The 228,561-nt window shown below is 44.2% G+C and overlaps 2 protein-coding genes and 1 non-coding gene across 6 annotated transcripts in view; 1 reads left to right on the top strand and 2 right to left on the bottom strand.

Annotated features, from left to right (window-relative positions):
- Nucleotides 1-3,534: 3,534 nt before the first annotated feature.
- LOC120860294 (dihydropyrimidinase-related protein 2) lies at nt 3,535-124,626 on the top strand. 2 transcript variants are annotated; one of them, XM_040236067.1, is made up of 14 exons: nt 3,535-3,973; nt 49,592-49,680; nt 51,441-51,625; nt 88,877-89,041; nt 91,182-91,243; nt 92,211-92,291; nt 93,264-93,332; nt 99,244-99,364; nt 109,627-109,783; nt 110,249-110,390; nt 112,580-112,750; nt 118,146-118,325; nt 119,419-119,584; nt 121,893-124,626. In XM_040236067.1, exons 1-14 carry the CDS (start codon nt 3,620-3,622, stop codon nt 121,982-121,984), a joined length of 2,034 nt encoding a protein of 677 aa, XP_040092001.1. In that variant the 5' UTR covers nt 3,535-3,619; the 3' UTR covers nt 121,985-124,626. The 2 variants fall into 2 exon arrangements, with proteins under 2 accessions (XP_040092001.1, XP_040092002.1); XM_040236068.1 differs by lacking the exon at nt 3,535-3,973 and adding an exon at nt 45,916-46,270.
- LOC120860363 lies at nt 65,387-65,505 on the bottom strand. Its single transcript, XR_005720309.1, has one exon. It is a non-coding gene; the product is annotated as a 5S ribosomal RNA (ribosomal RNA).
- Nucleotides 124,627-210,117: 85,491 nt separating the features above from the next.
- LOC120860293 (alpha-1A adrenergic receptor) overlaps nt 210,118-228,561 on the bottom strand; it is a 119,801-nt gene continuing 101,357 nt past the window's right edge. For 2 of the 3 annotated variants that reach the window (XM_040236064.1, XM_040236065.1), the window contains one exon: nt 214,100-215,939. In XM_040236064.1, the coding sequence (XP_040091998.1) occupies nt 215,422-215,939 (518 nt within the window). In that variant the 3' untranslated portion in view covers nt 214,100-215,421. Of the gene's footprint in view, nt 210,471-214,099; nt 215,940-228,561 lie in introns of those variants that run through there. The other variant, XM_040236066.1, reaches the window with a different exon arrangement.

Genomic DNA, 228,561 nt, shown 5'->3' with positions numbered 1-228,561 from the left:
CAACTCACTCCAGTATTCTTGCCTGGGAAATCCCATGGACAAAGGACCCTGGCAGGTTACAGTCCATGGGGAAGCAGAGTCAGACATGACTTATAGACTCAACAATGACAATACCCAGTGTGAAGACTGTTAATACACTTATTCAAAAATACAGCAATTCTTGGAAATTTTCTGGTGGTCCCGCGGTTGAGACTTGGTGCTTTCACTGCCAGGCTCACAAGCATTGCCATGCAGCCAAAAAAAAAATCCCCCCCACCCCCAAATCCTTCACAATACCGAGTTACTTCATTCCTTTGATTAAAAATCCAATTAGAATCATTCAAACATTTAAAATCAACTTAATATGGGTTTAGCAATATAACTTGCATAATATGCTTTAACATAATAACATAGATACAACTTAATATAGGTTTTACAATCTACAAAAAACTCAGAGCCAAATAAATTAAACTTGAAGTTATGAATTAATTCACTTTGCAAATGCACAACTAGGGGTTTTCTTTTGCTATAAATGTTAAGTTAGTAACACAATGCTTTCTTCCTAGTGTCTGAACTTGAATGGGTCATTTGAAAAGCAAAGAAAAAGACAGGAGGCACATCTGTGAAGAAGCGGTGGAGACTGGCTGATTTAAAAAGGGAAGAGCTTCTATCTCGAGTTGTCATGGAGTATTAAGTGGCTATGATCATTCTTGCCCTAAAATTCTCCATCAGTCCAAATGGGGTCCATATGCCACAGATACCAACTTGCAGCTAAAACAGGGGAGCTGCTCCTGCTGCAGGCACATTTCCTGAGTTCTGGAAGGTGCTGAAAGGAGGTGCGTGTGCCAGAGGGCAGGGAGGGCAAAATGCTGGATTGAGTCCTTGCCCAGCAGCCCCAGGATCTGAGTACATTGACTCCTCCCTCATGCCTCATGACCCTCTTCTAAGATATGGGGGTGACCTTCCCGGTTATAATATTTAGAGGAAACAAGAGATGTCAAAAGACATTGCATACACAGGAAGAAACACCTCTTAAGTTCTTACATAACTCTCCCACTCAAGTTAGGCTATCTTTGAGTGGCTTCTTCCTCCAAAGGCTATCTCAACCTGCAATGCAGCCTTCCAAATAGAAAGACGGCAAATGACACGCCCCTGGTACACCGTAAGGCCAGTGAAAGTGTTAGTCACTGGTCATGTCCCACTCTTTGTGACTTCATGGATTATAGCCCACCAGGCTCCTCTGTCCGTGGGATTTCTGAGGCAAGAATACTGGAATGGGTTGCCATTTCCTTCTCCAGGGGATCTTCCCCACCCAGGGATGGAACCTGGGTCTCTTGCATTGCAGGCTGATTCTTTACGGTATGAGCCACCTGGGCGCTTCAGGATAAGACCAAGATTGGAAATATTTGGATAGGGGAAAAAATGTGAAAATCTCACATAAAGATAGGATAAAGTGGAAAAGGAACTAGACTTTCAGGTGGAAGACCCCACTGGATTTGTTGGATCATTTAACTATATAGTCACCTTGGGCAAAGCATCTAACTCTGTTTCCTACCCTGGAAAGTGGTGATAAGGAAGCACTCATCCCAGGGGTTTGCTAGGAGTAGGAAATTTAATTCGTGTGGAGGCACTTTATTCAAATGCAAAGCACATCTGGTGCCAGGTCCAAACGCCCGCCTCTGCTTCTCTTATCCCCTGCACAGGTATGTTCCTCTGTCCTTCCTCCTCATCCTATCATGGTGGGCTTATCTTCCAGCTGGGATTGGTTGTCCTCTAAGTTTAACTCCATTCACCTTTCCCTGGCAATTGTGGAGGAGGGTTGGGTATCCGCATTTAGTCCTTCCAAGGGCAAGGGCTGACAATGGGACCGAATCTTTGGTTGCTCAGCTGGGCACTACGCTCCTGTGGTTAACAGTTTCCCAGTCTAAACCCGCCCTGATCACTGAGCATGCCCAGAGCTCCTTCTCGAGCTGCCAAACGATGGGCATCGTTTCTGCAGGGTTTTGCCACTGTGGAGAGAGGGGCGGGGCTGTAATCAACCCTGGGCAGGGACTGAGACGTGGAAAAGACACAGGGAATAGAAGTAAGCAATGAAGGGTCCTGGGAGGCCGTGTTACTGGCCTGATGTACTGGCGTTACATCAAAATGCCCCCTGGATGCCCACTAATCCCATGGCTGAGGCTGATCTACCCGTGCATACACACCACGTCCCCATACACCTTTCCGCTGCTTGGCCTCACACAATTCAAGGCAACCATCACAGCCGCGCCCCACATGCTGATCCTGCCCTGGACGCGCGCGCACTAGCGCCCAGGCACGCGGCTTCTGGCAGCCTAGGAAACCCCGCAGCTCTGGCGCAGTGCGCTACAGGGGCTGTGGAATGAGGCGGGGCGCCAGTGGCCCCGGGTAGGGCTGGAGATTTGGCGGGGTGGGCTTCCATGTGTATCTTTCCCCCTTTGGCAGGAGGGAGGGGCGGAAGATATCAAAGGAAGACCATCTGCCGGACCCTTCTTGGCGCAGTGGCGCAGCGACGGTACACGGCGCCGCGACGGTACACGGCGCCCTCGGCCAATACCGCGCACCCGCATCTCCTCTCACTATACCCTTAAGTTGCCGCGCTGGGCTGTACCTGCCAACTCCTCGCCTTGCTACACTTGCACAGATTGTAGATCTATTTCCTGTCTCTACACCCACCCACTTCGTATTTGCTACGCCCCTCTGTATCTCTCCCTGCCATGATGCGCCCCACCACCACCACGGTGGGAGCAGTAAGTGAGAATCTCGTTTCAATTTCTGCTCCCAGTGTTCCACCACGGCCGGTGGTTAGACCGAAGCTCTAGTGTCCCCGCGCCTCTTACGGTCCCCCCTTTCCACGCGGCCTGCGCGATCTCTTCTCCAACCCCAGTGCCGCCCCTCCTTCTCTCCCCCGCCCCTCCACCATGGGTGTCCTGGCGCCCGCCAGTGTGTGCCACTTTCCCCACCCATCAGCTCACACCCGGGGCAGGGGGAGGGAGCCCTCCCCACGGTGGGCACTCGTCGTGGGCCCACCTCCGCAATGCGGTGAGGAAGAGGCGCCTGGGCCGGGCAGGTCCGGGAGACGGGCGCGGGCACCAGGGACTGCGCCCTACGATCTTCGTCCCCGCGTGCCCTGCCGGGTACTCACCGTGGCGCCCAGAGCGGTCAGCGGGCCCTCCGCTGCGCATCCATTAGCCGGTGGTCTGGCAGCTTCACTTCCGGAGCGAGGCCCTCCCTGGCCTCCCCGGCTCCTCGCTCCCCTCCCCGGCGCGCCGCGCCCCGCCTCCGCCCCGCCCGCGCCTCGCTCCTCCCGCAGCTGCCGGGAACTGGCAGCCTCTCCGCTCTCGCTGCCGCAGCGGCCACCCGCCCAGACCCAACTTTGCTGCTCGCTGGAGCTGGCGGGGGGCGTGGGCAGGGAGGGGAGATAGCGGGGTCAGGGGGAGGGACCGTGAGGGGTGGGTCGCTCGCTCGCCAGCCCTCCTTCCTTTTTGTACACCTTGCGGTAGGCAGAGAGCGGCAGCCGCGGCTGCAGCCGGGGCAGGGGGTTTGTGTCTAGAGACAGGCAGACGTAGGGACTGGCAGACGGACGGACGAACGGCAAGAACCCTCCCCGAGCCCCCACGCCATGGCTGAGAGGAAGCAATCCGGGAAGGCGGCAGAGGACGAAGAGGTCCCTGCCTTTTTTAAAAACCTGGGCTCAGGCAGCCCCAAGCCTCGGCAGAAATTCTGTGGCATGTTCTGCCCGGTGGAGGGGTCCTCGGAGAACAAGACCATCGACTTCGACTCGTTGACGGTGGGCCGGGGCTCGGGGCAGGTGGTGGCCCAGCAGCGGGACGTCGCACACTTGGGCCCCGACCCGCAGACGCCCTACTCCCGGCAGGGCCGGCGCGCCGGCGGGGAGCCATCTGTTGAATCCAGCAGGAAGGTGGAGATTCGGCGGGCCTCGGGCAAGGAAGCTCTGCAGAACATCAACGACCAGGTTGGTATGGGTGGTGGTGGGGGGGCGGGGGAGCGATGTTGGAGACCGAGAATAGGGCGTGGGGATCGCCCCTCCCTCGCCCCCCTCCAGCTAGGCGGAGAACCGAGGATCCCAGGGTAACCCACAGTCCTGCCCCGCCTCGAATATCGCTTCTTGCAGGTGCACACACACCCCACCCTGCCCGACCCCTCTCTGTGCTCGGGCTCGGTGGTGGGCGGCCGTGCGTCCACAAAGGCTGCCCGCGCCTCCCTGGGCCTGGGAGGTGGAGGATGGGGGGTAAAGGATGGGCCTATCCCCGACTGGGGAGGGGGTAGCATGGTTGGAGGGGGAGGGGACTGGCCGGGTTTCCATTCTTCTTCAGTCCTCCCGGGTGGCTTCCGATTGCAGCTGTGGCTGGATGCCCCACCCTTTTTGATGCAGCTCCGAGCATGCAGTGGAGGGTTTTCGCGGGGGCCGGCGGGCTCCCCCGGGGTCGGGAAGGGCGGGGGCCTCGACGGCCGCTCCCCGCCGCGCCCTGCGCGCTCTCCCAGCGCCGCTCCTGGGCGCCCTCGGCGCTCGAGTCCCGAGCTCGAGGTCAGGACCATGGCCAGCGCCTTCCCGGACCGCAAGGGAGACTATCTCATCACCCTGACTCCTGTTCGCAGCGAGAGAAGAACCCAGGAGGCAGTGGAGTCACGCGAGGAGACCGCGACTCTCCTAAATAGCCCATGTGGAGAACAGAGTTCCGCTAAGTATCTGAGCAAGGGCGTCTCAGAGCGCTCCCCCACACCCCGCCACTATTTGGGAGGGCTTTGGGGATGGGGACTAAGTGGATTATAGTCAAAGGGTAAAAGAAAAGAGAAAAGCCCTCACATTTTGAATAGATTGTCATCGATGAATTAGACGCTCCCCACCCCATACTGTGTTAAATGAGGAAACAAAGAAGACCAATTTGGTAAACCGAATTTCAGAAAATGTCATCTCTGGGAAATAAGTACAGTGTGCATTTTGTCTTTGCATACCACATGTGCTTTCCTTTATCAGGGTGACCTTCATACTTGTACAATTTTTTTCTCTCAGCCTTAATGTCTCAAGTGATAAATTATAGTATGAAAGGTTTCAACTCTTGTTTGCTGTTTGTCTCCCATGCCCATTGGTGAAGATGAGAAATCAGTCAACAATCGATTATTTATTAACAACCTATTGTGTGTGGGTAGGGTGGAGATTAGCTATAAAAAGTTCAAGGTGAGTTCTTCTTAAAGATCTTCCAGAGTCGTTGGGAGTGCTCCAGACAAATCCACTGAGTGATAAGCATTTATCTGGCACTCAGGTTGTAGGCTGACAGTGAACTCATCAGAGAACAACTAAAGGTTGATGGCAATAGTCTGAACATGTTCCTGTTTCCTGATATGGCATAGAGTTTTGCAGCTTTTGACTTATACAGGACAAGTTCTAGGAGAGAGAAACCTCTTGCTGTCACTTTTTAATGACAATTAGTTACTTAACTGATTCTTCCTTGCCCAGCTCGGTTCTCTGATTTATGATTTTATGGCAGGGGATAACTGCCAGCCCTGTATCACTATGGGTCAGTCAGAAGAGCTTAATCCAAGAACTTGTGTTATTCCAGGGGATCAGACAATTGAAGTACATGTTTCTAATAATGCGACTTACACTGAAAGCTGAGGAATGTGAAATACACTGGGTGAGGACTAGACCCTGATTATATGGTATCTTGGTTGTGTAATCACCTCATCTTCTTAGTTGTGATGGAGATTCTTGTGTCCTAAAGGGAGCAGAAAAAATGCCTTGAGATAAGGAAGAGATCATTTAAAAAAATGGCAGATCAGAGGGTTGAAAGTGGCCATCTTGATAAATATGGCAGTGAATTAAAACTCAAGTTTGAAAGGCAAAGTTTCGCTGGGTTGAATAACACATCTCTTTTCCTGCCCATTTAGAAGCTTGGGTATTAGATCATCACAGCTACTTATTTGAACACTCTCTGAATTTCATAGAAATTCTAAATTGTAAACCTAGGGCACATGGAGGGGGTGATTCGAAGAGGAAATTCTTAACCAATACCCCAGGCAGTTTTAGCCTCTGCAAACCACATTTGCTGTAGGTATTCAGTTACTAGTAACAGGGTGTTCTGGCTTGATCTTTTAGCAGCCTTCCTTGAATTTTCATTTTCAATGTTGCTGTATCACATAACGGCCGTTCCTGTGGGAATTTTTTTCATTCATGACTAAGAGCATTTACCAGGATCAGTGTTTGATGATTTCTTATCTATACAAGAGAGAAAAAGGGGTTGGGACACACACATACACATACAGCAGTAATGCTTATTTCCAAAAGTATGGTTGGACCCACCACTTTGATGGAATTGAGTAGCCATTACTCAGTTTTCAGATAATGAGCAAGGTAACTGCCAGCATCCCAGGGCATTCTTATCTCATGCCCTGGAACAGAGAGAGGTAGCAAAGAACTAGAATGAGTGGATCCTGGGGCTCCTCTGAACCTGTATCCTCCTCTGAACCTGTATTTTTATGTATCCTTATTGTACGATCCAAAGTGACTTTGTCCACTTTTTGCTCTAGCGGGTTCTGCTGTTTTTCTAGTAAGGCTTCCTTAGCCCAGATGCCATGTGGTTTGTGGGAGATGAGGGGAGGTTGAGTGTTTGCAATTGCGTTTGCAGGCGTGAGCAGGTTGGCAGCAGAAAGCAATGGGTGTGGCTTGGTTTGGGTTGGTAGATTGTGGTAAAAGGAAAATGCTGGTGTAATGAATGTGAATGAGGAAGGCTATCTCATTACTCTCTTTTTCCTTTGTGTCCTTGGGGACGTTCACCTTGGGCTGCAGTGAGGTTAAATAGATCACCACCCATGAAGGAGTCTGAGCCTCTTAAACAGAGCATAATTCTCCCTGCCGGTGCCCAGGGTTTCCCGAGCCTCTTCCTTTCCTCTTAGGATTCCCTTTCTTTCCACTCAGACACAGTTTAGCCAGAACCAACTGTTCAGCCAGGGCTTTCAGGGTCTTTTCCCAGTAGCAAACAACCTACATAGATTAGAGTACTAGAGTGTTAGGTAGTGATTCTCCACTTCCGTGGGAAGGTGCCAGTGAGTGGACTAAACAATAGCATGCTGAACGACAAAATCTCCAAGTCTGTATAATGATTTCCGATATTCCCTTCCATTCTGTGTCCCCATCCCTTCTCCCCGTGTTAATTATCTTCCCAGCCCTGAGTGCCCAGTAATTCTGCTGCCTTCAACACCATCCCTTGATGGTGCTTTTTCTAGATCTTTCTCCAAAAGCAACGAGTTCTGAAACCACTCCCTCCTCCTTTGCCCCCCTCCTTCTCCCATTCAAAATCTCTTCCTTGTATTAATCTTAGCTGGAAAGAAATCCCAAGGATTGAAGGCATCCATCTCTTATGTAACCGATACACAAGTTGTCCCCAGAGATATTTGTTTGATAATAGATTAGCCTGTTCAACAGAATAGATGTCTAGTTAGTGGGTTGTGTGGTAGAGATTTGGCTGGGAGCCTAGAAAAAGGGCATTAATTTGATATTTTAGAAGCCACATCATTTCAAAAGGGGAGACACAAAAATGGACATTCGTGTGTTCAGGGTGCCAAAAACCCTAAGATCCATCTGGGTTTGAAGGAGGTGGGGTACTTGGGGAGATGAAGGAAATCATTATGATCTATAATTATTGGTTACTCTTGATTTCCCAAAGTGAAAGTGAAAGTGAAGTCACTCAGTCATGTCCGACTCTTTGTGACCCCATGGACTGTAGCCTATCAGGCTCCTCTGTCCATGGGATTTTCCAGGCAAGAGTACTGGAGTGGGTTGCCATTTCCTTCTCCAGGGGATCTTCCCCATCCAGGGATTGAAACCAGGTCACCCGCATTGTAGGCAGACGCTTTACTGTCTGAGCCATGATCATATAATTAGTTAAATTTTAAAAAGTCATTGTGGTGTAATACAAATAACATACCATTTACTTTCTCAACCATTTTAAAGGGTACAGTTAAGTCATGTTAAATATATTCATACTGTCATGCAATCATCCAGAATTTTTTCATCTTGCAAAGCTGAAACTCTATGCCCATTAAACTTTGAATTCCCCATTCCCCTGACAACCACCCTCCTACTGTCTGTCTCCAGGAATTTGACTCCTCCAGGTACTTCATGTAAGTGGATTCATATAGTTTTTGTCCTTTTGTAATTGGCTGATTTCACTTAGCATCCTGCCCTCAAGTTTCATCCATGTGGTAACCTGTGATGAGGTTTCTTTCTTTTTTAAGGCTGAATGATATTCCTAGAGTTAGTTCAATTTTCACAAGTTATTGATTGAAAAATTTGTTACTCAGTGAGTGGGTCTACACTGAATTCGTTGTGAGAGGAAGTAGGAATAATAGTTGGGATGAAGTAGACTCACCCAGCCTGGGGCCCAAGGCCTGAGCAATGGAAATTCCTACCAACTAAACAGCCTCTTCCATCTTCCTTGCCCTGTAGCTTGAAGGTGGAGAGGACGATTGCTGTTCTTGAACCTCCAGTGACGATGTCTGGCCACGACCTCTTGAATGTTACATGGTTCACCAACTTGGGGGCCATGGAAGTCAGGCAGGGCAGAGGCATTTCCTACCCTTTGTAAAGACAAGGTCTTATGGGTTCTTTAGTGACACTCTCTGCTTCTTTAGGAATGAAAGGAGAGTCAGGTGATGGACTCACATGTGTACTACCACTGAATGTCCAAGCTTGAAAGAGACCTAATGATTGTCTGATCATCTCATTTTAGAGGTGGAGAATTGGATGCCCAGAAAGACAACTCTTCACCCTGTGGAACTCATGTGACAGTCCCACAGCAGGGGTGAAGACCTCTTACTGCCCAGTCCTGCTGCAGTCCTACACCAGTAAACCCTTGCTATTTAGGGCTTCCCTGATGGTCAGAGGGTAAAGAATATGCCTGCAATGCAGGATCAAACTTGGGTTTTAGCCCTGGGTTGGGAAGATACCCTGGAGAAGGGAATGGCAAAAACCTTGTTACTTATATAGCACTAAGTAACTTTGAATGTATTTGTGGGAAGAGGTGAACTTCACGTCCTATGAATCTGTCAACTTGATTGTTCCCTAGAATGTACGTTTACAGTCTAGATCCTGTATTTTTTAAAAATTTTAATTAAATTAATTTTAAAAATTTAAATTATTTTTTTATTTTTATTTTTTGGCTATGCTGCATGGCTTGTAGGATCTTATTCCCTGACTAGGGATTGAACCCGTGCTCCTTGACTTTCACTATGTGATTAAAGAACATCTTAATAATTATGGTATATTGAGTTGCTTTCTATATTAATTATTATTTTCTCATTTTATCTCCAAAGAATTAACTATTGAACTGCTGCAAAAATAGTTCTGAGTAGTTCTGTTTTTTTGGTTTCTGTACTCTGTACAAATGCACTCTGAAGCCATTTACGAAAAAGACCATTGATCTGTTTTTATGAATGTGTCCTACACTGATGATATTCTTAAACACAAGACATGGCTTCAGATATCACTGGACAGAGGCCAACTCTGACTGTATGAATGACATGCTTTTCTAAGACTGGAGCAATGTGATGACAATGTGATTTTCCCACTTGATATAAATCATGAACTACAAACAAATAATGAGGGAGTCAACAGAAGCCTTGGCAGGTGTGTTGATGGGCACTTGGGTTGGTTGCATCCTGTGGCCAAGGCTGGTAGCAGAGGCCAAGAGCTGCACACAGATAGTGCCTTGAAGGGAAAGCACCTGGTCTTGAAGATGGCTTGAGGTTTGCATTTGAGACATACAAACAGCTTGCCTGGGCTCTGATTTTGATGACAGACCCAGATAAGTGCTCTTGCAAGTAGAAAGCTTGTGAAGACAAAGAGAAGACTATAAGCTTGGCTTCCTAACCCCTAGCGCAGAACTCTTTCCATTGGAGAACTGCCTCAAAATCAGAGCCCAGATAGCATTTCCTATATTATTTTTCTGTTTTTATACTCCTACCAAAAGTGAATGAGAAACATTGTTTATCAGCATCCCTGATATCACTGGGCATTATAGCTCCTATAGATATTTCCAAAATTTATAGATGACAAGCGGTATACTGCTTTTTACAGATTTTCCTACTAATATATTCATATTTTAAACTCTTATTTGTAAAAAATTATATATTAAAATCGATACATTTTAAAATTGCTTATTACACATTATTTCCTAGTTTGCATCTAGTTTTCTTTTACTGCCTTTATTTTTTGACATCCAAATTTAACTTTTACATAGTTAAGTCAGTTCATCTTTTTTAACATGTGTTTTGCCTTTCATGATTGCTTTTAATTTGGATGTCTTTTAAAATCATTTTGTGTTTTGTGTTTATTTATATTTAAATCTGGCAATTAATTTTTGTCTATAACTTGAAGTAGGGTATAACCTAATTTTCCAAATAGTTAGTCAGTTGTCCAAAAGGCATTTTTTTGAATGATATTTCTCCACTTATTTTTTATATACTCAACTTTTCATATATCTCTGCATGTTTTTGGCCTTCCTACTCTGTTTCATTGATTTGTGTTTCTAATTTCATAAGATTCAAAACCACTTTAGTTACTATAACTTTTTAAAAATTGAGGTATAGTTGATTTACAATATTATATTAGTTTCAGGTGTACAACATAGTGATTCAAAATTTTATAGTTATTATAAAATACTGACTTCATTCCCTGCAACATTTTAATATCCTTACTTTTCTTCATTTTTTCCATGAAAGATAGTTTCAGTATAGAAACCCGATATGATTTTACCAGAATTATGGTAAATTTAAATATTGAATTATAATTTATAATGAATATAAATAAATCATATTTATTTTTAAGATAGTAAGCCTTTCTACCTCAGCTCACAGTATGTATTTCCATTTTTCAGATATTTCGTTCTATTCATCTGAAATTTTTTCTTACATTATTCCCAGTTGTTTTGTTGCTATTGTGAGTGGGAAATTTCCCCACTATATATTGTGATTTGCTTTCTGGTGACTCTTGAGCTCATAATACATAGAGCATTTATTCATTTGGCTGCACCGGGCCTTAGCTGTGGCACACAGGGTCTTCACTGCAGCACGGGGGCTTCTCTAGTTGTGGCACATGGGCTCCAGAGGGAGGGCTCAGTAGTTGTGGTGCTTGGACTTAGTTGCCCTGTGGCATGTGGGATCTTCCTGGACCATGGATCGAACCCACATCCCCTGCATTGGAAGGCAGATTCTTAACCACTGGACTACCAGAGAAGTCCTAAGTTTTATTTTAATTCATAATAGATTGCTTTATTGAACTCACTCTGGGTTCTGATAGTTTTCAATTGATTCTCTTGGGACTGTTTAATTATTTAATATTGCTTTTATGTCTTTTTCCCCCAATGCCTTTATTTATTATTTCTCTTCCTGGTCTGATTACATTGCTTGAACAAGAGGTATGTTGGGTAGAGGTGGTTTTGTTAATGTTTCCTGTGTGATTTCTGACTTTAATGAGAGGTTGAGTGAGTTGGGTTTATTACTTGTTGCAGTTAGAAAAACCACATACCATAGGGAGCTGTAGGGTGTCTGTAGGAGGTGAGAGATTTGGGCTGTGGTGGGGTGGTTTTGGGGAGAGCGCAAGGAAGTAAGCATTCCCTTTGGACTGGGTGCTGTCATAAAGTGATGACAGTTCTTTGACTAGGTATCTCAATACCCCTTATCTGTATAAGGGCAGATTAGACTGAGGACTCTGAAGAAAGCTGAGTGCCGGAGAATTGATGCTTTTGAATTGTGGTGTTGGAGAAGACTCTTGAGAGTCCTTTGGACTGCAAGGAGATCCAACCAGACCATTCTAAAGGAAATTAGTCCTGGGTGTTGATTGGAAGGACTGATGCTAAAGCTGAACCTCCAGTACTTTGGCCACCTCATGCGAAGAGTTGACTCACTGGAAAAGACTCTGATGCTGGGAGGGATTTGGAGCAGGAGGAGAAGGGGATGACAGAGGATGAGATGGCTGGATGGCATCACTGACTCAATGGACATGAGTTTGAGTGAACTCCAGGAGTTGGTGATGGACAGGGAGGCCTGGCGTGCCGGACACGACTGAGCGACTGAACTGAACTGAAAGCTGTGGTTGGTAAAGAAGCAGCAGGCACTCATGTTACTTAGGATGGGGGGATTTTGTTTGGTATTTTGTGACTTGGACAATGTTCTTATTTATTTATTTAAAAATTTTGTTGGAATACAGTTGGTTTACCATGTTGTGTCAGTTTCAGGTGTAGAGCAAACTGAATTGGTTATACATATGCACATATCCAGTCTTTTTTAGATTCTTATCCTATATAGACCATTACAGAGTATTGAGAAGTGTTCCCTGTGCTATACAGTAGGTCCTTATTAGTAATCTATTTTACATATAGTAGTGTGTATACATCAATCCTAATCTCCCAATTTATCCCTCCCCTCCCCTTTCCTCCCTGGTAGCCATAGTTTGTTTTCCACGTCTGTGACTGTATTTTTGTTTTGTAAGTTCATTTGTATAATTGTGTTTTAGATTCCACATGTACGTGGCATGATGGTATTTATCTCTCTGTCTGACTTACTTCACTAACTATGATAATCTCTAGGTCCATCTATGTTGTTGCAAATGACATTTCATTCTTTTTATTTCTTTCTTTATTTTTTAATGGAAGGATAATTGCTTTACAGAACTTTGTGGTTTTCCATCATCAACAAGAATTAGCCATAGGTATTTCATTCTTTTTTTATGGCTAATATTCCACTGTATGTAGCTACTACATCTTCTTTACCTGTTGATGGACGCTTAGGTTGCTTCCACGTCTAGGCTATTGAAAATAGTACTGCAGTGAACATCATGATGCATGTATCTTTTCAAATTATGTTTTTTTCCAGATATATGCCCAGGAGTTGGATTGCTGGGTCATATGGTAACTCTATTTTTCATTTTCTAAGGAACCTTCCTATTGCTCTCTGGGCTTCTCTGATAAAGAAGTAACGAATCCACCTGCAATGCAGGAGATTCCTGGGACAGGAAGATCCGCTGGAGAAGGGGATAGGCTACCCACTCCAGTATTCTGGCCTGGAGAAGTCCATGGACTGTATAGTTCATGGGGTCACAAAGAGTCAGACACTACTGAGCAAATTGTACTTCACTTCACTTCACTTCATACTGCTCTCCACAGTGGCTGTACCAATTTACATTCCCACCAACAGTGTAGGAGGGTTCCCTTTTCTCCACACTCTCTCCAGCATTGATTATTTATTTGTAGACTTTTTGATGATGGCTCTCCTGACCAGTGTGAGGTGATACTTCATTGTGGTATTGATTTGCATTTCTCTGGTAATTAATGATGAAGAAAACAGTAGCAAAGATCAATGAAACTAAAAGCTGGTTCTTTGAGATGAGCAAAACAGATAAACTTTTAGCCAGAAAAGGGAGAGTGCTCAAATCAATAAAATTAGAAATGAAAAAGGAGAAGTTACAATGGACAGCATAGAAATACAAAGGATAATAAGAGACTACTACAAACAACTGTATGCCAATAAAACAGACAGCATAGAAGAGATATTCATATTTTGTTCCCTGTGATTTTCTGGAGGAGTCTTGTCTTTGTTTTTGATCCACCATGGTCACTGAGTGGCTTTCTCTGATACTGATGCTCTGTGAAATTTACATTCGACAAGAGAATGCCCAGGCCTTGCTGTGAGTGCCAGGCCAGCTCTTGGCAACCATTTTCTGTTTCTCAACATCCTGTTAAAATCAGGACTTGGTGTGATAGAGTCTATTTTGTAGTGTTTTATCTCTGTTTCTATTTTAGAGGTATCTTTCTGTCCTCCACTGAAGATGCCAAATCATTTCTTGAACTCCTCCTTTCTCCACACCAGGAAGCGCGATCTCTTATTTTTTGTCCCATAGTAATTTTTCATAAGCTCGATATTTTTCCTTTATATTTACCTTCAGTTTAGGTGAAGTCCCTTCAGAATCCATGTTTTCACTGGAGGAGGGTGTGAACGGTCTTTGGCCTCATTCCCTCACTACATGTACTAGTGGAATCTTCTTTATTAGGCTTAGAGTTTGTGGATTGATTCAAACACCAAATCCTTGTCCAACTCCCATTTCTGGTGCCAAAGTTGCAGATTTTGGCTTTCACTGTGCAGTTACATTTCAAAAACAAATTTGGGGAAAAACTTAAGGGTTGCCAAATTTTTATGTTGCCAAAATAAGGATGCTAAAATAAACAAGCAAACAAAAGTAATCCTCCAAATAACCCCAACATGACTCTGTAGTATCATCTCACAAAATGAAGATTGTTTTAGCACCAAAACTATTAAAAGGAAAAAAACTCTAGAATTTAAACATGTGCATAATTGAGTTTTATGAAATATTAATGTATTATGCTTGTTTTTCTCATTTTGACCTAGATTTGTGAACACCCTGCCCCCCAGGCACCCTGGCATTGGCCACCAGGCCAGCATTGGTTGAGGTGGCATATCTCTTAAAATTTTTTTATTTTATATATTATTTTTATATTTATATTAGTATTTATGTACTAACAATGGTTGTATTAGTTTTCGGTGTACAGTGAGGTGATTCAGATATATATATATACATGTATCCATTGTTTTGCAAACACTTTTCCCATTTAGGTTATTACAGTTTATTGAGCAGAGTTCCCTGTGCTATACAATAGGTCCTTGTTGGTTATCTATCTTAAATACAGTGATGTGTACATGTCCATCCCAAACTCCCTAACTATCCTCCCTGACACCCTTCCCCTTGGAGAGGTGGCATATCTCTTACCTCTGCTTGTCTGGCCTTTCCCACACAGCCTCTTTCCAGAAGTGTTTATCTCCATTGGATAAAGAGACATGACCTCTCCCAGGCCAGCATGGGCAATTGTTTTAAAATGCACCTGGGATTTGTTTCAATCAAGTATGGAAAGACACACAGGTGTGGAAGTTACTGTCATGAAGCAAAGACATGTGAGGTTTTATACTCACAAATTCCTAGAAGGTGGAGACAGAACATGAAAGCAAGGTTACGTGGGGAGGCACGGGAGCAAGTCAGGAGGCAGTGAGAGTGAGGGGAGGACGTGGATAGGAGCCATTATTCTGGTTTCTGGGAAGGAACAGGCAAGGCATCATTAACAGGATTGGCTGGTTTGGATAATTATAGTCAGCTCTGACCGGAAAAGGAGATGGCACCCCACTCCAGTACTCTTGCCTGGAAAATCCCATGGACGGAGGAGCCTGGTGGGCTGCCATCTATGGGGTCGCACAGAGTTGGACACGACTGAAGCAACTTCAGTTCAGTTCAGTTCAGTCGCTCAGTCGTGTCCAACTCTCTGCAACCCCATGAATCGCAGCACGCCAGGCCTCCCTGTCCATCACCAACTCCCGGAGTTCACTCAGATTCACGTCCATCGAGTCAGTGATGCCATCCAGCCATCTCATCCTCTGTCATCCCCTTCTCCTCCTGCCCCCAATCCCTCCCAGCATCAGAGTCTTTTCCAATGAGTCAACTCTTCGCATGAGGTGGCCAAAGTATACTGGAGCTTCAGCTTTAGCATCATTCCTTCCAAAGAAATCCCAGGGTTGATCTTCAGAATGGACTGGTTGGATCTCCTTGCAGTCCAAGGGACTCTCAAGAGTCTTCTCCAGCACCACAGTTCAAAAGCATCAATTCTTCAGCGCTCAGCCTTCTTCACAGTCCAACTCTCACATCCATACATGACCACAGGAAAAACCATAGCCTTGACTAGACGGACCTTAGTCAGCAAAGTAATGTCTCTGCTTTTGAATATGCTATCTAGGTTGGTCATAACTTTTCTTCCAAGGAGTAAGCATCTTTTAATTTCATGGCTGCAGTCACCATCTGCAGTGATTCTGGAGCCCCCCAAAATAAAGTCTGACACTGTTTCCACTGTTTCCCCATCTATTTCCCATGAAGTGATGGGACCAGATGCCATGATCTTAGTGTTCTGAATGTTGAGCTTTAAGCCAACTTTTTCGCTTTCCTCTTTCACTTTCATCAAGAGGCTTTTTAGCTCCTCTTCACTTTCTGCCATAAGGGTGGTGTCATCTGCATATCTGAGGTTATTGATATTTCTCCCAGCAATCTTGATTCCAGCTTGTGTTTTTCCAGTCCAGCGTTTCTCTTGATGTACTCTGCATAGAAGTTAAATAAGCAGGGTGACAATATACAGCCTTGACGTACTCCTTTTCCTATTTGGAACCAGTCTGTTGTTCCATGTCCAGTTCTAACTGTTGCTTCCTGACCTGCATACAGATTTCTCAAGAGGCAGGTTAGGTGGTCTGGTATTCCCATCTCTTTCAGAATTTTCCACAGTTTATTGTGATCCACACAGTCAAAGGCTTTGGCATAGTCAATAAAGCAGAAATAGATGTTTTTCTGGAACTCTCTTGCTTTTTCCATGATCCAGCAGATGTTGGCAATTTGATCTCTGGTTCCTCTGCCTTTTCTAAAATCAGCTTGAACATCTGGAAGTTCACGGTTCACGTATTGCTGAAGCCTGGCTTGGAGAATTTTGAGCATTACTTTACTAGCATGTGAGATGAGTGCAATTGTGTGGTACTTTGAGCATTCTTTGGTGTTACCTTTCTTTGGGATTGGAATGAAAACTGACCTTTTCCAGTCCTGTGGCCACTGCTGAGTTTTCCAAATTTGCTGGCATATTGAGTGCAGCACTTTCACAGCATCATCTTTCAGGATTTGAAACAGCTCAACTGGAATTCCATCACCTCCACTAGCTATGTTTGTAGTGATGCTTTCTAAGGCCCACTTGACTTCACATTCCAAGATGTCTGGTTCTAGATTAGTGATCACATCATCATGATTATCTGGGTCGTGAAGATCTTCTTTGTACAGTTCTTCTGTGTATTCTTGCCACCTCTTCTTAATATCTTCTGCTTCTGTTAGGTCCAGACCATTTCTGTCCTTTATCAAGCCCATCTTTGCATGAAATGTTCCCTTGGTGTCTCTAATTTTCTTGAAGAGATCTCTAGTCTTTCCCATTTTGTTGTTTTCCTCTATTTCTTTGCATTGATCGCTGAAGAAGGCTTTCTTATCTCTTCTTGCTATTCTTTGGAACTCTGCATTCAGATGCTTATATCTTTCCTTTTCTCCTTTGCTTTTCGCCTCTCTTCTTTTCACAGCTATTTGTAAAGGCCTCCCCAGACAGCCTTTTTGCTTTTTTGCATTTCTTTTCCATGGGGATGGTCTTGATCCCTGTCTCCTGCACAATGTCATGAACCTCATTCCATAGTTCATCAGGCACTCTATCTATCAGATCTAGGCCCCTAAATCTATTTCTCACTTCCACTGTATAATCATAAGGGATTTGATTTAGGTCATACCTGAATGGTCTAGCGGTTTTCCCTACTTTCTTCAATTTGAGTCTGAATTTGGTAATAAGGAGTTCATGATCTGAGCCACAGTCAGCTCCTGGTCTTGTTTTTGTTGACTGTATAGAGCTTCTCCATCTTTGGCTACAAAGAATATAATCAATCTGATTTCGGTGTGAGCAGCAGTCAGCCCTGACACATAGGAGCTGTCTCTAGTTGTCTGATATTTGCTTAAGGGATGGTGGAGTAGCCCTGAGTTTAAGAGCTTCAAAAAGGATGCAGATGGGGGACTTCCCAGCAGTCTAGTGGTTAAGACAGCATGCTTCCTTCCAATGCAGGGGATGCAGGTTCGATCCCTGGTCAGGGAACTAAGATCCTGTATGACATAAAGCTATAGCAAAAAATGTCAAAAGATAAAAAGAAGGCAGATAGGATTATGGCTTCTGGATTGACTGGCTTGCATATGAAAGTTACACTTCCAGGAGAGTCTAGAAATCTAGAAACTAGCTTGCCCTGGAAGGGACAGTCTCTCCAGGGTCCACAAGGCCCCAGATGTCCAAGGACCAGCAATACAGAGCCTAAAAAAAGCATGATAGACAACAATACTAGCTGGTAATAGTAGACCTAAGATTATTACAAGATTCTGGCCCTACGTGTCAATTCGGTTTAGCTGCTCAGTCATGTCCCGCTCTTTGCGACCCCATGGACTGCAGTACGCCAGGCTTCACTGTCCATCACCAACTCCCGGATCTTGCTTAAACTCATGTCCATTGAGTCAGTGATGCAATCTAACCACCTTATCCTCTGTTGTCCCCTTCTCCTCCTTACATGTCTGTTGGTCTTAAATGTACATAATTATTAGGTGCTTTTGTATTTGTAAGGGCAACTCTGATAGCTCAGATGGTAAAGAATCTGCCTACAATGCAGGAAACCCAGGTTCAATCCTTAGGTTGGGAAGATCCCCTGGAGAAGGGATGGCTACCCATGCCAGTGTTCTTGCCCAGAAAATTATACAGACAGAGGAGCCTGGTGAGCTACAGTCAATAGGGTTGCAAAGAGTTGGACACAATTGAGTCGACTTAGCTCTCTCACTTGGAACTATCTTAGCTTAACAATAGTACACCAAAAGCATAATCCCTAACTGATCTGTGGCATGTCCGGTCATATCCTAATTAGGTGTGGCCTCTGAAATGATCTTGCAGGATTCAGGAATTAAGTCCTCCAAGGTGTTATCCCAGTTTGGAGCCAGATAAAGCAATGCAGAGATGTGCTACAAACTTCTAGGGCCTGATAGGACTCTGGATTGCTTTTAGAACCCTTAAATATTTGATAATATCACCAGTTGTTTTTTTTTTTTCTTTCATTTTGGCCATTTAGTTAGGTAAGAAGATGTATTGATGTTAGGTGTGTTTTGCATTCAATTACTGAGGTTTTCTTCAATATCAGTGGAGAATGTATTGTATGCAAAATGTTGGGAGAGTTTTCCCTGTTATGAAAAGCTTTTTGGTTATACCAGATGGTGGCTTTGAGCAAATCACCTATTCTTTTAGACCTGAACATTGAAACAGTGACCTCCTGGAGTTATTGGGATGACTGAATGGAGTGTTGCATGTAAAATGCTTGGCCTGTGTAGGGGCTCACCAATCTTAGCTGTTATTGTAAAATGAGTAAGAGATGGACATGCATATAAATTTTTATTGTTCAGTCACTCAGTCATGTCCAACTCTTTGCAACCCCATGGACCACAGCACGCCAGGTTTCCCTGTCACTTCACCATCTCCCAGAGTTTACTCAAACTCATGTCCATTGAGCGGTGATGCCATCCAATCATCTCATCCTCTGTCATCCCCTTCTCCTCCTGCCTTCAATCTTTCCCAGCATTAGAGTCTTTTCCAGTGAGTCAGCTCTTGGCATCAAGTAGCCAAAATATTGGAGCTTCAGCTTCAGCATCAGTCCTTCCAATGAATATTCAGAGTTTATTTCCTTTAGGATTGATTGGTTTGATCTCCTTGCTGTCCAAGAGACTCTCAAGAGTCTTCTCTAGCACCACAGTTCAAAAGCATCAATTCTTCAGCATTCAGCCTTCTTTATTGTCACATCCATAAATGACTACCAGAAAAACTATAGCTTTGACTATATGGACCTTTGTAGGCAAAGTGATGTCTCTGCTTTTTAATACGCTGTCTAGGTTTGTCATTGCTTTTCTTCCAAGGAGCAAGCATCTTTTAACTTCGTGGCTGAATCACCATCCACAGTGGTTTTGGAGCCCAAGAAAATAAAAAGTCTGTCACTGTCCATTGTTTCCCCATCTAAAGGTGTGTATAAATAGAGCACCATTTGATGAGGTCCACAGCAAAGGTGTGAAATTACTTGGAGCGTCAAAGTGGGAAGAGTTTATTTTCATTTAATTGATGGCCACAAATTGCAAATGGACATTCACCCCTTTCAAAGACAAATGCTCGACATCTTTTCTCCACTGAAACCATACATACTCTTTACTTCTGCCTTCTCCCAGTGGACGACTCCACTTTCTTCCCTGGGAAGTAGCGCGGGGAGCAGATCTTCAGGGAGGAACCCACTTATTTTGTCACCTGTCATCACTGGAACAGTCCTCCCTTCCCTTAAGCTCACAGCAGAAGGAAAGTCCCTAGTCTGCCCATGACCATCTGCTCACAGACGCCCTGAATACCATCACCTCTGGAAACTGTCCACTCCCATGGTCATCTTCTGGATCATTTCCATCAGCATAAACAGCCTTTAACACCTCCATTGTAAAACAACAGAAGTGAAGCTCACAAAGTCCTCTCCTGACCCCACAGTCCTCTCCGGATCCTGAGGCTTTTCTACTCCTTTGTTAGCAAACTTTTCTAAAGTCTAATCTATATTTGCTGTTCCCACTTGTCCCAGTCACTGGTTTTTAAAACAAACTTTCTGTACAACACAAAGGAATGTATTTGTAAACACAGAAATAAGGCTAAAACCCACTTTGACCATTCTCCCCATCCTGGTCCCCTCCCCTGACCAGAGATAACCAAGGTTTATCGATTCCTTTGTATCCTTCCAGCCCCTTCCCTGCGTATTTACCTGCGCATATATCCTTGGAGAAAATGCATAGTAGTATTTGTATGCGTGTGTGTGTTTATTTTACATAAGTGATATCACTATATTGGCAACCTGTTCCTTTTCTCTCTGTGTGTTTCAGAGGTCTATGTTAGTGTATGTGAATTATGTTAATTCTTTTATTTTAAACATTTAAAATTTTAAAATAGTATTTATTTATTTGGCTGTACTGTTTTCAGTTTTTTTTTAGTTGCAGCATTCGAGATCTTTAGTTGTGTTACATGGAATCTAGTTTCCTGACCAGAAATTGAACCTGGGGCCCTTGCATTGGAAGCACAGTCTTAGCCACTGGCCCAACAGGGAAGACCCTTGTTAGTTCCTCTAAACTCACATTCTTTTAACTGCTGATACTACTAATAATTACTAATATTTATTGTGTGCTGACCATGACCTATTCTCTATTTCTGATTGTTTTACTGAGGTTACCTGTTTAGGACTTTTAATGGCCCCTGGGGAGTAGGTACTATTGTCTTCATTTTAACAAGGAAACTGAAGCAGAAAAAGACAGAGGACTTTGCCTAAGGTTAGATGCTCAGGAAGTGATGACATCAGGATATAAAATCAGGCATTTGGCTCCAGTCTGTGCTCCTAATTATGACATTGTTCTTTAGTGTGACTGCTGTTGGGTTTTTGTTGTTTAGTCACTAAGTTATGTCTGAAGCTTTGTGACTCTGTGGATTGTAACCTGCCGTGCCCATCCCCTGTCTGTGGGATTTCCCAGGCAAGAATACTGGAGTGGGTTGCCATTTCTTCCTCCAGGGGATCTTCCCGACCCAGGGATCAGACGGGAGTCTCTTGCTTGGCAGGTGGATTCTTTAGCACTGAGCCACCTGGGAAGCATAGTATGAATGTACCATGTCATATTTTAGCCATGTTTCTTGTTGTTTCCAGTTTTTCTTGACAATAAACTATGCTTGGGTGGCATCCTGTACAGGCTTGCTTGTTTGTGGGGGCCTATGCGTTTCGGTGTGGTACACACTGAATAGTGAAACTTCTGAGGCCCAAGGTAAGCACATCTGACATTATTATAGATACTGTCAAATCACCCTTGAAAAGGATTGTCCTTTTCACACTCCCATCAGCCCTATGGGAGCAATCTTGTTTCCCCATGATCTCACCAACACTTGATATGAAGTCATAAAACATTGTGGGACTTCCCTGGTGGTTCAGTGGTTAAGACTCCATGCTTCCAATGCAAGGAACATGGGTTTGATCCCTGGTCAGGGAACTAAGATCCCACATGCTCTGCAATATGGCCAAGAAAAAAAAAATTCAGTCACTTAGGTTAAAAATCATATTAGCTCATAATTTCCACTGGACTTTGTCTGAGTGCTAGCAGATGGAGCATATTTTCAAAAAGTTTCTAGTCATCTGTAGTATTTCTTTTGCAAACTGCCTGTTTATAATCTTACTTTTCTGTGGGAATGTGTGTCTTATTCTTTTTGGTTTCTAAGAGTTGTTTATGTATTTGAGATACCACAACTCACTCTTCAACCGACTCCAATATGACTTCTATATCTACTGAAACTCATAAGATGATAGCATTTTCCATGGAGTGAATTCAATGGGACCTTTTCCTGTCATTTTACTCTGTAGCCCAGTGATTTATGACGGCGCCCATTGTAGTGGGTTTGAAGACAGTTTAGGGCTCCTCATAACTCAGTCGGTAGAGAATCTGCCTGCAGTGCAGGTGACCTGGGTTCAATCCCTGGGTCGGGAGGATCCCCTGGAGAAGGAAACGGCAACCCATCCCATTATCCTTGCCTGGAAAATCCCATGGATAGAGGAGCCTGGTGGGCTGCAGTCCATGGGGTTGCAAAGAATCAGGGAAGACTGAGCGACTAACACACAAGTTGGTAAAGCACAAATGTGACCACTAGATGGCAGTAGCACACAATCAGCTTTTTGGGGCGGAGTTTATACAGGTTCCCTGCTGGCTCAGATGGTAAAGCGTCTGCCTACAATGCGGGAGACCCAGGTTCAATCCCCGGGTTGGGAAGATCTCCTGGAGAAGGAAATGGTAACCCACTCCAGTATTCTTGCCTGGAAAATCCCATGGACAGAGGAGCCTGTAGGCTAGAGTCCACGGGGTCGCAAAGAGTTGGACACGACTGAGCGACTTCACTTTTTATACAGGTTGGGCTTCCCTGCCATCTCATGGACTGTAGCCCACCAGGCTGCTCCGTGCGTGGGATTTTCCAGGCAAGAATACTGGAGTGGGTTGCCATTTCCCCCTCCAGGGGATCTTCCCCACCCAGAAATCGAACCCACATCTCTTGCATTCTGAATTGGCAGGTGGGTTCTTTACCGCTGAGTCACCTGGGAGACCTTAAAAGAATCTGCCTGCAATGAAGATTCACTTCACTTCACTTTGACAAGTTGCTAGAGAGTGGGTCTCTCCCAGCAGGAACCCTAGCCAGGACAGAGGTGTGGGCTGCCACCAAAAAGGGAAAGAGGGCAAGGGGCCTCCATGGCGAGAAGGGCGTCCTACAGGGCGGGAGTGGGAACTTAGGACTCTAGACGATGTTATTCAGTAGTACAGCTGTGTGTTTGGGTCAAAGACAGCCAGCCATCCTTTAATGCCTTTTATACAGGATGAGATGGTTAGGTAGCATCATCAACTCAATGGATATGAGTTTGAGCAAACTCTGGGAGATAGTGGAGGACAGGGGAGCCTGGTGTGGTCCAGTCCATGGGGTCGAAAAGAGTGCGATATGACTTAGCAAATGCGCAACAACGATAGACACAAGAATTTTAAAATCTATGGCTAGCAGATGTTGGGTGCAGTTTTTCAGGATGTGCAAAGCAGGCAGGCTTTACTTATTTATTTTATTTTTTATGAAACCTCTCTTTAATGTTGAGAACATTCATTTATAGCTTTGTACATTATTTTAAATTAGGCTTAAATTTATAATTCTATGTTTTAACCGGCAGCAGACAGGGAAAAAAAAAAAAAACCTAATGTAAACCAAGTGCTATCTTGTCAAAATGAGTTGTTTTTGTCTTGTAGTGACTTTTAAAAATATTAGATATTATCAGGAAAAATTTAAAAGTTATTTGTAAAATATTTATCTTATTTTTTTTGTCTGCACAATTACTTTAAATTAGAGTTAGTAAAAACAGCTGCTTAAAAGCCATCTCTTTCTCAGGCTCCTGATCTTTCTCACTCTTCCTTCAAAATGCAACACACTGTTGTCAGTCAAATAATGATAAGAAATTACTCAGGCAATCCATTTAAGTCACCAGCAGGCAAGTGACAGCTGAATTTTTTTTCTGTCTCCCCAAAATTTGCTAGCACTTTCATGTTTTGATTGAAAGGAAACCTCCAACCCCTACCTACTCTATGGAAGCATCCAAATTGAGTATTTAGTTCTCTCAGATAATAGTGTAAACATCCTTGTATAAATAATGGCTATTATTTGGTACTGAAAAGCTATCATTTTATTGGTCCCCATTCTAAACCAAGAGGAAAGTTTTTTACTTTATTGCTCTTGTTTTCAGACCGCTTGTGAGCCTGGCTGTTTTCAGTTTTCTTGATTTAAGTGTTGTCCTTCATTTCAATGACATAAACATATACAGCCCTAAGAAAAATGAGTGGTTTTCCCCTGCCCCATTCATATTAAAGACATGTCAACCTAAGAAACAAAAAGAGTACTGTTTAAAGTGCATTATCGTATACAAATGGAAAAAATACTGTATATATTTAACATGCAGTGATATGACATCTAGATTTTTAGAACAAACTCCAAACCAAATCTAGTAATAGTAAATCCTAAGTAAAACCATCCCTAGTGCTTATGCATTTAAGTACCAGGTCTCTACAAACTGTCATTTGTAAAGACAGACTCTGATTCAGTTGGTCAGCTTCTGAAATTTTTCAATCAAATCCTCCTGAAAAATTCATATTTTAAGTAGACTTTATATTTTATAGCAGTTTTAGATTCATAGCAAAGTTGAGAAGAAAGCACAGAGTATCCACGTACCTCCTTCAGCTACACAGGCAAAACCTCTCCACACTACTGATGGCTCACCACAATAATGGAACATTTGTAAAAACTTGTGAACTTTCATTGACGTATCATTATCACTTGAAGTCCATAGTTTGCACTAAAGTTCACTCTTGCTGAAATTTTATGGAGTTTGACAAATGTACAAACAGTGTATCCACCACTGTTTGGTACATAATCATTTCACTACCCTAAAATTCTTCTATACTCTGCCTATTCATTCTTCCCCTCAACCCCTGGTGACCTCTGATCTTTTTTACTGTATCCATAGTTTTCCCTTTCCCAGAATGACATATAGCAGGAATCGTACAGTATGTAGCCTTTCACAGTAACATGCATCTAAGTTCCCTGCGTGTCCTTTCACGATTCCATAACAATTCTTTTCAGTGCTGAGTAATAAGACTCCAGTGTGTGGGTGTTCTCCAGCTGAATAATATTACTCCATTGTCTAGACGTGCTACAGTCCATTCTGCTACTAAAGGACATCTTAGACACTTCCAACTTTTGGCCATTATGAATAAAAACAACACAGACAGTTTACTTTTTAAGAACCTCCAAAATATGTCAGCCCTTATCATGGATATCGCTGCATGTGAGTAGTAAGTAAGTAAGTCACTGTAAGTTTTAGTCTCTCAGTCACGTCTGTCTCTTTGTGATCCCATGGACTGTAGCCCACCAGGCTCCTCTGTCCATGGAATTCTCCAGGCAAGAATACCGGAGTGGGTTGCCATTTCCTTCTCTAGCAGGCAGGCTTTAAATGGCTAAAAATATGTTTATTGGGGCTATATTTAAAGCAATCGGATGTGTGAAAATTTGAGTTTGGTGTGGGCGGCTTTGAGCCAAAAGTCCCAGTGTACTGTGAAGAAGTAAATAACATAAGGGCTAGGATATAGGAGCCACCTTGAGCCCATTTATTTAATACTGTCTTCTTTGAAGCACTCTTCTGATTTCTGTGATGCTGTATGCCTCTAGTTTTCCTCCTAATCACCAGCCTCCTTCTCAGTCCTCTTCGCTGACTCATACTCTAGTGTTAAGTGTTGCTTGCTCAACATGTCTGACTCTTTGTGACACTATGGACTGTAGCCCTCCAGGCTTCTCTGTCAGGAGAATTCTCCAGGCTAGAATACTGGAGTGGGTAGTCATTCCTTTTTCCAGGGGATCTTCCCAATCCAGAGATCACACCTGGGTCTCCTGCATTGCAGGCAGATTCTTTACCATCTGAGCCACCAGGGAAGTCCGGACCCACACTATATTTGTCCTCTAAATCAGTGCTCCTCAAACTCTTTGCCCTCAGGATGCCCTTACATTCTTAAAAATATATTGATGATCCCAAGGAGCCTTTCTTTTTGTAGGTTATAGCTTTCTATATTTGCCATATGAGAAATTAAAGCTTGGAATTTTAAAATAATGATTAATTCATTTAAAAATAGCAATAATAGACTCATTACCAGTTAGCATAAATAACATGCTTTGCATGAAACAGGTGACTCAAAGATCCTTCTGATATTTCAATTTTATTTTCTTCATGGTCTTTAATTGTGGACAATATGGCTATGTGGTTAGAAATTATCTTCTTATCTTTTTTTAAAGCTACCAATCCATCTGTAATTATAATAAAAGTAATATAAATAAATTTTCTTTTATTTTAGAATAAAATGTTTTTTAAAAATTATAACAGTCTGAGATAAAATTTAGAAAATAGTTAAAAAATTTTTAAACATGATTGCAAAACAAGCAACAAAGTTTATTTAGTGTTAGTTATGTTTCTACATAGGCTCAAGAAAACTTTGAGATTTCAGAATAGCTGTTTGTACTATGATCATGAGAGATTACAGCAGGTCTAACTGATGGTGGCTTCAGAGTAGAAGTCCTGAGAAAAGAGTTAATCTCTGAAAACACATATATTTATAATGTAAGCCTAGTATTTTAGAAAATTCTGCATGTGATTATCCAGTTTTCCCCAGCACTATTTGTTGAAGAAATTATTCTTACCTTATTGAGTATTCTTGCTCCCTTTCAAGTATTAGGTGATCACATATGAGAGGATTTATTTTCAGGCTTTAGGTTCCTTTCCACTGGTCTGTTTTTAATGCCAGTACCATACTGTTTAGAGGACTAAACTTTGTAATATAGTTTGAACTCAGGACATGTGATGCCTCCAGCTTTGTTCTTTCTCAGGGTTGTCTTACCTTTTTGGGAGGTTGTGTCATTCCATATGATATTTTTTCTATTTATGTGAGAATTCCATTGGAATTTTCATAGGTATTGTATTGATTCTATAGATGACTTTGTGTTGTATGGACATTTGAATAAAGCATGTATTTATTATTATGTTTAAAAAAAAAAAACCCAAATAGATTTCTTTTTGGAATTTGAAAAAAAAATAAAAAAATAAAAAAATTAAAAAAAAATTAAAAAAAAATAAATAAAAAAATTTTTTTAGTGTGGACATTTTAGCAATATTAATTCTTCCATTCCGTGAATATGGGTGTCATTCCATTTGTGTCTTCTCCAATTTCTTTAATCAAAGTCATATAGTTATTAGTGTACAGGTTTTTAACCTCCTTGGTTAAATTTATTCCTAAGTATTTTATTATTTTTTGACACTATTATGAATGTGACTGTTTATCTTTTTCAGATACTTTTTGTTGGTGTATAGAAATACAAATAATTTTTGTATGTTGATTTTGTATCCTGCAACTTTACTGAATTCCTTCATAAGTTATCATAATTTTTTGGTGGAGTCTTTAGGATTTCCCATATATAAAGTTGTATCATCTACAAACTGAGACAAATTTCCTTTTTCCTTTCCAGTTTGGATGCTTTTTTTTCTTGCCTAATTGCTATGTATAGGTCTTTCAGTGCTGGGAGGTATTGCATATGATGTAAGTTGTGACTTTGTCGTGAAAGGCTTTTATTATGTTCTGTATGTGTCAGTTAGGTCTATTTGGTCCAACGTGTAGTTCCAATGGAACATTTTCTTGTTGATTTGAGTGGGTAATCTATCCATTGTTGAAAGTGAGGTATTGAAGTTACTTTACTGTTGTCTATTTTTCCCTTCAGATTTGTTAGTATTTGCTTAATATATTTAGGTGCTCCAATGTTGGCTGGATATATGAACAATTATACCACTTTGATGAATTGATCCATTATTCATTCTATAGTGACTTAGCAGGAGGGTGAAGAATTTATTAAGGGTGCAATAATTCTGTTTGCAAAGTGTCTAAAAGAGTTTAAGGATCAATAGCCATAGGAATAAGATAAATTGTAGACAAGAATGGCAGCATGGTAGATAAAGCACTGGTTTTGGAGCCATCTAGAGCTGGAGGTGAGTCAGTTATTTAATTCTAGGCCTCAGTGTAGCAAATCTACTGGCTCTGGAGCTAATAAGAAAAACAGAGACAAATTCCTATGACATAGCAGAGCTGATTAACTGTAAGGGTTGTAGAGATACAATGACTGGTATTAGCAGGTGCTTAAGCAATGGCCATATTACGTTAATTAATATTTAAAAAGTTAAGATAGGGAAGGAAGGGAAAGAAATTTCAGAAGATTGCAGGGTAGTCAATAGTGTCAAAGGCAGAATAAACTAAAGTGATGGTGGTTTAGTCACTAAGTCCTGTTTGACTCTGCAACCCCATGGACAGTACCCCGCCCCGCTCCTCTGGCCATGAGATTTTTCAGGTAAGAATACTGGAGTGGATTGCCATTTCCTACTCCAGAGGATCTTCCTGACCCAGGGATCAAACCCAGGTCTCCTACATTGCAGGCAGATTCTTTACCAACTACCTTGGAGCTACCAGGGAAGCCCAAGTGAAAGTGAAAGTGAAGTCACTCAGTCGTGTCAGACTCTTTGCAACCCCATGGACTGTAGCCCACCAGGCTCCTCCATCCATGGGATTTTCCAGGCGACAGTACTGGAGTGGGTTGCCATTTCCTTCTTCAGGGGATCTTCCCGACCCAGGGATCGAACCTGGGTCTCCCCCATTGTAGACAGACGCTTTAAGTACAATGAAGCCTGAAAGTGAGGGGCCACTAGTGTCTATTAGGTTCTGGGATCTTTGTGGGAGCAGTCTTGGTGGAGGGCAGGTAGCACCGGCTGTGTGCTATGAGGTTGGCGATATTGGGAAGTGGTGGGGGTAGGTGGGGGAATCACAATTTGGTGCCCCTGGGAAAGACAGGAAGTTTGCTAGAGGGACAGGCACAAGGAGGGCTCCTTGCATGTTTGTAAATTCATTGGCTTTTTTGTAAGATGGGCAACCCTGATCTTAGTGAGAGGAAGGCACCAGGAGGCGGACAGGACTGATAGAGACTGGGAGTGTTTCCCTGATAAGGAGGACGGGGTTGGCTTCCAGCACAAAGGTGAATATGGTTGCCTGGGGGATGATCAGGGCTTTTCCTTGCAGCACGGAAGAGACTGGTGTGACTGGTTTGAACCCAGGGATGGAGTTGAAGGGGAAGAGAGGCACTTAATGGAGTTTGTCTCTGGTGGGTTCAAGTTTTAGGTAAAAGAAGAGGGGAGGATATCTTCCAAGGGCAAGAGGTCAGAGTGGACTTCAGGAGAGGATCGAGCTTTGGTAAAAAGCGGTTTTAAAATTGAGATATAGTTCACATACCATAAAAATTTTCCCCTTTAAAATATACAGTTCAGTGGCTTCTGTTTATTCACAAATTGTGCAACTTTCACAAAGTCTACTTTCAAAACATTTTTAGGGCTTTCCTGGTGGCTCAGTGGTAAAGAATCCACTTGCCAATGCAAGAGATATGGGTTTGATCCCTGGTGTGGGAAGACCCCATATGTTGTGAAGCAACTAAGCCCATGTGCCACAACTACTGAGCCTGTGCTCTAGAGCCTGGGAACTCCAACTACTGAAGCCCGTGTGGGCCTAGAGCCTGTGCTCCACAAGAGAACCCACCGCAATGAGAGGCCCGTGCATTGCAACTGAAGAGTAGCTACCCCTCATTGCAACTAGGGGAAAAGCCTGCACAGCAATGAAGACCTAGCACTGCCAAAAGTTACAAAAATAAACAAAAACATAAAATAAATAAATAAAAACATTTTCTATCATTCTCCCCAGAGAAACCCATTAAGTAGTTATTCTCTATTTCTTCCACCTCCAGCCCCTGGAAACCATAAATCTGCTTTTTATTTTTATGGATTTACCTACTCTGGACCTTTTATATAAAGGAAATCATACAATGTATTGCCCTTGGTGATTGGCTTCCTTCCGTTAGATTTATGGACTGTGTGCATGTTTGTGTCCCCTCAAAATTCATGTGTTGAATTCCTAACCCCTTTTGGGTTGGTCGGAGAAGGCAATGGCACCCCACTCCAGCACTCTTGCCTGGAAAATCCAATGGACGGAGGAGCCTGGTGGGCCGCAGTCCATGGGGTCGCTAAGAGTCGGACACGACTGAGCGACTTCACTTTCACTTTTCACTTTCATGCATTGGAGAAGGAAATGGCAACCCACTCCAGTGTTCTTGCCTGGAGAATCCCAGGGACGGGGAAGCCTGGTGGGCTGCCATCTATGGGGTCGCACAGATTCAGACACGACTGAAGCGACTTAGCAGCAGCAGCATTGGGTTGGTATTAGGAGGCGGAGAGTTTGAGAAGTGATGAGGTCATGAGAGTGGGGGTTCCTTGGTGGCTCAGATGGTAAAGAATCCGCCTGCAGTGCAGGAGACCCTGGTTGGATTCCTGGGTGGGGAAGATCCCCTGGAGAAGGAAATGACAATCCCCTCCAATATTCTTGCCTGGGAAATCCCATGGACAGTGCAGCGCCTGGTGGGCTACAGTCTGTGGAGTTGCAAAGAGTTGGACACGACTGAGTGACTAACACTAATACACTAGGTCACGAGGGTGGGACTCCCATGATAGAATTAGTGCCCTTCTAAAAAGACAAAGAGGCCTCCTCCTCTCTCTCTCTGTCTCTCTCTGTCATGTGAGGATACAATGAGTAGATGGCTCTCTATAAACCAGGAAGAGAACTCTCACCAAAACCCAGCTATGCTGACATCCTGATCTTGGACTTCTGGCCTCCCGAACTATGAGAAATGAATATTGCTTAAGCCACTCAGTCTGTGGCATTTTGGTACCGCAGCCTGACCTTGCATAATGTTTCCAAAGTTCATCCAGGTGTAATATGTATTAGTTACTTCATTCCTTTTATTTTTCCTTTGGCTGGATGACAGTTCATTGTATGGATATACTATTTTTTCATCAGTTGACAGGCATTTGGATTGTTTTAATTTTTTGGCTATTATGAAAAATGCTGCTATGAATATTCATGTGCGAGTTTTTATATGGACACATGTTTTCAGTTCTCTTAAATATATGTCTAGGAGTTGAATTGCTAGTTCATATGGTAGCTCTATGTTTAACTTTTTAAGGCCCTGCCACTGTTTTCCACGGCGGCTGTCCCACTTTACAATCCCATCAGCAGTATATGAGGGATTCCAATTTTTACCCGTCCTCAATAGCACACTTGTTTTAGTGGTTTCTTTTTTTTTTCGGCTGTGCATGAGCTTGGCTAGTTGCCTCAGGGCGTGTGAGATCTTAGTTCCCCTACCAGGGATCAAACTCACATCCCCTGCATTGAAAGATGGATTCTTTTTTTTTTTTTTTAATATTTATTCATTTATTTGGCTGCACCAGGTCTTAGTTGGAGCATGTGGGATCTAGTTCCCTGACCAGGAATCAAACCTGGGCCCCCTGCATTGGGAGCTGAGAGTCTCAACCACAGGACCAGCAGGAAAGTCCCGAAAGATGGATTCTTAAAGGAACACCAGGGAAGTTCCCCTTCCCTCCACCTTTTTTTTTTTTTTTTTTTAGTATTTTAAATTATAGCTAGCCTACTGGATGTGGTTTTGATTTGCATTTCCCTAACAACTAATGATGGGAGATAGTGATGGACAGAGAAGCCTGGCATGCTGCAGTTCATGGGGTTGCAAAGAGTTGGACATGACTTAGCAAGTGAAAAACAGCAGCAGCAATGACTAATGATGTTGAGCATTTTTCTCTATGCTTACTGGTCATTTGTGTATCTTCTTGGAGAAGATCTGTTGGAGAAAGATCTATTTAAGTCCTTTGTCCATTTTTAAACCAGATTGTCTTTTTGTTGTTGAGTTTAGGAGTTCTTTATATATTCTGGATACTAAACACTTATCACTTACAGGATTTGCAAATATTTTCTCTTATTCTGTGAAGTGTCTTTTCACTTTCTGGATAGTGCCCTTTGATGCACAAACATTTCAAATTTTGACGAAGTCCGATTTATCTTTCTTTTGTTGCTTGAGTTTTTGGTATCATATTCAAGAAACCAGTGTCCTAATCTGAGGGCATAAAGGTATACCCCTATGTTTTCTTCTTAGAGTTTTATAGTTTTATCTCTTATATTTAGGTGTTTGATTCATTTCGAATTCATTTTTGTATATATAAAGTACATGTAGACCTTAGAGTGATCCATCTAAGTATAACTGTGTTCAGCACAATTTGTTGGTCCCACTTACTTCTCACCAGAAAGGGAAAAAAACACCATTAATTATATGATGAGTGTTCATGGGGCCTCCAGTTCTAAAGAGGAATTTGAATTTGAACTAGAACCTTTCAGAGGAGGGGAGAGAGCACTTGTCCATGGTTATTTAATTTAATGGTACCTGATATAATCCCAATTCCTGGCTCAACCACTTACTAGTTTTGTGTCCTGGAGAAAGTTCCCTAATCTCTTTCTGTTTCCACCTACCTCACAGGGGTTTTGTGAGTATCAAATACAAGTAATATGAGGATTAACTGGAGCTAATACATGTAAAGTACTTAGAACAATGCCTGGCTCAGTGTGTGTGTGTGTGTTAGTCACTCAGTCATGTCTGACTCTTTTGTGACCGCATGGACTGTAGCCTGCCAGGCTCCTCTGTCCATGGAATTCTGCAGGCAAGAATACTGGAGTGGGCTGCTATTTCCTTCTCCACCAATGTAGAGACTTCCCTGTCAGTCCAGTGGTTAAGAATCCCCTTCCAATGCAGGAGGTGGGGAACTAAGATTCCACATGCCTCAGGGCCAAAAAAAACAAACATAAAATAGAAGCAATATTGTAACAAATTCAATAAAGGCTTCAAAAATGGTCCACATCAAAAAAATCTTAAAAAAAAAATTACCTCCAATGTAAATGGTACATCATTTGTCTCAGTACTACCTGCCCCGACCCCAATATTAGCCATGATCAACTCTCCCCTTCAATTCTTTCATTCTGCAGCCAGAATGATAAAGTATGAATCAGATTTTGTTGGTCTCCTGATTAAAACCTCTATATGGTTTCTTTGTAAACACAGAGTAAAATCCAAACGTATTTCCATGGCCTAGAAAGTTCTCCATACATGGCCTTTACCTATTGCTTTAACTTCAGCTGTACAAGGTGGATATTTCTATGTAACAAATGACCCCCAAATTTAGTGGCAAAAATGAGGGATGATATTATTATGCTCATGGATTCTGTGGGTCAGGAATTTGGATACAATGGAGCCAGATTATATTGTCTTTGCTCCACAAGGTCTGGGGGATTCATTTGGGGGAACTTGAAGGGCTTGGGGGCTTCCCTGGTGGCTCAGATGGTAAAGAATCTGTCTGCAGTGTGGGAGACCCGGGTTCAATCCCTGGGTCAGGAAGATCCCCTCAAAAATGGAATGGCTACCCACTCCAATATTCTTGCCTGGGAAATCCCATGGACAGGCGAGCCTGGTGGGTTACAGTCCATGGGGTCACAAAGAGTCAGGCACAACTTAGCAACTGAACAATGGCAGCAACATCAGGATAGAAGCGGCGTGAAAGGCGATGTCATGTCAGAAGTGGTTCCCTTTCTTAGACATAGACACAGCTGCTGAGTTATTAGCTATTGTCATACAGCCAGGGTGGAGGTCAGAAGGACGATTCAGGCAGAGTTTCATATTGTCTCAGGCTTCTCAGGGCTGTAACTTTGTGAGTCATGGGGACTTGACAGTGGATGGAGAATCTCACCTCTCTGCCCTGTTTCTATCCACTCTACCCTGAGTGTATCACATCCACCCTCTGTGTGAGGAGTAGGGAGGCTTCCCTGGTGACTCAGACGGTGAATAGTCTGTCTGCAATGCTGGAGACCTGGGTTCGATCCCTGGGAGGAGTAGGAGTTTTATGCTAACACCTTGAGGCAGAACTCTTGGTTCCTGCAGTGGGAAGGGGCTGTGGTCTGTCCTAGGTCCTCCTGCAACAGGATGGATATGGAAGGGGATTGACTCATGTGGAGATTGACTCTGGTGTTTAGTTGGGCAGGTACCGTCCATCAAAGAGTTCAGCTCTTTTTTGGGTCACTTTTCAGGCAAAATGGTGGAAATGGATGGCATTTGTGGGGGCATCTCTAGGGTGCAAAATGGGCTTTCTTAGTGGCTCAGATGGTAAAGAATCCGCCTGCAATGCAGGAGACTTAAGAGATGGGGGGTTCGACTCCTGGGTGGGGAAGATCCCCAGGAGAAGGAAATGACTACCCACTCTATTATTCTTGCCTGGAGAATCCATGGACGAGGAGCCTGGTGGGCTACAGTTCCTGGGGTTGCAGAGTCAGACACGACTGAACGACTAACACACTGTAGGGTGGAAAGGCCAGTGATTCATCAGTTAAGCCTAACCCTGGGATAGGATCTGAGAGTAGGATTCTGAGGAGCACCGGTTGGTAGATACAGGCAGCTATTCCAGGGGAGGGCTGCCATTTTTCAAGAGGTCCTCCCACCAGTAATCCACTCACCTGGAGTGCAGCCTGAAATCATCTGGGGCCACTGTCTTCTTCATGCTTTGATGAAAGCCATAGCCTGTCATATTACAAATGGCACTGTCTCTCTCAGCCATGTATTAGCTGGTTGGGCTCAGACTGCTATGAGCAGGCGCGGTTGTCACAGGAGAGCAACTCAAGGTTGTAATTTAGACAGACCTGGAGGAAGATATCAGGAGGACCTGTTGTGGTTGGGGAAGGGAGAATCCAGCATTTGGTCAGGTGTTGCTGTCTGAGTTGTAAAATCTCTGAAAGCACAGAGAGGCTGAGTCACTTCTCTATTGTTCATGGCGATGCAGAAGACAGGTTGGATCATGGCCAGCTGTCCTGCTTCTCGCTATCATCCTGAGAACCAAATCAACCTTCACAAGCAAGTAGGGGACACTTCCTGGGTTGTTGCAGTAGGAATTGCTGCTGAGTATTAGCCTGCATGTGTCACTTCAGTTGTGTTCGACTCTTCGCGATACTATGGACTATAGCCCTTCAGGCTCCCTTGTCCATGGGATTCTCCAGGCAAGAATACTTGAGTGAGTTGCCATGCCAGTGCAGGAATATTAGCCTGCTGCTGCTGCTGCTGCTAAGTCGCTTCAGTCGTGTCCTACTCTGTGCGACCCCATAGACGGCAGCCCACCAGGCTCCCCCATCCCCGGGATTCTCCAGGCAAGATCACTGGAGTGGGTTGCCATCTCCTTCTCCAATGCATGAAAGTGAAAAGTGAAAGTAAGCCAGCTGCATTTTGGCCAATGAGATATAGATATTGCTGCATGCTCTGTTTTCTTTTGTTTTTAAAAACAATATTATTTATTTATTTTATTTATTTGGCTGTGTTGCATCTTAGTTGTGGAATGTGAGATCTTTCCTTGTGGTACACAGACTCTCTAGTTGTGGTGCTTGGGCTCAGAAGTTTCGGCCTGCAGGGCTTTGTTGCTGTGAGGTGTGTGGGATCTTAGTTCCCAGACCAGGGATCAAACCTGTGTCTCCTGTATTGCAAGGTAGATTTTTAAGCACTGGATGACCAGGGAAGTCCTCTGCATGCTGTGATTTTTATTATGACTTTGCAGCCTGACGGCATTTCGCTGCATCTTTGTAGGAGAAATGACAGTGACTTTGTTGAACTCTTTCTCACTGCTCTTCTCCATCACTCTGATATGGAGGTCATTGTGTGAATGCCCAGATTTGGTCTCCCCAGCAAATGATGACTCAGGAGATGATCTCCATGAGGCTTGCACTATGTCTCTCAGCTCTGGCCTTGACCCCAGAGGAGGCTGAAAGGGAGAGGTTCAAACCAGTGGCTTTCCAGGGGTCATGAGTTTAGAATTCAGACTCCTTCGGTTCTGATCATAACCTTGATCACCCACCAAATTGTGAACACCTCTGGTATTCTGTAGGCAAAATGGCCAAATGACTTGATATGGCATAATGAGAGGAAAGATAAGTGAATGGGAGTGGGCAGGATAAGGAATTTATGTCCCAATGCTGGATTGAAAGGACATTTTACAAAGTGACCTTGATTGTCCTGCCTTTGCCTATCTAAACTTCCCACATACCAACCTAGAAGGATTTTTGTCACACTGGAGGATGCCAGTGCTATCAAGGTGTTCAAGCTCTCCTATCCCATTCCCATGAAGGAGAAGTGTCTGGAGATACAGCCACTGATTCTAGAGATTTCTGCAATGTGGAGAGTGTCTCTCCCAGAGAGGACATAATCCATCTATGAATACAGGGTGGTACTGGTAACAGGTTAAGTTGCCCAAGCCTTAGTGACAGTTCCACAGCCTCCTTTACTGGGAGAAAATGGTTGTCTTGAGTGCCCGCTGGTCCTCCTGGCAGCTTTCACTAAATAGATGGGACCTAAGACAGAGCCTGGTTGTAAACTGTGTGCAGTACAAGATCATTTTAGACTCAAGTTCCAGGGTAACTGTATGTTATTACTGGGCCATTTGTTCAAGGAGCTTATTTAGTCATTCATGTATCCATCACTTACCCTCCTGTCAATCAACCCATCCACTCACCAATCCATCTACCTATCCTTTCATCCATTCATGTGTCCGCTCATCCATCCATAATCCACCCATCTACCCACCCATCCCTTCTTTCAGAACTTGCTGTGTGTTTATTGTCTACAAGAAACTATGATGGGTGCTGAAAAAACAGTGTCATCTCTGTCCTCAAGAAGCTTATTGTCTAGAAGAAGACAAGGTATAAAGAAATAGGTAGAGGAAACTTTCAGGTGCTTTTTGAGACGTCTGTACTGTATAATAGAAGGAGTGGTCAGTTCTACTCAGGAATGGATGCCCAGAATGGGTGATGGTGTGAGGGGTCAGCAAGGGGATGGGTATATTTGGAGAGACACAGATGTGAGTACAGACACTGAGGCTATATGCAAGGGAAGTGAAGGGTTTAGTGTGGAGCATGGGGTGAGCACTAGGACTGCAGAGAGGGCTGAGGAAGGCAAGGGCAGAAGCAGAGGCTGGGCTAGTCACAGGCCGTAGATGTGATGCTAAGGGTTATGGGTCTTATCCCACAGGGACTCTGAGCAATTCCAACATGATAAGCAGAAGTGTAAATGACACGGCCAACTTTTGTAAAAGTACTCTGACTTCAGGACTGAATCAGACTCAGAAGCAGGGTCCCAGTGAATTAGGCCTGTGAGAGATGGTGACAACTCAGATGAACACCATGGCCTGAGACGGAGAGGAGACAGGAGGAGAGAGGAAAGACACCACCTTCTCTCAGCCCTCCAGGATTACCTTCTTCCTCTCTCAGCTCACTCAGTTTGAAGTGGCTATTTTACCAATCTCACTCCATTTTTCAATTCTGGAGGAACAGAGGGGAACCACTGAGCTGGGTAGACACCAGAGCAAGCTCTCCAGTTCTGCCCCCAGTGGGACTGCAGCGCCCACATGAAGTCAGCCTTGCCCGTGATTATAGCATCTGTCTAAAGGCCCACGTCCTCCTTGGGGCGTCTGCTTGCAGCACGGCACCTGTCGGCTGTTCCTCCTTTGCTGACTCTCTTCTCTGCTTCTATCTCGTGAGGGCCTACTCTGTTTCTGGAGGGAGGCCAGCTGTGCTCATAAGTCTTTGGATGGGTCTCTGGGGACACAGAGACCCCAGCCCAGGCTTGGAGCAGAGGGGCACACTTTTCTGGAGCTGGTCAAGTGCACCCGATGGCCTTGCCACGCACAGCACCTTGTAGCATAAGGAGGGGCTATGTATGCGGAGTTTGTGATCTTCTTGGGCTGGTCCCTGGTGGATAATAACCTCTGGCCCATATGTGAGTGCTCAGCTGCTCAGTCATGTCCTACTCTTCGTGACCCCATGGACTGTAACCTGCCAGGCTCCTCTGTCCATGGAATTCTCCAGGCAAGAATACTGGAGTGGGTTGCTATTTCCTCCTCTATGGGATATTCCCACCCCAGGGATCAAACTCACATCTCCTGCATTGGCAGGTGGATTCTTTATCACTGTGCCACCTGGAAAGCCCAACCTCTGTCCCACTTGAAAACAAACAGTGGGTGGGTCGAGGAGAGGAGGGAGGAAGAGGGGAAGGCAGAGAAATCTGATTAAGGGGAAATTCTGCATTTTTTGAAATCTTTACAATATCCAACTGGACTACATCCAAGAATTCACAGACTAAAGCTAACAAATCACCCCAAAGAGGTCTCTTGGGAACCTATTTGAGCAAATAGGCAAGAGGCATGGAGTGTATTTGAATCAGTGAGTAGATCTCAGTCTGTGAACATGGCTGGTTTCTTTTAAGGGACTTAAACTCCTGAAACTGACACTCTCTGGGCACAGAGTTCTCCGTTTTTCTCGGTCCTTTTTGATATTGACACAGCTTCTGATTCAAGGAGGGCCCAGGTTGATGAGGATCTGCTGTTATTTTCTGGGTATTGGGGAGCATGAGAGGGCTTGGGAAGGGAAGCCGATTGCAGTGCCCACAGCTGGCCTGCAGGTAGACCTGAGCAGCAGAGTGCTTTTGGAGGGAAGATCTCCGTGGGAAAGGGCTCTGCCTGCTCTGCAGTGGATAACTGGAGCCCAGACACACGACCCAACCCAGTGAGATGAATTCTCACCAACTGGCATTTTATTAGAAAAGATAGTACCTATATCTTAATGAACAGTCATTCTAAAATGCTGCTGGCATAACTGAATTTCTTATAAGTTTTGCAAGGATTTGGAGAAGGGAATGGCAACCCCATCCAGTATTCTTGCCTGGAGAATTCCACAGACAGAGGAGCCTGGCAGGCTTACAGTCCATGGAGTTGCAAAGAGTCTGACACAACTGAGCGACTAACACACACTTTGCAAGGATTATATCATTTTTTTAATTAACAAAATATTTGCCTTTACTTTTTACCCTCTTTTTTGGTAGCTAATCTTTTTTTTAAATTTATTTTTAATTGGAGGTTAATTGCTTTACAATATTGAATTGGTTTTTGCCATACATCAACATGAATCAGCCATAGGTGTACATATGTCCCCTCCCTCTTAAGCCTCCTTCCTATTTCTCACCCCATCCCACCCCTCTAGGTTGTCACAGAGCACTGGGTTTGAGTTCCCTGCATCATACAGTATATTATTATATTATATTATTATTCTTATTTTCTGTGACAAACCCAAAGCATGTGGGTGAGATCTTAGTTCCCAGAGCAGGAATCAAACTTGTGCCCCCTGCATTGGAAGCACGCAGTCTTAATCACTGGGCCACCAGGGGAGTCCCTCTCCATCTGGCATTTTAAAAACCTGGGGTTCATATCAGGGTAGGAGAGGTTGTCACTCAGGCTGCAGGCTGGCTCAGCTGGACAGGGTGGCCCGAGGACGCCTGCACAAGGTCGATGCTGGGAAGGGCGTGCCATTGGTTTGCTCATTCAACTTGTGTGTTATGGAATATTGTGAGGTCTGTGCTGGGTGGGGTGGAGAATAGGGCCCCTTAGAGAGTTTGCAGGTGAGAGGGAAGTACACGAAAACACAAAATACTTCCAACTTTGTGGTCACTGGTGCTGAGGAGACGATACTAAGACAGGGAAGAGTGGGGACTGTGGGCTGACTTCAGACAGGGTGGGCAGGAAGGAGCTTCCTGCAGAGGGAGTTTTAAAAAATTTTTTTAATTGGAGGATAATTGCTTTACACTGTTGTGTTAGTCTCTGCAGTATAATGAAGGGAACCAGCTATATGTATATACATATATCCTCTCCTTCTTGACCTTCCCTCCTGCCCCCACCCCCATCCCACCCCTCTAGGTCCTCACAGAGCACCGAGCTGAGCTCCCTGGGCTCTACAGCAGCTTCCCACGAGCCATCTATCTTACACATGGTAGTGTATATATGTCAGCGCTACTCTCTGTTCGTCCCACGCTCTCCTTCTCCCGCTGTGCCCACAAGTCCGTTCTCTGCCTCCTGTGGAGAGTGTTGGAGGGTCAGGAGGAGCCAGTTCCGCTGTGAATGGGAGAAGAGGAGGAAACAGGCAGAAACCAGGGGCTGCCCTTGGGGGTGGGGTGGCAGAACCCAGGAAAGTCTGCAGAGGAGAAGTGACAGCGTTTTATTTATGGAAGCAGCCAATCAGGCTCTTCCCCTTTCAGCCCAGGGGCAGTGCAGTGTGGATTCTTTGTTCACTTAAACTCTGGTATTGATCTATCATGTTTCCAATGAGAGGAAAGCTGGGTCCCTGAGAGAAGCTGAATCTCATTGGGTGATGAAGAAAGAAAGAGATGGAGAATTAATTTGGGGACAAGGGCAAGTGTCTAACACACACAGGTCCTGATTGACTGATGGAAGTTCTCGATGCCTCGAGTGGCAGCCAGAGACTGTGGAAGGGGTGAAGAAAGAGACTGCAGACCACCTATGCTCATTTCTTTCATGGTGGGTCCTGCTGCTGCTGCTACTGCTGCTGCTGCTGCTAAGTCGCTTCAGTCGTGTCCGACTCTGTGCGACCCCATAGACAGCAGCCCACCAGGCTCCCCCATCCCTGGGATTCTCTAGGCAAGAATACTAGAGTGGGTTGCCATTTAAACATATACTTTAATCATTCAGATAACTAGCACCGGGGGCTCCACACAGACCTAGATTGTGTGCAAAAATCCAATTACCCACAATCCAACAACAATTGCAACAATCCTTCTGTTGCTCTCATGTGAACCCAGGCCTTGAACAAGAGGTTTCTTTGAGCTTTACACTCCTGTCCAGAAAATAAGGATATGGAGACTTACCAAGTAAGATTTGGGGTAGGATTGAATAAGATGTATTTAAAGCACCCAGTCCTTATATCTAGACTCTGGTAGGTGCTCAGTGAATGTCATTTTTCTCCATGCTGACTGCAGTGCTAAGTTGCTCCAGTCGTGTCTGACTCTTGTGACACTATAAACTGTAGCCCACCAGGCTCCTCTGTCCATGGAATTCTACAGGGAAGGATACTGGAGTGGATTGCCATTCCCTTCTCCAGGGGATCTTCCCAACCCAGGGATTGAACCGGCATGTCTTACATCTAACCTGCATTGGCAGGTGGGTTCTTTACCAGTAGTTCTACCTGGTAAACCCATAACAGTGTTTTACTAGGAAACAAACAAATAAAAAGATCCTGATGATGATATTAATGACTCTTTCATAAGATGTTCCTGCTGGAGAAAGAGCAGGACCATCAATGTACTTTGGGGAGGGGCAGTCCTGGGGAGGAATTGCATTTCGGTTCATATTCTCCAAGCTTCCTTTCCTGTAAAAGGAGGGTAGGAGTGGTCTAGACCAGCTGTCTCCAACCTTTTTTGGCAACAGGGATTGGTTTTGTGGAAGACAACTTTTCTGTGGACAGTGGAGGTGGGGGTGGTTTTGGGATGATTCAAGTGCATTACATTTACAGTGCATTTTATTTTTATTATTATGACATCAGCTCCACCTCAGGTCATCAGGCATTAGATCCCAGAGACTGGGGATCCCTGGGTCTAGAGGCCAGAGGTAGACTAGTTTAAAAACATTCCTGGGTTTTATCTCTGGAGTTTCTAATCAAATGATCTGAGCTGGAGCCCGAGATGGTTCAAACGCAGAGGCAAAATCCCTTTAGGTGATTAAGACTCAGATATGCTGGAATAAGCATCTCCAAGGCCCTTTTCAAGTCCTGAGTCATCATCATCCATCACGCTAGACAAGGACCAAGGGGACCAGATCTCTCTCCTCATTCACCACCAGATGGCGAGCTTGAGGCACAATGGTCAGAGAGAGACCCCGTCTTGGCTCTGACTGAGGGACCCCAGGGAAAATCTGTAGTCCCACAGAGGGTGCTGTGCCAGGCAGATAAAGCGGGGGGTCATTTTGGAGGATTGTGAGCCAACTGGAGATAAAAAGAGAAAGCCAACGTAGACAAGCTACTAGATTCTGTGAAGTGCATAATTTCCTCTGTGTCCTGATGTTGGCAGGATTTGGACGATGAAACTTGCTTCTTCTGCATACAGTAAGGACTTCCTCAGGACCCTTCACAGCCCCAACTTCCAGTTCCAGCAAAGTCAGCATCTGGCTCAGAGGACCAGTCCCTCTGATCCTCGTCAGCCCCCACCCTGTCCCCGGTGGTAAAGGATGCTCCCGCTGGGAAATGCAGTGGGCAGGCTGGGACCCATTGATCCTTAACTGTCCCCCTGCAGACTGCCCCTGTGGGGTTACACCCATCATGGCCCAATTCCAGCTGCAGAGAAGCAGGCAACACTTTCCTCTCAGTGTCCTAGCCAATGCCCTTAGTTTTTGGCAAGGCAGAATTGCAGTCCTTCCTCTTACCACCGTATTCATTTTAACCTCAGCAGCAGGCTGCATCGAGGCCGCTGCCCTTGGCGTCTGTACTGCAGTAAAGTGAGCACTTGAAATCTCTTCTTTGCCAACTACTTATATTTGGACTCTCCCTGCTCGGTGACATCCTGAAGGTTTCACTTCCGCAGAGGTGGGGGGCGGGGGGGGGGCCGGTCACAGAAGCAGAAATGGTTACCCTGCTCCCCAAAGGGGGAAGAAGAAACCGAGAGCAGAGGTGGGGCTGGTCCAGGAGGGGACACTGCTGCCGAGGAACCGAAAGCAGCCCATTCACGCTGGAGTGCTTGAGTGACTGGGACTCACTTCCCACCCCCGGTTACTGGCAGGTTGTAGGACCGGAACATCTCAAACACACTGGATGTCATCACTCCATATACCCCATCCTTCTTGTACCCTTTCTCCATCAGGTTCTTTATTAGGGTAAAAGATGAGTAAGACTTGAAAGAGCTCCTAGACTCTGTGAGCTCAAACTTCACTTGGTGCTCACTTGGATATGGTTCAATGGTAAAGAATTTGCCTGTACTGCAAGAGATGAAGGAGATGTGGGTTCGATCCCTGGATCAGAGAGATCCCTTGGAGGAGGAAACAGCAACCCACTCCAGTATTCTTGCCTGGGAAATCCCATGGACAGAGGAGCCTGGTGGGCTATAGTCCCTGGGGTCGCAAAGAGTTGGACACGACTGAAGGGACTGAGCACACACATACCACCTGGATATAGGTTATCCCTGGATATAGGATACCGCTCCTGCTGCTCTCGGATCATGAGGCAGGGTCTCCCTTCCTGCAGATCACCAGGATGTCTGCAGCAGAACCATTTCATTAACCCACTGTCCATCACTGCTCAGGCTTCCTTGGTGGCAAGGCGGTATAGAATCTGCCTGGCGATGCAGGAGACAGAGTTTTGATCCCTGGGTTGAGAAGATAGCCTGGAGTAGGAAATGGCAACCCACTCCAGTATTCTTGCCTAGGACATCCCATGGACAGAGGAGCTTGGTGGACTACAGTCCATGGGGTCACAGAGTCAGACATGACAACTAAACAACCACATCACTTCTGGCTCTTTCTAGATGCTGGGGGAGGCCTATGGGAAATGGGAAGGCAAGGACTGTGAAGGGATCGTAAATGTGGAATAGGCCAGCTTATAATGCTTTAAGTTTAAAAAAATTTCAGAAAAATCATGCCTGAGAATCGGTTCAACTATTTGGTTCAGGGACAATGATTTGTAACTTTACAGGCAATTTTCACTCAGTGTTCATCCAAAGACAGTGTAAAAATACTGTATATTAACAAGTCAATCAATGCAGAGTGGGTGGAAAATTCTCCCTCACATCGATTCCTTCTCTGCATTGTATTGAGCGGTAAGTATGGTAAGAAATGCAGATTGCTGACAGTCTTGTCCTTGGTCAATTAAATCTATTTGGCACCTTCTATGTGCCAAATACTCTTAGGCTCTACTTGGAGCAGACAAATGAATTTAAACATCACATCTCGGGATATTTATGAGCGGTAATGTCAGTTACTGCTGACATTAGGTTTAGAAACCTTGTATCAGTGGATATAGAAATAAGACTGATATAAATAAGATGGATATAAAAGCTCTTGGGAGCAAAATATTCAAGGGCAAACTCATAAATAACAAGGTATAGTTAAAGCCTTTACGATCAAGCAATTCGGGAGCAGGAACATAGAACAAGAATATAAACAATGTCAATAGTGGTTATTTTGGTTTAAATTAATTTGACCCACATTTACTTGTTTGTCAAGTAGTATTTTCCTTATGATTTAATAGGATACTCATTCTCCTGCTGCCCCTCACCCACTCCTGGTTGGAAATGACAGTGGGTTTTCTGGGTAGGAAGGTACATTCTGTGTTCTCAGACTTGTGACTTTGACCCTTTCAGGCTGAAACCAATACTTGCTGACTTCAACTCACTTGGCTCTTAGCACATCGCAGAGTTGGAGGGGGAAGTGCTCCTTTTTTCAGTTTTTAAGATGCAGAGCTAATTGGAACTGCAGTAAATTAACCAGCTGGGAAGCTTGCTGGGTGCCCCAGAGCCTCTTTCTGCGACCTTAGAATTTACAGAAAGAGGAGTGACAGGGTGCATCTTATTTACACCTTCTGGAGAGACAAATAACCATCCAAAAAGTGGCCAGATGCAGAGAGACTTTGAAACGTGAGCCCATCCTAGCCTCAGGATTATTTTGCATTTATCTGGCTAATCTTTGCTGAGCAGGTGTGAGCCAATTAAATAGACTTTTCCCCCCTCTCCATGGTTGCTGGCAGGCATAGATTATGTGGGGATTCTATCTATTGTTTGATCTCTAGGAGAGAAGTTCAAGGCCAACCCAGATGTTTTAGTCATTGTACCTGACTGGGCAACCTTTGATAGACTGCTTGTGATCAAGTGGTTCAGCTTCTTCTTTCTACAGGGATTCTGAAGTAAGAGCATCAGAGGACTTGGACAGAGCCAAGGGGTCCCAACCTGTTCAATTTCTAGCCCAAGAAGAGAGGCCTTAAAAGCCCTGTGTGGTAGGATCTCTGGCTGGGGAGTTAAGACTCCCCGTGTTTTAAACGGATTCTGGGTAGTTCTCTCCATGACTCAGGATACCTTTCTTTCTGAGATTGCCTTTCCTTCATTTCTCCAGCTTCTCCAGTTCATCTCCTGGCTTTTGGCTTCATTATGTGAACTGGGCGGCCAGTCTATAGCAATGCACATCCTTTGAGCTCCTTGGGCGCTGTTAATCCTAACAGTTTCTCAACAGAACTGCAGGCAGCATAGAAGTGTACTCCCCAGCCCTCCCCCCACCCCTTGCCTCCTGCTTCATTCCCCTAAGTCGTGTAGGTGAGAGTGACTATTAAAGAGACCCGGGCCCTAGACTGAGCCGTTTTTGGCCCCAACAGGCGGTTGATGCTCCTCCTTGCCCCCAAGTTCCTGGCGACCCCAAGGCACAAAAGGATGTTTCAGGGCGGGGTTTCCATCCCCAGCAGCGAACTACGTCTTCCCTGGCTGCTTTCCTTCCCTTAGAGCAGTGAGGGCTTCAGACTTTCTTTTCCAGCTGCCAGGCCAAGGATGCCCGAAGCCTGGCCTCCGGCTCCACTTCTCCGCAGCCTCACCACGGGCCCGCGCCTCTCCGCCCCCGGGGAGCCCAGCCGGGCGCCGGCCGCCCACAGGCCCGCGTCCAGCCGCCCCTCTCCAGGGCCGGGCGTGGCCGGCGCGGCGCCTCGCGGAGCCTTCCCGCCCTGCTCGCCTTCCCTCCGCTCGCTGCCATCTGAATTCCCCCGTCGACTCCTGGGCGGAGGCCGAGCGAGCCTTCGCGAAAGGCGAGGGCGGCGGGAGGAGGGCTCGGGCGCCCCTCCCGGGCGGCGCGGCGCCGGCCGGCCGTGCAGTCGCGCGCTCGCCGCCAGCAAAGCCATTGGCTCGGCGCAGTCACCCCACGCGGGGCTGCAGCGGCGGCCTCCGCGGATTGGCGCGCGGGCGGGCATCCACCGGGGCGCGCGCGAGCGGGTGCATGCCGCCGGGGCCCCATCTAAGCCCACCGTCTAGGGGCTGGACTCCCCTTGTCCGTAATGATCACCCCTCCGCTATCCCTGCATAGCTGATGCTGCATTTGGGGCCCCTGCCAGCCCCGGTGGCCGATGCCCTGGTCCAAAGAAAGGGCGCGAAAGGCGCGCTCCCCGATCGGGCGCACGCACCGACCGCCGCCCTCGGCTGCACTGCAGCAATTCGCGCACTCGCGCCGCTCCCCTCCCCGCCTGCACTCATTTGCATATCCCACGATTGTGACCAATCAGGACTCGTCTCTCTCGAAGCGGATGGCTTTGGCCCGAGAGGAAAGGGAGTGGCTGGCGGCGCATGCGCCGCGGTGGCAGACTTGAACCGAGGCTTTTATTGCTGTAGTTTATTTCCACCCCCTTCCCTCCTGTTCTCTCTCTCTCTCTCTTTCTTTTTTTCCGCCCTAGCTGGGGCAGTGCTGTAGGAGAGGAAGAAAAAGAGACAGAGGATTGCATTTATCTCTTACGTTCCTGATATTTGCTATCAGCAAGACCAGCTCTTCGACTGCACATTTTTCAATCCTGCAAAAAAATAACCAAGTGTCTTTCCTGGCAATTTTTGTTTTAAAGCTGCTCTTTTGAAATTAATTTTTTTTTCCCAGGAGAGAGATGTCTTATCAGGGGAAGAAAAATATTCCACGCATCACGGTGAGTTGGGTACTTGGGTGATATGCGATCGGCCAGCAACCTTTTTTTGTAGCACAGATGGTCTAAAGAATATATGTATTTTTTTAAAGCAGGGGGAGGAAGAGGAACCCAACTTTTTTTTTTCTCTCTCTCTTTCCCCCCTTGTTACTGAAGAAGGCGATCGTGATGGGAGACGCAATCCTATGGAATTGTAAGCCGCATAGTTTCTAAGGCATTAAAATAGGAGCGTGAGTGCATTAAGGTCGTTTTAGGTAGCGCGCCAGATCCGCTGTATCCTTTTATTGTCAGAGCGAGATGCTGCGGTGCCGGCCTGCGGGGTGTAAGCAAATGGATCCCAGATTGAATATGCATGGTTGAAGCTCGGATATTGTTCTCCCGGCTGCGTGCTGCGAGGCTGGACTCCTGGAGCCTGATGGGGGAGACGGGGAAATGGATTCTCCCCCATTTCCCGCCCCCACCATAAGGGGCTTTCTGGAGCCTTCCTCCAGTTCTTCAGAAAAAGGAGCGGTTTCAGCCCGGAGGCGTAATGACAGCGGAGGGATGCTTAAAGGGGCTGGGTGTACCGGGATCCTGGGGAAACGAGAAGGAAAAACAGGGACGTGGTGATGAGCAGAGGAGGAGGTGGCGGGGGGGGGGGGGGGGTGTTGGTAAGGAAGAACAGGCATGGGCTTTTTGTTGACCAGGACCGGTTTTTGATGGCCCTATTGGCTTTCTCGCCCCAGGGTTTGGGGCTGGGATCCTTTCGGGGCTCTGGGCTCGTTTTCTTGTCTTTCTGCAGCCAGGGAGGCGTCCGTGTTGGCTTATACAAAGCGGGCTAGGAGGGTGGGCGTTGGGGACAGCACGGAGCCGGGCTTGGGGAGGTAATGGCGCTGCGCGACGCGCCGAGCAGATGGCCCGGCCCGGCCTCGGCCAGACAATGATCGCAGCAGCCGGAGATGCGGGCGCAGTCCTGGGCCCTGGGGTCCTTAGTCTGTAAATCAGGAGGAGCTCCAAGCGATGACTCTGCGATGCTTGGGAGATGAACACAGGTTCTTGTTCCCGCTGCTCCCCCGCCCCCATCTTCTCTTCTCGCCAGTCCGAGCTCTCCGCATCCCCGAATGATATCCCGCGGAGGGAGGAACGCGAGGGAAATTCATTGTTATATAATGATAACGTGATTGCAACTGGTAGAACCCAGGGCTGAGGCGGTGACGGAAAGAAAGAATCTTTGAAAAGTCACGATGTGTTTAGGGCTGGGTCTGAGGGCGCGCTTTCTCTGTGGTTTCCTCCTTAGCCACCGGCACCCCGGCTTCCACTGGATGCACAAGGGCACACCCATCCGCAGGAGAGGGATGTGGGAGCAAACGCACGGGGGAGGGGGCGTGTGCTCCTGAGGGTTTTAGAGGATGAACTGCTAGAGCAGAGGCGGTGGCTGCTAGCTTTTTCTTGAGTGCGAGAGACCCAAAATCCCAAAGGGCCGAGCGCGCGGGCACACCACATTATATGTTCATTGCGCCCGAGAAAGGAATCTGGGGCGTGGGGTGGGGGGCGGGTGGAGAGCAGATTTGCTGCAAGCCTGAAGTAATCCGCTGTCTTCGTGAATGAAAAAGGCAGTTTCGGTTTGACAGTGTGGGGAGAAAAAAATTTAAAAAGCAAACAATCAACAAGACTGATTTTTCCCCCCAAAAGAGCGCCCCCTTTATCCTTTAACAAAATCTGATTGCAGGATAGTGGGACCTATAGCATGGTTTCCCTCCCTCCATCAACACGGCCAGCCTCTTATGTAAGAAGCCACAGGAGTGAGCTGGGCTGTGATGTTTCTCTCTCTCTTTTTCTTAACATGATGTTGGCTCCGGGATTCGCATGATGGCTGAGACAGGTACCGCAGTGACTAAGCGAGCAGGTGGTGAAGGGCAGGGCTTCTCCTTGCCTCCCCAGGGATGTTTATCCTGTCAAAGCTGGGTACTGGGGAAGTGGGAGAGGTCATTGTAGACAGTTCATGCACTGGATCAGGTGACTTTGGCCCAGTAGTTTGACCTCTCTGAGTCTTAGTTTCTATCTGTGTCCTGGGAACGTTAATCTGGCTCCATCCACCTCACAGGTTTGATTGGCAGCGGGGGTGACATGGTTTACAGGGCAGGATTTTGTAAAGGTTTTAACATTTATTTTATGTAAATGCAGGAATTGTTGTTGCCTCTTTATTCTGTCTCTCCAACGTCTACAGCAGAGCGAAGCCCCCACAGTGTACACAATTAAAATAATCTTAATGTTTTTCATTATGTTAGAGAAACAATAAATACTTTTAAACCCAAGTGTGTGTGCATTTATGTGTAAAAGTCTTCCCCTATGTCTCAAGCAGCATGTATTTTTTTTAAGAGTTGCTTTAATTTTCTCTTTTTGTTAAGTGCTAAACATAAATTGCACTTGATGAGAATATTATTTTTAATTGCATTTTGAGTTAATTATTGTTAAAATGGACCATATTAAAACCATATTGAAAGGGCAGTCATTTAACCCTTGTGTGGAATAATACAGGTGTGTATCCGTTGAACACAGGATTTAAGCATAAGATTCCATCAACAGCATTTGCTATAGAGATGAATCATATTGTAACATTTATGTTACATTCTTGTGACTTATGGGCTGCTTGTCATATATTTTTTTGCACCAATTAAAATATAAGTACATGTACAGTCAATAATGGTGTGAGAGTTTTAGAACTTGTTTTCTCATCTACTTTATCTGAAAACTTTACCTTTTTCTTAACAGCTGAACAGTTAAAATGGTGCATCTTTGAAGTATTTTCTCCCCACCTACAGTTGCTGTGATTTACCACAAAGATAAAGAACAGACTGAATTGAAACCTTGCTATGGTTGAACCAAATGTGTTTGTGTAGAGTATCCCATGACAACAGACTTTGGTTAATTTTTCCCCCACACAAACCTCGCCAAGAATTGACTTCCCCTACATGTAGGTGTATTTTGTTTTAAAATGAAGTTTAGCCTAAAGCTATTTAAAGTAATTGTCTTCTTTATCTGAAATGTTTTTAAATAGCTCTTTAAAGAGATTGTTGGGCTTTTTTTTTTTTTTTTAATTCTTTTTTGCTTTTGGGTCTAATGGAAAGACATTTTTTTCCTCTAGGATAAGCTTTGAATTTTGCCAGTACGTTCTGACTCATCAAGTGATAAATAGGTTGCCACATACAGGTTCACCTTGGTCAGTGAGTCTTTCCCAAATTGGCTCATTTTGAGCATCCCTTTGGAACAGTGAAAGTGTTCTTAGCTCATTTGTCTTATCTTGGGTCAGGAATGCATTATGACCTTACTACTTCTTTGTTTCAGAGTGATCGTCTTCTGATCAAAGGAGGTAAAATTGTTAATGATGACCAGTCATTCTATGCAGACATATACATGGAAGATGGGTTGATCAAGTAAGTGTAACTCATCAACTTGACAAATTTGGGTACCTTGCAGTGTTCCTAAGCATTATCTCCAATTCAGATGCCTAGTATCAGCTCTAGTGACTTCAAAGAGAGACTAACTTAATATCTGTTTAAACACAGCTTGATTGCTGGTTATTAGTGAATTTGAAAACTCAGATTTAGGGAATTCAAAGCTACAATTAGATGCACACCCATTTCCTTACGTGTTATGTAATTGACTATTTTTAACCAATGTGACACAACGTCTTTTTGTTGCCAAATACTTAGGTTATGATCCATTGACTATATTAAAGGTGTTCCTAGAACGTAGTTGTTGTGTGGGGAGGGTAGGACAGTCAAAGGACACAGATATGAGATACAGCCTCATCTATTATGATGGCACATCTGCTTTCTTAATCAAGAATCCAAGTTGTTGGGGCCAAAGGGTACCAATTAATTACTAGGCCACAGAGACAAATTACTGCCTCATTCAAGGCAATTTTAGGTTTCCTTCTTTTAAGTGTCAATGAACACAAAGAGGACTGCCCTTGCGTTTACTGTGTATTGTGTTTCAAAGGAGAAAACAACAGAACAGTGATTGAATTAGGGTATTTTTAGACCCTAGAGGGTTAAGTGCTTTGAGAACATCCCAGTATCCTCATGCCCTTCCAACTGGGACAGCTCATGGGGCTCTGGAGAAATAGCACATCTGTTTAAAGACAAATACTGTAGCAAATGACATCTTTTAAATAAGCAGCATTTATCAAGGGCCAGCAACAAACCAGTCCAGAGGAGTGGAAAAGTGTAGTGAATGGGTCTGTTGCCTGGAAACTCACACCCTGATTTATGATCCTAAAAGAGGTTTTAACATTGCAACATTTAATGTTTTCTCCATGTGTGTTTGCTTGTGACAGTCTCAGCTCCAGGCTCTCAAGTACCATGACTTTCATGTTCCATTTTCCCCCGACTGGAAAGCAGCATGATCTGGTCTGTAAGACTGGCGGAAGAGTGAATAAGCCCATGTGCTATTTTTAGTCATCACTAATTTGTTTTAGAACTTGACCAACTCCTTGGTGATTAGTTTTGCCTTTTCAGAAAAGGGACAGAAAGATGTAGCAGAGGTATTTTTTTTTAAAATGGGAAATGAATTCATGTCACGCATGAATGAATATTAATTAATGCATATCAATGCATTTAATTTATATTCATTATTCATCATGAATGAATAATTTTCTACCTCTGTTATCTGAGTTGCTAATCATATTTTTAAGTAGTTTCAATCATAGTGTTTACTTTTTATAATAATAATGTTATTATTTTTGTTTTGTTTTGTTTTACTCCATACCCTTTTAATCCTCATTTCCCTTTGTTGAAAAGGATATGGTGAAAATAAATGTAAAGTGAAAGCAGGTCTGGAGAAAATTGTTATCGGATAAGTAACTCAACTGGGTGTGTTATAAAGTATGGTGGTATTTTATGTGAATACCTTGGGGCTTTGTTATCATTTGGTCATATGGGTTTTCTGGTAACTAAACCTTGAATTGGCCTCTGATGCCTCATTTAAATTTTGTTTTCTAGTATGCTCTACATTGCTTCTTGTGGGTAGGGAGTAGGGTGCAGACATTATGAATAATAACAATACCAATAATCTGAAAAGTCTTTGGAATATAGAGGAGGAATGTTTATGGACTTGGTGAAAGTGTCTATCAGATGCTGTTTGATTTAGGACATTTCATTTACGAACATTATTGCCCACTCTGTTTATTTAGGCAAATAGGAGAAAACCTGATTGTGCCAGGAGGGGTGAAGACCATTGAAGCCCATTCCAGAATGGTGATCCCTGGAGGGATTGACGTTCATACCCGCTTCCAGATGCCTGATCAGGGGATGACCTCTGCTGATGACTTCTTTCAAGGCACCAAGGCAGCCCTGGCTGGAGGAACCACCATGATCAGTAAGACAGCTTACAAAGAGTATTCTTAGTGCCTGAGAATCATTATCATGTGAACATGAGTCTGTGTTGTTGAGTCTTTCCTTCTTAAGGTTGCCAAACTGAACAGTGGATGGGTCTTCCAAGGAAGGGGAGTAATGGGGACAGGCCAGCCTTAGGCTCATTTTCTGTCCAGCTCTAAGGTTCTTCAGTTGAACTTGAGAATTTCAGTAGGATGAAAAAAAAAAAGTGGCTTCTTGCTTTCTCTACTCTGGAGCTTTTGTCTTTCTTAGATTGAAAATGTGATTTGATTGTGATCACTTTGAAAACAACAGTCCTTGGAGTAAGCTTCAGGGCTATCAGTTTTGAGCCTTTGCTCCTAAGTATTTGATTTTGACTTTTAAAGAATTCCCAAAGGGTGTATCTTTTTGGAATGAGGCCAGGGTACAGCAGATGAATTGTTGAACCAGGAACTTAATTCTACTGATAAGAACATCAAATGGAAGGATTACTTCCTGCTTGGGGTTTGACATAAATGGAGTTGGGCAGTCCTGCTCAGAGAAGCATCTGCAGATATCAGTTGTTGAGATATGAGGATTGTTCTGCCATGGACACCTTGATGCCCCATGAATACTGCTTCGTAAGATGTATGCTTTTCAGTCAGCCAAATGTAAAGTATATTTCCTAACAAATGTGAAGTGTTTGTTTGTGAATGGTCAGTTTCCAGCATGCCTGTTTATTGTCCTTTTGACAAATATCATTTTGATTTTGAGAAGGTAGGCAAGTTGTACAGTGACCCACTAGACACATAGTTTTTAAATTTTTATTTGTTTTTGAAGTGTGGTTGATTTACAAAGTTGTGTTAGTTTCGGGTGTACAGCAAAGTGATTCAGTTATATATCGGTGTATGTCTATTCTTTTTCAGATTCTTTTCTATTACAGTTGTTATACGATAGTAAATATAGTTTCCTATGTTATACAGTCAGTCCTTGTTTATCTGTTTATTAATATATATATAGTAGTGTGTATCTCTGAATGTCAAACTAGTAATTTTTCCCTCCCCCTGCTCCTTTCCTCTTTGGTAACCATAAATTTGTTTTCTATGTCTGTAAGTCTGTTTGTATTTTACAAATAAGTTCATTTGTATCAGTCTTTAGATTCCACATATAAGCAGTATCATATAATGTTTATCTTCTTTCATCCGACTTTCTTCACTTAGTATGGTCATCTTTAGGCCCATCCATGTTGCTGCAGTTGGCATTATTTTCTTTCTTTCTTTTTTTTTTTTTAAGATTTTATCCAGGAGTGAAAGCTAATATACAGTCTGTCTTAAGACCTTATAGTTCAGTTTAAAAGAGGGTCAATGTGAAAAGAACTTAGTGCTTTATGCTCTAGAAAAACCTATCTTACTGGTTACTTTTTGAATTGATGCTCTTTTTATTATGTAATTGCAGAGTCTGTTTCTGAGCTTCCTCTTGTCCTCCCTACCACCTGTCAAGAACACTGTCAGCCCCTTCTAGTCTGAGCTCTTTGACTTTTTAAATCAAGCATTCACCTTCTTGTGTCCTTTCTGGTTTTCTGGGTGTCATCACTGACCAGAAAAAGCTTTTTTTTTTTAAGCCTTACTTCTTTCTTACTGCACATGTTACCTCTTAACCTAGAGGGTACCATTCTTGTGGTTGCGGGTGGTGTGCACACACACTTTGGGACACTGGCCTAGTGTGGATGCCTGCTGCTTTGTCAGTGGTGTCTGTTAGGACTTACCGGCACCAGTGGGAATTTCCACACCTCCTCCAGGGTGGGCCGTGGAGCCACACTGGACCTTAGAGAAACAGACTCCTCGGGTGTCAGCCTGGAAGACCAAGTCAAGGTTATAATCTTCCTCAGTTTGGAGTCCCTGTCGGGGCCCTGTAGGCCCCTGCCTTGGTCACAGATTGTTAGTAAGTCACAAATAATGGTTCCCCAGTGGCTCAGACGGTAAAGAATTTGCCTGCAATGCAGAAGACCCAGGTTGCAAAGATCCCTTGGAGGAGGGCATCGCAACCCACTCCAGTATTCTGGAGAATTCCATGGACAGAGGAGCCTGGCAGGCTACAGTCTGTGGGGTCACAAAGAGTCGGACATGACTGAGTGCCTTTCATTTCACTTCAAGGGAGTGATCAGTGATGTCTGTCATTGGGCCAAAGGACAGCCTTAGGAGGTGTAAATATATCCAACGAGGATTTTGGAGATCTGGTTTACCTGCCACACCAACTTGCTGTGTGACCTTTGGGTGAATCACCTCAGTTCTTACGGCTGCTCGTCTGCACGGTAAAGGATTTGCACTAGAGGATCCTGGATGTCCTTTCCAGCTCCCACATTTGGCAACTCACTGAGCTCAGAGACGGAGTTTGCCTCTAATCACTTGCACTTTGCTCCACAGGTCCGTCAACGCTCTGCTTTTTCTCCCTCTTACTTGAAAGACTCCATCCTGCTTTCTTGATTCTGCCTCTTCACTCCTCTCACTTGATCCTTTCTTTGGTTCCTTTCCTGCTTCTTGTCCTTTTCTTTCTTTGGCCATGCTATGTGGCATGTGGCTTCTTAGTTCCCTGACCAGGGCTGAACCTGTGCCCCTGCAGTAGAAGCGCAGAGTCTTAATCACTGGACCACCAAGGAAGTCCTCTTGTCTCTTTCTGCCTTCTGTCCCCCACCCACCTTCACTCATGAGCACATCCCTTCCTGCTGACACCCTGACCTTCCCTTTGGCCTTCTTTCTCAGCAGCTGTGAGCATCTTTCCCTGACTTTCAGGTGGGTTCCTTCTGTGGAGGTATGTGGGATGTCTCCAGAGTCTTGCTTCCTGGACCAAAGGCCCAGAATAAGCAGCAGATGGCCTTATTGTGCGTCAGAGCAAAGAGGGGGAAAAAATCTGACTGCCTGCCCCACTCAGCTGGGCAGAATGCAAGCATCTTTTAAGGCAGAATTGCTGGCGCAGTTAAAAAGTGGGGAGATTTAATGAGCGAATCTCAAAGAATGAAAGTGAGCAGAGGTGGTGGGATTGTGGTCCCAAGTTGTCACACTCCAAACTCCAGTGCTTGTATATCCTTAGAGAAATATTAACTGCCCCTGCAAGTGTGCACCCATGGTTACTGACTTGTATAGAATTACCACTGCCTGCCCTTCCCTTAGGAGGCACGTGGTAATAATACAGATGAGGAAATCAGATTTTTTTTTTGCTTGCCAATTATGCATTCTGTATTGCTTCAAGTGAGTGAGTGGCTAGAGTATGCTTCAGAGAGGAGCCTTGCAAAGAGGAATAATAGCTACCTTAGTGAGACTTTGTTGGTACCCGTGACCTGCTCTTTCAATGAGATTGTAGATTCTTTAATGAATATTGAGGCCAGCACTAAATACTTCGGACACTTTGAAGAGTTTCAAGTGAAAACATAGAAATAAGCCGTTGAAGGAAGTTGGTGCCATGCTCCCCGTAACCCTCTCTCCCATATTTCTGCGTGGCTCCAAGTCCTGTTACTGGATGTGTCTTCACCTGCTACCTGCTGTGCATTTCTCAGGTCATGGGACCTGGAGGCTCCATTTCTGTCTGTAAGGCCCAGCCTGCAGTGCAAAATGCAGCCAAATAGTGCCAGTTTGGAAATGGAGGTGACACGTCAGTGGCAGACAATAATATTATTGCCACGAAACAGAGGCTGTTATTGAGAAATGTACAATGAGATCTTTGTCAGGGGCCCTCCATGCAGGGCAGAGGGAATGTCCTTTGCCCTTTTGGTCTGGTGATGGGTGGGCAAAGGCTCTAGACACACACCCTGTAGGCGGCATCCAGACCAGCTGAGGGGTCATGGAGGTGGCAAGGGTGCTGTTTGTTGAAAGTGCTGCTGGTGTCCTGGGGGCTCTGTGACTGTCAGAGTTGTTCAGACCCCAGAGTCTTTAGGAAGCAGGCAAGAACAGTTATCTCCATTTTATAGAGGGGAAGACTGAGGCCAGAGGGCAGGACACTCACCCAATTCACCAGGGCAGGTTACAGGTATGGGAGTGCATACCTGCAACTGTGCCTCCACCACCTGCCACCTGTGTGACCTCTGCTTTAAGCCTCATCTGCAAAATGGGTATAGTTGTCACAGAGATCGACAGAATAGAACCCGGCCCTCAGTTAGCACTCAGCTGTGGTGGTTATTATTGTTCCATCTCACATCAGGTCCCAGAAACCTCCCATCTCCACAGAGACACCCTCTGGATCTCTATTCTCTACAGAGCCAGAGGAAAGAGGCTCCAACTGCAGGAGGACCGACCTGACCATTTGGTGGGAGCAGGGCTTCTCTAAGTGTGGTCAGCAGACTGGGTTCCCTGATGTGACTGGGGTGCCTCTTAAAACATTCAGCTTCCTGAGCCCTACCCAGCCTCTTGACCTGGAGGGTCTGAGGGGACCTGTGAATCTGTGTTTGAATCTGGTGATTGTCACGTGAGCTTGGGGAGCTGTTGGAAAGTTGGGCTCTTGGAGGTCCATGCCAGATCTGCAGACTCTAGATGGCTAAGGATCTTGCCTTAGTCCTCAGGACGTTTGTCCTGTGTTACGGTTTGATCATGGCTCCTCTGCCTCTTTTGTCTTTATAAAAATTAGTAAATTAATTTATTTTTGGCTGCTCTGGGTCTTTGTTGCTGCACACAGGCTTCTCATTGTGGTTGCTTCTCTTGTTGCATCTCTCGGGCTCTAGAGCACAAGCTTAGTAGTTGTGGCACATCAGCTTAGTTGTTCTGCGGCATGTAGGATCTTCCTGGACCAGAGATGGAATCTGTGTTCCCTGTATTGGCAAGTGGAGTCCTAACCACTGGACCACCAGGGAAGCCCTGTCTCTTTCATCTTCATCCCCCGCCCCCCCCACCCCCAGCAGTCTTACCCCTGAGACACTTGTTCCACTGATGTGTGGCTGAATGAACGAATGAATGATGGGATGAGCTTATTTGCTCATGGGACTTGGTTTCCTGCTTCATCTGAGTGTCATGCCAGTGGACCGAGAATCCTGGGGGTGGGGAGGAGGGTTTACGCGTCTGGTGTTAACAATGTTCACTGGTTGTGTTCATTTCCACCGAAGCAGCTGTCTCTTTAGCACTCCCCTCATTTCTGTCGCCTGCCCTTGGCCACTGCGGTCCAATCAACTGTTGGAATGGTTGGGGGAGGGAAGAGGGAGGGGAAAACCTGGAGCCTGAGCATCAGCCTGAGGTCATGAATGGGGAGTGCTCCTTCCATCTTTTGGAAGGAAGTGGGGATGCTGGTCCTCTCATGAGGGAGCTTGCTCTCTGAGTGCACAGGGTGGTCCCTGAGCACCATGGAGGACTCAGCAGTCATCTCTGAAGCCCCTTGGCTTATCTAGCTCTTCCTAGAGAGCTGTGCTGGTGGAGGCAAAAGGCCTACGTCAAGGTGAAGGGCCTTCCTGGACAGGTGTGGCTCGGAGCGTCCCTGGGGCACATCCACTGCTTGTCATTTCTTCATCCACGTGGCGCTTGGGTTTGCTCCCTGCCTCTGATGGGTCCATGTGTGAACACACACATACACTGGAATATGAATGTGTCTGTAATCCATACTTTGATTATTCCCTTTGCATCATTTCATTTGACTTGGGTTAGAAAGTGCTTACAGGAAAACCCAACCACATCAGAGGAAAGTCTCTGAGTCCAGGACCTGAGTTGTCCCCACAACATCTGCCTGTGGGCTGGCAGTTAGAAAGCCACATTATCTGATGGGTTGTGGGCGTGGGTTCTTTTCTGTCTGCTCGGCCTCACATTCCCCCAAGCCCCAAGTGGGTGAAAGTGTACGTTTCACCTATGGACATGAGTGCCTTCTGCAAGCCAACGCCACAGAATGGGGCCAGCTCAAGTGTCACTGTGCAAATCTTGGCCACGAATGGCTGGAACTGGAAGAACCCATGCACTCCCTGGGATATTTTGGCCTGACCACCTAATACCTGGTGCCAAGCAGAGCAGAGGAAGAGAGTGAAAAAGATGAAGACTTCTGGAATGTAGCCCCCACTTCCTGAAGGGCTAGCACACACACATCCATAGATGCTGTTCTCGTGAAGGAGACCATTCATGAGTTGAGCTCATAGCCCACTGGGATTTAGAGTCTGTTAGCACCTGCTGGGAGTTTACCAGGTGGCTCAGTGGTAAAGAACCCACCTACCAGTGCAAGAGATGCAGGAAATGTGAGTTTGATCCCTGGGTTGGGAAGATCCCCTGGAGAAGGAAATGGCAACCCACTCTGATATTCTTGCCTGGGAAATCCCATGGACAGAGGAGCCTGGCGGGCTACAGTCTTCCGGGTCACAAAGAGTTGGACACAGCTGTTTGACTGAACAACAATAGTGTATCCAAAATAATTGCACTTTAACATACAAGCATTCCCTGGTGGCTCAGACGGTAAAGAATCTGCCTGCAATGCAGGAGGCCTGGGTTCTATCCCTGGGTCAGGAAGATCCCCTGGAGAAGGAAATGGCAAGCCACTACAGTGTTCTTGCCTGGAAAATCCCATGGACAGATGAGCCTGGTGGGCTGCAGTCCATAGGATCACAAAGAGTTAGATACAACTGAGCACACATACATGGAGACCCTTTTGGAAGCAGAGACAGTTCTGTTTGGGTCCCTAGACCCTATTTCATGGACATTGTGGCATTTACCCTAACCTATTCAGGGTGTGTTGCCTGGCCTCTGGCACTGAGAGCTGGCAGTTACAGCTTTAGGAGTCACCCCAGGCCACAGAAGGGTTACATTCATCTCTTAAGAAGGCATCTCCATCCTATTTGATCAGGTCTATCCCATTACTGGTTGCTCCTAGAGCCTATTCTCTAACTTTCCATGAAGCAGGATATCCTGATGGTTGGGAATGTCCTGTTAGTCTTGTTGCCCAGAGTGACAGCTAGAACTAGGGGGTGTGGTTGGGAATATGCCCGTGATCGACTTCAGCAAGGTCTTCCTGAACTTTGATGAGAGGGACAGGCTTCCGACAGTCAGCATTGCATGGGCTCAGGGTTCTGCATGGCTAGATAAGAAGAGCCTGCCTGACACATATGTGTCCAAGGAGACCCTTGTTCCCTGTGCTGGCTGAGTGAGCTGGGCAGAGATTTCCAGAGTGCATGGATCTGGCGCTATCCATTACTATATGACCCGCAGCATCCATGGGAGCTGCCCATGCTGGCTGCCTGATAAACAGCAGCATGAGTCTGGACCAAAGCCTTGACCCCCTGGCTCCTTCTTCTCTTGGGATCTTTAGCATTGTTCTCCTCTTCTAATGTGAAATCTGACATGGGAGCCCCTACATGGCAAGTGAGACTGATGAAAGAGAGCAGCTGTTGCTCACTGGTGGGTCATGGGAGAGCCCAGATCCTCTTCCACTCCTTCCTTCCCCTCCGTCTTGGCACCTCCTCTGCCTCTGGGAAATCGTAGGGCTTGGGGAAGCACAGTTGGAAACCACCCCCCTGCATTCCACCACTCCCCCCACCCTGCCTGCTTACCTTCTCTCTAAAGCCTGTGACTGGTCCCTGGACCGCCTCAGTGCTGAGTTGTAGGGGAGAAGTCAGAAGTGATTAGTAAGACGGGACATATCCACTTAGTCACTTAGGAAAACTACCATGAGGTACGTTTTCAGTGGTTTTCTTGAAGATACCTCCTGTTGAAGACAGGAGCTAGGACAGAGCAGCTGTTTCATCTCCCTGCCCAGATTGGCCCTGGACTGCTGTGCTTTTCATCAGAGTGTCTTTTCATAATAGGTGAACATTCTGTCCTTCTTTAAATGATTAATGGTACACAGTGTCTTAAAGGGATAAATGACTGTCATAGGCAGAAGGGTCTGCCTTTTTCTCTCTGCCATCCATTGCTCTGGTCCCTGATCACTCCACTGGGGGCCCTTTTCCTGGCTTTCCCCTTTCTCCTGTTTGAAAGGACTTCCCTGTTTCTTCTCGGGAAATGATTATTTTCCTGGGGCTTTGAGGGCTCTGCCTTCAACTGGCTGCTGTTGTTGGTGAAGCCATTTACTCAAATTCCTTGCTTTTAGTCTGTCTGAACTGCCATGGTAATGACCCAGGGGAATGACAGTGAGTAGAAATTAGAGTTCTTTCTGGTTAACCCCTATGGGAGCCAGCGCTCTTTGAATGTGACTAAATGTTCCCCTAATGATAGGGAGGATGCTGCGGGGGTGGGGTCCCTGTGGCTGAGGCTGACTATTCTCTGAAGGGAAATTCTGCGATGAGCCAGTTGCAAACCTCGGCTGCACACTGGAATCCCCTGGGGAGTTTTACCCAAGCCCAGAGACCAGAACTTCTGATTTGACTGTGCTAGGTAGGTGGTGGTGGTGGTTTAGTCTCTAAGTCATGTCCAACTCTGTGTGACCCTGTGGACTGCAGCCCACCAGGCTCCTCCTCCCAAGGGATTTTTCCAGGCAAGAATACTGTTGTGGGTTGCCATTTCCTTCTCCAGGGGATCTTCCTGACCCAGGGATCGAACCTGAGTCTCCTGCATTGCAGGTGGATTCTTTACCGTTGAGCCACCAGGAAAGCCCTCTAAGTAGGTAGGTTGGTAGTTTTAAAGCTTCCAGTGGTGGCCAGGCTTAAGAGCCAAATCTAGGTGCCTAGTCCAGCAGTTGGATTTCTGTTGAAACGTAGTGAAGATCTGCCAAGGTTTCCTAAAAGCTAGAGGTGCCTTCTGCCCTCAGTTCTCTGCTGTTCCCTGGCCTCTTTGCCAAAGGAGGGGGATTCCAGTGGTGTGACCTGGAGCGGGTGGATCCTGTAACTGGATGCCCTTCAGAAACTTAGGAAACGGGATGGGGCTGAGCTCAGGTCACTGAAAAGGGTCTCCTCCTTTGGGTGCTGTCCTTGGTGTCCTGGAAGGTTTTGTTTAGCTGGTGCCTAGTAGGGCGCTGGTAGAACTTTGCAGAATCCCATGGACAGAGGATCTGGCAGTCTGCAGTTCCTAGGATCGCACAGAGTCAGACATGACTGAAGTGACTTAATACTCATGCACGTGACTTGGAGTCAGGGTGGGTGAGAGATGATAGATGGTACAGCGTGGGATGAGAGGGGATGCTGAAGGCAGAGTGTAGCTGGGATATGGACTGCCAGGCCCAGCCCTGTGGACCACCTGCTGTGCTGGTTTTCCCGAGGAAACCCTACTGTCTTTAGGTTGAGTCAATAGTGTTTATGACCTAATCTCCCTCTAATGATAGGTCAGACCTGGAATCCTTCCCTGTGGAGAGCCTGTGAGAGAAAAATCAAAGGGGCCTGGTAATAACATGGAATCATAGATTTTTAAGGCAAGCATTCATATGGTCTGTCTCAGCTCCTCTCTCTCTTTCTCTCAGCTGGTAGAAACTGGAGCATGTTCCAGAGGGTGAAATTGCAAAGAACAGGGCAGGCAGGGCAGGGAGAGGTCCAGCAATCAGAAGCGCAAAGTTTGATTTTCCCTTTCTAGTACTTTCTATTTGAGTGTGATCTCATGTATTTCTATGGCTTCCCTGGTGGCTCAGAAGGTAAAGAATCTGCGTGCATTGCAGGAGACCTGAGTTTGATTTCTGAGTCAGGAAGATCTCCTGGAGAAAGGAATAGCTACCCACTCCGGTATTCTTGCCTGGAGAATTCTGTGGACAGAGGAGCCTGGTGGGCTACAGTCCATTGGGTTGCAAAGAGCCAGACGCAGACACAACTGAGTGACTTTCACTCACTCAGTATATTTTTAGATGGCAATTTCCATGTCTATAAGATGGAGATAATAAATTTCTATTTCTTAGGGTTATATGCAAAGTAAGTGAGACTGTGCTGTAAATGATTATTGTGACACTTTTGGCACTTGTGTGAATCAGTGGATCAATGTTCAATGGATCTTTCTACCTATCTAATCTATGATTTAGCCAGCATCTCTATTCTCTATCTAAATATCAATACCAACTGGGGCTTCCCAGGTGGTTCAGTGGTAAAAAATCTGCCTGCCAATGCAGGAGACATGGGTTTGGTCCCTGGGTTGGAAAGATCCTCTGGAGAAGAAATGGCAACCCACGCTAGTATTCTTGCCTGGAGAATCCCTTGGACAGAGGAGCCTGGTGGGCTACAGTCCATTCGGTTGCAAAGAGCCAGACGTGACTGAGAGACAGATGGCATGGCATTTAAGCTGTCATCATCTGTCGTTTTTCCTATACATCTAGTTCATATTTCTAGCTGTTTCTTATCTATATAAATCAATCTGACATCACAACATTCAAAAAACAAGATCATGACATCCAGTTCTATCACATGTCAAATAGATGGGGAAAAAGTGGAAACAGTGGCAGATTTTATCTTCTTGAGCTCCAAAATCACTGCAGAGGGTGACTGCAACCATGAAATTCAAAGACATTTGCTCCTTAGAGGAAAAGCTATGACAAAACTAGACAGAATTTTAAAAAGCAGAGACATTACTTTGCCAACAAAGCTCCATAAGGTCAAAGCTATGGTTTTTCTAGTAGTCATGTATGGATGTGAGAGTTGGACCATAAAGAAAGCTGAGCGCCAAAGAATTGATGCTTCAAACTGTGGTGCTAAAGAAGACTCTTGAGAGTCCCTTGGACAGCAAGGATATCAAATCAGTCAATCCTAAAGGAAGTCAATCCTGAGTATTCATTGGAAGGACTGATGTTGAAACTGAAGCTCCAGTACTTTGGCCACCTGATGTGAAGAGCTGACTCAATGGAAAAGACCCTGATGCTGGGAAAGATTGAGGTCAGGAGGAGAAGGGGACGACATGGGGCAGGAGGAGATGGTTGGATGGCATCACTGATTGAAAGGACATGAGTTTGAGCAAACTCTGGGAGATAGTGAAGGACAGGGGAGCATGGTGTGCTGCAGTCCATGGGGTCGAAAAGAGTCAGACACGACTTAACTATTGAACAACAGTCTCTCTACTACTGTTCATCTCTCTTGATCCAAGGATTCAGTCATGTACCAGCTGATTCCAGATGGGTTATTTCCCTTTCCTGCCACTCGGGGGGATCAGAAAGAAATTCAAGCTTAATCTTCACTCCATGTTAATGGAATTCATATTTCCAACACAGCAGGAGAAACCATCATCTACAAAAAGCCCTTTAAAATGATTTCTTATACAAAAAAATTTTTTTCCACTTTCTTCTTTTTTTTTGCCCTCTGAATAATTGCTGAAAGAATTTGGGGCTTAATTTTCTTGACAATTCATTTGACCCCACAGATGCAAAGCAATGTCATCAACAAGTGGCTCATCCAGTGAATAACTCTTGCTAGATTTGACTTTTTAGCCAAAAAAGGAATTCAAATGGGGCCAGTTTTATAATGGGTTGTTATCGTGCTGTTGAGTGCCTGGGCCCCTCGTTTTTTGTGGTGGATTCGTGCAAGGAGGTCTGCATTCCCTTGCACAAGCATCACCCTTCCCACAGCCTCGAGGCTTGCCGAGCTTCCAGTGCATGGCCTCGGGTCAGTCCTCTGGCAGTGCTGGTGACAAATTCTTCTCCAGGGGCTGTTTTGGCAAAGGAGCTTTTAGCCTTAGAGGGCCTCACACTCAGAGACGCGTGGCATAAGAGTCCTGTGGGACTCAGAGCTTGCTCCTCTCTGGCAGACTGGCCTGGAACCCATTCTTCTTGTGTGGGATCAAATGAAAGGACTGTGTCAGACCTCTCAGAGGTGACAGTGTTGGGCCCTGACGGATGGTGCCTGGTATTTTTTTTTTTAATGTATTAAAATGTATTTAAGAAACACAAAATGTGTGTTTTTTTTAATGTATTTTATTGAAATATACTTGATTTACGAACCTGTTAGTTTCAAGCGTACAGCACAGTGACTCAGCTATAAACACACACACACACATTCTTTTTTCAGATTTCTTTCCCTTATAGGCCACTATAAAATATTGAGTATCATTCCTTGTAGTATACAATAGGTCCTTGTTGGTTTATCTATTTGATATATGTGCTTTCATGCTCAGTCGATTCAGTTGTGCCCAACTGTGGCCCACCAGGCTGCTCTATCCATGGGATTTCCCAGGCAGGAATACTGGAGTGGGTTGCCATTTCCTTCCCTAGGGGATCTTCCCAACCCAGGGATCGAACCCTTGTCTCCTGCGTCTAATGCATTGGCAGGCAAATTCTCTACCCACTGAGCCACTGGGAAAGCCCCATTTTATATATCTCAGTGTGTATATCGGAGAAGGCAATGGCACCCCACTCCAATACTCTTGCCTGGAAAATCCCATGGATGGAGAAGCCCGGTAGGCTTCAGTCCATGGGGTCGCTAAGAGTCGGACTCGACTGAGCGATTTCACTTTCACTTTTCACTTTCATGCATTGGAGAAGGAAATGGCAACCCACTCCAGTGTTCTTGCCTGGAGAATTCCAGGGACGAGGGAGCCTGGTAAGCTGCCATCTATGGGGTCGCACAGAGTCGGACACGACTGAAGCGCCTTAGCAGCAGCAGCAGCAGCAGTGTGTATATATTAACCGAACCTCCTAATTTATCTCTACCCACGCTTTCCCCTTTGGTAACCACGAATTGGTTTTCCATGTCTGTGGATCTATGTCTGTTTTAGAGATTAATTCATTTGTATCTTTTTTTAAAAAAAGATTCCACATATAAGTGAAATCGTATGATCTTTGTCTTTCTCTATCTGGCTTACTCCACTTAGTATAATAATCTCTAGGCCCATCCATGTTGTCTGTCCAGGCAGACAACGCTTTTCCTTTGACATTCACTCTGCTTCTTTCATTCAGCTGGGAATCTTTATTATTATCGTTTATTTATTTTTTGCTTTTGCTCATTAGCTCCACAAATCATGGAGGTAGGAAGAAATGGCAGAACAGATCCCTAGTTAAATCAAAAAAAGAGTTTAGTTAGAAAACTATGTCCTGAGGGACTGGCAGATAATTTGGGGGTTGCTCTGAGCCCGGTTCCCTCGAGGCTTCCCCGGTGGCTTCCCGGTGGCTCAGTCAGTAAAGAATATGCCTGCAGTGCAGGAGACCCAGATTCGATCCCTTGGTCAGGAATATCCCCTGGAGAAGGGAATGGCAACCCGCTCCAGTATTCTTGCCTGGAAAATCCCGTGAACTGAGAGCCTGGTGGGCTATGGTCCATGGGGTTGCAAAGAGTCGGACATAACTGAGTGACTTTCACTTCACTTCATTTCACTGAGCCCTGTGAAGGGGTGTGGACTTTGTATTTTGGAGACAGTGTAATTTTTGCTTCAGAGTTAAATATAAGCCCTACAGAGTATCCCAACAACAGGCTCAGAATTGGTGATGTGTTTTAGTGTCTTTTAACATAATTAGATGGGGGCTTCAGCCCTGTGTGTAGAATGGACATTTAAGTTATTGTCCAAATTAGATACGTGCATTTGAGAGTGAAAAGGCTGCTATTAATTGTTATGCCTGGTGAGCTACAGTCCATGAGATCACAAAGAGTCGGACATGATTGAGCGACAGAACAGCAACAATTGTTATGCAGGACAACGGTGTAAAGCAGACTGCCCAGGTACACCCATACCCCAATATGCGTCACTCTTCCTCCTAGGGGCTTGCATGGAGTTCTCTTGTCCTCTGAATGCCTCCGAAGGGGAATGACCCACTGGCTGCTCTCTGGACCCAGGCACCAATCTACAAGGAGGTTGCAGGGAGCTATATAGTTCCATCCTTAGCATAAGATACAGTAGAAGGTGAGATGATTTGGAAGGAACAGAAAAGGGATACTGTTTATTGGAGTCTGTGCCCCAGTGCGAACCCTGTACATAGCATTTCTTTCTTTCTTTTTTTTTTTTTATTAAGCCTACAGCACCTGGTATTCCCAGGGGGTCTCCCATCCAAGTCCTAACCAAGCCCAACCCTGCTTAGCTTCCGAGATCAGACGAGGTCGGGCGCGTTCAGGGTGGTATGGCCGTAGACGGTACACAGCATTTCTAACCCTTATATCGACCCTGGAGATGGCTGGGCTTGTCTTCATGCTGTGAGGCTTCCCGCCTGGCTCAGTGGTAAGGATTTCGAATGCCATGCAGGACATGCAGGAGACGCCGTTTCGATCCCTGGGTGAGGAAGATCCCCTGGAGGAGGAAGTGGCCACCCACTCCAGTATTCCTGCCTGGGAAATCCCGTGGACAGAGGAGCCTGGTGGGCTACAGCCCATGGGGTCACAGAGAATCGGACACGACTGAGCATGCACATATACATCCTCATGCTATCAATGAAGGATGGGAAGTCCAGAGAAGCCAGGTGACTTGCCTAAAGCCACGGAGCTTGCACGTATTAGGGCTGGGCTCTTGGCACTCTTGGGCCACAGAATAAAGAGCACTGCTTGCTTTTGAACAGTCAAAGAGCGTGCTCACGGGAATTCTCTGGAGGTCCAGTGGTTAGTGCATGTCACTTCAGTTGTGTCTGACTCTTTTTTGACCCCATGGACTGTAGCCTGCCAGTCAGGCTCCTCTGTCCACGGGATTCTCAAGGCAAGAATACTGGAGTGGGTTGCCATACCCTCCTCCAGGGGATCTTCCCAGCTCAGGGATTGAACCTGCATCTGTTATGTCTCCGGCATCGGCAGGTGGGTTCTTTACCACTAGTGGCACCTGGGAAGCTCCCAGTGGTTAGTACTCTGTGCTTTCATTGTGGAGGGTGTGGGTTCAATTCCTAGGCAGTAAACTAAGATCCTGCAAGCTACACTGCATGGCTAAACCAACAAATGAAAACAAACCAAAAATCTAGCCCCTCCCCCAAACAAAGAGTGTGCTCATCAATGCTGCTCTGTGCCCAGGATGCTGCACAAACATCCTGGATGTAGTGCGCACCTGCAGTTTGTGATGGGGCGTTGGGCTGCCCGGTCCCCAAGAAACAGAAAGATCCTTCGACCCAGCTTTTATGTAGAAGTCATTTTTCTGTGATATGAAGGGGAACTAGTGATCAGCTAATGACCGTCTGTCACTGAGCAGGAGGCTGTGTCCAGCAGGGGAAGATGCTCACTGAGATGGTGGTGTGCCGAGCATCTCTGGTCTCCCAACAGAAGCACAGGATGGATGCCTTAGATGTCCCCCTGCGTCCCAGGAGGGATTTGGAGAGCAACCAGGAGGAGTGACTCATGCTGTGTATTCATCAACTGAACTTAATCCCTCTTCTGGAGCCCAGGAACCCTTCTCTGTGCACAGCCAGATGGCGGCATGCAAGCCGCTTCAAAGGTCTCCTCGCCCTTGCCTGGGCCCCATCTCTCCCCATTTCTCTGAATCACTTTGGCTCGGCCCCCACTTGCAAGGGTCATAAGGCTCAGCCCTTCACAAGTTTGGCTGGGGAACACCTCGGGCACATGGCATTTTTTGAGGAGGAGCAGGAACAGGGAAGATCAAACAGTTTCTCAGAGTTGGGGTTGCTGCTCTCTGCATTATTTTTCCCTTATGGAGATCCTCTAAAGAGAAGCATGAGGTCTAATGGAAAGAATTTGAGGCCTCAACTTCTTGATGACACGTCTTCACAGAGCCAGGAATCAAGAGACCTTAATTCGGGTCTTGACCCTCTGCTTATTAGCTCAGGCAAGTTGCCCCACGTTTCTGTCTTGGTTTTGTCAGTTGTCAAAAGGGCCGGGATCAGCCTGTCTTGCCTAATAGGGTTGCTGTAAGGATTTTGTGAGATGGCGGGTGTGACACGGCTTGGGTAGGTTCTATAGGAGGGAAGTAGGCCCTGCAATCCAGTTTTTTAAAATTTAATTGTATTTTGGCTATGCCGTATCTGACTTGATGCACGTGGGATCTTTAATTGCAGTGTGCGTGATCTCGTTTCCTGACCAGGGATCGAACACGTGCCATGCCCTCTGCGTTGAGAACTCAGAGTCTTAACCATTGGACCACCAAGGATGTCCCTGCAGCCCAGTTTTGCTCCCGAGAGTCAAAACTTTTTTTATTTTAAGAACATTTATTTGGCTGCACTGGGTCTTTGCTGTAACATGCAGGATCTTTGTTGATGCATGTAAGATCTAGTATCCTGACCAGGGATTGAACCTAGGCCCCCTGTAATGGAAGCCTAGAGTCTTAGTCACTGGGCCACCAGGAAAGTCCAGTCGAAACCCTTTGTCATGACACCTGGATCCTGAGATGTTTGAAGGGCTAACTTTGCTTCCTGGTGGCAATTGGCTTTAGCAGTCATTTCTTATTTCATTATACACCTCTCCTCTTACTCTTCTTTCACTGAGACTCAATTAAAATGGACAGTGTAACTCTGACATGTCATTTCCTTGGGCATTACAGAGGTACCTCTTTACCGTCACCCAAATTTCTTTCCTTCCTGAAAGCATTCAGTTCTGTTTTTTGGCGAGGTCTGCCACCCCCTGCCATCCACGCCAGGAGATGGAAGGCTCTCTCTCATCTGTATTTTCTGGGTCCTTCGGCTTGTGCGGACAGGCTTTTGTTCTGATAGAGTCAGGGGATCCAGAAGTCACATGCTATGAGACATTTCTGCCTTTCTGACATAAATCCTCTCTTTCCGCTGTCTCCTTGCCAATTGAAGATGTCCTCTAGCAGCTGATAGCTTTTCCATCCATGATTCTGCCAAAAAATGTTATTTTCCTGATTACCTTCCCTTCTCGTGGATTGGGTTGGCCCTGTCTTTTCCTCATTCTCTTTGTCTTTAGGGCAATTTGCAAAAAGGCAGTCTATTCTTGTTTCTTCTTAGGAATTGCATCAAGAGGAGATGTTCAGTAACTGAAGTCTCATCAGTTTAGGCTTCATTCACTTATTCTGTCCTTATTTATGTATGAATAAATGTATTGGCTTACACACACTATATTGGCTCTTTAAAAATTAAAAATATATAAAATTTATTTACCATAAAATTCACTCTTTTAAAGTGTACAATTTTTTTTTAGGGTATTTACAGAATTGTGCAAACTTCACTCCTGTCTAATTTCAAAACATTCTTTATTGTTGTTCTTTAGTCGCTCAGTCATGTCTGACTCTTTGTGACCCCATAGATTGTAACCCACCGGGCTCCTCTGTCAATGGGATTTCCCAGGCAAGAATACTGGAGCGGGTTGCTATTTCCTTCTCCAGAGGATCTCCCTGACCCAGGGATTGAACCTGAGTCTCCTGTGTCACAAGCAGATTCTTTACTACTGAGCCACCAGGGAACCCCTTAGAACATTTTTACTATTCCCCAAAGAAGCTCCATATCAATTAGCAGTTACTTGTAATTTCCCAGACCATGGCAAAAACTAAAACAGAAAGTTCTCTGCTGATTTGCCTACTCTGGACATTTCATAGAAATGGAATCACACAATGTATGGTCTTTTGCATCTGGCTTCTTTCCCTTAGCATGATGTCTTCAAGACTGATGCATGTTGTCAAATGTATTAGTACCTTATTCCTTCTTATGGACAAATAATATGTCATAGAATATACTACATTTTGCTTATCCATTGATTAGTTGGATTTAAGGCTGTTTCCACTTTTTGCCTTTTCTGAATGAATACTGTCGCTTGTAAGCAGGTTTTTATGTGGACATACATTTTCCTTTCCCTTGGGTTTATATTCAGGAGCAGAATTGCTGGGTCACTTGGTAATTCTGTCTTTAACTTTTTGAGAAACTGTCAAACTGTTTTCCCAAAGTGACATTTTGCATTTTGACCAACAGCATTCAAGGACCCCAATTTCTCCATATCTTCACCAACACCTATTGCTTTATTTTTAGGATTACAGCCATCTCTAGGGGTGTGAGGTGGTATTTCATTGTGGTTTTGACTCTAAGCTTTATTATAAAGCCAGTCCACTTGTTCATGGGCCTTTAGTCACACTTTTCTTGACCCACGATGTGAGAACTTGGTTTTGAGTATGTTTTCCTAACTCTGCATGGGGACATCAGATGTGAAAAGTATAAGGATGTTCCTAGAGATAAGAAAGAATAATTGAAATTAGGGATGTCTCAGACAAACAGGCTTCCCTGATGGCTCAGCAGGAGACGTGGATTGGATACCTGGGTCGGGAAGATCTCCTGGAGGAGCCCATGGCAACCCACTCCAGTATTCTTGCCTGGAGAATCTCATGTACCGAAGAGCCTGGTGGGCTGCACTTCATGAGGTCGCAAAGAGTCGAACATGACTGAGCAACTAAGCAAGCATGCATGCAGAAAAACAGGGCTCTCTGTCCTCACCCCTGACAGTCCCAGAAATCCTCACTCTGGGGTTCACTGTCCTTGGCTGGCTGGAATGGCCGCTTTCTTTCCTTTCAGACCCCTCTCTGCCCTTCCAGATGCACTGCTGTGTCACCATCACCATGGGTCCCAGAGTGGGTCCTGTTTTGCTGTCTTTTATGAGTACCCTTTATTCTGCTTGGACTTCCTGGTAGCTCAGTCAGTGAAGAATCTCACTGCAGTACAGAAGACCCAGGTTCGATCACTGGGTCGGGAAGATCCCCTGGAGAAGGAAATAGCAAACCACTCCAGTATCCTTGCCTGGAAAATCCCTTGGACAGAGGATCCTGGTGGGCTGCAGTCCCTGGGTTGCAAAGAGTCCGACACGACTGAATGATTTCACAGTGTTTATTCTGCTTTGTGGTGGGGTGGGCAGGTAAGAGGTCTTGTGCCAAGGAGGTAACTTGGCTGAGGCCTTGTAGCCTCTTTGCTCCAGTGTCCTTCTCTCTAACACCTTCTGTAGACTGTCAGGCCAGGGCAGTCTCTGCTGAGGACCAGAGATCTCCCAGGCTAGTCTGTGTCTGCCTCAGATGGACATCTCCCCTTTCCATAGGCCAGCATAATAAAACTAATCACATCCTGTATCTGTTGCTCACAGTCTTTACTCAGGGTTGCTTTCTACCTCTGTAAGATCAATTGTTGCTGTTCAGTCACTAATTCATGCCTGACTCTTTGCAATCCCACGGACTGCAGCATGCCAGACTTCCCTGTCCTTCACTATCTCCTGGAGTTTGCTCAAACTTACGTCCATTGAGTCGATGATGACATCCAACTATCTTATCCTCTGTTGTCCCCTTCTGCCTTCTATCTTTCCCAGCATCAAGATCTTTTCTAATGAGTCAGCTCTTCACATCAGATGGCCAAATTATTGGAGCTTCAGCTTCAGCATCAGTCCTTCCAATGATTATTCAGGACTGATTTCCTTTAGGATTGACTGGTTTGATCAATAGGGTGGGAAATAACCCCCACTTCTGAGGAAACTGCAGAATAGAGAGGTTAAGTGACTTGCCCAAATCCACCCAACTAATATGAGGCTGAATGACAACTCAGACCCTGGTCCTCTGGATCTCTGGCCAGCTCCTGTCCTGCTTGGCTTGTTGCTGCGGTCATCAGGTGCGAGACATGGTTTCAGTGCACGCACTGGATCTCAGATGAGTCCATCATCGCTTTCTGGATGCTTCTGATGTCATAGTGATAAACACCTCATAAACCTGTGAACTGAGGACGGTGCTGGGTGGCTGGGGCTGCATTGATGTGGGTGGGGAGAGATAGCCCGGAAGGATGTGGTCCTTCCCAGTGCCATTTCAGTATTAATCTGTATAACCTCTGTGGTTTCCTCCACTATGAAACCCTGTTCATTCATCCATCAAGTCATTCACACATTCATGGTCTTTATTAGGCTACTTGGTAGGTCCTGGTGTATCCATTAGGACCACAGATATGGGCTTTATTCTGTTCTATTGCTGCTTACTGGGGATACCCACAAAGAAAGGATTACAATAAAGTGTGATCATTTTAATTTTTACAATAAAAAATTTTTTTTTTTGGCTGTACTGCATGGCTTATGGGATCTTAACTCTCTAACCAGGGATTGAATCTGTGACCTCAGCAATGAAAGTGTGGAGTCTTAACCACTGGACTTCCGGGGAATTCCCAAAATGTGATTATTTTTAGACGAAGGTTCAGGGGCAACAGAGAAGAAGAAATCTTTAAAATGGGCCAGAGATGGTTATGGAAAGGCTTTCCCAGATAGGTCCAAGACTTGGATGAAGGCTCTGAAGGCTGGCCAGGATTCTGTCCTGGAGTCTGATTGTGGGGTGGGCATGAGGAGTAGGTGTCCAATTAAAAGAGAGACATGGGTAAGTGGATTGAGGCATGTGGAGTTTGGTAAATAATAGTGTGGAATGCTTTAGAATTTACAAGTATATCAGTTTTGCTGGGTATATATATATATTACCCTGATGAGTAAGGGGCCAGAATGCCAGTATTTATCACTGTTATTTAACATTGTCCTGGAAGTCTTAGTCAATGTAATGTGACAGGAAAAATAAGAAGTAACACTGTTGGAAAGCAAAAACCAAATGATTGATATTTGTTAGGTGGTTTACCTTAAATACTCAAAGGAATTAACTGAAGATAATTGGCTCTAAGAAAAAGGTTTATTAATAAATGACTGAGTATAGAAATATATTATTAAAAATGAATAGCTTTGCCATATGCCAGAAAGAACCAATTGGAAAATATAATTTAAAAATCCCATTCACAATAGCAACACAAAATATAAAGTAACCAAGAATTACGAGAATACATTTGTATGTTTTGGACCCAAGAAAAGACTTTAATCAATTTAAAAAGTGCTATGTTAATGAATAGAAAGACCTAATACTCTGAAGAAGCAGATTATTTAGAGATTAATTATAAATTCAATGTGATTCCAACCAAAACTTTAAAAAGTGTTGTTTCTTTTTCTTTTTTTGGACACCTGACAGACTCTGAAGTTCTGGTGGAAGAATCAATAGATAATAAAAACTAAGAGAAATTTGTAAAAAGCATAATGATGAAAAGGATGAGACCACTAGATATTTTAAAAATATAATTATTTAGGTGGCATGGTACTAGCTCCAGAAGAGACACATACATCAGTAGGAAAAAATAGAAAATCTGTAAGTGCCAACTGTATTTAAGTATTTGATGTATGAAAAAAATAACACTTCTAACTCATAGTGAAATCATAACATAGTTACAGTATTATGCTGAGATAGTCAACTATTTGAAAAACAAAGAAAAGTAAACTCCTTACCTCAAATCATATGCCAAAATATCTTCCAAATGAGTTAAAGTTAAATTTCAACAACAAAGTCAAAAGAGAACCAGGAAAAAAATATAATCAAAGGGTCGTAGAAGATGTTTCATCAAAGGTAGAAATCAGAAAAGATGGTGACACGGGAGTACCGTCATAGTAAAATGATTAAAAGAAAAACAAGAAGTAGGAAATTTTATTTGCAATATACGACATAGAGTTGATATTTAAAATATGAAATCATAACATTGTAATGAAAGATGCTTTAATAGTGAAGGTAAAGGGTATGAACAAGGTATTCACAAAAGAAAAATAAGTCTACTATTAAACTTAAGCAGAAATATTCATCTGTATGAATAATGAAAGAAATACAGGTTAACTTAGCAATGAGCTAAGTTTTTGTCTACTAAATTTTCAGATGTTTCCCCCAGTGTTTCTGTGAAATGGGCCTCATAGACTGCTGATAGGTGTTTACATTGGGATGCCCTTTGTGGGGGGCAGTAAGACACTAGTTAACAGGAACTTTAAAACTGTAGTAGCATCGACACATATACACTACCATGCATAAAGTAAATAGCTAATGAGAAGTTGCTGTACAGCACAGGGAACTCAGCTTGGTGATCTGTGATGACCTAGATGGGAGGGCCGGGGGTGGGTGGGAAAGAGGCTCAAGAGGGAGGGAATAATTGTATGTATATAGCTGATTCACATTGTTATAAAACAGTTATGCTCAATTAAAAAATAAATTAAAGAAAAAGTTTATGAAGAAAAAATATTCATACCCTTTGATCCAGGATAATCTGCAGACATTTAATCGTAAGGATGTTCACTCCAATTGTGAGAAAAAGTTGGAAACAACCTAAGTGGCCAAAACAAGTGATTGATTAAGTAAATTATGACTACTTCTAGAACAAAATGGTATGGAGTCATAGAAAACATTATAGAAAATATTTATTAATATGAATATGTTCACAGTGTATTGATGGAAAAAACCAGGGCTTGATCACATGTCCAATTTGATTTTACCTTTTTTTTAGAGAAAACCTTTATTGAAGTGTAATTTAAACCATAAAATTATACTATTTTCATAAAGAATATATATGTATGTATAGTGGGTAGGAAAAAAGATTGCATAGGCATACATCAGCATATTAATAGTGATTTTCTTTGAATGATGGAATAATAAAATTTTTCCTTCAATTTTTTGGCATGTAAGCGCTTTCACACTTAAAGGAATTTTATAAGAAGCAAATTCCCTTGAAGTTATCATTTTCATCTGGTTGCTATCTCTTACCCTTGTCATTCTTGGGAAGGAAGAAAATAGAATGTGAGGAAATGCTTAAATTTATGTATAGTCATGCAGGGGTGTTTCTGTAGTGCCTAAACTCTCTACCATCCACACAGTTATAAAGTATCGTGGAAGCTCCCTGAACAGCTTGGTCCCTTATCCAGCTTAGATCTTGTTGTCCAGATACACTGGCTGCTAGTCAGTCTTCTTAATCAACAAGAAGAAAAAAGACCCATTGAATTGCCAGCCCTCAGCCCGAGACGGGCAGCACATCATGGTACAAGGGCTGTGGTTCCGGCTGCAGAGATGTTATGCTATGTTTTTGAATCCCGTCCAGATTCCTAGGAGGAAAACACCCGTCAATTATGCTGGCTCTAGATAGATCCCAGTCAGCACATGACATCACCAACTCTTCCTTCCCTGGCCGCCTTTATTTGGAGGGGATGCAGAGAGAATTGTGCAGTGTTGGAATAAACAGAGTAGAGAACGGATCCCCTGTGCTTTTGTTTCTGGGTTGAACTCCAGCCTGGTTGCCACTGTTTTCTTTATTATACACAGTGAGCCGGTCACAGCAGCTTTGTACAAGTGTGTTAGCCGCTCAGTAGTGTCTGACCCTCTGCGACCCCATGGACTGTAGCTCACTAGGCTCCTCTGTCCATGGGATTCTCCGGGCAAGAACACTGGAGTGGGTGGCCGTGCCCTTCTTTGTACGAGCTTTGTACAAGGGAGGAATTGTTCGGTTGCTAATTACAGCCCTGTGTTTACAACAGTTCTTGTTTGAACTAGGTGCTCTCGTCCTTATGTTATTTGGTGGGTATCCACATGTGACGTCCTGAATTACAGTAGGTGTGACCCTCACTCTACTGTGGCCTGTATTTTCAGAGAAAGATGACTGTCACTAGATCCTAGGGTGTGTTTGATTATCTCCTTTGATAGGAGTGTAAATGTGACCCTGTTTGATGAAGGGGCTTGCTATCCTTTCCTGTTATTGACAGTGACCTTGGGCCGGAGCGTTTCCATATAGCTCTTCACATTACGTATGTCGGTCTGTGTGTTTCATTAGGAAGCTGTAAATCCTTGAGTTTCTGGTCAGGTTCCCTTCCCCACAAGGATCCAGCAGGAAGGAAAACAGACAGATGCAATCTTTGCACGTGAAAGCCTTGTGGTGTGACTTTTATTTTTTCGTGATGTTCCGCACAGCCCTGTAATCTCTTATTTTTGGCAGGCCGGTCCCGAATCTGTGGTTGCGTAGTCCCAGGCAACCAAAGGCTGAGACAAACAGAGGAAGTGTCATTACTCACATGTTTCCCCCGCCACCTCATCTTGGCCCGACATGGCCAGTGGCTACCCCCTCTTTGTGGTGGAGCTCCTGAGAGCTGAGTCTGACCCAGCCCCACACGGGGTCCCTTTCAGTTGTCTCTCCCCCAGCCCCTAGGGTCCCCGTCCCTCATTAGTTTCCTGCGTGCTTTTCATCATTTGTTTGTAGTCTGGAATTTATTTATGGCAGACTTTGTGGTGAAAACTGGGAAGTCTCTTTGCAGGGCAAGAATAGAGAACGCAGATGTAGAGAACAGACTTTTGGATACAGCAGAGGATGGAGAGGGTGGGATGAATTGAGAGAGAAGCACTGAAATATATACACTGCTCTATGTAAAATAGCTAGCTAGTGGGAAGCTGCTGTATAACACAGGGAACTTAACCTCATGCTCTGTGATGACCTAGAGGGGTGGGGGATGGTGGTGGGAGGTAGGTTCAAGAGGAAGTGGACATACCTATACTTAATGGCTGATTCACTTTGATGTATGGCAGAAACCAACACAACATTGTAAAGCAATTATCCTCCAATTAAAAGTAAAAAAAAAGCAACAACTGGGAAATCTCTTCCATTTTCTTAAAGCAGCCTGGAGGCTACAGGAAGTAGAGTAGGGAGCTTGCCTTCTACCCTTCTGCCTCCATCCCAGGCCTGTAGGCACACACACATATGTGCACACACACACAGAGAGGCAGGCACACATGCATAGGTGCACACACACACATACACAAGCAGGCACACACATGTGTGTGCACACACATGCACATGCATACGCAAATGTACACACACTCATGCACACACATACCTTCTGGTTGTCATCCTGGTAGCTGGGGCCTTGTGTCTGGTAAAGGATGCTGATGGAAGGGGAGGGTCTGCTCAGGAAATCTGCAGATCCTGGGGCTGCCAGTGCTTCCAGCATTTAGGAAACTCACCTCCTTCTCCTCCCTGCCTGGAGAGCGAAAGGGGAAAACCAGGTCATCCATCGCAGCCTGGAGTTACCGTATCCCTGGTGTGCGGGCGGGGGCGGGGGAGGGTTTGAAAATATAAACAGTCTCAATATTCTGAAAGCCTGCCGGAGATTCACACTGCAGTGATGTTTCCAGGGTAAGATCAGGTTTCTTTGCTTGTGATTGGAATTACGTGGACTTTCTTCAGGATGATTAGTTTGTGTTCTCTGCTCTGCTTGGCCAATTCTTCACAATCCAAATAGATGCATTTCTTCAGGCTTAAGACATTCACTGGACAGGAAGATTGTTTCCATCATGGTGTCCTGGGGTCAGAAAGAGGGTGGGGAGGGTGGTTCCCTGGTCGGAGGGGGGGGTAGGGGGGTGGGGGGGGTGGGGGGGTGGGTGGCGGGGTGGTGAAAAGTCTATATTTATGCCTGTTGACAGAGGGTCTCTATAAGCCTTCCTGCTTTAGCATTCACTGTCTTTTATTTTATGACCCGTGCCTACTTGCTGTGTAAACAGGACAGATTTGTTTTGGTTGTTTTTGTCTTACTCAGTTTTATGCTGAAGACTGTTTGGCTGGATGAATACCTCAAAGTCCTAGGCCTCTCTCCTGGCACTGGGAGCCTCTGGCCTTTTCTCAATAATGTCTTTATCTGCTCCCTTCCTACATTGTTACCCCTCATGGGTCCTCCACCTGAGCCCGTAACCACCCCCCGCACCCCCGCCCTGAGCCCTGCCACCCAGCCCACAGCAGCGCTGGAGGGTTGTGTGCCCCCACAGTGCCCAAGCCCCGACCCCTTCACATTCTATGTCAAAGCTCAATTGAGCACGTGGAAAAGACTGACTTCATGCCAGGAATTAGGTCAAGCAGTCTTATAGGCTCAAGACATTCCTATTTTACTTTCAATTTATTTTCCAAATGGTTGTGTAAGACCTATTCTGCCAGACACTGGGATAAGCCCTTTATAAACACTAGTTCCTAACAACCCTGCAAGGGGATGCTGTTACCCCCATTTAACAGATAGGAACACTGAGGCCTAGAGAAGGTGAAGGATTCCGAGTTGTACAGCTAGTGGATGGCAGAGCTGGGTGCCAGCTCAGGCTGCCAACTGTTGCTCTAACTTAAAAAAAAATATTTTAAATTAATTTTTAATATAAAATTAATTTTTGGGTGTAAAATTAATTTTTGTTGGAATTTCTCTAGTTGCAGTGCGTGGGCTTCTCATCACCTGGCTTTTTTTGTTGTGGAGCATGGGCTCTCGAGCACAGGCTCAGTAGTTGTGGTGTGGGATCTTCCCGAACCAGGGATCGAACCCATGTCCCCTGCACTGACAGGCAGACTCCCAACCACTGGAGTACCGGTGAGTCCCTACTCTAACGTTCACAAACACGAGCATATTTGGTGGGTGGAGTTGAAGGCCCGTTGTCTGATCAGGGCATTTGAGAGTCAGCCAGCTCGCAGGCCTGTGCAGTCCCTGTACGTGAGGATCCTCAGGACTTCAGATGGCTTAGAGGAATTCCAGGATCCAAACATGAGCCTGAGGCACACTCTGTGTTTCTCCCACCACCGATGCATGGGTGCGAGGGGCCGTAAAGTTGGCTTTTCTCCAGACAGAGACTCAGCGTGCCTGTCTAATTACAGGAAACAGGGCCCTCTCCACAGTTAAGTCAATGATTTCAACATCTCTTGGAGAAATTCTGCATGGACCTGGAGTTGGAGGCTTTGTTTTCTAACGAGTCTGGCTGGAATGCTCACCTCTGGCTTCCCTTGCCTGCTCCCCCCGGGCCGTGGTTTCATCATGCTGCTTTGCAGCGGGCACTTCCTATTCAGTGCCTTATCTGTCTGTAAGCGTTCATGGAGCTGAGAGAAAGCACAGCTGTGCTCTGTGCACTTGGGGCCCAGGTGCCTGGGCTGCTGCCTTGGCTTGTTGGCCTCACAAGGCGGCCTTGAGGGGATCAGCTTATGACTCAGATGGACAAAGCTAAGAGAAGGTATGAGGGGACTGGAGAACTAAGATGGCGGCTGTCACCATTTCATCATATTCTGGTTAAATTGTCAGTAACCTCTTTGTCCAGCTGGTTGATCTGCTTGCTTATGTATTGCTTCGTCCCCTACTTGGGTCTTGGAAGGTGGCCATTGATCTAAAACAGAGACGGCTTAGAATAGTGAAAAGAGCTTTGTTTTTATTCCCTTAAATAGCAGGCAAATAAAGTGAAAATAGCAGCGCTGGCTGGGTTGACATCCTGATGCTTGGCTAGAGGCAGTATGAAGTGATGATGCTCTGGAATGCTACGTGTTCATCTGTATTAAGAACTGTAACTCACCCAGTAAGCTCACTCGATGCTAGAACCCTCTCCAGAGAAAACCATTTAAAGTAAGGGGAAAATGGGAATTCCCTGGCTGTCCAGTGGTTGAACTTAGGGCTTTTACTGCTGGTGTCTGAGTTCTATTCCTTCTAGGGGAACCAAGATCCCACAGGCTATGCGGAGTGGCTGAAAAAAAAAAAGGAAGGGGGAGTTATTTGCATGAACATGTCCATAGGAACGTTATGTATAATAGAGGAAAAGTGGAAACAGTCTTTCGGTTCAACACAGGGGAATGGTGAAGAAAGTCGTAATAGATTCTTCAAAGAATAATTCTCATAAAAAATGGAATTGTGAAGACTCTAAGACAACGTGGTATTAAGAAAAAAGCCACAGATAAGTGAATGTGCCCTGTGATTATACCCACGTAAAACAGATACACATGAAAATTGTATAAATATTAATTACGTTGAATTTGTTCATAGTGCTTTTTAGGTCTACTGTATCCTTCTACTTTTCCGTATAGTCATTCTATTAATTTTTGAGAGTTTGATATTGAAACTCCAATAAAAAATCTTAATTCATCTACTTAAAAAATAATTGTAATATAGAGTGGAACTGTATGTAGTTTTGTTCTGTATTTTCCAAGTGTCCTGTAAAAGTGTTGCATAATTTCATAATTTAAAAGATAAGAAAGAAAGAGGAAAAAACAAAAAAGGAACAATATATACATGCCAGATCTGGAAGATGATCTAGAAACTGGAAGATGATCTAGAAAAAAGATGAATATTTATGATTAAGATGGTGGGATTATAGGTAATATTTTCTCCTGTTAATAAGAAAAGTAAAGGAAACAGTACAGATTTTGGATTCAGACCTGGGATTAGTTCTGGTATTACTACATCTCGTTGTGTGTCTCTAGTGACTCTTGAAACTTCCTGGGACTCAGATTCCTCATCAGTAAAAAGCTAGAACCATTTCCAAGGGTCTCTGGATCTGAGCCCGATTGTAGCCACTAATGGTCTCTTTCAAGTGGAGTCTGCTGGACTGCTTGTGTCAATAAACAATTTGTGAAAGACAAACAAACAAGAAACAACTTGTGGGCAGTTAGTGCCGTCATTGTGCACAAACTGTGAAGTCCCTTAAGCCCTCTTGGTGGCTCGGGATCTGCTGGCACCATCCACGGCTTGATGATGCTTTTCCTGAAGGCGCTACTATGCACATCTACCTCACGTGAGCAGAGAGCAAACTCTTAAATCCATGGAGGCTGGTTTTGAAGCTCTTTCTGGTGAAGCAGGTGGTTTCCTTCCCTCTCCATGCTGACCAGTTGCCTCTGATGGGCCCCTTCCTGGAAAGTTGACCCCATGTTGCCTACACATGGGCTCTCAGACTCTCCATGGCTGCTTTTGATGAGTCAAAGAGAGGATTTCTGTGCATCATTTGGTGTGTAAATCCTCTTCAAGGATTTACACATTATAAATGGCCCTTCATTGCCACACAAAGATTGCGTTAACTCTGCCTTTGATCATGAATGCAAGGAGGCCGTGTGCAAACTATACCCGAGCCTCAGAGAGAAAGGTTTTACGAGGTGCTGACGTGTTGACAAGGTCTTACCTGGTGTCCCAGATTGAATTCCAGTGACTCAGGTTGGTATCCCCTCTGTCCACCGGGTTAAGTTCATTTGCTGCCTGCTTTAGTGAACCTGCGTATGTTTTCGATGATGGAAGGGTGTTTAGGTTTGAAAAGTTGAGGTGTGTGTTATTGATAGATATGCCAAGAAGGTGGTGGTTTGTTGTGGCTGTCGAACAAGGCAGGTTGGGAGTTGAGCTCTGAGACAGTGTCTGCAGAACTGCAGGCGAGTCCCGTAGCCTCCAGTTTCCTTGTCTGTGATGTGATGAGCACTGTGAAACTGCCCTGTCTGCCTGATTTGAGCATCACCTGATAAGGCACACCATAGCACTTTGTGGACTACTTGCTATAGAGCTGTACCAAGGCGAGGGTGATATTGTTGCTGTGAAACAAACATTGGCATGACTTTATAAAATGATTTGATGGTCCTATTCCTATTTTTAAAAGTTTCTGTAGGTAGGAGTAGATATGTTTTTGTAAAGTGGGGAGCTTTGGTTATGCCTTGTGCTAAATTGTGAAAATGGATTGAAAAGCCAAGAGGCCTTTCCAAGATCATTGTTAGAATCAGAACTAATACTGGATTTGGAATCTGGGTCCTCTCTCTGCCCTGCTCCCCACCTTTCCTTTCCCATCCTCTGTCTCTAGTTCTGATTCCTGGGCTCTCCAGGTTGCCTTCTAGCAGCCTGGAAGGAATGAGCAACCTCCTTCCAGCAGGTCCAGGCCACGGGAAGGGAAGTCTAGGGGGCAGAGGCTACGGGCTGCAGGTATGGGGAGCTCCAGGTGCCCACCTGCAGCTTCTGGATGCACAGATGCCTATGGGCAGCAGGGTCCACCCCTGATAGGTGCTGTAGCCTTGGGGTCCCACCTGCTTCCAGCTGCTTGGCATAGGGATTTGCCTGAGACTGAATAGGGCACAGGTCCCCAGATTCATCCCCCAGTGAGTACGGAGTCTGAGGCCAAGGATGAGTCAAGACACAGGAGACTGCTCTGTCTGGGAGATGGGGTATTGGTGTTTGGGGAAGTCACACCAAGACAGTATGGGCAGTGCTGGGATGAACCCGGGGTCAGTTCAGGCAGAGGGGAGGCAAGGGTGCAGTGGGCCGAGAGTGAAGGGGGTCGGAAACATGGGGTGTTGACAGCATTCACTCCTTTCCAGAACATGGCAGGGAAGGCAGGGCAGGAAGTGAGCAGCAACCTGAGGATGGAGAGTGTCATTCTTATGTGTACCTTTTCGTATATTGGGTTGGCCCAAAAGTTCGTTTGAGTTTTTCCATACATCTGTGGAAAAACTGGAACAAAGCTTTTGGCCAACTTAGTATTTTTTTCCCCAAATAATAGTATTTTAGGAGCGGAGTTTGTTTGCTCCATAGCTGGCTACTCATCAGCTCAATGAAGAGGCTGTTTGTTTGTTTTATAAATGCATTTTACTGACTCCTGCTGTGGCCTTTATTCCCACCAGATCTCTAGCTTAATGATTCTAGCAGTGACCACTGGACACTGAATAGTTTCTTATGGCTCAGCATGGTTGATATGAACATGTATGCCCAGTTGGTTAGTCATGTCCGACTCTGAGACCCCATGCACCTGCCCGGCTCCTCTATCCGTGGGATCTCCTAGGCAAGAATGCTGGAGTGAGTTGCCATTTCCTCCTCCAGGGGATTCTTCCGACCCAGGGATCAAACCCTCATCTTCTGTGTCTCCTGCATTGCAGGCAGATTCTTTACCCACTGAGCCACTGGGGAATACTCGCTTAGTTTTAAAAGCAAGATAATGTTAAAGGAAGCTTGGGAAAGAGAGCAATAAGAGGATGACCCTGGTGCCTCAAAGTTCGAGCAGTTGGTATGCCTGCGATTGTTCTAGATAGTTCTAGCTTTTAGGAAAATGCTTCCTTGCATGGCAGGAGAAGCAGTATATTTGCACAAGGCGAGAAGTTAGCCCTGGAAGCATGTGGTTTAGAGGCATTTTAATATTTCATAAAGGGATTTACGAGGGAGTTTTCCTTATGAAGTATTGTATTAATAACTCTGTCTTCCCTGCTGGTCTTTTTGAGCATGGTTGTATAGCAGGCACTCTTCAGAGTAGTTTCTGTATTGACTCATTTTCACCTCACTGAAACCTGTGGGTGAGGTACTAGTATCAGTCCCATTTTACAGATGAGGAATGTCAAGTCCCCAGAGGCTGACCATCTCATCCACAGTCACGTGATGAAGAGATAGCAGAACAGGCTAGGAACGCGGTCATCTGACCTCGCCTCTCCTCCCCAGCATCTCCTAATTCCCCGGTGCAGGTGCTTTCTCTTCCCTTTCTGCCTCTTTTGAGGACAAAAACCATGTTATCCTAACTGCCAGCCCGGACTCCCCAAAGGCTGTTATCTCTCCAGCAACAAAAGCCACACTCTGCTGAATAGGTCACCTAGCCTTTGGCTGAGGAGACGCTGGCCCGGCAACTCCAGAGATAAGCCAGCGGTGGTTGTGCTGTCATCTCCCTGGTGGTTTGCTTTTAATTCAGGTCCATTAATTTATCTCAGATGGAAACGGGAGAGGCCAATGCGCACACAGCTAAGCGCAAGGCCTGGAGAAGGAGGCCCAGTGCTGATTCTGGAATGGGGGGCTGGAGAGGGGCAATTTTGATAGGGTAAAGGCCCCAGGGAGCATGGGCAGTGTGTGTACTGACTACAGGAGATTCTAGACCTGCCGCTACAGGGGTCTGTGTTTGAGGCTCCAGAGAGGCAGGGGAAGAGCCTTGGTGGGACCTGGCAGGACTGAATCCCCACACCCATCTTCCTCCTGCTCCATCTGCTTATCCTCCCAGCAGGCTTGGAATATGGTTCCTATTCAGCCCCCTCAATTCCAGGACAAGGACTGCGGGGGTGACTTTTCTGGCATTTCTCTATGTTCTAAATAGGAAGAACTGATTAGAAACACTAACCGCTGGCTTTTTAAAAATCTGGGGCCTTAGATTATGTCAGGGCTGACTACTTCCCAGGTGTGATGTTGTATGCACTTTAGCAAGATATTACCCTTGTGGAGGGGGTATCAGACTGGGTGGAGGGTCTGAGGTTCTCTCTGTATCATTTCTTAACAACTACATGTGAATCTTTAATTATCATGATGCTGTGCTTAGTCACTCAGTCGTGTCCGACTCTTTGTGACCCTATGAACTGTAGCCCGCCAGGCTCCTCTGTCCATGGGATTCTCCAGGCAAGAATACTGGAGTGGGTTGCCATTTCCTCCAGGGGATCTTCCTGACCCAGGGATTGAACCTGTAGCTCCTGTGTCTCCTGCACTGCAGGTAGATTCTTTACCTGCTGGGCCATCTAGTCAGCCACAAACATCATTGTTGTTGTTTAGTTGCTAAGTCCTGTCCAACTCTTTGTAGCCCCATGGACATTAAATAGGGTCTTTTAAATACTGCAAACTCCAAAGAGGCCCTAGATTTGAATTTTCCAGGAGCAGCAATGTATTTACATGGCGTTAACACTTTGCTGATATCCATAACATATAACAATAGGATACCAAAACCACTCAAGGCAGTAAAAAGCAATGAAGTGCTGATACACACTATAATGGATGAACCATGAGAACACCATGCTAATTGCAGGAAGCCAGACACAAAAGACCACGTGCTGTATGATTCTTTTTTTATATGAAATATCCAGAATAGGCAGATCCATAGAGACAGAAAGCAAATTAGTGGTCGCTTAGGGCTGGGAGTTGCAGAGATGGGGGCGTTGGGGAGGGGCTGCTGATGAGTATGGGGTTTCTTTTTTGTGGATGATGTTCTACAATTAGATTGTGGTGATGGCTGCAGAACTCTGACGAGACTAAAAACCATTGAACTGTACAGTTTAAATGTGTAAATTGGCTGGTATGTGGAATAAATGTGTAAATTGGCTGGTATGTGGATTATATCACAATAAAACTGTTAAAAAAAGTAACATCCTTTGACAGTTTTAAGAGAAATAATAAAAGTCCTTGGGAAATTGCTGGTGTCCTCTAGGTGCAAGCGCTTCCAGACACTGGTTGGAACACCTCAATTCAGGCCACTGTCTTGGGGCATGTTTTGGCTCCCTTGTAAAGCAGATTCCCAGGCCTCCCACTGAAACCACAGCGGTGTTTCTGATGCTCCTCCTGAGGGTATGAAAACTCAGTGTGTGCCAGACGTTTTGCCAGGTGCTTTCATGTGCTTTCTTTTTGTAAAAATTAATTTTATTTGTTTGTTTATTTTTAGCTGTGCTGGGTCTTCATTGCTGCATGGGTTTTTCTCTAGTTGCAGCGAGCAGGGGATACTCTCTAGTAACCGTGTGTGGGCTTCTGATTGTGGTGGCTTTTCTTGTTGTGGAGCACACGCTCTAGGGCACCTGGGCTTCAGTGTCGCAGCTCTGGGGCTCTAGAGCCCAGGCTCAATAGTTGTGGTGAACTGAGCGTAGTTGCTCCGCAATATGGGGATCTTCCGAGACCAGCGATCGAACTTGGGTCTCTTGCATTGGCAGGTGGATTCTTTGCCACTGAGCCTCTAGGGAAGCTTTCACATGCTTTCTTGAACTCAAAGCCCTGCATGCATGGATGCTTGACGCCCATGTTTCATATGTGAAGGGATGGTGGTTCCAAGGAATATACACAGCAGGAGGGTGATGCTGTGGGAGTTAGCATCAGAACTTGGAGCTCACTGACCTCAAAGGCCATCTTCTTTTCTCTGCCTGCTGCCAGACTGGGTTGATGAGATGTCCCTCTAAGACAGAAGCCAGGCCCTCCCAGGGACAGATGGCTTAGGACAATCACCAGGGAAAAGGCCTGTGGGTTCCATGCAAGTCGTTTCCAGGCTCTGTCCTCCTCGGAGGGGCATCTCTGCTCCCTCCGGAAATGACTGTGACACTCTGCCCTGTTCTCTGGAGCAGCTCTTCCCAGGAGAGCTTCTGTGGAAAGAGAACTGTGGGAAAACATGTGGAGTCATTTCGTGGACACGTTTCTGAGTGTCGTTCATTCTGGCAGGAAATGTGTTTATTCCCCAAAGTCCTCAGCTTTGCCTGTGTCCTGAGTTTTCAAGGGTTCATAACTCCAAGAGCTGTTTTTGGAGAGGGAGGGAACCGGATATTTTTGGTACGTGATAGAGCTGTTGTGTAGAAAACAGGACCCTGATGGTAAAGGCACAAGTGAATGACCTTGGCGAGGGGAGTCAGTGGGAAAAGGTTTGCACTCAGCTTCCCTGGCAGCTCGGTGGTAAAGAATCCTCCTGCTAGTGAAGGAGACAGGGTTCGACCCCTGGGTCAGAAAGATCCCCTGGAGAAGGAAATGGCAACCCATTCCAGTATTCTTGCCTGGGAAATCCCACGGACAGAGGAGCCTGGTGGGCTACCTTCCATGGGGTCACAAAGAGTCGGACACGACTGAGCGACTAAACAACAATAACAGCAAGTTATACTCAGGGTAGTCCCAGGAAGAATTCTCAGCTCCCGAGAACTTATTAAAAGTGTGGATTCTCAGGTGCCCGCCCAGGCTACAGACTCTGAAAGTCTGGGAGTGATGTCCAGGAAACTGAGTTTTAATTAGCTCTCAAGATAATTTTCTCTGAAGTTTGAGGAGCCTTGCGCCCGATGATCTGACATATGCTTGGGGTTGAACAGGAAAATCTGGTTGTGTTCCCAGGAGGGCATGCCCTTCTGAGCCTGACCTATCTTGCAGGGTTATGTATGAGCTGGAAGGGAGCATTCATTCATTTGTTGAAAACACATATTGAGCACTTCCTGTTTCAGTGCATCCACACCCTGCTCTGGGAGACTTTACATCCCATGGAGGAGGCGGGGTGGGGTGGAGTGGAGGCTAGAGTCAGAGAGAAAGTGTGCTCAGTCGTGTCTGATTCTTTGTGACCCCATGGACGGTAGCCCTCCAGTCCTCTACGCAGGCCATAAAGTAGGGAAACCTGATGCAGAAACTGCTGCAAATGGGAAAGTGACCCTGGGGTGCTGACATTTGACCCAATCAGAAGGGGAAAAAAAGCCGAGATGCCCAAGGAAAGAGCAAGGTGAATGGATTTGCAAAGAGAGGGCACTTCCCCTGCAAAGGTCTGAGGGTGGGGGAGTTGGCAGGTCAAAGAATGAAACATGGCCGGCCAGGGTGGCCTGAAGGTGGTAAGCAGTGGGTAGGTAGCAGAGATTACGTTGGAGAGATAAGTGGGGGCTGATTTTCAGAAACAAAAAGAGGAGTTAGAGTTTTGCTCTACAGATGATGAGCAGCTACTGGAGGCTTTGGAGGAGGGCAAGTGATGAAGCAAAGGGTGTGACTAGGGAAGATTCTACCAAAACTATGATTGCTACTAAATCAAATTTTAGTTCTTTTTTTTTTTTTTTGCTGAGGGCACGGGGAACTAATTTAGAAAGAAAAATTGGAATCACTTTGTCAGAGTTTCTATGTTAGCAGATGGAACAGACTTGTATTAGAAGTGTACCCTGCAGAAAAAACTAACACAACATTGTAAGGCAATTATATGCCAAAAAAAGTATACATCCTCATTGCTTTCATTAGGTAACATTATATGTTATATACCAGCTATATATTTACCTATTAATTACATATGCTGCTACTTATAAAAAGTAAATTTTGTCAGAAGAAGATTCAGCTTTGATGTTCATATTTTCCAGGTATATAAAGCCAAGCTCAATTGATTGCAGTTCAGCAGTGTCTGTGAGATTTGATCCAGTTCAGAAACTCAACCTCATTAGTGTTGCCTGCGCTGGCATTTTCTTAGCTGAGAACTGCTTACCTGGCTGTAGAAAATCTAATATATAGAAGAATGATTCATTGCTTTAGGCATCAAGAGTCTTGGGTTTTGTCCTCTTGGTTGCATAAGTTTAAATTGACCTTGGACACGTCACTTTGGTTTGTATTTGAGTGTCTTTGGGCAGAAGATGAGTAATAATAATCATGGCAATTGGGCGAGAACTCTTCAAGACCTAAGAGAGACCACAGCCCATGCAAAGGCCCTGTGGCAGAGGGGAGCAGGCTGATAATATTATAGCAACTCAGAGGCAGCCACTGAGCAGCTGGTGAGCAGAGTGCAAGGGGTAAATGGTCCAGGATGATTTCTAGAGGTAGGCAGGGATCTTGTTGGGAACTTTAACTTTTATCTGGGGACTTCCCTGGGGTGTGCTCAGTTGTGTCAGAATCTCTGCAACCCCATGGACTGTAGCACATCAGGCCGCTCTGTCCATGGGATTTTCGAGGGAGGAATACTTGGAGGGGGTTGCCATTTCTCCCTCTAGTGGATCTTCCCCACCCAGGGATCAAACCCACACTCCTCATTGCAGGTGGATTCTTTACCACTGAGCCATCGGGGAGGTCCAGTGGGTAAGACTCTGCACTCCCAGGGCAGGGGACCTGGGTTTGATCTCTGATTAGGGAACTAGATCCCCCATGCTGCTACTAAGAGTTCACATGCCTCAACTAAAGATCCTGCCTGCTTCAGTGAAGATCCTGCTGCTGTACTAAAACCTGGTACAGCCAAATAAATAGACAAATAAATATTAAAAAATTTTTTTTAATCTGAAGAGTAAGGGGAAACCATTGGAGGATTTAAATTGGGGAGGGACATAAGGTTGGACTTCCCTGGTGGCTCAGTTGGTAAAGAATCTGCCTGTGATGCAGGAGACCCAGGTTCAATCCCTGGGTGGAGAAGATCTCCTGGAGAAGGAAATGGCAACACAATCCAATATTCTTGCCTGGAAAATCCCATGGGCAAAGAGCCTGGTGGGTTACGGTTCATGGGGTTGGAAAGAATTGGACATAATTTAGTGACTAAATCACATAATGTTGATAGATATGCTGTGTCATTGAATCCTCATAACCAATGTGTGTGGTACGTAATATCCCTGTTTTTTTAAAAAATATTTTTCTTGATGTGGACCACTTTTTAAAGTCTTTATTGAATTTGTTACAATATTGTTTCTGTTTTATATTTCATTTTTTTGGCCCCGAGGCATGTGGGATCTTAGCTCCCCAACCAGGGATCAAACCTGTGCCCTCTTCATTGGAAGGCAAAGTCTTAACTACTGGACTACCAGGGAAGTGCCCATATCTCTATTTTAAACCAATCCAGAAACTTAGGGTAGTGGAGATGAAGTAGCTCACCTTGCTGGTGGGGAGTGGAGCCAGGAAACAAAGCCACGTAAGCCTGACTAGTCCTCTGTAGTCCCTATCAGCCTATTTCAATAATAATATAACAATAATTGCAGTTTTAAAATGCTTTGAACTCTTAGCATGAACGATCGCCCTTGAATTACAAAGTGGTATTATGCCGCAGAAATCTGAGTGGTGATGAGGTAGTGGATATGCTGGGGAACCTTTACATTTGATCTTAGCTGAAAGACGGAGAAGCGGTTGCCGGGGACCTTTTAAAAGGCCCCGTCTGCATGGCTCTGGTCCAGCATCTTCAAGTTCCCTGTCGTCTGGTGGAGGGCGTCCCCGAAATAGCTATCAATACAGAAAAGGGCTCGGTGGCTCCGGCTCTCCATTTGACACTGCCATTGTCCAAAAGGACTCATTGTCCGTGAAATGTGCCTGAGGTCTGTGCTTTCATGGGTTTTGCGCCGGGAAATCAGATCTGGGCAGGTCATGCGTGGTTTCACTGGAGCAGTCATGCCATGCCAAGTTTCTGCTTTCTCCTTTTTGGGTAGTCTGCTGGTTAAGTGGATTCTTAGAACCTGGTGGTAGAGTTCCATCTTAATTTTGAGCCCTTGTTCAGGGTCGAAATGGGGAAACAGCTTCTGGCTTGTACACCTGGAAGCTCCTATTGGTGATGACGACACTTTTGTTCCTTTCTAGTTGACCACGTGGTTCCTGAGCCTGGGACGAGCCTGCTGGCTGCCTTTGACCAGTGGCGGGAATGGGCTGACAGCAAGTCCTGCTGTGACTACTCTCTGCACGTGGACATCACTGAATGGCACAAGGGCGTCCAGGAGGAGATGGAGGCCCTGGTGAAGGACCATGGTAGGTTGTGCCCACCCAACACTTCCTGGGGGTGTTTCCTTCTCAGACCATGAGCTGCTTGAATAGTGCTCCTAGGGGCCTCCTGCACCTGCCCTGTGTGCCAGGAGGGAGTGCATGGCCTGCAACTTGGGCTGGGCATGGCCATGGTCAGACAACCGGTCACAGCTTATTGGTGTAAGCACACCGTGTGTGTGTGCCAGCCAGGCTGGGGAGTTGCGGATGAGAGAGGGATTTGCCCTTAAAGGAGAAGAGTGCACCTCCCAGGGAGAATTCTGGGTGATCTAGAGGAGAGCCTGGGACCCTGAGTACAGGACTTTGGCAGCCTCTGTTTGCAAACCCAAGAGAACCAGGGTAGATTTGAGGGTGATGAGGCTCTGGAACCACATGAGGTGTCTTTTTTTTGTTCCATAGGACTATTTGGGGGAGCCAGATTCTAAGGACTGGGTTCTGAAAGATTCCCAGGGATATTGGGATATTCCAGGGATATTGGGGGGATCTTAACCACCTCCAGGTGCCTCTGGGTCTCTCTTATCCACAGGAGCCTTAGGGATTTGGGTTATCAGACAACATCATCTTTGGGGGTCTTCTTGACTTTGGCTATAGATTGGAGATCACATGGGGTCACATGTTGACCTCTTTGGATCCAGATCATTCAGGAAACGTCTATGCTTTATGGTTCTGAACTTCTAGGCTCAGAAGTACCATGAGCTGAGAGTAGAATCTAGGCATAGATATGGTGGATATCTACAGATACGTGGAAAAAGCTTAGAATGATAATCTGTAGTCTGGGGCTTATTTCTCTGCTTTTTTACAAACGAGCTGTGTTATCTTGGCCAAATCACTTAAATTTTATGAGTCTCAATTTAACAAAAAGTCTCACATGAGGATATTGGATTAGATACCCTAAGATTCGTTCCCACATGAAAGAAACTAGGTAATCCTTGACCTTTCTCACTTTGGCAAATCCTGAGACTCAAATGGATTAAATGCTAATAATGAATTTACTCCACATCAGCCTGGAGGGTTACCATAGCAACTGTTGCCTAGCAGGAGAGAAGGGCCAAAGTGTCCCAAGGCATTGAACACAGGCAGCTTCCAGCACCCCCGTGGCTTGAATTAAGCTCCAAGGCTAGCAGGTTGTCAGTACAGTTGTTTACCCTTGTGATGGATGTTGATCAGGGATGTTTGGTCTGGTGCTTTTGGAAGCAAAAACTCTAAAATGCTAGGGTGAGAGCTGTGACATCTGCTGTTGCACCCACAGACCTTGTCTTACTTAAAACACTTCTGAAAAATCAGCATAGAAGGCAGTCAGTTTACCGGAGAAAAGACATTTGTTATAGATCTTTGAATTCACTTTCTTGTTAAAGTCACAACAGTTAGGAGCAAATTTCTTGTTAATGTTAATGTTAATTATGTTAGAATACAACATAATGTGAAATTTGCTGTCTTAGTCATTTTAAATGTACAGCTCAGTGACACTAAGGACATTCCCATTGTTGTGCAGCCATCACCGCCATCCGTCTCCAGACCTTTCTTTCATCTTTCCAAACTAAAACTCTATCTCTGTTAAACCATACTTTTCCCTTCCCCCAACCCCCTTCTACTTGTTGTCCCTGTGAATTTGGCATATAGGTGGAATCCTACAGCGTTTGTCCTTTTGTGACTGGCTTATTTCACTTAGCAGAATGTCCTCAAGGCTCATCCACATTGTAGCCTGTGTTAGAATTCCCTTCATTTTAAGGCTGAATAATATTCCATTGTATGGATGGACATTTTGTTTAGCCCTTCATCCATGGACTTTATTTTGCTTTTACCTTTCGGCTCTTTTGAACAATGCTGCTGTGAAAATGGGTGAACAAATACTGGCAATTTAAAATGTTGGTATAGTTTTAAATTAAGAGAAAACCGTAAAAATATTAAAAAGAACCCTTATGCACCCTAGTACCAGATTTGCCAGTTGCTTGTATTTTATCACATATATTTGCTTTATCTTTTGGTCTCTGTCTTTATCTCTTCCTTTCTTCCTCTTTCTGAGTTTCTCTCTCCACACACATATACATATTATAACTTCCTTATTCCCATCCAGATTATTGGTTTATCTGTGAGTCATGTCTCCACCTCTGTTTTGTCTGTCCTCTAGGGGTGAATTCCTTCCTCGTGTACATGGCTTTCAAAGATCGCTTCCAGCTCACTGATTCCCAGGTAAGAAAAGCTGGCTTTTCTTTCTGGCATTTGGTACATTTGGGCCAATGCTGTTGTCTTTTTTTTTTTTGGCATATAGTTGCTTTATAATGTTGCATTAGTTTCTGCTATATAACCAAATGAATCAGCTGTATGTACACATATATCCCCTCTCTCTTGGACCTCCATCCCAACCCTCTAGGTCATCACAGAGCACTGAACTGAACTTCCTGTGCTATATTGCTATATTGCTATATTCCCACTAGCTATCTGTTTTACACCTGGCAGTATGGTACTGGAACAAAAACAGAAATATAGATCAATGGAGCAAGATAGAAAGCCCAGAGATAAACCCATGCACCTATGATCAGATAATCTATGGCAAAGGAGGCAAGAATATACAGTGGAGAAAAGATAGTCTTTTCAATAAGTGGTGCTGGGAAAACTGGGCAGCTACATGTAAAAGAATGCAATGGGAGCACTCCCTGACACCACATACAAAAATTAACTCAGCGTGGACTGCTGCTGTCTTCATAGCCGCCTCCAGCGTATGCTCACGGGAAATGGTTGGTGGATGAAGTCCCTGATGTCACTCCCTTCAGGGGATGGTATGAAGCCCGTGCCCTGGCCCCCCAGGACTGGTGTTCCCAGGTTCTGGAATCAGCCACCTGCCTGGGACAGTATAACTGAGAGGGGCTCTCAGACCCCTCTCAGCAAACCTGGTGCAGAGCCGGTATCACCCACCAGCTTCTCCTCATCTAAGCCCTGGAGGTTACACTGCCTCTGTTGATTATCTGTTAATTACTAAGAGGTCCTTCTCTGCTACGTGTGACCAGAAACACTGCCCTCAGGCGCGTCAGAAAAGCTGGCCTTCATAGAGGCATCGAGGGGTCCTGTGCTAGTCCTGGTGGCCGTCAGGGAGGTGGTGATACTTGTGACCAGGAACATTGAGTTCCCTGTCTCTGATCCCACGCCCTCCCTCTCTCAGATCTATGAAGTCCTGAGCGTGATCCGGGATATTGGAGCGATTGCCCAGGTCCACGCGGAAAACGGCGACATCATCGCAGAGGTGCGTGCTTCCGCGGTGTCACCACCACGTGACCCACTGGGCGAGAGGCAGGCTCGAGGGAGTGGACTGGCTGCCGTAGCTCACCTCCAGGGGGACAAGCAGAGTGACCCGGGGGGACTGTGGGAACAGTCTTACGACAGCATGAAGGTTGGAGATGCACGCGCCCCTTGATGTGTTCTCAGGACGAACAGCCTTTCCATAGAGGAGTCCTTTCTCTCAGCGCTTGTGATGTGGCTGCCTGCGGGGAGGTGGACACTCACATATAGACATGTAACATCGTAGCCCAGGACTGGGGATACTTTGGCTTTTAGCATCCTAGGGGATAGCTGTACTGTTGGCGAGGCTGTAACTGATCTGTCGTAACTCAGGCAGGACCAGGGACGGGGTACCAAGCCCTCTGTTCGTGGGGTCTTGGGATGAGGGTCAAAAGTGCCACTTTAGTTTAATTTTTGGTCATGCTGCATGGCATGTGGGATCTTAGTTCCCTGATCAGGGATCACACCCGTACCCCCTGAGTTGGAAGTGTGGAGTTGTAACCACTGAACCGCCAGGAAATCCCAGCAGTTCCATTTTGATGTCTCAATGGAGTGATTTTTACCCAGATCTTGGCAATCAGGCTCATGTGGGATCCAGTTCCCCCTGACAACCTGTTGTTGCCCAGTTTGTGTCCAGCTGTTTGTGACCCCATGGACTGCAGCATGCCAGGCTTCCCTGTCCTTCACCATCTCTCAGAGTTTGCTGTCCATTGAGTTGGTGATGACATCCAACCTTCTCATCGTCTGTCATCCTCTTCTCCTCCTGCCTTCAATCTTTCCCAGCATCAGGGTCTTTTTTAATGAAGTTGACTCTTCATATCAGGTGGCCAGAGTACTGGAGCTTCAGCTTCAGCATCTGTCCTTCCAGTGAATATTCAGAGTTGATTTCCTTTTGGATTGACTGGGTTGACAGCCTGGTTTTCTTTAAACATTGCAGGAGCAGCAGAGGATCCTGGATCTGGGCATCACCGGCCCTGAGGGACATGTGCTGAGCCGGCCTGAGGAGGTGAGTGCCTGCTGAATGGAGGGGATGAATCCGTGTTCTGGGGCGGGCGCCGCCGGAGCCACAAAGCGCCCACTTCCTGCCTGTTGAGAATGTTGGTTTTTTCCCTTGGATGCTGATTTTGGTCCCTGGAGATGTCCCAGTCCACCGCTGAGAAGTGTCTACACAGGCAAAGTGAAGTGTTAGAATGTGCTGTGGGGTAAAGCAGTGTGGCTTGTTTAACCTAAAGACTCCTCTTTCTGTCTCTAATTCTCCAAGCCCTTCCTTGGGTAGACAAACACAAACAGCTTTTATTAGCATCCAGCAATACGGGTTTTGTGGTTCATAACCCAGGGCCTCCAACATCCTGCCATAAAAGCTCTTATAAGTATCTAGAAGGCAGAAGAGAGATTGTAAGTGTTTCCATGATAAGTCTACACGGGGTATAGCACAATCAGCAGAGTGTGGTAGACTGAATCTTTCACAGTCAAGGGAGGAGAATTCAGAGCAGGGTTCTTGCTGGCTCAGAGGTTGAGAGTCACTGCTTTGGATGGCGAAGGCTGTGAGTGAGAAGGAGGGTTTACATCTTATGTGACAGAAGAGTCTGTTTTTCTAAATGAGAATCTGTGGCCTCAGTACTTTTCAGGAGCTAGCTCTTTAAGGAAAGGCTCAAGGTCAGGCTTTGGAGTTCCTGGTGGCTCTGAGCAAAGAGGATGCTGGGGAGTCTGATGGAAGTGAAGAGACTGTCCTGGGAAAAAGGACAGGCAGAGAAGGCAGATAAAATTGCCACATGGATGATGACTTAAAATTAGGATTTTTCCTCCCAGAAACAAGTGGTGGAAGATGCTGGGTCAGAGGGGTACGGATGGGACCAGAGCCCCCAGGGGCTCTGCTCCCACTAAAAGAAAATGGGTTCTGAGCATGTGGTGTTGAAGTTGCCATCAACAGGCTGCTTGGGGTGAGGAGAAGTGCCTTATCTCATCAGGCTTTTCCCCAGGCTTTGTGGGGAGGGATGAGGCTGAAAAAGGAGAAAGATTGTAGGAAAGAGGCAGAAAAAAGCAAAAATGGAAATCACTTGGAATGTTTTGCACACACTGAGGGCTTAATTTCCTTGTTCTGCCATTCTTACCACATATGTGCACACATACACAGACACATACAGAGATACACACACACACACATACGTACACAGAGCATCACAGACACACAGACGTATATACAGGGACTCATAGGGTCACAGACACTCACAGTTACATCTATATACATACACAGACACACAGACATTGACACATACAGAGTCACAGAAACAAGAGTCGCAGACACACACACACACATATTACAGATACACACATATACACAGACACACACACAGAGTCACAGGCACACACAATCACACACATTTACTTACATAGACACATGCACACTGGGACACCTTCATTACCATCTGAAACTCAGGACGTTTCCTTCAGGTGGGAGGACAGCTGTGTCCAGGGGACCCGTCCATTCTGCTTGCCTGTGTGCGGTGCTGCCTGGAGGCGATGCCTTTGTCACCTGGGTCTCTTGGGTAAAGAAATCACAAGGGTGTGAAGTTCAGCATCAGAGAGCTAGCAAGTGCAGTTCCTGCCTGCCCCCCGACCACGCTCAGTGTGCACACACTCACACACACACACACACACACACGCACAGCCGGGAGCCCAAGCTCCGTGGGAAGCCAGTGGCCTGTGTAACCAGGTGGTGACGCCTGGGGCTGGGCTTCATTAGAATGTTTACGCTTAACCTTCATCCGGGAGCCTGGCTGGGAGCCCCTCCCCTCCAGTTCCAACCGTCCAGGAGAGCAGGGGAAGAGGATGTTGTCTTCCTCCTGTGGCCCAGGGCTCCTAGTGAGAGCTGCCTGCTGGTTTCCATTTCAGAGCCTTCCTGGGGGCTTGCTTTCCGTCTTCCCTGTCCCACCATCTGCACTGCCTCCCCAGGTCCCGGCACACCCCCATCAGAAAGCGAGTCCCCCCTGGGTTTACTAAACAGGCCAAAGCTATCAGAGAAGAGGGGGCCTGGTTGCCATTATGACCGCAAACGTCACCTGTTTTTCCACCTTGAGGCATGGGACATTTCTTTTGCAGCTGCTGCTGTGTTGGGACCCCTAGAATCCTTCTTCGGGAGCTGGCAGCCCCAGCAGCACTCCAGTATGGGGAGGTCCTGGCTACTTGAGGGGGGTCCTGTGGTCCCAGAGAGGCTGCTCTGGGGACTGTCTGCTCTCCAGGGGCACACGCTCCTGAGCTGGTTCAGAAGCACTGACTGGAGGCCAGGCACAGTGTACGGTGCTTCTCCTAAGCAGTTGCATCCTTAGGACAGCCGTGTGAGCCTCCAGGTGCCAGGTGGCACCTTCTCCTTCGGCTCCTGGGGATGATTTTTCGGTTCATTGGTAGGGATCTGTTAACAACAGTGTGTTATATTCAACGTAGGGCCTCCCAAGCGACTCAGATGGTAAAGGAGACCCAGGTTCGATTGCTGGGGCTGCAGTTCAGGAGACATGGTTTTGATCACTGGGTCAGGAAGATCCCCTGGAGAAAGGAATGGCTACTCTCTCCAGTATCCTTGCCTGGAGAATTCTATGGACAGAAGAGCCTGGCGGGCTATATAGTCCATGGGGTCATAAAGAGTCGGACACGACTGAGCGACTAACACTTTTATTTTTCACATACTGTACATAAGCAATAAAGAGAATAAAACATGGTTGCATATTGAGGGAACTGAGCTTTAGTATGAAGTTAGGGAGATGCTGCCAGTGCAAAAAACACAGTTAATAGCATAATTCCTTCCTGGTTTCATGATCCATTGACAGCGTCCTGATGGTTAACTTGAACTTGACTTGAACCACACAAAACATACTCTTCTTTCTGCTGCTCTTTCCAACTTACCGAGTGAGATGGCTGGTAGGTTTCCCCCAGTTTTCAGCAGAGAAGATTGAAAGGGAGACAAATAGGGATGCAGGAATCTATTAATAGAAACCTCCTGTCAATCAACGGTACCCAAGAGCATATTATGATGGAGGCAGTGCTCACCTGTAGGGGATGTTGAGATAGATAAGAAAGTGGTCCTTTGTGAGGGGAATTTCGGATGAGCTGGGGGGTGGGGGATGGTGAAAGGGGGAGAGGCAGAGTAAGTAGATGGGACGACATGTGATGGGGTTCTGAGCCAGTAAGAGATGTAAGACTGGTGTTGGGGGAGTTCCCTGTTGGCCTGGTGGTTAGAATTCTGGGCTTTCACTGCTGTGGCCCAGGTTCAGTCACTGGTTGGGGAACTGAGATCTTGCAAGCCACGCTGTGTGGCCAAAAGTAAAAACAAAACAAAGCGTGCGCGTGCACACACACACACACACACACACACACACACAGCCTGTTGTCTGTGTGGAGAGTGGGGTCCCGGAGGTGAAGGTGACAGAATTTTTGATGGAGAAGGAAAACTCCTAACTGGCATGGGATGACCGAGGTATAGTCTTTACATGGGGTGGCTCATCTTTAAAAGCAGAAAGCATGGGTCAGGTGACCACTTAAATCCCTGACAGCTCTATAAAGAGACAAAGACAAAGTTTTATTTTTAAACATAACACTGTTGTCATAATACTGAAGCCAGATTTCAGTGTGCATGAGACAATTTATGTTTTCTAGTGGAGGCATACACGTGTACTGGGCTTCCCTTGTAGCTCAGTTGGTAAAAAATCTGCCTGCAATGCAGGAGACCCAGGTTTTATCCCTGGGTCGGGACGATCCCCTGGAGAAGGAAATGGCAACCCACTCCAGTATTCTTGCCTGAAGAATCCCATGGACAGAGGAGCCTGGTGGGTACAGTCCATGGGGTCATATATGTACATGCAGAAGGGTATGCATGAATCCTTCCATGGTTCTGGGTGAAACTTGGGAGAGGTGGGGTTCACATTACCTTTTCTCTCCACGACATGACCTTACTGCCCAGCTGGGGAAGGGGAGGGGTCAGAACTAACCTGACAGTCGATAAGATAATCCAGAAAGGGCTTTGGGACCCAGATTTTCCCACCAAACCAGTCTTAACAGAAACCACTCCTCTTGGGTAAGGGCCCCCTGGAACTGGCACTTCTGCTCCATTTATTCCCTAATGAGCCTGACTGTGAGTTCTGGTTCACCCCAGGCAGTCCTGGTCCACACCCATTGCCCCGGGCAGTTATGAATAGCGCCTCTGTTCGCTTTCAGAAGAGTCTTGGGTAGAGACCGTGAATTCAGGCAGTCACCTGCACCCTTGGAAAGCACGCAGATTCTAGTGGAGTCCTGTTTGCACATCCCTTGTGTACTTTTTGAGGTGACTGCAGAGACGCAAGACGTCCCTCCTTTATGCTGCCGGGACCAGAGGCCCTTCTGTTGTAACTGGAGCCATGGAGAGGGGAGGGCGATCATTCAGCTATGCCAGGAATTAAAAACACTTGGATGTTTAATGAGCTTTTTCAAGGGCTGTTTGGTTTGCCTGTGGGTCTCTAGACATCTCTCTTCACATAGTTGAGGCCCAAGAGACCAAGTATGAAGGATGCTGTCCTCTTATATTAAATTAGATCACCTGTTAGTGCAGTTTACAGAACTTCAGTTCTTGGCTGAACTCCCATAGAGACTGGTTAGCTAAGATGATTCAGTCTGGAGCTGGTCCTGTCTTATGAAAAGTGGCAGCTCTTTATGGAACCAGCCTAGCTTTAACCATTATCCTGAAATGAAGTCACTTACTTGCTCAGTGAACATTTTTGAGCACCTGCTGGGAACTGCCTGGAGGAAGCAAAAAATTCAAGGAAGACCCAGCCCCTCGCCTGGAAGAGTTAGTGGAAGTCAGCCTTTTGCCAGAATTTGGGAGGGAGCAAGAAGCTTCCTGAGGTCCTCTGTCTCATTGCATTTGTTCCTTCAGCTGCTCATGCTCAGCACACACTGCTGATTCCTCTGTATGATACAGTGACCTAAGAACTCGTTTTTCCTGATGAGGTATTTAGCAGTAATCTCTTGGGGTCTTTGGAATATCATTCACTGAAAGTGAACAAGTGAAAGTGAAAGTTGCTCAGTCATGTCTGACTCTTTGTGATCCCATGGACTGTAGCCTGCAAGGCTCTTCTGTCCATGGAATTCTCCAGGCCAGAATATTGGAGTGGGTAGCCTATCCTTTGTCCAGAGGATTAAACCCAGGTCTCCCGCATTGCGGGCGGATTCTTTATCATCTGAGCCACCAGGGAAGCCCCATCCCTTGAGGTCTTTGGAATATCATTCGCTGAGCATCAGGTTTAAAGAATCAGGTTATTGGTTAGAGCAGCCCTCCCATCTCATGTGGAAGGGCGTACCAGTCTATGGCTGGTGATGATGGGTTTGCCCATACAGAGGGGCCTTTGGTTTACACAGATCTGCCTGCCTCTGTTCCCAGAGTGCTGTGAGATCGCATTGTTCCTTGGGTGAGGTTGGCTTCATTTGTGAGCATGGGACTGAAGCCCAGCACAAAAATTCCATCATTGGATGTCTTGACTGGAGAGACCACATGCTTGGAGTGAATGCACCAAACTAGGAGCCATCAGTTTCCAGGCATGGTGGCTCTCAAACATTAGCAAGCATAAAAATCACCTAGAGTTGGTAAGACCCACCCTTCTGGGTCCCACCCCCAGAGCTACTGACCCTGTGGATATGGGGGAAGGGCCTGAGACTCATGAGAAACTGCATTCCTTTACAGACTCCAGGTGGCTGCTTATCACACCTAGAACCATCCACAAGGGTCAGCTGGGCAAGTCACTGCCCTTGCCCTCCGTGCCACTGTGGGTAGAGCCCTGAGCACACATCGGTTTCTGCTTCACTGTAGCCCCTCCCTGTGGGTGGAGGGTAGAGATGAGCTCAGGGAACTGAAAGACCAGTGGACACAGTTCTCACACTGGGATGCTCTTCTGCAGGTCGAGGCTGAAGCCGTGAACCGTTCCATCACCATCGCCAACCAGACCAACTGCCCCCTGTACATCACCAAGGTGATGAGCAAGAGCGCAGCGGAAGTTATCGCCCAGGCCCGGAAAAAGGGTAAGTGTTGCTTGCAGTCTCACTGTGCAAGCGCAGGTTCTGGAGGGGTCGTAGGTGGGGGCAAGGACTGCTTTTCCAGCTCCTCCTGCCAAGTGGGTCGCTGTGCTCTCATCACTTTGCAGCATTAACCTAATTACATCTGGGTGCTGCAGGCAGCTCCTGTTTCTCGCTGTGTTCCGGGGCTGCAGCCGTGTTGGTATCTATTTAGAGCTGTGCACAGCACAGGGTCGGTGGGCCACATGCTTTGCCTCCTGCCCTCACTTCTGTAGAAGAGTTGGATTTAATTTGATGCAGTCTAAATAAACCAGGCACATACACAGATGACGTCAGTTTCTATCTGCCGCAGAATCCTGGGGAACCTTCCATTGCAAAATGCAGTTCCCCTCTGTGGCAGGGAGAGATTTCTACTGGCGTGTGTAAGAGAGGCTTGTGGGGGCATGGTTGTGCCCCGCCCACCCGCTTCCCTACCCTCACCCCACCATCTTATCCTGTTCTCCTGGTGCCCCAGTGGCGCCCTGTAGATGGTGGCGATATATTCTGGGCTGAGGCTGGCTCTTATTTCCAGCAGGAAGGTTCTTAGAAACTAATCTACTAAGTACCGTTCCAGGGGGTGTGCCCTGATCACCTTATCCATTATGAATGCAACACGGCCCTAGGTATCTACCTTGACTAGGAGTTAATCACACCACCGTGGTCTCTGTTTGGGAGTGTAGCTCAGTACACAGAAAGGGAGACTGATTCTGTTTAGTGGACTTGAGGTGGATCTTGGCTGGATCTGGACAAGAGTATCATAGAAGGATCTTCCCTCTCTCCCTCCTTTCTTCCTTCTCTCCCTCCATTATATTTCCCAAGCCTATTGTCTGCATTTCTCCACCTCTGTCTCCATTTCTCTCTCTCTCTTGACTTTCTTCTGGCTTTCTCCTGGTCTCTGCATTACTTTCTTGGTCTCTCTGTCTCTCTCATTCTTTTTTGATTTCTTTATCTCTCTCGTGTATCTTTTTTTTCTCCATTAGCACAGAAGCCGTCTGACCTCTCTGATTTGTTCTTTGGTTCTCAGTGGGATGTGATCCATATGGATCAGGAGGATTTTTTTTCACTGGTGGGTGAGTTGGTGCAAGACTTAGAACAGATTGCTCAATGACCACTGAGTCAGCTTGTCCCAAGAGCTGATAGCTTCTAGATGGCCCCAGCAATGAATTCCTGGCCCCTGTCCTCTGGAGCTCCCTTGGGGTCTCGGTCCTCAGGCACTGCATGAAATGGTTGCTGCATTTACTAGTGTTTCAGAACTCTGCCCTCTCCTGGCAGCGAGAAGGAACTGCCTTTTTGCAATGGAACATTCTTTAGTGGCTGAGTTGGTAAAGTATCTGCCTGCAATGCAGGAGACCACCTGCAATACAGGAGACCCAGTTTTGATCCCTGGGTGGAGAAGATTCCCTGGAGAAGGAAATGGCAACCCACTCCAGTATTCTTGCCTGGGAAATCCCATGGACAGAGGAGCCTGGTAGACTACAGTCCCTGGCGTTACAAAGAGTTGGACACGACTTAGTGATTAAACCATCACCACCACTATTCACTTACTTAGAATCAGCTTTGAATTGTGTTTCTAGGAGACATGAATAATTACTGCTGGTGACCCTCCCTCATCGGGGCCCTTTATCACCCAGGCACACATCTGCAATGTGGGATTCAGCCTCAGCACCCAGCGCTAATCACAGTATTGCTGCTTCCATGTAGAGGGGAGACAGCTGGCACTGTGTCTGAAAAGGGGAAGCTGGGCACAGCTTGTTAGTAACCATACCGTACCCAAATGAAAATAAGAAACAGAAAGTTAAGCAAAAATTTTAATATAGTTTCAATATAATTGAGCATTCAATTTAGCAGAATTTAAACATTACAGCCATGTTTCCCAATTCTAACTCTCACTTGTCAGAACTGCAAGATGGAAGAGTCTCAGTCTGGGGCAGGTGGCCCTGGTCCTGCTGTGGGGCTGCAGAGCTCCGGGCTTGGGGCCTGCCCTGCCAGCAGTGCTGTGGCTCTTCCTTTCTGTGTCTCAGCTCTTCCATTTGAAGCTGGAGTGTGTTATCAGAGTCCAGGCCCCCTCTGATACTCTGTGACTCAGTGCCCCAGGATGTCCCCGTGTTTTCCTTATGATCTAGAACCTGCTTGTGTGTTGGGGTCTGAGCACCAAGAAGGGACTTCAGTCTCTTCATTCAGAACCTTCAGGGTGAGTCCAGCTGTACTTGCTTGTGATTCCCAGGGTAGCTCTTGCATTCAACAGCTCTTGCCCCGTAGACCTTGAAAGCCTTTGCTTTAGATGAACTTGAGCTGCCAAAAAGGAATTTCTGGTGCATCCTGGTATTAATTAGCAAGAAGGAGAAATCCTAGCCTGCTTGTAGGCTCTTTCCATCTTGTGGGAACTTCATAATTACTTTGGGAGGCGCTGGGGCAGGAATTTCTATACTTGATTTACTCTGCAGCTGAGTAACCTGGAGCTCAGAGCTGCTGAAATGTGGAATTGGGCTTTGATCATCTGCATCTGACCTCATGCCATGAAGGTCCCCACTAATGTCTGACTCACCTTCATGTTTTGAGATTATTTTAATATGGAAGATGCTGTGGCTATCTCCTCGGTATCTGTTGCTGTTTAGCTCCTTAACAAACTGGGTTGAAACTGGAGTTTGACACTCGGCAAAGTCATGGAGAATGTGGAAGCCAGGATTGCCCAGTGACCAAGAAGAAAATCAATATAAAGCTGCATTGAACGTTAGTGCTCTGGGATCACCATCCTGTCCTGAGACAACTCCCAGCTCCACTAGGCATTAGCTTGTGATGCTGGGCAGATAACTTACCATCTTTTGGTCCCATTTTCTGATCTAAATGGGGAGGATAGTAACAGTGATAATCTCCTAAGGCAAGGATGATGCTTAAATGAGATGATGCACACAAGGACTATATAATAACTGTACCTAATACTATGATGATTGAAGAGTGAGCATGTGTTAATTGCTCAGTCGTGTCTGACTCTTTGCAACCCCATGGCGTGTAGCTCGCCAGGCTCCTCTGTCCTTGGGATTCTCCAGGCAAGAATACTGGAGTGGGTTGCCATGCCCTCCTTCAGGGGATTTTCCCGACCCAGGGATTGATCCTGGGTCTCCTGCATTGCAAGTGGGTTCTTTACCATCTGAGCCGCCAGGGAAGCTCAAGATGGAGCCTAAGTGAGGACTGTTTTCAGGGGCTGCTCGACCGGCCACAACCTCACGCAGGCTTCCCACAGAGCCAGTGTTGCCCACGTTGCCTCCTTCATCCTGCATCATTCAGCAGGACAGCTTCTCACCGATCCCAGTCTGCAAACAAGGAAATGAAGGAAGACAGCCAGCATCAGAATACCTGGGGCAGTTTTTACCCTTCGAAAGAACTTAGACTGTGGTCAGTTTCAAAGGCTGATGTCACAGAAGGGACACCGAAATGTGAAAATGGACTATCTTGCCCCAGATCATCCAGCCTGTAGGGAATAGAACCCTTAGATCTAGACTCTGGGCCAGTTCTCTTTTCATGAAGAATCCATCGTAGGGATTTCTCTTGAATAGACTCCCTCCAACTGCATTTTATCCACGTGTGGACTTGAGCATGGTGCCGATGCCTTCTGTGTGTGAGTGGTGGCACATGGGGAGTGCCCACTGACCTCATCTGAGCCACATCCCTCCCCCACCCCCAAACCCAGATGCAGAAATGTTTACAACCCAAACTTGAGACAAGACTTCCTGTGCCCTGAGGTTCAGTAGGAATGGTGGGGGTGTAATGAGAAGCACATGGTCAAGGGCTCTGCGAGGACCATCCCAACTTGGGGATGAATCCTTTGTATTAAGTTAATGCACAGCCTAGTAATCTTGAGCCCAGAGAGTGCCGCATTGGTTGGGCTGTGAATGAATCTCACCAAAATTTGTGTTAGGCAGGGCTCTGGAGAAACAGAACCAATCTCTCCCTCCCCCCGACCTCTCTCTCACTCTCTCACACACACACACAGATTTTAAAGAATTGGTTCATGCATTGTAGGCACTGGCAAGCAAGTCTGCAGATGGGCTGGTTGGTTGGAGATTCAGGAAAGCATTGATGTTGCAATGAGAAGTCATCTGGAGGCAGAATTCCTCCCCCATCAATCAATCCCCTCATCTCAATAGCAGATGCTTGCAAATTGGGAATTCAATTCAGCCACTTGCAGGGTGAGACCCTGGGTTCAGTTTTCAGTCGGCTTGGCTTTGAGGCTGCTGAACATGAGGATCTCTTTTGGGGTAGATGTAGAAACTTTTGGCTCATTTATGAGACCCTTGAGCTGGGAATTTGAATCCCTTAGTCATCCTTGTCTTTCCTCACTTTGTCCAGTGTAATTAGGAACAACCAGCTAATACTGTTATACTCAGGTTGACAAAAAATGTTCTAAGATCAAATACACAGTCACCCAGAACTCTGCCTCTTTTAAGCACTTGCTGTGGTATTTTGTGCATTTCTTTTGCCTCATCATCCCGTGCACTGCCAGCGCTCTCTTATAACTACTGAAGTGGAGTCATTAGTACCTTAACTCAGATTAGAGAACCAATTCCAGAAACCCCAGGACCCATCCAGGAAACTTAAGATTCTGTTCCTTTAGAATTACTCTGGGTACCAAAATCTCTCTGTACTCTCGGTACAGAGTTATCCATGGACAGGGACTGGGGTGTTGAGTTCTGGCCTGGAGTCTCTGGGAAGAGAGAGAGAGTGGTGTGTGTGTATGTTTCAGTTCAGTTCAGTCGCACAGTTGTGTCCAACTCTTTGCGACCCCATGGACTGGAGCATGCCAGGCTTCCTTGTCCATCACCAACTCCTGGAGCTTGTATATGTTTGGAGGGTTTTTTTTTTTTTTGTATTTTGGGGTTTTTTTGTTTGTTTGTTTTTGGCTGTGCTGCGTGGCTTGAGGTATCTTAGTTATACGACCAGTGATGGAACCTGTGTTCCCTACAGTGGAACAGCGGAGCCCTAATCACTGGAGCACCAGGGAATTCCCACTGTTTATATAGTTTTCCACTGTGCTTTTAAGGCTGTGTTTTGAAATACGCACACACATACGTTTTCCCATTGTTTCTCTCTGGATTTGTCCTCCTTCTGCTTCTTGTTCATGGGAAATGACTAACCATCCGGGCGGGAGCTGTCAAACATCTCTGACCCCCAGCCTGCTTTTATTCTCCATGAATGCGCTCAGGCCGTTGTGAATAAACACCACCCCAACCCTCCTGTTCCCGGCTATACTAGGGAGCCTGCCAAAGGCTGGCCCGGGGTCATCTCCTTCAGTTTAGATTTTCCCCGGAGAAGAAAAGCATGAAGGTCTAACTTGCCGCCGAGAAAACATCAGCAGTGTATTTGAAGGCGTGTAGAAAGGCCAGTGAGGCCTAGTTTGTGGTTTATTATTATTAGTGGTAATTATTTCCGGCATGCAGTGCAGTGGTGTCTGTGGCCTGGATGGGGTCCAGAAGTCCATCCGTGGTTGTCTCAGGTACAGTGTTCATAAAATGGGCAGAGGTAGAGGCCTCCTCTGGGGTGATGTAACTCCTGCCCTGTCTTTGAGGGCTAAAGAGTAGAAAACCCAAAAGCAGCAAGGACTTCTGAATCCCTGAACAGGGCAAAGCAGGAGTGAGCTGCAAAGATGCCTTCCTCTTTCTCTAAGTCCCCCATCTTCACCTGGCCTCGGCCCAAGAGTCCTGGCTCAGCCTCGGGCTAAGGAGGCAGATCTGGTCAGCCATGGCCTTGAAACTCTGACCCAGTTCTGGGTTTTGTAGAAGCCGAAGGCTGAGTTCATTCCCTTGTGTCGAGCTGTGTGGCCTGTGCATAGACAGGATGGGCCTCAGCTCCTTCACCAGCTCCCCCATCCACACCCAAGTTGTGTTTTGTGGAGTGAGATGAAGGCTGAGGTCAAGGGCGCTCACACTTGCAAGGATGCATTCCGGGAACCGGCCCCTCCTGGTCCTCAGGTTTCCAAAGGCAGGACTGAAGTGCAGATCAAGGAGAGGATGAACAATAGTGAGTTACGGGAAGATCAGGAAACCGCTGATGCTCGTCCAAGGATTTCCAAAGACCGGCAGCTCTCTTTTTCTCCAGGCAGTTCTGTCCCTTGATTAGTTTCAGATCGACGAAGCTAGGAAACCTTTAAAAAAATTTAATTAATTAAAATTTTAATTTTAAATTAAACATTTTAATTTAAAATTAATTTAAAAATTTTAATCTTAACTGAATTTTTAAAATTAATTAAAATTGTGGCATGTGGGATTTTTTTAGTTGGGGCATGCAAGCTCTTAGTTGCAGCATGTGGGATCTAATTCCCTGACCAGGGATCGAACCCAGGCCCCCTGCATTGGAAGCACAGAGTCTTAGCCACTGGACTGCCAGGGAAGTCCTCAGAAACCTGTGAGGTTACAGATCTTCTGTTTTCCTGGGGTCTCTCCCAGACCTCACCTTTATGCTCAGATAAGAGAACGGGGTAGAGGAAGAGATGGTTAGATAGCATCACCAACTCAATGGACATGAATTTGAGCAAACTCTGGGAGATAGTGAAGGACAGAGGAGTCTGGTGTGTTTCAGTTCATGGGGTCACAAAGAGTCAAACAGGACTGACCAACTGAACAGCAACAAGAGCCAGTGGAACCTCTAGACCTGGGTGGGTCGGAAGGGCCACCCTCAGCTGAGCCACTTCTGCTAATCCTTGAACCACAAACCGTGGCCTGTGGGTCTGTGGGGGCCTGCCTGGCATTTGCATTTCACACACGTCCCTTAGGGCAGGCAGGGTCTTCTTGAGATGTAGGTTTTTCTGCTCTGGGATGAGCTGAAACAGGCTGTGCACCTGCCCAGCGGCTCCTTGGACTTCATCCTGCCTGCCTATGAAGCTCTGAGTAGGTTAGGAATGCCGGGGACCTTCCAGGTGATTCTGAGCATTGGCCCCCCTCTTCCTGGGGGCTTCCTTTAGGGTGAGGCTGTCCCCACGTTCTGGGGCCCTCCTTCCTGCTTGGGGATTGTCACTGACTTCCTCAAGTGAGCTGCCTGCCAGGCCTCTGACACTCCCCAGAGGAACAGAGTGTTCTTTGTGAGATTCCTGAGTCCGGGGTGGAGGGTGGGAGGGATAGGGGCAGCTCCCATAGCCAGCTCGCAAGGCAGCCACTGTCCCAGAGTGGGTGTTGTGCTGCGTTATCAAGAGATAAGGCCTTGGAAAAGGCTGAGCAGAGGAAAGGAGACACGTTCCAGACTGAGAAGTGTTTGGCCTCGAGGGCCCTGGGTTTGGAGAAAAGGGCCGGGTTGGCAGGACCGCTGTGGGGGTACAGAAGCCCCACGATGGGAGGAGATGGAAGAGGTGAATTCCTGGTGGTGGTGGGGCTGGTCTGAGATCAAATTCCAGCTCGGATCCCTTGACTTAATAAAATATCACACCCTTCCATCAGTTCAGCACACAGTTATTGAGTGCAGAGTCCTTTTCCTCAGGGTATCTCCATCAAGTAGAAAAGTAAACAAATCTATTATTTAAAAAAATGTATTGGTGTACAGTTTATTTACTGTGTTGCGTTAGTTTCGGGTGTACAGCAGAGTGATTCAAATAAACATATACATTCATTCATTTTCAGATTCTTTTCCCATAAAGGTTATTATAGAATATTGAGCAGAGTTCCCTATGATATATGGTAGATTCTTGTTGGTTATCTATTTTATATGTAGTAGAGTGTACATGTTAGTCCCAATCTCCCAATTTATCCCTCTCCTCTCTACATGTCTCACCTTTGGTAACATAGGCTTGTTTTTGAGATCTGTGAGTCTGTTTTGTAAATAGCTTCATTTGTGTCATTTTTAAAACATTAGATTACACATATAAGTGATATCATATGATATTTGTGTGAAAAATAAAAAAAAATTAGAACTGATGCTTATTGGATTATTGAAGTGGAGGATGGGATTGAGTTTCTGGAGTGTTAAAAGAGTGTTAAAAGAGAGACCAGCTTTGTTGTAAGGCCGGGTAAGGAAGGCATGAGATGCTTCAGTGGGAAGTTCATTTCTATACTTAAAGGCAGAAGGATCCCTTCAGAGGTCTTTATGTAAGAGAATGGCCCATGAAGATTGGAAGTGCCGTGGAAAATGGATGCAGAGGCAGGGAAGGAGGTGGGGAAAGCAGAAATCAATCTGAACTCTGACTGGGAGGTTCTATTGGAGGGTCCGTGCTGCATGCTAAATCGCTTCAGTCGTGTCTGACTCTTTGAGACCCCCTGGACTGTAGCCTACCAGGCTCTTCTGTCCATGGGATTCTCCAGGCAGATACTGGTGCGGGTTGCCATTTCCTGCTCCAGGGGATCTTCCTGACCCAAGGATTGAACCTGCATCTTTTTTGTCTCCTGCATTAGCAGGCAGTTTCTTTACTGCTGGCGCCACCTGGGAAGCCCTCTACTGGAGTGAGCTGGGGAGAAATGATGAAGGCCTGATTTAAGGGAATATGCAGAGGAGCTTCCCTTGTAGCTTAGTCGGTAAATAATCTGCCTGCAATGCAGGAGACACGGGTTTGATCACTGGGTCAAGAAGATCCCCTGGAGAAGGAAATGGCAACCCACTCCAGTATTCTTGCCTGGAGAAGCCCATGGACAGAGGAGCCTGGCAGGCTACAGTCCATGAGGTCGTAAAAGTTCGACACGACTTAGCGACTAAATTACCACTGTACAGAGTGGAAAGGAAAGGATGTATGTAAGGCATTACACTATTGGCTTTCGATGGCCATAAACGAGTCCAGCTTCCTGGCTTGGCCATGAGTGGATAGGGAAGAGGACGTGAGTTGAGCACCAGGAAATCAGCATTCTTTCCTGACAGTATATTGAGTTGGGCTAGATTTCTGCAAACCTTGAAATCTCAGTAATGTAATTGTGCAAAGTCCTTTACTTCTCCTACTGACAAAGTCTGCTATGAATCTAGGGGCCCTCAGAATGGTGACTCAGGGATCCCGGCAGATGCGGAGGGCTGGATACTTGCTCTCAAATACTTCATCCCGTTGATGTCACATCTAATTTCCTGTCTCAGCCTATTAATCATAGCTGGACACTGAGAAAAGGACTGGGAGATGTTGGGAGAGTAGGCCAGGGGGTGTGTTTGGTGAGCAGGGAGGTCAAATGTGAGGTACCCTGGATCACCCCAAAATAAGAGTGTAGGTGGTGCTTGGGATTGGGAGCTTGAATGCAGTCTGAGCTGGAGATTGTTAATGGATTTGGGAATGAACAGAATAGGAGGTAGAATGTTTGGGTTCTCTGAGGGAGAGAGGGTTGAGTTAGTAGAGCAGTGGTCTGGGGAGGTAATCACTTAGGAGGATGGGATCAACATATGAAAGTGAAATGAAAGTGTTATTCACTCAGTCATGCCCTACTACTCTGTGACCTCATGGACTGTGGCCTGCCAGTCTCCTCTGTCCATGGAATTCTCTAGGCAGGAATACTGGAGTGGGTTGCCATTTCCTCCTCCAGCGGATCTTCTCAAACTAGGGATCGAACCTGAGTCTCTTGCATCGCAAGCAGATTCTTTACTATCTGAGCCACAAGGGAAGCCAGGGATTAACACATACACATTACTATATACAAAATAGATAATCGGCAAGGACCTACTGTGCAGCACAGGGAGCTCCATCTGTAATGACCTATATGGGAAAAGAACTTGAAAAAGAATGTGTGTGTGTGTGTGTGCTCAAGTCTCTTTAGTCGTGTCCGACCCTTTGCGACCTTTTGGACTGTAGCCCGCCGGGATCTTCTGTCCATGGGATTTTCCAGGCAAGAATACTGGAGTGGGTTGCTGTGTCCTCCTCCAGGAGATCTTCCCCACCCAGGGATCGAACCCGTGTCTCTTATGTCTCCTTCATTGGCAGGCGGGTATTTTACTGCTAGCGCCATCAAAAGAATAGATACGTGTATCTGTATAACTGAATCAGTTTGCTGTACTAACACAACATGGTAAATCAGTTATATCCCAATATAAAATAAAAACTTTAAAAAAAGAGAAGAAGAGCAGGGGTCAAAGGTGAAATCTTAAGGAGCACTTATTGGTGACTGGATGGTGAGGTATTTGACTTACGCAGACACCAGTTTCCTCCGCTCGGAGACAGGCGGGCTCCTCCTTTGAAGGGGTGCTGACCTGTGGTGTGCTGCGGGCGATGCGGTGACTCCTGGCAGTGGTGGCCCCCTCCCTCCCTCTCCGTGTCGGGCTCAGCTCTGCCTTCTCTTTGTCAGGAACCGTGGTGTACGGCGAGCCCATCACTGCCAGCTTGGGGACCGATGGCTCTCACTACTGGAGCAAGAACTGGGCCAAGGCTGCTGCTTTTGTCACCTCCCCGCCCCTGAGCCCCGACCCGACCACTCCAGACTTTCTGAACTCTTTGCTGTCATGGTGAGTGTCAGCGACTTGTTCCCAGCTCCTGTTCTTGGTCTTTCCTTGGACCAGGCCGACCCTGTGGGTTCCAATATGGCTGGCAGAAGCCGGGTTGCCAACAGAAACCTTGTGCTCCAAACTTGGATTGCTGGGTGGGAGCAGAGGGTTAGCATCTGGATACTTTCAGGGGGATTCTGGGTTAAAAGCCAAAGCCGTTTTGAAAGTCACCCAGAGGGGATGAATGAGGTAGCGAAAGGGTTTCACTGTGTGCAGTGTCACTCATAAGACTCCTCATGGAAGAGACTTAGAGACACAGCATTTAATGAAGCTTTAGTGTCAGGCCATATCTTCCTGAATTTCCTGTCTCCTGCGGGGAGCATGACTGTGTTAAAAACCTTCAGTGGCCCGACACATAAAAAAAATAAATTCAAGGACGATCTGAGGACGATCTCAGTAAAAGCCGGTGCTGTGTGTTCCTTGCAGTGGCGATCTCCAGGTGACCGGCAGTGCTCACTGTACCTTCAACACGGCCCAGAAGGCCGTTGGAAAGGACAACTTCACCCTGATCCCTGAGGGCACCAACGGCACGGAGGAGCGGATGTCTGTCATCTGGGATAAGGCTGTGGTAAGGGGCGGTGGTCTCATGGTGGTGGTCTCTGAGCGGTAGGATAAAGCTGTGGTGAGGAGTGGTGGTCTCTGAGCGGGGCACAGGGCTCAGCTTTCTCCTGCCTCCCCATCCAAGGGCCCTGGGTCTCATGCAAGCCTTGAAATGGCAGTTGAGAAAATTCTAGAAACCAGTATTTGTGTGATAATATTAGGTTTGGAAGTCTAAGATCACTCCCCATAGGTTATTTCTTTTTAAATACCCATGTATGTTCGTCACTATTATCTGTGGACCAGGAGAGACTGGGAAAAAAAAAAAAAACACGATGGTCTTTAAATTATGACTCTTGTGATCATTCAAGAGAAAGCTTTCTTCACACCCTGGTGACTTAATCTCCTGCTCTTGGAAATAGACTCAGTTTCCTTAAAATGGTCTTTTGGACTCTCTGGATTTAACATTTGTCCTCACTACAGGATTTGACAGGCCTGCTTTGAACATACATTGACTTTGAGGAATCTCTGGGGCTTTTTATTTTTAATGTCTTAAAATGTAACAACTTTAGGTTTTCTGTTTCTTATGGATTTTTTCAGTTATGTAAACTATATATATCCTTATTCCAAAAAGAATAAAGAAGTAAGTAAAACTCACTCATGACATCATGTTTCAGATCCAACTACACTGAACATTTTGGTGAATGTCTTTGATTTTTTGCTAGTGAGAGAGTGCACATGTGCATAAATGATGTGTGTTTAAGTGAATGTGTAACACAGGCATCATATAAACTATTTTGTAACCTATCTTTTACAATTAATGTAGTATAAAAATTCTGCACATCCTTCAACAGACTTGAAAAACTCAGTTTTCAATAGCTAACTCTTCCATCTTGATGCTGAACTATAATTCATTTGTAATTCTTTGGTGGACCATTTAGGTTATCCTTGGACACCTCTTTAGTGATGCTTATAGGAGAAGCTTCTACAAGTGGTATTTTTGGGTCAAAGGGTGTGCATATTTTTAAGGCTTTTGATATCGCTTCTCAGAGTTCCTTCCAGAAAGATCACACCAAATTTGTGTGCTGCCAGCAGTAGATGGCATTCCCTACCAGGTCCAGATCAGGCTTACCATCAAAAAACCCAAAGCATCACCAATTTTATTGTGAATTTCGTCTCATTGTTTTACATTGAATCTCTTCAGTTACTGATTTAAATGTATATTTCTTTCATATGCTTTCAGCCGTTTTTATTTTTTTCTCCCTTAGAACTCGCTCATTTCCTTTGACCATTTTTCTATTGGATTTAGAGTGGATTTTCTAACAGTGCATTCATCTCTTCAGATCCCACATGTAAAGGGACACAGAGTACACGTGGTAGAGATGAGAAAGTGGGGGGAGGCATGTGTGAGAAGTGTGGTCGATATCCAGAGTTTGCTGTGAGGATGGGATGCTGAGACTTCTAGGTTGGCTGGACTAGGAGCCGAGGTCTGTGCCTGCATCTTTGGAAGGAACAACCATTCACATCAAATCATGTTTCCCAAAGATGCATTGAGGCCCCTTCAGCTTTTTTTTAAAAAAATACTTCTTACTTTGAAATAATTATACTTTCAGAGGATTTTGCAAAGACGGGATGGACAGAAAGGTCCTGTGTGCCCTTCACCTGCTAATAGTTACATCTCATGTATATTTGGAGTGTCATTTCCAGACCTGGAGAACGACAGTGGTGTGGCGCGTGTGTCTAGTTGTGTGTCCTTTTGTCATATGTAGATTCATGTAACCATCACTGCGATCAGATAGAGGTGTCCTCCGTCATCACAGAGGCCCCCATGCTGCTGCCCCTTTATAGTTGCACCCACCCCTAACCGGTGAGGAATCTCCCTCTCACCCCTGGTGTGTCCATCTCTTAACTTGGTTATTTTGAGAATGTTCTATAAATGAAGTCATACAGTATGTGACCTTTGGAGACTGGTTTTTTTTTGGCCGTGTCAGGGCTTGTGGGATCTTAGTTCTCTGACCAGGGATTGAACCCATGCCCTCCGCAGTGGAAGTGCAAAGTTCCCACCACTCGACGACCATGGAAGTCCCTGGAGATTGTTTTTTTCCACTCAGCATAAGGCCCTTAATATCCAAAGCGTCTCTTTTTATTGCTAAGTAGCGTTCCACCCTTCGACTTTTTAACTTGTTTTTCTTACACGCGTGTGTGTGTTGTCCTCCTCAGGTCACTGGGAAGATGGACGAGAACCAGTTTGTGGCTGTGACCAGCACCAATGCTGCCAAAGTCTTCAACCTGTACCCCCGGAAGGGCCGCATTGCTGTGGGGTCCGATGCTGACTTGGTCATCTGGGACCCCGACAGCGTGAAGACCATCTCTGCCAAGACCCACAACAGCGTAAGCCCTGTTCACGGCATGGACCCCATCCAGACCAGTAACAGTCTCAGAGAAGGACAGAGGCAGGGACAGTCCCCAGGATTTATGAAAAGAACTCGCTGTGATCGGAAGGAACTTTTCCCCAGGATATGTTATAACTTGCAATTTGCTGAGAAAAAAATAGCTCTTTCCTTTTCTTTAGTGAGGTCAACATGACCGTTAATCTTACCATCACTTTGGAGTACAACGGCCTGTCTATGGCTAGAAAGTCTCTATCTCTGGACCTTCAGAGCCTCTAGCATCATGCCTGGACCTCAGAAGCTTCTGGAAGTCAGGGAACATTCCATTTTAATAGTTTGGTGCATCATCTCTCCTGGCATCCCCTGGTGCAAGGGATTCAAATAAAACATTCAAATGTCCACTACCGAGATGCCCACTGGGCACTTTCATTCTTTGAGGCCACTGCTTTCTCATTGTCAATGTGGCCATACAGAAGCCTAAAAGGCAGACGCTCTTATGTTCTAAAGGCATGAATTGATTTGGAAGAAATAGAAGAAATACCCCTGAAGGCATTTTGATCAGGATTTTAGGATCTGTAGTTTTGGGGTATCTCTTGTCTCTTGGTCTAGATGGCAGAGCTTGAGGGTGCCCTGTCTTGGTAATAGGACCCTGAGAAGGTGACTTCATGTCATGTCTTGGGATTGTTGGCTTAGAAGAGGGGTTTTGACGAGGCCCCTGAATGTCCTGGATTCTGTGAAGTCAGCGGGCATTAGATGGGGATGTAGATACCATTGGTTCTTCATTAAAAAAAATTGTGTGTGTGTCTGTATAATATAGAAACGGCAAAAGGGAAAACTTTGGAAAAGAAACAGGTATAGGACAGAGTTTTTCATGTCAGAAACCTCTATGACTTTTTCTTTGGCCGAGCATCACAGCTTATAGTATCTTCATTCCCTGATGGGGATTAAATGTCAGATCCTCAGCAGTGAGTCCTAACCAGCAGTAACTCCTGGACCACCAGAGAATTCCCCTGTATGACTCTTGAAGTGAATTCTTAGTGAATGAAGAGGCTTTTTGAGATAAACTTCTAAACTGAAAGCTGACTCAGTGAGGAATCTGACTCTAGGTTGCTCACTCCAGGTGTCCTGGGCCAGCAAGTATGGACGCCTCCTCCAAGGGCCAGCTCAGGGAGGGCTTCTGGCATTTCTCCAGAACACTGCTGGACTCTTAGCTAAATCCTAATCCTCTTTCCTATGTGGGCAGAGGGCCTTGGGCTGCACAGGCACCCGTGGGTGCTAGGTGGGTGGGTGCCTTTAAGGAAGTCTGCTCAGCTCTCAGTATTAATGGTGGATTTTCCCTTCTTCCCCACTGGCTGGCTTAGCTCCACAGTGGAGCCTGACAGCGGCCCCTACTGGTGACTTAGGTCACGACCTCCCTGGGGCCCGTCATTGGCTTTTTTATGGGCAGGGATCCTAGGGTCCAAAAGGAGAAGGGGGCAGCAGAGGATGAGACAGTTAGATAGCATCACTGACTCACTGGACGTGATTCTGAGCAAACTCTGGGAGATAGTGAAGGAGAGGAAAGCCTGGCATGCTGCAGTTCACGAGGTCGCAGAGTCGGACACGACTGAGCAACTGAACAACGACAACAACCACCTAGGGTCCTGCCTTGTGAACCTACCTCTTCTTATGCCTTCAGCATCACAGCTCTGTTTACCCTTTCATTTGGCCTTCTCAATAAAGGGATGGTATTATTATCTCAATCGGGAAGATAAATAAAACGGAGGCTTAGAGAGCTTAACTGACCAGTCTAACGTTACATAGCTATTTTGCGGTAGAGCTAGAATTAGAACCCAAAATTGTCCAGGGCTTTTCCCTGCCAGACTGTGTGTGCAGCCTCTTGGTCAGGGTCAGAGGGAGAAAAATGTTTCTCCCTTACAGAGTCCCCTTCCCAGAGGTAATGGAAAGAGCAGACTGGACTCACCGTCTCACCGTGTAAGCTGCAGATGGCCTAACTAGAGCGCCTGCATGGGAAGCTCTTAAGCCGGCAGAAGAGAGGATGTAGAGGAGTGATGATTCAATAAGACAGATTCCGCCCTGGAGACATTCAGGAGCAATGCCCTGCCTTTACCTCCAGGCAGTCCTGGAGATCATGACTTCTAACAGTGCCTCTCGCCCATCCAAACCTCTTTGAAAGAGCATGTTTGTGCAACACTAATTATCTAGGAGAACACTAGCAGGAGGCTTTCCCCGTGTAATACAGTATTTCCTACCACGGGGCTAATTAGCTTTAATTTGGAGTATTTAGCTAACTCTTGTTGACAGCCCTGTTGCTACTAAGCCTCTGCTTGGATTTGCCCAGCATCCAGCCAGATGAGTCATTTTAGGAAGCATGTGTGGGTGGAAGTTACAAGGGTCTATACCTGGTAAACGATCAGGTCTCGCTGCCTCATTGTTTGACGGAGTATGTGTGTGTGTTAGTCGCTCAAGTCGTGTCCTACTCTTTGCAATCCATGGATTGTAGCCCACCAGGCTCCTCTGTCCATGGGATTCTCCAGTCAAGAACACTGGAGTGGTCAGCCATTCCCTTCTCCAGGGGACCTTTATGACCCATGGATTGAACCTGGGTCTCCAGCATTGGAGGCAAATTTTTACCGTCTGAGCCACCAGGGAAGCCCTTGACAGAATATAGGCTCTGAACACCCCAAGTTGTGACTGACCATTGAACTTGTTAATTTTAAGTCACTTAGAGCCATAGGACTTGTTCTTCCACATCTTTTAAAAATGGGAGGTGACCCATAGATCTTCTGGGTGGTGAGATCCATCTTTTTTTTTCTTTTTTGATATGAACCATTTTTAAAGTCTTTACTGAATGTTACAATATCATTTCTGTTTCATGTTTTGTCTTTTGGCCACGAGGCATATGGGATCTTAGCTTTCCAATCCAGAGATTGAACCCTCAACCCCCCTGCTTTGGAAGGTGAAGTCCCAACCACTGGACAACCAGTGAAGTCCCATGAGATCAGTCATTGTTAGGCAACTAAACTCAACATGTGCATCTCAGGATGTCTTTGCCACTTGCAGTCTTGTTGGGAAAGTGCAATAAAGAACCAGACGGTGAATGAGGGATCTTCTAAATGCCTACATAGTGCTGAGTAGTGGGCTAGATGATTTTGTTCCTTTTATTTCTTGTGATCCTAGCATCATTCCTGTAAAGTGGGCTGTGTCCCCTTAGAGATGAGGCAGCTGAGTCTCAGAGAAGTGTGAGGGATTTGTCCAAAGTCATACAGCTGGCAAATGGCAGACCTGGGATGTGGACCCCGGGGCTGCTGGCCCCATGGCCAGGGTTGTCTCTCTGACTACAGAAGGGCATGAGAGGCGCTTGTCAGAGTGTAGACAGTTAACTGTGGGGGGACATGAAAGAGCTGGGACTTGATTCAGCCCTTCAACGATAACCTTTTTGAAGGTCCTTTCAGAGCAGACAGAATTCTTTCCCATATAACACTTCTTGTGTTATCATCTCTACATGAGCCTTGCAAAGGAGGCAGGTGAAGACCCTGAAGGTCTGAGGCAAGATTAAAGCTCAGAGTCATACAACTCCTAGATTTCAAACAGATCTAAGGTGCCACCAATTTTAAGATACTCTGTTTAGGTACTGCTATGAAGGAAAACACGTCCAGAAGGACGAGTCTAATAGGATACTGCTCTAAAATTAAATGCTTTGCTGCCAAGGGCCAGCTTGTGCTGAGCACGGGATACATGAGAGCTGGATCTGCCGGGTACAGAAGGGATGGCAAAGAATCTTGCCTTTCTTGATCCCGGGTTTTGGTGCAGAGAGGGCAAAACTGGCTTCTTGGAGAATCTGAAGTGAAAGCTGGGGCTTATGCAAGCTGTGTCCAGCAGCGGTCCAGAAAAAACCTGAGGGTGAGATTTTCGTTATATTTTACAGGTTTGGGAACCCCCCAGGCCAGTGGGAAAAGCTGACTCCAATCCCCTGGAAGGGCTCAGCTTAGCCTAGGCTGACATTGACTGGGCAGCTCCATGTGCTGTGAGATATAGGCTCATTTCAGGGACCAGTGTCTTAGAACCGATGAAGGGCTTGGGGGCACACATTGTGGTCCTGGGAATCCATGTGCAGAGTTGCCTTCTTTCCCCCAGGTGCCTCTTCCTCTTATTCCTCCAGAAGATTTCACGTTACTCCTTTGAGTCTCAGAGCAGGGCTGTTTCGTTGTTGTTTTCAGTCAACCCCACAGGTCCAGTGTGAGCTGATGGGCCAGCCTGGGGCTTCTCCATGCTCATCAGCCCCTGCACTAAGCAGGCGATGTTGCCCTGAATGGCAGTGCATCAGCTCTGTTCACAGACTGACTCTTCAGTGCTGATAACCTGGTCCGAATCTCCCCAGAAGCCCAACTGCTTTTTATGGAAACTGTTGTTAGTTGCTGAATCGTGGCCCACTCTTTGCAACCCCATAGATTGTAGCCTGCCAGGCTCCTCTGTCCATGGGATTTCCCAGGCAAGAGTACTCGAGTGGGTTGTCATGGAGCTGCCTGTTAATTCTCCAGGTCCAGGCAGCTGTACCTGTGAGCAGGACAGTTCAGTTCAGTTCAGTCGCTCAGTCGTGTCAGACTCTTTGCGACCCCATGAATCACAGCACGCCAGGCCTCCCTGTCCATCACCATCTCCCGGAGTTCACTGGGCGTCTGGAATCTGGAGAAGGAGCAGGGGAGCTGAGGCTGTGGGGTGGGGCTGTGACACGTGAAGCTTTTACTGTTATCGCAGCAACAGACTCACTCAGACAGAGACCCCAAATATTTTCCAAGAGGGCACACAGATACATCCCCCTTTCACCATGAAAGGCTTGGAACCAAAAGGATGGCTGCCTTGTTGGGAAATTAAACCTCAAGCATTTTATTGATGGCATGTCTCTGGAGTTACCACAGTCCTTTCATTTAGCAACTTCAGTTTAACCACATCGCTAACTGATTGGAAAACCAAGCGAACCAGTGGGAAAAACGACTCGTGGATGGCTCATTTCAAGATTAAATTTAGAACTTGGTCAGAGAAGGCTTCTTGGGGTTTTAACCTGATTGGAGCCTGAGTTAGTGAGAGCAAAGTCACCGCTTATATGAGGAATCATTTTCTTATATTCGTGTGGCATTTGCAAACCTCTCTGCTTTTCTATATAAATTTTCTCTTCTGTGATTTTTGCCCCTCAGTTTTGTGTGTGTGTGCTGAAACTCAGACAGAGTTTAGACCTAGTGATGAAGTCCTGGTGAGTGGTCAGTTAGGAAAGGGACCCCATCTCTGGGCTTTTCTTTCTTCTGAGTGATGGCTGGGCAGTGAGTACTGCCAGATTGATGAGATTTTGCCAGGATGGAGGGCGAATTCTGAAGTTTACTATGTTCGCTCCCTTTTAGTCTCTTGAGTACAACATCTTCGAAGGCATGGAGTGCCGTGGCTCCCCACTGGTGGTCATCAGCCAGGGGAAGATCGTCCTGGAGGATGGCACCCTTCATGTCACCGAAGGCTCTGGGCGCTACATCCCCCGGAAGCCCTTCCCTGACTTCGTTTACAAGCGTATCAAGGCAAGGAGCAGGGTGAGTACCTCTGATCTTAGGAGTGGTTTCTCTTATGGATAACATTCAATTCCATTAACACGGAGCACCCTGAGTCAAACTGATGTGGTGAGTACGGAAGATTTAGGGGAGAAGGGAAACATGGTCTTTTTATTCCTGGAATTCAGAATGCCAGTGGAGGAGTCAGGCATGTCTGCAGCCAGCCAGAGTAATGTGAGACTGCATTGTGTACTGTGATGAGGCTCAGAGGAGGGAACTGCTGCTGCAGTTATAACAGAAAGTAACACGGGGAGAGGGCATTTTGAGTTGGGTCTTGAAGGTTAAGTAGAAGTTGAACAAGCCAAAGAAGGGAAACAAGGGAATTAGGCAGAGACAAGGTTATAAGCATGGAAAATGTAGAGTGTATTTAGGACATGGTGAATACTCTCCAGCACTGGTGCTTGAGGACTGTGAGGCAGGGAATGGGTGGAGCTGTTGGAATTAAAGGTAAAGTAAGATTGGAAGCTCTGGGGCCAGATCTTGAACATGTGACCAGACCCTCTTCACATGTTTGAGAATTCCTATGAAGTTTAGGCTCAAGTGCCTTGGGAGAAAATGGGAAGAACTGTTCATCAGTTAAAAAAAAAAAATTTATATATTTATTTGGCTTCATTTGGTCTTAGTTGTGGGATCAAGTTCCCTGTGTGTGTGTGTGTTAAATTGCTCAGTCGTGTCTGACCCTTTGCGACCACATGGGCTATAGCCTGCCAGGGTACTTGGAATTCTCCAGGCAAGAATACTGGAGTGGGTAGCCCTTCCCTTCTCCAAGGGATCTTCCCAACCCAGAGATTGAACCCAGGTCTCCTGCATTGCAGGCAGATTCTTTATCAACCAAGCCATCAGGGAAGCACCTCATCAGTTTTTATGGGACCCATGTTAAGGAAGCTTTGCACTGGAGCTGGGGTGCTGGCTGCGTGCTGATATCTGTCCCTGCCATATTCTCCGTAGAGAGCCCTCCACCCCCAAATCCCACAGGGCCGTCCTGGCACCTGTTACTTCCCCATCAGGCAGGTAGTTGCCAGGTAGGTATCGTCTGTGAATGTGGCCTGAGTTGAGGGGTTCTTTTGTTTTGCAGCTGGCGGAGCTGAGAGGGGTTCCCCGTGGTCTGTACGACGGACCTGTGTGCGAGGTGTCCGTGACACCCAAGACGGTCACTCCAGCCTCCTCAGCTAAGACGTCTCCGGCCAAGCAGCAGGCCCCACCTGTCCGGAACCTGCACCAGTCTGGATTCAGCTTGTCCGGTACGGTTATGGCTGGGTCAGAGCCTGCTTCTGCAGGGCCTTGCTCCATGTTGCTGGTGGGGTGGGCATCACTTTTGTAGAAGTAGAAATGAATGATAGACCCATTCTCCCAAAGATGTAATTTACTAGAGATGTAATTCACAGCAGATGATGGGTTGGCTTTCAGAATCTTGACATGAGTCTATATCACATATAATGTTCTGACAGCTACACTATATCCAGGACAGTGTTTTTGTTGTTTTGTCACTCTTTGCGACCCCGTGGACTGTAGCCCACCAGGCTCCTCTGTCTGTGGGATTTTTTTAAGCAAGAATACTGAAGTGGGTTGTCATTTCTTTCTCCAGGGGATCTTCCCGACCCAGGGATTGAACCCATGTCTCTTGCGTTGTCATGCGGGTTCTTTACCGCTGAGCAGGGTATCAGAGGACCTTTTTTCAATGTATTATGTCCATCGTGAAAAAGGATATTGTGGTATTTTAGGACTCTCCTCTCCCTCACAAATGCAGTAAATTAGAGTGGTTCCGCTTGTGGAGTCAAGAGTTTAAACAGCTTAACTTTGCAGCCCAGATGCAAGCTGTGCTTTGGTTTTCTCATGTGTAGAATGGGTATAATGGTAGTAATTATCTCTTGGGGTTGTTGTGAAGATTAGGTGATTTAATATATATATAAAATGCTTAGATTCGAGTCCTTTGATAATTGTTAGCTATTAGTCTGGATAAAATATGTGACGTCAGGAAAGGTGAGAGGAAAAGAGTCCAGATTTAGAGCTTCCCTACTTGAACTTCTTTCCAGTCCTTCATTTGGGCAATGATTAGAAATCTTCTATTTTTCCAGCTCCCTGAGTCACAGATATGTACCTGGATCTCTATGATGGGTTAAGGAAACAGTGAATCAGAAACATATTTTTTTTGTCAGATATACTGGGTTTTAGAAAGGTGCCATATAGAGATTACCCATTTGCAAAGAATTTAAAAATAATGAGCATTAGTTTTTCCATAAAGTAATCCATGTTACTCATGTTACATGATACTATCTGTGCTGTCTTTCACCAGGCCATTCAAACATAAAGACCAGGTGGGATGGGGAAGGAGGTGGGAGGGAGGCTCAAGGAAGGGGACATGGGTGTATCCATGGCTGATTCATGTTAATGTTTGGCAGAAACCAGCACAATATTGTAGAGCAATTATCCTTCAATGGAAAATAAATAAATTTAATTATTACAAAAACAAAAAAACCTCCAAAAACATAAAGACCATCATGACTCTTATCTTTTTCTAAAAATATATATTGAGGTATAGTCAATTCACAACTTTATGTTTAATTTCTGCGGTACAGTAAGATGACTCAGTTATACATATACACATTCTTTTACATATTCTTTTCCATTATGATTTATCATAGGGTATTGAATATATTCCCTGTGCTATATGTATGAAACTTAAACAGACTCACAGACGTAGAGGACAGACTTTCAGTTGCCAAGCAGGAGGGAAGGACTGGGAGTTTGGGATTAGCAGATGCAAAGCGTTACACATAGGATGGATAAGCAACAAGGTCCTACTGCATAGCACAGCGAACTATATTAACTATATATTAACTGTATTAAGTATGATGAGTCCTATCTTTGATTACACAGAAGATGAAAAGTGTTAGGGGGACAGAGTGTATCTTTGGAAAAACCACACTTAATTGACCTACTGAGAATAGGGACAGGATGTAGTCTGAGTCGCTCAAAAGCCTGAAATGTGGTGTTAGTTTATATATAGTTTTACTTTTCAGGTAATGGATCCAACTAGCTTCTACAAGGATGACTTTATACCATCTGTGATTCTTAGGCCACTTGAGGCCCATCCTTTTTTTGTGGCTTATCCTTTAAGTGAGGTTTTAGAAGGACAATGAATGGGCCTGACAGGTTTTCTCCTAAGCTATGTTGTTTCATTGCAAAACAGAAAATAGAGTCACAGATGTGGAAACCAAGGGGGAAAGGTGGGGAGGGATAAGTTGGAAAATTGGGATTAACATATACACACTACTGCAAATAAATTAGATAACTAATAAGGACCTACTGTATAGCACAGGGAATGCTACTCAATACTCTGTAGTGACTTATATAGGAAAAGAGTCTTAAAAAGAATGGATATATGTATATACGTTAACTGAATCACCGTGCTGTACACTTGAAACTAACACAGCATTGTAAATCAACTCTATTTCAACAAAATTTTTTTTTTTTTTAAAAAAACCTATGTTCTTTTGGTTTAAAGCAGGGATCTGGGTAACTGTCTCTGACCCTCTGTTTCTTCTCCAGGTGCCCAGATTGATGACAACATCCCTCGCCGCACCACCCAGCGCATCGTGGCGCCCCCTGGTGGCCGTGCTAACATCACCAGCCTGGGCTAGAGTTCAGGGCTGCCGTCAGCGGGGGATGGGACACCTGAGGACTTTCTGAGACTTTCTTCCTTCCTTCTTTCCTTCCTTTTTTTTTTTTTAGGAGCCTGTGATAGTTACTGTGGGGCAGCCAGTTCCTGGGGCTCCCTCTCGAGCCCTCACTCTCCGTCCCTCACCCGGAGTCACCTATTTTGCTCACCCACCTCCCTACACATCTAGAAATATCACACCCTGAGTCCACCAAGCCCGTACACAGAACCGCATCCAACACTCAGACATGCGAAACAAAGCAAATCACAGTGAGGGTGTTTCTCATCTCCAACCCGTGTTGTATTTGTTATCGTCTTCCTGGTCATCGGGGGAGGGGAAGATAAAGTGAATTGCCCAGAGCTGCCGTTTTTCTTTTTAAAAGTTTTAGCAGAGTTTTCTTTCTGGGGCTTGGGGTGGGGTGGGTAGGGGAGGGGGGAGATTTTTTTTTTTAATACAAAATTGGAAAGCCTAATTCATTATTACTACAAGGGGTTTGAACTGGACGTCCTAATGATGCAATTGTGTAACCATCAAGCTGATTCAGGGTGGTGGGCAGACTCACCATGTCCCTCCTAAGAGGCTGCACAGCATCCACACCGCCATTCCATCGTCTTCTGGGTCAAGTGTTAATAAAGGAAAGGTTTTCTTTCTGGCCTAGATTTTTGCTGCAGATGAAATCTTTTGAGGATTCCCTTCTCCTCTCTTTACCTCTGTTTTGCTCGCACTCTCTCCCTCTCGCTTTGTCATTCGTGGATACATTCACATGTCTGCTCTTTCTTCGTGTTTCCTCCAGCGCTTGTCTCTGACATGCTGTTTTTGTTTTTGTTTTCCTCCCATGATCTTTGCCAGTGACCAGGTCTGCCATTGTACTGTGGTCCTAAGAATCTGCCTGGAAAGATGTGAGCTTTGTCATCGCAACCATTGTAAGATGCTGTCCTAGTCTGTATAAAACCCGTGCTACCCACTCACATCCCCAGGATGTGCCTTTGAGTTTGAGACGCCCCCTATATGCGGGGATGGGCCGAGTTACCTACGCTGTCACATGTGGGCCCAGAATAGACCTCAAACGGTGCCGAGATGTTGGAGAAGTCTGAGACTGTAGGACCTGAGAGATTTTCCCCTGTGCATTGCTAACTGGGCTAAAGATACTATCAGATCTGTCAGTCGAGCCTCCTGACAGATCTTGTAACTTGTGAGCCAACCAGTCTCCAGCCAGCCACCAGCTAAGAGGTGCTGAGCTGATGGAGGCTGGCTCTGAAGGCTGCTGTTTCCCATCTAAGTATCTTCGGGGGCACCAGAGTACACTGGGCTTCTCACTTTGGAGAAAAAAATTTTTTTCTTGTCCAGTTATTTAGAAAGACACCATGCAATATACGGAGGTCTCCTAAACTCAGAAAGTCCATGGGAAGTTTGGCTTAAAGACCATTTTAGGAACCTTACTTGGTGGTCCAGTTTTTGGGACTTTGCCTTGCAACGTGGGTGGTGTGGGTTCGATCCCTGGTCAGGGAGCTGGAAATCCCACGTGCCTCGGGGCCATAGAAGCAGAACATAAACAGAGGCAATATTGTGGCAAATTCAATGAAGAGTTTAAAAAAAAAAGGCCATTTTAATTTGCAAGAGGAAAAATCTGTTTTGTGAGTCAGAGTTGTGGTGGGGAAAAAAAACTTGTAAATTTGATGTGTGGCCTCTTAAAGACCACAGGCGACCTTGTGTCCACACCCTACCCTCTCCTGGTCTCAGACACCCTTTCCACTAGCTGCCTTGTGCCTGTTCTTGTCTCTGTTGAGCTGTGTTGCATCTTCTTCCAAACGTGTTTACAGGTCCTCCTAAGCCATGTTAATGTTTGCAGGCTTTTATAAAACCAAATCTGCTTTCATAAAGCGTAACATCAAAAAATAGCTCATCCCATCACGATACTTATCTCTCCACACACGTTTTGCCTTTGGGGTTATGGTTGGGGTTTATTTCTTTTTGTTGGTGTTGTTGTTTATTTGTTATTTTAAAAGGAAATTGCACTTTTAAAGAATCATTGGTTAACTTAATATATTTGCTTTTTTTTTTTTTCTCACCTGCACTGCGAGGGAAATTGAACCAGTCAGAAAAAAAAAGAAAGATTTTTGTTTCAATTCTAAGAAACACTTGCAGCTCTCTTCTCTTCACTTGAGTCTTCCTGTTTTTCCATGATGCTCATCTTGGTTCTTTCAATTGTTTCCTTGAGACAACTTAAAACCTGAAGATTTCTGCAGGCTGTGTAAGCATGTTTTCCTGTTGGCTTGCTTTGTGTGTCTGTTAAATGAATGTCATGTGTAAATGCTAAAATAAATCGACAGTGTCTCAGAACTGAGTAACTGCAGTGACTTGATGCTCTCAACCATGTAGGATTTACTCATAGATGGTTTTTAATCCTTGGAATTGTGATTGTGACCCACGAGTGGAGGAACTTTCAGTGCTAAAGCTCATTACATGTGTAGCCAGAAGAGTACCTTTTTTTTGTAACCACTGTCTCAATGGCAAAATAATTATGGTAAAAAAACCAACAAAACAAGTCTCGTGTTTATTATTCCTTAAGAACTCTGTGTTATATTACCATGGAACGCCTAATAAAGCAAAATGTGGTTGTTTCAGGGTGTGTCTTGTGTTGAGATGTTCAAGGAGGCAGGCTGCTTGACTCGGGCCTCCTTCAAAACTTCCCTCCATGGAACTTTCTGGATGTCTTCAGCCTTGTTTTGATGACTGTGCTAATTCAGGAGTTTTCACTGTGTGTTTCTGGTAATCTTGTCCAGGCCACTGAGGTTTAATTCTGAACAGAGCCCTGAGTCTGAGAAATTCATGGACTCCACCCTAAGACAGGCCAAGGGAGCCTCCCGGATCGAGCTGCAAACATAAGTTGGGAAGTGGAAATTGGTGGGACCACGTGGGTTAGGGTGGTGACCCCCTTGGACTCTCTGCATCCTTAGCTTGTTCACCCTTGAAAATCTTTAAGCCACAGAAGGGTATAGAAGATAAGAGACTGAGATATGTGGGCCTGCATCAAAAGCTCAGTCAAGGAGCTCATAGGAGGGACTTCCTGGCAGTCCAGTGGTTAAGACTCAGTGCTCACTGGGGAGGGCCTGGATTCAGTCCCTGGTCGGGGAACTAAGATCCCACAAGCCAGCGATGTGAAGCAGGCGTTCCTTTATCCCTGGCAGGCAGGTGCCAAGAATGCACATCTGGAGGGTATGGTGAGCCATGCCCACTCCCACCTACCTATGCTTAGTCCTCACAGTTACCTTATTAACTAGCACCGGTATTACTGATTCATTGGTTCGCAAAACACTGAATGAAGCGGGTATGTGAGTGGGGCTCCTCTGTGCCCATTGTATGGTTGATGAACTCTTCCTCTTCTATCCAGCCCTGTCCAAACAGGATAGGAGGTGATTTACAAAAATACACACACTCTGCCAAGCTTGTATAAACAGGGTGTTTGAGTAAAGGGAAGTTAAGAGCAGGAAAAATTAGATAAGGTCTGAGTTTGGTTGGTACAGCACAATGTCATGAGGTTGTAAATTTGTGAGGGATTGCTGAATGTTCTAGCAACAAATAGAAAAAAAAGGAAACATGGGCAGAAGACCATATAACACAGTGACCCAAAGAGAAAGCGTCTGTCTACAATGCGGGAGTCCCAGGTTCGATCCCTGGGTTGGGGAGGTCCCCTGGAGAAGGAAATGGCAATCCACTCCAGGACTATTGCCTGGAATATCCCATGGACAGAGGAGCCTGGTAGGCCACAGCCCATGGGGTTGCAAAGAGTCCGACATGACTCAGCGACTTCACTTTCACTTTCAAAGGAATACAGATTCCTGGTGCTCAGCCCCAAGGGCAAGTTCTGGGTCCAAGGACCATGGCGTTGCGTCTCTGGGCTGGCTGTCATCCTGCCATCAATGCCGGCTGAAGGCAGAGCACCGAGATCTAGGGGAACTGAACCGGTCCTAAGAGAAGCGTAGAAATGTTCAGCTGACATGTATGAGACTCCAGGCCTGCAGCCCACCTTGCCTCTAACCCCACCTTGGCTCCACCCCATGTAAAGTGCTCAGGCCTGCTTGCCCATGTGTCCAAGTTCCACCCAGGGAATTGAATGGGGGTGGCCAGAGAGTGGGTCCTCAAAAGAGGGGCATCCCGTGGGTGCCACATGGCTGAACAATGGGACCAGGTTCGTAACTGGTGGTGTGATTTAATCCAAAGACAGCTGTTAGAGCATCTAGAAAAAGCACATGGAATGCATGTCTTTTGGGAAATATTTTTGTGTTGAGTTGACATGAGTTGAAGGTTATATTGTCTGGTAAGTTTCTGTAGTACCCATGTCCTGTAAGAGAAGGCAGACCCCCAAAACATGAATCCAGCATTGAACAAACAAACAAGAGGGCAATGGCCTGACCTTCAGTGATAACGTTAAGTTTCACCTCAAGATCTGGGGAGCCAGGGACCTCTGTTGGCACCCAAGGGTGGATGCCTTCTTCCCTGGGAAGAAGGGGGCAAGATGGGAGAATTGCCTGTCTGTCTGTTCACGGGTCTCTAGGGTCCATCCCTCCTCAGGGGAGATCGGATGAGCAGGGTACTTCACCCTGACCTTACATCGTTTTCCAGTCCCTCAATCGTGTCTGACTTCGTGCCCCCATGGACTGCAACATGCCAGGCCTCCCTGTCCTTCATTATCTCCCAGAGTTTGCGCAGACTCGTGTCCATCAATTCAGTGATGCGATCCAACCATCTCATCCTCTGTTACCTCCTTCTCTTGCCTTCAATCTTTCCCAGCATCAGCGTCTTTTCCAATGAATTGGCTCTTCACATCAGGAGGCCAAAGTATTGGAGCTTCAGCCTCAGCATCAGCCTTTTCAATGAACATTCAGGATTGATTTCCTTTAGGATTGACTGATTGAGCTTACATGTCTAATGGTTGTTCCTGTCACTCCAGAGGTTTGCTGTTTCCATCCCTCAGTGATTCAGGAGCCCTCTGGGGACCCAGTGAAAAGTGAGAGTGAAGTCGCTCAGTCGTGTCTGACTCTTTTCGACCCCATGGACTGTAGCCTTTCAGGCTCCTCCGTCCATGGGATTTTCCAGGCAAGAGTGCTGGAGTGGATTGCCATTTCCTTCTCCAGGGGATCTTCTCGACCCAGGGATCGAACCCAGGTCTCCCGCATTGCAGGCAGATGCTTTACCGTCTGAGCCACCAGGGAAGCCCGGTGAATGAGGTCAGTTCACTGTGATGCAGCGCTCCATCAGCTGTAGACACACACCCTTTATCTTTTTCTGTACATTTAGGTGTGAGGTGAGAAAGCACGGAATGTACTCAAAGACCACTTCGTCTCTCAAGAGAACAGGGAGGAGATTGGCTGGCCACCTGCTGGGATGCTCTGGGGAGGGGGCGGTCCTGCTTAGATGTAGGGAGACGGGCTCCCAGCTTTACATTCCATGCTCTCTTTTTAAAGTTTATTTATTTATTGGTTGTGCCGAGTCTTCATTGCTGCACGCGGGCTTTCTCCTATTGCAGCACACGGGCTCAGTTGCCCTGTGGCATGTGGAATCTTCCCAGACCAGGGATTAAACTCATGTCCCCTGCATTGGCAGGTGGATTGTTAACCACTGAACCACCTAGGACGTCCCCACTCTTTTTGAACACACTCTTTTTGATGTCATACCCCTTCAGCCTCGTGGCTTGGTTGTCCTTCAGCTGTTAGCCTCCCCCTAGCACCCTACTCGTGCTCCTGGGTGGGTGTTTTAACTCTCCCACTAGTTCCCTTGGTGTTTTATTTAAAAAAATATTTATTTATTTGTGTCTTAGTTGCAGCCTGTGGGATCTAGTTCCCTCACCAGGGATCAAACCCAAGCTCCCTGCATTGGTAGCTCGGAGTCTTAGCTACTGGACCACCAGGGAAGTCCCTCCCTTGACATCCTGGAGTGCATGTCCTCCAACTGTTCTGGATGAACCAATCCCAGCTCTGGATCCCCAGCTACAGCAGCCTTGCCAACCAGCAGCCCCCTGCACTACTATCTTGATCCAGAGCTACAACTCCGAAGAGCAGACACAGCCCCATCAAGATGAAGGACTTCCTGCCTGTTGCTTAGTTCTTCCCTGGCACCCTGGCAGTCCACACCGTGTGACAGATCAAGAGAAATGCAAATTCATGACCCATTCCTAACTGCTTGGCTCCCTCTCGGCTTGAGTCCTGGGAAACCTATGTGCTACTGTGCAACACAGGGCTGTTGACCTGAAACAGACTGCCTGATATTTCTCTAGCAAACAGATTTATTCGGGATCAACTAAGAATTGCCATTCAGGGTTTGCAACTAACTTCATTCTTTTTTTTGGTGGAAATCCACTGTCTCAGCACAATGTTAATTATGCTCCTCTGATATCATGGGAGGTGTCAGAGGCCAGAGGGTTATAACTTTCCTAATGACCTGAATGTCCGACTCTTTGTGACCCTGTTAGCTGTAGCTCACCAGGCTCCTCTGTCCATGGGATTCTCTAGGCAAGAATACAGGAGTGGGTTGCCATTTCCTCTCCAGGGGATCTTCCTGACTGAGGGATGAAACCTAGGTCTCCTGCGTTGCAGGCAGATCAAACATTAGCAATACTCTTATTGGAGTATAGTTGCTTTACAATGTTGTGTTAGTTTCTGCCGTACAACAAAGTGAATCAGCCATGTATATACATATATCCCCTCGCTCGTGAGCCTCTCTTCACCCTTCGCCTCCCCATCTCAGCCCTCTAGGTCATCACTGGGTCTGCAACCAGGGCAAGCCATGTGCAAGTTCCGGCAGGGCAAGGAAGGAGAACAATTCTTTTTTTTTTTTTTTTTTTGATCGAAGAAAAGGAAATTGTGAGACTCTAGTAAACAAAGAGTCCATGGCTTTCATTGGCTGAGCCTTTGCCAGGAAAGAAGTCTTTTTTCTTCTTGTTGGCTCTGTGATTATCTCAGGGCATGAGAGCTCCCCCTTGTGGTGGCCAAACTGTGTATAATTGAGGTTTCTGTTAATTTTTCACAGGACTATGGAAAGCTAGTTCACTGCACCTCATCTTCCTACATGTTGTCCTTCTGAACTTCTATCCTTGACCAAGCCTCCCACTTCCAAACTCTCTCTGTATATATATGCTTCATGATCAACAAACTTACATGATTCCATAAACTCCCATCTTCACTAAACATTGTCCCCTACATCTTTGCCTTAAAAGAAAACCTGATCCCTTTTTCTGCTCCTTTGCTTGTATCTCAGCTACCATTATTACTCTCCTAGATAACTGTTTTGTTGCATCTGTTTTTCTTAGTTCTAACTTTTCTTGATGACGGAATAGAGACAAACAATTGTGTAGGTTTAGGTGTACATTTAACTGAATTGTATGGGTGTCTAGACGGCTGTAATGTTCATAAAGGGTTACAGTAAACCCCTACACACGAACCCTCATGTTGCTGACTTTCAAAGATGCAAACTTGTGTTCCATCAACATCAGGCTCTCAGCTTTCCCCCTGTTTCCTATTGGTGACAACCCTTCAGCTCTACCGCCTCCCACCTCCTCTCCCTCCTCCAGTCAGTAACTATTCTTGCCTGTTCACTCCATGCCAGCCCCCTGTATGCCAGCCGTTGTACTGGACTACCATACTTTTCAAGGAACTGTACTGTAAGATTAAAAATGTTCTCTTTATTTTTATGTATTTTTTTTTAATGTAAAAAGTATTGTAAACCTATACCGGTACAGTACTATATAGCCAATTGCATTAGGTGGGTACCTAGGCTAACCTTGTTGGACTGGCAAACAAGTTGCGCTAATGAATGAACTCTCAGAATGGAACTCATAGGTATGTAAAAGTCTTACTGTACTTCTTTGGAATCGTTACTGCTCTTCGTCTTCTTCATTTCTACTTCTCCATCTTCTCCACACCCTGCTCGGCCACTCTGCCTCCGCCCGTTTGAGTGGGCATTCTCTTTCACGTTTTTACTTAAAATGGTCCTTCACTCGATTGCCTTTAAATGCTTACTTCCACTTTAATAAATGCCCTTTGGCTCTTGCTGTTCTCTTTCCCTCCTGGATGGCAGGCCTATGATAAGATGATAATCTCGGCTGATGAAATATTGGTTGAGGAATTTGGAAGGAAGCCTATTTAAAACTTAGCTCTGGCTGGTTGCACAGATTTTCCAATAGATGGCAGCAGTGCATGAGCTGTGCAAATGCGAGTTCCCCCACCCTTGAAACAGCTCGCACAGAGAATGGAATACAACACTGAATCAGTGAATAATCCTTTCCTAAACAAGCACTCGGCCAGCTCCCCAGTGCATGGGTAGCATTCTGTCCATGAAAAGATCAATGGATGACTCCAAGTTAGCAGAGTTTTACGTATTAAAGCAAAGCGGGTGTGTAGATTTTTTTTTTTTTGTCACTAAAGCGGTTCACTGCCGGCTTCCCAGGTGGTTCAGTGGTGAAGAATTTGTCTGCCAATGCAGGAGACTCAGGAGACAAAGATTTGATCCCTGGGTTGCCCCCATGTTAGCTGAGAACACTTTGACCTAAAATTTTAGGACAACATTAGAGTGGAGTCAGTAACACTATTATTTTGTTTTCCATACTATGAGAGAAGACCATTACTATAACATTTTCCAAACTGACTTCCTATAAAATGCTAGTCTGGAGAGATGCTCTGTCAACAGTGTCCTACGGGGTCAAAGGGCTATGGAACATATGGACAGTTAGAATACACATAAACACATAAAAGCCTGTTTTATTTGGTTAGTCATTGCGCAGGCTTATTTGACACTGTTATCATTTCTACACTTATTTACTCATACAATCCCTCAGAGCTAAAATTATTTAGAACACATTTTAAGCATACCAAATATGGCTGTTGTTCACACAGATATTCTGTTCACACAGATATTCTTTATCACATTAGGAACGTATTTTTTTAAATCCTATTTTAGAAAGCATTCTCTTTTTTTGTAAAGAACGGTTGCCAGACTGTAAGAAATTCTATTGGTATGATTATGTGATTTTTCCTTTTTGATCTATGATCCAATTAATTCAGGCATATTATTATTATTATTATTTTTACTAGAGGGCTGATATCAATTTGTAAGAATTTTATTGAAACTTTTGGGATAAATTTTTGTAATTGAAATTGGTTTATTTTTTATGCACATGCAGAGTTAGGAAAACTAGGAATGTTCAGGCCTGCTCACTATTCTCTTTATTGTCTTTGTTCTCAGGAAAGGGAAAGAAAAAAAAAATACTCATTCCTTTTTTTTCTCCCTTTTCACTGCAACAATATCTAGTTCCTTGATCAGGGATTGAACCCAGGCCCCCTGCACTGGAACATGGAGTCTTAGCCACTGGACTGACAGGGTCATCCCAAGAAATCCTGACTTCTCAGCATGTTTCAAGATTAAAAATAAGCATTTATTTAGTGTTAGGCACTGCTCTAAGTACTTTGAATGTATTGATCCATTTAATTATTACAACATAGTATGAGATATTTTTGGAGAAGGCAATGGCACCCCACTCCAGTACTCTTGCCTGGACAATCCTTTGGATGGAGGAGCCTGGTGGGCTGCAGTCCATGGGGTCGCTAAGAGTCGGACACGACTGAGCGACTTCACTTTCACTTTTCACTTTCATGCATTGGAGAAGGAAATGGCAACCCACTCCAGTGTTCTTGCCTGGAGAATCCCAGGGATGGGGGAGACTGGTGGGCTGCCATCTACGGGGTCTCACAGAGTCGGACACGACTGAAGCGACTTAGCAGCAGCAGCATGAGATATTTTGGAGAGTAGCATATGAAGCATAAAGACTTAAAATAATCTGCCTAAGCTATACAGGTAGAAAGCAGCTTTGCTGAGAGTCAAACCCAAGCTGTCTGCTTTTCAATTCTGCACTCCTATCACTGGTTTGGTGGTTTAGTTGCTAAGTGGTGTCCGACTCTTGCGATCCCATGGATTGTAGCCTGTCAGGCTCCTCTGTCCATGGGATTCTCCAAGCAAGAATACTGGAGTGGGTTGCCATTTCCTTCTCCAGGGGATCTTCCCAACCCAGGAATCGAACCCGGGTCTTCTGCATTGCAGGCAGATGATTTACCAACTGAGCTATGAGGGAAGCCCTCATTCTACAGATAATGAGTTTTATAAATGTATATACATATACGTGTGTGCTAAGTCGTTTCACTAGTGTCCGACTCTGCAACACTATGGACTGTAGACCAGCCAGGCTCCTCTGTCCATGTGATTCTCCAGACAAAAATTATCAATAACATTAAATAACTTTTCCAGTTAATTTTGGAAAGCAAGAAAATATGCTTGACTCTATTAACGTTATCAAATGGGTTTAACACAATTTTTTGGGCTTCCCAGGTGTCTCACTGCTAAAGAAATCAGGAGAAATGGGTTCCCTCGGTTGGGACAACCCTATGGAAAAGGAAATAGCAACCCACTCCAGTATTCTTGCCTAGGAAGTCCCATGGACAGAGGAGCCTGGTGGGTTACAGTCCATGGGGTGGTAAAAGAGTCGGACACTGCTTAGCGGCTAAACACCACCACCACTACAATTTTTTAGTAGTTTTACAGAGACCAAAGAGTCGGACACGTCTGAGCAACTGAACTGAACTGAGACCAAGAGGCAGCCTTCTCTTTGTCCACCAGAGGGCGCTGCTAGCACAATGCCCGAGTTCAGGATACTAGGTCTCGTGGTTTTAACACATTGGGTCCATGCCATCATCAGTAGCCAGCCTCACATAGTTGTCTATCTTTGACAAAGCACACACAAAGGAATTGTTACATTCAAATACTAAAACAGAAGGAGCTCTGCTTACTGTCGTGTCCTGTGGCTTTTTTCAAGGACAAGAAACCACCGAGAAGGGCGTAGGTCTCTGAATCATGGTGATTCTTACATCCTGTAAGGGACACCCCAGCACCAGAGACCAGTCTTTATGTTCCACAGGCACACACCAGGCTGGGGTGATGCGGCATATGTAGGCCAGGCAGGGGTCTCCCTGCAGGGGAAAATGTTGGGACATATTTGGAGCCAAATGTGGGTCCCTTGACTGAGACTCTGGAGTTGCTAATTAATAAAATCAGCTCTTAATGCCCATGCAGGCTTCCCTGGTGGCTCAGCAGTAAAGAACCCAACTGCCAATTCAGGAGAGCGGGATTCAATCCCTGGGTTGGGAAGATCCCCTGGAAAAGGGCACGGCTAGCCGTTCCAGTATTCTTGCCTGGAGAATCCCATGAACAGAGGAGCCTGGCGGGCTGCGGTCTATGGGGTTGCAGACAGGTTGACACGACAGAGTGACTAAACAGCAACAGTGACGCTCATGCACTGATTCCTGTGCTGAAAACATTTCCTTGACAATCCAGACAGGGAGGGATCTGCCAGGGCTGGCCTGCCGTGTCTCACATAGCTGAGGGAGCCACAGACAACCGTTTTGTTGGCTTTCCCCTCCTGTGTGTGCATATATGACTTTACTGTCATCTGGCAGGTGGTTTGTGAAAAATCTGCTACACTGATGTTAGAGAAGCACACGAGCAGGAATGTTCAGTACACACATATATATACACATGCACACACCATGCTGCTGCTGCTGCTGCTAAGTCGCTTCACCATGTACAAAGTGGGTAGCACAACAGGAACACTTTTTCTGGTAATGTTTTACAGCATTGACTGTCACTTTGTAGGTCTGTTAATGCATCATCCAGAGAAAATGAATACAAAGGCATTTTGGAAGGACTTTAAAATCCCAGGGCAAAATTTCCAAAGCTCTTGTGACCAAAAAGGAGCTGAAAAGGCATGTTCTCCAACCACTTAAAAAATAATGTCTTATCATTTTTTAAATTTTTATTGGGGTGTAGTTGACTTAAAATGTTGTGTTAGTTTCAGGTGTCCAGCAAAGTGAATCAGTTATTTACATGTTTATACATACATCTATTTTTTCAGATCCTCTTCCCATATAAGTTATTATAGAATATTGAGTAGAATTCCCTGTGCTGTACAGTAGTCCTTATTAATCATCTATTCTATACATAGCAGTGTGTGTATTTCATCCCAGTCTCCCAATTTATCACTTTCCCCTACATTTCCCCTTTGGTAACTAGAAACTTGATTTTGAAATCTATGAGTGAGTTTCTGTTTTTAAATAAGTTTATTTGTATGATTTTATTAGATATCACATATAAGTGAAATATGATATTTGTCTTTCTCTGTGTGACTTACTTCACCCAAGTATGATAATCTCTAGGTCCCTCCATGCTCCTGCAAATGGAATTATTTCATTCTTTTTTATGGCTGAGTAGTATTCCATTGTGTGTATGTACCACATTGTCTTTATCGATTCCCTGTCTAACCATTTTTTGATGCTTGAATTATCTCTGTGACAATACTCAAAGGTTCTCTGACTCATGCTTGAATTTCCTCATGGTGGTCATCATACCTGCCAAAGCATCCCCCTCCATTTTAGGTACTCACTGTTAATTCCTATCCACTGGTTTCAGATTTTTAGCAATCACTGCTAGTATTTATTGAACCCTGGGAGCTGGTTAGATGTTCTTTTATTTTATCCCTTAAAGCAGATGTCCTCACCCTTCGGGTTCTAATGACTCATGATCTGAGGTGGAGCTGATGTAATAATAATAGAAATGAAGTGCACAATAAATATAGTGTGCTCGAATCACTTGAAACCGTCCCTCTACCCACCAAGTCTATGGGAAAATTGTTTTCCATGACACCAGTCTCTGGTGCCAAGAAGGTTGGGGACCACTGCCCTGAAGCTTCTCTATGGGTGTATTAGGTAACTCAGCTGCCATTATAAAGGGTCTTAGACTGGGTGGCTTAAAAACAAGTTAATTTTCTGACAGTTTGAGAGGCTAGAAGTCCAAAGTAAAGGTTCTGCTTGTTCAGTTTCTGCTGAGAGTTCTCGCCCAGCATTTAGATGGCGGCCATCCTGCTATGCGGTCACATGGCTCTTTTTCAGTGTGTGGACAGGGAGGGAGAGTGTTCTCTGGTGTCTCTTCAAAGAAGAACATTAATCTGGTGGATCAGGGCCCCGCCTTTATGTCCTCATTTAACCTTAATTAACAGCAGCAGATTTTATTTTGGGGGCTCCAAAATCATTTCAGACGGTGACTGCAGCCATGAAATTAAAAGACACTTGCCTCTAGGAAGGAAATCTGTGACAAGCCTAGACAGCATATGATAAAGCAGAGACATCACTTTGCTGACAAAGGTCCATCTAGACAAAGCTATGGTTTTTCCAGGAGTCATGTTCAGATGTGAGAGCTGGCCCATAAAGAAGGCTGAGCACTGAAGACTTGATGCCTTCAAACTGTGGTGCTGGAGAAGACTCCTGAGAGTCCCATACACAGCAAGGAGATCAAACCAGTCAATCCGAAAGGAAATGAGTCCTAACTATTCGTTGGAAGGACTGATACTGAAGCTGAAGCTCCAATAGTTTGACTACCTGATGAGATCACCCGATTCATCGGAAAAGACCCTGATACTGGGAAAGATTGAGAGCAGGAGGAGAAGGGGGTGACAGAGGGTGAGATGGTTGTATGGCATCACCGACTCAGTGGACATGAGTTTGAGCAAACTCGGGAGACAGTGAAGGACAGGGAAGCCTGGTGTGCTGCAGTCCTTGGGGTCCCAAAGAGTTGGACACCACTTAGTGACTGACCAAAAACACACCTTAATTACTTCCTTAGTAGTTCCATCTCCAAATACAGCCACCCTGGGGGTTATGGCTCCAACACATGACTTTGAGATACAGAAACGTTCAGTCCATAACAATGGGATGATTATCCTAATTTTACAGAGAAAGAAATGATAAGGACTTTGATTTGCTTTCTCATGCAATGAGTGCTGCGATTGGGATTGGAACCAGACCTGCCTGACTCTAGAGCTGGTGTTCTTCCCACAATGCCACATGGCCTTCTGTGCCTTATTCTTCAGAAGGCCAGTGCGCATCGGCCTTGAGACAGCCCAGGAATGGACGAGCTCTTGCAGGTCATCGCCCAGCCCAGTTCGCCAGTAAACGGGACATGATGGAGGTGTGGGATCACAGGCCTGTGTAGTAACGAGACAGGCATTTTCCTGGAGTGGAGCCAAAGCTGGGGTTGGGGTGTGTGTGCCACAACCAAGGTCGTCAAGGGCCCGGTATATTCGTTTGACGGGGCTGCTGTAACAATGCCCACAGGTTGGGGGTCTTACACAGCAGATGTTTATTTCCTCACGGTTCTGGAGACCAGAAATCCAAGGTCGAGGTGTCGAGGTTTCTCCTGAGGATTTTTTTTTAAGTTGTGCCATGTGGGATCTATTTCCCTGACCAGGGATCGATCCCGGGGTGTCCTGCCTTGGGAGCGCAGTCTTAGTCACTGGACCACCAGTGACTAAATCCCTAATCTCCTCTTCTTTTAAGAACAGAAGTCTTGTTGGATTAGGGTCTACCCTAATGACCTCATTTAACCTTAATTACCTCTTTAAAGGCCCTATCAACAAATAAAATCATGTTCCCATGTACTGGGGTGGGAACTTCAGCACATGACTTTTGGGAGGGGGCACAATTCAGTCGCTAACAGGCAGGGTGCTGGCCACCCATCTGCAGAGTCCTGTCCAGCAGAGGGCAATAATGCTTGCAGTCCAGCTCCCAGGACAGTGATGACCAGATCTTCAGCCTCCCTAGGAGAATGCTTCCAGAAACACAGTTTGTTTCTCCTGGGAGTACCCAGTTCACTTGTTACCCCAACTACTTCCAAATAGCAAGGAAAGGAAAAAAGCAACAACTTCTAATGTAATAATGGTCTCTTTCTGAACCGTGGGACTGTTTTCCTGTGATCAGAAAGCATTTTTCTCCCCTCTGTTAGACAGCATCTCTTTCCGTGTTCTGTCTGCTCTTTCTCCCAGCCCTTGCCTTCTGTCCCCTCCCATCTGGCAATTACCAGTGAGTTACATAAATTGGTTTCCTTACCTATCATTACGCATAGGAGTGGCTGGCCCTTGTACGTAGGGTACAGGCTGTCCTCCGGGAAGGGCACAGTTACGAAACCAAATCATACCAGGACTTTAGAAATATTTGGAGAAAGATACAGAAGCACCCATGAGCCTGGCACATTGAAACAACTGTTTTCACCTTGCCTTGTGGTTTCACAGCCACATGCTTATGTATTTTGTTCATTATCTGTGAGGATATAGGCAGGAAAGCAGGAAATAAATCAAATTGTTTTAACAGAGAAAATTTAACATAGAGAATTGTCTAAACAGGAGTTGGAGGATTCAAAAAAGCCAAAAGGCAACACAGAGAAAGATGTTGTAGGGAGCAGCTACCTACCACTCCTTAGGGGGTTTCCCTGGTGGCTCAGCAGTAAACAATCTGCCTGCTAATGCAGGAGATGTGGGTTCGATCCCTGGGTCGGGAAGACCCTGGAGGAGGAAAGGACAACCCACTGAAGTATTCATGCCCAGAGAATCCCATGGACAGAGGAGCCTGGTGGGCTGCAGTCCATGGGGTCACAAAGAGTTCGACACGACTGAGTGACTAAACAACAAAAGGTCAGAGAGATAGCTCTTTCTCTCCACCATGTGAGAACATGGCAAGAAGGTGGCCGTCTGCAGCTTGCAAGAGGTCCCTCACTAGCCAGCAAATCAGCCAGCCTCTTGCTCTTGGAACTTCCAGCCTCCAGAACTGTGGAAAATGAATGTCTGTTGTTTAAGCCACCCCATGTATGGTGTTTTGTTGAGGCAGCCTGGACTAGGAGAGCTCCTCTTTCTAGTACCAGAGACTCTTGCCCAAGTAAGTCGTGTCCACCTCTTTGCAACCCCATGGGCCACAGCCCACCATTCTCCTCTGTCCATGGGATTGTCTAGCCAAGGATACTGGAGTGAGTTGCCAATTCCTCCTCCATGGCATCTTCCTGACCCGGGGATCAAACCCAGGTGGATTCTTTACCACTGTACCAACTGGGAATCCCACGCACAGGTACGTACACAGAGAGAAACAGGTCCCTGGGAAAGAGGCTGGGTCCCTTACACCTAGTTATTAAGAGCTTCCACTGCGGTGAGTCCTATGGTCAACATTCATACCAGGCACATGTATCTCCACACCCCATCCTTATTCTCAGAGATCTAGCCACATACCTCATTATCACCAGACCACTCTAGTCACCAGTTTTCAATCCTGTTCTCTCTAAGTCCCTGCGTGCGTACGTGCTGAGTCACTTGTGTCTGACTCTTTGCTACCCTATGGACTGTAGCCCCACCAGGCTCCTCTGTCCATGGAATTTCCCAGGGAAGAATACTGGAGTGGGTTGCCGTGCTCTCCTCCAGGGGATCTTCCCAACTCCGGATCGAACTCTTACATCTCCAGCATTGGCAGACAGTTTCTTTACCACTAGTGCCATCTGGGAAGGCCCTGTCTCTGACCACTTGCCGAACCATCAGCCCCTTCCCAGGAATCAGTGTAGACCTGTGCCTCTGATTCCCACTCTGAAGAGAACAACAGATGTTCTGATTAGAGTTCTTCCTGCTGTCCTTCAGGGGCACTCCTGATTGGGTTAGTAAGTAGCATGCCATTTCCGCTTTGTGTGTGATGCAGAATACATCATCATCTGTGACAAGGGCAAGGCTTTTTCTCCCCACCATCAGCGAGTCCTAAACAACCCTATGAGGCCATGCACACGGACTGAACAGGAAGAGATGACAGAGAGTCTGAGAAACCTGCTCATGCAAATTACCTGTGCCTTCTGAGCCTGCTTGAGCCTGATTGTATGATACCATTTCCACCTGGAAATGTGCGTCTCTGAGCTCAAGCATCCCTGCCATTATGACACAGGGCATCAGGTAACATCAGTCCATGATAGAACACTGGGGTCCCATGGCCCTAGGATGTCCCATGGCCCTAGGATATCCCATGGCTAAGTATTCAGTGCCTGTCAGGCCCAGTAAAAGGCTAGGACTTACTCTCAAAAGGAGAATAATCTATGGATGAGGGCAAGGCTTTGCTCTTAAACCTTAAGGTTCTGCTCTGTGATTCCCCTATTGAAGCTTGTCAGAGGCTTCATACCACATCGTCAGTTTCCATAGAAACCTCACGCATCACAGATCTTCTGGGTCACAAGGCCTAAATGACACAGCATCTAACTCTGGAGCCTGCTGCAGGTACCCTACAGGCCTCTGAGCCTCCCTTAAAAGTGGAAACCTGATGTGTCAGAATAACATATTCAGTATAATATGTTCCGTTTAAAATAAAAAAGACCCACCAAGCATTATCATATCTTTGTCAGTGGTAAGAGATGGGAGGAGCAGCATCTTGTTTTCATTTTGGAGAGGACATCCCAGCCTGTTCTGTTGAGACCATAGGGCTTGTCTGTCTCTTAGCTCTGGTTTGCATCTGTTTTCTTACTAAGGCATTGAATTTTACATTAGATAAATTAGTACGTGTGCTCTTTGCAACCCTACGGACTGTAGCCCACTAGGTTTCTCTGTCTGTGGGATTTCCCAGGCAAGAATACTGGAGTGGGTTGCCATTTCCTCTTCCCCGCGAAATGAACCTCCTCCTAATCCAGGACTCGAACCCTTGTCTCCTGCGTTGTTTCCTGCATTGGCAGTGGAATGCTTTACCACTGAGACACCTGGGAAGCCCCAGGTACTTTTGTTTTGATATTTAAATGGGCAAATAGCTAACACTGAATTGTTTGCTCCTGTAGATTCCTAGAGTTTACAAACAGAACTTAAATTCTAGTTTTAGAAATCCAGACCAATGTTGGGAACTTAGTCAGCGGTATGTTCAGGTTAGAGTGTATGAACAAATTCTTCCTACTCATCAGCTATGAATCTCTGCTTAAGTCTTAAATTAAAAGTACATTCATGTGGGATATCTGAGATGGAATCCTTATAACTTAAGAATGATTTGAGAAGTCAGTGTTTGGAAGTTTTTATCCTTGATGAATATGGTTGTAGCTGAAATGCAATGAAATTTATACTAAAATATTAAAGTGCATTATAATATTATATTTATAGTATTACAGTATACTACATTATATATTGTAGTATAATTATATATTTTATAGTATATTATTCTATATTATATTTTAGTATGGATGTGAGAGTTGGACTGTGAAGAAGGCTGAGCGCCAAAGAATTGATGCTTTTGAACTGTGGTGTTGGAGAAGACACTTGAGAATCCCTTGGACTGCAAGGAGATCCAAGTCCATTCTGAAGGAGATCAGCCCTGGGATTTCTTTGGAAGGAATGATGCTGAGGCTGAAACTCCAGTACTTTGGTCACCTCATGAGAAAAGTTGACTCATTGGAAAAGACTCTGATGGTGGGAGGGATTGGGGGCAGGAGGAGAAGGGGACGACAGAGGATGAGATGGCTGGATGGCATCACTGACTCGATGGACGTGAGTCTGAATGAGCTCCGGGAGTTGGTGATGGACAGGGAGGCCTGGCGTGCTGTGATTCATGGGGTCGCAAAGAGTCGGACACGACTGAGCGACTGAACTAAACTGAACTGAATAATATTATACTATATGTTATAGTATAATATATATAATATAGCTATACTGTAATATATAAGCTGTGTATTATAGTATGGCATACTACAATATGGGCTTCCCAGGCAGTGCTAGTGGTAAAGAACCCACCAGTCAATGCAGTAGACTTCAGATACACGGGTTCGATCCCTTGATCGGAAAGATCCCCTGGGCGAGTGCATAGCCACTCACTCCAGTATTCTTGCCTGGAGAATCCCATGGACAGAGGAGCCTGGTGGGCTACAGTCCATAGATCTGAAAACTGCAGCAACTTAGCATGCATGCACGCATACTATAATATACAATATTACACTGCTGCATAGACATATGCCTCCGGTAGCACTTGTCTTGTAGGACTTGAACTTGGGGGTCATTTCCAAATGTTAATATTTGGGGAATAGTTTCTGTCTGTGCCCTTTCCAACTTGATAAGGGTTGGTCAGAGTCAAGGATATAGACAGCCACACTTTCTCTTAGGCAGAGTTCCTGTGTGTTAAAGGAGTGTCTGGTGTGAATTCCATGACCTTCCTGTGAGAACTCTATTAAAAACACAAAGATTCTAATTATTGACACTGATAGCACTGTCAGCCAAGTTCTCAATCAATGCTGTATGGTCCAGGGTTGAAATGCGGCCAAGTTTTATGTTCATGCATTCATGCCCCTAAGTATTGATATTTCTTAAAGAATATGACAGCTACTACTATATTCTCCTTAGCAGTTATTACAAGGGTGGGGTGACTCACGAATTGCTTTCCTTCTGGCCTTAGGTAGCCTCAAGCCTCTGAAAAGTGCCTTTTGCTTTCCAAGGTTAGAATCAAGACCCCGGAGACTATGCCTTTCAATTCTTTCTGAGAACTCATTCTAATTGCTACAAGTCCACTTCCTATAAACAGATTAGTATCCTGATTGCGATGTTTACACCAACTTAATGAAGTTTTCATCATTGTATTGAAAGTGGTTTAACAACAGCTATACTGAGCACTGGCAGAAACCTCTGGAATGTCCAGTACTGAACTGCAAATCCAAGACTTTGTTTGCGACAGTTCTCTATAAAATGTCAAAGAAGCACATCAGCTACTTGCTTCAAGTTCTATTTTTGAAAGCAAAATAGAGCAGCTTTATAAATTCCTAAAAAGGGGGAAAAAGGAATTGAAAGAGCCAATAGAATGACATTTTCTGGCTTTCCTCAAAAATAATGCGCTTTGATAGAAATGTCCAGCCTTCGTTTTTGATGGCTAGGACACAGACAAAAAACAATTTAAAATGGGAACAAGGTTGGTTTGCAATATTATGTTAGTTTTAGATGTACAACCCAGTGCATGACTTATATTTTGTAACTGGAGTTTGTGCCTCTTAATCACCTGTTTTGTCTCTGGCTCCATGGTAACCTCTAGGTTGTTTTCTGTACCTATTACTCTGCTCTGTTTTGTTGTGTTTGTATATTTATTTTGAGTCCTTTTTTTTTTAAAACTTAATTCCACATATAAGTGAAATTATATGGTATTTGTTTTCCTCTGATTTATTTCAGTTAGCATAATACCTTCTAGGTTCATCCATGCTGTGGAAAATGGCAAGAATTTTTTTAGCTAAGTATAGTCTATTAAAAATATATATTTATATCATATCTTTATCCATTCATCTATTGATGGACACAGGTTGCTTCCTTATCTTGGCTATTGGATAATGCAGCAATAAACATTGGAGTGCATATATACCTTTTTTGAATTGGTGGTTTTGTTTTCTTTGGATAAATATCCAGAGGTGGAATTGCTAGATCATATAGTAGTTCAATTTTTATTTTTTGAGGAACCTCCATATTGTTTTCCACCAATTTATGCACCCGTCAGCAATGTACTAGAGTTCCGCTTTCTCCACAACCTTGTTAATTTTTTTACTTGTAGATATTTTGCTGATAGCCATTTTAACAGGTATGATGCTGTCTCATTTTGGTTTTTAATTTGCATTTCTCTGATGATTAGTACTGAGGAGCATTTTTTTTTTTACGTGCCTGTTGCCCATCTATATATCTTCTTTGGAAAAATGTCTACTGAGGTCTTCTATGCATATTTAATTGGGTTGTTTGCTTTTATGATATACTGAGTTGTGAGAAGTGTTTATACAGTTTGGATATTAACTCCTCATCAGTCATATTACTTGCAAATATTTTCTCCCATTCAGTAGGTTGTCTTTTCGTTTTGTCAATGATTTCCTTTGCTATGCAAAAACTTTTAAGTTTAATTAGATCCCACTTGTTTATTTTTAATTGGATTATAATTGCTTTACAATGTTGTGTTGGTTTCTGCCATACAACAACATGAATTAACCACAAGTATACATATGTTCCCTCCCTCGTGAACCTTGCTCCCACCCTCCACTATTTTTGAATTTATTTATTTTGCCTTAGAAGACCAATTCAAAAAGGATTATTTCAATAAGTAATGTCAAAGAGTGGTCTGCCTGTGTTCTCTTCTAGGAGTTCTGATGTGCACTGAGGTGCCTGCCTGGGACATGAATTTAATTATGAGAGTGTGGTGGCTTAATTCTCCCTGAACCTTGAAGGATTACACACCAGCATCTCATGTTTATTCCCTGTAATTAAAATGGTAGCAGCATGTGAGCCTTAAGGCAAGGGAAATGAAGCTTTGTTAGACAACATCTCCTCCTCCAATGAGAGTTAAGCATCAACACAGGTACATCCAAACCACTTTTGTTTTCTATTAACAAATTCTGAATAATAGTGTTTAGTTTTCTCCCAAACTTCAGAGTATGAATAGCAGCTAGCAACTGAACATGAGTCCAGTTCTTGCAAACATTTCACAAGTACCACACTGACTCCATAGTGGATGAAATGAATGTTAAGGTATGTAGTGAACTACCATGCTCTCCAGTTGTAGTAGTCACAGATATTAGTGCTGGCCTAGTCGCTAAGTCACTCCTGGCTCTTACAACCCCATGGACTGTATCCCCCAGGCTGCTCTGTCCATGGGGATTCTCCAGGAAAGAATACCAGAGTGGGTTGCCATGCCCTCCTCTGGGGGATCTTTCAGACCCAGGGATCAAAGCTGCGTCTCCTGCATTGCAGGTGGATTCTTTACTGACTGTGCCAGCAGGGAAACCCCACAGATATTAGTAGAAAACTAATCGGTTGATATGGTTTATTATCAGGCTTCATACACAGTAACTGTCAATCTTTTTTTTTTTTTTTTTCTTTTTGGCCGAACCATCCAGCATTTGGGATCTTAGATTCCTGACCAGGGATCAAACTGGCACCCCTTGCATTGGAAGCGAGGAGTCTTCACCACTGAATCACCAGGAAAGTCCCCCGGAAACTGTCAATCTTGGCTTTCTGTGTCTCTTTAGAGATGCAACACCACCAGTTTATCTGAAATTTGCAAGCAAACTTGTAGTTTTGCTCATGGTTCATAGCAGGTGTGATAAAAGGAAGCTAGCCCCATGACATCTTGCCATTAGTAAATTTATCTTTGTCTGTCTCTCTTTTTCGTGTTGTAAGTTTTCCTTGAATGCCTGGTAAACCCTGACTGCTTCTTTACATCTAAACGAGGCAATAAAATGACTGATTTGGAGGTGATCTGCTAACTAGAGAGAAGGTAAGTTGTGAGTCTTACATAAGTGCCCTTCAAATGGTGTCTTTATTCTTAGTTGACTGAGAAGCAGGCAGCTTGTGTATTTTTTTTTTTTTTTAATGTTTTTGGTCACACCCCACGGCATGCCAACTTTTAGTTGTGGCATGCAGGATCTTGGTTCTTTGATCAGGGGTCGAACCCGTCCACCCTATAGTGGAAGTGCAGAGTCCTAACCTCTGGGCGTCAGAAGTCCCTCATCTTGTTTGGGAACGCATGTACACCTGTGGTGGATTCATGTCAATCTATGCCAAAACCAATACAGAATTGTAAAGTAAAAATTAAAAATAAATAAATTAAAAAAAATAAAAAAAATAAAAAATAAAAAGAGCGTCCCTAGTTTATCTTTGTTCTTTCTTCCGTCTTTTCTGGTGGTGTGTTAGGGAGGAGACTGTGGACACCTACTTATACTTTCCCTGGTTGCTCTGTGTCGGTTGTCAGGGCGGATGGGTGGAGAACTTTCATGTCCACGAACCTTCCATAAAGCCTCTGTCTCTGATCACATCCTGCTTGTCTGCAGAGCAAGCCTGAGGCCTTCAGGGCTGGGTTCCGAGTCATCCACGCTCAGCTCGGCTTCCCTGGCAACCCACTTCTCTTTACTCCCCATCTTTCAGAGATGTATTGGCAATCTCTTATCTACGGCTGAACTTCCATTCCCTTCATAAACTTTACAGATTTGGCAGTAAGCCTCTTAGTAGCAGGATGGTGGGTTTCAAAGTAAGTAAATGAAAGATTTATCATTCTACTGCATTCCGAGTGATGGTTTTCAGACTATAAGGAATCCAGGCCAGCTTTTTACAGCAAACATACTTGACTCAAATCAATTAGCACAACATGGTACAGGGGAATGAAAATTGTGGGATTTTAGAAGTAGCCTTCATGCTTTTGGGCATTCACTTTGTTCTATTGTCTTCCTGCATATTGATTCTTTTCGACCAGATGTGGGCTTCCCAGGTGACTCAGTGGTAAAGAATCTGCTGGCCAAGGCAGGAGACACAGGAGATGTAGGTTTGATCCCTGGGTCAGGAGGAGGAAATGGAAACCCGCTTCAGTATTCTTGCCTGGGAAATCCCATGGACAGATGAGCCTGGCAGGCTACAGTCCATAGTGTTGCAAAGAGTCAGACTTAGGGTCTGAGCACGCACGCATGTGCTGTATAACAAAATCTTATTTAAAAAATTTCCATCTGATATCAAAATTTTTTTAAAATTCCAATAGTAATTTTAATTGTTGATAGATACAATTGCTTATACTTTCATTAGTCAACTTGTATTACTTTTGAGTTTATAGCCCAAACCAGCACTATCGAAGAGAAATATAACGTGAGCCACAAATATAATTAAAATTTTTCTAGTAACCATGTTAGATTAGTAAAGAAATGGGAAATTAACCACTTCTAGTTAGCGGCCATATATATATGTGTGTGTACATATATATGTATATATATGTATTAGAGAGAACAGGTTTAAATCCATAATTGGCATTCTGAAGAGAAAATTTATTAAAATTATATAAAACATATTGCATTGCATTGTATTAAAATGTTCATAAGCATCATATGGGCTTCTCTGGTGAGTCAGTGGTAAAGAGTCTGCCTGCAGTGCTAGAGAGCCGGGTTCGATCTGTGAGTCAGGAAGATTCCCTGGAGGAGGGCATGGCAACCCACTCTAGTTTCTTGCCTAGAGAACTGCATGCACAGAGGAGCCTGGAAGGTGGCAGTCCCTGGGGTCACACAGAGTGACCCCATTGATTATTGTTTCTCATCATTCCCAAATTAGACAGACAAGTTTTACAAGTGCTATGCTTTGTTTTTCAGTCAGTAGATAGCTATTAACAAAATTGGAAATTATAAAAAATTTTTTAAAGAAAATTAATATCACTTATTTTCTTCCACTTAGAAACATTCTTTAATTGCCAATGTTAAATATGTGGGCCTCTAGATTTAGAGATTTAGTTTTTTTCTTTTTTAATAAAACTGGGTCCCTAGCCTTCATTTCCTTTAATACGTTGACTAATTAAACGATTTTGTTGTTGTTTAGTGGCTAGGACATGTCTGATTCTTTGCACCCCATTGACTGTAGCCTGCCAGGCTACTCTGTCCATGGAATTTCCCAGGCAAGAATACTGGAGTGGGCTGCCATTTCCTCCTCCAGGGGATGGGTCTTCCCGACCTAGGGATTGGACCTGCATCCCCTATTTGGCAGGTGGATTCTTTACCATTGACCTTTCTATAAAATCATAAGGACTTCTAAATGGCCAAAGACATATTAAAATATATTTATACTCATTAGTAGTAAAATATAAATTAAAACAAATAATAATTAGGTATGTTTACCTCATTTACATTAATTGAATTTACATATTGATAGTACTCAATCTGGCAAGACAATACACTTGTGGAAGTGAAAACTGTGACCTTTTCGGAGGGAAATTTGCCAATAAATATAAAAAACCTTAACTCTGTGTATGAGTTTTTCAAATAATTTTGCTTTTAGGAGCTTATCCTAACTAAAGAATCACTCATGTTTGAAGGAATATAATCACAGTGTTACTGTTTTCGTTTCTTTCTTTTTTTTTTTTTACCAGCTGTTGGCACCAATGTAAATATCTAAAATAGGAAATTTGTTTAATCACTTATCACAGTTATAAATGGAAATCAATATAGCTTAAATAATGTTGTAGAATGTTTAGTAGCTTGGAAAAATCCTCATAATAAACAGTTACAAAAAAGAAACTTTACAAAAGAATGTTGATGACACGAATCTTTGTTGTTCACTTAATTTTTCATTTATGTAAAAAAAAATCTGGAAGGGTGTGCAGGCACAGTTCATTGTGAGAAAGAAAACAAATTTAAAAATAAATTAATAGACTATTTTTTGTTTTATTAAAAAAATTTTAACTTATATTTTGCCATGCCATGCAGCTTGTGGGATCTTAATTCCCTGACCAGGGATTGAACCCAGGCCACAGCAGTGAAAGTACTGAATTTTAACCAGTGGATCACCAGGGAATATCCTAGACTATTTTTTAGAGTACTTTTAATTCATAGAAAAATGAACAGAAATCACAAAGAGTTCTCATATGCCCATTCACCCCAATGCCCCAATTTACCTTATTATTAACAGTTTCCATTAGTGTGGTACATTTGTTACAATTGATTAGCCAATATTAATACTTTATTATGAAATAAAATCCATAGCTTACAACAGGGTTCACATTTTGTGTTTAGAGTCTATGAGTTTTGACAAACTTATAACATCGTGTGTCTGTAATTATGGTATCATACAGAATAGCTTCACAGCCCTCAGATCGCCTATCCTCCACTTATTCCTCCTTTGCTCCTTCTCCCTGAACCCCTGGCAATTACTCATCTTTTTGCTGTCTCGATAGTTTTGCCTTTTCCAGAATGCCATATAGTTGTAATCATACAACAGTGTAGCTCTTCACAGAGGCTTCTTTCACTTAGCAGTATGCATCTAAGTTTCCTTGTCTTTTTGTGGCTTGATAGCTCATTTCTTTTAATTGCTGAATAATAATCCATTGTCTGGATATACCACAGTTTGTTTATTCATTCATTTATTGGAGGGCATTTTGGTTGACTCCAAGTTTCAGCAGATTTTTCGTAGACATATTTTCAGCTCATTTGGATAAGTACCGAGGAGTGTGATTACTATATTGTGTGGTAAGGGTGTGTTTAGTTTTGTAAGAAACCACCAAACTGTCTTCCAAAGTGTATGTACCATTTTTATTCTCACCAACAATGAATGAAATTTCCTGTTGCTCCACATCTTTGCCAACATTTGGTGTTTTGGTGTTTTAGTGTTTTGGATTTTGGCCACTTTGATAGGTATGTTAGTGGTATCTTATTGATCCAACTGATTTACAGTTCATTAGTGACATATGAATCGTGAACTTCCTGATGTTCAAGCTGGGTTTTGAAAAGGCAGAGGAACCAGAGATCAAATTGCCAACATCCGCTGGATCATGGAAAAAGCAAGAGAGTTCCAGAAAAACATCTATTTCTGCTTTATTGACTATGCCAAAGCCTTTGACTGTGTGGATCACAATAAACTGTGGACAATTCTGAGAGAGATGGGAATACCAGACCACCTGACCTGCCTCTTGAGAAATCTGTATGCAGGTCAGGAAGCAACAGTTAGAACTGGACATGGAACAACAGACTGGTTCCAAATAGGAAAAGGAGTCCGTCAAGGCTGTATATTGTCACCCTGCTTATTTAACTTATATGCAGAGTACATCATGAGAAATGCTGGGCTGGAAAAAGCACAAGCTGGAATCAAGATTTCTGGGAGAAATATCAATAACCTCAGATATGCAGATGACACCACCCTTATGGCAGAAAGTGAAGAGGAACTAAAAAGCCTCTTGATGAAAGTAAAAGAGGAGAGTGAAAAAGTTGGCTTAAAGCTCAACATTCAGAACGAAGATCATGGCATCTGATCCCATCACTTCATGGGAAATAGATGGAGAAACAGTGGAAACAGTGTCAGACTTTATTTTTGGGGGCTCCAAAATCACTGCAGATGGTGACTGCAGCCATGAAATTAAAAGACGCTTACTCTTTGGAAGAAAAGTTATGACCAACCTAGAGAGCATATTCAAAAGCAGAGACATTACTTTGCCGACTAAGGTCCGTCTAGTCAAGGCTATGGTTTTTCCAGTGGTCATGTATGGATGTGAAAGTTGGACTGTGAAGCAGGCTGAGTGCTGAAGAATTGATGCTTTTGAACTGTGGTGTTGGAGAAGACTCTTGAGAGTCCCTTGGACTGCAAGGAGATCCAACCAGTCCATTCTGAAGGAGATCAGCCCTGGGATTTCTTTGGAAGGAATGATGCTAAAGCTGAAACTCCAGTACTTTGGTCACCTCATGGGAAGAGTTGACTCATTGGAAAAGACTCTGATGCTGGGAGGGATTGGGGGCAGGAGAAGAAGGGGACGACAGAGGATGAGATGGCTGGATGGCATCACTGACTCGATGGACATGAATCTGAGTGAACTCCGGGAGTTGGTGATGGACAGGGAGGCCTGGTGTGCTGCAATTCATGGGGTCGCAAAGAGTCGAACACAACTGAGCGACTGAACTGAACTGAACTGAATGACATATGATATTGAGCATCTCTTCATATGATTATTTACCATCTGTATATTTTTTTTGATGAGATGTCTGTTGCCCATTTCTTAATTTGGTGCTTGTTTTTTTACTGTTGAGTTTTAAGTTTTCTTTATATATTTTGGATCACATCCCTTATCAAATATTTTTTTGCAAATATTTTCTCCTAGTCTGTGACTTATTTCAGTCTCTGAACAATACCTTTCACAGAGCAGAATTTTTTAATTTTAATGACGTCAAATCATCATTGTTTTTCTTCCATGGATTGTGTTTTTTCATGTTGTATCTCAGAAGTCCTCATCAAACCCAAGATCACCTAGACTTTCTCCGATGTTATTTCCTGGGAGTTTTATAGCTTTGTGTTTCACATCTAGGTGAAATTGAGCTAATTTTTATGAAAGATGTCTGTCTAGATGTGGTTTTTGTGTTTTTTTTTTGGTTTGTTTTTGCATCCGCAAGTCCATTGGTTTCATCTCTATTTGTTGAAAAGACCATCTTACTTCACTGAATTACCTTCGCTCTTTGTCAAAGACCAATTGACCATAATTATGTGAGTCTATTTCTGGGCTCTCTATTCCATTCCATTAATCTATTTGTTCTTTCACCAACATCCCAGTTTGGATTACTGTAGCTTTTAGTAAATCATAAAGTCAAGTAGTGTCAGCCCTCCAACTTTGTTCTTCTCCTTCAACACTGCATTGGTTATGTCATGTTCGTTGCCTCACCATATAAAATTGAGGATCAGTTCGTCAATATTCACAAAGTAGCTTTCTGAGATTTTGCTTGACATTGCATTAAATCTATAGATAAAGTTAGGAAGAACTGACCTCTTGACAATAGTGAATCTATTCACCAACATGAAATATCTCTCCATTTGTTAATATTTAGTTCCTTTGAGATTTCTTTTATCAGAGTTTTACAGTTTTTTTTTCTATAGGTCTTGTATTAATACATATACATATTTTAGAATTATACCTAAGTATTTCACTTTTTTTAGTGCTAATGTAAATACTATTGCATTTTTAATTCCAAATTCCAGTTGTTCATTGCTATTAACAAGTATATTTCCAACAGATCACAAGCACACAGGAGGATGAGACCAGACACCATTTCTCTTACCTACCAAGTTGCTTTAAGTAAATATATTTTTCTGACAACTTAGTTAAGATCTTGAATCAGAGTTTTATTTTAATCTTGCTGAAAGGAAAAGGTTAATGAAGATATTCTAAGATTTCATTTTTGGGAGACACATTTAAAGGAAAAAAGAATGGTTAGCTAATCATTGTTAAACTATACACAAAATGTTATACTAGATAAAAGGAAAGGAATACTTGTCCAAAGGGTTTATTGTCCCAGCTGGCATAGTTTGAGGGAGCATGGGCACACTATTAATGATTACACTGAGATAACCCAGGACTTTACCCTGCACCCAGGGATGCGTGACCTCTAGACTCTTGACTGACAGTGCAAAGCATGGTTTCCCAGAACAAGTCTTAATCCCATCATGGGCTATCAGAAAATTGCTCAAGCATTTGATCAGAAGTTTCTTTTCAGAATGAGTTTGAATTACATCATATCAAAAAGTCCTGCTCCAGGCTGGACTTAGGACAATTTTTCTTTTACATTGCTTTTTAGTCTTTGTGGAGTCAGGTGGCTGCCTTGCAGTACCCCATCCCTGACCCCAGTATTTCTTCCTCTTTTTTCCTCTGCTCATATTCTTCTTTGTCTCTCTGACCTCCTCCTCAAGTTTTAGCCTCATGCTGGTGGTGCTCCATCCAATAACTCCATTGTAGTTAATAAGAATAGTGGCCATGAATTGTTGTAGAGTGATTGCCATATAACAGATGTTCTGAATACTATACGCATATTTACTAGTATGTGGCAGAGGATGGGATGGTTGTGTGGCATCGCCAATTGAATGGACATCAATTTGGGCAAACTCGGGGAGATTATGAGGGACAGGGAGGCCTGGTGTGCTGCAGTCCGTGGGGCTGCAAAGAGTTGGACATGACTGAGCAACTGAACAACAACAACGAATTTACTAATTTAATCCCTACAAGAACCCTTTGAAGTAGGCACAGTTGTTCAGTGGCTAAATCATATCAGACTCTTTGCAACCCTATGGACTGCAGCACACCAGGCTCCCCTGTACTTCACTATCTCCCAGAGTTTGCTCAAATTCATATCCATTGAGTGGCTAACGCTATCTAATCATCTAATCCTCTGCCACCCCCTTCTCCTTTTGCCTTCAACATTTCCCAGCATCAGGGTCTTTTCCAATGAGTTGGCTCTTCTCATCAGGTGGCCAAAGTGTGAACAGTATAGAAAGGCACAGTACGCATTGAATTTTAGTTGAGGAAAATGAGGCACAGAGAGGTTAAGTAGCTTGCGTAATGTCACAGAGCTAGTGAATATTAGATTTGAATACAGACAGACTAGAGCCTTTCTTTTAACCACTCTGCTATAGAGAGGGGCATCTATCAGACATATCTTTCTCTCTTTATGGATCACTTCATATCTGGGCAAAGTCAACAAAGAAAGAAAGCTGGGACTAACACAGATGGAAAAATTTTGGTCCACATTAAAAAAATATATACCTGTTTTAGTCTGCTCAGACTGCTATAACAACATACCATAGACTGGGTGGTTTAAACAACAGAAATACATTTCTTACAGTTCTAGTGTCCGAAAGTCCAAGATCAAGGTTCTGGCTGATTTGGCCCCTGGTGAAATCTGGGTCCTGGCCTGTAGACAGCTGCCTTCTTGCTGTGTCTTCACCTGATCTCTTTTGTGTGCAACACAAGGAGAGAGGAAAAGAGAGCTATGATCTGCTCCTCTTCTTGTGAGGATGCTAATCTCATTGTCAGGGCCCCACACCCTAATTCCCCTCCCAGAGGGCCCACCTCCTAATACCCTCACATTGGGAATGCTGACTTCAACACATGAATTTTGGAAGAATACACATTCAGTGCATAACAACACCCTCATCTACAATGCATTGGAATAACACTTGTGTACCAGTTAACAGTGGCTATCTCTGTGTCACAGGAGAAGAGGGGATGCATTTTTACTTGGTTGCAATTTTTTTCATAAGAAATTTAACTTTTACGTAAGAGGACACATGCTACTACAACACCTCAGAGTTAAATTTGTGTGTGTGCTCGGCTTCCCTGGGGTAAAGAGTCTGCCTGCAAAGTGGGAGCCCTGGGTTTGATCCCTGGCTTGGGAAGATCCTCTGGAGAAGGAAATGGCAACCCACTCCAGTATTCTTGCCTGGAGAATTCCAGGGACAGAGGAGCCTGGTGGGCTACAGTCCATGGGGTCACTCAGTGTGTGTTCAGTCATGTACGACTCTTCACGACCCTGTGGACTGTAGCCTTCCAAGCTCCTCTGTCCATGGGATTTCCCAGGCAAGAATACTGGAATGGTTTGTCATTTCCTCCTCTAGGGAATCTTCCTGATCCAGAAATCGAACCACTGTCTCCTACATTGGCAAGTGGATTCTTTACCACTGAGCCACCTGGGAAGCCCCCAGAGTTGAATGATGACCTCCAAATGTGTTTCTCCCTTGGTTTTGCATTTAAGTGGGAAACATTTTCAATGAATTTTAGGACAAAGAATTTACAACAAACTTCGTCCTTGAAAATAGGTGAAGTGACACTGTGGCATTTAAATGCACATGGAGCACGGGCTCTGGCTTTTATGGAAGTTACACACTGACTGAGCTAAGTTTTCAGCTCAGGCAGAAGTCCGTTCCTTCACATACACACAGAACATCGTTGTTGAATGCCGTACCATCCATTATTTCAAGTTCACCCTGGGTCTAAGCATAGATCATCCTCTCTCCTATTTAAGAACAAGCAGAAGAGGCTCCTGGGAACTGGCAATTAAGAGCAGCATAAATCAAGCTGGAAAATTGCCCATGATTTCAACCATTTGTTCAGACACTTTTCGTATTTCTCATCTTCTCTGCTTTTTCCTAATTCCATCTCTTTTTTTTTTGTTGTTGTTAATGCAGGATTCAATTATGGAGGGCTGCTTTATCTTTCTTTTATGAATGTAATAAATGAAAAGAAAAAAAGCTATAGAGTTAAGAAAGCTTCATCAAGAGTCCACAGGTATCTAAAGAGACAGAAAAGTAATGAGAAAGTTTTCAGAGAGAACAATGGCACAGAGATGACCAAAATTATGGGTCAGCATATCCCTCAAAGGTTGGCGTCTCTCTGTGGTGTTCCTGGCATTAGCATAATAGCTTAAAGTTATTAGTTTTTCTAGACACTGAATGCATTAAGTCAAGAGTGCAGAAGGTCTAAACTATTAATGCTTAAGTCTACTTGATGTCCAAATAACCACTTAAATAACTGAAAAATATTACCTGGTTCTATGAACAAAACTCAGTCTCACCAATTCTGAAGTTTTAACTTTTTTCGGGGGGCGGGTGGAGGGTTGCTGCACGATGCAGTGTGTGGGATCTTAGTTCTCTGACCAGGGATTGAACCCTTGCATTGGTAGCACAGAGTCTTAGCCACTGGACCACGAGGGAAGTTTCTGCAGTTTTTAACCTTTTGAGTCTTGGGTCCAATAATTTAATGTAAGAACTTGGGTCCTGTGCTTACATGACAGAACCAAAGTTTGTACTTCTAAGACGATCATTTCTATATTTTAAAGTACTCTGTTGATGCCTTAGTAACAGTTACATTTCTCCTTGGCTGAACCTCTCCCTGTGCACCCCCCCCCCCGCACCCGCCCCAGGCAAAAGAGCAAATCTAAGTGTCTGAGTAGCTTTTATCAGTAGTTTTGGAACTGTGTTAACGTACAATTTAGATCTTTTAGTAAGGAAGAATTCCCACTGCATAGAGAGCTAGAGTTTGCGGGTTCTCCTTTTTAAAACTGGGATCTTCATGAGAATTAAAACCAATAAGAAAATAACAACTGGTTCTTATTTCCTCAAGAATCAAGTCTTCCTGCCTAGCTTTATGTGTTTGACCAGCTTTGTTCTTCCTTTCAGTTCATAAGCTCTGCCCCACTCCTACAGATATCCAACAAGTATACTGTGCTTAACAGAGGATGCAAAAATGAAAGATATATAAATCTTTTTCTTAAAGAGCTTACTGTCTAATGAGGAGACATGAAAACATAGGAAGAGGTATAAAGTATGGCGGGGGTTCAACAGAAGGAGACTTGAGATTTTAGAGAATGAGAGGCATCAAAGATAAGTCCCTGGAAGAAAACGTGACATGGAAACATCTAGATATCTTATCATAACTCCCCAGCCATCCATCTATGTTCTTTGATGCCAGACACATGTTTTCTATTTACTTGTGAATTTCACAATGCTAGCTAGAAAGCAATAAATACTTTTTTTTTTAATGGTAAAATATGCTACATATATAGAATATTGTGCACATTTTAGACTGTTTACTTAGGAGTGGGATTTTGGGGTCATAGGGTGTGTGCAGCTTAAACTTATTAGATAATGGCAAACCATCTTCCAAAGAGATTAAATCAGCTTCCTCTTTTACCAGTAGGATGTGAAGATTCCTTCCTCTCCTCCTCCTCTCTCCTTCAACCTGTTGTTGCGTCTATGATGAATCAGGCTCTGTACTCCCTTCCTTATATGTCTTACTTTATCTCATTGAATAGTGATATTTTTATAATAAATAACCAGTAAACACATCACAAAACTGATTGGGAGACTGAATTAGTGACTGAAATAGTTTCCATATCCACTGGAGATTATCTTGAAGAAATAAAATATCAGCGCACTTTTCTAGTTTTCAGAAACGTGAACTTCTTCTGGTAGACTTTATTCTGCTTGGGGGCCATCTAGAAAGTTGTATTATATGTATGAGACTGTGTGTGTGTGTGTGTGTGAGAGGGGGAGGGGGGAGAGAAGAAGAGAGAGTCTGTGTGTGTGTGTGTGTGTGTGTGAGAGAGAAAGAGAGAGAGTGTGGCAGTGGTCCAGGTGCTGGGCCAGGGCCACCCGCATCCCATTTACAGAAGGATAACTCGGCATCTCTGGCCTGCAGTGTCCTTTGGTCCACTTCCTTCCCTTTGCTGGGGGTGGGGGTGCGGTGGGAGCGTCACTCCTTCCTAATTTCACAGTCATCTTCTGCAGTAAAGCCAAGCTCCCCTCTTTCCTCACAGGTGCCTGAATGTTTCTAGTTTCTGAATCACCATGGATTCCACATGTATCCATTTATCTTTAGTTCATCCTATATTCTACTCTTTATGGGTCTTGATCTGTACTAACTGATCTGATAGCTCATTTGAGTTGCCGTTGTTTAGTGTACTTTGTTTGAATCTTAAAACTCTTCAGCTACAATGACAAAAATGAATATTTAATTCTTATTCACAGATATGAATATTTAATTCTTGCTTTTTTAAGTTGAAGTGTAGTTGATTTACAATATTGTGTTAGTTTCAGGTGTACAGCAAAGTGATTCAGTCTTTTTATATGTGTATGGGCTTCCCTGGGGGCTCAAATGATAAAGAATCTGTCTGCAATGCAGAAGACCCAGGTTCGATCCCTGGGTTGGGAAGATCCCCTGGAGAAGGGAATGGCAACCCATTCCAATATTCTTGCCTGGGGAAATCCATGGATAGAGGAGCCTGGTGAGCTACAGTCCATGGGGTCACAAATGAGTCGGATATGACTGAGCAAACAAAGCTTTCACTTCCTTTTCATATGTTTATATGTACATATGTGTGCATATTATTTTTCAAATTCTCTTGCATTTTAGTTTACTGCAAGATATTGAACATAGTTCCCTGTGCTATACAGTAAGTCCTTGTTGTTTAGCTATTTCATTATTATTATTATTGGACACGTTGTGTGACATATGTGACGTATCTTAGTTCCCTCACCAGGAATTGTAGCCAGGCCCCCTCCATTGGGAGTGCTTAGTCTTAACCACTGGACCACCAGGGAAATCCCAGGTTTATATATAGTAGTGTGTATCTGTTAATTCCGTACTCCTGATTGGTCACAGATGAAAATTTTTGTGTAATGGGAATTTTTAGTTTCTTATTTCCTTAGTATTTATTATGCTATTTACTATTGATTAAACTATTGCAACTTCCATAGAAAGTGGCTTGTCTTTTTCAAAACAATTGAAATTGGCTTTTTATAACCAATATCTTTATGCTAAGATTCATCCATATTTTGGGTCAACTATAATTCTTTCATTTTATCTGCTGTATTCTACTTTGTTGTGTGAACACATCACTGTTTATCCATTTTCCAGCTTGTAGGCATTCGAATGGTCTCTAGGATATTAAGTTTGTGAATGATGTGGCCTTGAACATTTCTGTGTGTGTTTCCTGTTGTACATGGGGCAATCTTTCTCTCATATGTGTTATTAGGAGTGGGATTTCTGAGTCACAGAGTATACAAATGTCCAGCTATAGAATATCGAGGCTAACTGTGTTTCAATATAGTTGCACCAATTTTTGTGTCTGTGAGTAATCTATAAGAAATACAATAGTGGGGACTTCTCGGGTGGTCCAGTGGCTACAACTCTGGGCTCCTGGTGCAGGGGGCCCAGGTTTGATCTCTGGTCAGGGAAGTAGATCTCATATACCACAACTAAGAGTTTTCAGGCTACAGCTAAAGCTCCCACATCCTGCAATGAAAATTAAAGATCCTGCATGCGACAACTAGGACCCAGGGCAGCCAAACAAATAAATACTAAAAAAAAGAAATGCAGTGGTTTCCCATGCTCTCTAATGTTTGGTATTGTCAGACTTTTATATTTATTTCTTGCCAAATTGGTGCAAAACAGCCTTTCACTGTAGTCTTGATTTGCATTGCCCTGAGCAAGATGATGGTGACAATTTTCACATGTGTTTTGATTATGCATGTGTACATGCTGAGTTGCTTCAGGAATGTCCAACTCTTTGTGACCCCAGGGACTGTAGCCCACCAGGCTCCTTGACTATATATTTCTTCTTGCATGAAATGTTTCTTGATTCCCATTTTACAGATGAGAAAGCTTACTATCAAAGACATTAAGTATCTCTCCTATGGTGACATAAGTATCATGCACAGACCTGGGCTTCAAACTCAGGTGTGTCTGAAACACACAGCATGTGTTTTCCCCACTTAACACTATTTCCTTAAGCAATAGGACTGGTTTTTAATGGAATTTCTCAGTGGCTCAGTGTTAAAGAATCTGCCTGCAATGCAGGAGACTTGGGTTTGGTCCCTGGATTGGGAAGATCCTCTGGAGGAGGAAATGGCAACCCACTCCAGTCTGCTTGCCTAGAATATCCCATGGACAGAGGAGCCTGGGGGGCTACAGTCCACGGGGTCGCAAAAGAATCAGACATGACTGAGTTACTAAACAACAACAGCAAATCAGAGGTTATTCACTTAAACAAGTGCTTTCTCTCAAAGGATTCACTTTAGAAGTCTATCCTTTTATTCCAACAATGAAGCCACGATTTACACAATTTGAAGTTTTCTTTTCACAATTGTTATCATTTGAAAGTCAGTTTGTAAGTCTTGTAAGAAAAAAGTTCTTATTAAATTTAAATTTTCTCACTTTGGGGGAAACAAATGATAGTCCCCAGATTTTTCATTCACTTTAGGAATTAGGTCCATTCTGAACGGCTATTGATCATTTCAAAAATCAAAAATAACACTAAAATATTAAAAGTGTAGGCATAGCATGGAGATCCAGGGCTGGCCAAGAGGAAGCTGAGTAGTCCATATTAACTAGATGTTTCGTATTTTTTGATTGCATATAATATTGTTACTGGGATTCTATATAATATTTATTTTGGAGGAAAAAACTGACAAAAATAAATTTATGAAATGTCTTCCCTAAATCCTTGAGCCCTTCATCCTTTTATACCCTCTCACCCTGCTGATGCTCTTCCTAGCACAGACCCATCTGATAAATTTCTTTGGCGCTCATCCACTCTACACCCACTAGAATGTACACTCCATGAAAGGGGAACTCTTCTTTTTTTCTACTGCAGCCTTATCATCCACATGAGTGCCAAACTCAGAGTGGATGTTTATGATCTAGTACAATGATCCCCAACCTTTCTGGCACCAGGGATCAGTTCTGTGGAAGACATTTTTTCCACAGACTGGGGCTGGGGGAATGGTTTTCGGATGATTCAAGCACAGTAGGATTCTTGCTGCTATGAGAATCTAATGCTGCCGCTGATCTGACAGGAAGTGGAGCTCAGGCAGTAATGTGAGCAATGGGGAATAGCCGTAAATACAGGGGAAGCTTTGCTTGCTCACCCACCGCTCACCTGCTGTGTATCCCAGTTCCTAATAGGGACTGGTACCAGTCTATGGCCTGAGAGTTGGGGACCCCTGATCTAGCTAATAGAAGGAAAGATGAAAAAACATTATCCTGAGTGGCTACTGTTTTTAGAGGCACCTTCATCCTCCCTTTACCTCCACTCACAGCCTGTGCAAAGATGAGGGAAGGACATGGCAAGGTCACACTGCATCATGAGATATTTAACACTTGCCTCTGCTGCTCCCCACAATTCAGCACTCTACAAGGGAACCAGAGACTAAAAGAACCCCATAGTAGTACATTCTGGGGATTGTAGTTTTATATGGGCTTCATCTATTCACAGCATCAGAGAGTTAGGTACTGGAAGTAAAATTTGATTACATTTTAGCTTAACAAAATTGTATCAGGATAAAAGCTTCTGGACATGAAAACTGATCCAGAAGCTGAATATATCAACTTGCCTCTCCAGCTGTATATTTGAAAATAAAATTCAGTCATCACTCTAGTGGAGAGATTTCAGGGCCAAGGACAGTCCACACACTTTGAATTTTCGTAAATATTGAGTCCAGATGGTTATCTTCTCTTTATTGGTTAAGTCAACAGAAAACATTTCCTCACAGGGCTTATGAAATCCCGCAAAAGAAACGAGAGGGCATTCTGATACTAATTTCTCATTTAAATGCTTTCTTCTCTGCAGTCACCCTCTGTGGTGTTTTTTTTTTTTTTTTTTCCAGTCTAACTCTATTGACACTTTCAATTGTTAAGTCTAAGATCTCTCTTGGTAAATGTCACTTTGCATTTGAAAATATGTGGGTTATTTTCAAATATCTTTTGATATTGATTTCTAACACAATTCCACAGTGATAGGAGAACAGATTCAGCATGATTTCAGTACCTTTAGACCATCAGATTTTTGCACCTTGTTTTATGTCCCTAGATATGTTCCAGTGTCTCCTAGTTTATAGTTTACGGAACTTGAACAGAATTTGTATCCTACTATTAGATGGGGAAGGAGAAGGCAATGGCACCCCACTCCAGTACTCTTGCCTGGAAAATCCCATGGATGGAGGAGCCTGGTGGGCTGCAGTCCATGGGGTTGCTAAGAGACGGACAAGACTGAGCGACTTCACTTTCACTTTTCACTTTCATGCATTGGAGAAGGAAATGGCAACCCACTACAGTGTTCTTGCCTGGAGAATCCCAGGGATGGGGGAGCGTGATGGGCTGCCATCTATGGGGTCGCACAGAATTGGATACGACTGAAGTGACTTAGCATTAGATGGGGAAAAAATGGAAACAGTGACAGTCTTTATTTCCTTGGGCTCCAAAATCACTTCAGATGGTGACTGCAGCCATGAAATTAAGAGATACTTGTTCCTTGGAAGAAAAGCTATGATCAACCTAGACAGCATATTAAAAAGCAGAGATATTACTTTGCCATCAAAAGTCCATCTAGTCAAAGCTATGGTTTATCTAGTAGTCATGTATGGATGTGAGAGTTGGACCATACAGAAAGCTGAGCAGCAAAGAACTGATGCTTTTGAACTGTGGTGTTGGAGAAGACTTATGAGAGTCCCTTGGACTGTAAGGAGATCAAACCAGTCAATTCTAAAGAAATCAGTCCTGAATATTCATTGGAAGGACTGATGCTGAAGCTGAAATTCTAATACGCTGGCCACCTGATGGGAAGAACTGACTCAATGGAAAAGACCCTGATGCTGGGAAAGACTGAAGGCAGGAGGAGAAGGGGACAACAGAGGATGAGATGGCTTGATGGCATCACTGACTCAATGAACATGAGTTTGAGCAAGCACCGGGAGTTGGTGATGGACAGGGAAGCCTGGCATGCTGCAGTCCCTGGGGTCGCAAAGAGTTGGACATGACTGAGCGACTGAACTGAACTGATTGTGTGAAAATTGTATAAATCTTAATTATGTTGAATTGGTTCACAGTGTTTCTCAGGTCTACTATATCCTTCTACTTGTCTGTATGTTCATTCTACTAACTTTTGAGAGTCTGGTATTGAAACTCCAACTAAAAATATTAATTTTTCTACTTAAAAATAATTGTAATATATCATAATATAGTGAAATTATATGTAACCTTGTTCTGTATTAGCCAAGTCTCTCCTATAAGTGTGTTATCACACTTTCATAATTTAAAAAATAAAAATTAATCCAAAAAAGAAAGGAAAGGGTACATTTCCTGAATATGTAGAGGGAAAGTAAAGTCTGAAATAACCTAGTGCAGGAAGTAGAAGAAATTTTAGGGCAGTGCTACCCAACCCTTTTGGCACCAGGGACCAGTTTCATTAAAGAGATTTTTTCCGTGGACTGGGGGGTGAGGGAGATGGTTTCGGGATGATTCAAGCACATTACAATTTATTATGCACTTTATTTATTTTATTATTACTTTGGCTTCACCTCAGGCATTAGATCCCAGAGGTTGAGAATGTCCCTGTTTTAGGGTATCATTTGCATAACAAGATGCAGGAAGACATAGCTTAGGTGATGAAAGGATAGAAATTTATAAAAGGAGAACATGTTGCATGAAAATATAAGAGGATAAGACAAGAAAGGTGTTGAATGAATTAAGGAACCATTGCAAGGGAATTAAAAATGCAACAGCTGAATTGCTGTCTACACTGAAGGCAGTAAACTGTGGGATGGATAGAAAACAATGGAAGCACTGAAGTGGAGAACAAATGTCAATAGTCTCTTTCCAGGATGCAGAGGAAAAGTACAGGGACTTTTAACCCAGATGATCTGGGAGTGGATAATAGCTACTGGAGATACAAAAAGGAGTGCCAACCTCAGAATTTCAGATATTCCCAAGGAAGAAACAGTGGAAATGGAAGCAATAATCAAAGATATGCTTGAGTCAACCTTCTTGACTTTGCTCCAAAAAGAATCTGTTCACCATGTTCTAGGAAGAGGCTGTGAAAAGCCTTCCTTCCTCTTCTTGGTGCTCTCCCTTCTGGGGCAGTGGTCTGTAAGGCAGTACAAGGCAGTGGGGCCCATATTCTAGGGGCCAGAGGTGGTGCTTTGGAAGAGAAGTGCATAACAGACAGGGAATACGAATTTTCTGTAGCTTTTCTGGAAAGGTCCAGGTTAGTGGTTTCTTGTTACCTTTAAACTGGTGCAGCTTAGGCTTATCTGGCCAGTGGTTGTGAATTTTAAGAAATCTGTATGAGTCATGAGACTTACCTCATAGCTCAGACGGTAAAGAACCCTCCTGCAATGCAGGAGACCTGGATTTGATCCTTGGGTCAGAAAGATCCCCTGGAAAAGGGAATGGCAACCCAACTCCAGTATTCTTACCATGGACAGAGGAGCTTGGCAAGTTACAGTCCATGGGGTCACAAAGAGTTAGACACTACTGAGCGGCTAACACTAACTGAAGAGTCAGGGTTCTCCATGGAAGCAGAGTCAATAGAATGGGATATGAACATATGTACACACAGATATGCTGCTGCTACTGTTAAGTCACTTCAGTCGTGTCCGACTCTGTGCGACCCCGTAGATGGCAGCCCACTAGGCTCCCCACCCTGGGATTCTCCAGGCAAGAACACTGCATACACATACACACATACACACATACATATACATAGACACGTGTATGCTTACGTACAGTTACATATACACATATACTTTGTTATTGTTTTAGTTACTAGGTTGTGTTGCTAAGACTCGTTTGCAACTCCATGGACTGTAGTCTGCCAGGCTCCTTTGTTTGTGGGATTTTTCAGACAAGAATACTGTAGTAAGTTGACATGTCCTCCTCCAAGGTATCTTTCCAACCCAGGGATCAAACCTACCTCTCATACACTGGCAGGCAGGTTCTTTACTACTTCCACCAGGGAAGCCCACACGTGTATGTATATAGACATACTTGGTTCATGCAGTTATGAAAGCTGACAAGTCCCAATATCTGCAGGCTAAGTCAGCAGATGGAGACCCAGGAGGGGGCAATGGTATAATCCTGATCCAAGTCTGAAGACTTGAGAACCAGGCTTTCTATTGGTGTGGTTCTAGAATGGCAGGCCGGCATGCCATCAGACTTGAGATTCAGGAAGAACTGATGCTTCGCTTTGAGTGTGAAGGCAGGAGAAAGACAGTGTCACAGTTTGAAGACAGACAGGCAGGAGGAATTCTTACTTGGGGGGAGGGTTGGCCTATGTGTTCTATTCAGGCCTTCAACTGATTGGACCCACATTAGGGAGTTGTTCAGTCGCTCAGTCATGTCTGACTCTTTGTGAGCCATGGACTGCAGCATGCCAGGCTTCCCTGTCCTTCACTATCTCCTGGAATTTGCTCAAACTCACATTAGGGAGGGAAACTTGCTGAACGCAGGCTACTGGTTTAAAGGTTCATCTCAGCCAAAGACACCCAGAAACACCCAAAGTAATGTCTGGGTGCTCTGTGGCCCAGTCAAGTTGACACAAAATGAATCATTTCAGAGTCCTTTCAGATCACATATGCCAATTTTTAATGTTGTTTATGTCCTGTGGTTGGGGAAGGGGTCACAGTGAATTGGGAATAGCCCAGAAACTCAGGACCCTGCTCCCACCTTTGTCCTGTAGGATGACTTCTGAGCATTGAGAAGGGACCCCAGAGACAGAAATTTACACTATCCAGGAGGGAAAGCATCTCTTTGAGAATACAAACCTGCCTCCTACCCAAACCTGAGGCAGGCAGGTCATGTGAGAGGGCCAATTCTTAGGCAGGTTGATAAGAAGTCTGGGTTCCCTGAGGAGGAGAAAGGGGTCTGGGGCTCTCAAGGAGGAGATAGGGGTCTGGAATTCTCAAGAAGGAGGAAAGGACAAGCGTCTTTCTTTTTTCCTACATTCCTTAGTCTTGGTCACATAATATGTTTTTTTCTTTAAGCCCAGAACTGATAATTACACAACAAACAACTCAGTTTAAACTCTGTACTAAGAGTTATATAACAAAAATGTATCCTGCTTGAGGATAGTTTTTCCTTCTTGAAAACCTTCTGACTAATCCTGTTATCTTAGAATGTCTATTATGGGAGTGGGCCTGGTAAGACCTTTCTATTGTTAAGTTCTAATCCTGTTACCTTAAAATGGAACTTGTGGTAAAATTTTTACAGCTTTGAGATATTCTTTTGACTTATTGTAATAACTAATTAAAAAAGTATATAACTGCCTTGCTTAGACTAGTGAGGGGGGCACTCTCTGTCCCCCTTTTGAGGTCTATGTCTGAAACTTTCTCTGTCCCTTTTCATACTTTAATAAAACTCTGCTACACAAAAGCTCTTGAGTGATCAAGCCTGGGCCCTGGTCCCAAAGCTAAAGCTTCTTCTTCAGAGATCACGAATCCAACAACATTCACCATAAGCTATCATCTGACTGATGGAATTTGCCTCTTCGAGGTGGGGAATCAGCTACTGATAAAGCAGAAACTGTCCATGTCAATCAAATGTTACTCACATAGACTAGAGTCTCTTAATCTTGACTGTGCATAGGAACTCAACATTCAAAAAATGAAGATCATGGCATCCAGTCCCTTCACTTCGTGGCAAACAGATGGGGAAACAATGGAAACAGTGACAGACTTCATTTTATGGAGCTCCAAAATCACTGCAGAAAGTGACTGCAGCCATGAAGTTAAAAGACACTTGCTCCTGGGAAGTAAAGCTATGAAAAACCTAGATAAAAATTAGGTATTAAAAAGCAGAGACATTGCTTTACTGACAAAGCTATGTTTTTTCCAGTGGTCATGTATGGATGTGAGAGTTGGACCATAAAGAAAGCTGAGCCCCGAAGAATTGATGCTTTTGAACTGTGGTGTTGGAGAAGACTCTTGAGAGTCCCTTGGACTACAAGGAGATCAAACCAGCAATCCTAAGGGAAATCATGCCTGAATATTCATTGGAAGGACTGATGTTGAAGCTAAAATTCCAATACTTTTGCCACCTGATGGGAAGAACTGACTCAATGGGAAAGACCTTAATGCTTGGAAAGACTGAAGGCTGGAAGAGGAGGGGACAACAGAGGATGAGATGGTTGGATGGCATCACTGACTCAATGGATATGAGTTTGGGCACCTCCTGGAGTTGGTGATGGACAGGGAAGCCTGGCGTGCTGCAGTCCCTGGGGTTGTGAAGAGTTGGACACGAATGAGTGTGAACTGCCTGACTGATGCACAGGATAACCCTGAAGAGCTTTTTAAAAGATATGAATGTCTGGATCCTGTCCACATATCCTGAGTTAATTAGTCTGGATACGACCTGGGCACTGGGATTTAAAATAAAATATGTGTAGCAGTAGTCACTTTTTTTGGTCGTCCCTTTCTCCTGTCGTATTTAAACACATGCTTATACTCTTCTTTTTGGAGTATTACTTTGACTTTATTTTTTGAATTAATTTTTTTATATTTTAATTTTTTTAAACTTTAAATTTATTTGTTTTTAATAAATAAAAGGGTAATTGCTTTTTACAGAATTGTGTTGGTTAATTTTTACTGGAGTGTAGTTGTGTTAGCTTGTACTGTACAGTGAAGTATACTTATAGCCCCTCTTTTTTAGATTTCCTTCCCATTTATGTCACCATGGAACATTGGGTAGTTTCCTGTGCTATACAGTAGGTTCTCATTAATTATCTATTTTATACATAGTATCAATGGTGTATATATGTCAATTCCAATCTCCCAATTCATCCCCCCTCTTCCTCCTTGGTATCCGTACATGTGTTGTCTATGTTTATGTCTCTATTTCTGCTTTGTAAATGAATGCATCTAAACCATTTGTAACATCCACTACAGTCAGGATAAAGAGCAGTTCTATCACCCTCCCAATTTTTCTGGCTCGGCTTTTGAGATCAGACCCCCACCTCCATCCCCAGGTCCGGACTCTGGCCATCATCAATCTGTTCTTTGTCCCTACAGTCGCCTCAGCCCCCTTTTTAGAATGTCATTTAAGTGAAATTATATGCACCTCATCACTGCAGTTTGGGGAGTTAAATGCTTCTTAAGTGATTTTAACATGCTGCCAAGTTCGAGAATCACTGACATTCTTTGTAACTTGTTCCTTCCATAATGGTGAGAGCTGCTTCCTTCTTAACTGAACGAGGAGTAATATTGGATGGAGACCCAAGAACATTCTAACAGTAGATCCAGAAAGGCAACCCTTGGGGAAAGAAGATAAATCATTTTTTTTAAAAAGGAAAACAGGTGATGCAAATTATTGAAAAGCAAGTCCAGATAAAAATATCCTAAAATGGGCTTGTTCTTACAGCTTAAAAATAGGGAACAAGACCTTCTTGGCAAAGAGCAGCCTCAAATGACATGCGAGAACTCGGCCTCCTCTAATGGCCATACTTGAGGATTTGCACACAGGGCAGGAAATAAGACACCATTCATTCAGTCCAAAACGAGTAAATGATGATTGCTGCCAGATGTCCTTAGGCGAAAAAAGCACAATTTCAAGCAAACGAAGTCTGTCTCCTCTTGTGGCACTTCTTTGTCAGATCATCGCTGAACCAGGACTATCACAACAGCTCAATTCTGATTCAGGCACCAACCACCATGGCGCCAACTCACCATGGAGAGAAGCTCAGAAAGCTCTGAGGATAAAATGTACGGGTCTTTGCTACATTCCTGTGTGTTAGGCACGAGTTCCCCTGGAGGAATGACAGCCTCCATCATCTTTTTCTTTCTTTTGAACTTGTTATTTTGTAGTGGGGTACAGCTGATGAACAATGTTGTGATAGTTGCAGGTGCACAGCGAAGGGACTCAGCCGTAAACATACGTGTATCCATTCTCCCCCCGCTCCCAGCCAGGCTGCCATATAACATGGAGCAGAGTCCCTGTGCTGTACAGTGGGGCCTTGTTGGTTATCCATTTTCAGCATAGCTCCATCTCCTTCTTCTCTGGGCTGGCTGTGAGGTCAGGATGACCTTCCTTCCCTGGACCATGTTCCCTTCCTCCCACCCTTTCTGTGGATAGTCCTCTCAAGCCGCATCCTTAGACAGCAGAAGGAAGAGCAGTGGGATAGAGACAAGACTGGAGGATAATTTTGAGGAAGCCCTTGGGGCCCATCAGTGTCTGCAGAGCCCCATGTAAATGCATTTTGGGGCAAGATTTATGGTTGAGTATTCTCTAATGGAAGTAGAAGCTTCTCTGGGTAATGCTAGGAGGCCAGGAAGAAGAAAACGAAGCTTCATAATCTCATTTAACTGCTTCTTTCGGGTCTGTGGAATGTCTCCGGGGAGTCAGAGATGTTGCAGCGGTGTACCTAAAAATAGCCAGACTGCAGACCTGAGATGGTGGAGGGCATCTTTTTGCCAAAAGAGATACTGTGTGTGTGTATTCATTTGCTCAGTCATGTCCTGGCAAGAACACTGGAGTGGGTTGCCATTTCCTTTTCCATGGGATCTTCCTGACCCAGGGATCAAACCTGGGTCTCTTCAGTCTCCTGGACTGGCAGGCAGACTCTTTACCACTGCACCACCACGGGAGCCCTCAAGTAGATGCTAGTTCATCAATTACAGAATAAGTTGTGCATGCAAGTTGTATTAAAACAGGTTGTGGTTTTCACCAAGAGGTTTCAGGGTTTGGAGCCTATTCATTCTGTTCAACGTCCTGATTTCCCTTCCTGAAACTCTCATTTAAGGTCAAAGGACTATTATTGTCTTATTGCTGCTTCATTACGAAATAAAATTCCTTCTTTTAGTGCCTGAGTCTCCCACTGGACTGAAGTTCAGGCTGAATGATTTTTAATTCATTTACTTTGAAATTATCATAATGAGCAAGTGCTGGGCAATGAATTAATAAGTGAAATGGTTGCATCAATTGGATTGCTTCAACAAAACCAATCAGATGCATAGACATGCCAGCAATCTTCTTGGCTGTGTGGTCTCCCACAGTGTCAATGGTAGGCCTGGGTAGACAGAGGTTTGGTTCAGTAACCTGGATCTTTAGTGTCTTTCCTGTTCTCTGAGGTCAATACCCTTGTGTGTCAAGGAGCGAGTATTGCTGCAGCCCTGTATGTCCATGTTGACTATGGTAAAGGACTGATACCAAGAGCTGGAGCAGGAAGAAATGGGTCTGCTGTTCTAAAACAGGGTTTGGAATTCGACAAACCAGGTCCTCCCGGAGTTTTGGGCAGAAACCTCTCATCAGATTGCAAGATGTTAGCATACCTACCCATGAAACAACAGTAGAAGCCCCTCCCTCAAACCTCACAAGTCAAACAATGATCGAACCAGTCAACAAACCAGCCAGACAAATCCTGCTGTCACTCATGTCCAAAAGCCTTGATTGACAGGTTTAAATAGAGAATATTTCTGGGAAGAAAGATTTACAGGGAATGACTCTAGTGATCAAAGGATTTTGTACCATATATTCTTTAAAGAGGTTTTAATTTCTTAAAAATGATTTATTTATTTATTTACTTATTTCTTTTTGACTACACTGGGTCTTCGTTGCTACCTGCTGTTTTTCTCCAGTTACGGTAAGTGGGGCCTACGCTCCAAATGTGGTGCACAGGCTCATTGAGGTGGTTTCTCTTGTGGAGCACAGGTTCTAGGTGCACGGGCTTAGTTGTCACACAGCATGTGGGGTCTTCCCAGATCAGGAATGGAACCCATGTCCCCTTCATTGACAGGTGGATTCTTAACCACTGGACTGCCAGGAAAGTCCTAAAGATGTCTTATCTAATATAAAAATTGTGTGCTCTTTACAAAGATGTAAGCAATACAGGTGTATATAAAATAAAAAGAAAATATCCATAATATCCCTATAAACATTGTCTATTTTTAAAAATCCATTTAACACATTTTTAGCAGTAGACAGTTAAAGATTGACCTACATTTGGACTCAGCAGTATCACTTCAGGAATCTATTTTTTAGAAATAATATCACTATTATGTAAAGACATATGTACATAAGATGATTTATGATCTAGCATGTAATAGCAAAACAGTGGAAAAAACCTAGATGCCCATTTATGGGAGAATTGTTGAAAAAGGTGAGGTGTGTGCCATTGAAAGTGGCCAAAGTAGATCTACACGTTTTGATTCATCCCAGATATATTATTAAACAACATAAAAGTGAGATGCAATAATTTCGAATAGTAAGATTGCTTTTTCTTTTAAAATGTGTGTAGATATGTATATGTGTGTGTGTGTGTATCCGTGTACACTGTGGAGTCCAGAAAGAGATGTAGTGAATGGAACGTTTGAGGATTGAGATTATTGGATGGGAGCAGGAAACATGGGAGAAAAAGACTTCTGCCTGGGCATTCAATATATATATATTATATATAAGGAGGGCTTATATATTTATATATATTTGACATATATATTAAATGGAGAGAGGGAAAGAGATAGAGAGAGACAGGCAGAGACAGAGATAGACAAACAGAAAAAAAGAGAAGGAAAGAAAAATTTATTTTTTATCAGAATATAATAGCTTTGCAATGCTGTGTTAGTTTCTGCCTTACAACATCATGAATCAGCCATGTATATACATATAGTCTCTCCCTCTTGAGCCTTCCTCCCACCCCCGTCTCACCCCTCTAGGTCATCACAGAGCACTGAGCTGATCTCCCTGTGCTATACAGCAGCTTCCCACTAGCCATCTGTTTCACATATGATAGTATATATATGTCAATGCTGTTCTCTCACTTGTCCTTCCCTCCCATTCCCACACTGTGTCTACAAGTCTGTTCTCTACATCTGCACCTTTATTTCTGCCCTACAAATAGGTTCATCAGTATCATTTTTCTAGATTCCATATATATGTGCTAATATATGATATTTGTTTTGCTCTTCTGACTTACTTAACTCTGTATGACCAATTCTAGGTTCATCCGTATCACTTCTACTGACTCCGTTTCATTCCTTTTTATGGCTGAGTAATATATATGTATACATATATGTACCACATCCTCTTTATCCGTTCATCTATCAGTGGACATCTAGGCTGCTTCCATGTCCTGGCTATTATAAATAGTGCTGCAATGGATGCTGGGGTGCATGTGTCTTTCTGAGTTATGGTTTCTCAGGGTAGATTTGATGTGAAGAATTGGCTCATGTGACTATGAGGTGAGAGATCCCATAGTCTGTTGTCTGTAAGCTGGAAGCCCAAGAGAGGTACTGGTGTACTGCAGTGTGATTCTGAGGGCCCAAGAACCAAGGGAGCCTTTGGTGTGAGTCCCAGCCAGAGAACAGGAGGAGATGGCTGTCCAGCTTAAGCAGTCTGACAGTGAAAGTGAATTTTCCTTTCCTCTGCCTTTCTGTTATTCAGGTTGTCAGTGGATGAGGTCCACCCACATAAGGTAGGGAAATCTGCTTTACTCAGTCTATGGATTCATGTGCCAGTCTTTTCCGGTGACACCCTACCCCTAGCCCCCCTCTCCTTCCTCCCACTGGCTCTCTAAGCCCTGCCTCTGTGGGCTGGCAGTGTCTAAGGTATCTCTCTTCAGTTTGAATGGATTGCCCTAGTCTTCCTCTCCAACTTACTGGGCTGGGGTCTTTGGCCAGATTTCTATTCTGCAGTTCATCTAACTTGGCTCTGACTTTGCAATCCATTTAGAGTCTTTGAGGAGAGATCTACTTCAGCATACAATTAAGCATGCTGGTTAGGGGTGTGGATTTTGCTGTTAGCCTCATCCGAGTTTGCTGCTGCTGTGCTGCCAAGCCACTTCAGTCGTGTCCGACTCTGTGCGACCCCATAGATGGCAGCTCACCAGGCTCCGCCGTCCCTGGGATTCTCCAGGCAAGAACACTTAAGTGGGTTGCCATTTCCTTCTCCAATGTATGAAAGTGAAAAGTGAAAGTGAAGTCGCTCAGTTGTGTCCTACTCTTTGTGACCCCGTGGGCTGCAGCCTGCCAGACTCCTCCATCTATGGGATTTTCCAGGCAAGAGTACTGGAGTGGGGTGCCATTGCCTTCTCCTCATCTGAGTTTAGGTCCCAACTATTCCCTCTAGCAGTTCTGTGACCTGGTGCAAGCTATTTAGCATCTTTTTCTTTTTTTGAAAGATATTTTTGGATGTGGACTATTTTAAAAGTCATTATTGAATTTGTTGCAATATCATTTCTATTTTGATTTTTTGGCCATGAGACATATGGGATCTTAGTTCTCTGACCAGGGATAAAACTGCCTCCCTTGCATTGGAGGATGAAGTCTTAACCACTGGACTGCCAAGGGAAGGCCCTATTTAGCATCTTTAAGCTTCAGCGTCCTCAGCTGTAAAATGAGAAGAGCAATGCTGGATCACAGTGCTGTTTTTGGGGTCAGATGGGACAGAGCATACTAAATGCTTGGGACAAAGGCTGGCTCTAACACCTTCCTGGGTTCATAAAATGAACTGAACCCATAAAATGGGATTATATAAACTGTTCATACACTGACTGACTTTCTGGAAACATGATCCCCTGAGAGGGTCAAATCCCGTCCTCCCTGAGAGACTTCTGAGGGTTTCCCAGGGCACTGATTTGGGCATGTCTAGGATCAGTGCCTTGGCCCCTCTGGCTTCTCATATCCCACTTCCACGCTGCTGCCTTTTAGGCCCATCTTTTGCTGGGAAGCCCTGTTTCTGTTTGTGACTATCTCAGACACCACACACTCCAGTCTTTTACAAAAGAAATGCGTTTCCTGTTTCCTTGCAGTGTAACTGTGGCCAAGCTGTGCCTTCACTCACAGCCTGATGCAAAATTCAGGGCTAATTTTTTGAAAGTGCTGAGAATAACCTGTAATAGTGACCAGAGGCAGCTGCTGTTGGACAAGTCCACACTGCTCTGCTTGATTCTGGAATGCCTGCTCTTGGTGGGTCTACATCTGAGTCACCTCTCTGGCCCAGAGCTCCCATAACTGCCCCAGGATGACTGACTACCGGAGACCCAGTACCTCAGGAGGAACCTCGATGTCACCCTACTCTCAAGGTCATTGTAACAGAGATTTCTCAAAGTGTGGAGTATTTTCTTCTAAGTAATCACTTGTGCGGGGCTTGCCAGGTGGTTCAGTGGTAAAGAATACACCTGCAGGAGATGTGGGTTCGATCCCTGAGCTGGGAAGATCCCCTGAAGAAGGAACTGGCAACCCTCTCCACTATTCTTGCCTGGAAAATTCCATGGATAGAGGAGCCTGGCAGGCTACAGTCCATGGGGTCACAAAGAGTCAAACACGACTTAGTGACTAAACAACAGTCTTTCTGAAGCACCGTTTTCTTTAGTGTAAAATTTCTTTAAATACCAAATGTATGTGTCTCCCCATTGCCTCCTGGGCCAAGTCCCGAGTCTCTCCTAGACCTTTCCCTGCCTGATTTCTAAGAGAAATCCTCTCTTCCAGCCAGGCCAGGCATCTCACTATCCCCACACTGACTCTCTTCATCCTCACTTTTATATATTTGCTCATTTATTTACCCCACAGGAAGTGCCTTCCTTTCACCTTCTCTATCTGGAAGAATCTTCCAGTTTTTCTAATACTGAATGACTGAATTTCTCCATGAGACTTTCCTGGCTGTTCCATCTGACAGTAACCTCTCCTTTTTCTCATAGGTCTTTCTATATAGTTCTCTAGGGGTAAGGTCGTAATTATTTTATTATTTAAAATTTAAAATATTAAAATTATTTTTAATTGGAGGATAATTGCTTTAGAATGTTGTTTTAGTTTCTACTGTACAACAACATAGATCAGACATGAGTATGCATACGTCCCCTCCCTCCTAAGCCTCTCTGCCATCCCCCACATCTCACCCTTCTAGGCCATTGCAGAGCACTGGGGTGAGCTCCCTGTGTTATCCTAGCTAGCTGTTTTACATATAGTAGTGTATATATTTCAATGCTTCTCTTTCAATTTGTCTCACCCTCTTCTTCCCACACTGTGTCCACAAATCTATTGTCTATGTTTGAGTATCTGTTCCTGCCCTGCAAACAGGTTGTAATTATTCTATTTTTTGTTTCGTTCTGTATGGGCAGAAGAACTAAATTACTTTAGGGCAAGATCCTTGTCTTACTTTTTTAATATTCCTCCTAAGTGATCATTTGTCCTATTTGCCTATCTGGGAATTGGTTCAGTTCCTATTTTTCACTATGAGGAAACACAAGTTATGTGAGTCTTGCTGGAGGATAGGGTCCCTCCAATGGAGTCTGAAGAGATCAGAAACTCTGTTTTTCTTTCCATGCCTTGTGGATGGATGCAGACACACAGTCTAAGCTTAGGCAGCATAGAATTTTGAATTTGCAGAGTACTTCACAGATGCATGTTGAAAAAAAAAAGCAGGGGAGGGGGCAGACAGATTGTTTGGGGATAATGATTGGCAGCATTGCCAGTCTAGCACTCAGAAAGTTATTCACTGAAAACTGTTGGTGGCAACTGAGGAATTGAAGGCAGGAATGGTGTCCTCACCTCATTGATTCTGTCTGTTATTTCATCTGTGTTCCTCCCTGAGCTCTCCCTGGATCCTGCTCATTTTCTTAGGTGGTTCTCCTGCCTTCTTGTCAATTTTCTAAGCTTGTTTTTTGCTATATGATCTCTTTCGTATGCAGAATCTTAAGCAAACAAACAGTCCTGCCCCCCAACAAAAAAACATGCTCACAGATACAGGGAACTGATTGGTGGCTGCCAGAGATGGGAGGTGGGAAGGGTGGGAGAAATAGGTGAATTGTTTTTGCTTGTTTTAGTTTAAACAAATTGAATAAAAAATAAATTAAATAAGGTTAAACAATGTTCCCACTTTATGTTTTTTTTATAGTGAATGGCAACTCAGCTCAGGAATCTTTGAAAGTTTGTCAAATACAGCTTAGCTGGTGGCTCAGACAGTAAAGATTCTTCCTGCAATGCAGGAGACTCAGTTTGATCCCTGGGTAGGGAAGATCTCCTGGAGAAGGGAATGGCAACCCATTCCAGGATTCTTGCCTGGAGAATTCCATGGACAGAGGAGCATGACAGGCCATACAGGCCATGGGCTGGCAAAGAGTCAGACATGACTGAAAGACTAACACTTTCACTTTCTTGGGTTCAAGAAGCATCTAACTGTATTATGAACTTTACTAATATAGCAGTTCCCAAAATATGTTCAATAGCATGCTAATTTTACTGGCTGCCATTCTGTTACATTACAGAATGATTGGGAAATATGGATTCTACAAAGTTAAACAGGTGTGTTTACTATAGAATCTTTGTTCACACAGAGTTTAAAGCTTCAATAGAAAAAATATATACTAGCTCTTCTCAAGTTTATTTGTGAAACCCTAATTTTCCTCAGTAAATCTCCTGAAACTGCTATTTTGGAAAAAACAAATTGGTACACTCCTGGTTATCCTCTGCAGCTTGTTGATAGCCTTTTAATAAATTTGAAGTTCATGACAATTGGCTTCTGTTGCTTGTAGTCAAGAATTCTGGCTGCTACATTTGATACTGTCTAGTACACGCAGAACTCAATTAAGATGTACTGACTGTACTTGGACTTGAGTCAAATGATCTAGCCCTCTATTGGAAGCTTGAGGTCAGGTTATGGAGAGCATTGAAATAAGGCTAAAGAGTAAGCCAACTAATGCAGAAATAGAGACACAGACATAGAGAACACATAGGCTGATACCAGGGTGGAAGAGAGCAGGGGGGTAGGGTGAACTGGGAGATTGAAACTGACATATATACACAATGTACAAAATAGATACCTAATGAGAACCAAATGAACACTATGAAAAGGCAAAAGATATGACACTGAAAGATAAACTCTTTAGGTTGGTAGGTGACAAATATGCTACTAGAGAAGAGTGGAGAAATAGCTTCAAAAAGAATGAAGAGATGGAGCCAAAGCAAAAACAACACCCAATTGTGGATGTGACGTGACTGGTAATGGAAGCAAAGTCCAATGCCGTAAAGAACAATATTGCATAGGAACTTGGAATGTTAGGTCCACGAATCAAGGCAAATTGTAAGTGGTAAACAAGAGATGGCAAGAGTGAGTATCGATATTTTAGGAATCAGTGAACTAAAATGGACCAGAATGGGTGAATTTAATCCAGATGACCATTACATCTACTACTGTGGGCAAGAATCCTTTAGAAAAAATGGAGTAGCTCTCATAGGCAACAAAAGAATCTGAAATGCAGTATTTGGGTGCAATCTCAAAAATGACAGAATGATCTCTGTTGTTTCCAAGGCAAACCATTCAATATCACTTATGCCCCAACCACTAATGCCGAAGAAGCTGAAGCTGAATGGTTCTATGATGACCTACAAGACCTTCTAGAACTAACACCAAAAAAGATGTCCTTTTCATTATAGGGGACTGGAATGCAAAAGTAGAAAGTCAAGAGATACCTGGAGTAATAGGCAAATTTGGCCTTGGAGTACAGAATGAAGCAGGGAAAAGGCTGACAGAGTTTTGTCAAGAGAACCCACTGATCGTAGCAAACACCCTCTTTCAACAACACAAGAGATGACTCTACACATGGACATCACCAGATGGTTAATACCAAAATCAGATGGATTATATTCTTTGCAGCCGAAGATGGAAAACTGCTATACAGTCAGTAGAAACAAGACTGGGAGCTGACTGTGGATCAGATCATGAGCTCCTTGTTGCTAAATTCAGACTTAAATGGAAGAAAGTAGGGAAAACCACTAGATCATTCAGGTATGACCTAAATCAAATCCCTTATGATTATACAGTGGAAGTGACAAATAGATTCAAGGGATTGGATCTGTAAGATAGAGTGCCTGAAGAAGTATGGATGGAGGTTCATAAAACTGTACAGGAGGCAGTCCTCAAAACCATCCCCAAGAAGAAGAAATGCAAAAAGGCAAAATGGTTGTCTGAGGAGTCCTTACAAACAGCTGTGAAGGGAAGAGATGTGAAAGGCAAAGGAGAAAAGGAAAGGTATGTCCATCTGAATGCAGAGTTCCAAATAATAGCAAAGAGAGATAAGAAAGTCTTCCTCAGTGATTAATGCAAAGAAATAGAGGAAAACAACAGAATAGGAAAGATTAGAGATCTCTTCAAGAAAATTAGAGATACCAAGGAAGTATTTCATGCAAAGATGGGCACAATAAAGGACAGAAATGGAATAAACTTAACAGAAGCAGAAGATATTAAGAAGAAGTGGCAAGAATACACAGAAGAACTAGACAATAAAGCTCTTAATGCCCCAGATAACTACGATGGTGTGATCATTCACCTAGAGCTAGACATCCTGGAGTGCAAAGTCAAGTGGGCCTTAGGAAGCATCACTATGAACAAAGCTAGTGGAGGTGATGGAATTCCAGTTGAGCTATTTCAAATCCTAAAAGATGATGCTGTGAAAGTGTTGCACTCAATATGCCTGCAAATTTGGGAACTCAGCAGTGGCCACAGGACTGGAAAAGGTCAGTTTTCATTCCAATCTCAAAGAAAGGCAATGCCAAAGAATGCTCAAACTACCACACAATTGCACTCATTTCACATGCTAGAAAAGTAATGCTCACAATTCTGCAAGACAGGCTTCAACAGTGTGTAAACAGTGAACTTCCAGATGTTCAAGCTGGGTTTATAAAAGGTAGAGGAACCAGAGATCAAATTGCCAACATCCATTGGATCATTGGATGAAATGATCCAAAAATGAAAAAGCAAGAGAGTTCCAGAAAAGCATCTACTTTTGCTTCATTGACTACACTAAAGCCTTTGACTGTGTGGATCACAACAAACTGTAGAAAATTCTTAAAGAGAAGAGTACACCAGACCACCTGACCTGCCTCCTGAGAAATCTGTATGCAGGTTAAGAAGCAACAGTTAGTTAGAACCAGACATGGAACAGTGGATTGGTTCTAAATTGGGAAAGGAGTATATCAAGACTGTATATTGTCACCTTGCTTATTTAACTTACATGCAGAGTAAATCATGCGAAATGCTGGACTGGATGAAGCACAAGCTGGAATCAAGATTGCCAGGAGAAATATCAATAACCTCAGATATGCAGATGATACCACCCTTATAGCAGAAAGTGAAGAGGAACTAAAGAGCCTCTTGACGAAAGTTAAAGAGGAGAGTGAAAAAGCTGGCTTAAAACTCAACATTCAAAAAACTAAGATCATGGAATCCAGTCCCATCACTTCATGGGAATTAGATGGGGAAACAATGGAAACAGTGACAGATTTTATTTTCTTGGGTTCTAAAACCACTTCCGATGGTAGCTACAGCCTTGAGATGAAAAGACACTTAATCCTGGGAAGAAAAGCTATGATAAACCTAGACAGCATATTAAAAAGCAGAGACATTGCTTTACTGACAAAGGTCTGTCTATTCAGAGCTATGGTTTTTCCAGTAGTCATGTATGAACAGAAGATATGGAGTATAAGGAAAGCTGAGCACCAAAAAATTGATGCTTTTGAACTGTGATGTTGGAGAAGACTCTTGAGAGTCCTTTGGGCTGCAAGGAGATCAAACCAGTCAACCCTACAGGAAATCAGTCCTGAATATTCATTGGAAGGACTGATGCTGAAGCTGAAGCTCCAATGCTTTGGCCACCTGATGTGAAGAACTGACTCATTGGGAAATACCCTGATACTTGGAAAGATTGAAGACAGGAGGAGAAGGGGACAAGAGAGGATGAGATGGTTGGATGGCATCACCAACTCAATGGACATGAATTTGAGCAAGCTGTGGGAATTGGTGATGGACAGGGAAGCCTGGTGTGCTGCAGTCCATGGGGTCACAAAGATTTGGATACAACTGAGCAACTGATCTGAACTGAATGAGAACCAGGGTTCCCCTCGTAGTTCAGTTGGTAAAGAATTCGCCTGCAGTGCAGTAGTACGCCTGTAATGCAGCAGACCTGGATTCAATTCCCGGGTTTGGAAGATTGCCTGGATAAGAAAATGGCAACCCACTCCAGTATTCTTGCCTGGGAAATCCCATGGACAGAGGAGCCTGGTGGACTACAGTCCATGGGGTCACAAGCGCTGGACGCAACTTAGCAACTAAGCCACTGAGAACCTGCTGAACAGCACAGGCAACTTTCCTCAGTGCTCTGTGGTGACCTAAATGGGAAGGAAATAGAAACAAAAGAGGAGATTTATGTATACACATGGCTGATTCACTTCGCTGTACAGCAGAAACTAACACAAAGCTGTAAAGCAACTATACTCCAATAAAAATTAATGAAAAAATAGAGTCTGCCAACTAAGGTTGTTTGAACCACAGACTAGCAGTCATTTGAGAAATGAGAGCCTGAGCCAACTAATTCCTTCATGTTTCCAATTTGTGTGAAGTGGTGTCTCTCTAGAGTAGACAGCATCTCTGGGAATATACAGACACATGCTGCACACATTAGCCTTTGTGCTGGATTCTCCTACAAGAGAACTGGGCCATTGGTAAGAAGAGCGTGTTAATGGCTTAACTTCTGAAATTTATACTGCATCTTTGAATATGAAGATCAGACTTGGAGATCTGGAGGGCCCTAGGGCTACAGGCCTCCCAAGGTCAAGTCTGGGATTTGATTTTTACCCTCTTTCCAAGCTAAGAAGTAAGTCTGTCCCTGTTTCATGGAATCTGGCAGAAGATACAAGTCTCCTGAGTCTGAGACAAAGGACTTTATCACTCTGGTCCCGTCGTCGTGTTGTGCTTCATGCTTAGTCCCATCTGACTCTTTGTGACCCCATGGACTGACTGTAGCTTGCCAGGCTCCTCTGTCCATGGGGTTCTCCCAGAAAGAATACTGGAGTGGGTTGCCATCTCCTTCTTCAGAGGATCTTCCCAACCCAGGAACTGAACCAGCATCTCCAGCATCTCCTGCATTGCAGGTGGATTCTTTACCACTGAGCCACTGGGGAAGCCCCACTCTGGCCCCATACTTATACTAAAAAATTATTTGTTGTTGATCTGAAATTAAAATTTAACTGGGGGAACTTACTTGGTAGTTCAGTGGTTAAGACTGTGTTTCTACTGCAAGGAGTGCAGGTTTGATCCCTGGTCAAGGAACTAACATCCTATGTACTCTGTGGCATGCTCAAATTAAATTAAAAAAATAAAAACCTTGTCTCCAAAAAATTACAAATAAGCCTTCCTTTTAAAAAAATAAAATTTGACTGGGCATCCTGTATTTTTATTTGCTATATCTGGCCCATCCAGGCACAACATATTGCACGGACATCAGCATATTTGTGTTGGTTGGTGCTGAAAGCCTTGCCTCCTCGGCATACCCAGCAAGGCACTCAGGAACATGATAGCTCCCTGGGGACAGTGGCAGCAGCACTGGCCGGTGGCTAAGGGACTGTAGGCTTCTGGGGACTCCCGCCCAGAGGTGTCTTCAGCAGTGTCAGGGGGAGAATAACCCAAGCCTGCAGCGTTTTCCCCAGCAGCAGTGGCCGTGCCTCCAGTGGCTCAGCCCCTAGCGTGACTTGGGGTTTCCAGGCCAGCTCTCTTACGTTTGAGCGATGATTCTCTATTTCTCTAGTTCTCCTAGCCTCCCTTACACACCCTATTCCTTTTGCCATCCCAGCCTTTATAACATGTTTTAAACCTGTTCCCTGCATTTTATGCGTCATTGAATTGTTTAGGGTGATGCTCATTTTTCTGGCTGGACACCGACAGCTGGACAGATATCGCTCTGGTGGTATATTCTTGACTAATAAGCCTGTGAGTGTAGCCTAGTGCTCACCACGTAATGCATGAATAAGAAATGCTTATTAAAATGAATTAGATTATCTCTGGAGATTCACAGACACAGACACAGGATACTATTATTAAAACAGATGGAAATCAAAGACACTGCTCAGGGGAGACTTCTGTGGTGGCTCAGTGGTAAAGAATACACCTGCCAATCCGGGAGACACGGGCTCGATTCCTGGTTCGTGAAGATCCCACATGACACAGAGCACCTAAAGCCCACGCACCACAGTTCCTGAAGCCCGAGTGCCTAGAGCCTCTGCTCCACAACAGAGGCCACCTCAATGAGAAGCCCACACAGCACAATGAAGAGTAGCTCCTCCTCACTGTAACCAGACAGAGAAAGCCTGAGCAGCAGTGAAGACCTGGCACAGCCATAAATTTTTTTTTTTATTTGCAATGTTAAAAAAATAGTAGGGGATGTTGCAGGAAAACTTTTTCATGCTAAGTATAAAAAGCAAGTGTTAGGTAAAGGCATTATGTCCTATAGCTCAGAAGTGGAGGCAATGGAAGACAGCTTTTGAATGGCAAGAGTTTATTTTTCAGTACATTTTCATTCATAGTATTAATCATGGTATCAAAGTGTTATTCTCTTCTATAAATCTCCCCAAATGATGAAATGAAATACAATATCATATTCCTGGGCTTCCCTTGTGGCTCAGCTGGTAAAGAATCTGCCTGCCATGAGGGAGATCTGGGTTCAGTCCCTGGGCTGGGATGATCCTCTGGAGAATGGAAAGACTACCCATCCAGCATTCTGGCCTGGAGAATTTTGTGGACTGTATGGGAATTTTATGGGCTGTATAGGAATCAAATTCATAGGAGAAAACTAGTTTAGCATTGTGAACATAAATGTAAACATGAATATTTGGCAGTCATTGATTTAACAATATTTATTATGTTAGGTTCCAAGTAGACTAAAGTGACCTTTCAGATATAATGTTGAGTCTCTTCAGTTGTGTCCAACTCTTTGTGACCCTATGGACTGTAGCCCTCCAGGCTCCTCTGTCCATGGGATTCTCCAGGCAAGAATACTGGAGTGGGTTGCCATGCCTTTCTCCAGGGGATCTTCCTGACCCAGGGATCTAACCCACATCTCCTGCAGCTCCTGTGTTGCAGGCTCTTGCCACTGAGCCACCGGGGAAGCCCTTCAGATATAATACATGAGCATAAAAGTAATGATTCTCAAGGGGATCTTATAATACTCCTCCTGGAACCCATGCACTCCATTTCTTTCTGTCTCAAGCATAAATCGTCAGAACTAATTGCATGTGGGGTAGGGGTTGGGAGGATAAGAGGCCAACTGATATTTACATTATGTGGTTTGTTAATAAACATTGCTCTATTTCATTAGCCCTGTTTCAGGAGCCACTAGAGGAAGAGCAACTGTCTCTAATTACAGGGAGGAGGTTCTAGAAAAACATCTCACTCAAACTGGAGTGGACCTGCAGGAAGATGTAGTGGTTCCGAGTTGCTGAGTCTGATTTCAGAGATCAGTGGTGCATTGTTTTATGTGTTCTACTTTATCAAAGACCATGCAGTGTCCCTGTGTTGATTTCTCATAAACTCTGTCTGTATAGGTGCTTTAGTCGTGTCCAACTCTTTGCAACCCCATGGACTGCAGCCTGCCAGGCTCCTCTGTCCATGGGATTCTCTAGGCAAGAATACTGAAGTGGGTTGCCATGCCCTCCTCCAGGGGATCTTCCTGACCCAGGGACTGAAACTGCATCTCCTACGTCTGCTGCATTGGCAGGTGGCTTCTTTACCACTAGCACCACCTGGGAAGCCCCTCAGGATGGTGATGAGACTGGTGACATCTTAAAACAAATACCTTTTTGAGGACTAGGAACTGTCCGAAACATTTGCAGACAGTATTTCATTTTACTTCTCCAATGATCTTGTGAGGCATATTACTCACCAAAACCCCAAGGTTTGAGAGATAAAAAAAAACTGGTCAGGCTCTCACAGCTGCTAAATGCCTGTCAGAATGAAAATCTAAGTTTGCCCAATTCCAAAAGTGTATAAATCTCAACCCATCCCCCCCGAATGACCATATGATCATGGGCTTGCAAAGCACTAGTGTTGGAAGTGTTGATAGTGATCATCTAGTCTAGTGGTGAGATTTGCTTACATACCCAGATCTTAGAGTGTTTTATTTTATTTTATTTTTTTCCTGATTGGAGACCAGGATTAAGGCCTTATCAATGAAGACATTGCAGCACTTTAGTTTTATAAAGGTAAAGCTAGTGTGGCATGGAGAGGGTTTTATGGCACTCACTTTTAAGAGATTTCTAGGAAAAAAATATCAGCACTTGAAAGGTCAAAGCTGATGCCTGGTGGGAAGAACAGGACAGATTGATTTATGGGGGTTGGAACACAAAATGTATATTAAGAATGACAATGAGGAATAAAATAACGAGACTTGGCTGACTGTATTCCACTGCTTCTTTGTGTGAGCCTGGTTAGGGAGGACGTAAGAGAATGTTCAAGTCACTTGGGGAGACTGATTTGCCAGAAGAAAAGAACATTTTAAAGCCAGAGTAGAAAGGAAGTCGGGCATTCTTTGGTCAATATTAAAACTGGAATCTCATTTATTCATCTGGTCAACAGATATTTTTGAGCTGTTACAATGTGCTAGGAACTGACCTAAGCTCAGAGACAGAATAGAAATTCCTTTAAAGATTATTTATTTATTTGGCTGCACCAGGTCTTAATTGCAGCATGTGGAATCTAGTTCCCCGACTAGGGATTGAATCCAGGCCCCCTGCATTGGGGGTGCAGAATCTTAGCCACTGGACCACCAGGGAAGTCCCAGGAATTCTGACAGACATGGTCCCCACTGCATGGACCTGAGTCCAATCAGGGAGACAGATGTTGGTCAAATAATTACAAATTAGTCATACATTTATATAATTTAATAAGTGCTGAAGTGTGGGATGCTGTGAGAATGTATACGAAGAAGATCTGAGCTAGTCGTGGGGTCAGGGTAGGGGCTGGTGCTGTGTAGGGTGTGTGGGCTCAGTCATGTCTGACTTTTTGTGACCCTGTGAACTGTAGCCCTCCAGATTCCTCTGCCCACAGGATTTCCTAGGCAAGAATGCTGGAATGGGTTGCCATTTCTTCCTCCAGGAGTTCTTCCCGACCCAGGGGTTGAGCCTACGTCTCCTTGCGTTGGCAGATGGAACCTTTATCACTGAGCCACCTGGGAAGACCCAGTGTTGCCTAAGATGACCTCTGAAGGGTGGGCACAAAGAGGCTGAATGGAGAGGGGAGGACATTTCCTCACAGAGGCAGGAGAGAGCTCGCAAGTTCAAGGGGCTGTGAGGCAGAGGGTTTGGAGAGCAGAGAGGAAAGGGAGGCCTGTTAGCCAGGAACTTGCTAAGGATTTCGATTTTATCCTGGAGGAATGAGAGAGAAGTCCTTGGAGGGTTTTAAGCATGGAGTGACCTGGTTGATTTGGCATGAGACCAGAGAGGAATTTGGGTCAAATCCTTATTAGTAATGATTAGTTGTCACCTGTTGATTTTGCCACCCCCTTCCCCACTTAAAAAAAAAATATGTCAAAGTGTCTTAGAAACTAGCAAGAATAGCTGTAGATAAAATAGCTGCTAGTTTTCTGGATCCTGACCGCCCTCTCATCGGAATCATAACCTCAACCACACTGCTGGGTGACCAGAGCCTTTGCCTGGGGACCTGTAATGCGCTCAGTACTGTCCTTCCAGTGTGGGACTGGATGGAGGTGAGACCAGAAACCCCTCTCTTTGGTGAATTCCTGTTGGTAGACAGTTGTGTTCCCTAATGGTTCAGCAGTAAAGAAGCTGCCTGCAGTGCAGGAGACAGCAGACGCGGGTTGGTCCCTGGGTCGGGAAGATCCCGTGGAGGAGGGCATGGCAACTCACTCCAATATTCTTGCCTGGAGAATCCATTGGAGCCTGGAGGGCTGCAGTCCATGGGGTCACAAAGAGTTGGACATGACTGAGAACACAAGAACACAAAGAGCAGGCACTTGTGGTAGAGGAAGCTCTTGAAGAAGGCCTGGGTGTTACTGCAGGCAAGGAAACAATTTGAGGGCCGGAGCAAAATCAGTCCAGGCCGTAATTTCCTACAGGACATTTCCCCTCCGCGGCAGGTGAGATCTTGCCCCAGGCAAAAGGGAGATGAATTTAAAGGCGACATGACCTTGGAGGGTGTAGGCTTTTCAGATTGGAGATAGTTCAGCATTTATCACCTTTCTTTTTTTTTTTTTTTTAAGAATCAAGATAAAGTTTATTTTAAAACTGTATTTACAAGATTACCAGAAAGTTGCATATGAAGTGATCGTGGAGTGGGGATGATTTCAAAAGTTTCTTCAATATGGAAATGTCAAAATGATCAATTATAACTGTTTCTTGATACTCATTTTATTTTATTTATAAAAAATTTCTATTGGAGTATAGTTGACTTACAGTGTTGTGCTACTTTCTGCCATACGGCAAAGTGAATCAGTTTTACATATACATATACCTATCTTTTGGAGAAGGCAGTGGCACCCCACTCCAGTACTCTTGCCTGGAAAAATCCCATGGATGGAGAAGCCTGGTAGGCTGCAGTCCATGCTAAGGGTTGGACACAACTGAGCGACTTCCCTTTCACTTTTCACTTTCATGCACTGGAGAAGGAAATGGCAACCCACTCCAGTGTTCTTGCCTGGAGAATCCCAGGGACGGGGGAGCCTGGTGGGCTGCCATCTATGGGGTCGCACAGAGTTGGACACGACTGGAGTGACTTAGCAGTATACCTTTTTTTCTTTTTTTAGGAATCCCAGGTGGCGCTAGTAGTTAAGAGTCCACCTGCCAAGGCAGGAGACCCAGGAGACGCACGAGAGCAGGTTCAATCCCTAGGTTGGAAAGATCCCTGAAGTAGGAAATGGCAACCCAGTCCAGTATTCTTGCTTGCATAGTTCCATGGACAGAGGAGTCTCGTGGGCTACAGTCCATGAGAACACAGAGAGTCAGACACAACTGAACATGAGCATACACACACACTTTTTTTTTAGATTCTTTCCCTATATAGCTCTTTACAGAGTATTGACTAGAGTTTCTTATGCTATACAGTAAGTCCTTATTAGCTATTTCTTTTACAATAGTATATATTATATATATATTCTGATCTGGTATTTATCATATTTGTCTCTTTATTAAAAAACTATTTTTTAACTTGATTTTTATTGGAGTGCAGTTGCTTTACAAAGTTGTGTCAGTTCTTGTGTGCAGCAAAGTGAATCAGTTATACATACATACATATATCTCCATTTTTTTTAAGATTTCCTTCCCATTTAGATCACAGATCATGGAGTAGGGGTTCCCTGTGCTATACAGTTGGTTCTCATTAGCTATCTATTTTATATACAATAGTTTATATATGTCCAGTATATGGGAGATTGGAGCCCCAAATCTCCCAATTAGTCCCACCCCCCTTCCCCCCTTGGTAACGGTAAGTTTGGTCTCTGCATCTGTCTCTGTTTCTGCTTTGCCAATGAGTTAATCTCTATGATTTTTCTAGATTCCACATATAAGCCATACTATATGTTTGTTTTTCTCTTTCTGACTTACTTCACTCTGTATAACACACTCTAGGTCCATCTGCATCTCTGCAAATGGTCTTTATTCTTTCTTATCGCATCCTTTAAACTGGCTGACAGTTCCTTAATGTGGCACCCCGGAAGGAAAGGATTTGCTGTTGTTCAGCCGCCCAGTCGTGTCTGACTCTTTGCGACCCCATGGACTGCAGCACGCCAGGCTCCTCTGTCCTCCACTCTCAGTTGGGTATTATTTAGTAAGGACATTTAAAGAAATAGATGTTTATGTTTCCTATAAGCTAATGATGTCTCTCCTAGGACTTGAACCCAGAGAGCAGCATGGCTATCTACACAGGCATGAAATAGTTGATAGACCCCGAGACCAGGCCTGGAGGCACTGAGGACAGAAACAGCATATAGCTTAGACAATCTTAAGATGTGCTGTTTACTTCAGAATGTAACTGAAATGACAGCTAACACAGACTGCCTCTTAATGTGTCCGGTTGCCTATGTGTCTAAGCCCTTTACATATATTAGCTCATTAATTCATTTAACCACCCTGCTGTGTAGATGCACTTCTATTACATAGTTGAAGAAACTAAGGCCACAGTGGATACTTCACAGCTGGTAGGTAGCAGAGCCGGGATTTGAAATTTAATTAAAAAGGCAGGCACCACAGTGGAAAAGGAGACAAAGGATATAAAAAGAAATGAAGATAAATGGATGGTTGATACATTTATGAAGTAAGATTGCATGTTCCTAGGAATCAAATGTACTTTTACAAAGCAAGATGTCATTTTGGTCTATCAGATTGAAAAAGAATCAGATAGAAGGATAATACTAGAATGAGTGGTATGAGAGGATGAGGGCATCTGTGCTTTTGAACACTCCTGGCAGAGAGTTAAACTGACACATTTTTCTGGAGAGCAATCCAATTCAAAAGTGGGCAGAGGACCTGAGTAGACATTTTCCCAAGGATAACATACAGGTGGTCAACAGATACATGAAAAGAGGCTCAACATTACTAATCATCAGGGAAACGCACATCAAAACCATAGCTTTCGGAATGGCGATTATCAAAAGAGAAAGAAATAACAATGTTGGCAAGGATATGGAAACAGGAGAGGATTACGCACTGTTAGTGCTAGTGTAAATTGATGCAGCCACTGTGGAGAACAGTGTGGAGTTTCCTGGAAAAATTAAGACTGGAACTACCATATGATCCAGCAATCCCACTTCTTGGTATATGTCTGAAGGAAATGAAATCACTGTCACAGAGATATCTGCGCGCCCAGGTTTATCTTAGCATTTTTCACAATGGTCAATATATGGAAACAATCTAAATGTCTGCTGATAAATGAGTAGATACATAGAATGTGATGTATAGAGACTTATAAATCAATTTATATGTGAATTGATTTGTGATGGACTACTATTCAGCAATAAAAATGTTGTTGTTTAGTTGCTAAGTCATGTCTGACTCTGCAAACCCACAGACTGTTGCCCACCAGGCTCCTCTGTCCATGGGATTTCCCAGACAAGAATACTGGAGTGGGTTACGTTCCCTTCTCCAGGGGGTCTTCCTGACCCAGGAATTGAATCTGAGTTTCCTGCATTGCAAGTGAATTCTTTACCCCTGAGTCACCAATAAAGCCCTTCATGTAGGGTAGCAGGCAGTGATTAAGACAGCAACTCTCCAATTACCAGCGAACTGGGGGCAGGGGTATTAACTCTGCTGTTGTTTTGCAAGTAATTAAGAGTGTTACTGAGTTGAATTCTAGGAGGAAATTTTTCTGTAAGCAATATTTACTCTCTGGAGAATTTCACGATCTGAGTCCTCAGGGAAGCTTCCAGCTGAAGGCCGGATGTGGCTGCAAGAGGGATAATCATTTTTAGGGCCTTGATGCTGGTGTCCACATTTTATTGGTGCCGGGTCTCTCCTTGACTTCCTCATCAGAGAGTCAGGAAGTCAGATTGTATCAGCTCACTCATGGGATTATAAAATTAGTTTAAGGGCTGCCTAATATAGCTGTACATATGAGAGTGTTAAACTGACGATGCTTGCTCAGGGAACTGGGGATCACTGTAGTTAAGTAACCATATGTCCAGGGATGTGTGCGTGTGTGTGCTCAGTTGCTCGGTCATGTCCAACTCTCTGCGGCCCCTTGGACTGTCCAGTATGCCCCACCTCTAAATATTCTGCCTGAGTTTGAATATCACATGTCCTAATGTTGGAATGGGAGAATCTTGTCAACCTTGGGTAGTGAATGTATTTTTGTAGCAAAGTCATGGTCAACATTTTATTAAACGCTTTACTATATGCAGTGGAGAATTTTAAAAGCAATGTTCTAATTTAGGGAAGCATTTGAATATTTTGCATTACAGCAAGTTTCTCTTACTTTTTGCCAAAAAGTGGGGTTTTTTTTTAAGGCAGAGAAAACACACTTCTCACACACAGCAACTGGGGGATCCGTGAGCTGTGCTAGTTCTTGCCCTGCCTTGGTTTCCTCATCTGCAACGTGTCATCGCTCAGTTGTGTCCAACTCTTTGTGACCCCATGGACTGTAGCCCACCAGACTTCTCCGTCCGTGGGATTTTCCAGGCAAGAGTACTAGAGTGGGTTACCATTTCCTTCTCCGGGGGATCTTCCTGACCAGGGATTGAACCCGGGTCTCCCACATTGCAGGCAGACACTTTACTGTCTAAGCCATAAAAGGAGCTTAATATTTGCTCTAAGAGCTGGCTGTAAGGAGTAGGTTGTGCTGTGTTAAGGATTAAGTGTGTTAAGTACCTGTCACATAAGGATGTCTGAAGCCACATTATGACCCTCAAAGTTGTAGACTTTTTGCCTAGCCCAGGGCTCTATCCTTGGCACCATTTGTAGGGAGTCAGTCCTCTGCTTTGCTTTCTTTTGGGTTTTCCTACTGCTCTGAAATTTCTTCTTCCTGGAGTTGAGGGTGCATTGCTTCCCTGACCTTTCCATGACCATTTGGAAAAAGCAAACAGGGCAGCCCCTCAGAAAGCTCATTTGCCCAAAGGTATAAGTTTTACCTTCCAGCAGATGCTTAACATCACTCATTATCAGAGAAATGCAAATCAAGACCACAATGAGGTACCATTTCACACCAGTCAGAATGGCTGCAATCCAAAAGTCTACAAGCAATAAATGCTGGAAAAGATGTGGAGAAAAGGGAACCCTCTTACATTGTTGGTGGGAATGCAAACTAGTACAGCCACTATGGAAAACAGTGTGGAGATTCCTTAAAAAATTGCAAATAGAGCTGCCTTACGACCCAGCAATCCCACTGCTGGGCATACACACGGAGGAAACCAGAATTGAAAGAGACACATGTACCCCAATGTTCATCGCAGCACTGTTTATAATAGCCAGGACATGGAAACAACCTAGATGTCCATCAGCAGATGAATGGATAAGAAAGCTGTGGTACATATACACAATGGAGTATTACTCAGCCATTAAAAAGAATACATTTGAATCAGTTCTAATGAGATGGATGAAACTGGAGCCGATTATACAGAGTGAAGTAAGCCAGAAAGAAAAACACCAATACAGTATACTGACACATATATACGGAATTTAGAAAGATGGTAATGATGACCCTTTATGCAAGACAGCAAAGGAGACACAAATGTATAGAACGGACTTTTAGACTCTGGGGGAGAGAGAGAGGGTGGGATGATTTGGCGGAATGGCTTTGAAACATGTATACTATCATGTAAGAAACGAAGTGCCAGTCTATGTTCGATAAAGGATACAGGATGCAGGATGCTTGGGGCTGGTGCATGGGGATGATCCAGAGGGATGGTATGGAGTGGGAGGTGGAAAAAAAAAAAAAAAGCTCTTATCATTAATATTTTTCTATTGCTTATAGGTTGACATAGTATTTCAGACATATTAAGTAAAATGCAGTTATTAGAATTAATTTCATCTGTTTTGCTTTATTTTCTTTTACTGTGGCTTCTAGAAAATTTGCATTACACACGTGGCTCACAATACATCTGTGTTGTCCAGTGGTGTTCTGTAATGTCTGTGCGAAACAATTTTGAGACTAAAGGCCAAATGTTCAGCATTACATGTAGTGATCATGCCTCATGTGTGCTTTTAATTTCCATGCGTGGACATATAAACTCCTGCACACCTACAGATACACAAGATATCTTTTTAAAAAACAATATACCATAAGGCATATTTCCTCTCCTTCTTTAACTATTAGGCAGTGTAGTACCACCACTGGTCTAGGTTCTAACATTTAATTTAGAAAAATAAAAGCTTTGACTGAAATTATGTATCACTATATTAATAGATGACCTTTGTAACATTACTTAGCTTTGGGAAAAAAATATATATGACATTGATGGGCTGTGCATTGCTGAGGTATTGAGGAGTGAATAAGAAAAATAAAATTTTTAAAATGAAAAAAAAATTACTTTTTATTGGAGTATAGTTGCTTTACAATGTTGTGTTAGTTTCTACTGTATATACCACACATGTATATACATCCCCTCCTTTTTGGACTTCCTTTCCATTTAGGTCACCACAGAGCATTAGGCAGAGTTTCCTGTGCTACACAGCAGGTTCGGGTTCTCTGTTTCCTTATCTATTTCAATAATAGTATCAGCAGTGCATGTGTGTCAGTCCCGCCCCCTAATTCCTCTGACCCCTCCTCCTTTCCCCCTTGGTACAATGAATTTGTTCTCTAGTCTCAACAGAGGAATGGATAAAGAAGATGTGGTACATATTAAAATATACAATGGAATATTAGTCAACTTGTAGCTTGATTAGCAATAGAACTGACCATCCAGTTTCCAGAGGCATTGGAAATCGCAACCCACTCCAATATTCTTGCCTGGAGAATCCCAGGGACAGAGGAGCCTAGTGGGCTGCTGTCTATGGGGTCGCACAGAGTCGGACACGACTGAAGCGACTTAGCAGCAGCAGCAACATAGCATATTGGTTAAGAGACTCGTCTCTGGATTCAGAGTTGTTGTTTTGTTGCTTAGTAGTGTCTGACTCTTTTGTGATCCATGGGCTGTAACCTGCAGAGTACCTGGGTTCAAATTTTAGCTCTGCCACTTACTGGTATGTACATTATGCAAATCCTTAAACGCTATTGCTGATGACCTTGATGCTGGGAAAGATTGAGGGCAGGAAGAGAAGGCGACGACAGAGGATGAGATGGTTGGATGGCATCACCAACTCAGTGGACAGGAGTTTGAGCAAACTCCAGGAGATAGGGAAGGACGGGGAAGCCTGGTGTGCTGCAGTTCATGGGATATGACTTGGCAACTGAACAACAATAACAAACTCTGTTGGGCCTCAGTTTCTCTTCTATAAGAGGGGGAAAATAATAGAACCTACTTTCTAGGTTTATTGAGAGCATCAGATGAGTTAGTATATGAAAAACATTTATAACAGTACCTGCGCCTAGTAAATAATAAACAAATATAATAATAAACAAATGCTACCTAATGGCCAGTCCCCAGTCACAGTCAGCTGTTTAATCAGAATTTGCACAGGGAAGGCAGATGGTGGACCTTGGGCCCCTCAGAGACCCCATTCCTGCTCTTCTACCAGTTCCCCACACCATCGCCATTGTCCTTGAGCCCTAGCCTCTCCTGGCCACCCACCTGCCCTGCCTGTGAGTCCTAGGAATCCTGCTTTAATACCCATGTGTCACTTTTATAGTATTTAAGTAGATTATTCTCTCTTCTGGAAAAGAAGGGAACAAACTGAAATTGGAGGGTCTATCTTCTCAGTCATCAGTTATCACTACACCATCCTCCCAGGATGTGGATTCAAAGAGCGTCAGCACACCCGTCTCCTCCCCTATCCCTCTACCCCAGCCCCACCAACCTGGCTGTCCTCATAAACTTTTGCTTGCTATGGAATTCAACCTTCAGGAAATTGTTCTTGCAGATATGAGCCCCTGCTTAGCAATTATCCTTGGTTAACTGGCCTTCTGTTGATCTTTAGTAGGCTTCTTTAAAATCTAAATTCTTGGGACTTCCCTGGCTAGTCCAGTGGTTAAGACTCTATGCTTACAAGGCAGGGAGCACAGGTTTGAATTCCTGGTCAGGGAACTAAGTTCCCACATGCCTGGAGGAATGGCCAAAGAAACAAACAAACAAAAAACCCCTAAGTTCTTTCCTGAGACACTTTGCTCCCCAGAGCTTTTTACTAGCTGATTCCCTCACTCCCTTGGGAAACCTTTATTGGCAGACTGCTATGTGCCACGTCTATGAAAAGTTAAGATACCCACTGACCCAGAAGAATGTGTTGTTCAATGGTGTTAAACTCCTCTCCTGGGGGGTCTAAGGATCCTATAGGGGCTTCTCAGGGGCCATCAGGGAGAGATTGTGTGTACGCAGTGGGCTTGTCTAAGTGGTTGGGGTTTTACCCCACTCTCCAGGTGGCCCTTGGAGTAAGGACCCCGCCTGCCAGTGCAGGAGATGCAAGAGATGTGGGTTCAATCCCTGGGTCAGGAAGATCCCCTGGAGGAGGGCTTGGCAACCCACTCCAGTATCCTTGCCTGAGAAATTCCATGGACAGAGGAGCCTGGCGGGCTACAGTCCATAGGGTCTCAGAGAGTCGGACATATCTGAAGTAACTTAGGGCAGATTCTGCACGTCAGCCTTCTGTGTAGGATTCTATCCACAGAGAGGACTGCGCTGTTTAAAAAAGTTTGAACACCATTGACCTAATTTTTTCCACTGAATTTATTCAGAATGGCTTTTTATAGTGCTCGACCCTTCTTCCGGCTTGTGCTTGGCCAGTAAGTTGACAGAGCAATCTGGCCGAGGCATTGGCACCAGTTACACACAGGCATCAGTTAAAGGGGACCTCAGCAGTTTTTCCCCAGCTGAAAAGCTCATCTTCCGAGTTCCAGGGAGACCTAGCAAGTCAAGGCTGGTACTAATTGTGGTCACAAATGTATGACACAGAAAGGAGGAGGAGAAGAAGGTACCACATATAAATTGACTTTGAAGTCACTCTCCAAATTGTTCCCAAAATATTTTAAACAGTGACAACACTGTTGAAATAAGTTTATGGCCCCTAAACATGCTAGAAGCTCTAAAATAAGCTCCTGAAGTCTTTTTGGAGAACTGAAAATATCAAACTGGAACTTTCCAAAGGGCAGGAGACTAGACTGTGCTTTCTTAACTTTGTGGGGTGTTTGTTAAGGCAGAACGTTACAGATCTAAGATAGTCGAGGATGACAACTGCTCAATTCCTGATGTGTAAAAATGTATCTAATATAACCAATCAGAATATCCGGCTATTTCTGTTCTTATAAGCATTTTTAAAGGATCTGTATATTTGCACATGGCTTCCCAGGTGATGTAGTGGTAAAGACTCTGCCTGCCGATGCAGGAGGTGCCGGAGACTTGGGTTGGATTCTTGGGTCTGGACGATCCCCCTAAGCAGGAAATAGCAACCCACTCCATTACTCTTGCCTGAAAAATTCCATGGACAGAGGAGCCTGGGCGGGCTGTAGGCCATGGGGTTGCATAGAGTTGGGCATGACTGAGCAACTGAGCACATAGATAGCTGGTATAAAGTTGCATATAGGGCTCCTGGAAGATGCTTTAGAATGGAAATTTTATGGGGGTGCCTTTTCCCCCCTGCTTTGTTTGTTAATGTATCACGAGATGATCCTGGCATACAACCAATGCTCAAGAGAGATGTGTTGAGTGGTAAAGGTGACTGCTTCTGGGGAGTAGGGCCAGGAGTTGGTAGAACTATTACTTTTCAGCTTATACCCCCAATGGAATTTACAGTGGGGATGATGGGAAGCATGTCTGCTCCTCTCCTTGTATTTCTGCCTGCAGAAGAGGAAGAAACATCTACCCTCATTCCACTGCTGTCCTTGGCCCTCATGACCACACGTCCCACACTGACCACACTGAGGAGGAAAGTATAGTCTAGCTCATTACTCTCGTATTCTTAGTGAGTAGGATTCCACTCTTTCTTGTCCACTTCCCATTCCCTGTCTAATTATTATCTGGCCTCACTTCCACAGGTAAGCATGGTCATAAGCATACTCTTCAATTTCAGGCTTCCCTCCATGATATCGATGCCTCACTCACGAGGTTGGGTGGAAGTAGACATTGGAGTCTGTTCCTTAAACCTGGACATATTAGATTCAAGCTAGTCTGTGTAGGAAAACTTGAGTGGGAACAGAGTTCTCTTGGGGGTTAACAAAAGTTGGACTTTGGAGACTTCCCAGGTAGTCCAGTGGTTAAGACTTTGCCTTCCAATGTAAGGGGTGCAAGTTCCATCCCTGGTGGGGGAACTAAGATCCCAATGACTCGTGGCCAAAAATTCAAAGCTTAAAACAGAAGCAATATTGTAATAAATTCAATAAGAGACTTTAAAAGTGGTCCATATAAAAAAATCTTAAAAAACAATGTACTTTTCTTCCAGCTTTGGCTGTTATGTTTTTGTGTACAGTTTCTGGAGAGGAGACTGCCGGATGGTGTGTCGTGGCATTTAGGGAGCTATTCTGTGCATATACTGTCTTTGAAAAGGGTGTATGGATCGGAAGATAATAACACAGTGAGAAAGAATAATGTTCTTTTGGTCCACCTACACAGCAGAATAAATTATTTTTCAGAAAGCAATTTATATTTATAAACAGAAGAGATCTAATAATTGGTTGGCAGAATGATTCCGTATTAAGGGGCTCTTTTGTTAAGAAAACTAATTCATAGAACCATTAAATACTTCGGTTAGGATAAAAAAACAAAGAAGTGGAACTATCACTGAAAAACTCTGGAATCTGAAACAGACACTAACACTTTCAGTGCGGATGGGAGTGAGGAGTCAGTTGTTGTATCGTATCTAAAATGGGATTGCAGTATTGTTGCATATATTTCGGAAGAGTTGCTCTACCAGAATTGAGTAAGGATGGACACTGTTACTCAGAGATGGTTCCTGCTTTATGTCTACATGAAGTAGTATTAACAATGACAAGGTGCTAAGCATTTCAGTCATATCTGATTCTGTGCAACCCTAAGGACTATAGCCCACCAGGCTCCTCTGTCCATGAAATTCTCCAGGCAAGAGTGTGTAGCCGTTCCCTCCTCTAGGGGATCTTTCTAACCCAGGGATTGAACCTGTGTCTCTTACATCTCCTGCACTGGCAGGCACGTTCTTTACCACTAGCGCCCCCTGGGAAGCCCACAACAATGACAATAGCAATAATAACTCACATCCACTGACTGCTCACTGTGAAATAAGCACAGAAATCCTTTACGTGTAATAAATCCCATGAAAAAGATACTGTCTTTATCTCATTTTACACCTGAGGAAATGAACACTCAGGTAGGCTTAAGTCACATGATACTAAGGGGCAAAGTGAGGATCCTAGGTGTGCTAAACTTGGTTTCTATGGCCCCAGAGAGACAATTATGAAAACATCTTTCCCCAGCATTATGTTCAATGACCTCATGTTGGGAACTTGATATTGGTCACTGTGGGAGAATTTACACACCAAGAATTGGCAAGTGCTGTAAATTGTGTCTTTTCTTTGGTTTATTTTTTTATTCTGAAATGTGGTTGCTAAACACTTATGACACATCATTGTATAGGATTCTAACCCAGGCAATTTGATCCCAGAGCATTTTTGCAAAGATGAAAATTTTCATGCCAAATTATTGATAATAGTATTACACATATCCTTATTGTATGAGCCACTTTTATTTGGGTATTCTGTTAATTCCAGCTAAATGAATCCAGATCAATTCCTAGCACTTTCTTATAGCATTGTTATGAGAATTTTTTTGGGCTCCAAAATCACTGGGGATGGTGACTGCAACCTTAAAAGACGCTTGCTCCTTAGAAGAAAAGCTATGACAAACCTAGACAGCATATTAAAAAGCAGACATCAATTTGCTGACAAAGATCTGTGTAGTCAAAGCTATGGTTTTCCCAGTAGTCAGGTACCAGTTGTAGATATGAGAACTGTATCACAAAGAAGGCTGAGAGCTGAAGAGTTGATGCTTTTGAACTATGGTCCTGGAAAAGTCTCTTGAGAGTCCCAGGGTCAGCAAGGAGATCAAATCAGTCAATCCTAAAGGAAATCAGTCCTGAATATTCACTGGAAGGACTGATGCTGTAACTGAAGCTCTAATACTTTGGCCACTTGATGCAAAAAGCTGACTCATTGGAAAAGATCCTGATGCTGGGAAAGGTTGAGGGGAAGAGAAGAAGGAGGCAACAGGGGATGAGATGGTTGGATAGCATCATTGACTCAATGGACATGAGTTTGAGCAAACTCCCAGAGACAGCAAAGGACAGGGAAGCCTGGTGTGCTGCAGTCCATGGGGTCACAAAGAGTTGGACACGACTGAGCGACTGAATGACAAACGAGGATTAAATGAGGTGAAGCATTTGAACTCATTGGAACAGTGCTTCCCATGGTAAATGTTAGCCATGGAAGAATGCCCAGCAGAGATATTGCACTGACATCATTGTGGTCATCAATTTAAAATTATTTCACTACCTTCATAGGAACAAATGAATGGCAAAATTGACCATATCTCCTTTTTCTATCTCTTCCAGAGTCTATGTCCTGGGACAAAAAAGTAAGTGAACTGAGAAGAAAAGTCATCAGGATAATCCAGTGATGTGAGATTACAAACCAGTTTCACCATTTCCATGCTCCATGAAAACAAAGCCTGAACAACTGCAAACTTTTGTGTCCTTTAGAACATCTCCTCACTCTGCCTCTGCCCTGCACTCCACACCCTCTGTGGGATTCCAGGGAGTGAAGCCATCATCATGACAGTTGAAGCTGTATTGTGACCCACAGAGCATCCCCAAAATGTGACATCATTTGGCAAACCCCGAATCAGCATGTATAGGAGATATGGTACCATCATTTGACTTTGATGCTAAGGGCCTTGGGTAAAACTGATCTCTCATCACCAAGAAGACAATGATCATCTCTATGGGCAGCCAAAAGCAACAGCCCCGACAAAAACAGCCAGGTGGGTAAATAAAAGAACAACTGATAATTGCTGAGTGCTGACTGGATGTCAGGTATTTTTCTAAGTATTTCTCCATGCATTGTTTTATTTTATTATCCTAGCAACCCTCTGATGTACAATGATTGTCCCCATTTTTCAGAAGAGGAAACTAAGATTTAGAGTTGTTGAGTGACTAGCTTGAGATCGTATAGGTGGCAAGTGGTTGAGGGAATTTGGAAACTGTCACCAGCCCATGAAAATTCTATTTAGCATTTTAAGAGAAAAATGAAGTTTTTGTTTTTTTTAAATCATTGGATTTGTTGATTCATAAACCTTTCACCAAAGAACAGTTAAAACAAAGTATGTGTAGTGTGCTCAGTCGTGTCTGACTCTTTGCGACCACATGGAGCCCACCAGGCTCCTCTGTCCATGGAATTCTCCAGGCAAGAATACTGGAGTGGGTTGCCATTTCCTCCTCCAGGGGATCTTCCCAACCTGGGGATCAAACCTAAGTCTCCTTCTTGGCAGGTGGATTCTTTACCACTGAGCTACCTGGTTCCAAGCTGTAAATGCTTATTCCTCTGAAATACACCATTAGAATAAAAGATAACCTCTCCCCCTACCTGGTCATTGTGATTGGCTGAAGGAGTAAGAATCTGTGTCTGACCCCCAGTAAAATGTTCATGATCTCGTGAGAGTTGACCGTTACCACTTGCCAATTGAAACTGGACATTGAAACATTTTTAGAGAAATGTGCTTCATCTGAAATAATATTTAAAAAAAAAACTAACTAAAAAAGTTCTTATCCCCAATGATGACATCATGTCACCAAGGTGTGCATGGAGGGAATGGAGCTAGAGGGTAGTCCTGGGGTTTCCCAGTTCTGTGCTCATGGTCAGACAAGAAGCCCCATCAAAGACCTCTCCTTGAACTGTGCTTCCCATGACAATCTCTGAGCACTAGCCCCTCATCCCTACAACCTATTGCCTTGGCTTTGGGTCACTTAACACATATGGTTCAAAAATGCTGGGCACACTCAACATTTTTGTGTGTCTGGCTTCAGTATCACCTTCCTCTTCCTCTAAACCTGATGATGCAGTTATAATTCAACTTTTACCTTGAATACTGACAACTCACATATCTTCTATACAATCTATCTTATATAGATGACCAAAGGCATCAACTCTCCTTCTTAAGAGTTATTACTGACTCCAACTGGGGTGAAATTCGCCTACTGTTTTCAGTCTGCTGTCTTAACCAGAAACACTGTTGGATTATCTTGAAAGTTCTGTTTTGATTACAAAATTGAAGACTACTAATATACAATAAACTTCAAGTTTGTTATCCACTATAAATAAAGGGAAAAAGTCATACTATCATGATTGTTTACTTTTCATAGCTGATCTGATTGCAAAATTTTATTTAGCGTGTTCCTGAACATTGTTTCCCTATGATGAAAAAAAAAAAAGGATAACACACTCCAATTCTCAACAGATATACTAACAATGACTTATTATTGAGGAAGTAGGGTACCACACATCTAAAGAAAGAGGTTTAAAATATTTTATTAGAGAATATACATTGATATTGAGCAACACAATTTAAATATTATGGCATCCATATTTAGAAGGACATTATAAATGCTTATAATTTGAAGTCACTTTATTCAACAAATAAATTCCTTTTGAACAGTGGGCTACATGATTCATAAAGTCTATTTGTTCAATAATAATAATTTACTCATCTGCTTAGTAAATATATACATTTGTTTTCTTAAAAAAAATGATCGTTCACCGCATCACATCATAAACAAATGGATCTGTAAAAATGGCATGTAGAAAATTCAGAAACACTAAAACAGCACATTCCATGGACACTGAGTCCATTTAAAAAGAGTGAAACACTTTAGAAGCCATTGTAGCCAGCCTGGGGGTCATATATAGCATCCATACAAAATGCTGCAGTGAATTCAAGTACAACAATTCATACACATGAGCGTGTTTACCTGACAACAGAGAGGTATACCTCCCTCCTATAGCACAGAGCAAAGATTGAACTCCCAGCATGATTCAGATGAACTTTGTTACAAGGAGGGAAAAGTTGGTAAGATCAACTCAATCGACAAAATACTAATACATGGAGAAGATGGTTGTGTACACGAACAGTGCGTAGTGGAACTGTACTTTACAGGGATCTTATTTGCTGCAACAATAGTAAGGATTATAGGAAAACTACAGCAGCTAAAATCAGCCCATCAGCTCACATTTGCTTCCCTGGCAACGCGGAAATGCCGTCTTTATATTTTGAACAGATCGAATGAAGAGGAAAGACATAAAGCTGCAGTAAGCCAGCAATGTCCTGGGGTTCATGTTTAAATGGCATCAACTTTATTTCCTAAAATACAGTTTTATTTTCACAGACAGAATGAACCTCCAAATTTGTTTTCCTTAGTCCCAGAAAGTCAAGTCCCTCCTTATGGCTAGTTAATTGTAAAAAATGCAGCTCCAAGACCTTCACTCTTTTGTCTCTCCCCGACCACCTCTGCTGCATTTGGTGTGTAATAAAATCCCAGGCCCTCTTCAATTATAATATGCCCTGATATAACATACGATACTGACCCTTCAGTGATGGACCCTCCGTGATGGACATCCCACTCTCCTTTAAGGACAATGGGAAGCCAGCTTCTGGGCATACTGCATTTTTGGGGGGGAAGGGGTAGAAAAAATTCTTTCTTTGAAACTTATTGCACAACATTTTCTTGCTACAAACAATTCCTCAATTTTTAAACACATCAAAAACTTTTCAGTTGTATCAATGAAGATTTGCCTGTTAAAACCTCCAAAGCATTTGGTTATTCTAATGGATTAGCTACTTCATGTTGGGGCAAATGTTTATTTGCACAATGAGACATAGAGTATTTTTTCTCTGTTTAGCCATCGCTTTGCAATGCTGTGCTAAGCCCTGAGACCAAGATAATCAGAAGACTGAGAAACTAAGGCTTTCCAGCCAAGCCAAACACAGGAGGTCTGATAAGAAAACCCCTGGGCTCATCATTTACTGGCTCTTCTTCGGTTCTTCCTTGGCTGAAAAGAAAAGTGAGAAGAAAAGCCTGCAGAGGATGAGAGGATGAGAGGTGGTGGGGATTTGCAGAGCCAAGTGGCCACCATGATAAGCAAGGCTGACATCCATGTGCCCTGGTCTATTGGAGGAGCAGGCAGTCCAGCCCATGCATGAGGTTTACAGCCCCTGGGCCTTTGCATCCCTTCCTGGCTTGGAACAAGTCCTTCTGTTCCCAGTTCCACGTCATCCTCCAGGATCCCACTTAGATGTCACTATTTTTGAGAAGCTTAACTGTGAGGCTGAACTGGGTGCCTTCAACCAAACTCCCACAGTACCATGTGAATGTGCGTGTACCAGTCCTTACCACGCTCTGCTCTCATTGACTTTTCTGGACTCTCTACAGACCACAGGTGCCTCAGTGAATGTGACAGAGTGGACAGATGAGGGGCGAAGCCGTGCGTGCAATGGGCAGCTTCCTTGGTGGAAGGAGACTTTGTTTTACAGCATGGCTTCCTCAACTTCTGTGGATAGGCTCTCAATTGAAGGACACAAAAGGAACTTCAGTGTTTACTTTTTCAGAACACAACAGGGAGAGTTGTCTTAAGCTGACCCTCAAAACATTGATTTTTTTTTTTTATGCTGCTCTGGGTCTTCGTTGTAGCACGTGGAGGCTCCTCTCTTGGTGAGGTGCATGGCCTCAGGTGCCCGGTTGCTTGTGGGATCTTAGTTCCCCAACCAGGGATTGAACCTGCATACCCTGCATTGAAAGGTGGATTCTTAGCCACTGGACTACCAGGGAAGTCTCTGGGCTATTTTACGTCATACTTGTTTTCCTCTTTCTCTTTACATTATCATTTCCTAAATCACTGATTTCCCAGCATTGACAACAGTAATATGCTAGATGTGTGCCTTAGTCAGATAAATGTTTAAGAAGGAAGTCCACATGGGAGGGGAGGCTTACAGGCTCCTGAAGTGGATTCAAAAGACAGTGGGTACCAGGAAAGGGGGTTGGGCTGGAGACCATCCCCCTTGCACCCCTGGCCTTCAATAGGTTATGAGGATCACACTCATGAACAAGAAGCTGGCTTCATTTAATGGGTGTGTGTACGTGCTCAGTTGCTAAGTCATGTTTGACTCTTTGTGATCCCATGGACTGTAGCCCACCAAGCTCTTCTCTCCATGGATTTCCCAGGCAAGAATACTGGAGTGGGTTGCCATTTCTTTCTCCAGGGAATCTTCATGACCCAGGGGATCCAACTCGAGTTTCCTCTGTCTCCTACACTGGCAGGTGGATTCTTTACCACTGAGCTCCATAATGGATGTGAAAAAAAAAAAAAAAGTGAAAGTGCTAGTCGCTTAGTTGTTTCCAACATTTTTCGACCCCATGGACTATTAGCATGCCAGGCTCCTCTGTCCATGGAATTTCCCAGACAAGATTAGTGGAGTGGGTTGCCATTCCCTTCTCCAGGGATCTTCCTGACACAGGGATAGAAACCAGGTCTCTTGCTTTGCAGGCAGATTCTTTACTGTCTGAGCCATGTCCCCTCAAAAAACAAGGCAGATCAACCTTTAATAAATTATGTTAATAGACTGAACTGAACTGAACTGAATAGTCTTAACATACTAGATATTCTGTGTCAACATGATCAAAATTTTATCCTTCTGTAGAGTAAGGATTCTTACTCCTAACAAAGGTATTCATCTGTACAAGTTTGGGCTTCTGCAAATGGTTCTTTGTGAAATGATGTCCACACTTATTTCCCTTTGGGCAGCCCTGCTGCTCCGTATTAGGTGGTACTCTCAGTTTTCCATCTCCCAGCACTGAAAGGATGGAGAACTCTTCTTTTTGATTTGGGCCAACACCAATCCAGTCACCCTTGCCACAACTCAACAGCTGCTTCAAAAACTCAGAATACCAAAATAGACATAGACTGTGTTCATACAAAGCAGAGTTGGGCCAAGAACCTCATCCCCGAAAGTGACTTTTCCCCCTCCCTTTAAAACAAGTTTAAGAGTCTGAGTCACGAGAGACCGTTTGGCAGAAAGATGGTGGCAGGTCCTTTGCCAAGCACAGCCTTTTGATCCGACTGACTGCTCTGGGCAAACAGTCGTGGTGAGCTGAGCTAGCATGTGGACCTTCCTGTCGTGCCTCTTGCCCGAGGGGTCCCAGAGATCTTTAAAAGGGCTCCACAGAAATGGTGAGGCTCTCATGAGCAGCACTTGAAATGAGAGCTAAGACTGTGACGTGGTGATCCCATGCTGTGGGTTTTAATTCCGGCTGAAATCTAAACAGCTCGTGGGTCATGACCGGAATTTGCTATTGCATCTTGTAAACACTGCTGACGGTTCCCCAGGCCAAGTGGTGTCCAGCCCTTTTTCCTGAGATGATTTTTAGCCCCAAGCTTTGCTTCAATCACTCTGGTCAAAATTACTTCTCTTCCTCTTAATGTTGATTGTATAAACTCACACACATCTTATAGTGTCCGCATCCCGTACAGTGTCTTTCATAGGACAATGATGCTAACAAAATACTTCCTATTTGCCAAGTAAGTCATCAATGTGAGAAAGATTACAAACGCCAGCCCTGATATTCTTGTTCTGGGCTGTCTATAATCTGAAAGTCGGCTGGAAAGCCTTAGAGTAGCCCAGTGAGTCTGACTTTTAAAAATTAAAACAAAATGTTCTGGTGGGTTTATTTCTAATCCAAGGAAAATAACATCATGACGGGTTGGGGGCAGGGTGTGGAGAAATAACTGAAACTTGGAATTTGGTGCCAAGCACTCTAAATTTACAAGTGACAGCTCCCAGGCGATGGTAAAGCACCCATCTTGTGAATTCCTTTCTAGGGAAAGACTCACTTGTGTCTTGAACTGGTGATGACCAACTTCTAGAAAGTATCAACTGAATTAGGATGAAGAGCAAAGGAAACAGGAAGACTTAGTCTGTCTTTTCCTGAATGTGGCGTTTTCAGGGCTTTAAGATACTCTGTGTGTGTGTGTGCCCATGCTCAGTTGCGTCCAACTCTTTTTTGTGACCCCATGGACTGTAGCCTGCCAGGCTCTACCATCCATGGGATTTCCCAGACAAGAATACTGGACGGAATTGTCATTTCCTCCTCCAGTTAAGATACTCTAAAGGTGATCTAATTTATAATAATGTCATTTATTTATATAGCACTTTGGAGGGGAAATGAAGACATGGAAAGAGGGTAGCATTTATCAGGGGCTATTGTGATTTCAAATGTTTTATCCTCATGCGAGATAATTTCACCTCCATCATTTCATTTGCTTACCCATTTCACAGGTGAGGGAGATGAGGCCAAGAGAGGTTGCATGACTTGTCCAAGAACCTTGTTAGGAATAAAGTTGAGGCTTGAAAATAAGCCCAGGTTTTGTGGCTCCCAGGTCCCTGCTTACTTAATCCACAGGTTCCCCTCCTATGATGGGCTCTGACATTACCCATGCCAGGCCAAGTCTTCAGCAAACTGGGTGCCTACACAGGTGAGCTCCAGAAAAAGGTACAGAGGATGCTCAGCTTTTTCCAGTCTTTCTCTTTTCCCTGAACTCCCTTATGACTACTGTTTTTATTCTTCTCATACCCATACCACTCTATTAGTTCTCTGTGAAAATGCTTCTTTGGTAATGCGACTGTAAATTTTGTACTTTACCGTATCAAAAATGGGCAGTGGGCTTAGCTCACTGCATCTCTCACATAGGAGATGCTCCAATTTTTTTTAATTTTTAATTTTTATTCTTTAAAGCTTTATCTCTACATACTCCATCACAGTGCCTTGTAGGCAGCAAACTCATTTCATTGTCTGCAACATTGGGTTAAGTAGGTGTGGTAATAACTGGAAAATGGATTGCTTATGGCTTTATACCCCAGAGACAAAAATAGCTATTTTCCTCCTTCTACATCTGATGAAGAAAGCATGTGTTTTGACTCAGGCTTTACAAGCTGAAGCAAAATTTTTGTTGCACAGTGGCAGCTCTTGTGTGCTGAAGTTTAGGGATCAAGGTTGCGTGTGATTGCAATAAGAAAGCAGAGGATCAGAGGAGCTGCTGGAAGTAGAGACAAAAGCAAGAAGGGGACTCCATTTTCTTATTCAATGACTCCCTGATAGGTATTTAACTACATTAAGAAAGTGTGTAGAAAATTAGCCATAATTTGTTATTTAAATATTTGCAATTTTTGTTTGTTTTGCTCAAGAATATTTCACACTTTTTGTTTTTTAAGATTTATTTTTGGCTGCACTGGGTCTCGCTGTGCTTGGGCTTCTCTAGTTGGGGTGAGTGGGGACTAGTCTCTCGTTGCGGTACTCGGGCTTCTCATTGTGGTGACTTCTCTTGTTGCAGAGCACGGGCTCTACGTGCTCAGGCTTCAGTAGTCGTGGCACTTGAGCTTAGCAGCGTTGACTCTCTGGTTCTAGAGCGCAGACTAATTAGTTGTAGTGCATGGGCTTAGTTGCTCTGCTGCATGTGGGATCTTCCTGGACCAGGGATCGAACCCACGGCCCCTGCATTGGCTGGTAGATTCTTAGCCAATGGACCACCAGTGAAACCCTCAACAGCTTACTCTTTAATAGCCTTCCTACTTATCAGATTGAGTTTGAATATCTTTATTTTTGATTAAATCTGCTCATTCATCTCCTCAAGTATCAATGCTTCCCATGTCCCAGGTCTTTTCAACAACCGTCACCTCTGCTATGACAGAGGGTCTGGGTGGGGAGGGCGCTGGGACTAAGATGCATTCATACTGAGGCTCAACTTTTGATTAATGTACCAAGGACCCTCCCACTCTTGAGACTTCAATTAGCCAAGCTGCAGAGCTGAAATCTTTTCATTAGGAAGATAATGCTGGGTTTAGCAAAAGGCATGAGGACCAGAGTGAGGAAGAAAGATGGTTTTTTCTTTTTATTGGATAAATCAATAAGCCATTGCCACACTCAATCAAACCTATTTTTGGATGGTTTTGGTTTAAATACATTTTAATGCTTTTGTAGGACCTGCCTTTTCATGTGATTTTATCCCTCCTATAATTTCTAGGTTGGACTGAAGCTGGCAAACCACATTACTCTGGACAAAACGGTGTTCCCTTGTTGTGATAGATAGCATGAAACCAGAAACACTTCCAGTATGAGGGTCTCTGGGGAGGAGGCAAGGGACCAGGAAACTGAAGTGGGATGATTCTTCACCCAGAAAGCATGACAGCAGATGCTAAGCTGGTTCTTCAAAATGAGAATAGAGGCTTGTGCTTCTCAGCAAAATCCAGGCAGAAGAGAAGGTATCACTCTTTGGCTGTCAGGAAAGCACCAGGCAGGTAATAAATTTGTCTACAATGAAGGACTTAGGTGGACTGATGAAACAGAAGTAGGATCAGATTTTCTCAAGAGAAGCAAGGGGACCAGACCAAGGTCCTCTAAGGCCACCCTCTAAGGGAATGGGCTGGGGGTTCCCAAGAGGCAGAAGCAGAAGCAGCTGAGATTAGACACTATATAGTCACTGAGGGTTTGGGCAGTGAGGGTGGGAGGTGGTTTTCAGGTTGGAATTAAAAGGCCTGTGAGGGGGGAATGGCTGTATACATCCTCATAGCCAATCAAGTCAGTGTATCTTGCTTTCCTCCACTCTTGGGTTGTGAGACAAAAGAGGAAAGGCTATTTGAAGGCTGGTTGGCACCAGTTTTCCAAGCTAATCTTGATGTAGGGCAGACATCATCGAAATAGTATTAACTCAGCCACTGCTGGGAATGGGGGACTATGGAAACCACAGCCTCCTATGTGCTGCTTCTCAGTGACCCAACTCCCAGGATCAAAGCATTCTGCCTTTGGTTCATTTTTTCTTTTTTTGGCCACACTGCAGGGCTTGCAGGATCTTAGTTCCCTGACCAAGGATTGAACCTGAGACCTTGGCAGTTGAAGGGCCAAGTCTTAACCACTGGACCACTAGGGAATTCCCAGGCTTTGGTTCTTGATCCAGTCTTGCTCTGTCTCACCTTTTCTCAGGATCTAGAGTCTGTCCCGTTCACTGGTAGCTCTGAGGGTGTCTATGTTGGCATGTGGGTGTGAAGACAACGAGCCTGGGATTCCCCACTGCTGGGCTCTGCATGCTGACTACATTCCTGCTGTAAATTTGCAGAAGCCTTTTGTTATCAACTATTACCTGGACCTTCCTGGTGGATTGTCTGGTGCTCCTCAGCACCTGTGGTCCTGGTCTCCCAGCTCCCAGCCCCTGCCTCTTACTAGTGCTTGGATTAGTGGTCCCTAGCTTCTCTCTGTCTCCTTTCTCCTGGCCTGCTTAGGAGAGCCTGTCTTCCGAGATGACACCTAGGTGCTGAGGACTGCTGTACACATATGGAATCATATGACAGTTTCTGCTTTCCCAGAGTTTCCATCTAGTTAAGAACATGGAACCAATAAAGGTAGGGTATAAAGTACATTCTAAAGTGAAAAAGGAGTTATGGATTTTTAAAAAAGCAACAGAAAGATAACAATAAAGTGCACAAGTGTGTTTGTCACTCGGTCATGTCTGACTGTTTGGGACCCCCATGGACTGTAGCCCATTAGGCTCCTCTGTCCATGGGATTCTCCAGGCAGGAATACTGGAGTGGGTTACCATTTCCTCCTCCAAGGGATCTTTCTGACCCAGGGACTGAACCTGGGTCTCCCACATTGCAGGCAGATTCTTTACTGTCTGAGCCACCAGGGAAGCCCCTGAAGTGCACAAGTAGTTGCCAAATACATGTGATAGATAACTGCTGTAGGATCTTGGAGAGGGTCTTTGGGAAGGACTGCATTTGAACTTCTGCTTTGGGAAAAGAATTATGGGTACATTTTTATGTGAAGAAAGAAGACAGTGGGGAGGGAAGTGCAATGGGCTGGATTGTTTCCCCCCTAAGTTTTGTATGCTGAAATCCTAATTCCTGGTACCCTAGAATGTGACTGTATTTGGAGATATGGTCTTAAGAGATGTACCTGCAGTTAAATGAGGTCATTGGCATGGGCTCCAATCCAATAGGACTGGTGTCCTTCTAAGGGAGGAAGCTAGGGCACAGACACCCAGAGGGAAGGTTGTGTGCAGATACAAGCAGGAGGTGGCTGTCTGTAACTCAAGGAGAGAGGCTTCAGAAGAACCAACTCAGCCAACACTTTCATTTTGAACTTCCAGCCTCTAGACTCGGAGAGAATAAATTTCTACTGTTTAAGTCACTCAGTGTGTGGTCCTTTGTTATGATGCCCCTTGCAAATGGAAGGATTACAAATGTTAAGAGCTGTGTCAGCAAAAGCAGGCACATGTTTGGCAGGAGAGGATCCTTTGCTTACAGTAAGAAGGCTCCTGGTGGGTATGATGAAAGAAGAGAAAGAGTCCTGGAACACAGTGCAGGAATGGATGGGCTGGGGGGATAAAGATGGGGATAGGAGCATCAGGAATGAAAGAACACCTTGCATCCAGTTGAGTTCTACCTACAGTATCACTCCAGTATTCTTGCCTAGAGAATCCCACTGACACAGGAGCCTGGTGGGCTACTATCCAATGGGTTGCAGAGAATCAGACACAACTGAAGCGACTTAGCAGAGCATAGCATCCCTTCTGGGGGAATAACCACTGCCTCATGCTGACATGAAGCTAAGTTTACTTTATGGCATTAATCAAGGCCCTGGAGACCCTAAGAGGGAAAGAAAAAGGGGAAGAAACAAAATCCAGAGACAAATGATGAAGAAGAGGAAGAGAAGAGGGCATTGTAGGGTCCGTAAAGACTTCTGAACATCAGAAAGGGAGACGCAGCAGCTGGTAAAAGAAGAGACACACATCTGGGAGGAGGGGAACAAATACCACTCCTGACTCTTTTCTGAGATGCGACTGCACATGGTGTTGTAGCTTTCCTTTGGAACTAATAGTATAAGAAGACAAAGACAGCAATCCTGCCAAAGGGTAAGGGTCCTCCTTGGGGAGGCTTCCCCTGTGCTCTCAGACTGGGGGCCTTTCCTGCCCTGGACTCACTGGAAGGTGGGGGTCTCCCGTGGGAGGGGTGCAGCAGCTGAGGGGAGCACCAGCTTGCCAGCACTGTACCCCATGGAAACTGGCACCCTCTGGAGTAAGGGCACCCACCCCAACATCATCACTGCCTGTAAATTTCACAAGAGGTGGAGGGTGGAATGATGGAGAGAGAGGAGTGATGAGGAAGGACAGGCAAAGCAAAGAAAGGAGAGGGTGAAGATAGACAGGGCTGGGAGGAGGGAAAGGAAGCTGCCAAACAGGAGCAGTGTCTGTCCAGTCCTCCATTCTACACCTGCTGCTGGCAGTGTTGTTTATGACTGATAGATCTCCACGCTCCCAGGTCCTTCCCCATCAGGTCTGCCCTCCACCGCATCCCATCCCTATCTCCACCAAGTCTCATCTCTTAGCACTGTGCATACCCTGTCCTGGACCAAGGGAACTGCACACCTTGTTTCCAGCTGAGACTGTCTTTCTCCCCCCACTGCCTATCAGAATTGGAGGGGATGGAAAGGAAACCCCTCCCACAAGGCACCAGCTCAGAAAAATAGAGCTCTGTTATCCCAGGGGAGGGCTAAATATGTTTCCATAGTAACGCCATTTTGAGTCTAGTTAGGTCATTTCAGACTTAAACAAAAAGGGAGAGGAAAAGGAGGAGGGGGAGTGGGGAGAGGAGGGGAAAGGGAGGTGGGAGGAGGGAGGAGGAGGAGGAGGAGGAGAAGAGCTCCTGTTGGTAACTTGTTCAGTCATTTAGTCGTGTCCAACTCTTTGTAACCCCATGACAGCAGCACGCCAGGCTTCACTGTCCATCACCAACTCACAGAGCTTGCTCAAACTCATGTCCATTGAGTCAGTGATGCCATCCAGCCATCTCATCCTCTGTTGCCCCCTTCTCTTCTTGCCCTCAATCTTCCCAGCATTGGGGTCTTTTCTAATGAGTCAGCTCTTCGCATCAAGTGGCCAAAGTATTGGAGCTTCAGCTTCAGCATCAATCCTTCCAAGGACTATTCAGGTTCTATTTCCTTTAGGAGTGACTGGTTTGACCTTCTTGCCTGTCCAGCACCTCCTCTGGACCCCAGGTCCTGGTGAGCTCCAGTAGCAGACTGCTAATTGCCCGGGTACTTGTGCTGTGGTCAGGAGGCCTCCCCATGGAGCCAAGTGAGGACCTCCCTACAGCAGCCTCCAGCAGTCTGGGAGGAACTTCACATTGGCCTTAGTCAAGTGGCTGTGGTTGGCTGTTGCTGCTCTCGCAGTTGGCCAGACTGTGCCAGAGAATTTTTCCAATGAGGGGAAGAGCTAAAAAGACCCCTGTGGATGGCCCTGGGCTTCTGCTGAACTGCTGGCTCTGCAGAATACAGCAGTGGGAGTGGGGACTGAAAATCACAATGACATACTGGAGTGTATCTTTTGGGTGGGCAAGTCATACTGGAGCAGGCTCCAGCCCTGAACATGAACGCTGTCACTTTACTTAACAACTCGTACAGTTTGGAAATGCTGATGTAATCAAGTGTAGATGTGGCAATTGAACATTAAAAAAAAACAACAGAACTTGCTGTTGAACAACCAAATCCAGTGCTTAGCATTGTTTGTACTATGCTGTAAACAAGTGATGGCAGAGATCAAGGATCGAAAACTACGGCCCCTGGTCTGTTGTTATTTTGTTTTTCTTGGTACAGGCTGTGGACTAAGAATGGTTTGTACATATTTAGAGGGTCTCCCCTCCCCAAAAAAATTTCAAACAAAGAAGAATGTGTGACAGAGACTGTAAGGCCCACAATGCCGAAATTATTTACTATCTAGCCATTTGCAGAAAATGTTGGCCAACCCCACGTGTATATTAAATAGATTTTTATTTTTGGTTTTTGGTTCATCTGAGAACATCCTCCCCCACCCCCATTTATAACAATGCCTCTTGGAAAAATGCAACAGATGAGTTTGGAACACACCCAGATCACAAGCTGGGGACTGTCTGTGCCTTTCTGTATTTTCTTTTTCTTTTTGTGCCAAATGCAGAGCCTGGTGCAGGAGCAGAAGTGAACAACTTGTTGATGGTAATGATCATCGTGCATACAACTCTCAGGCTCACAGGAAAATGAACATTCCCAAAACTCTATCTGGGACTTTTGCATCCCTGAAGTCCTTAAGGTGTCAGTCACTGCTGTCTTTGCCTGACAGGTCACTGCGTTGAGCAAACCAAGAGCCCCTCCTGCCCTGCTTATTTCCTTAGCTCTGCTGCTGCCTATCTAGGGAGAATGAGCAGAATAACATCTGCTTGTCTTTAAGCCAATGAGAGAAGCCTAGACAAATATGCACTCAGCCCCCGGAACAATCTTGATCAGCCCAGCCACCAGCAGAGATACAGCGGGAGAGAAGGTACAAACAGAGCTGAAAATACGGCTCAGAGGTGAGTGAGTGAAATGTGAATGTCAGGGTCTTGAGAAATGCAGTGGACCTTGGGGATATTGAAGGCATCTAGGAAAAAGAAGTCAGAGGCTGGATTTGAAGATATTCAAAGAAATCCTCAGCTTAACCTCATCCCTCCCCTTGGCTCTTCATACGCTAATAAACATAATTCCTTATTTCTCTTCCTACCTCACGGGGTAGGACTCGAGATATGCAAATATACTTTGGACTCGTATGAAATGTATAAATAGAAGAAAATATTAAACTTCTGTTGGGACTGTCTTTAGTTTCTTTTCTATCACATCAGAATGTGCGTGCATGCTTCAATTGTTTCCAACTCTTTGTGACCCCATGGACCATAGTCTGCCAGATCCCTCTATCCATGGAATTCTCCAGGCAAGAATACTGGAGTGGGTTGCCATGCCCTTCTCCAGGGGATCTTCCTGACCCAGGGATCGAACCAGTGTCTCCTGCTGCAGAAGCCCATCACAGCAGAATGCAGTTATTATATTCAAGCTTTCTAACAGATCAGAGCCTTCATTCCACCCCCCCTGCCAAATATAGTACAAATTTGTCCTCAGACTTTATAATCTAATTAAATATGGATTCCTCATAGTTTCGCAATAATCATTTATAGCTCAAGATGTGCCACTTTGACTATACTATGGAGGGCAAGTAACGTAGTGACTCCTGAGCCACAAGTAGAGGAAAGACAGTTGATCTGTCTTTGGAAATGAATCAGCAACAGTTTTAGGGAAGTTTCTTGTTGAGCAGTTGCAGGAACGCATTACTGAACAGCTTTGAGCAATGTCCAGGGTAAGTCTTTCTCCTCCTCCACAGCCCTCTTCCAATGCCATGACCTTCCTTCGAGGTAGAAGACTCAGTAGTTCATGTTGCAGTAGCCAAGACACGATTTTTTCCTGTACAGAGCAGACAAGATCCATCCATAGCCCCTGTGACATTGAGGTCTGGGTAAGAGGGAAAGAGGGAATGCTGACAGGATCGCTGGCAAGATCCGGCATCCTCTGTTCAAATTCCAGCTTGCTCTTGACAGCCCAGCCCCATCACAGTCATCTGCACTCACTCATCTTGCAGGGACTTGGAGGGCCAGAGGCTCTCACTGCTGCCATTGCTTTTGGAAGATGACGGACCCCACAGCAGTCTGGGCTCAGCCCTGCTCCAAAGTATAGTTTGCAGACAGGGAGCAGATGTCAACAGTGTTCCAACCGGAGCTCCACCAGAGCTGTGTGCAGCTAGTTTGATGGCTAAAAGTCCTAGTAGTGTAAAAAGAAATCAGAGTGACAAATGAGCACACCTCGGATGCCACCATATTTATCACTGCTGCCTTGTTTTCCAGTCTCCCTGGTTTTGCTTGCAGAGTATACCTTCCATGCGCTTGGGCTCCCTTCTCCCCTTGCTGATGAGCAGAGCTCTCTCCTTAATTAAGTGAACAAGTACTCATACACAGAAGCAGCATCTCTTCTGACAGGACCATCTGAGCAGAAACAGCCCCCGAAGCAAGTGAGAATGTTTGTCAAGCTGTGATTAAGTAGCCGTGATTAAAGAGAGAATAATTACCTGCCCAAGCAAAGAGTTTCTAACATGTTCTAACTCCCAGGCCATAATCATGAACCTTATGGGGCCAGAAGGTCTGCGTGATGGTTCATTTTGGGGGGTGGAGGGGGGTGGGGGTAACCAAGATGCTTAGGACTTAAAAGTTTTCATTTGTGAAATTCAGAAGCAAGAGGATGCCATCTAAGAAGTAGCTATAGCTACCAACTGAGTCTTCATTTTCAAAGATTGCCCAGGTCTCTGGTACTTGAAAACCAGCGTTCTGAACCATTTCCTCCTGGTGACAGACATGAAATTCACGTTTGACATACCCTCTGGACTCTATAATTCCTGGTGAAGTATCTCTAATTCCTTCTCTTTCTCCAACTCAAAAAAATTATTTTTGGAGTACAGGTGAAAGAAAGTGATATTGTATTTATTTTTTATTTATTTTAAAAAGGGCTATACTTCCTGAAAGTGTGCTTATGAACTGTGGCTTGTCGTCAATAACTTCAACACACTGCACAATGTGTTTTTTTTAATCCACAAATGTGTTTGCTGTTCTAAGCCAAGGCAGCCTCTTCTGCCTTCTCTTACATGTCCATCTTCACCCAGTTTGATATAATTTGTTCTTCACGCAAAGCCTCAGTAACATTCCAGGTCACAATACCCTACAAAAGTGGTGCAGTTTGATAGAATTGTAGGTGCCAAACCCTTACAATTATGACCTGCTCTTGGGTTTGGCTGGGCTGGAAAATTGGCGGCATATTTATTGAGATTAATTGGAAGTAAATCCCAAAGAAACAAAACATTCAAAGTTTGAGTATAGTGGCTTCCCTGGTGGTTCAGTGGTAAAGAATCCGTCTGCCAATGCAGGAGACACGGATTCCATCCATGATCCAGGAAGATCCCCTGGAGGAGGAAATGGCAACCCACTCCAGTATTCTTGGCTGGGAAATCCCTTGGACAAAGGAGCCTGGTGGGCTGCTAGTCCATGGGGTGGCAAAGAGTCATATACGACTTAGCAACTGAACAGTAACAATGACAAAAATGGTTTAGTATCATCAGCATATCCAACTCCAATTTGGGGGCTTTGACGTTTACTACTTATGAGGCTGAGGTGTTGGTGGGAAACATGTAGACATTAGGGTTTGGAAGACCCAGGATCAAACCATGGTTCTTCCTTGGCCTTGGGTGAATCATTAATCACATTTAACTATCAAATTTCTTGGCTCTCAAATAAGAACAGTAGAACTGCTATGACATTTAGAGACTATGGATGTGAAATGTTCTGCCTGTGCTTGGCACATAGTAACACCTAAGAAGAAAACCTTAAGAAAATATTTATTTACCCAAATAACACTGTCCACTATGGATGGACCAATCCAAGCATCTGGCAAGAGCATTAGAAGCCCGAGAAGGCAATGGCACCCCACTCCAGTACTCTTGGCTGGAAAATCCCATGGATGGAGGAGCCTGGTAGGCTGCAGTCCATTGGGTAGTGAAGAGTCGGACAGGACTGAGCAACTTCACTTTCACTTTTCACTTTCATGCATTGGAGAAGGAAATGGCAACCCACTCCAGTGTTCTTGCCTAGAGAATCCCAGGGATGGTGGAGCCTGATGGGCTGCCGTCTATGGGGTTGCACAAATTCGGACACGACTGAAGCGACTTAGCAGCAGCAGACCCCAAGTGATTACAGGCAGAAGCAGTGTTGGCTGAGACTTCCCTTATGGGAGGTCAAATGAAGAAAGCGTAACACATAAAATGCTTTTCTGAAATCCTTGCAAAGCTCTGGCGAAATTCCTGAATAAAGAGATTCAAGGTCTCTCTTAATGCATGCGATTTGAATTGCAGAAGAAACTCAAGTTTCACCTATCCCATAATGTCAAGTTGATTTTTTGCTGATGTTTAGACAATCCTGAAAGCAACTGCTTTTTATAACACATTAGAGAAGATATTTTGATCACTGTTACTCTGGGTACATTCTCCAAACTCCAAATAGAAGCAGTAAACATATGAGTATAAATATGACGATCATTTGTTTAACTGTGACAATTTTAGAGAGTTTTTGGCATGCTCCAAGGTACAGAGATTTTTGTGGATGAGTAAAAAAAATAACTCGTGTATTGTTTATCCCGCTTTGACTAAGTCTTGGGTGACATTATCAATTTTTCGTAAAACTGGTGTGTTTGTACCTAATATCAAGTCATGGGAAAGGAAAAAAATGTTAAAGTTTGCCTCCCTGGAGGGCCTGGGGATGGAGAAGTGTGTAGCAGACAATTATTTACGGATAGTTTTACATGAATACAATTGTCATGGATTTTATCTGATGACCGGAAGGTTTTCAAATTGTTGTCTTTGATTAGAAGTGGCATTAAGGCTAGTTTTCTGGTGATCCTAAGCTTTTTTGTATTTAAAATTTAAATTTGTCTCTAAGGTGTTTAAAGACCAGCTCAAACATGGAGTCATATTTTGGTGAAGAAAAACTGTTACCCTTCTTTTCATGGAGTTGTTCTTCCTATAAGGGTGAGCCTGGTATAAGTAGTTTTAAAAATTCAGATCCTAAAAGAAGTTCTTCTCAACAATGAAACTGAAGCAAGGTGTACGTAGTCAAGTCCTTCCCGTGTGCCTCCATGCACAATATGACACCCACATCTGGCAGAGCCATCGTGAGACGTGCAAAGAGACCAGAGGAGTCTGGAAATACAGCCAGCATCTACTGCCAGAGTCTAAGTTACAAGCAAAAGGCAGAGTGTCTAACTGGACAACAATGAGACACTTTCCAGAAAGGACCGAGAAAGCAGTAACATTCTATGTCAAAACACAACCAACAACCAAACTCCAACTGATGTGCAAACATACCTTCCATGGCAGTATGTAAACAAATTAGCCTTTCAGAAGGATTTCAGGAAATTATCACTTTGCTGCAAGGAAAGAAGGAAAAGATGATGGTGCCACTACCTTTGCAGTGAAGGTTAAATAATGTCTGTAATGGAAAATTCCCTGGTGGTCCAGTGGTTAAGACTCTGTACACTCACTGCTGAGGACCTGGGTTCAATCCCTGGTCAGGGAACTAAGATCCTGCAGGCCATGTGAGGTGGCAAAAATAAATAAATAAATAAATGAAAATTTAAAAAATGGCAATAATCTGTTTTAAAATTCTTAGAGGGAATTACCCCAAATAGGGGAAATAGACCATAGAAATGGTTAGAAGTTTTAGACCTGTGATTCTAGTCAAGCATTATTTCAAAAACATAAATCTTCTTTTAAATTCCTATTGTGGAATGTGAAAATATTTTAGTTTTTACAGATAGTCACCATCCGTATCTTTGTAATATATTGAATTCTTGAGGTTTACCAAAATTTGATATACAGAAAACAAAATATAGCTCCTCCCCCAAATTCTTGTAAAAAGTGGGAATATGTTCAGTAAATGGGGGACTGGATCTTTTCTCAGCAGAAATAGGCTTCTGTCAAAAACAATTTGCAAACTTCTGTTTTTGATGGGCTTAAAGTGACCAGAAAGCATCTTCCTAAGAGTATCTTTCAGAGTTCAGGAAGGAGGTACGTGAATCATCAGGCTTCTTCTGGCATGTCCCATGTGCCCTGGGGACCATGGACCTCACTCTTTATGCAGTAGTGAAGCAGCTGAGAAAAAACGGCAGTGGTGATATGCCATTCAAAACATTATACGCCCTGGGTTTTCATAATGGGATTCTGGAAAAAGTAAGTGATTTGCCAAGAAAAGCCTTTCTATGCCATGTTGAAAAGGCTGTGGAGTAATTTTGTAGCCTCTTTCTTAGCTTGAAAGTAGCACCCACCCCACCCCACCCCAAACTCTTGATCTTTAAGTATGTTACACAAGAAGCCTTCTTCCACCTGATCTTGGAACCACTTAATGGAATTCTGTCCATAGAAGTTGAAGAACTGACTCTCATCCTTACTGTCTTCCATTAGGAAAAGCCATCCTTTTCCCAACTGGTTCTTTCAACACTCTCTAGACCCAAGTGCAGATGACCATTGACATAATGAGTGCCCCTCACCCTCATCCTTAGGGAATCGGGAGCAGTATCCTGTCAAGCAGCAGCAAAAGGTAAATAAAATCTCACTGTCAAGTTTCACCCAAACTGAGAAAGGGTGGACTGTAAAACTTGGTCTAAAAATAATGTGTCTGGATATTGGCCACCATCTTAAGGCTCTTCCTCTCCAGGCCTTCTCCCCATAAAAATCCAACGTGGCTTTCAGCAAGTTTAGCCTGGAAATAAAATCCCCTCACTCCATCAAGAAATAGCTCCAAACTTAGCGTGCATGCTCAAAATATTCATGATGAAATCATAATCCTATATTTATCGTCTTTTGGATTGTGTATGAAATTCTGTTTCCCATGGTGTTTGTCGTTGAAAGGGGCTCAGAGAATGACCCAGAGAGCATTAGCCTCAAGGAAATGCTGTTTCTCATCAGAGTGAACTGGATGGTGGTAGGACATCTTCTCTCATCTCTAAGCCCTACCTCTGCCCCAGAGTCAGCTCTCCTCCCCAGCCCATTCCCAGATGGGTCCCTGGTTTACTGGCTGTGTCTCAGCATCCAAGGAACGTGAACTTGCCTTCCCAGAAGGAAGTGGAGAGTGGGTGCTTAAGATCACCCTCCCATCCTTCTGACCTTTCCTGTCCTTTAGACTTCCTCCCCATTTTCACTGAGGGAGATGGTGTGGATCTTAATGGTCGGAATCTGATGATTCTCTCCATGACTGGGGGTCGAGGGCCCCAGGCAACAGCACACTTGCAAAAAGCTTTTACTTCTCACCCGGGCAGTGGTGCAGGCTGACGGATCTCTGGCCACCGCCATCCTGGCAGATCCGCGGGGTAGGGAAGAGAAAATTTTCCATTCACAGACCCCATCCGTCTTGGAGATCTTATAGAAGGTCTCTGCAGATCCCACCGGAATGCGAACCAGGTCCTTGTGCTGTCCCTCCAGGGCGTGGCTGGGTGCATGCAGCGCGTAGCCCAGGGTGTGTTTGGAGGACTGCTTCCGTCGCAGACACTGGATTCTCAAGACATTCTGAAAGGCCTTTTTAAACTCTTGACTGGAGCATGGGTATATAATGGGGTTGATGCAGCTGTTTAGGTAACCGAGCCAAAATGCTATTTTAAAAACGGTTTCTGAGGGCCTGAAATCAGGAAAGAAAGACCCTGGAAGAAAACACAAGAGATTCATACATGTTATTTGCAAGTCAATGGGCCACTTGGCTAGGAAAATAAAGCAAACTCTCCAACAAACACCTTTATCGTATCTCAAAAAAGCTCCAAATGATCCCAAATGCGTTTGAGTTTTCACATTTGACTGATCACATCCTTGATAATATCCTCAAAAGCCATTCATTCATACTTGGTCCACATGAGCAATATCATTTATGGGAAAAGACCCAAAGGATAGGGCTGCACTGGTTCTTAGTGATGAAATATCACTTGATGTCCACTAGGAAGCCTTAAATCATGAAAACATGAGATGGAGGCTGAGTCTACATACGCAAATTGTTTTGCCTGAATTTAAAACTAAGTTGAAATTCATCCAAACATTCCTATTAAAATAAGATCACCTGAATTGTTCTTTTGTTCTTTGATGCAGTATTATATGGGCTTTCCAGGTGGCGCTAGTGGTAAAGAATCTGTCTGCCAAAGCAGGAGACAAAAGAGAGGAAGAAGGCATGGCAACCCAATCCAGTATTCTTGCGTGGAGAATCCCACGGACAGGGGACCCTGGCAGACGGCAGTCCATAGGGTCACAAAGAGTCGGACATTAGTGAGCAACTGAGCATACATGCAGTATTATACAAATACAGCCTAAATATTAATAATTTGAATCTTTTTCTCTCCTGAATGTTGGAGTGGTATTTTCTAATGAGAATTTCAAATTTACAAACTATTTATTGGCTTTGTCAACTTTGACCAGTGATTTTTTTCTCTGATGATGCCTTTTGACATTGCAGTATACTCACCTGTTCAAAATACTCCAATAGCAGCCAAATGCTTCTTAAGAGCTTGACATGCAGGGTCTTTTCCAGTGCTAAACCTACTCTAGCTTTCTAACATTAATACTTCCACTGTAAACAGACACACTACAAAATTTTCTCCAAGTCACTGCTCATTTTTTTTGGGTCCAGATGTCCAAAATGACCTTTACTGTCCTCTTTACCTACTCAAGTCATCCTTTAACTTACCCAGCAGGAATCAAGTTTCAGGTCTCTTTACATCTTACATAATAACTCTCTCATAGCTCCTAGAGGCAAAATGGCAAAACCAAGTTATCTTAAAGTGGGAACAGTGTTAAAGTGTTAGTTGCTCAGTCGTATCCTACTGTTTGCGATCCCACAGATTGTAGCCCACCAGGCTCCTCTGTCCATGGAATTCTCCAGGCAAGAATACTGGAGTGGGCTGCCATTTCCTTCTCCAGGGGATCTTCCTGACCCTGGGATTGAACCAGTGTCTCCTGCATTTCAGGCAGATTCTTTACCACCTGAGCCACCAGGGAAGCACCATGCGAACAGTCTTAGAGGTTATTTTATTCAATTACTCAATTTCCAAATGAAAAAAACAATGATTGAAGTGGTTGTCACAAACTTAATAGCTATGTACTAATACAGTGATAGATAAAGAGATATAGAACTGCTAGCCCAGTGTTATTTATTTTCTGCACAATTTCTTTCTTTTGCCTCAGCCTCATAAAGATCTTGATTTTATGTCTTTCTTTTTCTCTCTGCTCTAGAGACCCATCAGAGTCATGACAAACTGATGGATAGGCTTAAAAATCTACTCTGGCAAACACTGCCCTGAAATTTAGTGGAGAATGTCATAAATACAAACAAAGAGTAAAGTTAAACATTGCAGAACCAAAGAAGGCAAAATGGTACAATGATTGATGAGAGTATTTTTTTTGTCTCTGAAGCATATTCTCTGTTAAATTCAATGTGTCTCAAAGAAATTAAAACACATACAGGCACATACAGAGATGAGGGTTGTTAAGTGGGAAAGTATTATTCTTTTTCTCCAAAGCTTTTAACATTTTCCTACAGTTATAATACAATGTACTCATATTGAGTGTCTGATTTGAGCCAGGCTCTGTACTAAACAGCCTACTTAAATTTAATCATCATTAGTAACATCAAGAGTCATATGATTCCTACTGTATAGCACAGGGAAGTCTACTTAATACTCTGTATGGGAAAATATCTATTTAGGAAAATAATTTACAAAAGAGTGGATCTATGTAAAACTGATTCACTTTGCTGTACATTTGAAACACACTATAAATCAACTGCTAATGTATTCTAATAAAAATAAAAGTTATATGATTGACATCAACATCCCCATTTTACAAATTAAGAAACTGTGATTTACTAAGATTGAATAATTCAACTAAAGTCACACAGGCAAAAGGTTAGCTGGGATTTGAAATTGGGAAGTCTGACTTTAGGGCTTATGTTCCTTTATCATATTTGAAAATACATTAGAATAATGCATATCTAGGGAATGAGGATGATATATGGAGAATGAAAAAGGGTATACAGTTGGGGGAGTTAAACTAGAAAGAAGGTTTCTCAGACTTAATCTGAGAGGTGAAAAAAAGCAGCTAATATGAACATGAATGGTGATTCTTGTGAATGTTGTCAGTTCCAGAAAAATCCATCTTAATTACGATGCCTATATGTTGTTCCATATTTCTTCCAAATAGCAACAGTGACAGGATTAAGGGGACTCTCTTCTCAAGGCATTGGAGAAGGAAATGGCAACCCACCCCAGTGTTCTTGCCTGGAGAATCCCAGGGACGGGGGAGCCTGGTGGGCTGTCGTCTATGGGGTCGCATAGAGTTGGACACGACTGAAGCGATTTAGCAGCAGCAGCAGCTTCTCAAGGCAGGCCTTGGGTTGGGCTTAATGAGAATATATGAGCAGGGCATGCCCCAGATTACCTTGTCTGGGAATTTAACCTTTCTGTAAATCAGCTAGAGAGGGGAGTGTGTGTCCCTTATTTGAAGAATTTAAGAGAAAAAGAAAAAAATACGTGAATTCTGAACGCTAATGCTGTTGAGATGATTTCAGATCCTTGGAGTTTCCCACAATTCCTTCAGGGACACTCTTTGTATTCACAGAGTCTTGTTCTGCATTAAGACATCTCAACATTTCCTTTCAGTCCGTTTCCTCCTATTCCTCTTCCCTCCTTTGAAGTCTCCTTATGGAGCCAAGCTACTCTGGCCTTCCTGTTGTGTCCACAGCTTCAGAGATAAATATCGGTCTTTTCCTTCAGGTGCCCTGCTCAAAATACCCATTTCCTGGTGGCAGCTGAGGCATAGGAAGAGAAAGATGAAAGTGTAAATGTGTTAGTTACTTAGTCACGTCCGACTCTTTGTGACCCCATGGACTGCAGCCGACCAGGCTCCTCTGTCCATGGAATTCTCCAGGCAAGGATACTGGAGCAGGTAGCCATTCCTTTCTTCAGGGCATCTTCCTGACTCAGGAATTGAACCCGGGTCTCCTGCATTGCAGGCTGATTCTCTACCATCTGAGCCACCAGGGAAACCCGTAGGATGAGAAAGGAGATTGTTAAAATGAATTTACACCTAGATTTTAAAGACAGTCCTGTTTTAACCCTGCAGAAATACTGTCTTGCTAATTATAGCAAATCTCTTGATATTGGCTTTTAAGACAGTGAATGGGAGATTATTCTGGATCAGAGGCTCTCCCATAAATGAACCATTTGCTTTATCCCATCAGGTGTGTGACAACACCTATATGTGTCTAAACCAAGCACGATGTGCCCATGCCCAATGTGACAATTCCACGGAGGCAGGTCATGGGACTCATCTCTCCTCCCTGCAGTCTTTCATCCTCCCTTTCAGGTGATTCTCTTTTGGTAGCTTCCAACTGGGGTTTTAGAAAAGGCAGAGGTACCAGAGATCAAATTGCCAACATCTGCTGGATCATGGAAAAAGCAAGAGAGTTCCAGAAAAACATCTATTTCTGCTTTATTGACTTTGCCAAAGCCTTTGACTGTGTGGATCACAATAAACTGTGGACAATTCTGAAAGAGATGGGAATACCAGACCACCTGACCTGCCTCTTGAGAAATCTGTATGCAGGTCAAGAAGCAACAGTTAGAATTGGACATGGAAAGACAGACTGGTTCCAAATCAGGAGAAGAATATGTCAAGGCTGTATATTGTCACCCCGCTTATTTAACTTATATGCAGAGTACATCATGAGAAATGCTGGGCTGGAAGAAGCACAAGCTGGAATCAAGATTGCCAGGCGAAATATCAATAACCTCAGATATGCAGATGACACTACCCTTAAGGCAGAAAGTGAAGAAAAACTAAAGAGCCTCTTGATGAAAGTAAAAGAGGAGAGTGAAGAAGTTGGCTTAAAGCTCAACATTCAGAAAACGAAGATCATGGCATCTGGTCCCATCACTTCATGGCAAATAGGTGGGGAAACAGTGGAAACAGTGGCAGACTTTATTTTTTGGGTCTCCAAAATCACTGCAGATGGTGACTGCAGCCATGAAATTAAAAGACACTTACTCCTTGGAAGGAAAGCTATGACCAACCTAGACAGCATACTAAAAAGCAGAGACATTACTTTTCCAAAAAAGGTCCGTCTAGTCAAGGCTATGCTTTCTTCAGTAGTCATGTGTGGATGTGAGAGTTGGACTATAAAGAAAGCTGAGCACTGAAGAATTGATGCTTTTAAACTGTGGTGTTGGAGAAGACTCTTGAGAATCCCTTGGACTGCAAAGAGATCCAACCAGTCCATCCTAAAGGAGATGAGTCCTGGGTGTTCATTTGAAGGACTGATCTTGAGGCTGAAACTCCAATACTTTGGCCACCTGATGTGGAGAGCTGACTCATTTAAAAAGACCCCGATGCTGGGAAAGATTGAGGGCAGGAGGAGAAGGGGACGACAGAGGATGAGATGGTTGGATGGCATCACCGACTCAATGGACATGAGTTTAGGTAGACTCCGGGAGTTGATGGTGGACAAGGAGGCCTGGCGTGCTGCAGTTCATGGGGTCTCAGAGAGTCAGACATGACTGAATGACTGAATTGAACTGAATTGGGGTTTGGAGAAAGACTCCTAACTGTATTTCCTTCAAATGCTTTCCAAAAGTTAAAAGAAGACAGTACAGGCTTCTTTCCAAACTTCTTCATATTCACATATTTTTTAATGCACTTATTTATTTATTTGGCTGTGTTGAGTCTTAGTCATGGCACTCAGGATCTTCATTGCATCATGTGGGATCTTTCGTTGCACCCCATGGACTCTCTAGTTGTGGCACATGGGCTTAGTTGCTCCAAAGGCATGTGGGATCTTAGTTTCCTGACCAGGGATCCAATCTGAGTCTCCTGTGTTGCTAGGCAGATTCTAAGCCAGTGTACCACAGGGAAGTCCCTTATTCACATCTTTAGATATCTTTCTTCCTTTCATTTTTCCTCTCTAGGAAGAGAAGATTGAGCTGTGTCATCAGGCTTGGAAAGAGCTGTTGTTTCGTGGTCCCCGTCAGGGTGCTCTCATCTCAGGATCCCTTCCTCTGCTCAGAGCTTTATGCTCAGGGATCATCTTTTTCTGAATTCCTCACAATTTCTTTTCCCAACCTCACTTTCTTCTTGATTAGGATGATGTTTTTTAGACCAGGAAGCTTGATCTTGATTCTCTTTGTTGTCCACCCATCATGGCATGGAGCACTGGGGTTGAATCTGCCTGGTTTAGGGACAGATGTCTCTGGATCCAGTCACTAGGATGAAAACTCCCTTTTAGCGGGAACCGTGTCAGTTCTTCTTGCTCATAGAGCTCAGAACCCGGCACAATGCTGGTGTTTCAAAGTTGTTTTTTAGTCGCTAAACTGTGTCCAAATCTTTGCAACTCCATGAACTGTAGCCCACCAGGCTCCTCTGTCCATGGGATTCCCCAGGCAAGAACACTGGAGTGGGGTGCCATTTCCCTCTCCAGGGGATCCTCCCCACCCAGGGATCAAATCGGTGCTTCTTGCATTGTCAGGCAGATTATTTACCACAGAACCACCGAGGAAAGCATCCTCCTAATTTTTGCTGAATGAATGGCTGAATGAATTTCTTGACGGACTGACTGAATAATCCTCCCTGTCCTCCCCATCACTGCTTCATAGTGTGGCCTGGCTTCTTCTCTGCCTCACAGCCACGGCCCTTATTTCTCATCACGCCTCTGCCTTCCTTTTTTTTTTTTTTTTTTTTTTTAATTTATTTATTTATTTTTAATTTTTACTTTACAATTCTGTATTGGTTTTGGCATAGATTGACATGAATCCACCACAGGTGTACATGCGTTCCCAAACATGAACCCCCCTCCCACCCCCCTCCCCACAACATCTCTCTGGGTCATCCCCGCGCGTCAGCCCCAAGCGTGTCATATCCTGCATCAGACATAGACTGGTATTTCGATTCTTACATGTTATTATACATGTTTCAATGCCATTCTCCCAAATCATCACACCCTCTCCCTCTCCCTCTGAGTCCGAAAGTCCACTATACACATCTGTGTCTCTTTTGTTGTCCTGCATACAGGGTCATCATTGCCATCTTCCTAAATTCCATATATATGTGTTAGTATACTGTATTGGTGTTTTTCTTTCTGGCTCACTTCACTCTGTATAATCGGCTCCAGTTTCATCCATCTCATCAGAACTGATTCAAATGTATTCTTTTTAATGGCTGAGTAATACTCCATTGTGTATATGTACCACAGCTTTCTTATCCATTCATCTACTGATGGACATCTAGGTTGTTTCCATGTCCTAGCTATTATAAACAGTGCTGCGATGAACATTGGGGTACATGTGTTTCTTTCAATTCTGGTTTCCTCTGTGTGTATGCCCAACAGTGGGATTGCTGGGTCATAAGGCATTTCTATTTGCAATTTTTTAAGGAATCTCCACACTGTTCTCCATAGTGGCTGTACTAGTTTGCACTCCCACCAACAGTGTAGGAGGGTTCCCTTCTCTCCACACCCTCTCCAGCATTTATTGCTTGCAGATTTTTGGATCGCAGACATTCTGACTGGTGTGAAGTGGTACCTCATTGTGGTTTTGATTTGCATTTCTCTTATAATGAGTGATGTTGAGCATCTTTTCATGTGTTTGTTAGCCATCCGTATGTCTTCTTTGGAGAAATGTCTATTTAGTTCTTTGGCCCATTTTTTTATTGGGTCGTTTATTTTTCTGGAATTGAGCTGCAGGAGTTGCTTGTATATTTTTGAGATTAGTTGTTTGTCAGTTGCTTCATTTGCTATTATTTTCTCCCATTCGGAAGGCTGTCTTTTCACTTTGCTTATGTTTTCCTTTGTTGTGCAGAAGCTTTTAATTTTAATTAGATCCCATTTGTTTATTTTTGCTTTTATTTCCAGAATTCTGGGAGGTGGATCATAGAGGATCCTGCTGTGGTTTATGTCAGAGAGTGTTTTGCCTATGTTCTCCTCTAAGAGTTTTATAGTTTCTGGTCTTACATTTAGATCTTTAATCCATTTTGAGTTTATCTTTGTGTGCGGTGTTAGAAAGTGATCTAGCTTCATTCTTTTACAAGTGGTTGACCAGTTTTCCCAGCACCACTTGTTAAAGAGATTGTCTTTACTCCATTGTATATTCTTGCCTCCTTTGTCAAAGATAAGGTGTCCATATGTGTGTGGATTTATCTCTGGGCTTTCTATTTTGTTCCATTGATCTATATGTCTGTCTTTGTGCCAATACCATACTGTCTTGATGACTGTGGCTTTGTAGTAGAGCCTGAAGTCAGGCAAATTGATTCCTCCAGTTCCATCCTTCTTTCTCAAGATTGCTTTGGCTATTCGTGGTTTTTTGTATTTCCATACAAATCTTGAAATTATTTGTTCTAGTTCTGTGAAAAATATCGCCGGTATCTTGATAGGGATTGCATTGAATTTGTAGATTGCTTTGGGTAATATACTCATTTTCACTATATTGATTCTTCCGATCCATGAGCATGGTATATTTCTCCATCTATTAGTGTCCTCTTTGATTTCTTTCATCAGTGTTTTAAAGTTTTCTGTATATAGGTCTTTAGTTTCTTTAGGTAGATATATTCCTAAGTATTTTATTCTTTTTGTTGCAATGGTGAATGGAATTGTTTCCTTAATTTCTTCTTCTACTTTCTCATTATTAGTGTATACGAATGCAAGGGATTTCTGTGTGTTGATTTTATATCCTGCAACTTTACTATATTCATTAATTAGCTCTAGTAATTTTCTGGTAGAGTCTTTAGTGTTTTCTATGTAGAGGATCATGTCATCTGCAAACAGTGAGAGTTTTACTTCTTCTTTTCCAATTTGGATTCCTTTTATTTCTTTTTCTGCTCTGATTGCTGTGGCCAAAACTTCCAGAACTATGTTGAATAGTAGTGGTGAAAGTGGGCACCCTTGTCTTGTTCCTGACTTTAGGGGAAATGCTTTCAATTTTTCACCATTGAGGATAATGTTTGCTGTGGGTTTGTCATATATAGCTTTTATTATGTTGAGGTATGTTCCTTCTATTCCTGCTTTCTGGAGAGTTTTTATCATAAATGGATGTTGAATTTTGTCAAAGGCCTTCTCTGCATCTATTGAGATAATCATATGGTTTTTATTTTTCAATTTGTTAATGTGGTGAATTACATTGATTGATTTGCGGATGTTGAAGAATCCTTGCATCCCTGGGATAAAGCCCACTTGGTCATGGTGTATGATCTTTTTAATGTGTTGTTGGATTCTGATTGCTAGAATTTTGTTGAGGATTTTTGCATCTATGTTCATCAGTGATATTGGCCTGTAGTTTTCCTTTTTTGTAGTATCTTTGTCAGGTTTTGGTATTAGGGTGATGGTGGCCTCATAGAATGAGTTTGGAAGTTTCCCTTCCTCTGCAATTTTCTGGAAGAGTTTGAGTAGGATAGGTGTTAATTCTTCTCGAAATTTTTGGTAGAATTCAGCTGTGAAGCCGTCTGGACCTGGGCTTTTGTTTGCTGGAAGATTTCTGATTACAGCTTCAATTTCCATGCTTGTGATGGGTCTGTTAAGATTGTCTATTTCTTCCTGGTTTAGTTTTGGAAAATTGTATTTTTCTAAGAATTTGTCCATTTCTTCCAGGTTGTCCATTTTATTGCCATATAATTGCTGATAGTAGTCTCTTATGATCCTTTGTATTTCTGAGTTGTCTGTTGTGATCTCTCCATTTTCATTTCTAATTTTATTGATTTGATTTTTCTCTCTTTGCTTCTTGATGAGTCTGGCTAATGGTCTGTCAATTTTATTTATCCTTTCAAAGAACCAGCTTTTGGCTTTGTTGATTTTTGCTATGGTCTCTTTTGTTTCTTTTGCATTTATTTCTGCCCTAATTTTTAAGATTTCTTTCCTTCTGCTAACTCTGGGGTTCTCTAATTCTTCCTTTTCTAGTTGCTTTAGGTGTAGAGTTAGGTTATTTATTTGACTTTTTTCTTGTTTCTTGAGGTATGCCTGTATTGCTATGAACTTTCCTCTTAGCACTGCTTTTATAGTGTCCCACAGGTTTTGGGTTGTTGTGTTTTCATTTTCATTAGTTTCTATGCATATTTTGATTTCTTTTTTGATTTCTTCTGTGATTTGTTGGTTATTCAGAAGCGTGTTGTTCAGCCTCCATATGTTGGAATTTTTAATAGGTTTCCTCCTGTAATTGAGATCTAATCTTAGTGCATTATGGTCAGAAAAGATGCTTGGAATGATTTCGATTTTTTTGAATTTATCAAGGTTATATTTATGGCCCAGGATGTGATCTATCCTGGAGAAGGTTCCATGAGCACTTGAGAAAAAGGTGAAATTCATTGTTTTGGGGTGAAATGTCCTATAGATATCAATTAGGTCTAACTGGTCTAATGTATCATTTAAAGTTTGCGTTTCTTTGTTAATTTTCTGTTTAGTTGATCTGTCCATATGTGTGAGTGGGGTATTAAAGTCTCCCACTATTATTGTGTTGTTGTTAATTTCCCCTTTCATACTTGTTAGCATTTGTCCTACATATTGTGGTGCTCCTATATTGGGTGCATATATATTTATAATTGTTATATCTTCTTCTTGGATTGATCCTTTGATCATTATGTAGTGGCCTTCTTTGTCTCTTTTCACAGCCTTTGTTTTAAAGTCTATTTTATCGGATATGAGTATTGCCACTCCTGCTTTCTTTTGGTCTCTATTTGCATGGAATATCTTTTTCCAACCCTTCACTTTCAGTCTGTATGTGTCCCTTGTTTTGAGGTGGGTCTCTTGTAAGCAGCATATAGAGGGTTCTTGTTTTTGTATCCAATCAGCCAGTCTTTGCCTTTTGGTTGGGGCATTCAATCCATTTACGTTTAAGGTGATTATTGATAAGTATGATCCCGTTGCCATTTGTTTTATTATTTTGGGTTCGGGTTTATACTCCCTTTTTGTGTTTCCTGTCTAGAGAATATCCTTTAGAATTTGTTGGAGAGCTGGTTTGGTGGTGCTGAATTCTCTCAGCTTTTGCTTGTCTGTAAAGCTTTTGATTTCTCCTTCGTATTTGAATGAGATCCTTGCTGGGTATAGTAATCTGGGCTGTAGGTTATTTTCTTTCATCACTTTAAGTATGTCTTGCCATTCCCTCCTGGCCTGAAGAGTTTCTATTGAGAGATCAGCTGTTATCCTTATGGGAATCCCCTTGTGTGTTATTTGTTGTTTTTCCCTTGCTGCTTTTAATAGTTGTTCTTTGTGTTTGATCTTTGTTAATTTGATTAATATGTGTCTTGGGGTGTTTCGCCTTGGGTTTATCCTATTTGGGACTCTCTGGGTTTCTTGGACTTGGGTGATTATTTCCTTCCCCATTTTAGGGAAGTTTTCAACTATTATCTCCTCAAGGATTTTCTCATGGTCTTTCTTTTTGTCTTCTTCTTCTGGGACTCCTATAATTCGAATGTTGGAGCGTTTCATATTGTCCTGGAGGTCTCTGAGATTGTCCTCATTTCTTTTAATTCGTTTTTCTTTTTTCCTCTCTGATTCATTTATTTCTACCATTCTGTCTTCTATTTCACTAATCCTATCTTCTGCCTCCGTTATTCTATTATTTGTTGCCTCCAGAGTGTTTCTGATCTCATTTATTGCATTATTCATTGTATATTGACTCTTTTTTATTTCTTCTAGGTCCTTGTTGAACCTTTCTTGCATCTTCTCAATCCTTGTCTCTAGGGTATTTATCTGTGATTCCATTTTGACTTCAAGATTTTGGATCATTTTCACTATCAATATTCGGAATTCTTTCTCAGGTAGATTCCCTATCTCTTCCTCTTTTGTCTGGTTTGGTGGGCATTTCTCCTGCTCCTTTACCTGTTGGGTATTCCTCTGTCTCTTCATCTTGGTTATATTGCTGCGTTTGGAATGGCCTTTTTATATTCTGGTAATTTGTGGAGTTCTCTTTATTGTGGAGCTTCCTCACTGTGGGTGGGGTTGTATCGTGGCTTGTCAAGGTTTCCTGGTTAGGGAGGCTTGTGTTGGAGGTCTGGTGGGTGGAGCTGGGTTTCTTCTCTCTGGAGTGCAGTGGAGTGACCAGTAATGGGTTATGAGACGTCTAAAGTTTTGGAGTAACTTTGAACTGCCTGTATATTGAGGCTCAGGGGTGTGTTCCTGTGTTGCTGGAGAATTTGTGTGATATGTCTTGCTCTGGAACTTGTTGGCCCTTGGGTGGAGCTTTGTTTCAGTGTAGGTTTGGAGGCATTTGATGAGCTCCTATTGCTTAATGTTCCCTGAATTCAGGAGTTCTCTGATGTTCTCAAGCTTTGGACTTAAGCCTCCTGCTTCTGGTTTTCGGTTTTATTTTTACAGTGGTCTCTAGACTTCTCCATCTATACAGCACCAATGATATAGTATCTAGGCTAAAGATGAAAGGTTTCTCCACATTGAGGGGCACCCAGAGAGGTTCACTGGGTTACATGGAGAAGAGAAGAGGGAGGGGGTAGTTAGAGGTGACTGGAATGAGATGCGGTGAGAACAAAAGAGGAGAGAGCAAGCTAGTCAATAGTCACTTCCTTATGTGCGCTCCTTAGTCTGGACCTCTCAGCGGTATTTACGGAGTTATACAGGGGAGAGGAGAGAGAGGAAGTAGACAGAGGTGGCCAGGAGGGTAAGAGAGAGGAATGAAAAGGAGAGAGACAGGTCCAGCCAGTAATCAGTTCCTTAGGTGCTCTCCACCATCTAGAACACACAGAGAATCACAGAGTTGGATATAGAAGAGATGGGGGGAGGGGGGGGAGAGACAGAGGCCACCTGGTGGAGAAAAAGGAGAGTCCAAAAGGAGGAGAGAGTGGTCAAGCCAGTAATCTCACTGTCAGGTAAGATTGGGTTATGAAATGTACAAGATTGACAACAAAAACCGAAAAGCAAAGATTAAAAACCTAGAGTAGAGGTTAGATTTTCAGAAATACAATGTTAAAGAGACGAAGCAGAAGGAAGAAAGAAAAAAAAGAGAAAAGATTAAAAAATAATAATAATATTAAGAAAAAGAAATAGGGAAAAAAATATATATAAGAAAAAAAAAAAAAAAAACCCGAGATTAAAAAAGAAATATCAACAACAACCACGCGAAGGCTATATATGGTGTTTGCTTTAAAAAAGTAGAGTCTTTTTTTTTTTTTTGAAAAGTAATAGTTATAGAAATATAAAGTAGAGAAATAGAAGACTTAACAGTTAAAAAAAAGTTTGAGAGAAAAAAAAAAAAATGAAAGCAAAAAACAAAAAAAAAAGCAAAAAAAAAAAAAAAAAAA

Source organism: Oryx dammah, unplaced genomic scaffold, assembly GCF_014754425.2.
Source record: "Oryx dammah isolate SB20612 unplaced genomic scaffold, SCBI_Odam_1.1 HiC_scaffold_11056, whole genome shotgun sequence".
NCBI lineage: Eukaryota > Metazoa > Chordata > Mammalia > Artiodactyla > Bovidae > Oryx > Oryx dammah.
The sequence above is the reverse complement of the archived record's forward strand: the minus strand, read 5'-3'. Positions and strand labels throughout refer to the sequence as shown.

Coding starts and splice junctions, on each gene's coding strand:
- LOC120860294 (XM_040236067.1), top strand. CDS start 3,620: ATGGCTGAGAGGAAGCAATCCGGGAAGGCGGCAGAGGACGAAGAGGTC. Junction 51,626..88,876: donor TGGAGGAACCACCATGATCA/GTAAGACAGCTT, acceptor GTTCCTTTCTAG/TTGACCACGTGGTTCCTGAG. Junction 118,326..119,418: donor GTATCAAGGCAAGGAGCAGG/GTGAGTACCTCT, acceptor TTTGTTTTGCAG/CTGGCGGAGCTGAGAGGGGT.